The 288,358-nt window shown below is 38.8% G+C and overlaps 5 protein-coding genes and 1 pseudogene across 12 annotated transcripts in view; 4 read left to right on the top strand and 2 right to left on the bottom strand.

The window, feature by feature from the left end:
- The first annotated feature begins 1,968 nt into the window (after positions 1-1,968).
- traf1 (TNF receptor-associated factor 1) lies at positions 1,969-39,708 on the top strand. Its single transcript, XM_053504930.1, has 10 exons — positions 1,969-2,221; positions 6,940-7,021; positions 10,166-10,264; positions 18,675-18,836; positions 23,786-23,839; positions 23,956-24,024; positions 24,555-24,983; positions 30,298-30,475; positions 32,752-32,900; positions 39,084-39,708. Exons 1-10 carry the CDS (start codon positions 2,022-2,024, stop codon positions 39,297-39,299), a joined length of 1,638 nt encoding a protein of 545 aa, XP_053360905.1. The 5' UTR covers positions 1,969-2,021; the 3' UTR covers positions 39,300-39,708.
- A 3,834-nt stretch (positions 39,709-43,542) lies between these two features.
- On the top strand, positions 43,543-88,626 carry phf19 (PHD finger protein 19). 3 transcript variants are annotated; one of them, XR_008361079.1, is made up of 16 exons: positions 43,543-43,702; positions 53,605-53,808; positions 55,469-55,550; positions 55,892-55,987; positions 57,862-57,956; positions 64,810-64,958; positions 65,307-65,402; positions 67,935-68,003; positions 70,324-70,444; positions 70,685-70,752; positions 72,220-72,369; positions 77,209-77,275; positions 78,029-78,114; positions 80,630-80,725; positions 87,815-88,220; positions 88,257-88,626. XR_008361079.1 is itself a non-coding variant. In XM_053503297.1 (15 exons), exons 2-15 carry the CDS (start codon positions 53,629-53,631, stop codon positions 88,146-88,148), a joined length of 1,689 nt encoding a protein of 562 aa, XP_053359272.1. In that variant the 5' UTR covers positions 43,543-43,702; positions 53,605-53,628; the 3' UTR covers positions 88,149-88,626. The 3 variants fall into 3 exon arrangements, 2 of the variants coding, with proteins under 2 accessions (XP_053359272.1, XP_053359273.1); XM_053503297.1 differs by having other exon boundaries at positions 87,815-88,626; XM_053503298.1 differs by lacking the exons at positions 77,209-77,275; positions 78,029-78,114 and having other exon boundaries at positions 87,815-88,626.
- Positions 88,627-100,628: 12,002 nt separating this feature from the next.
- Positions 100,629-225,421, top strand: dab2ipa (DAB2 interacting protein a). 6 transcript variants are annotated; one of them, XM_053504132.1, is made up of 16 exons: positions 100,629-100,895; positions 147,267-147,376; positions 157,026-157,144; positions 189,641-189,794; positions 192,874-192,972; positions 193,109-193,663; positions 200,847-200,991; positions 203,657-203,801; positions 208,659-208,895; positions 209,929-210,130; positions 210,462-210,640; positions 213,513-214,413; positions 215,764-215,916; positions 219,669-219,871; positions 220,217-220,304; positions 222,839-225,421. In XM_053504132.1, exons 1-16 carry the CDS (start codon positions 100,856-100,858, stop codon positions 223,004-223,006), a joined length of 3,498 nt encoding a protein of 1,165 aa, XP_053360107.1. In that variant the 5' UTR covers positions 100,629-100,855; the 3' UTR covers positions 223,007-225,421. The 6 variants fall into 6 exon arrangements, with proteins under 6 accessions (XP_053360107.1, XP_053360108.1, XP_053360106.1 ...); XM_053504133.1 differs by lacking the exon at positions 100,629-100,895 and adding an exon at positions 112,310-112,381; XM_053504131.1 differs by lacking the exon at positions 100,629-100,895 and adding an exon at positions 133,800-134,109.
- On the top strand, positions 210,949-211,008 carry LOC128530852 (uncharacterized; annotated as a pseudogene).
- A 3,166-nt stretch (positions 225,422-228,587) lies between the features above and the next one.
- endog (endonuclease G) lies at positions 228,588-232,779 on the bottom strand. Its single transcript, XM_053504336.1, has 3 exons — positions 232,007-232,779; positions 230,134-230,243; positions 228,588-229,594 (listed from the first exon to the last, which is right to left on the bottom strand). Exons 1-3 carry the CDS (start codon positions 232,532-232,534, stop codon positions 229,315-229,317), a joined length of 918 nt encoding a protein of 305 aa, XP_053360311.1. The 5' UTR covers positions 232,535-232,779; the 3' UTR covers positions 228,588-229,314.
- A 4,908-nt stretch (positions 232,780-237,687) lies between these two features.
- Positions 237,688-288,358, bottom strand: part of ntng2a (netrin g2a) — a 78,374-nt gene continuing 27,703 nt past the window's right edge. Inside the window, exons 4-8 of the mRNA XM_053503252.1 lie at positions 269,416-269,588; positions 266,946-266,969; positions 244,044-244,211; positions 240,362-240,496; positions 237,688-239,455 (exon numbers count right to left, since the gene is read on the bottom strand). Coding sequence (XP_053359227.1) covers positions 239,238-239,455; positions 240,362-240,496; positions 244,044-244,211; positions 266,946-266,969; positions 269,416-269,588 — 718 coding nt within the window. The 3' untranslated portion in view covers positions 237,688-239,237. The remainder of the gene's footprint in view (positions 239,456-240,361; positions 240,497-244,043; positions 244,212-266,945; positions 266,970-269,415; positions 269,589-288,358) is intronic.

Consider the following 288,358-nt stretch of genomic DNA (forward strand, 5'->3'; position numbering starts at 1 on the left):
TTTGTAATGTGTTCTATTACTAAACTTACGTCACCCCAAATAACCTTTTCTTCACAAAAATCTTCAATGTACAGACACGCCAACTTAACGGTTTTATCATATGCCTAGATGTGTAGATGTGTATAATGTTTATTATATGTTAATAAATGCAGAATGATATTATATATAATTTAGACAGGGACAGAGAGACAGAAAGAGTGATAGAGAAACAGTGAGGGAGACAGAGAGAGAGACACACAGACGGAGAGACAGAGAGGGACAGACAGAAAGATGGAGAGAGGGAGAGACAGAGAGATAAAGAGAGACAAACAGAGAGAGAGAAAGACAGATGGAGAGACAGAAAGAGACAGACAGAAAGATGGAGAGTGGGAGAGACAGAGAGATAAAGAGAGACAGACAGAGAGACAGACAGAAAGATTGAGAGAGACAGAGAGATAAAGAGAGACAGACAGAGAGGCACAGATGGAGAGACAGAGAGAGACAGACAGAAGGATGGAGAGAGAGAGACAGAGAGATAAAGAGAGACAGACAGGGACAAAGACAGACACAGACAGAGAGACAAGGAGAGACAGACAGAAGGATGGAGAGAGAGAGACAGAGAGATAAAGAGAGACAGACAGATACAGATGGAGAGACAGAGAGAGACAGACAGAAAAATGGAGAGAGAGAGAGACAGAGAGATAAAGAGAGACAGACAGAGATAGAGACAGACAGAGAGACAGAAAGATGGAGAGAGGGAGAGAGAGATAAAGAGAGACAGGCAGAGACAAAGACAGACACAGACGGAGAGACAGAGAGAGACAGATAGAAAGATGGAGAGACAGAGAGAGACAGACAGAAAAATGGAGAGAGAGAGGGACAGAGAGATAAAAAGAGACAGACAGAGAGAGAGACACAGATGGAGAGACAGAAAGAGACAGACAGAAAGATGGAGAGAGAGATAAAGAGAGACAGACAGAGACAAAGACAGACACAGACGGAGAGACATAGAGAGACAGACAGAAAGATGGAGAGACAGAGAGAGACAGACAGAAAGATGGAGAGACAGAGAGAGACAGACAGAAAGATGGAGAGAGAGATAAAGAGAGACAGACAGAGACAAAGACAGACACAGACGGAGAGACAGAGAGAGACAGACAGAAAGATGGAGAGACAGAGAGAGACAGACAGAAAGATGGAGAGACAGAGAGAGACAGACAGAAAGATGGAGAGAGGGAGAGAGAGATAAAGAGAGACAAACAGAGACAAAGACAGACACAGATGGAGAGACAGAGAGAGACAGAGAGAGACAGACAGAACGATGAAGAGAGAGAAAGAGACAAAGAGAGAATGAGAGAAAGACAGTCAGAGAGATAGTTAGTTGTTGATATTGTTATTAATATTGGCGTTATTTTTTTTCTGGGGTTTGTTTTTCTTGTGCGTAACTAATATAATATTATTTCATATCCAATATGTTTATGATGTTTATATAGGTTTATACATTCAGATTGATGTTATTTATAATGTAATTAATGTTTTTATAATTGCTTTGGCAATAATGTAATATTTTAGTAAACATTCATGCCAATAAAGCTCTTCTGAACTGAACTGATAGAGAGACAGAGTTTTATATACTGTGTGTGTGTGTGTGTGTGTGTGTGTGATTAGAGAGGACATGAAGTTAGTCGGTGTGAGAGGAGAGGATGCAGAGGACAGGGTTAGATGGAGGCAGATGATTCGCTCATGACCCCAGAAAGGGAGCAGCCGAAAGGCAGTGAGGAAGATTTCTTAATAATAATTCGAATCGAAAGTTAAAATAGTGCTGAGTGTGCTCACTCACTCCACTTCTCCGCTGTACCGAGCGCCTACAAGTAAAGAGAGCTTGTTATTTCCGGTGGGGAAACCCGCACTGAAATTTACCCGGAAACCCCCTCCCGCCCCCCCTCACACCATACATGACGTCATTGGTTCCCCGCAGTGTTTGTATTAGTCGCAGCCGACAGCGCGGTGAGTTTTAGTGAAGGAAAACTGACAGCTCGGAGATGAACGGAATCGCTCTGGCTCCTCTCGTGTCGAGCTCTCCGGGTGAGAACGAGTACCCGTCCGGCTTCCCGCAGAGCATCTGTGATGAGGTCCCGGCGCCCAAGTACCTGTGCAGCCACTGCGACTGCGTGCTGAACGGAGCGCACCAGAGCGCGTGCGGCCACCGTTACTGCCTCGCGTGCGTTCACTGGCTCATCAGGTAAGCGCGAGCTCGCTCGCTCACGCAGCAGCAGCAGCAGGGCCTGAGTGCAGGACTTCCTGTGCACAAACTTATGACAAACAATGTTATAAGGAGGAAGAAAGAAAAAAAAATATGCATTTATTTACTTATTGCTTTAGGACATGTTTTTCATTCTTAACCTTTAAAAAAAAAAATGGCTCAGGTTTTTCATATTCTGTTTTTGAATTGTTCATTTTGAATTGCACTTTGGAAGAAACTGCAGTGTAGATGGAATTAAAATGTTTTTGATTTTTAAGACAACGCAGGACATCAGATACTCTAGTTTCCTCCGACAGTCCAAAGATATTCCAAAGTTTGCCTATAGTCTGTGAATGAGCGTGCCTGTCTAGGGTGTACCCCGCCTGGGATGGGACCCTGTATACAGGATAAAGTGGATGTGATGAGATGATGAGACCCTGGTACTCACTGCATAACATCCTGCATCCATCCGTCCGTCCATCTAAAATCCTCTGTCGTCCAACTACGGAGGACAATGGTGATTACCACTGTACTGTATTTATTCCCAACACTTAAACACGCTTTCACACACTACAGGCAATTTGGGAACGGCAGTTAGCCTAATGTTCATTTGTTTGTACTGTGAAAGGAAACTGGAATACCTGGAGGAAACCCACAGAACATGTAAACTCTACTCCCACACTCAGAGACAGGAATTTAACCCGAACCCTGGCGGTGCAAGGTGACAGTGACAATCACTTAAGTGACCGTGCCGCCTCATAACGTCTTCAGGACGTCTTCGTAAAACTCCTAATACTAAAATCATCTTTAGTGCGTCTTTACAGAGTAATGACATTTTTGTATCTTTACATTTTTGCAAAGATCTTCTGTAAGGTTTTAGAATACGATGTGAACTCGTGCCGCTATATGCATGAAACAACCCCCTTATTGTGCTTCCTGATTACTTAATCTGGTAACACTTCCTATGGCCCGTGTCCAGACAAATATACACAGCTTGTGTCTGCTGGAACCCTTTTGTTTAACCTGAAAATGCAAATGTATGTCTTATCGTTTGTCTGTCTCCAGGTCTCCATATGACTTTATTTATATATATATATATATATATATTAAATATATGGGATGTACATTACCTGGGCAAACATTTAAATATGATCTCTTACCTTTAGACATCATGCATTCGTGCATCTCTGTTCCGGCACTGCATCCAGTGACTGGGGTTTGGGCATTGGCTAGGAATCAAACTTGGGCTCCTGGGACATTAATGCCTGTAAATGTGTAGGGATGTACTTTAGATCAGATTAGTTCATTTCCAAATGTAAATTTATTTAATATCTTGTTTTCCCTATGAGACCACTGATGGCCATAACATATTGACGTCTCAACGATTTCCAGAAATGTGTGGGTGGAGGTGGCAGTAAAAACAACACCAACCTCGCAGCACACACACGCACAAAAGATATGATCATCATAATGGTTGATGATCAGTCATCATATTATCTATCGTGCACCCACTATGCATCATCAGAATAAAACATCCTGTTTCCCTGGCAACTTTGTGTACTGCACTAAATTTTCTACCTTCATCATACCTACAGGATATATGAATAAATCTTATGCACAGTAGACTTTTTATACTTATTTTGTCTTAGATATTTATTTTATGAAATCTGCATCATTGGATTGATGAAAAAAATCGTTTAAAAATAATAAGAAAAAAAAACAGGCTGTCAGGGATTACCTGGAAAAATCAGAAGCTAGAAAAAATTTTCTCAAAGATGCTCAGAAAAAAAAATCCTTTCTGGCAAAACAATTCACAATGTATATGTTGCATGTTTATAAATAAAGGGGTTATCACAAATAATATTGACTTTGTAGTTTCTTTTATGTAGAAGACCTATATTGTCATCATTTTTACAGAAGCCATTGCTTTATTGCATTTCTCTACCTCTGCCTAAGACCTGTGCATGATGCTGTGTACAAAAACAGTGGTTTTTGTACACAGCATTATGGTGTGAAAAAGTATTTGCCCCCTTCCTGATTTCTTATTCTTTTGCATGTTTGTCACACTTAAATGTTTCTGCTCATCAAAAACCGTTAACTATTAGTCAAAGATAACATAATTAAACACAAAATGCAGTTTTTAAATGATGGTTTTTATTATTTAGGGAGAAAAAAATTCCAAACCTACATGGCCCTGTGTGAAAAAGTAATTTCCCCCCTTTTTAAAACATGAGTTCATTTTCTGTAGTCACCCCCAGGCCTGATTACTGCCACACCTGTTTCAATCAAGAAATCACTTAAATAGGAGCTACCTGACACAGAGAAGTAGAGCAAAAGCACCTCAAAAGCTAGACATCATGCCAAGATCCAAAGAAATTCAGGAACAAATGAGAACAAAAGTAATTGAGATCTATCAGTCAGGTAAAGGTTATAAAGCCATTTCTAAAGCTTTGGGACTCCAGCGAACCACAGTGAGAGCCATTATCCACAAATGGCAAAAACATGGAACAGTGGTGAACCTTCCCAGGAGTGGCTGGCCGACCAAAATTACCCCAAGAGCGCAGAGACAACTCATCCGAGAGGCCACAAAAGACCCCAGGACAACATCTAAAGAACTGCAGGCCTCACTTGCCTCAATTAAGGTCAGTGTTCACGACTCCACCATAAGAAAGAGACTGGGCAAAAACGGCCTGCATGGCAGATTTCCAGGGCGCAAACCACTTTTAAGCAAAAAGAACATTAAGGCTCGTCTCAATTTTGCTAAAAAACATCTCAATGATTGCCAAGACTTTTGGGAAAATACCTTGTGGACCGATGAGACAAAAGTTGGAAGGTGCGTGTCCCGTTACATCTGGCGTAAAAGTAACACAGCATTTCAGAAAAAGAACATCATACCAACAGTAAAATATGGTGGTGGTGGTAGTGTGATGGTCTGGGGTTGTTTTGCTGCTTCAGGACCTGGAAGGCTTGCTGTGATAGATGGAACCATGAATTCTACTGTCTACCAAAAAATCCTGAAGGAGAATGTCCGGCCATCTGTTCGTCAACTCAAGCTGAAGCGATCTTGGGTGCTGCAGCAGAACAATGACCTAAAACACACCAGCAAATCCACCTCTGAATGGCTGAAGAAAAACAAAATGAAGACTTTGGAGTGGCCTAGTCAAAGTCCTGACCTGACTCCTATTGAGATGTTGTGGCATGACCTTAAAAAGGCGGTTCATGCTAGAAAACCCTCAAATAAAGCTGAATTACAACAATTCTGCAAAGATGAGTGGGCCAAAATTCCTCCAGAGCGCTGTAAAAGACTCGTTGCAAGTTATCGCAAACGCTTGATTGCAGTTATTGCTGCTAAGGGTGGCCCAACCAGTTATTAGGTTTAGGGGGCAATTACTTTTTCACACAGGGCCATGTAGGTTTGGATTTTTTTTCTCCCTAAATAATAAAAACCATCATTTAAAAACTGCATTTTGTGTATACTTGTGTTACCTTTGACTAATAGTTAAATGTGTTTGATAATCAGAAACATTTTGTGTGACAAACATGCAAAAGAATAAGAAATCAGGAAGGGGGCAAATAGTTTTTCACACCACTGTATATAGACACACACACTCTTTATTAATGATGCGCACAAAATCCGGGAGATAAACTAAATACTGCCAAGTGCAATGCAACATGATCTACAGTACATCAATGTTTTAGTAGCAGCTTTTTTTCAGCATCCTTACAGACTATACAGATCTTTAGTATAGTTTGTTTGGACATGCTGTGAAATTGCACGTGCGTAAAATTTGACACAAAACACAGAAAGAGTTTACCTGCATCTGAAAAACTGGAACTGTGGTACAGATCATGTAAAAAGTGTGAAACCCACATGTGTAAATGGCTCGAGTGAATCATCAACAGTAGAGGTTAGATATTGTGCTAAGGGCCTCAGAGCCGGGTTAAAATAAAAGTGAAAATGGACTGAGTGGTAAATAAGTGCAAAGAAAAACCCAAGGGTAGTCCTCAAACACATGCTGACCTATTTCCATTGCAACTGTTCCTGTTTATTGTGTATCTCGTCACGTACTGTATTATAGTCTACTTGAAAGGTAGAATCGCGTGAAATGTCCATAAAGGATCTTCTGATACTTCCACATTCAGTGATCTGTCACTCTATGGGCGGTTTCGCTATGAAACAGTTTTATACTCATGATTTTTTTATTTTAATTAATTATTGCTAGGTAATGAAAAGTTGTATTAGGTTCAAATGTAATTAACTTGAATGAAGTGACCTTCAGAACAATTTACTGTATGACTTAGAAGAAATATGAAAATGCAATGCTCCACATGACTAACCTAAAAAAAAAAAAAAGTATCATTCACGGGATGTACTGTACAGTATGTGGGGACTGCGCCGAAAAAGTACCAAAGCTAGAAAGTTGGGGAACTTTTGAAGGTTATTTAGAAAATGACTGGGAAAAAAGTTTTTAAGTAGTACTGTACTGTATGCCATCACGAAGTCAAACCATTAAACAATCAAACAACATGAAAATGAACTCCAGAGTGTATTTACTGTGACAGTCATAATTTGTTTAAATGTTTAGTTTATGCCCAATTAATTGCGTAATTAACTGATTTGTTCATTTTGCTTCATTGTTCTTTGTTTGTTTTGAAATGATTTCATACTTATCTTCTCATGTTCATTGTTTGCTGTTCTTGTTCTTACTTTGTAACAGAAACAACAAAAATCTTGTGTGTACAAAGTGTAAAGACGACCCAAACCTGCAAACCAACCACAGCCTGTTGACTCTCGACCAGGTATGTACAGAATCAGTACAGTATGTACAGAATCATTTCCATTCATTGATTCATTGATTCATCTTTAGTAGCTTCATTCATCTTGATTATTTTATCTCTTAATTATGGGCACTAATATTCGCCAGAAAATGTTTTTCTAGTCAGTGGATTAGTTAATTACTATTTTCTGTGACAGCAAAACTATCAAATTATACCCTGCATATTTGGATGTGTTTATAGGAGAAGAAATTTGGGCCAAAATCTGTCGAAAGTCGAATAGAAGTAAAAGATGAAATGATCAGCTGTCTGTATATCATATCTTTAAACTCTATGCTTATGTAAAACAATCATGTTCAGTAATTTTGTGGTGTTTTATTACTGACTACACCACATCAGACACCATGTGATATACTGTACTGTAAGACCACCACAGGACAACCACTGGTATATTATTTGGATCACTCGAAGCAAAGCAGTGGCTCTACCATGATAGGGCCATCTTGCGTGTTCCTGATACGAGTGCTCTGCTGGGATTTTGAAAACAACTTAGTGTCACCCTGAGGAGTTGAGAAACGTTACACAGTTAAGACAGTCAAAAGTTTGGACTAATTAAATGGTCTTTCCATTCCTATCTCCTATCTATCATTGCACAACAATGCTAAAGGCATCCTGTTCCTTTGGACAGTTGATATTGAGATGTATCTACCCTTATGCTCTGTAAAGCCTTCATAAGGCTCTAATCTGAGGTGCTGTTTGTTAATTGGTGGTTTCTGATTCTGGTAACTCTAAATAATCTTCTTCTTTGCAGCAGAGGTAAGTTTCGGTCTTCAAGAGAAGGTCTTCATGAGAGCCAGTTTCATCATGGTGCTTGATGGGTTTTGCAAACGCACTCGACACAACACTGCTCTTGCAAGAACTATTCCAGAACAGCCGACCTTCTTGACTTAAAATAACAATTAGCTGTTGTAGTGGTTACTTTTTTTATATATATATATATATTTTTGTTTTTTTTTCCAATTTTCTCCCCAATATTAGTCGTAGCCAATTCCTCCCCGTCACTAGGGGGCTCCCACATTAAGGCTACCACCACCACTCAGCCGGGAGGTCGAAGACTATCCCGCTAGCCGCTCCTTCCGTGTGCGCGAACTCACAGATGCCCCTGATTGGCTGTAGAGCCGTGATTAATGTGGAAGCGCAAGTACCTCTAGCCCCTCCCCCCTGAGAGAGCTCGGCCAATCAGCTGTCTCTGTGCCTCCGGCTGTGAGAGGAAAACAGCATCACCCGGGGTTCGAACCAGCGCTCCCCGGATGATAGGGCGAGCACTTTACCACTGCGCCACTCGGAGGCCTCGTTGTAATGGTTACTTAATTATAAAATTCCGTATGTGTTATTTCATCGTTTTTTTATAATATAGTATAATATAATATATTTATAATATTTTTTATAGTATTGTTATAATATCACCCAAAAAAAATCAAAAACATTGAAGTCTAAGGAGCGGCACAGTGGCATAGTCGTTAGCACTGTCGCTCAAGGGTCTGGGTTTGATTCCCACCTAGGGTCTGTATGCATGGAGTTTGCATGTTCTCCCCGTGCTTGGTGGGTGTTCTCCCACAGTCCAAAGACATGTAGATTAGGCTAATCAGGGTTCCCAAATTGCCTGGAGTGTGTGAGTGAATAAGTGTGTGTATGTGCCTCGTAATAGATTGGCACCCTGTCCAGGGTGTACCCCGCCTCGTGTCCTGGAATAGGCTCCAGGCCCCTCATGACCCTAGTGATTTAGAAGGTGTGTCCAAACGTCTGACTGGTACTGTACAGAGTTATAGCCTCCGTGTAGAGAAGGTATACATAGAGTAGCAACTGCACACCTATCAGCAGCATACACACAACCAAGTCAGTGTCAGTGTTAATCTAATATTCAAATAACATCCAGGTTATTTCCATTGCCACGTGGAGTACAGGAGTGCTGACAGATGTACATGGTGATAGTCAGGAATGAATGGATAGTAATGAATTGGTCGCTGAATGGATGTATTAAAGTACTTTAATGTTCGAGACTACTTTCAATAGTCAGTATTTTCCCAACATTCAAAATCTTTACTGTGGCTACAAGTGGAGGCGAGAATGTATTAGATGACTATGACGGCACACCACAGCCATCTGAAAATTTGCATAAACATACACTTGTAAACACCAACGTGAATGGAGAAGCAATTTGCGCGTGAGTTGGAAGAAGGTTAATTCGAAGAAATTCTCATTTACATTTACCGCATTACACAGACGCTCTTATTCAGAGCGAGGGCAAAAGTGCACTGCAGCTTTCATCGATAGAGGTTCTGGTGCTAGTAAAACTCATCATGTTCTGAGACGAATAAAACCTAGTTATGTATGAGAACTCGCCATGCCATACAGTACTTACCATAATTTTTTCTTATCTTTTTTTTACCACTGTTCTTTTAGATCTCGATCTAATCTGCACCTTATTAAAAACCTTAACCGTTTGGACCACTCAGCACAAATTAACCTAATATTGGACGATCGTAACGTGTTTTCTTGATGTCTGGTTTTTCTTTGAGTCACCGCCGAGGTTGGGAGGAAACTAGTGGAGGTAGATGGCCGGAGATAAGTTTAGCATTTTTAAAAAACAGCATCTGCATCTAGCAGCCTTCATTTAAATGTGACTTGTTCAATTGTGACTCACGCTAACTAATAGTAGCACACCAAGTACGTTATTTTAAGCATAGTTTCCAATTTTATCTTGTTGAAAATAAATAAACAAATAAAACGTTTCTTGCATGGTCTGATTTATAAAGCATGGGGTCATGACCCCTAGTTTAGGAAACCCCTAACCTACTTCATTATAACCGGCTCTTTTAATGAATTCCCTCCTTTCTTTTTGGATAGTTGCAGTAAAATTAAATGTAAAATTCTGTATTCCTGAGCAATTTTATTGAGATAATTTGAGTAACTGTAACTTCAATCCTGTAAGATTTGGTTGGACCTCAAGTCTAATTAAAAACATTCCAGTTTAATAAAGCAGGATGTGCGGTATCAGAGTCAGAGCTTGTTTTACAGAAAGAATTGTTCTGAGTCACAGGAAAGTGTTTCAGGAAAATTGTCATAATTTCCCCATGTTTTTTTTTTTTTTTTTGTGTGTGACTGCAGTTCTTCAACGACGCAGCAATCAATAAAGAGATTCTAGCGCTGAGAGTGCACTGCGCTAACAACGGCTGTACTTGGAAGAGCACGCTGAAGGACTTTGAGGTACTTTCCTGCACGTGCATTAATTATTTTTTTTTTAAACCACAGTATGACACATGACCAGAGTGAATAATTTTGAAAGGCGGGCCATGAATAAAGAGATCATCAGAGCCAGTATTTTTTTTTTAGCACATTAATGCTTGGAATTTTTCTTTCGAAATTTTGAAGCAGTATTGATTAATATTGTTTAAAGCTGTTTCATTTTATATAACGGGAAGGCTATGGTGTAATGTGGCTAAAAATAACAGGTACAGTACTGTGCAAAAGTCTTAAGCCACCCCTCATTACTTCATAGTAAATTAAATTAAATGACGTAGATGCAAAGTTGTTTATGTAAGAACCTCAGCGGCGACCTCATTTCCCCTCTCGTCCGTTCCAACCACTCAGCATTCAGCATCACCAGTCTACTAATCACCGGCCTGATCATCTGTCGTTATCAGCACCTGTTTCTCACTGTTTTATGCCTCAAGTTGGTGCTTTTTATGCTTGAATGATTCATAGGTGACTACGTACTGTAGGTAGCTCAAAGCTGACCATAGGTGGCTTAAACAAACAAACAAACAATCCTTTGAAACTGGTCAGGAACAGGGACTAGACTAAAAAATGGAAGGTAAAACTTGCCAAAAATGAGAGCCAGAAGGAAGTCCTTGAGGAAGCCTGGAGACATATTCCTTAAGGTTGCATTAAAAATACAAGGAAGTCTGGCTCTTCGGAAGCAAATTATAAAGAAATAAGGAGTGGCTCACGACTTTTGCACTGTACTGTACAGTCCTGTATATACAGGGTGATTCACTCGAAAGAGGCTCGAATATTCTGTAATAACTCTCGCTATGATGAAGCAATCTGAACCAAAAAATTTAAGCTACATACTATGACTTATGTATAATCGATTGCATTATACGCGATGCTGGAAGTGATCTCTGTACAGCAGTACAACAGGTTCTAAGTTCTATCAGAAGAAGGTCTGGTTGCATGTTTTATGGTTGATTGACTCTAAAATGATTTTGATCATTTTGAATGATTTGTTCTTTGCTGTTTTGCTGGTATGAGAAGAATATAATAGTTAGGGAGGGGCTGTTATATGGGGCAGTCTTTTATTCCCGATGTAAGTCACAGGTCTGCTGTTTACCTTGATCTCGTAAGACCACACTGTCCTCATATAAGGATGCCACCTTTCCTTCCAAGTGTGTAGATATCGTTGTTAGATCCCCATTTAAGGATTGTTGGTATTTGGAAAACTTCTTGTTGTTTCGAGTTCTATAGTTATCAGGTGTAAATAAATAAAAACAATGAAAAGAACTTGCACACAACAATAGATTTTGTATATCAGGACGCTACAAGTTTTGGTAATCCATCCATCCATCCATCCATCCATCCATCCATCATCTATACCACCGATTCTAAAAAGGATTGGAGAAGACCTGATGCCAAGCCTTAAGAGCCTGGGGGACTTGGTGGGGTACCCACCATTGCTGGGCGCATGTAGACTTGGCAATGCCAATCAGCCTCCAGCGTATGTCTTTGGACTGTGAGTGGAAACTAGAGTACCTGGAGGAAACCCAGAAACAACGGGGTGAACATGCAAACCCCCAACCCTGGAGGTACCGGGCGACAGTGCATATCCCTGAGACACAGTAATATTTTACATTTTACACTGCATGTTATACTTTTATCTACTCACGGCTAGTTAGAGTGTATTTTGTGTGCTCAGTGCCACTATGTTACCAGATAAATCCCCCTAATGAAGACGGAGGTGGCTGTAATGTCAGCAGTTAGTCGATTTAATCTAATCTCAGCGCCGGCAGTAAAGCATATTGGCAGATGACAGGTGTCAAAAACTCATTACAGGCTTGCCAGATCTTCCTGGTTGCCAGATCAACTAATACGGACTAATAAACAAAATGTATAGCCGTGTTCAAATGAAGTGACAAACACACGAGCAGGAGAGACGACACATAATTGACACCTATTTAAATGTGTCGGAGTCTCCGCACATTATAACACTCTTCTGAGCTGAACTGACAAAATGCAAATTCTTGCAAAAGCTGCTTGACATTTAGCGAGCTTAAATGTTGCTCATCCCCATGCTAGAAAAAAAAAAACCCCATGCTGTTTATCTATATAGAAAATGCTGCGAAATTCCCTTTAGAAAAACTCTATGAGTCTTGTTTATGTCTTCCCTTAAACCGACTGACATTTTGTTGTGGCTATGAATAAAATGCTGTTTTGACTATATTGTCTACAAACACTAGATTTTTAAAATGTTTGGTCTGGCACTCATAGTTCAAAGGGATTTTTAAAAATGGGTTATGAGTCTTTTTTCTGGCGTTAGCTACGAATAAACAGACAATATTTCTTCAATCTGTTTGAAATCATTTTTCGGTTAGAGATTCCAGCTTAATGTTTATATGAGTATAACTTTTGAAACACGCCAAAGAGGTTCTGCCCGCTGTGACGCGTTTAATCGGGTGGAAATATAACAGACGCAGAGGAAGAAGAAGAAGTATTTTTCTCCAACTTTGAGGTTAAGTTAGGCTTTCCAGCTTATTGGGAAGATCCCACCTTTTGCGTTGTGATTGGTTTCAAGAATTCAGTCTCACGTATGATTAGTGAGGTGTTTTTCTACATGGTTACTGGCGAGTTGAGTAGTGCTCAGACCCGGTGGATGAAAGTCTGAAGTAAAGACAAGTGGGAGAGACTTTCATACCCTTATCATATAATTATATAATTCCCATTATACATGAAATATAACAGTCTATTTAAGTGCACCTATAGTTTCGTGACAAATTCATGCTTTAACCTCAAACCTGATTATTTACAATAATAATTACTTACATATAAAAGGTGAGATTTTTTTTAAAGGCGAGATGAAAACTTTGGAATCCTCTAGAATTAAATTATTTGGTTAAAAGTTTTGGCTTATGCTCAGTAACACTTTTGTGCCACTGATGCTCAAAATGTATCATACTGTTGTAAAGGCTTTTGTCATTCATTTAACTGAACGTATTTAACTCTATCCTTGTCATTTTTATTTACTGATATTTCTATCCACAAAGAATAAATTAGCTAGTTAATTATTTAAACACGTTCCATCCATCCAACTAGGAGCCTCTGTAGTCCCGCTAGTGACCATGAAGGACAATGGTGATTATCATTGTGTTTGTTCTCATTTTACGACCGGCAATTTGGGAAGGTCAATTAGTCTAACCTGCTTAGTCCGCATTGGATTGTGGGAGGAAACCAGGCTACCCGAAAAACCAGCACAGGGAGAACATGCAATCTCAATGCATACCAACCCTGAGATGGGAATCGAACCTGGACCGTGCAGGTGCATGGCGACAGCGCTAACCCATAAGCCACTGTGTCGCGTCATAACGCTTCAGGACCGTAAAAACCTAATACTAAGCCATAATGTAAACATGTTAAGTACTTAATTTAACTTCTATCATGTTTTACTTGCAATGTTAAATCAAAGGGATGTCATGGTTTTAGTTCATTTACTATTTTACTTATTAAAATATATGTTATTGAGACTGTCATTTTTTGTTTTTAGTTTCACAAACCCCCTGCAATTCCATTATCTACCTCTAGGGCCGCCACCCAAACTCTCAACCTGGATAAAAGGACTTTGAACAACAGTTTTTTTTTACAGTTTTTACTTGTGTTTTTTTTTTTTTTTTTACGTTTCTCGCTCAAGGTGAGTGGGAATTATTGCAGTGAAGGTGTTGTTGCAGTTTATTCAGGTTGGTAGTAATGTCTGATTCTGTGTTGGCACATTCTGAAAAATAGTCGCTGCTCTTACGAGGCAATGACGCCTTCAGAGAGCGCACTCTCATAATGAAAGAGCTGTTCGGACACGTATTCATTCAGTTGCCATGACAGGAGAAACCATTTTGCAACCATTTTATTTGCCAAGTCATATTGTTTTGAAATAATGACTCAAATTAGAAGATGTCTTACAGTCCCTGCATTGCCAAAGCTGCTGGCCACCTTTCATTGTGGCCTCAGGGGTTGTCCTCTGTACTGTAGCCTCACTAGTCAGCTTTCACGTTCTGTGTCTGTAGGGTCTGTGGTTTTCACTTTTGCATTAAGGTCAGAACCAAAAGAAGATTCGAAATGATTAGGATCTTTTCAGGAAAAAAAAAAAACATTTACTGTATTTGCTCATTAACTCTTTATTTTACAGTTCCATGTGTTCCTATTAGTTTCCTAGCTTTAACTGAAAGTCATAGTAGTTACTAGGAGTGCAACTGTCAGACCTAAAACTACACCAAGAACTACAACTCCCAGCTCCTAAAACCCGGATTACTGGACACACTTAACACACCTGAGACTAATCCTATTTAAGTACAGTACAAAAAAGTTGGTGACAAGTTATCTGTCGATTTTCAGGAATAAGGCGTTCGACTCCGTTAGTGTTTACAGGTGCAACAACAGTGGACTTGGCTCGGATCTTCATTCGCAGACATACTGACTTCGCCGTTAAAATGTGATAATGCTGCATTTATCACCGTACTGTGCTTAAGGTCTTCTTACACCTTCATTCACAAGAGATTTTATCACAAGTCCCAGGTTGACTTGAACGCTTATCGTATAATTTGGATTTCCGTTTATGATTTAGAGACAGGGGTTTTCAGCACTGCCTAGGGGGGATGTTGTCAGTGTGATCTGGCAACCTCAACTAACGCAAGTGCGAGTTTGTACATTTACAAGAAAAGTGCTCTCACTCAGGAAAGACGCCGAAATATAACACCTTGAAGAAAAAATTGTACAGTACATTTGCAACAATTGACAAAGGCTTGATCAATGTAAAGTGTATGCAGCAGCAAATAGATTACAGAGATGAGTATTAGCTCTAATTTTTGCTGTCAAATCAGTTTAGAAATGTTAGAGATTTAGATTTTGGATCTCCTTGGAGCTGCCTGATGGTAAAAGGTCACTTTATGAATGTATGCTTATAAAAGGTCATAGCGAGTAAAAGTCAAACGCATTAGGATAAATAAAATCTCTAGTTAAGTACAAATGCTTGATATAATTAAAACATAATTAAGCAATATCGCAGGAGGAAGATGCACTGTGTGTGAGATGTCTTGTAGTGATTATCAGACTGGCTGGGATTTATTTATCAGTGCACCTTTGTATTTATGTAAAAATAAATATATATTTATATTTATATAACAAGTGAAATGCACCAGTTTTCTTTATACTGAGCATGCACACCCTTTGAACACCACTTGTCCGATAAAATTAGTGTCCTGTGAAAAAACTGTTGTATAATGTATTACCGTACTTAGTACTTTATTTGCACAAAATTTATCATTTGGTTTATCCCACACGCACATCCTATTTATACCCAGAACCTTTTGAACCATAAAGGGACCCATTATGCAGAATTCATATTTTATTAATTTTTACATATTCAGATGTGTCTCCAGAATGTGTGTGTTTCCAAGTAAAAAAAAAAATCAATGTTTTTTGTCCTCTTTTCACTATGGTATAACCAGGGTTTAAACAAGCCAATTAGTTTTTCCCTCTTATATGACCTCATATAGGGAGATCCCCCTCACCCGACTTGTTGCTCAGCTCAGTTGGCATGGCTGGGCATTAGCTCATTTACTGTACATAGACACTAAAACTATATCCATATTTGATGGATGGCATTAACAGACTGACTTCAATAGACCTCTGGGACTTTATAGGTACTTCCCAAAAAATTAGCAGGAAATAGTTTTAAACAACCCTATAACATTGCCTTTAAATGCTTTCAGCACAGGGACGAAAATACATTGAAATAATAATAAACAGCATATTAATCACTACCTAATGACAAGTGCCATTAAGGCTTTGGTTAAGAGTTAGATTTGCCTCTTACTGTAGTTGAAGCTATCTGCACTCTGGCTGGAGAGATTTTTTAAATAAAGTTTTAGGAAAGACATGCATAATTTTTCAACATAATCTCTTTGCTTCGCAATACACTTTGTCCATCTGTCAACAAGCTTTCGTATTCCCTCATTAAAAAATGTTTTAGGCTGAGTGAGCCATGAATCTACTGCTGTCTTCGCTTCTTCATCAGAAGTGAATCTTCAATCTCGTAGGGTTGCTTTAAGGGAACCAAGCCAGTCAAAGTCAGATGAGGGAAGATAATGACTATAGGGAGGATGATTTATGACATCGACAGTGTGGACAGAAGCATATAGACATGCATGATTGCAACATTCTTGGATAGCAGTTTTCGGCGTTTAATCCAAAGTTTTGGCCTCAGCTCTTAAATAAGCATCTCTATGTAACGAGCACTGTTGATTGTTGAATCTTTTTTCCTGATAATGTTCCAATAAAGAATCCCAGAAAACTGTAAGCACCATTTTACCAGCTGATGGTTGACTTTAGAATGTTTTCTCGGCCGGAGATTGAGGATGTTTCTGTTCCAGGCTCGCAGAGATGAATACATGTCTCATTATAATATCATCTTAATATATAATATCATCATAATGCATCTCTTTAAGTTTCCCTAGAGTATCGGCCCAAATTTCGTTTGCAGATATCCAAACGCTTCTGCTTCTGCTTTTCCGTGCATTGTTTCGGCATCAGGTACACCCTCAGACCACAAAAACGAATCACTGCACCCTGCTCTACTTTCATGCAAATCACAAGTGGGGCGTCCACATTTACACCGCAGTTACAGATAAATTGATGTATACATTTCTTTCTTCTTCTTTTTTTTTTGTTACTGACTAAATCAAAATTCATATTTACAGACAGTACTGGATATCACTGAAGCATATTTAAATAATACTGTATCACTGTATCACATGAGAGGAAGCGTAGTTAATAGTGCAGTTAATGTGCTTATATTCAGCACAACAGCATGGCCTTGAATGTAATATTGCTTTTATACAACAGTTCTGCAACAAGTTCAGCATTTATAAGTGTTTTGCATTTTTCAGAGTTAAACCCCGAATAGCGCATAATGGAAAGCTAGTTTGTGTAGTTCCACACACAAGTATTACCCTTATTAGTCAGCTTTATAATTTATGTTACAAAGCAAAACTGCGGGACTCTTTAAAGGCATTTCGAAATGTCTTAGATGCAGTTACTAAGGAGACAATGTGTTGTTTAAGATGACATAAAGTTATCAGATGTGTCTTCTTGCTGAAAGTGCTTCTGTGACTTGTTTCAAATGTGGGTTGACCTACTTTCACTCGTACCAGCAACCAACAGTTAGTATAACTAATGATTGTTCTTACAGTATATATTTATATATGTGTTGATACATACAGTATATATTTAAATGTCCGAGTGCTGTTATTCTCTATATCAGGAATGCCTTTCATCCAGTCAGATTACTCGGTCAGAACTAAATGTTGTATATTAGTGTTTATTGTATAAAAGCAATTTATATTTACTTATTAAAAAAAAAAAAATTACAAACAAGGGACAATATGAATTTCATACGATTTGTGAAAACCCTTGAAACACACATATAAAAACACATGAAAAACACACAAGAAATGGTTTCATATTTAGCCAGCCTTGGGTAAATTAGGAAGGTATGTCCATTTGCATTTCCATGGATGTTCTTAATAGATGGAACTGGCAACCCCAGCAGCATAAAAGGTCGTAAAAAAACGGCCGTAATTAGTTCTTCCCATAAAAAAGTACCTTTAGGCTAAAATGAGGAATGAGATCTGCGCTTTTACATTAACGAACCAACCTGAAAATGAGATCTGCAAAGTTTCTGATCTGATGTAATTGGCCATTCAGGGCCGTAGAGACACACTAACCTTTTAGCTAAGCCTTTTTTATGGTCTGCTGGCCTACATTACTACTACAGGACACCACTGGAATGGGGTTTGGATATAAGAGCTGGATTTTGTGGTCAGATCGTTGCAAAATCCAACCGCTAGCACTTCTCGAAAGCGGCAAAACAGCTTTTTAGCTTTTTAAATGTTAATAAATCTGCCAGGCGGAAAGCTGAGACGGATTGCGTTCTTGTTTTTCTTGCGGGCTTCTCGTGTTGCTTATGAAAACTTTCTTGGTGGAAACGGACAAGCTTTTCATGCTTCAGTAATTTCTTACTATCTTTCAGATCTTTTATCTGATTGTTTTTTTAAAAAAAGAGTTTATTAAAATATTGATTCAATCTTTTTAAATCGTAACATTAAAAATATCTTATTGACCTTTTTGTTGGAGCATGTCCTGTTTTTTCGGAGACATGATAATTAGTTTTACATCATTGACTGTAATAAAAACTGTGGTTGCAAAAAAAAAACAAAAAAAAAAAACTAAGCTTTTTTTTGCAAAATGGAAACTTTATGTTACAAAGCAAAACTATGGGGCTCTTTAAAGGCATTTCGAAATATATTTAAAAAAATCTTAAAAAATAATTTAATCGTATCTTGTGAATATCTTTTAGGAGCATCAGAGTCAGTGTGAGTATGCCTTAATCCCCTGCAATGTTGGCTGTGGCTTGATGGTTTTGAGGAGGACTTTGGCTACTCACCTAGAGAAAGGCTGTCCCAATAATAAGAGCACATGTCCTGCATGTTCCTGCCCTCTGACCCCTTCGGAGCTCCAGGTAAGAATGTTCCATCTGTGTAAAGTAACTTGCTTAAATATTCCTAGTTTAACTTTTTCCATAGTTAATTGTGTCACAATGTCCTGTATAATTAACTGGGGGAAAATTAATATAGCTTGCTAAATTATTTACAAAGAATAATAAGATTGCATAAACATCCACCCTATTTCTGTGAAACCCCTAAATTAGTTCTGGTGCAACCATTTGCTATAAGAATGTACATTGCATATTATGAATGGCTAAATAAATTTAAGAGTAGACAAATTCAGCTAATTTTTTTCATGCTTTTTTAATGAAGTTTGTCTATACTGGACTTTAAAAAAAATCCATCTTATTCTCTCCCTACAAAGACCTCTGGCTTCTGCAGTTATTTTTGTTTGTGTCTACCTGCAATATTTCCGCTTGACCTCGTATTTTCAAGTTCAGTAATTTAATGAAAATGAACTAATTAATGCAGTAATTGAGCTGCACACAAGCAACCTGCTGCCTTCGACATGTTCCCAGGTTAATCTCAGTGGTGTTTGTTTGTCTAGCAAGCTTCATACAGTATCTATCTGACTGCCCAATCCCAACTCATAAATCTAAAACCATATCTGGAGGTTGCATCCTGTCAGCTGGGCTTCTTCTTGTTGGTTTGACACATTTCACTACTTCAAGTAGCTTCATCACTCTGAGAAATGTTGGTTAGGGGCCCCAAATATATTAATTATATGTATAATAGAGAAGATTGTCCATTAATGAGCCTTTCAAGTGAGAAATGGTAAATGGACGATATATTTGTGTTCAATAATCAGCCTTTCTCAGACTGAAGAAGCTACTTGGATGAGTAGTAAAACCAACAAGAAGTCTAGGTGACATTCTTTAACTTCCAGCCGACTTCTCCTGGATAACTACGAAGCTCCATAGACACCCACTTTCGTGATCTTTTTATTGGGTCTTGTTGCATGCTAGTCTTTATCTATACCTCTACATTAATAATACTTTTATAGTATTTTTGATAAAATGGGCCTAGATGAGGAGGCACGGTGGTGTAGTGGTTAGCACTGTCGCCTTGCACCTCCAAGGTGCAGGCTCGATTCCCGTGTCTGTGTGCATGGAGTTTGCATGCTTTCCCCATGCTTTGTGGGTTTCCTCCTGGTACTCCGTTTTCCTTTTAAAGATATCTAGGTTCGGCTAATTGGCATTCCCAAGTTGCCCATAGTGTACCCTGCCTTGTGCCCTAAGCCTCCTGGGATAGGCTCCAGGTCCCGTGACCCTGTATACAGGATAAAGCAGTATAGACGATGATTGAGTGAACGAGTGGGCCTACAGTAGATGTGTAAAATCCAAATTTAACTTTGTTTGCATCACTGGTTCAAGTTCAATTTATTTCATTTTGGTTAATATTTATGTTTATATAGTGCTTTACTCATAATGTTTTTATTGCTGTTTTGTTTGTATTCAATAACTTTTTTAAATGATTAAGGCTGATTTTGTCAAAAGTAGGAGCTATTGATCAGAAGGTCTCCGCCAAGCTGCTATTGTGTTACTATGGTTCATGAGCAAGGTCATTGACCTGTTCTGCTCTTTGAGCACCGTACCATGACCCCGCGCTCTGACCATAGAAGCTAATGAACCAATGGGGGGATACATATAGATGTGGATTGTGTTGTTTTATATAACAACACAGGAAATTTTTTTTCAACATTCCAAACTTTAATTTGCAGATTGAATGCATAAATCACAATCGAACTAAATAAAAAAAAAAAATCTAAATTACTAGCTGAGCATTCTACAGGAGCTGTAGTTTGTCTTAAGATGTTTACATAATTTATACTGTATGTAGTGCTGTATAGAATACCAGTATTGTCTTGCATGCCATACTGTATATTGCTGGAAAACGAGAGGATGCAGCATGTATTGTCGTTTTCAATGAATCCAGGTCATGAAGCAGGGCTCAAAGCATTGTGGAGAGCACAGTTAAAATCGAACAAAGCAGGACGGAAATAAAAGCAACGTTCTAAAACAGAGAATGTAATGAGCAGATGGGTCAAACAGAGGAAAAAAATTACACAGAAACAAAGGATGATTTGGAATAAGACAGCAAGAAACGGTGCTGTTTGGCCTAAAAAAAATGAAACTGCTATACCCTTATTACATATTTATAGCTGATATATGCAATATAGAACCAAGTTTTCTGTTGTCAGTTTGCTCAAGGTTACTGGATGTTAATATGCCATCTCTCTCTCTCTCTCTCTCTCTCTCTCTCTCTTTCTCTCTTTCTCCCTCTCTCTCTCTCTGACACTGATTTGAGAGGAAAACAGAATGACATCCTGGACTGGTAATTGGTGTTTTCTAAATTGTGTGAAATGAATATAAATAAGCAAGTCAGGTTCTTATCATTGATTTCAACATGGAGGCATCACCTCAGCTAGTGTTGCAATTTTTAGTAATGTCATTGTGTCGGAGAAAGTCGAGGAGATGCCAAGGATGTACCTCTTGAATTTTATTACATTAGACGAGGCATTAGAAAAGAGCTGACGTCTCACATCTCACTTTCAAGACTGATCCTAAACCAGTCCAGTGGATCTGGGTTTTATTGTTGTTGTTGTTGTTGTTTGCCAGTTTTTATTTAGTTGGTTTTTAATGTGGACCTAAAGCTGTGGTAAGTTGATTAAAGAAAACAAGATCAAAGTATTAGGAAATGTTCTTTAAATATCATTTGTAATTAGCAGTCCTGTTCATACATGCATATTTAGCTAGTCTGTTTTTGTCACATGGCTTGTTGCAGAGCTAGCTGGCTAGTTCTCTGTAGGGATAAGTTAGCGTAATTAGCTAAAGTCAAAAAGGAGCTCAAAACTCACACAAGGCTTGAAAATACAGGTTAGGATTGTGAATAAATGTGGAAAAGTATTCTATACTCTATGTGATTTCATCTATGGAATAAATATCAATAATTTACATTAATGTTTTATTCGCCTTAAACACTTTAAATCACTTAATTGAAAGTTTGTTAATTAGCTGTATTGCTAGTAATGGCATTAATGCTATAAGCTAGGCTAGTTATGGCACTTTTCTCCTTAAGGAATTTTTACCATTGCCTTGTTGATTTTTTTTGGCCACTATGTAAAAGTAAAAACTATGAAACTGGAAACTATTGAAGTCTGAATTTTTCAGGAAAATTAATAAAAAAGTAAATAATAATTATTATTTAAAAAATAACTGTGGCTAACTGTGATAAACATGTGTCCAGTGTGTAGCATATTGTATACACTGTAGGTTTTTATTTTTATTTTTTTACAAGCTCTCACTGTCAACTATACAGAATTGTGAATTAAACAGAAAATGAAATAAGCTGTGCTAATCTTTACTTTTTGCACTAATGCTAGCTATGAGCTACACTAGTTATAGCAGTTATGTTAGTTTGTCTCCTTATAGTTTTTCTCTATTGCCTTATTACATCGTTGTGGTTTTATTATTTGCTTTGTTTTTCAGTTTTAATCACTAACATTTTGTAAAAGTAGCGTGGAAAATATTACAGCCAGAATTTCCCAGAATGCAGCCAGGCTCGTCACTTGTGGTGTTACTAAATCAATAAAAATTACTTCATTTAACTTTGGTAAAATATGGGTAAGAATGCAAGAGTGTAAAGTATATAGTGTAAAGAGAGTAAAATAAATTGTTGAATTTTCCTGTTTCTAAAACCCTCTGTGGTTATTAACTTATTGCGACTTTTACAGCCATGCTAGGCTTTGCAGGCGGCACGGTGGTGTAGTGGGTAGCACTGTCACCTGCACCTCCAGGGTCTGGGTTCGATTCACGGCCAGGGTCGATTCCCGTCTCTGTGGGCATGGAGTTTGCATGTTCTCCCTGTGCTTGGTGGGTTTCCTCTCGGTACTCCAGTTTACTCCCACAGTGCAAAGACCTGCAGATTAGGCTCATTGGTGTTACCAAATTGCCCGTTATGTGTGAATGAGAGTGTGTGTATGTGTGTGTGCCCTGTGATGGATTGGCACCCTGTCCAGGGTGTACCCCACCTTGTGCCCTAAGTCTCCTGGGATAGGCTTCAGGCCCCCCTGTGACCCTGTATACAGGATAGAGCGTATAGACGATGAGTGACTGAGTGAGATGCTAGGCTTTGCACTATTGCTAGCTATTTGCTATGCTAGTTATGTCAGTTTGGCAAGTTTTTATAATAAGTTTTGCTATTTCATTGCTCTCAGGTTCTAACTGAAGATTTATTAGATTGTTAAAGCCTTATTGCATCTTCTGATGCACACTAAAAGCTATATGTAATATATACTTTATACATTATTATATACTTCTATAGGGAATAGTGTGAATATAATGGATTGCAGTGTAAGAGTATGAACAATATGCCGTTTATAAAACACTCCATGATGAATCCTGGAGGCATCTCATCCCACTTTATTCATCTGTATATTCAGAATCACACAAAACACAAATGTGACCTCAAATGAGTTATCTTTGGTATGTATTAAAGCTTTTTGAGTTCGGATATTGCCTGACCTTATGCAGCTTTCATCTTTGCCATAACCAGACAAAGTTTGAGGACAGTTCACCCTTGGTGAAACCCCTGTGGGTTCCTCTAAGCCATAGAATCTCCAGAGCCATATTTCTTCTGCTGCCATGCAAACTGATCCCAGAGCTCAGGGACACGGATTAGAAGCAAAAGGGAGAAAGATATAATAAAAGGTTTAAATCTCAGAACCCTGACACTGATTTAATCCAAACTTAAAGAGGACTTTAATATACAGTACACACACACACACACACACACACATAGACACACTAAACTTTGTGACAGAGTATTTGTATGAAAATGACCAAGATTAGAAAGGGACATTAATCCTCTTTGGGTCAAGACTGATGCACTGTTAATGGAACTCTTGGGAACATTTTGTAATGTATGACGCATTAGGGCCATTCAAGCCTATTTTCTCTTACAGAAGCATGTGTGTTCCAGTGACAAGAAGGCTCCAAAAGTTGAGAAACGTCAAAAGGTAAAATAACAACAACAACAACAAAAATAAATGATCTTGTTTTTTGAGAAATACCATTTATATATGTTATAAAACGTTTTTATGTCGCTAAATGTGTATTATATATTTTCTTCAAGGATAATAAGCAAGCAAATTCGAAGAAAAAAGAAACCTGTCAATTCACTGAAATAGGATGCACATTTAAGGTAAATATTTCACCAATATCCAACCATTTTTACTGTTTATTTGAGAAACTGTTAACTTTTCTCACTTTACTTATATTTTTATCATTAAAAGAAAATTAAGTACTGATATTTAAGGATAAATGGGTTGACATATTTGTAATAATTATATGATTAGGATGATACAGATGAAAATTTTCATTTATCATGCAGGTAATCTAGCTAGTGTGTTTTGTTTCTCTTTTCACATTTTTCCCTGGTCCAGAAAATAGCTTCACTCACAGCCAAAGCAAAGTTTCTTTTACCTAAAAATCATATACAGTGCATAATTTCAACCAAGTGGTTTGTTTTGGGTGGTTGCGGGAAACTTGGCAGTGTGCTATTACAGTTTTAATTCTGCTTTTGCTTAGCAGTCGAACTTTAAATTTTACAGATTGAGAAAAGAATAGAATGAGAATAAAAATAAGGTGTCCAGTGTTACATATTAAGACGATACCGATTAAGACAACAACAGTAAGGACTAATCACACCATCTTCCTTTCATCTCTGTTTAGGGAACCGTGGAGAAAGTGCGAGAGCATGAAAACTGCAGTTCTGCACCCCACCTCCAGCTCCTCCTGGAGGCCCTCAGGGGCATTCGGGTCTCTGTTCCTTCCCTACCTGGGAGGAGTGTGCACTTCCCAGGTCTGGACCTGCTCCTCCATGGCCAGAGCTCAGCTTCAGTCTGTCCTGAGTCAGCTGGTGAGCTAGAGACCGACGGAGGGGATGGAGGAGTGATGAACGACATGGCGCTCAGCCTTCACGATGACCAGGCTGAGCTGGAAGTGGGTCAGCAGCTTCACGCTCTTCAGCAGAGGCTTCAGATCATGGAGAATATCATCACAGCACTCAACCGTGAGGTGGAGAAAACCCAGCTTACAGTGGCAGCCTTGGACAGAGACTCCCAGAACAGCATGCAGCTGGTGGAGCACTTGGAGAGTGTGGTATGTTACTGGGGATAATCACTGATATGCTTTGATTTAAAATGGTGCACAATAACTGCTACGGGTGTAACTGGGAGAAATGCATAATATAATCATCTTCTCATGGTAAAAAATGCAGTGCAAAGTGCTATGGGGAATTGTAATGGACTTTGCATTTAATATCAAAAGAATCTGAGTTATAGTTTTCCTCAATTATACTGTATATATTTCCTATGCTATGGTATGAACTGAATATCTACCTTTCAAGTCAAACTGGGACTTTTGACTGTTCATAACAACAGCACACAGTTACAAATGAAAAAACTACCTCTTTTTCTCTATATAATCCCTGCTAGACTAATACAATAATCTGAGCCACCTTGGCCAGGTTAGTCCTTCACAGATGTCTAGGCTTCTATACAACGTTTGCATCATTCATGTGGCTAAAAGTCTCATCACAGTACCTTAAGTTTTCTGTAAATGCCAATTGGTTTTACACCTTGATTTAAAAGTCCGGGTTTGACTTGAACACCCCACTTTATTATCATATGTCTGGCATTTCTGCAAGCTTTTTGAAGTTAATAATTTACTTTTTTAAATAACAACCTAATGTGATTAAACCCTAAGTGGGGAATGCATTTGACAGGTTTGTGTCTGCTTATCTCTAGCTGAAAGTACATTAAGGATGTCACAAATGTTACCAAAGTGCTTCTTATTAAATACCTTATCTGTGCTCCTCAAGCACAATTAACTGATTCCACTAAAATCAATACAGATGCAAATGCTGTACTGAAGCTTCGTCTTCCTGTTGCTGTCATGTCAACCCATTCTTGAACACATATGTGATGATGTTTTTAAAGCACTAAAATGGATCATTAAAAACTATTGAGATTTACTAAATTAAACAAGATCAGGAGACTTTTAGTGTCTGTGATAGAGAAGGATCATGAGTGTTGAACCGCTGTTTGGACTAATTGGAATCATGACAGTTTTCATTTCACTGCATGAATACTAGGCAGAGATGATGATGATGATGATTATTATTATTATTATTATTATTGTTATTAGCTTCGAGTCAGCTATGTGGGTAATGACTAAAAAACTTGGGGACAAGCTGATTATTTGGATTGCCATGGTGGAAACCTTAAAGTTCTGGCTTTACCTCTGACTGTTACAAAATGCTGGCATTGGTGATACCTTTTCTAAATGTTAAGCAAAGAAACATATCATAATAAAAATTTTAACTTTTGTGCTTGGTACAAATCAGGATGACCTTTACTACTCACATCCAGACAATGACTCTACTGTACACATTAGAATGGGCTTAATTTAGCATCCAGTTGAGTTGATTTGCAGCGACCTCCTCATGTTTCACAATAGTTAGTTAGCACTGTAGCTAACATCCGAGTGTCTAGACTTGAGAATGATCACCCCTGACCCTACCTAGTAAAATGTATTAGTAATTAAAGACCGAAATAGAAGGTCCTTATTTGCCTCCCTAAAAGGCACAAATTCATTAAATGTAATTAATTATAATGCATGTAGAGGTAGTTTTGCAGATTTTCTAGCTATAGTGAACTATATGAGTCTGGTATAGACTCATGACAAATTCAATCTAATAGTAAATATCTCCCCATAATTATAGAAAAAAAACATTAGTTAAAAAAGGCTCCATCTTTTGGTGAAGTAGCTTCATGTCACATTGAAAGAATGAGAGAGAAAAAATCAAATCTTTAATAGAAACAAATTTATTCAAAGAAAGACTGATTCTTTTTCAAGAAATAACAACCAACAAAAACACATGTACAACAGTTATTGACACCTCTGTCTGCTAATTAAACCACACTGAGTCTTTTCCTATAACATTTATAAGGTTTGAGAATATACTGTAGTGCAGTTTATCTGAGACCATTCATCTTTACAGAAGCTCTCCAGATCATCCAGGGTCCCAGGTCCTGTGATGTGCACTCTTGTCTTCGATTTACCCCAGAGGTTTTCAGCGGGGTTCAGGTCAGGGGATTGTAATGGCCATGAGAGAAGCTTGATTCTGTGGTCAGCTAAACAGTTTGTATTGATTTGGGAATACGCTTCGATTCAGTGTCTTGCCGAAAGATCTAGTGACGACCCAGGTTTAGTTTCACAACGTTACACAGAAAATAAAGCGTATTTTACAACTGGAATAATGTTATTTTCATTATAGCCATCCTTCTTTTATCTTAAATGTTTAGTGCTAGAAAGCTTAATTTTTGTTCAAATCCGACCATAGATCATGGTTCCAGGCAAAATTGTAGAAGCATTTTGTAAACTCCAGGCACTTAGATTGCTATATCTTACAAATAGACCGTTGGCACAAAGGTGTTATCTGATGGTGGTTTTGGAGATCCTAATTTGGTCTCCACAGTTGGTAACCCTAATGTTTTACTTGTTCTTGTAATTAAGTATCAATGATTTTGCCACTCTTATCATGTCCTAAGACAAATTAGTAAGAGTTTTAATTGGTGTCCATTTTTTCTTACTGCCCTAATGTACATTATCAAAAAAACACTTTTTTAATTCCTTTCACATTTTAATAGATGACTAAGGAACATTGGAGAAAGAGTGACCTCATATTTGTTCCCTGGTTAATCAGGAGCTCATGGTTTACAGCTTTAAGGTTCCAACAGACTCGTTTCAACTCGTGTTTACCATAATTTCCAATTGTGGCACATGTTTCTTTGTTGACATAATTATTTCTTGATGAGGGATTTTTTTTTTTTGTGAAGAGATTTATTTTTCCCTTTTTTAACATTTTGAAGCCACGTCACCAGAAGGTGGTTGTTTTAATCTAACCAAGGGTGCCAATAATTGTGGACGGCAATGTACTTCTGATTTATTTATTACCACACTCAAATATACTCAAATATAGGAAAACCAAACATGCTGAATGATGTTTTCAGGCAAAACAACATAGTTGATTAATAAGATAATTAGATATATATTAAAGTTTTTTTTTATTAAAATGTGTCAGTTCTAAATATTTACTTTTTAACTACTTAAGTACATTACAATTTGCCATGTTTTTCTTAGAGCTAAAATTTCCACTTTGAACGGAATAAGATTTTTGGGCATTTTTTTCTGTACTTTGAATTTGATATTTTTTCTAAATACTTATTGCACACTTGTTTGCAATGCTAACTTCCCTTTAGAAGCATGTTTAAAAATCATGCAGAATGCACCAAATTCATTTATATATTTAATGATTATTATTAGAAAGTTTTGAAATCTACTTGGTAAAATAGATAACCATGTCGAGGCAAATCATCATATTCATGCTTGTTCTAAAAACAAAAACAACAAGGGTTTCTTCGTGCTCACCATTTATTCATTAGGCCAGATTTGGCTGTATTTTATCAGACAGCATGCACTTAGTAGAAAATCTCTATTAAATCTAAATTCGCAAAACTCAGCAGCGCAAATGGTTAGTACGAAAAACTCAAGTAAAGACGGCTCCTGGTTCCAGGAAGTCACTTTCAGTTTATTTATGAATCGCATGCACAAATTGAACAACTCCAGTGGTAATGCTAATGAGGTTAACAAAAGCTGCTCCAGCACCTGTGTTTAATCATCCGTGCGCGCTGTTTCATCTCAATCAATAATTTAAATAGTCATTTCAACTGTCTAAATCCATTTTTTAGACAAACCAGTTCATTAGTTCCATCATCCTGTTTTTGTTTCGTCTTTATTTGGCAAATAGGATGCACTTGTGTCTGTGTGTGAATGACTGAGATTGCGAAATGGAAAAGTATTAACTGTAAAACATGCTAGTACAAATTTATACATGATATTCTGGTGTTCGAATTACATTTCCTGAAGATTAGGGTTGGGCGGTAAAACCATATCCCGGGGTATTTGAGAATAGCAGTGGTATCCCTTTACTTACCGTCATAAAAAAGTATCTGCTGTGTAATATGTGTTACTTATAACAGGGTTTGCATAGTCATGAAAATCTTGGAAAAATCCTGAATTTCAAACATTTTCATTGGAAATTTAAAAATCATGTTTTTCACTTTTTTTTGGAAATAAATAATTATGCATATACTGTACGCATATTAGAGATAAGTGTGTGTCAATTCATATTGACTCCAAAATAGATTTTTAAATGATTTATTATCTTTATACTAGAGATGCACTTGTCGATCAGCCAGTGACTGGAATCGGCTGTTTTTCTGCATGATCAGTCATGGCCGATCCGCCTTAGACATAACTGATTCTGTGCCGAGTGCACGAGCTTCTGAGCAGCGCAACAGAAACACATTTTTATGGCGCTACATTTGCAAAAATTATGTTAAAAAGCCTCTGATCGAGTCCAAAGTGAATTAGACTCAGAGGCATTCGAGGCGGTAAAACATCATTTCTTTATATGCATACAGGTGGTACACTCTAAACTAACTAATAATAATTATGGTAGATAACAGGGATATGTATTGTTCAGTAAAAAATTCAGCTTTGTTTTTAATTTAATATCATTTTAAACTCTTGTAATTGAAGTTAGTTTGTATTGTTTAAATGCTGAGTTTGGGTTTTAAGTGAGAAATCTGTTGAACGTTATAAGGAATAGCGGTTACATTTAATTACTCATGTTTCGAGTTATGTCTTAATTTCTATTGTTTTTGTAAAAGTTCAAGGTCTTAAAATTGTAATAATTCTTTTTTAAAATGTAATATTGATTTTAAATATTTATAAAATCGTGAACGCAGTGTTAATCGAATTGGCACCTAGGTATCCATCGTATCCGGTGGTGACCGGTGATTCTTGTGCCTTATATTTTTATACGTGTTTATGAGTGAGGCTGAGTAAAAGCATTAGCATGGGTGAAATAAATAAAATTAATCAAACTAAATGCTAAAAGACAAGGCATTCCCCCCCTCTCTTTTGGGACTCCTGTGAGTGTCTATAATAGCCTCAGTGGGTGAGTTTGTAAATCTCGTCCATGCGCTCAGAGCACCTAGGTGATAAAGATATTATTATTATCGCTGCATGTGCCAGCTTGTTATGAGTGTAGCTTTTGCAGGATTACATCGTCTAACTCATGATTCTCATTTAATGAGCTAATAGCGATAAGATCATGACACAGTGGAATAGTTTGTGCTTTGTGGTAAATGTGGTAAATGCTTTATTGCAGAAGATTAGAGAAAGCTCATCTCATTATAATGCGCATCCTGTGTAAAGGAAAAATCTCTGTGGGGCGTTACGTTACAATGTGGTTTCGACAGCAACATCAGGACACAGAAATGTCCCTCTTGACAGGAAGAGCCTGTCTGATGTGGCGTGTGTTTTTTATGTTTTTTTTTTTAAGGTTGCCGACCAGCAGCAGAGAATGATGAGGAAAGATGCGCACATCGCATCCCTGCAGCAAAGCATCAACGCGCAGCATGACGTGTCCTATGATGGCACGTTTCTCTGGAAGATCTCTAACGTCAGTCAGAAGCTAAGAGAGGCAGCCACAGGGCTAAAGAGCAGCCAGTACTCACCAGGTATACACAAGTGCGCACACACACACACACACACACACACACTTCAACCGTGTTGGAGCTGCATGCAACATAAAAGGGGCAAAAATTTTATTCTGCCACATGTGGTAAGGGAAGAACTCTAAAATACAGTATGGGGTCCAAATATTCTGAGACTATATTGAAAATCTGGGATTTTTTTTTTTTTTAAAGAAAATACTGTAGAGGTTTTCAGAATATTGAAATATGAAAAACAAGAAATACTCTACAATAATAACATCTTAGAAAATGCAAATATCTTGGAACTAGTCACAAATATCTATAGTTCAGTAATAATAATAATAATAATAGTAACATTACAACTAATCAAATATAAGATGATTAACCCTTAATCGGTTAAAGAACCACATTTGGTAACTTCCAATGGCATCAAAACATTCTGTCCATGCACAATCTGTGTGCATGGAGTTTGCATGTTCTCCCCGTGCTTGGTGTTTTTTCTTTTTTCTGGGAACTCCAGTTTCCTGTTGATTAGCCTAATTGGCGTTCTCAAATTGCACGTAGTGAGTGAGTGTGTATTTGTGTGTATGCCCTGCAGTGGATTGGCACCCCATTCAGGACTTGTGCCCTAAGTATCCTGGGATCCCCGCGCTTCCCTGAATCTTAAATAAAGCAGTATAGACGATGAGTGAGTGAATAATGCATTTTCCAGTTATAATAACTTCTACTCTTGTTTGAAGGCTTTTCACTTTATTTCAGAGCATGGCTGTGGGAATTTGTGCACATTCAGCCACAAGAGTGCTTGAGTCAGGTCAGGTACGGATGTTGAGCGAGGAGACCCGGGGTGCAGTCTATAACAAAGGGTGCTCTGTGTTGTTGAGGTCAGAGTGCTGTACAAGCCATTGAGTTCTTCACTCCAACCTTGTAAAAGTCATGGGTCTCACTTTGTGCACAGCGCCATTGTCATGCAGGAACAAATTTGTGCCCTTTTAGTTCTGGTGAAGGATAGTTCTAATGCAACAACACACAAAGACTGCATGAATTTAATGAATTGATTGATTTATTTTGTATTTATTTATACCACATTTCTAAGTAATTGACATAACATGCAACGAAATACTAGGAAATTCATGTGAATATTTGTATGATTTGACTTTTCACTCAGTTCGATCCAGCATGGCCCTGACAAGGATAAAGCATTTGAATAGTTTGCAGTTATGTACTTCTACACAATAAGGCAACAGCATTCCTGTCTTTATCAGTCCAAAGTGCGTCACCTAAATACCTGAGATAAGATTCAGATTTTTCTGACTTTAAAGAAGAATTAGTAGAAACTCTTTAATTTTTCCATTTGTACATGAATTAATACTATTTGGAATAAAATCAACACATTCCATGCTTGATTGATTTGGCAGCTACTGTATTCAGGGATATTTTTGTCCAGTGTGTGTTGTGTGCTCACTAACTTTCAAGGACAAATAAGTTCTCACTCGATGTTGTCAGCTAGCACTGGATATAAAACACATAGGATCTGGCAGATCCAAATAACTAATCATTACATTGCATTTCAATCGGTTTAGCTTAAAACATTCTGTATGACATAAATTTAAGACAGAGCTATCTAACTTCGAACACAAGGCTGTATCCCAATCCCTCTCTAGGGCACAACTTCTGTGGAACCAGGGCATTGCAAAAAAAAAAAAAAAAAAGTTGATGATGAACTGTGTTTGTGGGTCTGTTGTATAAAGGTTATACTGTACTGTATCACACTTGAAGTTGCATTGTTGTACTGAATATCAGCATGGCTGTGTTCTCTTCGGGCATTTAGACTGTGCCCTCATGCTTATACTCCTATCTCACCTACGCAGTGTGACTCGTGGTGAGATGCGGTGTTACCCCACCGTGAGTGACCACCCAATGTTCTGCGAAGTTCTTATCGCATTATTAAACCGTGTATTATCGCTTCATTAAACCGCGTAGGTGAGATAGGGGTATGGTATTATGAGCGCATTACATCCATGCCAATATTCAGTACAACAGGTTTGTGGACGCTGCATAACATTTATGAAATAATGTCATTTTTAAATGCTAAGCAACTGATGGTGTTACAAAATCACTGTCATATAGAATGAGGAATAAAACACTTATAGACATGTAGTTATCAGAAAAGAGGAAAACCTATTGGTTTGTGCAATCAGAACATAAACTTAGGATACGTATCTTATGTCTTGTTGATATTTTCAAAACCTACCGTTTTTTAATACAAGTCTGTGATTTATTGCTCTGTTTCCTTTTTCCAGCCTTTTTTACGTCCAGGTATGGATTTAAAGTCTGCATGCGGCTGTACATGCATGGCGACGGAGTCGGGAAAGGAACACACATCTCTCTTTTCTTTGTGATTATGAAAGGAGAGTATGACCCACTTCTCTCATGGCCTTTCAAACACAAGGTAAGAACGAACAAGTCTCACAATAACCTGCTCCTTACTACAGGGCCGGACCGAAACACAAGTTCAGGCCGGGAAATCACACACCAACACAGGCCACCCTATGCACCCAATGAAATGTAGAAACCACAGACAGCTTTATTTGTTCCCCAATAAATTAAATGTATTAAACAGTATGGAAATCACATTAAAACATTAACAAGCAACTTTGAAGTAAAGCATCCCTTTGATCAGATTACAAGGGTCTGCACAGAGCGTTATGCCAGAAGTCCAAAGCTGCTATTTACTCTCTATTTCTCACTCATAAATGACCTCCAACTGCAGAAGAGAGGTTCAACAAAGTTCAACAAAATGTTCACCTTAGAAGGTCAGCAAATTGCACAAGACTTTGCTGCTCTCAGCAACTCTATCAATAATGTTGTCAGTGTCAATTCCAACAAGAATCTCCCTCTCTATTGACATTAACATTAAAGCCTTAAGGTTCTCCTGATTAATGGAGGTCCTAAGTCTGTTCTTCACAAGCATCAATGTGGAGAAGCTTCTTTCACAGGCTACTTGTGTCACAGACAATGTCAACAAGAATTTGTAGCCCAGTCCAATGACGTGATAGCCATCAGTAAGAAGGTTGTATTTAAGAAGCAGGATATGGCAACATACTGAACAGTTTTTGAAAGTTGAACAAACTCTGCTCTCCAACTCCAAGTCCTCAGCTTCACCTGAAAGATTGGTATCTTCTCTTTAGAGCTTCTGCACTGTCTTTACACCATAGCTGTTCAATGTTGACATCTTTAGCCTTTCCCAGTGTGTTGCTAAGTTCCACTGGAGCTGATTTTGAGAGCCCCTTTTTGTAGTTCATTAAACTTTTTAGAATCCAAGCAGGAAAAATCTGAACACAGAGCTGCATTTGCTGTGAATCGGTGTTAGATACTATCCTGGACCATGTCCATGATGGCATTGTGGATGTTGACCCTGCATTCTTTCTAAGAATCTGAAAGTGGCTCATCCTCTGCCATCTCACCTGGCATGACTTTTTTTTCCTTTGCCTTTTTTTCTGGAAGGGCAGTTTGCATGTCAAAGTCATAATTATCCTTCTCCTGCAGAATGCTGTTTGACCACAGTACAAATGTATCAGCTGCTTTTTTTATCCCCTTCAAAATCCCTGCTAAACCTTTTTAAGTTGTCTTCAGGTCCCATAACCATCAGCAAGTCCATGCCACTTCTCTGAAGATAAGTGGTGTAGTTTGAGCAAATATTCAGAAGGAAAATCTGTGCTGTGATATGACCTCTGGCTTTTACTCTTACACTTGGCTGCATCGTAATGTCTTTTTTAATCTTTGCCATGGTGGTAACAAGGTCAGGATTCCCAAAATATCCAAACTTTGCATAGTGCTTGGTCTTTGGCCCACCACCTTGTTTCTCCTATTGGAGCAATATGTCTGTGTCTCCTGTACTTACTGACTTCCTCCCACACTTTCATGCATTTGTAGCACTCTCGTATGAATGCGGCAATGTCATTTAACAGGGAGAAAAGTGATGAACTTGACACTAAAATTTCAGTTGTGTATGCCAACACAAGATTAGGTATATGTGCATAACACCAAGCATGGACTTGTGCTGCTGCTACTTCTTTGAGAAGTGTAGAAAATCTCTTGTACTGCCCAGCATGTTTGCAGCCCCATCTGTTAAGTTGCCAATGCATTTCTTGATTTCAATTCCAACTTTTTCCAAAACATTCTTCAGCAAAACAACAAGATTTTCTCCAGAAGTGGACTTACAGTCAATGACTGCAATGAGTTTCACATATCTTAGTACAATTGCACATTGATTCTTAGTGGTCAAATCTTGTGTTGTATCCATTTGTACTGACAACATTCCAGCGTCCTTAACTTCTTCAGCAATGCTTCGTTGGATTAACAGTCTGATAACAAAAGGGAACGTCTTCCTTTATGTCAACTTTCATGCATCTTTTTACTTCTTTCAATGCATTCACTGACATGTCCTTGCAGACAGGCATCATACTTACTCAGCAGCAGTATTAATTAAAAAAAAATTCCATGATCTAAAGTCAAGTCTTCTAGCGAATAAGCACTCTTATGTTTATCACCACAATTACTAAGGCCACGCTTACTAATGACCTTGATGACATTAATCACACTTTTCGTAACCTGACGCTTTTTCCTTACTTGATCTCGATGTACTGATATCTGTTTTTCTGCCAGTAGACTACCTATATCTGCCTTGTTTTCCCTGAAAAAATACAGTAGGCCTCTGTGGGTTTTACTCCCTTTATGCTCAGCAATTCTTTGATGAACATGTTTTCATGCGCTCATTCCACCTTTGACTACTATCACTGTCTGAGGGTTTGGCAAGTGCCAGACAAATGGAACAATATAAATAGTGTGACTCTTCGCAGTATGTCAACCATTTCTTATTCATTTTGTCTTTGCTGTAGAAGATGTTAGGAAGGGCTTGTTTCAGGCTTTGCTGTGGATGGTAGTGAAAAAAGAGGCTTAGGCTGGGGCCGTGCAAAATAACCAAAGGCTTTCTCTTGAACGGCGCCCTCACTTTCCCGTTTCCTTCTCCTCAAATTCCGGGCCTTCTCTTTCCCTCTCCCTTCCACCAGGATCATTAGCCTCATACACTGAGTAAAGAAAAGTACCAGTGTTGCACACCAGTCCAAGTGTTGACACTTAAACCAGTCATCTCAATGGCAAAATTGAGATTATATATATAAACTGTATTTAAAGTTTACCCATAACTTCTTCTGCTCTCGTGTTACAAACAGAACTTAACCTTGGAGCAAAACAACCACATTATTGTAATTAGATTGATCAGAATCCAAATTAATATTGATTGATTGATTGATTGATTGATTGATTTATTGATTTTAAAATGATGAAGTAATATTTCTCCAGAAATTTTTCCAGCAAAACAATAAATTTCATCCAATATGTAAAAAAAACAAACTTATTTTCTTTCTACCTGTTGCAGTCTCTGGCTGAATCTGATGTTTGGTCACTCCACCAGATCAAGTGCTAGGCTGACTGTCTTCACCTTAATTTGAAAAAAGAAGGAAAAAGGTTTTAAACCACACAAATAGGCAGACAATTTTCTAATATGTAAAAATTAGAACAATAATGACTACGTTACTATGTTATTATGTTATGATACATTATTATAACAAAATATTTTTGTTCATGTCTCTCCCTGCTCCCTTCCTAATTATATAAAAGTATGTAATATTTTTTGTCTGCTAAAATACCATGTAACTTTACAATAAATTATATTAATGTCTTTAAGCATAGAGTATTTTAAATGATGATAGTAGGGGCAAAACATAATTTGCTAGCAGTTTAAATCTTGCAATAAAAAAACTATAGTAATTTACAGATGAAACAGACCTACACTTAAAGTCCTGAACAGATCAGAAATTTTGCAAAATTTTGCTGCTTGTTCTTGAAGGGCTTTCTTTTTTGTGGCCTTTCTCTTTCTTCTCCACCTCGCCGTTTTTTCTTCATCCTAGCATGTCTGTTTACATGCTTTGGGGAGATGTGGAGCACACATAATGTAACGACGCAAGTCGTTCTGTAAAGATTCTGTAACAGAATCTGATTAATGAACAGTTACTATTGTTAATTATCTAATTGACTAATTCAATTCCAAATTCGGAAATTATCACTTTGATACATTGGGTGGGCAATAATATTAAATATATGTATTATTACAAAAAATATAATAATAATAATAAAAAATACAAATCAGTCACCAGGTCATCAGTCCAGGCCTACCTTACAAAATTGTAGAACATGATAAAAAAATAAATCAGAAACGGAAAATAGAGCTCCAGATAGGATTAAACTGATTTTCTTGGATGGACTGTCTTCTCTGGATTTGAATAAATCCCTTGTTGCTATGGCTGCAGTTGACATGGCAAAACAGGTCAACATGTTCTGGCACAAGTGCGGCGGCGATGTGACGGCTCTCCAAAAATCCAGACCCCAAAGGGAATTGAATTAAAATGGAAAAACCTCTTGTCAAGAATATCACAGTGACTAGGAATTTCAAGGCCTTGGATTTATAAAGCTCTAACTTAGAGTTGTGTGATTTTAATATTTCCAGGCTAAAAGTTTTGGCACTCAGTAAAGTCAATGCAGGTACAGCTTTAGCTTTTTTTGTACTCCTAATCACTATGTGTGTGGGAAAGATTTTGAACTTTTCTGGGGTATTTCAACCACAAGTAGTGTTTTAGCATGTTTTAGTCTGCATTCACTAAATGCTGCATAGTGTGGACATACTGCAATTTTGAGGACTGAATTATTTTTTACTGAGGACTTATTATTATTATTATTATGTTTTTTTTCTACTTTGAGCCTATAATAAAAATGACTGCTGATTTTAAAGCATGCCTAGGGGATTTCATTTGCTTGCTCTGAACCACCTGATGATCTGAGCTATTTTGGCTGCATGGTAGCTTAGTGGTTATCACTGTTGCCCTGCACCTCCAGGGTTAGGGTTCGATTCCTGCCTTGGGTCTGTGTGCATGGAGTCTGCATGTTCTCCCCATGGTTGGTGGGTTTCCTCCGGGTACCTCGGTTTTCTTCCACTATCCAAAGACATGCAGATTTTGGGAATGCCAATACGTGTCCCCTGCAATGGATTGGCACAATGTCCAGGGTTTACCTTGCATCAAGCCCTAAGTCTCCCTGGATAACCCTCCGTGACCCTGTATACAGGATAAAGAGGTATAGATAATGACTGAGTTAGTGATATAGCTGTCCAGGAACTTAATCAAAGCCTGATATTTACTTTTTAAATAAAGTAAATCACAATAAGCTATAGAAGAATTTTAGATTTTACAAATTTGAAAAAGTTCTACCAAAACATATTCACTGGCCACTTTATTAGGTACATCTCAGTACTGGGTTGGATCCATTTTACCTTCAGAATGGCCTTAATTCTCAGTAGCAAGATTAAAAAAGGGAACATTGGAAACATTACTTACAGATTTTGGTCTATATAGACATGACAGCATCACAAAGTTGCTGCAGATTTGTCGGCTGCACATCCGTGAGCTGAATCATCACATGCCAGTGGTGCTCTATTGGATTGAGATCTAGTGACTGTAGAGGTCATTTGAGTACAGTGAACTAATTGTCATATTTAAGAAATGACCAGTTTGAGATGACTTAAAGGGATGGATATGGTCAGTAACAATACTCAGGAATACTGTAGCATTAAAACAAGGCTCAGTTGGTACTAAGGGGACCAAAGTGTGCCAAGAAAATCTCCCCCACACCATTACACCACCACCAGCCTTGACCATTGATCAAAGGCAGGATGGATGCAGGCTTTCATGTTGTTTATGCCAAATTCTGACCTTGCCATCCAAATGTCGCAACAGGAATCGAGACTCTTTAGACAAGGCAATTTTTTTTCGTATCTTTTATTGTACAGTTTTGGTAAGCCAATGTGACTTGTCTCCTCAGTTTCCTTTTTATAGCTGACAGGAGTGGCACCATGTTAGTTAAGTTACTGTTGACTTTCTGTGACATTTTCATTTAGAGAACTGATGCTCACTAGATCTTGTCTCTTTTTCAGAACATTCTCTGTAAACCCTAGAGATGGTTGTGAAAATCTGAACAGATCAGCAGTTTTGAAAATACTCAGACCAGCCCGTCTGGAACCAACAACCGTTCCATGTTCAAAGTCACTTACTGTAAACCACCTAGTTCCCCATTCAGATGCTTACTGTAACACGCCTAAATGCATTGAGTTGTTGTCACATAACTGGCTGATAAGATGGGCACAGGCGAATTCTTGAATCCGATTTGTCGTAAGATGTGCATCATTTTTGTAAAGCAGCAAAGCTTGGACAGTAGTTTTGGCATTCACATGAATTTAATTTAAATGTGTGTATTAATAGGTTAGTTTTTCTACAATAGTGGCCCATACACAGTGTCTCTGGTGCTCAACATAATCAAAAGCAAAAAGTTTTCCACAGACTACAATGAAGTATTTTTATCTTTAATTGAGGTTTGTCAAAAACGTCTGATAGAATCTTGAAGTCCTGATTGATGGAGCACTTTGTACTTAGACTGGTGCTATTTCTGGTGAAACGGCACAACTGGAAAAGCACACTATTGACCTACGCTCTGATGTAACGACGGCCTTCTTCATCTTTTCCAGGTCACTTTCTTGCTCATTGACCAGAACCAAAGAGAGCACGTAATCGACACGTTCCGCCCCGATCTCTCGTCCATGTCATTCCAGCGGCCCGTCTCTGAGATGAACGTGGCCAGCGGCTGCCCTCTCTTCTGCCCTCTGGCCAGGCTGCGCTCCCCGAAGCATGCATACTGTAAAGACGACACGCTATTTATCAAGTGTGTGGTGGACTCATCCTGAATGCTGAATGATGACATAACTGAGGAAGAAGGGACTGAGGTCAGGTTGAGTGGACTGCTACTGCAGGATATCTCGCTCTGGGTGACAAAATGTGCTCTGAATCATTCTTTTGCTGCTGTGCCTAGAACATACTCAACATTTTGCAGATTAATAACTGCATTAGGCTGCAATTACGGATCAAATATTATTATCATTATTATTATTATTTATTGAGTTTTTATTATATGTATATTAAGTTTGATACGAACAGTTTAAGCCAAAAAGATTTATACAGAAATATATTAATCTTGAATAAAATATCTTAAAAAAATATTAAATTAATAATGAATTATTGTATAATGTATAAATGGAGTCACGTGTTTAAACATTTTTTAAGGAGTTTTTTTTTTTTATTAACACAACATCCATTTTAATTTTGAATAATTTCACCTATTTTATGGAATGTAAAAATACATAGTGCATTGTAATGAAGAATTGAATTCGACTATGACTATGAATGTGACCATTTTTGTATTTGTTTAGAAAATCTTAAGAAGATCTAGATTTTGATATTAAATGTGTAAATCTGATATTTTTGTATACAGAGCTCTTTCTGTTTAGCTATTTTTATATGCTGTATGAAATATTTATGTGTAATAAATGGCATTTATTTTCCTCAAATTGGAATGTGAATGTCTTTTTTCCCCTTTTTTTGAATATTAATTCCTTTTTATTCCTTTTTTTGTTCAAAAAAAACAAAAAAGATGATGATGCAAAACCCTTGAGACGGCCGACTGTTTTTAGACAAATAATTGATATAAGTTTCGATTTTATTCACATTGAGGAAATATCTGGTATATGTTATGCACAAAATATGTGTTCTGATTTCCCAGTGGTTTGTCTTTCCGCTTGGATTAACAGTTTGGATCTTTTGGAGGTTAGTTACTGTACCATTACCGTATATTGGTACCTTGGTGGCAGTATTACACTCAATAAACAGTTTATTGAAAACACCTACTCATTCATGCTGTTATCTAATCAGCCAATTGTGTGGCAGTAATGCAATGCATAAAAGCCATGCATAGTACAGTATATTAGCCAGCACTTAATATTCCTCCTAACTGCAGATCTCCTGGGATATTTTAAGCATATATTTAAAGGACTCCAATATTTATGACTTCTTGATGAGAGAGGTCAACTGTGAATGGCTAGACTGATTCAAGCTGACAGTAAGGCTATGATAACTCAAATAACCACTCTGTACTGTTGTGTTGAGTGGAAAAGCATCTCACACACATTGCGCAACATGTTGGACTATATCTATAAGGGAAAAGAAAAATGAGACTGCAGTGGGCACAGGCTCAGCAAAACCGGACAGTTGAAGACTTGAAAATGTAGTGTGTCCTGAGGCACACAGATGGTGAGGTTTAAATTGGCGCCACCAGAATGAATCCATGAGCCTTGTGTTATAAGCCAAGGTTAATGGAGGTGGTTTTATGTTTTCTTGTAATATATTGAATGCCACATCCTTTTAGAGTATTATTGCTGATCATGTGCATTCCTTCAAGGCCACAATATAGCCCTCTTCTTAAAGCTACTTCCAGGATGATAATGCACCATATTACAAGGTAAAGGTCATCTCAAACTGGTTTCATGAGCATGGCAATTAGTTCAACATTCTTCAGTGGCCTGTTGGTTCTGACTCTGTAGTAATTGCATTATGCACTCATTTCACCATGAACCAGATGGTCAAAAAAACGTTTCCAGCATCCATAAAATGAATATTTAAGGCTGTTTTGAGATCGGCATGGAGGTCCTTCAAAATATTAATAGAGTGTTCCTAATAAAGAGTTTTTTTTTTCTTATGTGAAGCTTTTATTTAGATTCTCTTCAAACCTTGCCTTGGATTCATCCTGCCAAGATTACATCTTATAATGGAGTCAATAAGGGTGGTTCATGGACAGATGAGCTTATAAACTGTAGAGCTAGGCATCTTTCATTGTGGATATCTATAAATCTTTCAGTGGAACTAAAATAAAATCTTTCAATGTTTTTTTTCTCTATTTTTGGAGAAATCTTTTAAAGGTAATCAGTGGTTTAGATTTGAGCAAAATGTAAATACGACCTAAATTTCAGTTCAGGAAAACTGAACTCAACGAAACGTCAAGGAAAATGAAGGAAACCCATTGAGTGTGTGGAGAACACGCAAACTCCACACACACAGACCCAAAGGCGTCAACCTGCATTCAGGAGGTGTGAAGCCACTGTGGTAACCACTACACCACCCAGTGCAGTCTTTGTAGAACTTCTAATTTGTCCGTTTTCTCGAACTGCCAACTGGCATGTTTGTCCATAAAAGGACTTAAATAATAAATAACTTAATAAACCCAGCCTAAATAGCTGATAATTACTGTAGTCTCACCGTTCACTTTATTAGAAAAACCTGCACATGTTCTTATCCAATAAGGAGTCTTATCCAGAATACATAGAAAGATGCAAATAGAGGTCAAGAGTGTCAGGTGATGTTTGCATTAAACATCAGAATGTGGAGTAAGTGTACTAGTAATCACAGTTAAAGCGTTGGTAATAAAAATAACAGTCATGAAATTATGAGTCAGCAAAAAGAAACTGTTTAAGTACATGAAAAGATCGTATAATGATGTAAGATTGCTGATATTATAACTTTGGGGCCAAGGTGTGAGATAATAGAGAGGAGGGTAAAAGGTTACGTTTGGGGTAGGCTCGGTTTGCAAAAATAAGGGACTGTGTTTGCTGCCATGACAAATTCTTTGTCAATGATTAAGGGGCATTTACAGTGTCCTATTCATTATTACTGTTGATTTGTTGATAATAATAATAATAATAATAATAATAATAATAACATATTACAATAATAATAAACGAAGCCTAAATAGCTGATAATTACTGTAATTCTACGTCAATGATTAAGGGGCATTTACAGTGTCCTATTAATTATTACTGTTGATTTGTTGATAATAATAATAATAATAATAATAATAATAATAATAACATATTACAATAATAATAATAATAATAATAATAACATATTACAATAATAATAATAATAATAATAATAATTATTATTATTATTATTATTATTATTATTAGTAGTAGTAGTAGTAGTAGTATCATCAATATTGTGATGATTATAACACTTTTTGTTAAATACATAATTGACAAAAACACCAATACTACTATTACAATAATGATAATGATAATTAAAAAATAATAATAATATTTATTATTATTATTATCATTATTATTGTCACCTGTTGCTATATTATATTATATTATATTATATTATATTATATTATTACTCACTCACTCACTCCGCTTCATCATGTATTCAGGGCATAAGGCGGGGTACACCCTAGACAGGGTGCCAATCCATCGCAGGGCACACACACATACACACACTCACACACTCATTTACACACTATGGCCAATTTGGGAATGCCAATTAGCCTAACCTGCATATCTTGGGACTGTGCGAGGAAAAAATCCCCGGAGGAAACCCACCAAGCACGGGGAAAACATGCATACTCCATGCCGCAGAGACGGGAATCGAGCCTGGCCGGGAATCGAACCCAGACCCTGGAGGTGCAAGGCGACAGTGCCATATATTATATTATATTATATTATATTATATTATATTATACTATATTATATTATCATTTGCATCTTCATCATCATCAATATTGTGATGATAATATAAGTATTTAATTGCTATTTAATACATAATGATTAACAACTATTATTATTATCATTATTATTATTATTATTATTACTTTTGTTATTACTATCACTCATTATTTAATTGGAGCAGATGAGTAATAACACAGTTAACTAAAATCAATCTTATCTATAAATTCATAGAACATATTGATATTACATTGAATTTGTAATATGAAAACACACTTTAATAATAATAAATGATTAATGTACATGTTTTATTCAGTACATTAGTCTATTTATACTGTATCTCTGATACGCAGTCGATATAACTGAAGGCTGCGTCCTAATCCGTGATCACAGGCACTCAGCAGTAGGCCACCTGTAGCGCTAGGGCAACCTCGGGACCGTTAGCGGCGGCGGCCTGCTTATCTATACTACATAGTGCTCTAGTATGCAATTTGGGACGCAGGCGGAGCTGGGTAGCGAAGAGCGGTACTTCCGGTGTGCTGATGACGGAGGGGGGCGATGTTAATTACATAAGCAAAACGTAAACGCTTCGCGGGAAAAGGTGAAAAAATGGCGACTCGCACTGAGTCTGTTTGCGCGTTCAGCTGAAGCTGGAGAAACTTTTCGCTCGGCGGATGGAAATATCGCCCCGCGACTGGAGCACTGAGCTTTATTGCCAGGGAGTGTTTTATCCCGCCTGGGAGAGGAGAGGCATCAAGACGGTAAAGAGAGAGAAAATAAAGCGGATTTGTTTTTTTATTTAGTATTATTTTATTTGGCATGCCATCAGCTAGGCGAAGCTAACTGTAACAGAGTAAGTCAGATCAAAGTCAGCGCTCCTGCAAGCCTGGATGCGTTACATTGTTTCAACAATGTTGCAATTTTTTTTTTCTTTTTCTTTTAAAATTACTAACAAAACTTCACTTGCCTTAACATAATTGCTTTTAATGTCTTTTCCTCTCCATTACTTTTGGAGTTTGCTGTCGAGTTGCATTAAAAAGAAGTGAAAAAAAAAAAGTTTGTCATGTGTTAGTTAGTTAGTTGTGTGCTGCTTTTCAAGCTTGAATCAGAGAGGGAAATATTATTAGCTTCAGAGCTAACTCCTGCCTCCATTTTTATCCCCATCATTAGCATAAAGGCTAACTGCAAACCTGCTCCTAAAATATCAACCTGTCTTTATTTAAATTTTCATTCTCTGACACGCATTGTCACTGCACTGACAGATCAACGTGCACTCCACTCATACACTTCCATCATTGATTGTTTTTTTTTCATATAATTTATAGAATTGTTAAAGTGGATTCTGTTAAGCATAAAGTAATTATCATGCCTTATAATGGCTTTGTCTCTGTAGACACTCTGTCCCTCCCAAGTGTGCCCTTTTCCATAACAACATTAACCCCTTAGAGTTTAGCAGTTCATTCTAAAGCTCATGTCTTTGCTACTTTATGAGTGCGAGACACACACACACACACACACACACACAGTGATCTCAGACATGTCTCTGGATGTTCAGTGGGCGTCACCATGCCACCTATCATCTCTATGTTAAATCCTGATCTCAGGGTACGGTCTGTTTGTGCCCTCCTCAGGTTTCTTTCAGTTCTTCTTAGGCCTGTGTAAGTTTCTTTTGGATTTCTTTCTTGTGTCCTTTTGCGGTTATTTATTTATTTTTCCTCTATATCCGTGCATTTAGACATACATTAAGGGTTTCATTAGTTATTCATTGTTCTATTTAGGGTTCCATTCATGTTTCCATTCAGGGATTCATTGTTCCAGTCACAGTTCCATGTCTTTGATCCAGGGTCTCTTTCTGTGTCTGTGTGGATTTCTTCTGGGGTTTTTCCGGTTCTTCTTATGCTAGTTTCTTCTGGATTTCTTCTGGGGTTTTTTGTGTGTTCGCATGGGTCCTATTCAGAGTTCCATTCTTCCACTCAGGTTCTCCTTCCGGGTTCTTCTCAGGCTTTCTTCGCATTTTTCCCTGTGCACATGTTGATTTCTTCCTGGTTTATTCTAGTTTCAGGTTCTCCCATGTTCATCTGTTTTTTTTCTGGGTTCTCCTCGTGTCAGTGTGGATTATTTTGGGGGTTCTTCTAGGGTTTTCCATATGGGTTTTCAGCAGGTTCTTTCCAGTGCCTGCAGGGATTTGTTCCGTGTTCTACAGTTTCCTCCCACCTCCAAAAAAACATGCCAGTAGATGAATTGCATTTTCTAAGCATGTTCATCCAGCATGTTATCCCACATCATACCCAATGAGATAAAGTGCTTACTCAAGTTTAACGACTCTAATCAAAAGAGCGTAAGCTCAGACCCAAACTCATCTTAACACTGGGGTTTTATTACTTTTTTTTTAAAAAGCTAAAAAAAATCCAGAGAGTGTTACAGAATTTCAATAGTCTCTGTAAGACGACTTCTCATGCTACATAATTTGCATATTTTACGTTAAGCATCTCTGCTGCACGATTATTTTAGGTTCAGTCCGTTGACACACTTCATCAGGGCCGCTCTTGACGACCCTTGGCCTTTCAAGTTTCTGTAACAAAAGCCGGGCCACGATTAAGCAGGTCTGTAGCTGACTTCCTTACTGAAACCATGCTGCTCTCTGTCTCACTCATTACTGGTTGAATTTGACTCACCAAACTGTCCCTGAAACACAGAATGGTACTTTCTGGCCATACGTTATGTGCGAAGTATATGAAACCTCTTAAAAGAACCGTTTGTGGCATGCATGCATGCATGTTTTTTTTTTTTTTTTTTTTTTTTTTTTGTGCCGCTGTTGCAGAGTTTTTGTAGCCTTTTTTGTTTGTGGTAGATGTGCGATGTGCTGGTTAAACAGGAGCTTATTAAACTATTAGTCACAATTTATAATTCTCAGGCTTGCTCCTGAATCTGATTCTGGTAGAAAGTACGAGCTGGAAAAAATGTTTCATGATGTGTGAAGGAATTTTCAGCAGAATAATACTCACTTTTAAACAATCAGCTGGAATTAAGAACATGACAGTCAGAAATCCAGGTGGAAGCAGATCTAAAGCCGAAATCACAGACGTTTGAGAGTTTCTGGGTTTTATACTAAGGTGTGGATGAGGCAGGACGGAGTTCCTGCCTCTTCCTATCCCGTGCTGCTGGTTATTGTACAAAGAGAAGTCCTGGAGTGGAATCTCAAGTCACACCCACCACCCTGACTAAAACTGCACTGTGAGGATGATTATTGCATGTTCATAAAATCTCCAGCTCATGATCCTGTTATTTAATGCATTCACAGAACCAACTTATCATGCATTTACAATGCAGGACAATAATCAGGCAGGCTGAAGTTTATATAAACAAATGTGGTGTTCTAACCCTTTGTTCTTGATATGGGTTATGTATCTCATAGGGAAGGTCATGATCTCTCTGGAAAAGTTCCTACACCAGAAATAAACTTGGTTCATTTATAAAAGTCCTTAGGATGTGCTGTCATTGGAAAATAATAAAATTGGTGGTGGTGGTGACAGTTACTTCTGCTTCACATCAGGCTTGTTTTCCTATTAGACCATGGCTCGAAGTGTTTTTATTTAGAGGAGGGTGATATAAAGAAAGTCGTGAACCTGGAAGATATTTCTAAAAGACCTAAAGTTATAGGTTTGCCCCCCCCCCAAAAAAAAGATGGCATGAAAAAAAGTTTTGAATTTAATGTTATGAAACAATAATTAATTCAATATAATATATCTTTATATTTATACTTGGCATTGACGGGAGCAGCCGAAAGACTAATATTATAATATTTTAATAATGTATTAATAAGCATTAATGTTCTACATGATTTATTTTCATATTAAAATATACAAATTACACAATATTAAGACCTGTACGGATAGAGCTGAGCAGTTAACCTAACGAAAGAAATGTGTCCGGGGAAAAAAAAAGGCATAAATAAATGAATATGATCGGAAATAATAATATACTATACTTTTAACATTTGGTGAAGTTGCATGTCAAAAAACGGCAGTAGAAATGTTACTGATCAGAACATCGGTGGGGTCAAACCTTAGCAGCAGCAAAGTGGTTTTGAAGCTCAACTGTTTAAGCTCTGATCGTCATCTTGGCAAGAGCTGACTCCGCTAAAATCCTGTTTAATCCATAAATGGGTGGAAGGACGGAGCCTGGCTGTTGTTTGGGACCTGCTTACCTAACTCAGTTACCACCTATTTAGTTATCTCTAAAGCAAGAATGAGAGAGAATGCTCTGCAAGGTCTACACAGCGTTCATAGTCAGATGGTTAGCTAAAGTGATGCATAGCAGAAAGCTAGCGTTTTGACACCTGCGGTGCATCTGTCACTCAAACCAGCCCTGCCTTAAATTAAGCATAACTTTACGACTTCTTGTAATTCTAACTGATCAGTTACATAAAAACTCATCCCTGTACATTTGTTCTAAATGATTGAGGGGGACTGTTTGCATTGACTCGCTTTTGGAGCCAGTTCCCAGTGGACATTTGAGGAACTGCACATTTTGGCACTCACGGGTTGGCCTCATTTTTTAGAACCGGAGGTTGCCCCTTGGCTCTGACCCCAGCCTCCTAACTGAGATATGGGAAAAATCATTTCACTGTGCTGTAAGGAAAATGTGACAAATAATTGAATCTTAATCTTAAACAGCTGTCGGGCCATAAGAAAACCACTTGTTAGTCAGGATCATTGGAAACAAAGGCTTCATTTTTCTAGGGAGCATAAAGATTGGACTTTGGATGGAATGGAAAAAGGTCATGTGGTTTGATTGACCTTATTTCAGTGGGAGTGGGTGTATCAGGGTAGGAAGGGAAGCGTACGAAGTCATGCACACATCATGCATAGTGCCCGCTGTACAAGCTTCTGGAGGCAGTGTTATGATCTGGGGTTGCTTCAGTTACTCAGGTCCAGCCTCAACTACGTTATGTCGCAATAAAATAAAGTAAGCTGATGACCTGCATGTACTGAATGACCGGGGTATCACGTTCTGTTACTGTGTGTGTGCAAACAACATTTCAGATAAATATACTGTAAAAGAATTTGTCAATATTTTATTATGATGTCACCTAGGTTTAGTTGTATTCTATGCTTAATATAGATAAATGTCTGAAAATAAGCCAGGCGTTATGCATATTTAACAAAGAAACAAGCAGAACATAATGTTTACTGGATGGCTGAGTGTTATAAACGTACTCCTAATAGTAATCATCATGCTCTTGAGAAAAGTGTAAACACAAAGTAATTTCTCACTGACTTATTGCCATTCAAAGAAGGTCATTTTCTGCAAATAAGATCATGTTGACAGAGAGGATGGATTACCGTGAGACTACATTAAGCCTATATACACCGAGCCGAACTTTACACTTTAATTTATAGGTGCATTAAGTGAGATTAGTCAGCGTTTTTCCTTTATAAAATTAGGACTTTAAGGGTAGACATTTAACAGACTGGTGCCGATGTTTAAGAAGCTGGGAAGCTCCGCCCTCAGAAAGCTTGTCTATAAAATGACTGACATGTTAAAATCCTATCACAGACTGTTTTTTGCTTTTCTCTTAGCAACTCTATACATGTCTATGACTTAATGATTTTTTTAACACAATCACCCAATCTTCGAGGTTATGTCTAAGATAAGAAGTAAATAATCTGCTGTTGAAGCTTTAACGACGCTTTATAATAAGGATGGGTAAAATGATCAAAATGTCCAATGGCATTTTTTTATTTTTTATTTTAAAGGGAGTACTGTATTTCCTTAAGGCTTAATGTCTGAGTTTTTTTTTTTTTGTTTTTGTTTTTTTGCTAGGCAAGTTCACGGTATAGTCCGAATCCTAGTGTTTTCGCGCACACATGGATTGGCTGTGTGTTTTCTGGGTGAATAAATCTCGCTCAGTCAACAGGAGAGAAAGTGTATTTTATTTTATTTTTTTCTCATATACGTGAAACATGAACACAATATCCTAACACGAAACACTGACATGATGATGTTGTTATTGTTCAGGGCTGTAATGCCAAATGGACCCCAGTACACAAGCGATTAAGTTTAGGTTCAGCCCATTTTCCAGCTTTTCACTCCTGTCAGACCGACTGCTGGGATGAATTTGTTTATTCTCTTTTTGTATAATCATTTGCAGGAGTCTTTTCCACACATGGAGAGAAATTCTTTAAAGCAACAAAGCGTTTAAAATTAAATAAAGTTTTCAACATAAAGAGTTAACAATAACCGCTTAAATTTAGCATAGTAGATACTAGAGGTCATGACTTTTTTTTGCTTACAAAAGCATTTTGTAAGCATTATTGTATGAGAAGGTCTGGAGTGGCAGAGAAGTATGTTAGAGTGGTGCAGGACATGTATGAGAGCTGTAAGACAGTGGTAAGATGTGCTGTAGGTGTGACAGAAGAGTTCAAGGTGGAGGTGGGTTTGCATCAAGGATCGGCTCTAAGCCCCTTTTTGTTTGCTCTGGTGATGGACAGGATGACAGATGAGGTAAGACAGGAGTCCCCATGGACTATGATGTTTGCAGATGACATTGTGCTTTGTAGCGAGAGCAGGGAACAGGTGGAGGAAAATTTGGAGAGGTGGAGGTATGCTCTGGAAAGCAGAGGAATGAAGGTTAGCCACAGCAAGACAGAATACATGTGTGTAAATGAGAGGGACCCAAGAGGATCGGTGAGGCTACAGGGAGCAGAGGTAAAGAAGGTGCAGGATTTTAAGTACTTAGGGTCAACGGTCCAGAGCAACGGAGAGTGTGAAAAGGAGGTGAAGAGGCGGGTACAGGCAGGTTAAAATGGGTGGAGAAAAGTGTCAGGTGTGTTGTGCGATAAAAGAGTATCAGCGAGAATGAAAGGAAAGGTGTACAGGACAGTGGTGAGACCAGCGATGCTCTACGGCTTAGAGACAGTGACACTGAAGAAAAGACAGGAGGCAGAGTTGGAGGTAGCAGAGCTGAAGATGTTGAGGTTCTCTTTGGGAGTGACAAGGATGGATAGGATTAAGAATGAGTTTATCAGAGGGACAACCCACGTTAGATGTTTTGGAGATAAAGTCAGAGAGGCCAGATTGAGGTGGTTTGGACATGTTCAGAGGAGAGATTGTGAATATATCGGTAGAAGGATGCTGAGGTTGGAACTGCCAGGCAGGAGGTCTAGAGGAAGACCTAAGAGGAGATTTACGGATGCAGTGAGAGAGGACATGAAGTTAGTTGGTGTGAGAGAAGAGGATGCAGAGGATAGGGTTAGATGGAGGCAAATGATTCGCTGTGGCGACCCCTAAAAGCGAGCAGCCGTAAGACAAAGAAGACGACAAAATGAAAAATAACTTAAAATATTAAATTAAATATTTTTTTTTTATTGAGGCATTCTTTTGATTTAGATTTTTTTAGTTTAAGAAAAATCATGCATTTACACATTTAAGTTTATTTATTAAATTAAAAAAATATTATTATTATATAAAAAAAATAAAAAAAAATCCGTAAGGCAGCAGAAGTCAAAATACAAACACCTAACTGTTTCTAACAAAATTTGCATAAAAAATATGTAGGGGTCTCGGATCAACAGCACAGAAAGTGATTTTTTTTTTTTTTTTTTTTTTTATTCCCAACAACAAACAAACAAACATCCGTCCATGTTGAACTCAACAAACACATCTCGTTAAAACTGATCTTTCTGCTCTCAGCTCTCTCGCTCTCACACACACCTTTTCACATTTTATTATTTAAGGATTAGAGCTGTGTGATTTTTTTAAATTATACAGTTTAATCCTTCGTTTGTTGGTCAGTTCAATAATTGAATTGATAGGTCAGTTTTTGATTCAGAATATATTAATATATTTGACATTATTTAGATAAACTTACATGATCTTAAATGAACTAATTCCTCAACCTCTTGGGACACAAATGTCCTCATATGAGGACAGGACATTTTCTCCCAACTTTTACATCTATATATACAGTATCCCTGTTCATGTACCACTCAGATGAGGAATGTTTGGTATGATTCTCGGGTTTTCCGAGAGTACAGCTGTTATAAGCTGTTGGGGCAACACCATCACCAGCTGGTCTGGAGAGTGGAGCAGAAGGCTCGGGGGGGAGGGGGGGTAAGGGGGGCATAATCGCTTAGTAAAAGACATGACTTTTAAACAATCAACAGCACAAGTTAGTAAATACTTTTAAATAGTTCCCGAAAACCTAAAAATCGGAAGTAAATATAGAGAAATCAGGCAATAATCGTCTGGACTATCGAATAGAAATTCAAAAGAAAATTTGAATGAAGAATTGCAGTGCCTGAAAATCTAATTGAATCAGTCCACCCATGGTTCATAGCTCTGTTGAGGATGAGATTAATGCTTATAATACGTAGATATGATGATGATGATTAATAATATGTAATCCATAAAATCTGTGGTGGAGTTCAGAAATAACTATTTTCATGCTGGTCCCATCACACACATATATATATATATATATATATATATATATATATATATATATATATATATATATATATAGATATATATATAAATAAATATATATATATATATATATATATATATATATATATTAGATGGTGATGAGATCAATTCACTTACATGTCATGATTCTGTCTTGTAGCAATACACTAACTCCAAAATCTTTTTTTTTTTTTATAAATTTATAATTTAAAAATATTTGTGAAAAAATGTCGCTGTAAATCTAATCTAATCTAATGGCCAGCTCTAAACTATTCACACGGCACGGCATCCTCTTTGGTAGGAGCAAACAATTTGCCAAGCTTGTTTGTAAAAAAAAAAATCTGAATCAGAATTTTTTTTAAAATCCTGAAAAAAACAATTCCTAAAAAAAGGAATCCGGATATTTATAAGATTACAAAATGTAATGTTTGGATTAAAATATATATATTCACAGAGTAATTTACAGAGTTTGATGTCCCATGAGTGAAACAGTCCTGTTTTTAATGTCGTAGTTAATTACCTGTATATTGGATGTTACTGTTATATCTTTATGTTCTCTATGTATGTCTCTGATTGTTTTTTATCTGAAGACCTTCACATTAAATTAGGGCTGCAAGATTTAATGAAAATAATCACATTGACACTTGATTGACACAGCGATATAAACTAACATGTAATGAATAAATGTACCATTTTGTTTTTAAACATATTTATCTAATCTAAGTAAATGATAATGGCACAAGTAAACCTGTTAAGAGGATATTTGCCAATATGTATTTATAGCATTAAGCTTGTATTAAACAAAAATGCGTAAATTATGGACAGATTCTACATAAATTCCTGACTATGTGTATATTATCTGTAATAAATTTCAACCTTTTGCGATTAAATAATTGCACAGGTCCATATCGGCTTCCTTGTTGTTATCGGGATCGTTTTCCAGACCAATTGACCCCAAAGTCAATGAGAACAGAATTATTCCATGCTCGGGAAGTCCACTTGAAGAGGTGACTCGATTTGAATTGGATATGGAAGCCAATCATACCTGAGAACGGAAGCAGATCGCTGTTTAGACGCGACACCATCAGTGCCATCTGTCTCCTTTAAAATATCTGTGTGCCAGTCTCATCCTTTGACCAAGTAGGAAGGCATACGAAGCTGTCGCTCTTAATTTTTTTTCCCGAAATATCAATAATATTAGGCATAGTGTGAAAGTTAACATTTAACACACTGTGGTTTAATGCAGCGTTATTGAATCAAGTTTTTTTTGCTAACTGTAATAAGGTGTGAATTACACCATCTTGTCCAGATGTTTACAAGACGCACGTTTGTTTTTCTGCCAACACGCATCTCTTAGGTCATGCGTCTCTGCTATGACGATAACTCTAATGCTGCTGCTGCATAACAATGTTTGTATACTGCACAACTTTATTTATTAATATATACATTCATCCATTTCACCTTATCCTTCTTTCCTGTTTTTTTCTTTTTTTTTTTTTTTTTTTTTTTACAATGATTTATAGATACTTTCTACATTTGGTAACTTTTACAGATTTTTATTCAAGCCTTTGATTTTGCAATAACCATTTATCATCATTCCAACAGTTGTATTTTATTTCGGTAATTTTTTTGGTATTTGAACTGTTGCCTTTATTACTCTGTGTGCCTCTCTTATATTGGCTCATGGCGATAAATAAAGTACCTTCTCTATTTTTATGCAGTCAGTTATCATCATATACGATCATATACTATTCACCAAAGGAAGAGATTTTTGAAGAGATATTTCCCATGACTCTTCCTGGAGTTAAACTGTCAGAGCCGCTGCAACAAGCTTCTCCAAAAGTTTCTGACTGTCTTTAAAAAAAAAAAAAAAAAAAAGACGCGAGGCTCGAATGCTATAGTGAGGGCCGAGCGCCCTGTAATCCCAAGCGAGCTGAGACGACGCTGCTTCCTGATTGTCCACCACTATAATTTAATAAATTTTATTATTAAAGGGCTCCACTGAGAAAGTGTATCGACTGATGCCTGAATTTGTAAATACACCCAAGTATTTTTCCTCCGAGGAAGATAAGTTCATGTTTTCATATATAATTACTCAAAAACGTGACTCAAAGCTAATGCTGTAATATTAGTCCTGGAGATCTGGAGTCTTATACAAAAATACAAAATTCAATTCTTTCCTGTTTATCCACAGAAAATCTAGGCGAGTGTGTTAAGGATGTTGGAGGGAGCGTGCCGGGATGGCTACCTGGCTGTAGGTGAGGAGGAGCTGGAGGTCAAGCGGCTGCTGCCCAAGCACGACACGAACGGCAGTGACCTGGAGAGCAAGCTGACCGTGGGCCAGTACGTACTCTGCCGCTGGTCCGATGGCCTGTATTATTTGGGCAAGATTCAGAGGGTGAGTCAGTGCGTGAATGGAAGCGCTGAAGCATAGCCATGTGTGCAGCAGTGTGTGTTTCACTTTTACAGCTCTCGCAAAAATGACTCATTCGTGCGGGTTTCATCAAATTTAAGCTTGAAGGAAAGCTCCGAGTCTTTGATTAAAACACAAGGAGAACTCGCTGCTAGCGGAAAAGATAATTACGCGACAGACCTTCCTGCGTGGAAAGTAATTAATATTTTAATCATGAGAACACATTTATTAATTAATTAAGCATAATCACTTGTGATATTGTAGAGCTTATCCGGAGTTAACTGATTGCCTGTGATTTATTTATTTTTTATTATTATTATTATTATTTTTTTTTGCAAGCTTTCCGTCCATCTGCTGGTCTACACTTGTTACTTTTTACAATTATACTTACTGTTACAGCTATTCATGAATAATGATTCCTAGTCTTTTCTGAACAACATGCTTTAAGAAGAAGAAGAAACGTTTAATAATAAGCTGTCTGACCGTTTCGAAGATTTTTCCACTCCCCGCTTCCCGCGTAAAGACTATTTTAATGTGCAACACCGAGCAAATTGAAAATGTTGTTTTATTTATATCTAGTTAATAAAAAATGACAATGCATACAGTCACAGGAAAAATAACAACCAACCCAGCGGTGTGTCCCAGCGGCATGAAGCAGGATCTCTGTTACAGGACCAATTAGGGGAGGGCAATAAAGAGCAAAAATTTTATCTCCGGGTTTTTAGGCTGAATGGCGGAACGTCATATATAGCTCGGGATTTTGTACATGGCGGGCTAAGTGTTCAGTTTGTTGGTCAGTTGTAGGTCAAGAGCCAGAGTTTGAGTCTCTGTTTGAAAGTAAAAGACGACAAAACCAAAAAAATAACTACTTCATCAGAGCAAGTAGGCAAATTAAGTTTAATACTGCGATAGACTCCAGAAGCCACATAGTTCTCATTTAAAGTAATAAATACATACCGAGGCCACGCTGCACTGCACTGCACTTCTTATGAAGTCTTGAAGAGTTCTCCAGGCTTCCTGAAGGACCTTTTTTGTCTCTCATTTTTAGTCCAGTTTCTGTACATGACCAGGTTCAAAGCAATGTTTCTTGCCTACACAGTGACTTATGAATCATGCAAGCCTGATCATCTGACTTAAGGACCAGTGAGAAACAGTATCCTGGTGAAACAGTATCCTGGACGAGCTTACAGAGGCCCGTGATTGGCTCGTTTGCGTGATTGATGCGACAGTGCAGCGTGCCACCCCTCCCATTGAGATAGCGTGGCCAGAATCTTCCAGTAATCAAACTCAATCTCCAGATGATTGCAGCAAACTAAGGCACCACTGCGGCACTCAGGAGCAAGAAGCCTGTGCTTTAAGTGTGAAATGATGGAAAGTGATCTGTTTTCCAAATAGGTTAGCGTTGCACGTGTTTATTCTTTTAGTGAATGTAGCGCAGCACATCTTGCGCGACTCTAAGCGTTTCAAAACATTCAGTAATATTCCCATGAAGGCCGTGATGGGTAGATCTTACCTGCCTTCTCCTTTCCTTAGGATCATGTGACCTTACCCATGAGCTGTATAATGTTCTCAATAAAGACTGAGACTTTCTCATTGTGTGTGTGTGTGTGTGTGTGTGTGTGTGTGTGTGTGTGTGTGCATGTAGGTTAGCTCTTCAAAGCAAAGCTGTTTCGTCACGTTCGAAGACAACTCCAAGTTCTGGGTGCTTTGGAAGGACATACAACACGGTACGCAGCGTCCATGATTTCATCTTCTCTTTCATCTGCTCTCTGCTGCAGTTCTGTAGTCATGTCTGCTGTTACCATGGAGCTCTGAGGAAGCACATAGATTTCTGTCGCTTTATTGTAATTCAGTGCACTTGCACTAATAAGCGTTTTGTGAATTTTAGCGTTAAATATAACCTGAAAGATCTCACAGGTGAATCGTTGTCTTACTTTGACTGGTGTGTGTGTGTGTGTGTGTGTGCGTGTGCACTGACTATGATATGTACATGATGTGAATGTGTAATTATGCTGCACTGTATCACTGTATTTTATTTATTTATTTATTTTTGTATTCATCAACTCAGCTGGCGTTCCTGGAGAAGAGCCTAAATGCTCCGTGTGCTCCGAGATGACTATGATGTCTGAGAATAAAATCCTTATCTGTGGAAAATGTGGAATTGGTGAGTCACTTCTCGGCACAGAAAAACGGAGTGTTTTTTGTTTTGTTTTTTCCCTTTTTGTCTTTCTTTCTTTTTTTTATCCTTTTTTTTTTTTTTTTTTAATTTCCCAGCCCACATTTACATGAGGTTAGTCTGTGGAACAGAATTTCATCTATGCAAATCGCAGCTAAGCAGATGCACCATGCGGGTGAACGGATGTGTGACATTTCGGCACAGCGTACTAAAGAAATCTGAAGATGAAGTTAAAAACAAGTCGACATCAGAAAATATTTTTAAACAAAGCTAGCTGGTTGGCAACCGTTAAAAGGATTTAAAAATATATTTTTGGTTCTCTTTATCAGTTAAGAACAAGACAATGAATACCAATGCTACCAATGAATTGATCAGCTTGCAAAAAAGTAATCCAGCCATGCTATTTATTTTTAGTTCGATAAAATTTTAATATAACTGAACTGCTAAACTAATGCATGGCGCCCAAAGGACGCAAAGAGCCTAACGACAGCGCCGTAGAACTGCAGAAATGTTCTGCACATAGAGAAATAAAGAAAATAACCACTTTCATGTAACATTTTAAAACTAGTTTTTGGACATACTGTATGTAGCGTAACTTCATTGTTTTTCATACAAAAATTACTTCTCTGATCTCCTGGCACTCGGGTTAATGTTTTTTTTTTGTTTTTTTTTTCCTTTCCGTTCTGCTTTGTTTAATTACACGGAATGTGAAACTAAATCAAACCAAACTGCAAACGAACCCAAAGTATCAATTTCGCTTTGATTCAGACTCCAAAGTCAGACGAATAGATGTGAAAGCAGCATTAGAGAAAAATCCCCAAATAAATGTGAAGCAGAAAGGTTAAAGGTAAAGAGTAAAGGGAAATAAAACTAGCTGGAGTACAAATATTACTGCATATAAATTCATAAATTACTACATTAAACGGTATAAATATTACTGTAAACACTAAAACAAATATTGAAGAAGAAAAATTGTATTGCTAAGGTTTCATCTTTATAACTGTCTTAGTGTCTGTGAACGAGAGATTAGGGCAGTCCGTCAGTTACTCTTTTATGCAAATACAGTAAGTCCCCAACATATGAACAAGCTCCGTTCTGAGAGCTTGTTGGTAAGTCCAATTTGTTTGTAAGTCTCCAACAAACATTGTCCAGGTACTAGGATACTAACTCAATTGGCTATACACAGTATAAAACTAACATTTTGCATGAACTTGTCCTTTTTCTTTAGAATTGTGCTCCATTTTTTTCTATTTTTTAAAACTTTTTGCTTGGCGCTTCATAGCAGTACTAGCTTTATCGCCGCTGCTTTTTCCTCTTGCTTCCAGACATCATGGGATAAAACTGAATGTGCGTGAATATGCTTGTATCTAAGAAAGTTTGTTACTCGAATGTTTGTATGTAGGGGACTTACTGTAAGTAGGATTAGTTTTTTTCTTCAATAATTTATAATCATTTATAACACAGTGATGTACAGGGTAGTCTCTTTTTTTTTTTTTTTTTTTTTTTTAAACGCAGTGTTCACTGTTAACCTCTGCAGTTTCAAGATGCAGAAAAAAAAAACCAAGCAGTAAACTGGGACAGAGCCGTGGCATCATCAATCTGGGTAAAAATCCATGCAGTCTTCAAAGCAAACAGAGGAGTATTTTGAGCCTGGGTGATGAGGCCGAGGGGAAAGACTGTGCCGCGTGTAATTGCTCACAAGGGACTTGGCTCTTCCTGCACTCTCTCTGCATAGGGATTAATTCAGACTCTTCATATTTACAGCTCCGAAGTGCCTCTGAGACCAGCAGCCTGTCAAATGCCCTAAAATGTCTTCTGTTTTTTTTTTTTTTTCTTTCTCCCCCTCTTCTCTCTCCTGACAGGCTACCACCAGCTGTGCCACATGCCGCAAGTGGAGAGCTCAGCCGACCTCTCGCCTTGGTTCTGCAGAAAGTGCATTTTTGCCTTAGCAGTGAGAGTGAGTGTGTGCCTCGTCTCTTTCAGTCTCATTTAGTCCCCTTTTCCCTTTTTTACAATCGATCCAGACCTTATAACAATCTCACAACCTTATAGTAACAGCATTAAACGAACGCTCCCTATCGACTGCAACAGTAGCGTATGAGTGATTATCGCAGACAGGAAAAACGCGTCAAGCAAACATAAGGGCATTTATCGAATTCTCAGAGGTGCCAACGCCGACTGTTTAGCCGTAGCAGTTACGGTTTTTGACCCTTTGCTATAGCAATGAAGCAGCCGACTATGCTTTCGTGCTTTTCAGTTAAAACCGTAGCCAGACCGGACATGAGTAAAACTCACCAGGTGGGAAAGCTACTAAATCTACAGGGATGGGAGGAGATATGCAGGATGTGCATATGCATTGGGCTGGTTGATTATGGCAAGATGTTTTTAATCACGTAAATATTTTTTACTATAAAATCGATACTGATAATTACATTTAGGCATTCGTCAGACCCCCTTATTTAGAGCGACTTATATTTTATTCTCATTAAACATCTGAGTAGTTGAAGGTTGAGGGCCTTGCTCAAGGGGGACAATTTGGTGGTCTTGGGGTTTGAACCTGGGACCTTCCGAACCGTACTCCAATGCCTTAATCACTGAGCTACCCCTGACCCTAATTATTGACGTCTTTAAATTATGCCAAGGCTATGCTTTTAAATAAGCTTATTTTTTTACTTATTTATTTTTTTTTTTAGTAAAATATATAGTTTTTATCAAGGCACTCATTTTCTCCCTCGTGTTCCACACTGCTTATGTTGTAACATTTTCTCATATGAGGGGCCGACGTATCTGCGGTCTCTGCTGAACCGAAATGAGATGGTCTGTTCTACAGAGCTGAACTGCTGTTGTTTAACTTCATGTAACTCTTAACCACATTTTACAAAACCCTCTCTCTCTCTCAGGAAGGTGGCACGATGCTGTAGTGGTTAGCACTGTTGGCTTGTACCTCCTGGGTATAGGTTCGATTACCGCCACCAGTGTGCATGTTCTCCCTGTGCTTGGTGGGTTTCCTCACATAGTCCAAAGACATGCAGATTATTCTAAGTGGTATTCCCAAAAATTGCCCGTAGTGTGTGAATGAGTGTGCCCTGCGCTGTATTGGCACGCTGTCCTGTGTGTGCCCTGCGCTGGATTGGCACGCTGTCCAGTGTGTGCCCTGCGCTGGATTGGCACGCTGTCCAGTGTGTGCCCTGCGATGGATTGGCACCCTGTCCTGTGTGTGCCCTGCGATGGATTGGCACCCTGTCTAGTGTGTGCCCTGCGATGGATTGGCACCCTGTCTAGTGTGTGCCCTGCGATGGATTGGCACCCTGTCTAGTGTGTGCCCTGCGCTGGATTGGCACCCTGTCCTGTGTGTGCCCTGCGATGGATTGGCACCCTGTCTTGTGTGTGCCCTGCGATGGATTGGCACCCTGTCTTGTGTGTGCCCTGCGATGGATTGGCACCCTGTCCTGTGTGTGCCCTGCGATGGATTGGCACCCTGTCCTGTGTGTGCCCTGCGATGGATTGGCACCCTGTCCTCTGTGTGTGCCCTGCGATGGATTGGCACCCTGTCCTCTGTGTGTGCCCTGCGATGGATTGGCACCCTGTCCTCTGTGTGTGCCCTGCGATGGATTGGCACCCTGTCCTCTGTGTGTGCCCTGCGATGGATTGGCACCCTGTCCTCTGTGTGTGCCCTGCGATGGATTGGCACCCTGTCCTCTGTGTGTGCCCTGCGATGGATTGGCACCCTGTCCTCTGTGTGTGCCCTGCGATGGATTGGCACCCTGTCCTCTGTGTGTGCCCTGCGATGGATTGGCACCCTGTCCTCTGTGTGTGCCCTGCGATGGATTGGCACCCTGTCCTCTGTGTGTGCCCTGCGATGGATTGGCACCCTGTCCTCTGTGTGTGCCCTGCGATGGATTGGCACCCTGTCCTCTGTGTGTGCCCTGCGATGGATTGGCACCCTGTCCTCTGTGTGTGCCCTGCGATGGATTGGCACCCTGTCCTCTGTGTGTGCCCTGCGATGGATTGGCACCCTGTCCTCTGTGTGTGCCCTGCGATGGATTGGCACCCTGTCCTCTGTGTGTGCCCTGCGATGGATTGGCACCCTGTCCTCTGTGTGTGCCCTGCGATGGATTGGCACCCTGTCCTCTGTGTGTGCCCTGCGATGGATTGGCACCCTGTCCAGGCATTGGGCCCTGCGATGGATTGGCACCCTGTCCAGGCATTGGGCCCTGCCTTGTTCCCTAGGGCTCCTGGGGCCCTCTGCGATCCTGTATACAGGATAAAGTGGTGTAGATGATGAGTAAATAATTGTCTCTCTCACAGAGCTGATTTCATGTAAATCCCCTTGTTTTTTAATTCCCCTCGTTTTATTTTTATTTGAATGTTATATATTTTACTCTTATAATATATCTATTTTTAATATCCTTGCATGCTGCTTTCACCATCATCTCTTTCGCAAAGAATCTTGGGACAGGTTGGGCCGCGAAGCATACTTTATACCCTTTATTTTCAATTGTTTTCAATTGAAGGAGCCTTTAAAAAATGTGACGGCCTTAGTCTTGATGCTGCAACACCAGCGGTCTCCTAATACATTGCTAATCGACACTTTTTCTTCTTATTTTTTTCTTTTTAAACCATTTATTGAGAAAATATCTATTGCAGTATATACAGTCATGTGAAAAAATTAGGACACCCTTTGAAAGCATGTGGTTTTTTGTAACATTTTTAATAAATGGTTATTTCATCTCTGTTTCAACAATACAGATAGATTAAAGTAATCCAACTAAACAAAGAAAACTGAAGAAAAGTCTTTTCAAGATCTTCTGTAAATGTCATTCTACAAAAATGCCTATTCTAACTGAGGAAAAAGATAGGACACCCTTGCCCCTAATAGCGAGTGTTACCTCCTTTGGCTGAAATAACTGCAGTGAGACGGTTCTTGTAGCCATCTACCAGTCTTCGACATCGGTCTGAGGAAATTTTACCCCACTCCTCAATGCAGAACTTTTTCAGCTGTGAGATGTTTGAGGGGTTTCTTGCGCGTACAGCCCTTTTCAAGTCACCCCACAGCATCTCAATGGGATTCAAATCTGGACTTTGACTTGGCCATTCCAGGACTCTCCATTTCTTCTTTTTCAGCCAATCTTTGGTTGATTTACTAGTATGTTTTGGGTCATTGTCATGTTGCATGGTCCAGTTCCGCTTCAGCTTTAATTTTCTAACTGATGGTCTCACATGTTCTTCAAGCACCTTCTGATACACAGTAGAATTCATCGTGGATTCTATGATGGTGAGCTGACCAGGTCCTGCTGCAGCAAAGCAGCCCCAAACCATGACACTTCCACCTCCATGCTTCACAGTTGGTATGAGGTTCTTTTCTTGGAATGCTGTGTTTGGTTTACGCCAAACATGTCCTCTGCTGTTGTGTCCAAATAATTCAATTTTGGACTCATCTGTCCAAAGAACATTATTCCAGAAGTCCTGGTCTTTGTCAACTTTATCTCTGGCAAATGTCAGTCTGGCCTCGATGTTTCTCTTGGAAAGCAAAGGTTTCCTCCTTGCACACCTCCCATGCAAGTTAAACTTGTACAGTCTCTTTCTGATTGTAGAGGCATGTACTTCTACATCAACAGTAGTGAGAGCCTGCTGTAGTTCTCGAGATGACACTTTAGGGTTTTTGGAGACCTCTTTTAGCATCTTGCGGTCTGCTCTTGGGGTGAACTTGCTGGGGCGACCAGTCCTGGGCATGTTGGCAGTTGTTTTGAAAGCCCTCCACTTGTAGACTATCTTCCGGACAGTGGAATGGCTGATTTCAAAATCTTTTGAGATCTTTTTAAATCCCTTCCCAGACTCATAGGCTGCTACAATCTTTTTTCTGAAGTCCTCTGACAGCTCTTTTGTTCTCACCATGGTGCTCACTCTCACTTCAACAGTCAGGAGCACACCAAACTAAATGTCTGAGGTTTAAATAGGGCAAGCCTCATTCAACATGCAGAGTAACGATCTACTAATTATGTGCACCTGGTGTGATATACCTGTGTGAGATCTGAGCCAATTTAAGAGGGAATACATGTGAGGGTGTCCTATCTTTTTCCTCAGTTAGAATAGGCATTTTTGTAGAATGACATTTACAGAAGATCTTGAAAAGACTTTTCTTCAGTTTTCTTTGTTTAGTTGGATTACTTTAATCTCTCTGTATTGTTGAAACGGAGATGAAATAACCATTTATTAAAAATGTTACAAAAAACCACATGCTTTCAAAGGGTGTCCTAATTTTTTCACATGACTGTATTAGTGTTCTATTGCTCAGGCCTACAGTACATTCCTAGAGATTCCTAAAGAGATACAAGATATAAAGAAGATTTTCACAAGAGAAGAGTGTTCCAGGCAGTTTGATTTGGTCCAGCTCAAAAGCTCAAGGAATAATATCTTGAACGAAGTTCTAGAATAAACATCAGCTCTCGGTGCATCTCGGATACCATGAAGTCAAGTATAATGCTCGAGTTAAACTTTGAAATGTGGAAGAAATTGTCCAAATACGGTATCATCATTGTACCAAAATGCTGATTCGGTTTCTGCTATTATTTCTCGAATAATCGTTAATTAAGTCAGTGTTATTTTGCACATATTGAAGTCGACGTCCTCTATAGACTCTGTTAGTAAATCACCTCGTGTCACGTGTGTGCTTGGAACTCCCGAGGTCGCGTACTATAAACTCCCAGGATTCTTAACCCACGACTCGATCAGACACTTTCCACTCCAGTGTGTCCCACCTCACATTCAGCTGCAATTGTAGAATTAGTGTATGGACCATTACCTGCTTGCTGTAATGATCTAATCTGTGCCTGTTTGCCAGCTGCCTCATATATTTACCCCGCCTCGAGTTTCCGAGTAGTACCCTAGCTGCCTGTCAATGGCTGCCTTATTGATTTGAATAGAACAAGAAACGCTGCTCTTGCATCCGCCTGAACGTTTCATAAAAACTTGCACATTTTTGTGGGTGTTAAGTTACATATTTTATGGGTGTGTGTTTTTTTTTTTTTTTTTTTTTTTTTTTTTACCATGCAAACCTTTTTAGTAGAGTGAAAAACTAGTACAGCGCCTTGCAGAAGTATTTATACCCCTTGAACATTCTTACATTTCGTCAAATTACAACTATAAATGTAAATGGATTTTATTGGGATTTTCTGTAATAAAACTAACACATAGTGGCACATGATTATGAAGTGAATGGGTTTTTATGTTTTTTTACAAGTACAAACCTGAAACATGTAGTGTGCATTTGGATTCAGTCCCCCCTGAGTCCATACTTTGTAGAACCAACTTTCACTAATATTACAGCTGCAAGTCTTGCAGCAATTTTCAAGTCTTGCCACGGATTCTCAATTGGATTTAGGTCTGGACTTGGCCGTTCTAACACATGGATAGACTTTGATCCAAACCATTCCGTTGTGTCTCTGGCCTTTATTTTAAGGGTCGTTGTTCTGCTGGAACGTGAACCTTCACTTTTACCTTGTGTCAGTCTATAACATACAATTCCAAATACATGTGTACAAGTGCATTTTGCGTTTGTGCTTGTGACGTGATACAATGCGGAAAAGTTCAAATGGTATGTATTCTTTTGCAAGGCCATGTATGTATGTTACAGCACTTGGATACCCAACTGTGTTTCTGTAGGAGTGTAAGTTCTAGCAAAGAAAGTGACTACAATGATGAAAAATAAAATGAAAAAATTTAGAGCATAAGTTGCAAATCTGTAGAGATTGAGGTTGGGGGGGGGGGGGGGGGGGGGCGTTGATTCAGTTATAAATAGCGATTCTTTTATGTGACGATTCACGTATCACCAGACTTCGGTGTGGCTCAACAGAAACTTATCTTATGATGTTACATTATCAAAAATCACATGTGATTTTCTAGCCTTTTTTGTCCCAACTCTGTGGGTGAGTAAGTCTGAAACCCACTCATTACACACACTTGAACAAAACACTGCGTGTGCAAATTAGTTAAAGTTAGAAGCCCTGTGTGCCTACATTAGAACCACTCAACCTGCATGCTCATTGTGAACTTTTGACTTTTAAAAGACTTTGGAGGCATTTTAAGAGGTAAACGTCACCTTTTCTTTATAATCCTACAGGTGGCGCTCGAAACTCACTCACTCACCTTTTATACCATTTTATCCTGTATATAAGGTCGCGGGCAGCCTGGCGCCTATCCCAGGAGCACATGGTGGGGTACACCCTGGACAGGGTGCCAATCTATCACAGGACACACACACTCTCATTCCTACACTATGGGCGATTTGGGAATGCCAGTTAACCTAACATGCATGTGTTTGGACTGTGGGACGGAAACCAGAGTAGACGAAGTGCTGACGGCACTAGCATCTTGAGTTTGAGCAGAAAACTGGTTAGAGTCACAAAGGATCCAGAGCCTTGTGTAAAGCAGAAATATTTGTTTGGGAGCATGAGCTCATTTTCAAGCATGTATTAATTGTTAATATTGACAATTTAACCACAATATGTTATTGGGAGAAAGGAGGACACCGGAGAACCCTAAGGAAACCCACAGGGAGAATGTACAAATCAAAGTTCAGAATCGAAATAAGGGATCTACTGTATGAGGCTAAAACTTTATCTAATTTGATTTGATATCCACAAACTCGTCAAGTTGTTTTCACTAAACTGGTTCTTGGTGAATGTAGTTGGTCATAGATGTGGTTGTGATTATACTGATAGAGTAGTCTAGGTAGTTCAGGACCTGGCACTCATGTTCTAGCTTGTTTGTCTGTGTGTGTGTGTGTGTGTGTGTGTGCTTCTATCTGGCAGAAAGGGGGCGCTCTAAAGAAAGGCCCTATAGCCAAAGCACTGCAGGCCATGAAGCAAGTGCTTACCTACAACGCAGAGGAACTGGAGTGGGACTCTCTGCACCGCACCAACCACCAGCAGTGCTACTGCTACTGCGGAGGACCTGGAGAGTGAGGACGCTCTTTTAATCTCCTGTCCTTTTAATTCTCTCTTCTTATCTCTGTAGTTTTGTCTTTTTTTTTTTTTCTTTTTTCTTTTACTTCCTTTGTTACTCTTACCAGAGATCTGTCACCTTAAACAGTGTAGCGTCTGACTGTACGCTGTCCTTCGTTCTTACTTCTGATTTCCCTGCACTACATTGAGTGTCCTAACTCATGCTTCCCATTCCACACTGTCTGTGTGGCTCAGCGTAAAGTCGGGCAGCTCGTAATTGATTTATTAGATATCCTCCACGTCGTCTGCCTGATAAGAACACTAAGCATTCATTTCCATTATCTTTTCCTTCCATCTCCTCTTAGATGGTACCTGAAAATGCTGCAGTGCTTCCGCTGTGAGCAGTGGTTTCACGAGGCGTGCACGCAGTGCCTGCAGGAGTCCATGATGTTCGGAGATAGGTGCGTATCTATGTCACACGATCACACCTTCTGCTTTTTAAAAAGATGACTTGTAGCACAGCAGAAGCACCGATAAGCCTGAAAAGATATTAGCCTAGCCATCAGTGAAACAAAGGTTTGAGGGATACGTTTTCCTAATCTACAGAATGTCTGATAAATAACAGTGCGGAACGTGAGCTGATGATTATTTTGTGAAGGAAATGCTGTGTAAACCACAGGTAGGGTGTGTTCGTATGAACACGCACACAAACCATGTATATATGTCACCATGTATAGTGTCTCTATACAGTGGTACCTCTGTATACGAATTTAATCTTATTTGTACAATATATGGCGAAAATTAGTTTTACGAAACGCATTTTCCCATAGGAAATAATGTAAATGCAGCTAACCAATATTACCATACCGATATGCTTACAATCTCTCCTCTGAACATGTCCGAACCACCTCAATCTGGCCTCTCTGACTTAATCTCCAAAATATCTATCATGAGTTGTCCCTCTAATGAACTCATTCTTGATCCTTGTCACTCTTAAAGAGAACCTCAACACCTTCATCTCTACTACCTCTAGCTCTGCCTCCTGTCTTTTCTTCCCTACCACGGTCTCTAAGCCATAGAGCATCCCTGATCTCAGCACTGTCTTGTACACTTTTCCTTTCATTCCCCCCGATACACTTTTATCAAAAACACTTTTCAAAGCGTACCTCCACCTCTCTAGATTTTCCTTCACCTGTTCCCTGCTCTTGATACAAAGCACAATGTCATCTGCAAACATCATAGTCCATGGAGACTCCTGTCTAACCTTATCCGTCATCCTGTCCATTACCAGAGCAAAAAATAATGGGGCTCAGAGCCGATCCTTGATGCATACCCACCTCCCACCTTGAACTCTTTTGTCACCATACAGCACATCTCACCACTGTCTTACAGCTCTCATACATGTCCTGCACCACTAACATACTTCTCTGCCACTCCACACTTTCTCATACAACACCACAGCTCTTCTCTCTGCACCCTGTCATACACTTTCTTTAAATCTACACAAAAAAGACACAATGCACCTCCCTATTACCTTCTCTGTACGTCTCCATTAGCATCCTCAAAGCAAATACTGGGTCTGTTGTATTCTTTATAGACATGTAAATGAAGTAAAATATGAAATAGACATTTAGACCTCACGTTACCTTAATTTATTATTCCTCTCGGCACTGGCTTCTTTAAAAACCAAACTGAAAGTGGCTCTCTTTTCTTCTTGCTACCATACTATAACATTCTTGGGACCCATGGTGCTAAATCGTCATTAAATCTTGCACAAAATGCAAGCTAAATACAAAAAAAAAAAAAACTTAAAAACTTGCCTGGCTTGGCTTTCCAGTAACACAAACAAGTTTTTAACTGCTCCCGGACAGATGCGCAACTAACTCGTCGTTTGGTTCGGCTAGGTTCCGTTAATCATATGCTGAAAATGCTTCGCATCTCAAGGCAAATTTCTTTTAAAACTTCAATTCTTAAGGTGGGAGAAGTTGTTCGTATGCCGAGGCACCACTGTATTTTATAGTAAAATCCTGACTGACATATCAGTTCAAATAAGATCCAGTACAGCTCAAAAGTTTGGGATCACTTGCAAATTTCTTGGTTTTTGTTTAGTGATTTATTTTCTACATTCTACAACAATACTGGGGATTTCAAAAATTATAAAATGACACATATGGAATTAGGTAATTATGTAACAAGAACCACAACAACTATCAGTTGTTATTTTAGGACATGGATGTCAGTCTTTCTGAAATAGTTTTTTCAAGAACTGTCTTGTCAAGTTCATTTGCAAAACCCATCAAGCATCACGATGAAACTGGCTCTCATGAAGACCTTACCAGGAAAGCAATAGCAAAACTTACCTCTGCTGCAGGGGAAAAGTTCATTTAGAGCCTCAGAAGGAAGGCTTTACAGATCATGAGTAGCAGTTCGATGTCAACTGTTTAAGCAATCAGGAATGATCATGGAGTTAGAAAGTGATCTCAAACTTTTGAGCGATAGTGTGTATATTGTACATCTTACCTGGGGATATTTCTTTAACTATTTTATAACAGGTAAGCTACTGTACAGTGTAATTTTTCCTAATCCCTATAATTAGACAGAACTAAAATCCCAGCTATGGTCTGATAATTATTGTATTTCTCCACCCCCACATGTAAAATGACCCTAATCCACTTGGGTCGTAAAATAGGCATTTTAAAATGTACCCTGTGTATAGAGGGGGGAAAAAAAAGGCTAGATGGGTTCTTTCAAGAAAAAGAGCTGAGATAATGAAATGTTTCATGGACAGCATCCTGCGATAAGTGATTTATAACAGTATGTTCGGTAGTGCACACAAAGGAAATGGCACTAGGCATTAGGGGAGAGTTGGAGATCATTGCATTAAAATTGCTGTGTTTTGCATAGCCCACTATTCATCTCGTTTTAGAGGCTGGGCATTTTTAAAGTACTCCCTGTCCATTTCACTGTTTTTTTCTCTCTCCCTTTTTCTACAGGTTTTACTTGTTCATTTGTGCGGTGTGCAATAAGGGTGTGGAGTACATCAAGCGCCTGGCTCTGCGCTGGTAAGTGTCTTTTTTTTTTTTTTTTTTTTTTTTTTTCTTTTCTTTTTTTTTTCTCTTTATAATTTATAGCTCAAAGATTCAGATGGTTCTGCCTGTTAGATGTTCTAGACCTACAGTGATGGTAGACGATACTGGGAAAAATGAATAAAGCATATAAAGCAGTGGTTCTCAATCTTGTTCCTGGAGGACAACATACTGTAGTGTGTTCGTCAGCTGTTGCGAGTGCGTTCCAACAGTACGGATATATTTCATCATAAGACGAAAGCGATCACTCAGAAGAGCTTAGTATTGATTGGCCATGATGCTTCCCTGTAAAGTGTCAAGTAGAGCATTACATTACAGGCTTCCTGATGCATGTCACATATTGTAGTTTTCCTCTTGAATTATTCAGTTAATGTCCTTTCAGGAACGATTAAGCGAAATGATCGGCCGTGTTGGTCCGAGCAGGAGATAAATTTAGAAGTCCTTATCAAATAATTTGCTTGGCTCGAACGCCGTTATTCTGGCCTTTAAATTCCCTAATGTGCGTAATATCCATTTCATTCTGACAAGAAAATCTAAAGTTTAAATGGCTGTAATCTCTTGGTCAAAAAGGTTATGGATTCCAGCCAGCATGTAAATGATTATGCAGATTTATTGTGAGCTGTCCAAAAAAAATGTAGATTTTTGCATGCTTTAAGGAAAAATCTGTTGTATTTATAACTCCTGTGATCTTCGGTTGTGTTTGAGGTTTGATTTATTATAAAAAAAAAAAAAAAATATCAGAAAGCTGGTAGATGATTTGTTTTGAGGTGGCTTACAGTAGTGGTTAGCACTGTCGCCTCGCACCACCAGGATCAAGGGTTCGATTCCCGTCTCGGGGTCTGTGTGCGTGGAGTATTCATGTGTTTGATGGGTTTTCTCTATCTGGCTTCCTCCCAAGACATGCAGATTAGGCTAGTTAAGGTTCTCAAATTGCCTGTAGTGTGTGAATGTGTGTGTATGTGCCGTGTGATGGATCGGCCCCCTGGCACCCAGTGTCTCTTGGGATAGGCTCCATACCCCTGTGACCCTATACAGGATAAGCAGTATGGACGATGGATTAATGAATGATTTTCAATTTAATTTATTTGTTGTCTACTTAGTCTTGAGCAGCTATATTTCTTACACATTTAAAGCATTAAAACGCGCTAGAATATTTAAGCATTGAAAACATGTCTCATAGTCAAGCGATAATCTTTTTTTCCTCTGCCAAGCTTCCGCTCCACACTCCCGTCCAGTAGGTGGTGATATTGCACCAATCTAAAAAACAAAATAGCAATATTTTGACAAAATGCGAGTATTTGTGAAAGATTCAGACGGTTTGCAAATCGATTTTAGACCATTTAAAATTTTATTCATTTTAAACGTATAACTCGATTCTTATTGAAAACTAACCTAATAATTAATGGAATTGAAAAAACAGTTAATTGAATTGATTAACAAAAGATGGATTGAATTACATCATTGATTAAATTCCCTAGCTCTTAACCTCTTTCATTTTACTGACAAACGAGTCTGTTCATAGTGATCCTGTGTGATTAGCCCACACTTAATTTCCAATTAAAGACAGCAATTGAGCATCATTTTACATCCAGCTCTCTCACCAGCTCATCTGTCTCATCTGGGTTTAGCTTCCAAAGTTTCAGATTGCATGTTAATACCACCATCACCATCATGCTTGCAAAATTGTAGACATGACATCGCATGGCACTACAGTCGTATAATTGCCTTCATTCTGGAACTTTGCTTCCAACATCTTGACATCTTCTGTGTTTCGATTTCCCATTTAAATGCCAGTCTGAGAAATGGTGAGTGAGAAAGAAAGTGTGCTTGTAGTTTTTTAGGTTTTCGACACGAACTATAAAACCTTATAATCGCTACGTTTGACATTTAAAATTTTTCCTCCGGTTTAAACGTTTTGTAACTGTGAGCAATAACAGGGTCCCCTTGTGATGTCAACAAACAGCTTACAGGAATATCACAGATACAACACCAACCAGCAAATTAGCACCAGGATCTCTAAACACCTTGCACAAAAGTCTGTATAAGCGTATTTCTGTTGCTAAGTGGCCCCATGTAATCTAAAGAGAATCTAAAGATTTAAAAGACACTAGCTGGGATTTGACTCGAACCCTGGTGTGATGATATTTTGTTACTGGGCAAGAACATGGCAGTCTCTCTGAAATGCAAACTGAAACATATTATAAGCATATTTATGTGGTTAAGTGGTTCAGGGTGGAGATACATTAAAGTCCCAGATATGTAAGTTTAAAATTTCCCTATCGTTTTCCTCCTGCAGGGTGGATGTGGTGCATCTGGCCCTGTACAACCTCGGAGTCCAGAGTAAGAAAAAGTACTTTGAACTGGAGGAAATCCTCAGCTTCATCAGCAACAACTGGGATCATTTCCAGCTGGGCAAGGTCACACAGCCAGAGAACGCATTCATAAAACACATGCAAAGCTCCTCCTGACCGACTGCATTGTCGTACTGTATTTAACGTGTGTAATGGCAATCTGCTTTGTTGCAATGTACAACTTGACACGTGCCACACGCGTTTTCAAGTATTTAGAAACGACGACTCAAGGTGTGAAATGTTTCATGTTGTACCACGTCCCACATGGTATGTTTCTTACTTGTACATTTCTTCCTGCTCCACCAGCTTGCGAACACTCCTCCTTCAGAGAGAGGCCAGCTCATCCTCGATGCTCTCAACAACTACAAAAGCAAGTAAGACATCTTCTGTCTTTGTCTACGGTGGTTTTCTGGACAGGTGGTGATCATATCAGCTTGAATGAGCGTGATGAGAGATTACTTAAAGGTGTAGTGAAATCAAATCGTAGAAAAAACAGGGTTAGGAACAGAGGAAGAAGCACCTATCATGATCTGGAGTTGCTGCTGTTGGTCAGGTCTGGACTCAGCAACATTATGTGGCAATAAAATAAAGTGAACTGATGATCTAAATATACTGAATAACCAGGTTTCCCCCCCCATCAATGGATTTTTTTCTTTCCTGATGGCACGGTTATATCCCAAGATGTAAATGCCTAGGTTCATCGAGCTCAAAAAAAAATAAATAATAAAGTGGTTCCGGGAGCAGGAGATATCATTTTCACATGTGGATTGTGGATTGACCACTACAGAGTCTAGACTTTAACCTTATTGAGAATCTTTGGGATGTCCAAGAGTTTACGTAGAGGTCCAACTCTCCCATCATCAATACAAGATCAAAGCAAAAGGCAGTGCAACGAGTTATTAGTGTGGGTGACTTTTTTTTTTTTTGTCTAGGCAGTGTATTAATAAGTGTATTTTAAAATGTTTTTGTCTAAAGTAAAAACTAATTCTAAAAGACATGAGTGTTTAGCTGTTACAACATGAGTGGTAAAAAACTTTTTTTTTCTTACTTTGGGGCTTTTTTTTTCAAAGTTAAACTCTTCGTTAAATGGGAATATTTGCACATTTGAAATCCAATAACTGCTCAGGTTTGAGAAGGAATGTTTCTTCCCAAGAATTTATAGTATGTGAATATTAATAGTAATATAACAAAACAAACATAAAAGTAGTAATATTACAGTACTTGTTGGCATATGCTATGGAAAGACAACTTGAGGTAAAAAAAAAAAATCACAGCATGATCAGGAATTTTAATGCTTTTGATTATAAGGCATCATCAAGAAAACTGATAACCATTCACTTGTTTAATTTGTTCCGGAGGCGAGATTTGTATCGCAAAACACATTTTCCCATAGGAAATAATGTAAATGCAGATAATTCGTTCCAGCCACCCAAAAATATTACCAATATTACTGATTTCCAACACGATAATATTTTTTGCACATAAAAACAATCAAAGCATTTAGAAAAGATGTGTAAATAAAGTAAAAAATTTAATAAATAGATATAAGCCTCACCTTAATCGATGATTCCTCTCGGTACCGGCTGCCTTAAAAATTAAACTGAACCACCATCCTAGCGAACATTCTTGGTACGCATGGTACTATGTCCTAAATAAATCTTGCACAAAATGTAAAAATGTAAAAATAAATAAATCATTTGTTAACTCCCAGACATACGTGCAACTTGGCCGCCGATAGTTTTGTCCGCTCGTATGCCGTAAATTTCATGCAAAATTTGCAGAGGTACCACTATAATGGAATAAAAATGCATTTGGGCTGTAATGTAGAAACGTTTGTCTAGGTTTCTCTGCGGAAAGGAGATCAAGAAGAGGAAATGTATCTTCCGGCTGAGGACGAGAGTTCCCCCCAACCCCCCCTCCAAGCTTTTTCCTGAAAAGGCCCCAAAAAGCGAAGGGCGCAGAGGCTGCAAGAAAGGAGTGACCCGCAACAGGTAAGTGGAAGAGGCAAGCGAGTTGACACAAACATGACTGTTGGGGAAATTACAAGAGTAGACCGTATTCTCACAATACAGCTTCACAATAAAGCTGCGGTCAGAAGTTTGCATGCACACACTCATCATGGACACAAATGTCACAGAAATATATGGTTTAGAACTGGTCTTTTTCTGGGACAGAGTGATAATACAACATACATTTTTCCAAATAATACTGCATACAGATTATTGAATAGTTGGTTAAATATCCCTTAGCATGTTTTAGATTTAGAAGCATTTGGCAAAATTCTGGTTGGACGTCTGACCACTCTTCTTGCTAACGTTCAATTTAAATTTGTTATTTTTCCTGGCACAGACCTGACTTTTAAGCATTGCCTAGACTTGGACTCCAAAAGCTATACAGTATGTTAATTCTTTTCCACAACCAGCTTTGATGTGTGTGTGTGTGTGTGTCATTTTTCGATTGGAACTCAAGTTTGTCCAATTTTCAATCGTCTAGCTGATGATTTAAGGTTATGCTGGAGAATTCCTTCTTTATTATTTCATCCATTTTATGCAATACATCAGGTCCACTGGCAGCAAAACAACCACAAAGCATCAGGCTACTCCATCCCCATATGCTTAACATTTGCTGCAGTGTTCTTGGGGTTGATCGCCTCATCTTTACTCCTCTAAGCACATCTGTGGTCAAAAGCTTTCTCCAGAAACCTTTGCCTTTGTGGTCAGCTACTTTAGTTAAGTTTGAAAGTATGGATTTCAGACCAGGGGTTTCTTTCTGACACAGCATGTGTTCACGAACCCTGAGGAACACACCAGACAGGTCAGGGATAAAGGTGTGGAGAAATTTAATTCAACGTTAGGTTATAAAAAAGGATCCCAAGCTTTAAACATCTTACAGAGCACTGTTCGATCCATTATCCGACAAATGGAAGAAGTATGGCCAGGTGCAAACCTACCAGGACATGGGCGTCCACCTAAACTGACAGGAGAGCATTAATCAAAGAAGCGTACAGGAGGCCAACGGTAACTCTGGAGAATCTGCAGAGATCCACGGCTTAGGTGGGTAATCTGTCCACAGGACAACTATTAGTCGTGCGCTCCACAAATCTGGCCTTTTATGGAAGAGTAGCAAGAAAAAAGCCATTATTGAAAGAAAGCCATAAGAAGTCCTGTTTCCAGTTCCAGCCTGCAAACTTGACTTCTGATAGCTTTTTTATGGCTTTCTGTAGTCATTTATCACTAACTGAAAGTTGAAAGGCTTTTTGGGACATTCTGGGACTTTCAGCACCACTGAATTAATAATGTATGTAAGTGGGTGTATGTATAAGTTTGACCCTAAGTTGATTTTAGAAAACCCAGAATGAAATTCTTGTGGTTTTCTTCTATTAAATATGCATGTTGTACAATCATTCTGCCTAAGGGGGAAAAACAGTTCAAAGAAATCATTGTAAGCCCAATATTGCCATGACATTCACATTCATGGTGAGCGTACGTACAGTATATGGAGTGCTTCTGACTGCAGCAAAACATTAGTTCTACATGGAAAAATGTGAAACACTCTACAAAAAACTTCCAATCACTTTGTATAAAGGGAAAAAAGGATGTTCATTATATCAATAATTTACATGAATAATAAGAATTTGATATTATTATTATGATTGTTCATTATTACCATAATCTTTTCATATATATCAACATGTAGCATATAGCAATAAATTTAGTATTTAAGTATTTTTACAAGTTTTTCTTTTCCTGAGGTGTGTATACATTTTTTAGGCTGATTCTGTATACATACACTACGAGTCAAAAGTTTGGACACACTTTCCAGTTCAATGGGATTTTCTGACTTTTGCTTTTCTACATTGTATAACAATGCTAAAGGCATGTAAAATATACAATAATTTCTTTTTTGAACAGTTGATATTGAGATGTATCTGCTACTTATGTTCTGTAAAGCCTCCATAACGACTCTAATCTGAGGTGCTGTTTGTTAACTGGTGATTTCTGAGGCTGGTAACTCTAAATTAACTTCTTCTCAGAGAAGCAGAGGTAAGTTTTGGTTTGCCCACCTGGGAAGGTTTTCATAAGGATGAGTTTCATCATGGTGCTTGATGATGGGTTTTGCAAATGCATTTGACACAATACTCTTCTTACAAGAACTGCTCCAGAACAGCCAATCTTAAAATACCAATGGGCTGTTGTATGTGTTACTTAGTTACTGTATCTAATGCCATATATATAATCTTCTATCTATATGGTGTGAATCCTTTCCTACTAACCTGACTCTTGCGTCGTTCACAAAGCGGCCACGCCCCCTCCAACAAAAAGTATTTTTTCACTCTGGTGTCTTGCTCGAGTTAAATGAAGTGAAATGTTCTCACAAATTTTTGCTTGTGAAGGTGTTTGCCATCACGCTTTTACTCACTTCACTCCAGTAAGCCCAACACCTCTGTGATGTCACTTGTAGTGATCACAGCTCACAGTTAGCGCGAGAAATCAAGCGCGATGACATCATGAACAAATAAATGCTTTGAATTTATCGCCAGCTAATTAGATTATTGATTTTAGTCGATAATGTTGACTGATTGTTGCACCCCTAATATATACAGCGGCAAAAAATGTACACACTTCAGGAAAGAAAAAAGTATGATGTATATTATATTATAATAATATTATTATATTATCAAAATATTGTCCTATAATGACCTGTATTAATATGTACCATGTGTAGCAATTAATTTTGTATTCAAATAATTATACCAGTTTTTGTTTTCCTGACTGTGTGTGTGTGTGTGTATATATAATTTTACAAAATCTAAGGTAGTATATTCTGATAATATTCGTCATGATGTGTTCTGTATGTGTATAAACAGACTGCATTACACTTCATTTATCCTAGCATCCTTCACTAGAAACATTTCTTAATGGAGTGCACTTGATTCAGTCCTCGAGTGGTGCCTTCAATGTCCATAAAGTGTTTCTCTCATAAACATGCACCATACTTGTTTTGTTTATTTTTGGTTAGCACACACTCACACAGACAAGCCATACTTGACTCTACATTTGAATTAGACAGTGTTACAGTCTGTTTGCACTACATGTAAAAAAAAAAAAAGCTTGTTCCCATGAAACGACAAGGAACATCTGTACGTACCTTACTTTGCATTTTAACCACAGCTACGCTCGACTAGACATACCGAAATATATCATTTGCAGAGGTCTCGGGTATTAACCTGAGCCCTCGTAAACATGCACCCGTGCGCAGTTTTGCAGACTGCATCGCTTTATAATTGAAACGATGCTGTGTGTTTATACAAACACCTAGATGAAGCCGAGAGCTCATCATTCTCATCTCGATAGAGAAAAAAAAAAAAACATGCGAAAATTGTTTTACTTATTAGCATGGCTTTGAAGTGTTGATTGGGATTAAAGTGCCACGCAGGGAGGCAATTATGGCAGGTATCCCCTACTGGTTGATGTTTTTCTTCTAGCAGACAAACTCTTCACTGGAGAAACATTTAAATTCTCATGTTTTTCTGTCTCTGTTAGACAGACAGGATTTGATAGAAAGTAGGAAATATCTTATTTGACTAGATGTCTTCATTATTATAATTTTTTCTTTTTTTACATGTTTTTTTGAGACAATAATAATAATTTCGTATGAGCGTTTCCATCCACTGCACAGAATTTAACACCGGCTGTAACGTTGACCTTTTTTTTGCGATATTACATTTCTGTAAAAAAAAATAAATAAAAAATAAGCATTTTTGACTCTTGGGAACAAGGAAGCACAAGGGTTATGAGAACGTGCACATAACGTAATCCATCAGTGAGGACGCGTGTGGCTGCCTGCAGGTTATGAAAGCTTTTGCTCTTTGCTCACAGAAATGGATTATTTTCTAATAACAGCACATCTCGAAGTGTTTACAGCAAAACAATTTGCCAGTCATCATTTTTTTTATTTCTTTATATATAAAAGGGACCACAAAGGTTTTTTTGTTGTTGTTGTGAAAACCTCCCTATGTCAGAAGCGTTAGGGTTGACCTGGAGACTCCTTCAAAAAAAAAAATGAAAAAAAAAAAACATCTCCTCAGAGAAAACTGGAGCATTTGTGGACCTGCCATACATGTTCGTTTATATTATATTAGCTGTATTATGTAGTATGTATTATGTGATTTTATCAATTTATTTGTGTTTTGGTTAAAAAAAACAAACAAAAACAAAAAATTATATATATATATATAAAATTTACATAATTTCCAGAGCAATTTACATTTTATGCCATTTGGGATTTAAACCTGGGACCTTCTGATCCAGTAGTCCAACACCTTGACGGCTGAGCTACTCCAGCCCTACAGACATAACTTACTACTATTATTATTATTATTATTATTGTTGATTTATGGATGTAATGAGAGAGGACATGAGGTTAGTTAGTGGGAGAGAAGAGGATGCAGAGGATAGGGTTAGATAGAGGCAGATGATTCGCTGTGGCGACCCCTGAAAGGGAAGACCCGAAAGACAAAGAAGAAGAAGAAGATTATTATTATTATTATCATTATTATAATTTTTGTTATTTATTTATTATGTTTAATGTCCGACATGGACCCGGCTGTAGAGCATGAATAAATGGTTTGTTTCAGACATTCCTGCGGGTTCAACTCCCCCGTCAGCAGGCGTCCAGGTCGACTCCGTTTTTTTTCTGTTTTTGGGTTTTGAGATAAAATTCTGCTTTTGCTTTCAGCCTGCAAGAACGTAGTTGTTAGCAAATGTTGGCACCTCTGACCACTGGTGATTAAAGTCAAGTTGTTTTTCCTTTTTGCGTCTCCTCGCTAGTTGCGCTCCAGCAGAGAAGCGGAGGAAGAAGAGGTCTAAGTGGCTGCTGGAGGATGCTATTCCCAACGTAAGCTCTGCTTCTAACCACCTTACGACAGTGTGTCACTGCTCAAGTTAAAGAGTTCTCAGCCTCGCTCCTCTCCTGCAACTGGATTTCTGCCTCTGTCGAACTGTGGCGTGGGACTGAACACGAAAACGATTAGTCTGCTGCAACCCCGGCTTGCTCTTTCACCACTCTGTTTTGCTCTGTACATTATTTCATTCAGGTCTATTGTGCATGACAGCATTGACTTTGTAAACCTCGCCGACTCGAGTTCAATTTTATATATTGCTGCCTCCTCTTTGCACTCGTGCTCGCATTCTGACAGCCCTTTGTGCCTTTGTGATCTTATTTTCTGCTCCACTCATCACACTCATGCCACACAGTCTTTACGTTTCATGTCCATCTCTCTCTCTCCCTTACATGCACACACACACACACACATGCAATCTCTCCTTTTTTTTTCCTCTCTTAACTGTCTGTCTACTCCTAAAGCGATTACGCTTCGCTTTTAATGACAAATCCCTCTGCGTTCCGGTCCCTAGGCCTGTTTTTCTTTAACAACAACCTCCTGACACTCCACGCTAAAACCATCGAAGGGCTAATGGCATCTAAAATCCCCCCGCCGAAACGCTGAGCTTCAAAGAGCGCATCAGGGTTGCAGTAATAGCACAGCTGCTCATTGTAGTAAGAGTAATGCTACCTGAGCGTCAGCAATTCAGAGCAGGATAATGGACACCGTGCTGGTAGTGGTGGTGTTTAACGATCCTCTCCCCGCAGAACGAGATGACGTCCACCTGGAGCTCCAATCACCACATGGCTAACATCTTCGACTTCACGCTCGACGAGCTGCAGAGCTTAAAAAGGTGAGACCGAGGAATTGGCCCAGCATGATTCTAGACAGCTTAAAGTTACCCTCGTGATCGGAATGTTAAAGCTCTCGAAATGGAATACGGCAGATTTCTAAAGTGTTGATTTATTTATTTATTTATTTATTTATTTATTTATTTTATTTTAATAACAGCAGCTCTAATGCATTATTGTAACAGTTTACACGGGGACGTGTATGGCGAACGCTCCACATAATAATGATAAACAGTGTAATTGTTAAGGAGATGTGTATTATTTTTGTAAGTCGTCTCCAGTGTCAACAATTTGCACAGCAGATAATAAAGGTTGTTAAACAAACAACTATTCGTAGTTATTATTACAGAAACTAACTTATTTCATGATTGTTCCACGACATTAAACGTAACTTAATTGTTAATAATGATTCGTTGTTTTTTAATAAATAGGAAATTGATGCCTCAGAGGTAACCTCCTGCGGTATAAGAGGAATAAAACATTTTAGAACTAATGTATACAGTATGGTGTTGTATGAATAGTTTATATACAGTATAAAAAGTATTAATGTCAATCTGCTGTTTTAGGAGTTCTCTATTTTCTCCTACAGCTCAATGCAAAGGTTTACACCCACACGGATTGTGCATGGAACTGAAACTCTTAGGCTACATTCACATTACAATTCAGATTATTATTTTTTTTTTTTGTCTGATCGGATATGCAGGTATGGTGACCGTTTGAGGACAAAGTTAGGTGAACCAGATTAAGGTGGTTTGAACAGAAGCAGAGCAGAGATGAGTGTTACATCGGGAGGAGAATGTTAGAATGTGAGATGGAGCTGCAGGAGAGTTTATGTATGCGATGAAAGGAGGACATGCAGGAGACGAATGGAGTGACGACGGAAGACATGGTAGACAGAGTTAGATGGAGACATACTGTAGTTTGCTGTGGCGACCCCAAACGCGAGCAGCCGAAAGAAGACGATCAGATTTGCATGTCATGATCGTTCACCTTGACTTTTATCTGATTATAACATGGACACGTCTGTCCTGTGATACGACGCCATGCATGCACTCATCGAGACGTCCTTACTCGCACAAGACCTGTGATGAATTTGTGTGAGAGCTCGTTCATTTCAAACATCAGATGCGATTTTAGCTAACATTCCCTTGGGATTTTGCTCTGCAGGACAGCAACCAGTTAGTCGGCTGTATTTTTGAGGTCAAGAAGAAGGAAGAAGGCCAGGTTTCGCTTTAGTTGCTTTAACAGATATTGCACGGTGTCGAGCACCCTACACAAGCACAAAGTCTTGAGCAAAAAGGTGCCAAATTCCGGTCTGCCCGTTTTCATTCAAGTCACATGACCTTGTATCCAATCTTGAACTACATACCAAAGTGAATCTGAATAAAAACATTAGATTTGTGCGTTCAGACAGACTGAAAAAATTGCAATAAGACCGAAATAAGACAGCAGTCCTAAACATGAGGCACAGTGTGCACTATAACTGAAAGGATGGAAATAATGTTCAGAAGATCCCCAACTTTGCAGAGAGTCCATGAGCGTCCAAGGTATTAAAGAATTATATTCGACAGAATAATACATTATATAAGAATGCATCCATTACATTACATTAGTATGTATGTACAGTATGTGCTTCCTTTATTGTAAGGGTTTGCCAACTTTTGCACTTGATCGTATGTTACAGCACTTTGTGTGCTGTAGCTGTAGCATTCGGGGTTCATCTTTTTATCCTCCCACCGGCGACGGTCTTATCAGTGGCTAAGAAGTGGAACACCGCCTCTCATTGTCCACATGCGTTATAACAATGGAATCTTTTAATAATAATCAAGCGCCAGCTCTGCTCCTTTGACTTTTCCTTCTTTCTTTCTCTCTATCTCTCTCTCTCTCTTTCCGTGGGCGTGTATGTCTGAGCATGTTGCGCGCTTAACCTTTCTCTTTTCTTCCAATTGAATTAAACAGCCAGTTATTGACTTCTGAACAATCACTTTAATTTGCATGCGGTCCCCTTTAGAGTAGTCTAAAAGGTTTTGTCGGGGGTTTTTATCCCCCCCCCCAACCAAAATCATTTTTAGCAAGAAGGAGAATGAAGCGATTTAATTACACTTCTCACTAAAGGTTATCATCTCCCTAGCAGGCTTGAATAATAAGAGTGTGGTAAACAGTGCAGGGACAGTCAGAGCACAGACGCATTTTTAAGCACAAGTAAGGGAGTTTGAGAGCTTGTCGACGTAGAGGGAAAAAAAAGCCAGAAATACAGTTCGGTCGTTGAGAAAAGGCCATGTTTGGTTCGGCTTCCTGACCCACGTAGGTTCATTTGAATCCTGATTTCTATTACAGGCGAGCGCTCATGAGATTGAGAGCTCGTGAGATTGAGTAAATGCAGCGTACTGTACAGTACCGAGTGATCTTGTTTGCTTTGGGCCTTCGAGTGGTCTCTGAGACGGGAAGGAGGAGGAAAGAACTAATTAATGTTTGCGCGGAACTTAATTTTTTTATTTCATCTCTCTTTTTGTATAGTACGAGTTCAGGACGAACGTTCAGTCTGGATCAGGACTCAACAGATGCAGCAAGCACTTCAGGCTCGGCCACGACCAGTGTGTCCTACGATTTCAGGTACGGCAAGTGTCGCTCACAATCATAAACAAAAAAAAACTTCGGAAAAGAATCGGAAGATTCTTAAATCATTAAAGAGCTCGTAATATTGAGCCGGTCCCCAAAACAATGTGTTTAAAAACACACAGTGCTGTGTGGTCAGACACCTTTCTCTAAGTACCAGCATTAACCTGTTCAGCAATTTGAGCAGATCTCACTGATGCACAATCAGAGCAAAGTTTGGTCCGTGTAGTGTTTAATGCTGGTTATTGTAGAAAGGTGGCAGAACACACAGGTCATAACTATTTTGGTGGCATTAAGTGGGGACCTACTCAGTATTAGGCGGGTGGTCTTAATGTTGTTCCTGATTGCTGTATATACACTTAATTATGCATTTAAGTACTTACCATAATAGATGTAGTAATTCTATGAATTATTTACTAATTGATTATTTGGATTAGTTTGAAAATGTACCAACAAATATTTATTTTGATATTCAAATACAAGGCACAGTGCACTTGTCAAAATGTTTTTTTTTTTATTTATTTTTTTATATAATTTGTTCTAAATAAATTATGGTACAAAAATGAAATGCAAAGTGGCACTTGGTGTTTACAGGCGCGCTTGCATGAGATTTACATAAATATCAGGACAAGTGCAGAAGTACACCTGGGATAGGAGGAGGTACCATGGCTAAGCAGGAACACACACACACTCATTTCCTCTACAGAAGCTTTTCATTGCAGAACAAAAATGTTAATGTGCAAATCATTTTCTGTTTGTGGAAGCGAGCGTTGGGTTTATTTTTTTTTTTTTTAATCACTCAATACCTGGACTTAAAGAATCGACTCTTTAGGGGATTGACTCGGAGCACCTCTAATATAGGATAGTGACTCAGTGACGCGAATCATTTATTGTGTCGTTGAAAAAATATCATGGACTGGACTTCATACTGCTATTGCAAACTATATTATTTTCATATCCTATTTGGTTCATGGTTTCAGCTCTAATACACAGTATCTTATGTCATAATAGTCGTTTGGTTTCCTTCCAAAAATGACTATTTTGTAGACTTAACTTTTTCACTATTTTCTCTGAACCCTAAATCTTTGTATCAAGAGTTGAGAATGTTTGCTTGAAGGTGAAACTTCTCAAAGCAGTGCACAACTTCTCAAGCTAATGTGCCGAACCAGTCTTCTGCTGCATTTTGGGTTCAACATGACCGATTATTTCTTTTTTCTGATCTGACCAGAGTATGGGACGGGATTTCATTCCTCAGCCATCGACATCATCCCAGTTATGGTACCACTTGGTTCTCAGGAACCATTTCTGCGAAAATACTGACCGCAATGTCAAATTTATCACCTGGCATCATACGCATGTTAGCACTGTCGTCTTGTACCTTCAGGTTCCCAGTTCGATTCCCACCTTGGGTCTGTGTGCATGGATTTTGCATGTTTTTCACATGCTTGGTGGACATCCCAAATTGCATGTAGTGTGTGAAAGATAATCAGGCATCAAGCTGGCAACGCAGCCCCTTAAGTCCCTGCCACAAAAACAACGGATATATCTCCAGAATCATAAAACTCATAAAATGCAAACAGATGATTTAGCATAGCTGATTGTTTACCAACGTGTGTTTGAGATGTCGGAGAAACTGGAAAGAACCCAGATTTAGCCCGAATGAACACAGGGAGCTCAGTGATTGATGCTGATTTTATGACCAATCTTTTTTCTCTAAAAATTTCAGGTTGCTAACATCAACCGTTTTGGAGAGATGAATTTAAAAGTGCCCTAAAAATGGCTTTTTTTCAGCGTTATACTGTCTCGCTTCAAACAATAATAATTTAAAATGCAAATTGTTCATATTTCTTTGACTCTTAATACTAAATAACCTGGAAAAAATTGCTGTTTAAATTGATGCATTCCGTTTTTGTAAAAGCTTAAAAACTACAAGTCTGTAGTGTCCGTAACCATGTCACATTCATGTTGTTTTAGAATAATAAACTTTTTCAGGTACATGTCTTTTTATGTGAAATCTAAATTGGTCAAGTTTTATCTTTGATGGAGGATTTTAATTTATAAAAAAGTTACGGACACTACATGAAAGGACATGAAATTGTATTTAGCAAATTAGTTTTTTTTTTTTTAGCTGATAGAAATGTAAATGTGTAGGTACAGTATGTTTACCAAAGCAAAGCATGGATCGGGAGATGATGAGAAGCATTAAGTATTGTGAAACATGTGGTTATATGAATATCATGTTTTGGCTGTTTATTAGTTAATACTATATAAAATTTGAAATATTGTAGCTGCTGTCTCTTATGGTGCTCAACTCAGCAATTGTATGTGCAGTTGTTTAATCAGTCTACAGTTTTATAGAAAATCTGTAATGATGACAACGAAATGAGCCAAAAGGTACAGCCAAATAAGGAAATGAAAAATTACAGGACCATGGAGAACCGGGTGAGGATTTTTTTTCAGATCAACGTGTCCATTGCAGCATTTGCAGATCGTGCCACAAATGTGGTTTCTTGACTATAAGGTGATAATTGTGACACAGGAAATCACCCTGATGCACCCCAACAGAAAACAATAGACTGTGCAAAAACATAACAGCCAAACTCTCTCGTTCACTTTGTGTGAAAGGAGTGAAAGTGCTCATAAATCGAGGTGTTAATATATGAGTAATTTGCATAAGTGTGTGTGTGAGTAGGAAAGCATGTCCTACTATGGGACGATAGAACGGGTTGTAGGCCAGGACAATGAGAAATATAGGAGGATAGCAAGTAATTGAGTTTGTACAAATACAACATGATTTTTTTTTTTTTTTTTTTTTTTACATTTTAAGTCCTGCGTGAGTCAACCCTCCTGCTGCCTGACTGTGTGTGAAGAAATGACTGTGGTATTGCTCAGCTTTGACTCATAGTGCTAAAGCCTTCTAAACTTGATAAAACACAACCTTTCAGTGGAATTGAGTGTGCAAACCGGCGAAAGCACAAAAAACTAGTCACACTTTGTTCTTGTATGCGAGAGAATTGCGAACCTGAGATCCTTTGCTGTATGTTTAATCCTAACAATGAGTTGTACATTTTATGGCATGTTAAATGATAAAATCTCATCATTCCTCAATATGCAAAAAAAGAACATGCATCACAGAGGGTTTCATATTTGACTATTTCAAGAATCCTGAATGTTAAAGTGTTTTACTGTTTTAAAATCTACCGTTTTATTCGTCCTGGTTTCAAAGCAGCCAGATAACCAAGGCCAGGCAGAACCCTACTTTTATCACGCTCTCTGGCCATGATTTCCAGCCTCATGCCTGCAGGGTGTTTGAGAAAAGGTAGACCAGAAAGATCCTAACTCCCTCCACCTTCACTGCCGTGGGGGCTCCCCACGCGCTCAGCGCTGCTCTCGAGCCAGAGACAAGGAAGAACTGTCCATCAGCTTACTGAGCACCGGATTAACCACCCCTGGCAGCTTGTGGAGAAATATGATGACACATTATGGATTATTTAGCGTGACAGGGCTTTATAGATCAACATGTCTCTGGACTGGAGATCAGGCAGTCTGCGAAGAGAATTCAGCTTCTTCCAATGGAAAAATGTGCTCTAGGGATTAGTGAGCAGTGACTATAAGTGTTTTCCAGTTCAAGGCTGTAAGAGCATTTTGCTTGATCACGTAAGGATTAAAAAAAGACAAGGGCGTACTGTTCTAGAGAAATCAAATTTAAAAAGTACCGCCTCGAATTTGATACTTTTCTAAAAAAAAAATTACCCGTCATAAAATGTTTAATTTTTCTCGTCCCAAGAGCTTGTTCGTAAATCCATTTGTTTGTAAGTCCAACAAACATTTCCTAGGTACTAGGATACTTACACAATTGGCTATACCCATTATAAAACCTATCAACCCTCATGTCCCATAATCTCGTCCTTGTTTTATGGAATCGTGCCGAAGGTTGAACGATTCATGTAAAAAAAAAAATAAAAAAAAAAGAGAAATGTCTGCCCTCGTTCCATTCTCTCAATTTTTTCATTTTGTCTCTTCTTAACAGTACCAGCTTCATCTGCGCTGCTTTTATGCTTGTATCCTGACATCCTGGGATGCACGCTGCATGCACATGTCAATGTACAGTCCGCAATTAAACATGAGCGAATGCATGTTCGGATCTTCAAAAGTTCATAACTCGAATGTTCGTATGTAGGGGACTTACCGGACCCTAAACGATTTCAACACCTTCATAACTCAAAGCATGTTATTGCAGGTGTAAGCGTCGTTTATTTTATTTATTTATTTATTTATTTCCAGTCTTGTTTCTAGGGGGAGCACTGAAGATGTCCACATACAAAGCTTCAAGTTTTTTATTTATTTTTTTTAATCAGTTTATGTGAAGCGTCCGCTCTATAAGTGGCTGCGTATGTTGTTACTATAGAACTGAGAGCTATTTGAATGAGAGCAGATGGGACTACTGTCAGAGCTGCTGCTATAGATTAGATTATAATTAATCAACACCATCTGACCGATGGAATTTAACGACACCATCGTAGAAAGAAGGGGGACAAAAAGTCTTTTGTTATTTATTCCCTGTTCTTTCCATTGTTGGTTCTTATGCTGTTGTGGAGGTATAGATTTTCTCTGATGGAACTGATGTTTTTGTGTGTTTTTCTCCTTCAGTTCCGCAGTTTATTCTGGGCGTCTCGAGATTGTCTATAACTCCCAGCTATAATGCTCAGTGTCCCTTGGGTCAGTTCTCCGTGTAGTCAGTAAATGGTTTTATTACCTTAGGTGTCTGTCAGCGCTACTACATTCAATTTGTCATTAAGACAACCTGATTTTTTTATTTTTTTTTCAAGAGAAATAAGGAGAAAGAATAGATTGTCGTCCCAGCATCCTTTCAAGATGGATGAACAATCCCCTGATGCCATGTTATTTATTTTTGGACGTATTCTCCTCATTAGCAGTCACTCGACGCTCAGCGTGTTTAGGGAGGATGTGTATGCCTGAAAACACGCGGCTCTGGAATCCCGAGAATGCCCCCTGCTGTGGGTGCTCACTGTGGGATAGATCAAACACACCACTTACGAGTAACTGCTTCCCAAGCGCCTGCTTTCATCTACTTAGACTACAGCCTCTAGTTCCTGTTTTAGCAGCTTTAATCATCATCAAATGGAGTGCCACTGTGTGAGGGGTTTAAAGCCTCGCTCTGCGTAACCCTCTACTCCGTTATCTCAGCCTACAACCGTACTATGCCGAACAGTAAACTCCCAGAAAGATTAAGTGGAGCAGAGAAAGAAATAAATAAATAAAAAATAGAACAGCGGGACATCCGTCTGTAACATGACCTTTAAATGGCAAAACGCACCCTTAGAGCCAGGCACTCACTCCAAGAACAGGAAGGAAAAAGCTTTTCACTGAACAAGACAAACATCTGCTGGCAGATGATGATAGTACAACTAGTTTAGGGGCTTTGTGGGGAGCTGAAATCTGCCTTGTATGAGCAATCGGTATTGATCCAGAGCATGTTGATGGAATGTTGTAAAGTTTTCCACCTTCCACTTTTCGAATTGGTCCGTCCCCCCGTCAACCGGCTCTCCCCTGTTATATAACAGCGACCGACTAGGGAGGGTGAAGGCTGACATTTGCTTCCTCTGAGACACGTAAGACTAGCCAAGCGCATACTTTTCAAAGCCGCTATTCATGCTGCATTGCATCACTGGACAGTGTAACACACTGAGAAAAGTGCTGTCTGCCGTCATGTAGAAGAGCTTACAGGTGCATGCATATTTGGCTAGTGTCTCTATGAATGACAGGAGAGTGACTGCGTTGTCTGGGAGGGAGGGATGGTATAGACAGTTTTGCCCCCTTGGAATTGTATCATGTACTGTAGCGATCGTCCCACTATAGGGTTGTACTACTTCTGTTTTGACACTCTGGAGTTGCGTTTTTAATTTTTGTTTTAATTTTATCATAAAAATCGACATCTCAGTATGGACTTGTGCAATTCTTAAATCACAAAAGGCTGCGATTTATTACAGGTAATATACTGTACGCATAGTTTGGAATTTATGTAGAGTTTGTCAATGATTTAAGTATTTTTTACTCATCACTCATTGTCTATACCGCTTAATACTGAATACAGGAACGCAGGGGGCCTGGAGTCTATCCCAGGAGGCTTAGGGCACAAGGCGGGGTAGATCCTGGACTGGGTGCCAATCCATCGCAGGGCACATACACATGCTTACTCATTTGCATACCATGGGCAATTTGGGAATGCCAATTAGCCTAATTTGCCCGTCTTTGGACTGTGAAAAGAAACACCTAGTGGAAACCCACCAAGCACGGGGAGAACACAAAGGCGGGAATCAAACCTGGAAACTGGAGGTGCAAGGCAACAGTACTAACCACTAAGCCACTGTCCCTCCCAGTGTGTGTGTATGTGTGTGTGTATATATATATATATATATATATATATATATATATATATATATATATATATATATATATATATATTTTTTTTTTTATTATTTATTTACATACTTTTCAGTTGATGAGCAAAATTAGAAAACATTATCTTAATGAGAGAACTTCTGCCATTATTTAATTTTGGTTTAAATAAATGTTTAAATACAAAATGGTGGATTTAATAGTTAAATTTCGCAGTTTAAATTGCAATCACAAAATGTGTCAAAATGATCGTAATGTGATGTATATAACTTTTTTTTTTAAATCAAATAGTGCAGGAGTATTTGGATCATCATAAATATCCTGCACCTCCTTCAAAATAGTTATAAAGTTGGCGCAGGCCATTAAAAGGGAAGCAGATGCACCACCTACAATACTTTTATTGAGAATACAATTAATTAGGAGTGTGGAAGGAGGGGTTTTATGATGATGATGATAATTAATCATTTTGTCTTACATTATAATAGTAAAGCTGACTTTCTCTGTTCTGGAACTTTGACTAGCCAGATTAAAGACAGGTAGTCTGGTGATCTGACATATGCTACAAAAAAAATAATAAAACAGACACCAGATAAAAAAAAATGTTATGTAAATGCTTTGTGTGTCTTTATCTTTTGACTAATTGGGTTTACACCTCCACATCTACAGAAAGAACGTGGGCAGCCGGAAGAGGAAGCTTCCTTCGTCCAACTACAGCGCCCTGGCCAGTAAGCGGGAGGCGATGGAGAGCGAGCTGAGCCCAGTGGGTACGCCAGTGGCCGAGTCCAGAGACGTAATGGCCGATGCCATTGACAGCCACACCTTTGAAAGCCTGAGCGAAGACGACACATCCCTCTCACACCTCAAGTCTTCTATAACGAGTTACTTCGGCGCAGCAGGGCGGCTCACGTGTGGCGAAAAGTACCAGGTCCTGGCACGCAGGGTCACGCCTGAGGGCAAGGTGCAGTACCTGGTGGAATGGGAGGGCACCACGCCTTACTAAATGTCACTTACCTTAGGGAATGAGAACGGAGATGAGGTTCAAGACGGTGTTCAAGACGAGGTTCAAGATGAGGTTCAAAACGGGGTTCAAGACGAGGTTCAAGACGAGGTTCAAAACGGGGTTCAAGACGAGGTTCAAGACGGGGTTCAAGATGAGGTTCTTCTCGCCCAGGCCTGGGGAGTCACACTGGTGCAGATCAGGATCACAAAAAAAATAATAAAATGAACAGATTAATTAGGCATAGAACTAATGCCTAACTGGTCAAATTGTCCACCATTGTTCTGTCTTTAAGACTCTTTTTAAAGCACTGTGACCTTCCAGGGTTGGGATCGAAGAACACTTGAGCAAACAGTTATAGAATGTCACATTGCTTATAGTAGTTTATTTTTTCTTTCGTTATTTCTTCTTTTTTGCGTTACACAAATATCTCAACAGTTGAGTTCCAGAAATCTAGTATTCTAGTGCAATTGTAGTTTCATAAAGGAACGCATATAGATCGAGCACTTACCCCATGTTTGGTAATGAAGTGTGTGTTCTTTTTTTTTTTTTCTTCTTTTTTTTTTTTTTTTTTGTCAGTGTCCTGTTGACAGGGCACTATAAACAGCACAAAACTCACTTGTCTGATGTAAGTCCGGTAACCTTGTAGTTCTTAATGTCTTTTAGACGTTTTTTTTTTTTTTTCATTTTTTTCGCTTTGTTTGTTTTCTAGTTTCAGTTGTCGCACTTATAGGCTGTTTAAATTTCCATTTAAGGTCAGTGAAATATAATGACGTACTATTATAAATCCATGACATAAAATATTTATCAAATGTTTACCCTAGAGGATGTAAAAAACCATCAGTACAAAAAGTGGACAGGTTTTAGGGCAGTGTGCCTTCTCAAGGGTGTCAGCATTGAGATCTTCAATCCCTTCAAAAACAAAACAGAAATTTTTATTAACTAAGTTAATGCTTGTGTTTTTTTTTTTTTTTTTTTTTTTGTTTTTGCTAAATAAGGCATGATGCATGCTCCTTCTGTAAATGTAACTAATTTAAGGATGTGGTCTCTTCTACACCCACTGACTACACCCTAGTCATTCTGATGGCTTTACGGGGAAAACATCTCGGTCTAGGGGTCAAAAGTGCCACAGGTTGGGGTTTTTGAGAACAACAGTTTTGAAGTTCACTTCAGTTCGGCAAGAACAGACAAACGGTTCCTGTGAATAGACGCGCCATGCGTAGGGCCCACCTCTTCTCTTCATACAAGAACATGGCCTCGGTTTCCATGCTCACACCTTACATGAAAGCCATGGTATGTGTACTATGGGTTTGCATCAAGTGGTCTCACACATTTTTATATCATCTCTCAGGGGATTTTACCTGCTGTGCAAATATGAGTCCACTCTTAGTTTCAGTCTAAGAGTTAGCTTTTCAGTAATGATGGGAAAATGGGCAGCATTCTGCACCCAGTTTCAGTGAAGCTAAATTACTTATGCATGTCAATATCAAGGTTTAGTATCACAAATATAATATTGAGATATTAGGGCTGCACAAATAGATTTTTAAAAAAATCTTTTTTTAAAAAAAAAAATTTTTTTTGACATTTAGCGAGATTCAGACATTCAGTCCAGTACAAACACCTTAAGCCACCCCGCGTTTATTTATATTAAATTAAATTAATTTCTTATGTAGATTAAATTTAAAAAACATAAATATTTTACTGCAACAAGCTGCAAAGTGCCTAATGTGGTTGTTTATATACCAACCTCTGCAGCAGCCTCATTTACCCTCTTGTCCGTTCCAAACACTCGGCATTCAACATTACCAGTATCATCTGCACCTGTTTCTCACTGGTTCTTACCTTAAGTTAGAAGATTTTTTTTTATGCTTGAAGGATTCAAGGTCACTGTGTCCCATAGCAAACAAAAAAACATTTCTCTGAAACAGCTCAGGTACAGGGATTGAGAGACGAAAAACATTTCACGTTTCAGAATGCCTCGAGAACTATTCATGAAGACTTCTTAAAGAAAAAAAAAAAAAAACTCTGGCTCTTTGGAAGCAAAATATGAAGAATTAAGCGGTGGATCGAGCCTTTTTCACAGTGCATGAAGAGGATGTTTTTCAATATTTATTTATCACCCCAAATTTATGTAAAAATAATTGACAAACTCTGCATAAAATCCAGATTATGCATTTATTACCTGTAATAAATCTCAGCTTTTTTTTTTATCAATTGAATAACTGCACAGGTCCAAAATCGGGATTTCTTTTAAACACATTTTCCCATCATTATTGTTCATTATTAAACAATAACAATAACACTTTGATCACAAATGTAATCCAAGCATATCTGATTTTTTTTTTTTAAAGAAATCTTCAGCTACAAGGATTTACTAAAAATCAGGTTTAGAAGATCAGAGAAGACAATAAATTGCTAGTGCTCTAACCTTGAGACGCTCCACCTGCCCGTTAAATCCCTTTATGTCTAGTCCGTGTGCAGTAGAAAACCTTGGCACATTTTACGGTTATATACTGATGTACACAGTTTGAACTTGTATCCCCCACCCCACCCCAAAATGTCCCATCACTTCCAAAGACTTTCTTCCTTCTGGATTGTTTCATTATAAATGTGTGTACCCTTGAATAATCTTCCCAAGTTTCACTTGACTGGAAATGTTAAGCTAGTTAAAAAAAAAAAAGAAAAAAAAACTCAAGTGTATCATATTAGTATGGTGAGTTTATTTGACATTATTAGTTTTTTTTTTTCCAGTGTTAAAAAAAAAAAAAAAGAAATATACTTTATTATTTACCTGTATATAATTGGACAAATGTTTAGCCCCCTTTATTGTATTGCACTATAAACACGTTTTTCTCAGCTATGCAACTATTATTGCTTAACTGATTTGTCATATATTTTATAATTGAAAAAGAATCAGAAGAGAAAAAAAAAAATTTTATACAAAGCACTTATTTTGTGCATCTTTAATGATGATATAAAGAAAAAAAAAGTTTTATGGAAATATTTCCCCAAGTACGAACATTTATGCAAATTTACACAAATTCAGTGATGTAGTTCAAGCATAATAATTAAAGTCATAAAGCAAAACTTTAAAGTCGTCGCTCATCACATTGAACTAATGCTTGGTAGTTCAGCTGCTGATCTTGAAGGGTTTCTTTTTTTTTTTTCCTTTTTTTTTTTATTATAATTTTTTTTTTTATTAAACTTTATCTTGTGTTAAAGTTTCAGTAAAGAACTGTCGTGGCTGTTTAGCTGCCAAACACCTCCATGGTAAAACTACATTTAAAGCTGTATTTCATGCTGCCTGTTTTTTGTTCGTGATGGTCGGCGTAGTCATCGAACCCATTCACTGTCCTTTCAGAGTGAACTGTGAATAGCTTCCCAAATCTGATCTACTTCCACAGCATCCTGATGTGGCTGTACGTAAAGCTAGTGAGAGAACAGTTCAGTGTTTCTTATAAATAACAGTGTTGTGATGTAACATGCTTCAAGCTGTGCGTAAAGGAACCTTTCTGCTTATATTCAGCATATGTTAGATATTTAACATAGGTTTTGCCATGTGTAATTACCGGTGTGTCACACATGAACCATTCACTCCAGTTTTTAAACAATAAAAAACATTTTGCCAGAATGTATGATGTATTGTTTTTTTTTTCCTGTTCCTTGCAATATTTCTTTATTCTTCTGCATTTTTTTCCCCTTTCTTACTGCCATTCTCTCTTATTTCCCTTTCTTCTTTTCTCTTCTTCTGTTCCTTTCCTTTCATTTTCTGTAACTTTTTCTGTCTGGGGACAGACTGATGTATTGACGCTTACAGACACTAGATGGCGACAGGAGTACGTGGCAGTCCTATAGATAAAACTCTGTAGCTGCACACAGTCAAAATACAATATATAATTATCTGCCTCCTTTTCCCCTCGGACATCTAAACACATTATCATCAATAAGTACTATTCAATAGCCACCAACTTTGTCTCAATACCTTTAATTCAATGGTTCTCCATCCTGGTCCTGGAGGATGCCCTTTCCTGCACATTTTCCCCACTCGATCTCGCCCACTTCACTCCAGATATGGCTAGTCTTTAAATTCAGTGATCCAGGAGCTGAGTAAACACTTAATCGTGCACGGTGGTTTGATGGGTCTACCATTACCAGGAATGAGAAGCACTGCTCTAATCCAAAATGGTTAACCTTCATGGCTTGCATCACAAATGCTTTTACATAATCCAAGTCTATGGCAGCTTCCTAGCTTGCTCCACACTGCTAATGAGAGTGGAATTTAATGTTGTAGGCTATATCTCAAATTGCTCCATACTACAGTACTAACCCCAGGTCTTTTTAGTGTTGGAGGCTGTGTCTCAAATTCCTCCATACTACTAATCCCAGTTTTTTTCAGTGTTGTAGGCTGTGTCTCAAATTGCATCTTACTTTTAAGTCTTTTTTAGTGTTGGAGGCTACAGTATGTCTCAAATTGCTCCATACTACTAACCCCAGGTCTTTTTATTGTTGTCGGCTGTGTCTCAAATTACATCATTCTTCTAATCCAAGTCTTTTTAGTGTTGTAGGCTGTGTCTCAAATTACATCATTCTTTTAATCCAAGTTGCCTTGTCTTCATCCATTTAGTTTTCCAACCTGCTGGCATGTTTTCGGTCCATGCATCCTTTGTTGGATTTATCTTTTCCTTGGCTACCTAGAGCTGTATACACACGTCCATTAAAAGACGATTTCTAGTCTCGGCTGTATGTTCCCAATCTAATTTTGAACCTCTGAATCAATTCCTAGAACCGTTGATTTCCTAAGGGCAGATGTGCGGCCCAATAAAATCGGTGGTTCTTTAAAGTATTGAGTAGGCGGGTAACTGAAATAGATAAATAAATAAATAAATCTGAAGCTACTCTCCTGTAAGCCATTAATCTAATTAGGGTGCTGAATGGTGTTAGGACACTGTGACTGCGGTGCACTTTGTAATCCGAGCTAGTCATGTAGGCAAGACTCGTTTTTTTTTTATCTTGACAGCCAGGAAAGTCTCAGTATTTTACAAGTTTTTATGGCTCTAGGCTAGGTGTCAGTTTGATTAGGCATGGAGAGAGAATACTCCTGCTGTTCTGTTCGGCTGCTGACTCGGTAAGCTCTGACCTGCTAAGATAGTAAAATAACCAAAGTTCTTTGTAGAAAAGTGTCAGCAAGATGAAGAAGTAGAAGACGACGCCCCACAATGGATAGGGTGATGATCCGGTGTCACTGCCAGGGCTGGATGAAAGTGATTGGTATGTTCGCATTGATCTTTATTATTTCTGTATCCTGGCAGCTCAGCAGGTGGAAGTCTGTTTTATTTAAAGTCTTAATCATGTTGATTGAAGTCAGAATCAACTTTGGCTTAGTTCGCTGTAGAACGTCTTCTTGGGCTTTGCCTGTAAGCATTTTTGACTATAGACGAGGGTGAATCAAAAGTTATCTGCACTCTGGTGATATAAATTTTTAGAAAAGACAAACACCCCATTTTTTTTTTTTAACATAATCTTCTGGCTTTTCTATAGATTTAGTCCATCTGTCAAGTTTTCGATTCCCTCATTAGAAAAAAAATGTTTTAGGATGAGCTGCGAGCCCTGAATGCACCGCTGTCTTCATTTCTTCATCAGAAGTTTAGTCTTTAGCTCTTCAATAAGCATCTCACTATTGATTATTAAACCTTTTTACTGATAAGGATCCAAAACTGGTCATTGAGAATCCCAGAAAACTGTAAACATCAATTTTCTAGCTGATGGCTAAGGTTTTAATGTTTTCTCAGTGCTACATAAATGAACATAAATTAGCATGAAGCTATCTAGCTAGCTAGGACACCTAATTAGTTGACTCTCTAAGACAATTCAAATTTACACCATAAATTATCAAAAACTCTTTTAAAGTACTTTGACACCAGGTGCACCTCAGACCACATAAAAACAAATCACTGCACGCTGCTCTTCTTTCCTCCGAATCGGAAGTGCAGTATTCATTTTTGCTCGCACCGCAGTTATTAATAAACTAATATAACACTTCAAACCTGCGCAGCAGTGACGGGGAGACAGTAGCCTAGGACAAAAAGCTCTGAAAAGATTGTATGGCTGACACAAGTTTTAATACAATACGCCCTTATTAAATTAACTTTTCTAATTATTTTTATGCTGCATGCAGTACTTTTATATGTAAAATTTTTAATATGTGCAGAATAGCTGAATGCAGATGTTTAAACATTAATAACTAACAGTGTTGGGGGAAATAGCTAGCTATAGGTAGCTACAGTAACAGGCTGTAGTAATAACTACTAGCATAACTTTTTAGTTTTAGTTCTACTTTTTAGTTCTAGTTTTTTATAACTATTCTACTTTTGTACTTTCATACACCTTCACATTTCATACAAACTTAAATAGTTCTTTTGATTGTTAAAATCACTATACAAATAAAATTTAATTGAATTAGCAACAAACTGTTGTAGCATGGCAAGTTCGACATGCTTTCTCACAGATACAACAGGATGGTATTCAATACTTGTAATAAGTAGGGGTGGAAATTACCAGGGACTTCCAGATACAATGATATCACGATACCCAAGTGCTGATTCGATTTGTTTTTGCAATTCCAATTTTTTTTTTCTTTTTCAGATTTCGTTTAAATTCGAAACAAATTTAGCAAATGATTTGGTTCTCCCATACAGCATGCTGTTCCACCTGCCAATGTGTGAATAATTTAGAGGGCACCACCTGCAGGATTACATTTTTAAAAATAAAACTAAAGGATTGCAACACCTCATTAAGTTAAATTTTGTCCCCAGATCTCTGGTAATTATAGTGAAGAATAACTGGATCACACTTTAGCAGCAAATGATGCGTTCTTCTAAAGATGAAAATGTTGACCATTGACTTGATTTATGACTTGGGCCTTTACATGACTATTATTATAATTGTTCAATGTAGAATAGTACAATGTAATGTATGTATTTGCTTTGCAGATATGACCGTCTCATCAGTGCATTGGTTATCCTGTGGGAAGCCACTAATAGAGCCAGAGAGCTGGAAGATGAAGCTTTGCCTGTTGACCAAGTGTGAGCTGGTGCTGTTTGACAAAGCAGAGGTGGGTGCTTCCGGGACTATAGGAGACCCACATTGTCACCTGTGATGAACTCTAATGACAAAGGACTAGAAGTGAGGTGACTGAGAAGATGCATGATGATAAGTGCTTATGCAGCACGGTGGTCTTATATTCAGCACTTTCGCCTTGCACCTCGAGGGTCCGGGTTCAATTTCCCAGCTCGGGTCTGTGTGCATGGAGTTTGCATGTACTTTGGTGGGTCTCCAGGTACTCCGGGTTCCGGCCAAAGTCCAAAAACATGCAGAGTAGGTAATTGGCGGTTCCAAATTGCTCGTAGTGTGCAAATTCAGTGTGTAAGTGTATGTACAGGTGAAACTCGAAAAACTTGAAAATCTATATGAGAGACTCATTACATGCAAAGCCAGATAGTTCAAGCCGTGATTTGTCATAATTTAGATGATTATGGCTTACATCTTATGAAAAACCCAATCTCAGAAAATTTGAATACTGTGAAAAGGTTCAATATTCTAGGCTCAAAGTGTCCCACTCTAATCAGGTAATTAAGCCATAACACCTGCAAAGGGTTCTTGAGGCTTTAAATGGTCTCTCGGTCTGGTTCAGTAGGAAGCACAATCATGGGAAAGACTGCTGACCTGACAGTTGTGCAAAAAAACATGATTGACATCCTCCATAAGGAGGGAAAGCCTTAAAAGATAATTGCTAAATAAGTTGGATGTTCCCAGGGTGCTGTATCAAAGCACATTCACCGTACAGTATATTTCAATTTGCACAGTATATTTCTATTTTGTACATCATATTTCTATTTTTATTTTTAGTTCTATTTTTTTTTTTCCTAGCACATTTCTATTTTTATTTTTAGTTCTATTTTTCCTAGTTTAATTTAATTTTTTAATTTAATTTCTATCGTATTTCTTTTATTCATATTTATTTCTTATTTGTAAAATTTAACTCTCTTTTAGGGTCAATGGCAGGCGTATAATGCATTTCACTACATTTCGTACTGTGTATGTTTGTGTATGTGACAAATAAAATTTGAATTTGATTTGAATTTGATTTGAATTTGAATTTGATTCATAGAAACTTATGTGGAAGGGAAAAGTGTGGAAGAAAAAGGTGCACAAGCAGCAGGAATGACAGCAGCCTAGGGAGGATTGTCAGGAAAAGGCCATTCAAAAGTGTTGGGGACTTTCATGAGGAGTGGACTGAGGCTGGAGTCAGTGCATCAAGAGCCACCACACACAGATGGATCTTGGACATAGGCTTCAAATGTCGTACTCCTCTTGTCAGGCGCTCCTGAACAACAAACAACGTCAGAAGCGTCTAACCTGGGCTAACGACAAAAAAAAGTACTGATCTGTTGCTTAAATTCCTCTTTTCTGATGAGAGCAACTTTTGCATCTCATTTGGAAACAAAGGATCCAGACTCCTGGAAGAATGGAGAGGCACATGCTGCAAGTCCAGTGTAAAGTTTCCACAGTCTGTGTTGATTTGGGGAGCCATGCCATCTGATGGTGTTGGTCCACTGTGCTTTATTAAGTCCAGGGTTAACGCAGCCGTTTACCAAGAGATTTTTGGGGATACTGACTTAATTTTTCAGCAGGACTTGGCAGCTGCCCACCAAAACCTGGTTCAATGACCGTGGGATTACTGTGCTTGATTGGCCAGCAAACTCGCCTGACCTGAACCCCATAGAGAATCTATAGGGCATTGCCAAAAGAAAGATGAGAGACATGAGACCGAACAATGCAGAAGAGCTGAAGACGGCTATTAAAGCATCCTGGTCTTCCATAACACCTCAGCAGTGCCACAGGCTGATAGCTTCCATGCCATGCCGCATTGAGGCAGTAATTGCTGCAAAAGGGGCCCAAACCAAGTACTGTGTACATATGCATTCTTATACTTTTCAGAGTTCCGATATGTTCTATGTACAATCCTTGTTTTATTGATTGCATGTAATATTCTAATTTTCCGAGATTGTGGACTTGGGGTTTTTATGAGCTGTAAGCCATAATCATCTCAATTATGACAAATCATGAACTATCTTGCTTTGCATGTAATGAGTATATCTCATATATTAGTTTTACCTTTTAAGTTGCATTATTGAAAAAATTGAACTTTTGCACGATATTCTAATTTTTCGAGTTTTACCTGTATATATGTGTGTGGATGGATTGGCACCCCATCCAGGGTGTACCCTGCCTCATGCCCCAAGTCTCCTGGGATAGGCTCCAGCCCCCGTGACCCTGAATACAGGATAAAGCGGTATAGACGATGAGTAAGCGCCTTATTCTGGTCAGGGCTGCTTTACATCTGGAGAACACTAAGGGGTTTGATCTGACTATAACCTGGTTGGTACACCAGTCCCTCAGTGACATGCCCATGATGTGTGTTTGATAAGCAGACACTATGTTCAACCTGGTTATAGATCTACAAACCCATAGAAAATTAGACCCTAGATTAGGTTGAAACTTACCCAAACTATCTCAAGACACTGCTGGAACCATACCCCAAATGATTGGTGTTCCTAGTAAATAATCTAGAAGAAATTGTACATGCAAAAATATATTTTTTCTGTGTGATTAAAAGAACATGAATGCTTTTCTACTCTAGAGGGCAGCATATCTCAAGATAGCACATCAGCACACCAAGAGCTTAGCTTTTCCATGGGAAATGAAATAACCTGTTAAGAAGTGCGGTTTCTCTGTCATACCTAATCTGACTGCTTGAACTGTCCACAGATCAGTTGGTTACCGTTGGGAGAGCGAAAAGCAGAGTCGTGCACTATGTGGCTCCTGAGGCACAACATCAGTGCTCCAGAGAAACACCAGGTCTATAAGGATAAGAGGACTCTGACGCAACACAGCAGTGAGTGCATGGGTCAGACTCTGGATATGTATAGTAACGAGATCTAGACGTACGTCAAACAACTCAACCTTGTGCGACTAGGGGTTACAAATTACAAATCTACTGGGTATCCCTGCTTGTTAGTGGAAACTCTGGTCACATGTTTTGGTTCCAAGAACTGATGTAGACTGACCATGATGTAATGAAGCATGGCAAAGGTGGTAAGCTGGTGAAGTGTAAAACAAAAATCACCAATTCACTGGCCAAAGTTTAACTTTTATGTTATTTATTCTGCACTTTATTATAGCACCATGAGCCTCATTTTTACATGACGAAGATTTTTTTTGTTCTTGGGTGCTCAGGTTATTGATGTCCAAACCTGCATTACTTTAGAGATCAATTTGATACAATGTTTTTAGCATCATGATTGTTTTCCCTGGCAATTTCTAATAAAATGACTGGTTTAAAAACTTTTAGCTAGTTAACCTGAAAACATTACTGGAATAGATTTTTGAGTGGTACTTTATAAACTTTGCTTAGTTACTTTCTTTGCAGAAAAGATTTATGGAAATGTAGGCCAAAGTCGCATAAAAAAAAATGTTTTTTACAAAAAGGCGAGACATTGCATTTTATGTTTCATACATTTTCAACTATAATGCAACTTTGTAGCTGTTGCAATATATTATATTAACCGTGTGTTTTGTGTTTCTGTCCAAAAGTCTTGAGCCACCCCATTATTTGCTTGACTATTGTGTATTTTCAGTCCAGTCCCCTTCTGACCAGTTTCAGAGGATTGTTGTTGTTGTTAAACCACACAGTGACTAACCTACGAATCATTCAAGCATAAAAAAAAACCCTTAAGGCATGAACCAGTGAAAAACAAGTGCAGATGATTGACAGGTGATTAGTATACTGGTGATGCTGAGTGGTTGGAACAGACGAGAGGGGAAATGAGGTCGCTGCTAAGGTTGTTACATAAACATATCACTGGGCAGTATAGTATAACTCACAAAGGCGCATGATTGGTTAGTGGACAGACAGTATGGCGTCTCTCCCACATAGATATCACAGCTAATGCTGGCAAAGTCCGGGTTCCAGGTTGCCATCTCCAGCTGAAAGAAAGACAAATCTGAAACATATGTGCTTTTATACATAAATAATATTTACAACCATTTTGTATAATATTTATTTCCATCAACACAAGGGACACAAAGCTTAAACCAGGCTGACACACAATAGCGTGTGTGTGTGGAGCCTCCTGACAGAATGAATGCTCTGGTGCTTTCCCGCTGTCCAGTTTAACCTCCAGCAGGCCATGGAGCACTAATCTGCAGCGGGAGGAATAATCACACTGCTGTCACAGGATGCCTTTGTTTAAAAATCGCCCCTCTCTGACTCTCTAGAAACACTTCGTTTTAAAACCCGAGTCCTCTCTGAACAAATTATGCTGCTACTGAGTGGGAACAGACTTCAGATTGAATATCAAAATGTCAGTCCATGGTTAGTTTACTGTGATGAGGAGAGATTGTGAATGAAAGGGATTGATGATCCAAATTGTAATTAAAATCAATGTTATTAACATTAACCAGACTTACAGCTGGTAAAAAGAAAAAAAAAAAAAAAAATTTCAGTTTTTTTTTTGTTACTTGTTTAAGGATATGAGAATGCAAACTTCATATACCGAACACGGGTTATGTTTAGCGTAGATGCATAATGGAGTACATTTTATTATTTGTCTTATGAAATAAGCAACTCTGTAATTATCAGTTTATTTCATTTTAAAGCAGCGGTATTCAGTTTTACCACTGTAGGTAAAAAAACACCACCAGGTGAGCCACCCTCAACTAATCCCTCGTCCAGTCCTTTTCTTGATTGGACCTCCTTTTGGAAACTGGTCTAATTCTGTGCATGGGAATATTATATAGGATATACACATGGGTGTCATTAGATCTGCTTGAAATTAGAGATCACATTTTACTTTTAGGAATCACAAATTAAGGCAGATTGAATGCATTTTAACGATGCACAACACACTACCTTGTTAAAATATCCAAAAAGTCACATAAACTGTTGCGATGGCACTCCTCGCCTGCTTTAAACCGGGTTCGAGGATCGAGTCATTGTTGTTTTATTTCTGTCTAAGGATTAATGTATAAGGTTCCGTTTAATAGGCTGGAATAATGCACACAAAATGGGAAACTAATCTGCCTTTTTTATAACAATCTCTTCGAACCAGGCTGTAATGCTTTCAGACATTACAGCTCTTAAAGATTTTATTTTATGACAGCCATTTACTGGCTCTTAGGAATGATTTGATGTCGGAGGAAGATTCTGAACGGATGTTAAGGCAACAGTCCTTTCGAGAGATGGCACGAAAGTAAGTGAGGATGACGGTGAGTAGTAGAGAGAGAGAGAGGGAGAGAGGGAGAGAGGGAGGGAGGGAGGGAGGGAGGGAGGGATGGAAAGTGTGTGTTGGGAAACAGGAGGCAGGCACACGGAGAGAGGAGGGAAGTAGACAGAAATGAAGAGAAAGCCAAGCTCTGTGTCTTTAAGAGTGCTGGAGCGAAGGGGTTAGAAAAGTGAGGCCCCTGAGAAGCGGCGAAGGCCGGCCTCGTCCCAATTCCTCTCCACCCCACTCCACTGTAACTGTCAGACGCAGCAGCTCAGCCAACGCAGCACAGAGGCAGCACGCGACCTGTGTGGATAAACAGACTTCTCGGATCACTGACCTCCCCCAGCACTATGTCTGATTCTGATTTCACACAGCTTTGAAGTTATGGAGCTGGACGACGCAGCAGTGCTGGACATCCACCATGGTAAGAAGAGAAATGTGGAATCACTTTTAACAAGACTGCTGAACTCTTCAGAAGCAGTGGAGTGGACGTGTACAGTATGTGTGTGTGTGTGTGTGTGTGGCTTTCAGGTCTGTTAGAGAGATCACTGGCTCAGATCAGCTCAGGCTTGTTCTTCTCATACGAGTTTCTTTTGTCTCAAACAGTGTAACTCTAGTTGGCTGCATGAAAAGTGTGTAATTACATCCTGGAGCTTGTTGAGCTTCACTCATACAGTGTGTGGAAGATCCAGGACATGATGGAAAGGTTGGATAAAAAAAACCCACAGGGAACATTTTTCTCATTCCTATTACTGTAAGACGTTCTGGGTTGCGTTCTAAGCGTGCGCCACATGTTTCCCCACCAAAACAACAACAACAACGAAAAAGAAAAAAAACATTTCCTTAAATGCCAGAGCTGAGTGTTTCTATGAGGAGAGCCATAAGCATGGTTAGGCATATGGGAAAAAAAATAAGTATCATATATCAGGGTATTAAAGACGTTTTCATGATACGTGAGACATTTAAAACCCAAACATAAATATAATAATAATAATAATAATAATATTATATTCTATACTGTACATGCGAATATGTTTTAATGATATTTATGATGTAATTTTTTCATTATAATGCTTCGTTTCAACATCAACACATTTTCCGTAAGTCGGATTTGTGTTAGAATTAAACCACGTGTTCTATCGTAGTGATGATTGAGTTTTTTGAGCAACTTTGTAAACAAAGACAAATAAGTTTAGCTTGTCTTTCACTATTTAGTAATTATTATGTTAAGACATGTTTGGTAATTTATAGATGGTTTACAGATTATTATTTTTTTTTTTTTTTGTAAATAAGGTACAAGACAAAACTTACATTGAATACACTGCCTGGTACTCTATAGATGTAATAATCTGGCCATTCAGTACATTCAGGTCGTCAGCTGACTTCATTTTATTGCCATATACCGTTGCTGAGCCTAGACCTGACCAAGTGAAGCAACCCCAGATCATATCATGCCTCCAGAGGTTTGTACAGTGGGTGCTATGCATTACATGTATGCATCGCTTCCTGCCCTTCCCTTCTTACCCTGACACAACCGTCGCTCTGGAACAGACTCAATCTTGACTCATCAGATCATATGACCTGTTTTTCCATCGCTCCAAAGTCCATCCTTTATGCTCTCTAACAAACTGAAGCCTTTTTCCCAATGATTCTCACTGACAAATTGTGTGTAGGAAAATACACACTTTCACTTTCACTATTAAACACGGCTCTGGTTTTTACTTTTATTGTTTTTATCATGCAACTTTACCACGTGTTTAAGTGATCTCCATTCATGATTTTTTTTCCGACCACATAGTTGATGTTTCAGCACTATCCTTCTAGGTTTGTCCTTTCACCTCTGGGGTACGGGTTCGATTCCCAGCCAGGTTCGATTCCCATCTCTGTGTGCATGGAGTTTGCATGTTCTCCCCGTGCTTAGTGGGTTTCCTCCGGGTACTTGGGTTTCCTCCCATAGTCCAAAAACATGCAGATTCGCATAATTGGTAGTCCCAAATTGCCCATAGTGTGTGTGTGTGTGTGTGTGTGCCCTGCAATGGATTGGCACCCTATCCAGGGTTTAGGGCGGTGTAGACGATGAGTGTGTGAGTGAAATGCACAGGCAGTGTACTGTATACTGATATTGTTTCCTTCTATTGGTCATGATTAAGCCTGAGATTCGAATGATGAGATGACAGACACCTCTCTGTGCTTGATCACGCACTAGAAGCATGATGTCCTTTCTTTTAAACCGACAGAGTGAATCACTGAGCGCTTTTGTGTTGCACGGTGACGAAGAAAAGGTCAGTCTGGTGACAGTCATGAGGACAGACCAACACTGACCAACTCTAAAACCATCCAAACACTTACTGAAGCTCTTCAGCCTATATTTCAACAATTCCCCTTTATATGTTCTGTCAGCCCGCTCGGAGCTTGTCATCATGTTCTCTCAGCTTTTCTCTCTCATTATCTGAGCGTTCTTGTAACATAGAGGCTTTTTCTTCTTTATCAGTACTTTTCAGCTATTTTGTGTCTAATAGCTCATTGTTAAGCGAGTATGACTGATTTTCCCCGAACAAGATTTTCTTCAATTGCTTTACATTTGAAACTCCGGCCTCCCAGGAACTCCTTTAGTGGCCCAAACCTATGGAAATGGCTTGGAGTGAGATCAGGACTCTGTAATCTCCAACTGTAAGGTGCAAGTGGTGATTGTGAATTTAATTAATAGTGTTATACTGTATAAGGGATAAAGGACAACAGGTTATGCAGTTGTAGAGCTCTTAAAGATGTGATGTCAGACCTTATGTAATACCGCCATCAGTTGTTGCATATATTAAACTGACAGGTATATTAATAATCACGTAGAAGATGACTATAACTATCTGTAACAAACTAAAGCCACAGTAAATTATTAATGCTAAATTTGTCGGCTGGCTCTTAGGTAATATTTTTTTTAAATCGCATTTTCATTTCGGTTCATAGCTCAGAGCATTTCGATTATTGAGATAAAGGTGAGAACATGTTCTTGGGTCATTTCCATTTTATTAAAACAGATTAAAGCAAATGATCTAGATTCTTTGTAATGGTTTAAATTATAGCAACCGGTGTAGTTGAAACAGGACCAGAGGATCTGCATGCCTTTTAAATCAATCCGAAAATGTTTCATTTGATTAAATACTGGAATTAAGTTAATGCACTCCAGAGATTTGTAAGGCATTTAGTTCTGCCTTGGCTTAGCCTTGAACTTAAGAAGCCCAGAATACGCAGCACTACATGAGACATTTCTTGGTTTTCTCTGTCTGATAGTGAGTGATTAGGTGAACATTTGGCAATGAGGTGATGAAAGCTGTTTGTTTTTTTGCGAGATGTGAGAGATTATAATCCCAGACGGAGGATTCAGGAACATGTGTATTCCCGAGGACGAGTGAGCGTAACCGTTGTGTGATATCATCTCACACTCTTCAAATCTCTTCTGTCGTCTCCTCATGAGGCACTTGATGGCATTTGGTTTGATCAGGGGAAAAAACTCCAGCTCCTCTTTTATTCGGAAATCCAGCGGAGGCGTTTTTACACTGTATCGCATTGTGCCGTTCTGCGTGGATGTGTCAACAAATTGTTGAAAGACTTTTATGTGAAAATGTTGCAGTGCCTGTTATGAAAGAGAGGTCACGAGGCACTTGGTAAAACGGTCCTGGTAAATTGCTCAGCTTGAGATTGAGCCGTCAAATGTTTTTGCTTTGAACGCTCCGTCACTCATCCGCAGCAGTGGATGGAAGGGCGGCGGTTCTGTGAGCTATTTTCTTTTTGTACATCTCTTTCAGTCTGGGCACTTAAACTTAATTAGGTTTATTGTCACACTTTTATAACACTGAGTTGCCCAAGTACTGTAGGAAGAGATATGGTTTTAATTGTACTGTAGAGTATTTTACAGATTCGGCTTAAAGGTCCCATATTTTACCACTTCTTTAACAACTTAACATTGGTCTCTGTTGTTCACCAATTTGCTCTGTTAATGCTCCGGGTAAAATAGCCCTCGCATTTCACTTCACCTCGTCCCCAAAAGAGAACAGCAACTGCTGAGCAACAAGGCAGGGGAGGGGCTCTTCTTATATGAAGTCACACTAGGGGAAAATTAAATTGGCTTGTTTAAACCCACCTCGCACCTTCTGGGTCCTGCTTGTGTGCATGGAGCTTAAATGTTCTTCCCGGGTGGAAAGAACGTGGGTTCTCTCCGGGTACTCTGGTTTCTTCCCACAGTCCAAAGACATGCAGACATACTAGAGGCCAACCTTAATGCCCAAAATATCTAAAGAGTGAAATTTATAAAGTCCCTTTTAAGATAAAATTGTAGATACATGTATCGCCACACTGTCTCCAAAAAAAAAAAAAAGTGTATATATTTGCATTTTAAGTGGTCAAATGTTGCCATTCCTCTATAGACCTATAGGTGCACTTTAAACTGTTCACACACTGGCACACCATGTGTGGTAGGAGGAAATTATTTGCTAAGTATGTTTAAAATTGTGACGGAATCTATCACAATCTAAACACATCCATCCATCCGTGTAGTCCAACTATGGAATTTAGTGGCCAATGGTGAGCATTGCACTTAAGACCTCCAGTCAACACTTAATACGCTCCTTCATACACTATGGGCAATTTGGGAACGCCAATTAGTGTAATCTGCAAGTCTTTGAACTGTGGGAGGAAACCAGATAATCTGGCGAAAACCCACCAAGCATGGGAAGAACATGCAAACTCCATGCACACAGACCCGACATGGAAATCGAACCCGGACCCTTGAGGTGCAGGGCAACAGTGCTAAGCCACCATGCAGTATGTTAAATTGGGATATGGATAAAATAATGATACAGAAAATTAACAATAAAATGTAACAATGTAACAATTTAATTCAAATTTGAAACTAATATAATACACAATAGTAGAAAGTTTACCTTTTTGCTTTGATAAATAATGTTATGTAAAACCAAAAACATTCGCTTACTTTGGTACTCCTGATAACTTAAAATGTTAAATGTAGAAAATAAATTAAGATGGACTGAGTGGGAAATAAAAGGAGAAAGCGGATGGTTTCAATAACTCTTGGACTTCCTCGCTTGGTATTGTTTTACACGGGACTCGCACAGTACATTCAGCCTGTCAAGTAAAACAGATATACAGCTTCCTTCTGAGAGATTTGGACATGTTCCGAAAGACGCATTATGTTTTTATAGTCTGGTAAAAACCTTTTAAATCATTTATGGAGAATTTTACCGTTACAGATGGATGTAGATGTGAATTGCTACTTCATGTTAGCCATTTTGGACAAAAGTTCTTCACCAGCTGTGCAAGCAAAGTGCTTATGTAGCTGTAAACTGTGCAACTGGTTGATTTAAGGAATACAATAGGACTGTTATAAGTTGATTGCTTTCCCATAAAAGCCTTGTCTTCTTCTTACTTTTATACCACATGCATTTTTAATCATGCCTGATTTTTTGCATTTATGTAAGAACATAATTCATATTATACTTTTTTTTATTTGTTTAATGGTAGTTCATTTTATCACAGAGGTTCCAACAGCTATGAAGATCTGTTTTTTCCTTTCTTTTGAGGTTAATAATGCGGAAATTTGACTTGGGGTGCATTGCAGACACACAGACATAGGACGAGGTCTTATGGTTTAAAGGGTAGTTTAATTGGAAAAATAGGTAAGAAAGTAAAGTAGGGAAGGGAAGAAATGAGGAAATGTACATGCAGGTCCAGCTGTTTCAGATTATTAAACAATACAGTCTGAACGATCACAATTGAGGAGTTAGAAGTAATAGTGGTTGCATTGTGCATGGAGTTAAAGTTAAAATATATATAGTAAATGCTTGGTGTTAATATATATAATATATATATATATTACAAAAGCTTCCACATCCCACCCTGATTTTATGTGCATGTGCAAGCCTCATCCTCTCTGCACTTTATCTTTGATGTCATAATTGTCCACTTTTGTCTCCTACTCTCTCTTTCGAAAAGTAACATTATCGATTCCTAGAACACGACAGCCTATTCTTTACCCAGCAGATAAACCATCATCACTCAAAGGATTAAGTGATGATCACATGACCACATTTCCTGTGTGCATTAGCACTGTAGTGCTCCTACATCTTTAAAGCCACTGTCATATCTTCTCTCATGTTCCAGCTTTATGTCCTGTCAGCATTGGGGATCTTACAGCTTCTAAAGCTGATTTTATTTTTTCGTAAAATTCATGTCATTCAAGTTTGCATAGCCTTACTGTACTTCGAAATGTAATGATTTATAACGTTATAGCTGTGCAATAATGTGTTTTAGGTTGAGAGAAAAATTAACAAATTAAAAGAATCAGTTTTTGCTCCTCAGCTATTTGGGGTAGGAGGAATGAAATGCTCATCATAAATCAGGTAGATTACAACATTGTTGTCAAATGGTACAAGAGACAAAAAATAAAATTGACCTGTATAGAAACAAACCTGACGATCTGTTGAAATCTCTTATAAACTTTTACAGAAGATATAGTTTTGTGATAACATCTGCACGTTACAGGAGCTCGACTGGGAGATATTGCCACATGTTTGGGGAATTAAAGGAGTTCCTGGGAGGCCGGCATTTTAAATGTGAAGCAGGCGCTCCGATCATGGCTCTGGCATATTGAGAAAACTTTCTATCTTGATGATATGGAAGTACGTACTGGTGAAACTCAAGTAAGAGGGGATTATATTGAGAAATTGAGGTAAATTTTTATTTCTTTCAATCAGAAAACAAATGGAAGGGTGTGCATACTTTTGCACACCACTTCATATTTCAGATAATTTTTTTCCTTAAGTCATTTTGACTAGAAACAAAGGAGAAACAAAAGGTTAATAATCAATACAAGACTACATGTAATGTATTTAAAAAGCTTTATATTGATTAAAATTTCAAAATACTGTCTGGGTCAATAGGACATGGAGTCATGAACAGAACATAGAGGTCAGAGGTCAGAGATGTGTCATCCCTCTCAGGCAGTGACATTTAAAACTGGAATGCCTTTTTTCGCCGGCGGTTTTGCTCCAGCTGTGTGTCACGGTGCTGCCGTTCTGCTGACCTCATACGCTCCACACGAGTATCTTTGTGTGAATCGCAGCAGCTGTCCAAATCCCAGAGCTCCATCCTCACTTTCTCTCTCTCTCTCTCTCTCTCTGTTCTGGAGGACTCGGAGCAGGATGTTTAGGCTAGTGTGAACTGCAGCTGGTTGCATTTTATAGTCGGCAGAGTGGGTGATCACTTCATCTACGTCTCCACGACCTCGAAAGACAAAAGAGTGGTGCGGCGAGAGAAAAATAAAAGCGCTGACTGTTACGCTGCTCTCTTCATGCTCTTGGGTAACCTTTAGAGAAGCAGTGTATCGTAACACACATTACACAGTAACACTAAAATCTGTGGTGCTCCATCATGTGGGCGATTTGGAAATGATTATTATTTTCGCGAAACTTATTATTAATTTGCCTATTTGTAACATTTAAATGATTGAGGTCATCAAACAAAATGTCATTAATTAAGGGAAAAAATCTGTCCAAACCTGACTGGTCTAATGTGGAAAAATTGTTGCCCCTAAATTTCAATCAGAATTTTGTCCCACTCTTCTTTGCGGAATAGTTTTAATTTATCCATATTGGAGAGTTTCAGGCATGGATACCCTCTCATATACCGCTTTATCTTGTATAGAGGGTTACAGGGGGCATGGAGCTCATCCCAAGAGACTAAGGTGACTACTGTAGGTAGGGTGCACCCTGGATAAAGTGCCAATCCATCGCAGGGCACAAAGGCATACGCACATTCTTACACTCCAGGGTAATTTGGGAACGCCAGTTTGCCTAATCTGCATGTCTTTGGACTGTGGGAGGAAACTGGAGCACCCGGAGGAAACCCACCAAACATGGGGAGAACATGTGAACTTCATGCCACAGGTGGGAATTGAACCCCTATCTTGGAAGGTGCAAGGCTGATGATGCTTACCACGAAGAATAAGGGGAAAAAACTACTTTTCACAGCTGTAATTAGTGTCAGCATGTCATGTTGTCTAGAATCTAGAAATTCATCGTTCATGCAGCAGACGACTTGCTGACTGTTGCAAAAAAACTGGAAAGAACGTCAAGTAAACATGTTAGAGAAACATTTATATTGATAATTTATTCGCAGTTTTAGTGTAGGTTATGCCATACAAATCCCTGTGTGAGTTACATACAGAAATGATTAGAAGTGATGAATGATGAACATAATCAAACAATTGCATTAATAGTGTTAATAATATTGTATAACCCTGGGATTTTTCCTGAAGCTGGGACTGGTGTCAGCTTTCTGAGCTAAGATTTTGTCTGTGATCTGCTGTTCTGCTTGGCTTCTGAGTCCTAACCGCGAGTCACTGAAGCCTCCTAAGTGTTGCTAGGATGTTTGGTGCTCGGGGCTTTTAGCACCGTGGAAACTTTGTTTTGGCTGCCTTGCGTTTATGCGCCGTGTTAGACTGATTGTGTGGTTTTGATTCGTGCTGATGTGAAACAGATGTCACCTGTTTATGCTTTCAGGAGACATGCTAGAAATGACTTGCGGTTTTAAAGTGTAGATAAAACTGAGCTATTATGACAGAAAGTTGTCGAAGTTGTCAAATTATCATGAATTTTACCATCAGGTGACTACTGAACTTCTTAGACCCTTGCTAAAAATGTACACAGCTTGTAATCATGATTTAGTAGCCCATGTCCATTAAAAAACACCTCTGTCGGTTATGGTACTGCTGTAGCTATAATAGCGCATTAAGGGAAATGTGTACACTAGGATTAAAAGCACAGTTGCATACCCAAAATGCATTACAGGAATGTGTGCTTTAAACAGATTAATTATTTCCAGTCCTAATTTTTAATCCTAACCTTCTCTTCATTTTAATGTTTGTCTTAATAAATGTATATTTTTTGGTGGGTGATAGAGAAAATACAGGATACACAAGATTTAAAGGGAGTTATTTGATACAGTTGGTACAGAATTGATATTGGAAAGGTGCACCATGATATTTTTATATTACAATATTAAAATATATTCTCCTATTACTCAGCTCTATTTCGCTCGTGTATATATGGAATGATTCTTAGGAAATTATAGAAAGAATTCAGGGGGTGTAGTTTCACTCGACAAGTAAAACATGGCAAAAGAAGTGACATGACGACCATTGTTTACGCCGAAACCTGGGAAGGCATCACTTTCACACATGACGTGTACCCAAAGTCACTTGGAGAGGATCCCAGGCCGACTGGACCAGAGATCAGTTTCTTGAATCAAACCCAGATGGAAAACAGCTTCTACATTCAACTAAACATGCCACACCCTCGGCAAAAACTGCTTAAGGACAGATGTGAAAATGATCATAAATAGTGTGTTTATAAAAGCAGATAGTGCAAAGCCTATTTAGTTAGTAATAGGCTTCACTAAATAGATGATCATTCTTAAACCTCCCATCCCCTAAAAGCTGTTCTGCTTAAAATATCCACATGGTTCTACATGAAAACAGACATGTCATGTAACAGACAGAATGACTCCTTAATAACTGACACAGTGCGTTCTTATGAAATGAGACTTCTTAGCAACTGACATGGTGGCTTCTTAGTAACTCATAGTGGCTTCTTAGTAAGTGACATAGGAACTCCTTAATGAGTGACATAGTAACTTATAGCTAGGGGTGTCTCAGTGGTTAAGTGGTTAAGGCATTGGACTACGGTTCGGAAGATCCAAGGTTTAAACCCCACAACCACCAAGTTGCCACTGTTGGGCCCTTGAGCAAGGCCCTTAACCCTCAACTGCTCAGATGTGTAATGAGATAAAAATGTAAGTCGCTCTGGATAAGAGCGTCTGCCAAATGCCTAAATGTAAATGTAACTTATAGTAGCTCCTTATTAACTCATAGAAGCTCCTTAGTAACTCATAGTAGCTCCTTAGTAACTCATAGAAGCTCCTTAGTAACTCATAGTAGCTCCTTAGTAACTCATAGAAGCTCCTTAGTAACTCATAGTAGCTCCTTAGTAACTCATAGTACCACCTAAGTAACTTATAGTCGCTTCTTAGTGAGTAACATACTGTAGTAACTCCTCAGTACCTCATAATAGCTCCTTAGTACCTCTCCTAAATAACTTATAGTAGCTCCTTAGTAACTCATAGTAGCTCCTTAGTAACTTATAGTAGCTCCTAAATAACTTATAGTGGCTTCTTAGTGAGTAACATACTGTAGTAACTCCTCAGTACCTCATAATAGCTCCTTAGTACCTCTAAGTAGCTCCTAGTAACTCAGTAGCTCCTTAGTAGGTCATAGTGGCTTCTTAGTGAGTAACATAGTAGCTCCTTAGTAACGCATAGTAGCTCCTTAGTAACGCATAGTAGCTCCTTAGTAACGCATAGTGGCTCCTTAGTAACGCATAGTGGCTCCTTAGTAACTCAGTAGCTTCTTAGTACCTCATAGTGGCTCCTTAGTAACGCATAGTAGCTCCTTAGTAACGCATAGTAGCTCCTTAGTAACGCATAGTAGCTCCTTAGTAACGCATAGTAGCTCCTTAGTAACGCATAGTAGCTCCTTAGTAACGCATAGTGGCTCCTTAGTAACTCATAGTGGCTCCTTAGTATCTCATAGTGGCTCCTTAGTACCTCCAAGTAGTTCCTAAATAACTTATATTAGCTCCTTAGTAACGCATAGAAGCTCCTTAGTAACTCCTAAAATGCGTAATTCATACTCAAAGGTAAACTCATAGTACTTCTATGCGATGTCTTTTTCTTAGTAAGTGACATGCGTTTCTTAAATATCCGAAATAGCGGCTCCTTAATAAATGATGTGAATCATCAGTAATTAACATTAACCTTTTAGTAACCTTTTAATAATGACTCCTTTCTAACTAACATGGCATGCTCTTGGAAGAAAAAAAAATCCCACTCTAGGGAGGATGATTTTTATATAACAGTGCATTGTCTCATCTTTTATTTCTTAATTAACATCTGTCTTCTTATGAAACATGTTTTGAACAGCATAACCAGCTAAAAGAACATGGTTTATTCTGTTAAAATAAACTTCATGGTTCGAATTACCATCGCTTTTCCCAAAACAGTATGAATAATGCTTAATTAATTAATTAATTAATTAATGAAAGTCATTTAGAGTTAATATTACAATAATATAATCTAATTCATTAATAAAAAATAAAAGAAAGTCATTCTGTGGATGCAATGCTGAGAGAGCAGATTGTTTTTGGAGTCTCCGAGCAGATAGTTGTTTAAAGCGTACGCCGTGGTGTTTAAGCCGTGTGGCTGTAGTGGTGTGTGTGGTTATGGAGGTTCTTCCACATTGTTGGCTGATTAAAGAGTGGGAGAGCAGGCTGGGCCTCTGCTCACCACACTCCCAAGAGCCAGCACTATGATTGGCTAACATTCCTGAGGAATTCAGGCCGCCAAAGTGGCTCGTCCCCAAAACAAAAGAGAGAGAGTGAGAGAGAGAGAGAGAGAGAGCTGTAACCAGGTCTCCTGGTTAGTCATGAAAGAGTAAAAAAAATTGCCACTGTCCCCCTCTCGCCTTTTTTTTTTTTTTCAGTTCTTTTTGTGTCGAGAGGGAGGGACGGTTTGTAGCCCTGAGCACAGGGCACACTTTGGGTCTTTTTTTTTTTTTTTTTTTTCCTTATGCACTCTGACTGTGAGACAGGACACAGCCGGCAGTGTGTTGAAGTAGCAGGCTGGTTATGTGTTGGCATTTCTGAGCCTGGCAGTGTTTCTTAGCTCTTTTTTTAAGGGGACCTACCTGCTCGTAATTCCTCCCTCCTGCAGATCAGACAGGGTTTTAAATTGGTTTCTACCATCTTGCAGGGCATCTAAGGTGAGAACCTACTTCTAGGAGCTCAGGTGAGCTGCTGCATTATTTATATACAAGTATGTCGATGGTCTGTTTATATATTTATCCTAGAATTAGACTTTTTTGTGAAAGAAAAGAGAAGGTGGTCGTGCATGCATGCAAGCAGTGCCACGGGATCGTCCTTTTTTCCCATTAAAAGTTTCCGTCTGTGTGGGGATGGATGGAGCGCCAACGTGCGGTGAAGTTCTAATCCGTTTTAAGGGCTCGCATTCCAGTCTTTGAAAACAAGCCGCAGAAATGTGCTGGAGTCGCCGTAAATATTTGGTGGAACATAGGAGCTTCAGAGCTGTGGGTCTTAGCTGTATCAGCAATTAGCACTTTATTTGATTTTGTTTGGGGTTTTATTCGCACTGGATGGTGATTAAACTGGTCCTGTTTGGCAGCTGGTTTTCCCCTCTTTTGGCTTTTGTTCTTTCCCACGCTCTTTTTCTCTTCCTAATCCATCATTTCTGGTTGCAGGTATTCCCAGGCACAACAAGCTAAAGGCAGTTTTTTTCCCCCTCCTTATTTGTGTGTAAATCCTCCAGGCTGAAATCTGTAGACAGTGTTGGACTAGTGACACATCACATCACATCACATCACATCGCATTGCATCACACACATTCTGTTGAATCTCTAAATAAACAAAGTGCAGGAATATTCCTAGAAATTGATGTAAGAAATAAATTTCGATAAAGTTCCTATAATGTCATGTCATGTACCTGCTCTTTTTTTTTCGCCACAGTTTTCGTTTTATTGCGATGTCTTTTTCGGGGTTCGGCTTTTAAACACCGAGCGGTGAGACAGCTACCCATAGTGCTTTATTGATCCTCTCTCCAGGCAACATCACATGACATCTAAATAAAGAGAGAGAAAATAGAACTCAGTACTGCGCACAGTGAAAAGTTAAGTACAGACTTGTTCTGGCCCGGAGTTGTGTGTTCTGGCTGCAGCGGCCTTTTTCATGGCACACTCCAGCTAGCGGCTTTTCAATCCTCAGGCCATTTTTTTGGGGCGTCATCACTAGTAGAGCTGTGAATCATCCTGTAGGTAGACTGTCGATGGGATTTTCGATTGGATTCTGTAGTATTAATTTGTTTTGTCTGATTTATTTTGAGCAGCTAGAATTATAGGTTTTAAAGAATTAAAAGAAACTAAGTATATCTAATAGGGATTGAAATAAAGGTGTAACTTGCATTTGTTTATTATTATATATTTTTATTTTTTCCCCCTTTAATTTTGTCCCTAATTAAGTCTAATTCTCACTACCACATCAAGGCTACCTCCGAGCCATGTGAGGCCACAAACCGAGCTGCGAACTTATGCACCACTGGAACGGCATAACGCACTTGGATCACTAGTAGATATAATGATCCTTTAGATAAACCCTATTTTCACCAGATGCCCCTTCTGTGTAATGATATCCAGTACTGTAATAATAACAAGCATTTTAGTCCGAGGAAGTGCCCTTGATGTTGACTTGAACACGGGGATGTTGTTTTGCATGGCTTGCCAAGACTCTGTGCATGGTTCACTGCGGGCCAGGTTAATACAGCCCCTGGCATGCCTCAGGAAGCTGCTGGAGGGAGCAGGTGTTGTTTGGCACATTTCGTTCGTGACACTTTGACGGCAGCTCGGAGGCTCATTGTGCGGGCAGTACTGTAAATAAGCATCGCGCAGAAACGGAGGAATGTTGTTCTGCCTAGCTGAGAAAGCACGGCAGCTGAGCTTTTGTGTGTTTCTGTGTTTATCTCTGTGCTTGTGTGTGCCTGCTCCTGCCCTGTCGAAATGCCACGCCACGCGAAACTCCGTCTCCAAGCATTTTAGACAATTCCATACTCGGTCTTAATACTGAGGTCTAAACCGAGGTCAGGATCGATTCTAGGCCCAGCGACTTCATGCAAGATTTATTTTTCAACAAATATATTTCTACTCCCAACACAATTTCTACCATATAAGATAATATGAACCTCGTTTGCTAAATCAGCTGTATCATGGAATGCAACCAACCGGCAAGGCCACAATTTCTATAAGATTGCATTACATTGCAGATACCATCAGTGGGAATATACTTTCTTTGGCTAGAGTATTTATCTCAATTTTATCTCGATTTATGCTCGCTGTTGTCTTTCTCTGTTTTTCTTACACCGCATGAATTCCAGAGTAGCTGGTTCTTCCTCATGTTTACAGAATCCAGCAGTGTGTAATAGATCCCTCGTCTTCATTTCCAACCTGAAAAGCACTGACAGCAGCTTTTAACTTTGTTGGAAAGTATATCAGCATTGCTCTGGTGAATCAGCCTGTAAAAACCACATGCAATCATTTTAAAAGAAGCCCTTCAGGCCCTGTCCACATTTATCAGAAGTGATAAAGCATTTTTTTTTTCCAGGCTTCTGTTTAACCAACATAACTTTTCTCTTATGGTTATATCATTTGGTTATATCACTGCCTGCTGATTCGACATGCTTTGACAGCGTGTTTTTGGTTTTCATGTGGATTATGATTTTTTTTTTTTTGTGAACGAAGGAGGAATTTATTTTTTTTCTATAAATATTGGCATACATGTGGACTGGATTCCTCTAGGTTTCCTGCTGTGCACCAAGTCTTTCAAACTAATTTGTTTAGATATTTACCAACATTAAATATATATTAAAAAATCCGAAATCATAACATGACATTCATTCGTAAATAGAAATTGTTGTCATACATGGGGAATAAACCAGTATAAAACGTTCCCTTATTGAGAATTTATCTGATCATTTGATTTATAAAGTCTGTTACATGGTATTACAAACAGATAAAAAATTATATTAAATAATTTACATTTAATCCCTACTATTACTGTATATAGGCTAGTAATCTGTAAAAAAAAATGCACAGTAATTATAATTTTTCTGTACATCTTGGAAATGAATGAAATAATTTATTTACAAGTTATACACATTTTATTAGTATGGGATTGGTGGCTCCGTGGTAGGTTTTTCGCCTACCATACAACCACTAAATGCAGTGCCGGTCCCATGCCTGGATAAAATAGGAGGGTTGCATCTAAAGGGTACCTGTGCCAGAGTTATGCACTGTGGTGACCAAGAACATATATTATATCTATAGTAAAATCATTTATAATGCTATCGGTTTATCCTTCAATAAATATTCAATGTTTAATTTCCGTAGTGTGACATTTCCACAGTAGCATCAAAAGGTACCCGAGGTGCTTATGTTACCAGGGTGATGCACGGTAGGAAGTGACGTTGTAGTAGTGATGGGTCGTTCATGAACGATTTATTCTTTTTGATCGAGTCTTTAACGTGACTCAGAAGACCGAGTAGTCTCAGAGAGTGATTCATTTATGTTCTTCTGGGCGCGCATGCGTAAAGCATCGCAAAAAAACCTCCGTAGGTTATGTACAGGAAAAAGAAATGAGCGGTTCATCTCATGAGTCTTCTAGTCCAAGTCGTTTGCTCTTTTGTCACATGACTCCCATAGATGCTGTGCAGTGCAATAGATTCAAAAGAATGAACGACTCGGACTAGAAGAACTCAAAAAACTCTTTAGAAGAACTGCTCAATTCTGTTCCCTGTGTAATGCACTGCAAAGCATCTACAAGAGTCACGTGAAAAAAGAATGAATGATTTGGACCAGAAGATATGAGAGATGAATGTCCAGAACTATAGCCAGAGGTCTGTTTATTAAAAAAAAAAAACATTTTATTTTATTTCTGATCAAAAGAACAAATATAATTCAAAAAACGATTTGTTAATTTTGATGAACGAAATTCAAACTTCCCATCACTCTGGAAGTAGAGAGCCCTCTTTAATGTTCAGTATAGCATGAACCACAGCCCATGTGGTCTAGATCTAATTCAAATCCTTTTTCCATCCATGACCTGCCATTAGTTAGTCGTCTGATTGCGTTCACCTGTTCTGGGTTTAGTTCAGATTAACCAGTCTGTTTTTATGCCATGTTGCATCATATCACGCATTTTTGTTGGTAAATCCAAGCCTTGTTTTCTTTGTTGTCCGAGTTTCTGTATAGTGTCTTCTTGAAATGTGTTACCACTGTTGATGATGATCTGCACGTGTTTTGAATTTCGCTTATCCCTAAATAAAGCCTGTAGCGTATTGCACTGTCAACTTAAAAAAAAAAAAAATTTTTTTTAATGATTACATTATTAAAAAGGGGATCCTTGCAAACATAAGCTGTACTGTACAGTATGTACAGCGAAAAGGTCTAGTACTGGAACAGCTGCTTATGTTTAGCTGAGATTAAGAGCAGCACCCATTAATTTAAACCCTGTGAGCATGGGCAATGAGCTTCAGGGAAATTAATGACTGCTGATTAGATATAATTACCTAACTGTGGAGTGTGCTTATTATTTATATTAAAATGGAGATAAGACTACACAGACTACACTTGACAGGTACAATTTCACTTAATAGCAATGTAAATATACTGCTTCATGATTGAAAACTCTGACCCACCAGGAACTCCCAGACATTTGGAAACCCATTGGAGCAGGGGCTGTACGAGGGATGTGTACGACTGTACTCTGGACTATATGGGGATGTAATGATCACTTCCAACTGAGTACTTGTACTGTCCAAGTAGTGCTCGTGAATAATTGTGTGTGCAGTTCCCCCAGACAGACGCGTCTCTTCCACCAGTTGGCAACAAGCTATCTGTGGATTTTTCAAGGATCAGGCATTCCTCTTGTTGAACGTTCACAGAAACCACTGCAGTGGGCTCAGAAGGACGATCGGAATTTTTTTTTTAATGTTTGAACCATTTAAATCTTTTCCTGTGGCTAAGAGTCTCATCATCGTACTGTGCTTGAAGTCTTCTGTTAACGTCAATCGATTTTACACCTACATGAGAAATTTCATCATATAAGTGAATGAGGTTAAACAAAAATAATAATTCCTCAATATATATAATAGTTGTTTATTATGTTTAAATGAACATAAGGTGTGTTCCGATCGACCTGAAGTAACCTGGGAAGTACACTACGCAAGTGTGATTCCAAACCGCAGGGAGCAGAAATGTTCATTTCAAAGGGAACTGCGAACGGTGTAGGGAACGAGTGAACAACAGGTCTTCACTTCACCGGAAAAGAGAATGAAAATTTCCCATCAGTCATTGCGCCTTGCTGCAGCGTGAAAAAAATCAAGCTCGAAAAAGGTTTTACTGTATATATTTATTTTCATTATTATCGAGGAGGACGTCATAATAATAGGACACAATAATTTAAAATAAAACTTAATCTCGACATCCTTAGCATTACATAGGCAAAAAAAAAAAAAAACCTCCGCACATCTTTAATTGATTATTTTTATTAATCAACAATTTATTTACAAGTTATACACATTTAATAGTACTGTACATGTTTTATCCATTGTATCAATTTAGCTCCTTTCATATTTAATGTCCGTAGTATAACATTTCCACAGCAGCAGCGACAGGTGCTTGTTACCATGGTAACACACAGAGAAAGTGACGCCTGCGCTGGTGACTTCGCAGGGTGTTCCGAATGGATGGATTTTTTCTTTTAGAGGGTTCCCTTCACCGACATCCCCTGCAAACGGAGCAGGGAGAAGGGAGCACCCTGTGAAGTGCACTTCGGAATGGAACACAGCCATAGATCAAAAGGATCCTCAGTTAGCCCCGAGTGTGTCATTCCTGCTGAATGTATATTAGACTAAAAACAGTGAGCATGCTTCTGCTTATTGTTACAGCACTGAGAAAAATGCTTAGCCATGATTGCAGGAAATTGATCTGACAATATAAAATCGTTTTACTGTTATTGCAGCTTGGGGCATGTTTGCTGGAACAGTGCTATTATACGCAATCCCGTTATATTAAAACTTCTGTTGGCCGCATTGTCTTATCAGCATTGTCCGTTCAAGGCTACTGTCTACCCAGTAACTTCTGTGTAGGTGTGAACATGTTAAATTGATAATAAGTGTTTGGATATCTGTAAATAGTTTTTGAACTGATACTCTATGGAAGGGGAAGGTTTCTTAGATTATTTAGTAAAATTATGTATTTCTTTTTTTTTTTTTTTGACTCGCCCTCATACATGACACTGGACTTCGCAACTTGTTGAAATCTTATGAAAACAAACGATTAAGTAGATTACTTAGATTTTTACTGTGTATTGAGTTGAGTCAGCTACCAGAGTAGAGTCCTACTGTAAGCAAGCACAAAATTTAATTTTAATATAGTTCAATACAGCGATAAAGCAAAAATAAACAATGCATGAATGTGCTTTAGGGTTTCTTGTTTGATTGCGAAACATTCAAGCTTAAGTCAAAAAATGGAGGCGTTACAATGACAACAGTGTTTGCTGCCACTTTATGGATTATACTTAATAAATCATATCAAGTAAATATGGTTAAGCTTTTAAAAGTCTGACTATGAAGAATAGAGCCTGTCAAAGTAACATAGCTCTTAATATCTATAGATGTGTTTTTGAAATCGGCATCCTTAACTACCAAATAAAGTGGTAGTCTACCTGCATTTGTAATACTGGTGTATTAAGCTGGTGGTGATCATAAGGTTGGAGGTTCGAGCCCTGGCTCCACCAATGTGCCAGTTTTGGGCCCTTGAGCAAGGCTTTTAACCCTGTCTCTGACCAAGGCCTTCTTACTGTTGTAGTGTTGTAATCCCTTTTTTCTTAATAGTTTTAATAAAAATGTGGTTTCTTACGCCATAAAAGGAAAACCTCCTTTGTGATTCCTCATGCATGTTGTTTTAGTCAAGACCTTTATAATTATTCTACCGTCATCACTCAGCGAAGTTTGGCCCATAATCTGTTAACGACTTATACCCCTATCTTACCTACGCGGTTTTGCGTGGTGGCTGTAAGTACGGTTCTTCATGATTTACTGCGAGTTTTTGCGCTGTGATTAGGTTTCCATCTTTCCGTGCGTTGGGCATCGCGTAGTCAAACCGCATAGGTGAGATGGGGGTATGACAGCAGGAATAACAGAGGGGGCGGGTTATTAGGGGTGGGGCTTGTAGGACGACTTACACACACTAACGGATTAGGAATGTCTGCTGTCGGCTCACGGATTACATAAATTGCTCTTAAAAACAGATTACATTTTTGAAAACATAACTAAATAACTGAGTATTTGGGTAATCCAAGTACTCTAATGCATTACCCAACACTGCTTATGGCCACACAGCTGTTTAGTCCCAATCCTGTAATTTCTCATCACACTGTGTGGAAATGCTCTTACTTCACCTTTAAACATGAATGAAAAATGGGTGAATATTCTCCACATCCTTATACCACCACCAGCATCAGCAGTAACTGTTCATACATAGCAGGATGGATCCTTGCTTTCGTGTTGTTTAATCCAAATTCTAACCCTACCATCCCAATGTCGCAGCGGAAAAGGAGACCCATCAGGAAAACCGATGGCTGTCCAATCTTCCCTTGTTCAACCGTGGTGAGTCCATGCAAATTGTAGACTTCGGTACTTTTTTGCTCTAAGCTGACAGGAGGTGCACCTAGTGCGTTCTTCTGCTGCTGTAGTCCATGCATTCCATGCGCTATGCATTTAGAGATGCTCTTTGCCCTACCTCGCCTGTAACGAGATGCGATTTGAGTTGTCTTTCTGTCAGCTCGAGCCATTCTCCCCTGACCTCTGGCATCAACAATGCATTTTCGCCAAGAGAACTGATGCTCACTGTATATTTTCTCCTTCTCAGACCATTCTCTCAGACCATTCATGGCTCTAGAGATGGTTGTGTGTGAAAATCCCAGTAGATGAACAGTTTCAGAAATACTCAGACCAACCTGTCTGGAAACAAACAACTGTGCCACGTTCAAGGTCACATAAATCACATTCCTTTCACATTATAATGCTCAGTTTGAACTTAAGCAGATCATCTTGACCATGCCTATAAACCTTAAAGCATTGAGTTGCTACAATATAATTGGCTGATTAGATACTTGTGTTAACGAGCAGGTGAAAAGGTGTACCTAATAAGTGTATGTGTAGATTTCTAGAACTCATTAAAGATTATTCTGTTACTTTAGTTCCTGTGCTCTGTAACAAGGTAAATTTAAACGTAATCATGTGATTTTTTTTTTTGAAAAAAGATATAAATAAGGTACATTAAAGGAAAAAAAAATTGTGTTTTCATTATTAACTTTTCCAGACATAACATCCGACATGAGGCGTAGACGGAATGGTTTTACGCGTCGTTATGCTCTCAGACTAACACATTCACTTTCTTTCATGTCTCTTCGATGCTACAGTGGCTCACTCTTTACCCCATACCGCTCCTGTTTTTGTTCCTGATCCATTTTTGCTAAAAAAGTCATTAAAGTGTGTCATTCTGATGCAGTAATAAGAGGTAAAACGCTGTCGCTGACACATCCACTGCTGAGCTGTGTTTCACAAAGTGATTTCAGCTGCCTGTTTGTGTTGGTGTGATGAAATAATAACAGGGTTTGGCTCCGGCGGCGCTGCTCGTCTGGGTGGAGGTAGGCGGTCTCGGGAATGGCAGCGTGGCCAGAAAACTGCTGGGATTCATTTTGCAAGAGGGACGTTAGTGAGAAGTTCTTCCTTGGCTACAGGTAGTTACTGGATCAGACTACGCAGGTTCAGTGTAGTAGATGTAGTGATGTGAAGAGATTTGGGTTTGGACAGCACTTTCTTTTGCAGCAAAAAATAATAATTTCCAATAATTTGGAAATCCAGCTTCAAATTCTTACAAGAAAGTTTCACTTAAAAAAATGACCTCTGCTTCACAGAGCTCAGTGTGTTACACTGATCAGAAGGTTGGAGGTTCGAGCCCTGGCTCCGCCAAGGTGCCGATTTTGGGCCCTTGAGCAAGGCTCTCGACCCTGTCTCTGACCAAGACCTACTAACATTTTTGAAAATATAACTAAATAACTGAGTACTTTAATGGCAGACCTAAGGTGTTAGATTACTCGTTACATCAAAAAAGTAATCCAAGTACTCTAACACGTTACCCAACACTGCTTATGGCCACACAGCTGTTTAGTCCCAATCCTGTGAGTTCTCATCACATTGTGTGCGTATGGAAATGCTCTTAATTCAACATTAAACATACAGTGGCTGTGATTTTTTAATTATTATTATTATTATTTTTTGCCATGCAGCTTCACTAAACGTTTAAACGATTCATGATTCTTTTTTTCATCCGTATTTTAGTTCCAGTCATTTCAGCAACCTCATTGTTTTCTTTGCTTGATGCAGTCAATAATGTAAAAAAAGAAGAAAAAATTGGTTTCTTTTGGTAAGAACCTGCACTTACTTTTTCTTATAGCTACTATAACTAATTGTAGAATGTGATTTTTTTTTATTTATTATAAATTTTCAAGAAAATATAGTTGAGGGTTTTTTTTATTATTCCCATATTCAGTGCAAATAATACAATAGCAACAAAGTCAGATTCTCTAATAATTTATCCCCAAGTTCTCAAAATAATTCAACACATCTTTTTATTTATTTATTTATTTATTTATTTATTAGCTAAAAGTGAGGTATATAAATATTTTGAGAACACGGATATTATTTTTAAGATAATTCTATTTGTGTGTGGTCTGAAATATACGGTACACACACGCCAAATGCTTTTTAATGACTTCAACAGTTGTTCGTACCCCTGTTTATAAATGCACATTAGTTTCATCAGCTGCACAATATTTTTTCTCTGCTCGTTCTCTATATTGTTTACCTACTCATTACATGAATCCCAAATCAATCAAGTTGTATTCTCTGTGCTCAGCTATTTTCATGTACAGGATTAGACAGACTATGGTTCTCTGTTTCATAAACACAAAAATAATAATTCAATGTAGCATCTGGTATTTGCTTGGATTTTATTAAGAAGGATTGCAAAATAGGAGCAGATCATTTATTAAGAAAAGTAGTTTCAGACTGAGCGTGATGTATAGTTCTCCTCTTGTGTGCTGATAATATTTTATTATTAATGGATCCCAATTTATAGCCATATTTTCCTTACTTATAGTGGGTTCCTAATATGAGCACGTTGATATTCTACTGCAATATGATCTACTTTGAACTAATACAGTAGATATGAGCTGTCAATCAGAAATATTTAACAGCTTCCTTTACTCTAATCGTTTCACTCTCATTCCAACAGGACAGGTTTTATATCACTGGCAAATGTTCCTTCAGACCAGAAAGATAAATCACAGGGAAAAGACACACAAATGAATGTAGCAGTGTTGCAATGTTAAAAAAAAAAAAAAGAAAAAAAAAAAAGCATTGTATTATACGAACATTTATCAAGCTAACTAGCTCTGGTGTTTTTTTTTTTTTTTTTGTTATTTTTATTATTTATTATTTTTTTTTAGCAAAAATGAACAATAATCAGAATTAAATCATGTAGTATGAGAACACCTGGCCATCTAACCTATATTGTCGGACACGCCTGATCACAACACTTGCTTTGAAACACAGGTTTTGTGGTAAAGCAGGTTCAAGCAGGTCCAACAAAGCTTAAATTATGTAAAGGTGCTTTATTGTGTTGGAACTGGTTTCCACTGAAATGAATTTTTAACATAACAGCATACAAAACATCCTGCTTCAACCCCCCTGGGGGCAGTTTAGGGAAGTGTTATGTTCAGGTGTCTGACAATATGGGAGAGATCCCCAGGTGTTCACACACTACATGCTTTACATCTGACTATTGCACTTTTTTGCTTAAAAGAAAAAAAAAAAAAAAACCACCAATGTCAACACTGATGTTGACCTACTGTTAATTTGCATGGTTGTACTGTACTGGCAACATCGGCACAGGTTTTGGCACAGGTACACTTTTTACAGTATAACAACCTCCCAACATTAGGGCCAGTAAAACTGTGGTGTTAAATGCCTGATTGCTCTGGTGACCCAACACTGATCCAACATTAAAAAAAGTGCACTTGGCTAACACTGGCACCTAATGTTGGCTCAAAAGAATGCCTGGCACTACCCCAAACCTCCGTATGCTACCTGGGCAGCAAGTGTTATAATAAATATTATGGAGCAGGGATAGCTCAGCGGTTAAGGCATTGGGTTACTAATGAGACGTTTAGATTTGAACCTCAGCACCAGTGTTGGGCCATTGAGCACGGCCCTTAACCCTCAACTGCTTATATGTGTAATAGGATAAAATGTTATAAAAAGGTGCTCTGGATAAATTCCATGACCATAAATAGATTTTAAACAAATACTTTTTTTACAAATCAACTATTAAGTTTGCATTTTGTATGAACCATGTGATCTCACTTAAGCTTGGAATATGGAATATTATGGAATATTATTGATATATTGATATGGAAATTATAGCGTGCTAACCAGAAACCTTGAGCCACAGAACACATGCTAAGCTAGTAATGCTAAGTAATATTAAAATCTGCATCTATATATTTTGGTATCGTTAAACCACAAATTGAGACTTTGATACAGAATACAGATACTCATCTATAGATAACAGATATAATCTAGTTCAGGATCAGCTTGCTAGCAGAATAGCTATTTTTGATCCAGGTATTTTGATGTAGGTAGCTTAGTGGTTAGCAATGTGGCCTCGCACCTCCAGGGACGAGGGTCCGATTCCTGCCTCGGGCCCGTGTGCGTTACGAGTTAGCATATTCTCCCCGTGCTTGGTGTGCACCGGTTTCATAGCGTCCAGGTTGTACCCTGCCATATTTCAAAGTTGACGAAAGTCAATTTTGTTTAGGCATCATCGAGATATTATCCCTGTACAGTTACATACTGTAACTGTTGGCTCAGGCTATGCTTAGCTACTCATAATAAACAGTGAGTTACAATCTGTGAACCTTTGGATGGTTTTGCATTACAGAACAGGAAGTGAAACCATAGAGTTGGCAAAATTGATACTTCCTCTTACTTTTTTTCAGACACATCAGCATCTTCTGTAGACAGTCTGGCTTTGCTCGTTTTGTATCTCTCTGTTTTCTATGTATATGGATGTAAAGTATAGGTAAAAGTCCTTTAAACGTCGGTTAAGTGTCCTTTATGGGTCACCCATTATAAGACATGAAAAATTCATTTTCATTCATTCATCCCTGTAACCTGGACGCATTCACCCTGATGAAAGCATAAATTTTTTAAAATCCTGAAAAGCTCTATAATGAACAGGAAGTTGCTTCGTACAAATTTCTCAAAGATTAAGGTGCAAAGAGGACAAAGCTTTCTACATTCATTTTGATATTGATTAATGGGGTCACTTTGAAAGTGTGTCTCAAATAATACAAGAGGTGTTCAAGTCAAACCAGGACTGCAGTATAATGTAACAGAACGCATCTATAAGAGTAAATTCGGAGCTATGATCAGCCTGCCTCCTTCACTTCTGAAACACTGGCCTTCCAGGAACTCCTGCTTGGGCCAAACATGTTGCAATGGCTTGGAGTGAGGTCAGGACTGTACGCGGTATAGTTGGCAATAACTCCCAGTCAAGTTCCTGTAATGTGCAAGTCATGTTGCAAGTTAGCCTCAAACTATCCATCAATGTTCAATTATCAGGTGTTCAAATTGCTTAATGCAGCTGAGAGTCTCATCAATTTAGTGCACATCTGTCAATGTCAATGTACATCTTCATTCATAACAAATTCCATCACCAGTCCCGCTTTTAATTTAAACACCATTTGTAGATACAAAGTAAACGCACTCCCTTTCTCTCTACGCTTCTTGTCCTGACAGGCTCACCTCAGGTGACTTGCACACTCCTCCTCATGTAATGTAAACCTTTTCTAATTATACATTAATTTTAAAGTCAAATGTGAACAAGGTCTTCCTTTTAGCACAAAATAAAGTAGACTAAATCAACAAAGCATTAAGAATTTAAAGCATTCTGGATTCCACCGATGATCTTTTTTAATCATCAAAGTATTAAAACCAGACAAAAGGTGTGTATTAAAATATAAACAATATGAGTTCATAAGTTTGCTTCTTGTTCCCGCCGTCCTCTAGAGGACTCATTTGTTAAACTTTTTAGATTAATTATTACTCAGAGGTATAATTTACTCTTTTTCTAACCGAGGAAGCGTAATGATGCAAACTCTGTTTATTGTATTTTTCCTTTATTGCATCATTGAGTGTAACGCTAGCTGCATTATGGACTTTAATATGACGTACAGTTCCTCTGCCTGCCAGAAGGGGTCACTGATTGTAAACCTTTAAGACCTTTAACACTCCGAGCCCTCGGTACAGTGACTAACATTTTTAGGTTAAAGTGACATTATCGTGTGTGTATCGTGAGTTTGACTAAAATTAGCTTTCATAAAGGTTAGTATTGAATTGTTTTTCTGTTGCAGTGCTGCTAGTCGAATCAAGAAAGCACTAAGATGAAGAAATAAAAAGCTGCATAGAAAGATGAAGATGTTTTTGCTGTCCTGTTCCTAACCCTGTCCATACAACACTCATATTTACCATCGTGGTCTCAGGCAAAATAAGAACTCTGCAGCTCCCGAGCCGATGATTATATATATATATATATATATATATATATATATATATATATTTGTGATTTTGAGCTATTTATGAGCTTTATAAATCCTGAATCAGACTCTGCTACGGACAGAGGTCGCCTGTGGCCTGTGCTGCAGAATATTCCTGCAGGTATCGCACACGTTCTCGGCTCATTGATAAATTCTGCAACGTTGCTCATTTTAAATCCAAGACGGCTTCCTACGCCTAGCGCTCGCGCAGGTGTTAAACTGTTCATGCGCCACAGGAGCTGGCAAAACTATCCATTCACTAAATCATTTGGCTCTACTTAAAGAAAGAGTGTCATTTTTATGTTGTTCTCGCTTCTCGGCACAGCCTTTAGCCAAGAAATATCACGGCCACAGCAGAGTTTTCTTTTCCTCTGCAATAGATACCCATCTACGCTCCTGGCCGTAAATCTGTTATGGAAATCTTCTCAGATATAATTTCTCTCTATTCATTAAATTCCCTTTAAAAGGTTGTTCTATCAATTTGTGTGAATTTCCAGTTGTATATGCAGAGTTGTGTAACAGTTTCCAAACATGCAGCACATTAACTGTGCAGTGATGGGATGGATGTCTCTGGGGAAAAGGTGTGGCTCCTTATTGCTTTACTTCCCTCTTGAATGTGATTGTTTTGCTGCTTCTTATGAGCATCCAGACAGATTAACCCAATCTGTTTAGGCCTGTTAGGATTGAGGTTAATTAGGTTTGCAGTGTTCGTATATGCAGTGGTTGTAGACTGATCCTGGTCTATGGAGGCTGGAAATAAATTTTGGTTTCATGGTACAGTAACATCGAATCATGGAACTGAGCAGTGCTGTGGAAAAACTATGGAGAAACCATAGGTAATGTTCCTAGTAATTAGGACCTTAAGGCAAGACATTACAGGAAAAAACTTTATTTGTATTTTTATTTTTTTAACGGATCCACTTCTAGCATGGCTCGTCATAAACTGTAGTGATAAAAATCTTTCAAAGCACAAAAGTGCTTGACCGAAGTTTCTGATATGAGACCTAGCGTCAACCTACAGTTGTGCTAAAATGTGCAGTTCCTCAAATGACCACTAGGTGAGTCAATCCCTATTGAGCCCCATGTTAAAATGTCCAGCTTTACAACAGAAATTAACATATTTTCTGCCTGGTACAAAAATCTTCTCAGCTGGATTTATCATTCATGCCATTATACAGGGGGACATTTTTTTTTTATTTAACTCCGTAATTAAAATTGCATTAAGCCATAACATTATTTATAATTAGGGGTGTGGCTGATTTGAGTGACAGCTGCATTGCAGGAATCATTGTAGTTCAACCTACCACACGAAATGTAAGAGTTGACACAGGATGATGTGTTGGATATGAATGACTCAATTCAATCAAATGCAAAGTAACGTTAGCATAAAAAAAATGTTAGCCAACTTAGCATTTTCGTTAATGCTGAAGCTATAAGCTAGATAGTTATTGGTAAATAAAAATATGTTTTAACCAACATCCAGGTTCTGTTTGTTCTGAACATCTTATTTATGCATAAACCAGGGTTTAGGCGGAGTCAGCTCCTTCATAAAACCCGTGTGTGATGTCATGGCGGGTTCGTCCATTTCTTATTATACGGGTCTACGGGTATGTCCATAACATACAGTAGCAACTTTGTTTTAGCCCTAAACTCTGCCCGTTAAACATAATTTGCATTCTGATGATGAGTAGCATACAACACTATGTAAATGATGTAATATCACATACAGCTGTATTGACAGTATTTAATGCCAGACCCCTTTTTCCCCCAGTATAGTGTGTATAATGTGTATAATGTTGTATACCCTATAGTTTTTGGTGTTGTTGCGTGATAACTTTGTTATTAATCATTCAGATTCAGTGCAACCTGTACAGTATCCATTTCTCTACTACATTATTAATGATAAAGTAAACGCACAGGTGTGTCCGGACTCCGATTGCATAAAAGCCATCCGAGACATTTAAACACTTTATCTCTACACGTCGTGCAATTAAATCTTCATATCATTTAGCTTTTCTGTTGTTTTAATGTGGGATTCAATCCTATTAACATTTGCTAGTATAAAACTAAATCAGCATCTACAGTACTGTATGCTGAACATCATAACGCAAACATTTGTCTCAATGTCCACATGCGAAGCAGGTCTCTAATTGAGTGGATGCTTTCATCACCGTAAAGGCAGCAGGCTTTTTAATTCTCCACTGATGATGTTCTTTTGCTGCGTTCATGAGCCGAGGTGAATTCTGGAGCTGGAGAATGTGCACACGGGCAGAAAGAACATGCAGTGTTTGCTTTTTCTTCCTTTCTCTTTTTCCTGTCTCATATTTCAGGCGAATCGAAGCAGAAACATTCATTATCTAACTTTGCATCAACTGTGCGCCTAAACTAAAAATGTAATAAAATGTGTGCTTAAAAAGGCACTGCGTTTTATTTTCACCGAAATAAAAACTGTTCAAGATGTCGATGGACACTGTAAAAAAAATCCTTATACTTAAAAATTTTATATTTTAATTTTTACAAAAAAAAAACAAGTTTATCCTATTTAAAGATGGCAATGTCCATAATACTAATGCAAGTTAGTATGTAAGTGATAATTTGAGTTACTACTATTACTACTACAGTGAAAATCTATATATATATATATATATATATATAGCTGCAATAAAAAAGTCTTTAGTCAACTTCAATCATTTATTTTAACAAATAGCATTTAAAAACCATTAAAATACTACAGTCATCATTCCCTTCCTCTTATCCCACCTATACAATGTAAGAGTAACTGTCAGATCTCACCTGAAGAATTTTGTATATATGAATTGTATATCAACTTGCATTAGTATTATGGACATTGCCATTTCTTGAAATACTATACCTAGAATTTCTGCCTTGTAACTGATGTACCTAGTATGTCAAATGTTACCTGCAAAATTACTCTCTGGGATACTTTGGATGTTCTCCAAAACTTTTCTTCATTTCCCTAAAGTTCTATGTCCAAAAAAAAAAAATAAATAAATAAATAAATATATATATATATATATAAAACATAAATAACAAATGCAATATAAAATTGGCAAAGTTTACTGTATTCAAGAATCATTTTTAACAGTGTAGAAATTATACAATCACCTGATTTAAAACTATAAGAACAAATGAATGTAACAATTCACTCCAGTTTATGACACACCTATAAAATTATACCGAGACAGTTTAAGTGCTGTAGTTAAATGTCACATCCAACATGAGAACTCGGGTGGGGAGAGAGTGTGAGTTTTTTTTACTCTAACCCTGGCATACTGTAGTTGTTGGTGCCAGATTGGCTGGTTTGCGTATTTAAAAAATGGATGGTCTCTAAGATTTTTACACACAACACTCTTAAGAGTTTATTTAAAATGGTGAGAAAACAAAAAAGCAACAAAAAAATAAATGGAAGCAAACGAAGGTTTTGTAGGTGAAATGACAGTGTTGATGAGAACGGTCTGAGGGAGACGACCAAGGTGCCGAGAGGAATGCAGGAACTCTATTACTCTATACAACCGTGGTGAGCAGGAAAGCATCTCGACATGCACGATACATTGAAGATTGGGGTGGGTGAGATGCACGCTCATTTCATACATCTTGGCTCTGGATTCTATTCAGTTCCAATTTATATTTGGCTAGCCTGAAAGCTTGTGCAGTAATATGCAAATCAGCTCATTACTTTTGAAAAACACTTTCCAGTCTTGTTCCTTGTTTCTAATGTTTGATGAAAAACGGTTGGCAAATTTTAAAAGATTTTAGTCTGGGTTTCTCTTTTTGTTTGCGCATATGCCTCTTTCTTCCTTCTTTCTGTCTTTTTTGTTTCTTTCTCTCTTTTTCATCTCTGTCTCTCCCTTTCTGTCTGTTTTTTTGTCTTAGTATCCATTTCTCTTCTACTATTTTTTTCTCACTTCTTCTTTTTGCTTTAACATCTCTCTCTCCCTTTCTGTGTGAGGTCATGCAGGGGTCAGAGGAATCTGAAGGCATGAATGACAGGAGCTTTTACCACTTGATTTGGAGAATTTCTCAGTCAGACTCACAAAGGCATAACACGCCACACTGTGACTCTCTTTTTCCTCCCAGAAAATCCACTGCCACCTGAGATCTAGTTCTCTACCCCACACAACCCCGCAGCCTCCATCCATCAGTTCCCATGCCACCCACACACACACACACTGCAATTAGGCTGTTTAATTATTCCCTGTAATCCCTGCACTCAGTCTAGCTTCAAATACACCGTTTCGGGTGAGTTAGGAATGCAGAGTACTTTTTATAAGAACAATTCTTCTAAACGTTGGCTAAACTCATCTACGTTCCATTATAATAGTGTAGCATCTGGAAAATCTAATGAGTTTTCATTAGCGTGTGATGGTTTCCATTATGATCTAATATTTTTAATGATTTCCACGAGGTCATCATGTAATCATAAAGCAGTCGAATTCCTTTCCGGTTTATAAAATCATGACCTCACATTAGGAACTAATGGAAATCATTCGTTAAACCATAAGAAAGAACGAATTCCCTGTGATTATTAATGCTTTATGGAGAACATAGAAAACATTTAGCAGCCCAGTGGAAAGCAATGCAATCCTGGAATTGCTACCATTATACTCTTCGGTTGTCCTGGTTCTTGTTCTTGTATCAGAGCAGTGGGGTTTGTTGATCATGTCTGTTCTTGCAAAGGTAGAAGATTGCCAATGCCAACTCAATCGTGCTCTTGGGCAGCGTGATGCTTGTCATGCCGTGTGTTACATTTTTGCGAGACTGAACTTGCAGCCGTGCACAGCTTGTTTTGTCTCGGTGTAATCTTTTTCTTCGGATTCGTGACATGAAGGTATGTGTTGGTCAGTATGACTCCGAATTTAGACTTGAACGCTTTGATTTGCTTCTCTGAGGGAGGAAACCGGGCTGCGGCGGGTTTCCTTTTCAAAATGCTGTTGACGTAGGACCAGCTTAACCTTTTACTGTCGGAGCAAACCATTGAGGAACTTTGCTATTTTAAATAATAAATGTAAGTAGTTTTAAATTGCCAGTAATTATAATTGTCGGCATTGCCAGTCTGTTAATATTTTTAAAAGCATTGCCAATCATCTTTAGCAAGATTGTTGGCCTGCAGTAATGGTGACTTTAAGTTAAAACGCTTATAGTTAAATTTATTCATGCTTACAGTGGATTCAAGTAGGACTGGGCATTTCATCAAAAATATGAATCGAAAGCAACATTCAGAAACTCTAATCGACATAATTTTGTCAATAAGTATTTTTTTTTATTCTAAAAAACTTTTTATAAATTCTGTAAACATTTGCCCCACTTTGTCTTTATATACTGTCCCCTTAAAAAACATACAACCGTGTATGTGTAGTCACATGACTCCACCACATTCAATCCCAGCTTCAATGGTTGAGCATATTTACAGGACAAATCTTGCCAGTGAATGATGACAGCTGTGTATAGATATGTAGATTATATCTACATCTATAATTGTTTATTAATCATAATCACACTAAAATGTTCAATTAGTTATGATAATAAATTAAGGTCATATTACCCAGCGCCAGATTTAAGCCAATTCCTGTTTAAAATGGTGAATGCTCAATACGATGCAGGGATACACTCGGAATGAGATGTCAGTTCATCATAGGCCACCACGCACACAGGGGCAATTTAGAGTAGCTAGAATGTTCTTAAGAGACCCTGCAGGAAACCCATGTTGACATGTGGAAAACTTACAAGACATCAGACAAACAGAAACACAGGGTCAGGGTTGAGTCAGGGACCCGGGAACCCTGAGACTTCAATGCTACCCAAGTTGCCATCCCATCATGCCAAGGCTCTTTGATTGGAGAAACAGTATTACTACATGCCTACCACATTCCAGCGCCTTGTGTTTGTTAGTTAAAGGTACATGCTCCAGCAGGCGTTTTTTCTTAATAAATTGCTCAAGTCCCCTTGCATCCCTAGGGAGATTCCAGATACACCAAATTAAAAAGAACATTTGAAACATTCTCGCAAACATTCTAATGTTAAAAGAGCACGCACTGGCTTAATAATTTGCCCATCACTAATTGCCTTACCTTCACACTTAAATTCGCTGTATCCTTTAAGCATTGCAGATGTTATCTCAAATTCCTTTATAATCATCGTCTATTGTTGAACAATTAGTTTTGCTTTACCCTAGATTGTAAACAAGCTGTTCCTGACTTGTCACTTGTCCATCAGTTTGTTCAGTAGTCATTCCCAGGTTGCTCTGTGTGTGTGGCAGTTAGGTGAAACATTCCGATATCATTAGTACATGCATGTGTACAGTACTTACATGATGTGCACAGTAGAGATGCCTTTAGGGCTTGAGCTCAGATGTCATTTCACAGCACTGTACAAAATACAATCAACTCAAACACATTGAGTATTCGGGCTATGTGTTCATACGTACTTGTACGTACAGTACATACCACAGCTATACAGTGTAGAGTGCATTTCTGTTCACTCTGTCTGCTCATGGTGGGTTTGATGAGGGCAGGGCGGTGATTTAAACAAGGAGCATGCTCATTAATGTTAATTAAACAGCTGGCAGATGCTAAATCTGTGCTGTTATGAGAGGGGATATAATATCCTTTTTGTTTACAGTCATGGCGATCATTAACCTTTGGTTACACTATATAACAGTGAATAACTTGCGGTGGCCTATAACAAAGACTAATTTTAAGTAGAAATGTGTGTGCATATATATATATATATATATATATATATACACATACATATATATATATATATATATATATATATATATATATAGACATACATACATATATATATATATATATATATATATATATATATATATGTATGTATGTGTATATATATATATATAAGGGGTTAAGGGGTTTGTGTGTGTGGAGTTTGCATGTTTTATCCCGTGCTTGGTGGATTTTCTCCCACAGACCAAAGACATGCAGATTGAGCTAACTGGCATTCCCAAGTTGTCCATAGTGTGTGAATATTGACAATGGTCATTATTGGCCATCACGGTCCCTAGTTGGACTACAGAGGTTCCAACATGGATGGAGGGATGAATGATAATTGCTGAGTATTTAATATACTGTATTATGAACCATTTTAATTTTCAGGGAACGCGAACTGCTATTGTTTGCCATTTGTAAATTCTAAATATGAATTGCTTTACGTGTATATTTCTTTTTACAACCATATGCAACTATTGTGGATCTTTTCAATCTTGTATAGTGCTCTGGTCATAAAGATGCAAAGAACTTTATTGATCCCAGAGGGAAATTGCTTATAAAGCTCACACTGTGATAAGTTGTACAGCTAAAATACATTATAAATACAGTCAATAAATATCAACTGTTGGCCACCTTTTTTTTTGCTTCTCCCAGAATTACATTTAATTACTTCGAGGGGGCCTAAAAGTTGTGATCAGGACTGAAGCTTAAAGAATTGTTGACTGACTCCTCCCCCAGATGCACTTTTCTTTAACAAAGTTCACAGAGGAGGAAGCGAGCGCCTGCATGAGTCCTGTATATTCTATCTGCCAGCCCTATTGTATTGTCAGTACACACACTGAGTGTTTTCACTGACCTTGCACGACGTCCTTGGAAAGAAGACGAAGAGATAAACGAATGCTACTGTATGGAATAGTCGTGTTGGGAGCCTTGACTTGGGAATGACTTGAGCCTGTTACTGATCACGTTCGTCCGAGTGTGTAGTAGTGTGCGGCTCTGCGTTATACACAGGTTCACGGAGTGATTTACGACCTTCCTGGAGTTGTCAGTAGCGCACCAAATACCTCTCCCTCGGGCCTCTGCTTGCAGTGGGAGGAGTAAGCGTTCCTCTCATCTTCTTTTCTATATCTTCTTGGTTCTCTTTCTGAGCCAGGAGCAGTTCTGACTTGCAGGAGACCTTAGGTGTCAGGTTTTCCTGAAGTGCCAGGATAAGCTCAAAAAGTGGAAGGAGTTTTTTCTTTCTTTTTTCTGTCTAATCTTTGATCTGTAAAAGACTGGAGAAGAGCAAACTGGAGAGTAGTTCACTCCAGTTGAAAGAGCGTAGAAGTGTGTGTATGAGTGTGTGAGATTGAGAAGGCCATGTCTGCGGTGGTGAGGAGAGTACTAGGGAGGAGGTGTCACTACCACGGGCTGCTGGCTCGCACCAGGCGTTGGAGGCAGGGCCGCTCACGCAGCCGGAGCCGGGCAGCCAACAAGGGTAAATAACACTTCAGTCGTCCTTCATGCTCCTAGTGTGTGCTACTGTTCACTCATTCACAGGAATAACAATACAGCACGGCAACACAAAGTGTAACTGTGTCTATTTATTTTATTATTTTGGAAGCTATAGACTAGGTGCACGACCAAAATAGACAATTCGTGTTTAAGGAATGTTATGTACGTTTAGTGCATCATGGACTATGTTGTACAGTATTTTTGCTAACAAAGACCCCTAGACTTTATACTTTTCTGAAGATAGAGCGTGTATTTGGTTCCTCATGGGGTCCAAACTTTCTCCAAGTTCTCCAAGTGGTCAGTGTTTGGTTGCTGGGTTAAGTGCATCTTGGATCTTGTTTGTTAAGTCTTTTGAAACCAATATGTTTTAAGAGTGCGGAATTGCCTGGAATAATCAAAACTATTACAAATGCAAACACAAGATGAATTATCTGATGATGTAATCTGCTCAAGACGACAGGTGTGTTTTGGGATGCATGTCCCTCAGGCAACAAAAAGTCATGCAAACTCAATAGAGTAGTCAGCTATGGGTCTTAAATATCATAACCATGTTTTTTTCCGAAAGCAAGAACCTTCTACTAGTTTAAATCAGGCTTATAGTATCTTTTGGGCTATTTTGGAAAAAAGAAGCATTTAAATATAGACCAAATTTATAATACAAAGCAACATGAATGATGTAGCTGAAGTTGAGGAACTGTTGATGCTAGAACTTACAAACCATTAACACATCACAGTGCTGGCGTTTCTATCTCTAAGGCTTATTTTTTTAAGGGCATATTAATAGTAATTGTTTGGAATAACCCCAGCAATCCATGCCTCGAGAAACTTTGCAAAGTGATTAAAATTTGCATGTCGTTATTTCATCTTTAGAGAATGTAGCATCTTCAACGGTGTTGTGACTTGAATTTCCGAAGCCATACATTCTAGTCTGGTCATGTTGACTTATATAAGACACATTGTTTAATCACCTTCACAGCTTTTTCCCCCCAAATCCAGACATTCTACTCATACCATTCTAATGAAAAAGATATAAGATTTGTTGATCCTTGTGTAGTTTTCCAGTAAAGCAAATCTGTCTTGCAACACTTTGGCTCTTTGTTTTGCATTGTACTGTAAATTAAGCTACAAAGCCGTAATAGTTTGCAGGAATTTCTCTTGGCTCTACTTTATTTTGAAACCGGCCCCGTAGTTAAGCAAGCATTCTAATCAGCGAGAAAGGCTTTGCAGTAGGATGCTGTGCTGTGAAATATGTGAGATTTTTTTCGTACAGGAGTGGGTGCAAGTACTGTAGATATATTTTATAGACTAGGGTTTCAGTAATGTTAGAACACTGTGAGAATTGCCTATGACCTCATTTGTTTGGCAGTTTGCCCTCGGCTCTGTATAAGGGTAAATAGAGATCATAAGTGATGTCGGTCTGTAAGGAATGTGTCACTGCTAAGGTAACATGGGTGTGTTTGTTAATGATAATGTCCACAAATAAATACTGTATATTTAACCAACAAGTTAAGCTTATCATGGCCATGAATTGATATATCAAATAAATCATTGAAATTTTTCAAAAGAAATTTAATAGCCATAAAAACACTTGTATTGGGTGTTGTATTAAAATAATGACTGAGAAAGAGACACGAACATCTTCGAATGATGCACTGGAACCAGGTTGGTGTGGAAACATAGAAATAACTTAAGCCTTCGTCATCCTTTTAGCAAATTCTCAAGGCAAAACCGCTAATCTTTTGGGAGTTTATACACAATGGTGCAAAAATGTATGATCGAATGAATGAATAACACATCTTGAACCTAGCATCATGTCACCTCAGAGACCTTTTTTTTTTCTTCTTCTTTTTTTTTTTTTTTTTTTTGCTCATATGGTTGTTTCTTATTTTGGCTAGCATTTTCCTGCTTATTGAATCTTTGAGTATCTGCCTCATCTCTTGGTACCCCATGGTCTCTGGTCTTTTGAGACTTGAATGCAGCTCTCAAGTCTGTTGCTTCACCCATCTGATCACCTTTGGGGATACGTTTTTACACTGATTAGAGCTTTCCTTAACCATTGCATCCAAGAGTGTTTGTGCTTTACTGTATTATAGAATACGAGGGAAATTTAACACATACTGTATAGTACAGTACATTAGTAAATAATAAAGTTGGGTCAAACATTGATTCATTTACATATCACAATTAATTTGGTGTGGCAATTCATGGGTCGAGCCTCTGACTCCAAAATCAATTTTAAACAATAAAAAAAATAATAATAATTTATGTTTGCATTTAAGGTGGTAAAACATAGCATTCTCTAGAATCCTACAGGTGGTATGCTTTACAAATTGAGAGTGAACTTTGTGGTAGGAGCATATTTTTTTGTTTAAAAGTTTATATATTTTTTAAATCCAACAATCTACATCGATTTGTATTTTGTTTCTGTTAATATCCCAATAAAAAATATCCTGATATTAACAAAATCACTTTAAGCACTTTGGTATTGTAATATCAAATACCTGTCATTAAAAAAAAAAAAGTAAAAGAATTGCTGTTTAGCTTTTTGGAAAACTTGAATACTAAAGTGGTTTTTTAATATTTCTACACAAAAATACAACAACAACAACAAAAAAAACTCTGCATGTCTGATATCCCAAATAGCCTCAAACTGTATGATTAGCATTAGGCTAGGTTAGCCAGCTCAGTTGGCTCTTATCTGTTATAGTTTTTTGTTTTGTTTTGTTAAGAGTCTTGATATGTGTCATCAAAGCATGTAGAATTATTCTATAACCATTAAAATGTTTAATTCATCGATTAGATTAAGTGACTTCTTATATGAATTGCATTAATCTGTAACATTGACTGTTAGCTAGTTAGCCTGCTAAATTACCTCAGGGATTCTTGTATTAGCTAGAGGTTTCTGATTTCTGGATTGTTCTCAGAATCTAAAGACATTAAAGGTTAAATTGTGAGCCATCATTTTTTTTCTTTTCTTTTTTTTTTTTTTAATGATTTGACTAAATGCTAAACAAACCTGCCATGAACATCAGTTCATTTGAATTGACGCAGACTCTGAATGTTTACTTTTTGCTTCCTCCTCCATTATGTTCATGTCATTGAATTGTAACCCATGTGAAGGAAGCCTGCTATGCAAAATTCACTTTGTAGTCATTTTTGGCAGTGGTGGGAGGTAACTAAGCACATTTACTTTGTTACTATACTTGAGTACATATTTCATATAGCTGTACATTTATTGACGTAGTTTTATTAGTGGATTTGTTTAACTTTTACTCCGCTATATCCTACAGGAAATATTTGTACTTTCTACTTCACTGGATTTCTGCATGATGCTGCATTACATAACCACAGTAGGGTGTAGCATCCGAAGTGGTAATATCACCACCTGCTGACTATTATGCTTAATTGCATGATTTCCCTTCCCTCGTACAACGTTTATGAACTATGACCACCAAGTTGTCCCTGTTGGGCCCTTAAGCAAGGCCCTTGAACCCTTAACTGCTCTAATGTATAATGAACTGAAAATGTAAGTTGCTTTGGATAAGAGCGCCTGCCAAATGCCTAAATGTAAATCCCCATAGCATGTTTGGAAAAGAAGTGAAGCACAAAGAAAATCAAGCATGCGAGACTGCACGATCTGAGTTGTATTTTAACTGGAATGTTAACGGACACAATTTGGAGAGTTCTATGACATATGCAAAATTATTTTTAAAAGAGTATTCTGTGACATTTACCGAAAATTCCTGCCAAAGGCAAAATAAGTTCTTTTAAAAAAACCGTGTTCATTCCAAAATGTGGATAAATAACATGATGCAAGCCACTTTAGTGCAATTTCTCTTCTTTTCGATCCACCCCACTCTCTTAGTCCAATAGCACACACTTGTCCGCACATCTCAAAGATTTAATTCGTTCCTTTCATTTTCACATGTAAAAACACATTTCTGAATGCCAAAAAGCCATCCTATTTAGCACTTCCTTCAGTACCACCTTCACACTGGAGTCTGAGAGTTATGGACATTTATATAGAAACTTACTGTGCTTTTCTACCTGATGAAGGGATTCAGAGGTGAAAAGCATGGGTATGAGGCAGGATAATGAGGCTTTATGACTGATAAGAGAAATATATTAACTAGATGCAGTGCTGCATGCGATCAACTGAGAAAAGAGGGCAGATCCAGCCGGAGTAATTGACTTTTAAATGCTGCGTTCTCCATCTGCTCGCTCTGCTGTACTCCTCGTTCCAGCTGCAGGGAGCTTACTCTCACTACGCGTGTTTGTTTGTAAAATTGCATGTCTAATGATACTGTATCATATAAAGTTCTTGTATGTGAAGCCAAACACTGCTAAAAAGCTTTTTAAATGTCTGAATGGAGCAATTATTGTTCACAGGCATACCTGTAATCACCATGTGTTATACCACAGTGGACTTGTGTTCTCAATTCTGATTGGTTAGAAGGTGTCGGTTCATTTTTTTTTTTAATAACAACAGCTCTGACAGCAGTGCACATGTTTAATTTGCTTTAAACCCCATGCAGTTATCACATGTACAGTACAGTACTGTGCCAGCCCTCATTTCTTCATATTTTGCTTCCAAAGAGCCAGACACTCTTGTATTTTTAATGTCGTCTCGAGGACTAGTTCTCCGGGCTTTTTGCAGGACTTTTTTAGCTCTCAAATTCAGTCCAGTCCCTATACAAGAGCAGTTTCAAAGAAATAGTTTTTTGTTTCTTAAGCCACACAGTGAGCTATGAATCATTCAAGCATAAAAAACATTCACCTTAAGGCATGATCCAGTGAGAAACTGGTGCAGATGATGATGGATAATGAGGCGGGTGATGAGAGTACTGGTAATGCTGAATGCTGTGTGGTTGGAACAGACGAGAGGGGAAATGAGGTTGCTGCTGGGGTTGTTTCATAAACGATCAATTTAAAAACTTTAGGTACCTTTCAGTCTGTCATGGTAAAACATAGTTACAATTTAATCGTTTATTGAATCTCCATCATTAAATAATAAAATGTAATTAAATTGGAAGAAAAGAGGGAAGTCTCAAGGCTTAGTACTGTACTGTAATATGAAGGACTTCTGCTGGTTCGTGAATCCAGACATCATGTAGCTTACATTAAAAGCATATTAAAAATAATAGAGATTTACAGTAGGTTGTGAAATAATTTTATTTCTCTAGAATACAGGACTGCTATGCTTTTTCTTCTCAGCACCTTTTTTTTTCTCTATATTTGCAGCAACATCTCATTCAAGACAAGTATATTTACCGTCTTTATCTGCTATACCCGGCAACATCTGTGCCTGTCCACAACACGTCGTTTCCTCCTACTTAAGCACCATCCCTCAAAACGATGTGCTACTTTCACTGAGCTGTACTCACATCACTACAGCGTCCATCTGTTCTTCTCTCTTTTCTTCCTCTTACTCATTCTCTTTACTTTTCTCACGTTTGGGCTCCACAATTGCTGTGTTTTTCGAAAGAAAGTCTTGTTCACTGATGAGCTTTAGCATGGTGTTGGCAGTTTGATAGACAGTCTGGAGAACGTGGCTAGCAGAACCGTCACGCCTGCTCTAAATAGATAAACATGGCTATGCCTGTTTATCAGTCCTGAACAAGTAACATGTAACTTCGGCTCTTTGGACACCACTGACCTTTTCATATCCAGCTGAGCGGACACTGAAATCTCCTTCCATACATGTTATATATTCATTTCATTGCAGAAAACTTCACTTCACCATCATGCATTTTTCTGATGTTGTGATTCCATGGAGTGCCTGCTATACAAATTCCTTTGTCCACCGTTACTATGGAAACCTCAATCCAAAAAGTAAATCCATAAAAGTGTACATAAACTGGAGAATGCAAAAGAAAGCGAGACATGCTTTTGGACCTAAAGGAGGACATGTGCATTTAGGTTAAGAGAAAATGAGCCAAGTGTGAGTTATAGCTTTGTTGGTCAGCCACATACATAAGAGCAGGTGACGTTCTTCCACTGCAATTTCTCTGACTGACGTGACCCTCGCTCAGATCCAGAACATCCTGCCGCACATTTCTTCTATACGTCTCTCTCACTCCTGCTTCTTCTGGGTCATGTGTCTTGATCAGAAGAGATTAATGGGGTTCTAGCAGCAGGCGTTTTGTGCCGCTGTTCTCTGATGGATGGTTCGTGAGGCTGCCTGAGCCTGGTGTGATTAACGCGTGTGTGGTTTTGTTCGGTCATCTGTTCTCACACGCTGTGATTGCGATTCGTGCCGAGAAACGTTCTAAAAAGGCGACATGGTTCGTCTCTACCTGGAAATGAAAAGATGAACAACTGAAGACAAAGACAGTTTCTCGCTAACAAGAAGTAACTTCATGTTCCAGTTCTGCTGCTCGGAAAACTTTTCCCTTGGAAGGAAGTTTTTATTTATAAAGTGATGAATTGATTTAAACTGAATTGTACTTTAAGCATAGCAGATGGATTGCTTGCTCAGGTTATACTTCTGTAGGTACATTTTCTTTACAGGAGAGTACAATTTAAGTAAATATTTTGTGTTATTATTATTGTGTCTTTTAGATGCTTTACAAGTTCATGACATTGATTTTGGTATCATGTGGCCTGGTTATAGAAATTAATGAATTGAATGAGTTCAAGGTTCAACACTTGCTTTAAATAAATAAAAATTCTAGAGAACTCAATCATAGCTGGACCACTTTTAATGCCTTTTTGCAATAAACAATGCAGAATAATACTTAAAAATATTAAAGTTCAAAGGTAACAGAATGTCTTGCATCAATTGTATCAAATGTTTTAAGATCCACCCTAACCCCAACCCTGCTCTCACAGAGAGTCAGAGACTCTGGAAATTGAATCTTTAACAAGAAACCTCTCTAATGACACTTGCTTTTGCTTTGTGTAAAAAGTTTGTCTTGTAAAATGCTCGCAAACCAAGTTACTCGCAATCCAAGGTTCCACTGTACCCTAGTTTCCCTGACAGTCCAAAGACATGCAGTGTAATACACAACAGCATTAGTGAGTTAGAACTACTGTGCAAAAGACTTGAGACTAAAAATATAATTTATTAGTTGTTTTTTTATGTAACAACCTCAGCAGCAACCTTATTTCCCCTCTTATCTGTTCCAACCAAATTCAAATTTTATTTGTCACATACACAGTCATACACAGTACGATATGCAGTGAAATGCTTAGATGACCACCCGTGACCCTAAAATAAAGGACTATTATTAGGAAATAAATATGAAAAAGAAAATAAAAGTACATTTATTTAAGAAATAATAAAATATTTGTACAATACAAAAAACAAAATATACAATATATGAAAAATGACAAAAATATAAGAAAAATAAGAAAAACCTAGCTGTATAATATAGAAAATATAAAATTATGGACTTTTGGAATAAAGTTGTATATACAGTAAATAGAAGTTGTATATGAATAGAAATCTGAAAGAATTTAAAGTGACTAAAAGAATTTAAAGTGACTTTGTGCATCAGGGATGTCCATGAATGTGCAGATGTGCAGTAACCACTATTGTCAAAGAATGTCCAGAATGTCCAGAGTGAGTGCAAGAAAAGAAACATGTGTGGATGTGCAAATGGATCAGTACTGTGTGATGTACTGATTAAGAGACCATATCGCCTGCGGGAAAAAGCTCCGCCTCAGTCTCTCTGTGTTGGTCTTCAGGGAGAAGAATCGCTTTCCTGACCTTAACAAAGAGAACAGTCCATTGTTGGGATGGCTGAGGTCTTTCCTGATCTTTCTGGACTTGGTCCAGCACCACTTGCTGTAGATCGGGTGCAGGTCAGGGCGCTTGTTGCGGATGACGTTCTCAGCTGATCGCACCACCCTCTGTAGGGCTCGTCTGTCCTGCAGACTGCTGTTTCCGAACCAGGTCGTGATGTTTCCCGTCAGGATGCTCTCTGTGGTGCAGGAGTAGAAATTCCTGAGCACCCTGGAGGGCAGTCTCAACATTCAGCATCACCAGTATACTAATCACGGGCCTGATCATCTGCACCTTTTTCTCACTGGTTTATGCCTTAAGGTAATGTTTTGTTTTAATGCTTGAATGATTCATAGCTCACTGCGTGGCTTAACTAACTACTGCATTCCACTGAAACTGCTCAGGCACAGGGACTGGACTGAAATTAGACAAAAGCTTGCCAAAAACGAAAGCCAAAAAAGTCCTTGAGGAAGCCTGGAGAACTATTCCTGAAGGCTACATTATAAATACAAGAAAGTCTGACTCTTTGAAGGCAAAATATAAAGAAATGAGGGCTGGCTCAATACTTTTGCACAGAACTGTAAATATTTCAGGTATGTTATTAAAACCTAAAAATGTCTAGAGGTTTAATTTTGTGCATGAAATAGTTTATACTTTTATATTATTTGACCTGATAAACATGTATGTGTGAGCCCGTACACACCTGTGATCAGTTTATTTATCCAGTATAAATAACTTTAAATCAAGCATATCTATTTCACATTTGACTTACTACTGCTGTGTATTACTTGCTAAACCATAAAAACGAGTATGGTCTAAAGCAGAAAAAAAAAAAAAATCACCTTCGTTCTAACACAGATGCAACTTTTCTGGTGTTGTCAGCATGATGATGTGGGTAAACCTGATCTGGGTGGTCAAGAGGTCAGGCTGCATTGACAAGTCAGTGTGATGAGAAGCTGAGAAGAATGGCTTTACCTGAAAAAGCATTAAGGCACTGTTGTCTCTGCTCATTACGCGAGGAAGCTCGCGAGTACTCGATGGCCTTATCCGGCTTCTAATTGCCCTTTAACGATTTGCATTTGCACAGAACTTTATCTGTCGCGGCTGAGAGGCTTAATGACAAAAGAATAGTGGAACCAATTACAGCCGTGCATGCTAATACCGGCGTCACCCGAATCGCACAGTGGCTTGTAGTGAACATCCGCAAGGATGCAAGATTCCTGTGATGTCTTGGACATGGTGTTTACACGGACTAGGGTTTAATGGTGTTTCACTGACTTTCCAGGAAATGCAAAAGTGCAGAAATTTAATTTAAGCACTCGGCAGTTTGTTTGTTTCTGGCGTCGCTACACATTATCAGCGGAATGTTCGCAAGTGTTCTTCGCTTGTTATGTAATGTCATATTTGTGTTAATGAGCGTTTCGTTATCATTTGATTGCGTTCGGGCCCATGGGGCACCAGACTGGTCATGACACCACACTGAGCATATGGATTAAGATGTTAAGATACCAGCCAGGCTAATTAAGATGATAAACAAGAATTGTTGCTTGGCATCTCCCTCCCATGCATTTCAATCTGTTCATGTGCTGAGAAGGAGAACTGCAGGAATGCTGACAGAAACACACATTCAAACTGGGTAGCATGAGAGTGGCTGTTTAGTTTAATGCTTTTAGACTCTATTATGTTGCACTCGTGAAATACAGCTTCACTACACTAGCTACCTCAGTGTTAACGAACATTAATCAAAGTGAATATAGAAAGCAACTGAGAATCAGACTGCATCCAAAGCTGCATACATGGCCGTCTAAGCTCAAAGCTGGTCTATAATGTATCCAGTCTAATGGCTAATGCATTAATTACTTTCGAATCTTCTTTAAAATTCTTCTTTGTCGCAGTTGATGGTCTCCTACACTGCTACAGAATGTTGACGGTGATGACACTATTGACAAGAAATGTAAGAGGAAAACCAGTATTAAACACAAACCATACAGTTGGAAACCAACAACTACTGTATGACAAAGAAGATGCGAGAGTTGGGTTCAATTATGATGTAAAAGCATATGTTGGGATATGCAGTAGACTATGCTGAGCGGTAACTTTGAAGAGAGGAAGAGTTACTCTATGGCCCATAGTGTGAGGATTACTAAAAAAAAGGTTACGTCCACTTTTCAATACTTTCAGTATAATAACCGTTATTTATTACAAAAAAAAGAAATATTGTTATTTATATCCATTACATTTCTGTCTTCAGTTGTAGCGTGTCCATGAAACATGATACAGCTTGATTTTAAACTAGTAAGAAAGCCCTGACACTGGAGATACTTTTAACCATTATCTCAAAGAATTAATTTCATCATTAATTCACTTTCTCATAGTGCGTCCAGGAGACTTAGGGCATGAGGCGGGGTGTACCCTAGCCAATCCATTTCAGGCACACATATAAACTTTACAATTTAGGAACGCCAATTAGCCTAATCTGCATGTTTTTGGACTGTTGGAGGAAACCCACCAAGCACAGGTAGAACATGCAAACTCCATACACAAAGACTCGGACACTGGAGATGCGAGGTGACAGTGCTAATCACTAAGTCACCGCGCCGCCCATGTCGAGCTTCCATTGATAAAAGCCATTGTGGTAACTGGTACTACAGAAAAATAACTTGCTAAACAAATAACAAATACAAGAATTAATTGGCACATTCTGAACTGAGAATTCAACAGCACCGTGATATATACTGCCTAGCAAAAAAAAACAAAAAAAAAAAACACACACTCTAAGATTTCATTTAGTCACCTTTAGCTTTGATCACACCACACAATGTGGTGGTCAGTTAATGTGGAGGAAACTCTCAGAAGCTCTCTTTCACAATTTGAGTTGGGGAATATACAGTACCTGTGCCATCAAAAAGAAAAAAAAATCATTCAAAGGAAATAAGGATGTGATAATCTGGTCATTCATTACATTCAGGTCATCAGCTGACTTTGTTTTATTGTCACATAATATTGCTGAAACTAGACCTGCCTGACTGAAGCCACCCCAAATCATAACACTGCCTCCAAAGATTTGTACATTGGCCACTATGCATGCTGGGGGCAACTCTTCTGCCACTTGCCTTTTTTCCAATCTTTATGCTTATTAGCAATTTGAAGCCTTTTTGGATTAGCCTCACTAACAACTGTTTTTTTTTATGGCCACACAGCTGTTTAATCCCAATCCTGTGAGTTCTCATCATATTGTGGGTTTATGGAAATGCTTCTTTCACTATTAAGCATAGCAAGGGCTTTTACTTTTTTAACCATGCAACTTTAACAATTGTTTCGATTTTCTCCATTTATGATTTTGTGCTGACCACATTTCTTCCACAAAGTTGATGGTATAGTTGTATCCTTCCAGGTTTTGACAATGTATTAAAGAGTTCTTTACCCAGTTACAGTAATTTCAAGTGTCTTCAATTATTACAATTTTCTGTGCTTTATTCGGCTCAATAATTTGCATGTTTAAGTTGCATGTTTACTGTTACACAGTTTGTCGGGTTTTGTTAAATGTTCTTGCATGAGTCGTTTTGCACATTGCCTTTTCTTAGTGATTCACCTCTTCTGTTCCAGAGCCTTGCTATTCACATAATCCTCCCAGCAAGAGAAGTAGAGAGCAAATGCAAGCAAACTGAAGTTCCTGATCTTGTTAGCATCTTATCTTTCATAGCGAGAAAGGCACTGGTGCAGAGCGAACCAAGGCACCTTTGAACATTTGCAGAAAGATATGAAAGGATGAATTTCATAGAGCCTGTCTCTCAGGATGGCTGCACACATTTTCTTTTTTTTTTTCCCAAGCAATTGTTCCCTCTATCTTACTGCCTATTTCCTCTATCGCTATCTATAATGTCAAAGACACGAGGGACATAATTTGCATTACTGGTGTGTACACTGTTGTGTAACTATGAGGAGGTTTTGAGTTTCATTCTGCTGGGACCAAGAGGGTATGAGGAGCAAAGCACTCACATTAACACTTCTAACAATTTTCAAAATTTTACAGTTCAAGTGGTTAATGTGATGAGAATATTGTTGCTAGGCAACTTACAGAGTTGAGCATAAGAAAAAATTAGGGGAAAACAGGCACTTATTATCTCTTAAATACAGTCGCAAAAATTTTGTGGCAATATTGGGCTTACAGATTTATTTATTGTTATTATGTTTTTTAATGCTGGGAGGATGGTTGTATACCATAATGCTCATGATGAGTGTGTGTATGTAAACTTTTGCAACTGTACGTACACTGAAATTGATTTAGTTGCGTACCCTAGCTTGTTAGTACACCGGGGTCACAGCACATGGTCAGGCATGATGGGGTGTTCAGAGCACAGATGGTCCTGGGACTTGTTCAAAGACCCAGTGTTGGCAGCTTGGAGGTAGTGCAACCTGAACTCATGACCTTTTGATTACGACCACTGAGAAATCAATGTTCAAATGAATCAACTTGACATCTTAACATTCTCCAAAATTTTATTTATTTATTTATTTATTTATTTATTTATTTATGTAGTATGTAAGTAAGAAATAAAGATAAAATATCTACCTTTTGTATTAAAAGAGGGATTAGAGGGACAGATCTAAAATGTTTCATAAAAAGTAAAAAAAAAAAAAATTGCTTCTAAGCTTTTATTGTATTTGTTGGTATTTTGTCTTTGCTAAAAAACGGTAAGCTAATTTGGTCAAAAAAAAGTTTTTTTTTTTGGTGTTTTGGAGATTTGCAAGCTGGGTCTAACTGGTTAGTGTAGCATATCATAATCTATTTATAATCTAAAATTTATTTATTTATTTATTTAGTTTAGGCAGGGTTTTTAATTACAGAGTTTCATCACATTATAGTGATTTGGTTATATAGGAAATAGATGCTGGACCTACTCCTTACTGTCACATTCCTATCAGGACTAATGACACTGCACTTATTTGATATATTTATTTTTATATATTTATTAGGAATATGATATATTTATTATGTTAGTTGTGGGAGTGGTGGCTCAGGCGGCTAAGGTTCTAGGTTGTTGAATTGGTGATCTGAGGATCTGGGTTTGAGCCCTGCCGTCAGTGGGTTGCCACACCCTATACTACTCAGCCAGGGGATTCAGTGCCAGTCCCAAGCCCAGGTTAAATAGGATGTCAACATACTGTAGGTTCACTGTGGCGATTCCACGATGGGAGCAGCTAAAATAAAGTTTATTTATTCTTTTATTACTGTTTAGAGTGTAAAAGTGCTTTAAATTAGAATTAAGCTCTTAAATCCATATGGTAACATGTTTAATGCTAGCATCATTAATATCACAGAGCAGCATTTCCTGTCATTATAACCGTATATTTTATACCATGATAAATATAATTAAAATATATACATTTTAAATACTCCTTGTTTATTTCAGAGTCAACCTCTGAGCGTGCGGGCCGTCGACGCAGCATGCCTGGAACCACCACCATGGACAAAGCTTCATCTACGATTGAGGAGGCCTCTTCTGCGGCCCTGAGAGTCACGGTGAGCCGAGAACTGCTGCTTAAAAACAAGCATTTTCATAGGGTTTAGACATTTCTCTTATTCCATTCCCCATTTTGCATCCTTTCAACATGCTCTCATATAAACGGTTTTACAAAACAAGAAAATCACACACCATGTCCTGCAGCACCCTGGACAAAATAATGGCACCATTTATTTATTTATTTTTGTGCCATTGATTTTGCCCTTGTTCATGATGATTGGTGACCCCGGGGGCAGTGGAACTCAGCGGCTAATACCTCACCTGGGTTCACACGAATGAACTGCAAGGTTAATCTCTGCAGATGTGGTGCGTCAGGATAATGCAGGTGTCATAAAACGCACAAAGCCGGAAAACAGACGGTCTTTTACTACCTTCATTTTACACTCCTCCCCCCTGCTGTGGGGAGCCTGCAGCAACGCTCGCTGAGTCTCCTCTGCTCTGACCCTGGGACTGACGCTTTTCAGGCTCATCTGGCCTCAACAACCCTGTGGGCAGCCTGAGGGCCAGAAATCATTTGGATCGCTGACAGGCTTAAAGGGATAGTGTGATTGAAATGAAATTTGTGTGATAAAATGGCAAACGGGAGGCAAAAGTATCCCTCGGTTCGCATGATGTAAATCACTGCAAGCGGGGTTTCATTGGATTACATTGTGGTATTCTATCATTTCATAATAGTATGCTTATTACATTGTTGCTTGATATCATGGTAATTGAGGTCGTATTTCTTGTGAGCCATTTTGGCTTCAGTGTTTGTCTATTTCTTGCTTTAAAAGCGCAACAAATGGTATTTTAGAGGGTGAAAATATATTGAATGTTGATAACTATACAGTAAATTTATGTTCATTATGAAAGAAAATATTATGTCTGTTTGTAATAATGTACTTATTTCAGGCTTGACGTGATCTTGAATTGAACTGATCTTGTTCCATTCTGGTTTTTTTTTCCATTTATTTGTAGAAAGAAGCAAAATTGTTTTCTAATATAACAAGCCATTTCATGCATAATATAAAATCAAATATGTGTACGTACAATATATAGTTTTACAGTCCAGATAGAGGTGTTCAGTTTACCAATAGGTTGTATTTCAATAGTCTTAATTCTTTAGCAGCGGTGAAAAAATTACTGCCCCAGTGTGTCTGATTTATTAGTCTTAATGCAAAGTTTCTTACAACTTGTTCAAACAAATTGCCCTTAGTGTGTATGTGTGTGCCCTGCGATGAATTGGCACCCTGTCCAGGGTATACCCCGCCTAGTGCCCTAAGTCTCCTGGGATAGGCTCCAGGTCCCTACGACCCTGAATACAGGATAAAGCGGTTTAGAAGATGAGTGAGTTATTTATTCACTGGAGTGAGGAACTTCTGTGATATACGTATGAGTGAGAAAATATTATCTGTAGTTGATGGTCAGATTATTATAAACATGCCTTGCCACTATATACTGTCAGATCATTTGTTTTAGCTCAACAAACCAAGCTAGGGTACATGAAGGCACTTCCTATAGATTTAGTTTAAATCGAGCAATTATTAAAGTAATGCATCAATGGAGAGTGAAAAACCCTAGAGAGGCTCTTTAAATTAACAGCTTTATTGGGAACACCTCTTACTGTTACAGAGTCACTGAAGCTGACATCTACATCAATGTATAATAAAATTCTCCACAGAGAAAACTTAGCTATAATAAATTATTATAAATTAAAACAAAAGCTCATTACTAGGCCTGAATCATGTGAATCTCCCTGAATCGCTGTGACAATAAAAAAAAAAACAAGCGCATTAATATATATATATATATATATATATATATATATATATATATATATATATATATATATATATATATATGCTATGGCACATTTGCACTTTTTGCACACCACGGAACTGAGCACGGAATCATTCTGTACATACTGAAGTCTTGCTTTTGACTAGGTCATGGTTTCTACATTTTTAGGTTTGTATTTTATTATTTTTACATAATGTTAATTTTTAAATGCTTTTTAGAGCTATAGTTTTGTTTTCCTTTTTCTGATTTATAAGTTCTTTTTTCTTATTTCATACTTTATATTCTTATTGAAAACTCAAACTCAAACTTTTTTTCATATTTTTTATTTTTAGGTCATCAGCGGCATGTTAGCATTTCACTTCATATCATAAATGACAAATAAATATTTGAATTTGAATGTTTTTTTTTTATTTAATCAGTTTTTTTTTTCAATTAATCAGCCAGATTTGAGAAATTGTGGTAGAAACTGAATTTTCGTTCTTTTTTTTTTTTTTTTACTTTTATTTTATTACTTTTTTTTTTAACAGTGAAGTAAAAGAGTGTAGTATACAGAATTTCATTCAATATGACCATGATTAATTATTTGTATGATTACATTACTGATGCTGGAATTGTGCAACATGTTGCATATGACTATATTATGTTAAACTATAACATAAACAATTTAAACGGCTTAAAATGAAAATACACAAAATAAGTTATAAAACAGTTTTTGTTGAAGTAGTAAAACTAGATTAGATTTGATCATTTCACAGCAGCACGACTGCTATTTAATTAAACAAGGGGTGTTCAGGTCAAACCGGGACTTTTTGAGATTGTGCAGAATAACAGAAAACAGTTATGAGAGTAAAAACTACTTCTATTTATTCATCCGTCTTTAAAACGTTTGTACCATTTAAATGTTCTAAGAGCGTCATCGCTGCACTGGGCTCGAAGTCTTCTGTAAATGTCAGTCGGTTTAATGCCTCCGTTCAGAAGAAATTTCATCACAGATCGCAACCTTGTATATTTGTATTTATTTAATATGTTTATATTATCCGTTATAATAAGAAGGAAAAGTTTGAGGTATAACATACTGTACTGTATGTAATAGTACTTTGCTTAATAGCTGAGCAAATTATTAAGATAGCAACAAAAATCTTTCTGAGACATGAGCGTGTAGTGTAGCACTTCTACTGTTTACTCTGTCTGGGGCAGATAACACGATCAGCTTATTCCTATTCAGAGACACTTGAATAATTAATATTTCAGATAATTATCATTTGAATGCAACTTTTTTTAAAGAATTTTATGAGCCGTGTGTGTGAGAGTGTATGTCAGTGAGAATCACGGCCACAGCTGGTTGCCTGCCTCTGCTGTCTGCTTTGTCTTGCTGTCGACAGCACATCCTGCCTTTATGGCCTTCTTTCAGTCGCACCCATCGCTTAATTGCGTGTTACGTAAGTCTGCTTTCGGAGAGACATCGTCCTGCATCATGGTCCATGATGACAGCGAGACCGATTTGTTTCATTTCATTTTGTCACATATTGGTGCCGACTATACAATAGCGAGCAGGATTGTCGATAATATTGGCAAAATTCTCCGATTTTTTTTAGTTATTAAGCAGAATAAAGCATGCTGCTCTTTGATTCCCCTGGACGTCTTTCTTTTTTTAAACATTCCGAAAAAGCTGAATGCATTTCTCTGGAGTCCTTCAGAGGATTAAAGCACCCTAGGCATTTTCACACTCATTGTGTTTGCTCTCTTGTTGTATTCACAGTCTGCCCTGCCACGTCTGTGCTATTTACCCTGCAGAGGCTCAGGTAAACAAGCAGCCTATTCAACCCCATGCTGCTCCTAATTACACAGCCAAACTAATGGCAGGATCTATTAGCAGACGCCGAGCCGATCGGCCGGTGTGTACTCTGCGTAAGTCTTGCCGGCAAGAATACGTCAAGCGCATGCTGATGAGGGATGTGTGGATATGTGTACTGGGTTCCTGTGGGGCTCTTGGGAAGTCCCGCTGATTGTGTCTGCACACAGTGTTGAGGGCCATATTAATGCAGAAGGACCCGGAACGTGTCGGAGCACCCGTGGTGCGCGGAGCACAGCAATGCTTACCCAGGAAACAACTTAATTCCCCTAAACATGCTGAGATGTTTTGTATAAGTATTGTTAGAAGATGGAATCTTGGGCTCCCCTTTCACCCCTAAAGTTTCTGAACAGCTTTCATGCTCCTTCTCAATCACACAAATAGATAAGTCGCAAACTGAGCCAAACCAGACAGTCTGGCTTCTGGCTGTGGATAATGCTGTTAGATGGATTGTTTCCTCGGTTGCGCAGTCTGATATAGGCTTTTAGCAAAAGCGTGCTGTAGATTACAATCTGCTCTAAGTGATATTCGATACGGAATTCTTTTTTTTTTTTTCAGCAGCAGGTAACTGCTCTAATTGCTTTAGTGCAATTCTTAGCACTTCTTCCCGGAGCCGTCAGCCTTTTTTTTTTTTAAAAAAAAGAGAGAATAAAACCTAGGGATAAAGTTTAAGGAGATATGTGCTCATGTAGGACGTATAATAAGCAGACCATAAACCTATGGCTCATATTCGCCTTGACTTGACACATAATGCGAATCTTGGCTTTGAAGAGCTGGTTATACAAAACAAAATATATTGTAATACAATACAGATAATTTATAGCATTGTGCAAAAATCTTAAACAAAAGTTTTACTGCAAGATACAACTTGAAAATGGGTTGTTCCTGCAACAACCTCATTTCCCCTCTCGTCCATTCCCACCACTCAGCCTTCAGCAGCACCGGTATACTAATCAGCAACCTGATTATCTGTCATCATCCGCACCTGTTTCTCAATGGTTCATGCTTTATTTTAGATCCTTTTTATGCTTGAATAATTCACAGGTCACTGTGTGGTTCAACAAGCAAAAAACTTTACTCTGAAACTGCTCAGCTACAGAAACTGGACTGCAAATGAGTCATTCGGGGGGGAAAAGTCATTCAGGAAGCCTGGAGAGCTATTCATCAAGAATACATAAAAAAAAACAAGAATGTATAAAGAAATGAGTTGTGACTCAATACTTTTGCATAGTATTTTTTTTTCTCTCTTTTTGCTTATGCACTGGACGTGCTGATGTCTAGCGAACAAGTAACTCTCAATTATGTCTCTCCATCCAGATATTATTTATTGTGTTTTTTTTTTGCTTAGCCTTCCTAACTTTAAAGTGATGAAAATTGCACTTGATTTATAAAAGATGGGAAACACAATGGGTAAGCCGATTTGACAAATGGACAGAAAGGAAAAAAAAAGGTCCTCAGGTCCCTGGCTCTTGTGGCACCTCCAGAGTTGATTGAGGTTCTCTGTGAACTTTGGGAACTTTGACACAACGCTACAAACCACCAGCTGATTTGATGTCCTCTACTGTACATTGTGTAGTCTGACATGCCTAGAGACAGTGCACTGTTCATCAGACCAAAGTGCCTGCTGCTTGTCTAAAGGATTGGACCAGCCTTAAAAGCCTCATAGATCAAAGTACATAACCAGAAGTAAAAGGCAGAACACTGTGTGTCCTTAGTTCTGTTATTATATTAAATTGAAGTGCATGAGTGAGTATTGGACGGCACGTACCTCTGGCTTTGATCCGAGTGCGGCTATGCGCTTTGGTGGTGGCATTGTATCGTACGGTGAGAGGGATCTTGGGTGCGAGAGTGTTAACGTGCGCATTTTGGACACATTCCAGGACTGCTATTGTTTTCAGCATAATGCATTGCAGGAGAGAACAACTTAGCGGGTATTTATTCCGACACTTGGACAGGAGCACTGCGGGAAACTATAAAACCTAAAACATTATTCATGAATGAATTGGTCATTTCATTAATCCATAAAACGACTAAAGACACCTAAATCTGTCTTCAGTTCAGGATGACATTTGTTATATATATATAATAAAAAAAAAAATCTCCTCTGTGACAAAACTCCTACATGCGGACTGCTAAGAATTAACACAGAATAAGTGGCATAGGCAGCCATCCCAATTGAATCCAAATTCTTAGCACTTCCTCCTGCTTGACAGACATCCCAGATGACTGCGGAAATGGTAATGAGAAACTTGGAGGAGTTTCAGCAGTTTCCATGATTTGTGCTGATGGAAAATTTATTTTAAGTACCGAATCCAAATCCTAAAACTCCCATTCACCTTGTCATATATTAATTTTGCTTAATAATTGGTTTTATAAACGGTTCCTTTAAAGCTAAATGACACAATTATCTACTTATGCAAATGTGAAATAGTCCAATGTGGTCTCAGACTTTTGGACCCCACTCAACATTATCTACAGTACTGATCAGCCATAACATTAAAACTGCTGACTGATGTCCAGTTGAGAACATTGACTATCTGTCAAGAAATTGGATACATTTCTCGGTTAGTAAACAGTCAAGTAGATGTGTTAGAAACAGGAAGAACGGGCAAGCATAAGAATCTGTGTGACTTTGAAGAGCCAAATAGTAGATGATGTGGTCAGAGCAATTCCTTAACACCAGGTCTTGTTTGATGTTCCTGATACCTGTATATAAAATTGTCCAAAGGAAGGACAACTGGTGCCCCAGGGAGACAGGATCTCGGGCACCCAAGACTCATGGAGAGGCAATGGGGGTCTTAGCCTGACCTGATCCCACTCACTCACCTACTCACTCATTGTCAATACCGCTCTATCCTGTGTACAGGGAGCGGTGCCAAATCCCATCTCAGAGCACACACTCATTCACACACTAGAGGGCAATTTGGGAACACCAATTAGCCTAATCTGCATGCCTTTGGACATTTTGGAAACCTACCCAGCACAGAGAGAACATGCAAACTTCATGCACACGGAGAGGCGGGGCACAGAATATCGTGCCTACGGTGGATGTGGATGTTTGGACAGCTGAGTGCATGTCCATCATCACATACCGAGGGGAGAGGTGGCACCAGTACCCACAAAAGCCCCATTCACAGCTAGTAATAATGCCTTGCCACCAGATACTACAGCACACCTTGGAAGGTCTTGTGGAGGGCATGTCTTGAGGGCTCAGAGCTGTTTTGGCAGCACAAAAGAACCTATAAAAATATTAAACTTTTTGTTGTAATGTTTGTTTGTTTCATTTGCTTGAAGTGCTACTTGTGAGACTACATACTTCCGAGTGCTGTTAAAGGGGGAAAATGTGTGCTCTCTTTTGAACCGTCCCGGTTTTGGACAAGTTTACGACTGGTGTGAGGATTACAGAGAGAGGAGAAAGAAAGGAGATTGTTTGGAAATGACAGGCTCAAAGGTAAGCATGAGAAGAATTCGGCACGGAGACACAACTGGGCTGAAAGTATGTAGTGAGCTGGAGGCTGAGCGCTTGACAGGCAAGCCTTGGTGGCATAACTGAAATATCTTTTTTCCCCCACACATTCCAAACATTTTGCTAAATTTACTCGATATTTAGTAAACTGCTTCAGGATTCTTTTACAGCAAGGTGGTTGAATTTTTCTTGCACTTTCTGATCATATCTCAACTCACAAGGTATTGATTTAGTAGTAAGTTAAGAAAGAGCTGTAAGACGTTACATTGATCCGGCGCTGTCCTGTAACTTCATCTAGCTCACCACCGCGGGATATTCATTACAGAAATGACTCATCATCAAACATCCGACTGTCTGCGTGATTAATATTTCCACCTGGAGGTTACGCAGCAAATGTCAGGGTATTCAAACACCTCTGAGGAGAGGTTACACCACAGCGAAGTGCCACATGCAGCTCCGAGCTTCGGCTCTGTGCCTCTTCTTATCATTGTTCCTGACAAGGTAATAGCATGCAATCTAAAAGTGGCACAGTTTAGAAATAAGGTAGAGGTTTTTTTTTTTTTTTTTTTTTCATTTAGGGCTCATATTCGTGAACCCCCAAAGCTCAAAATATGCAAAAGCTTCCATCAGACTTTTTAAGATGTCAAAGTGTTGTACTATATGATATCTGGAAAAAAAAAATAATCTGACTTCATTTAAATAGGATTTGAGTTGAAGGTGCAGGCAAAACGCAGTAAATAATTAAAACGTGACAAATTAGAACATCACTTTTCTCAAAATGCTTTATTTTATACCTTTTTAAGAATCTATACAGCGATTTTGAACACTTAATTTTATTCCATTATTACAATAGTGTTCAAGTCAAACTGTTTTTTTTCCCCAGCAACATCCAGTTCTCGATCCTTGAACTTGCTAAACTATCTGTCTGTGCGAAATCATTTATGAACCTTCCATTTAAACAGTTCTAGAGTTAATAACACATCCCCCTGATACAGTCTTGACCTCATTCCAAGCCATTCCCATATGTTTGGGCCATTGAAGGGGTTCCTGGGAGGCCAACGTTTTAGACATCAAACAGGCAGTCCGGTCATGGCTCTGGCTTACTAAAAACATGTTCTACCTTGATGGTATCCAAGCACTAATGAAATGCTGGCAAAAGTGCATTAGTGTAGCAGGGGATTATATCGAGAAACGAAGGTAGTTTTTACTCGTATAACTTGTATTCGTTATTCTGCACAGTAAAATCTCTTGGTTTGACTTGAACGCCCCATGTTGTTTTTAAACAGGCATTTTTAAAGTTGGTAATTCTTCACATCAAAGTCTGGGACTATGGCTAGCTTGACCTGGAAATTAAAATAAAGCTAAATTAAAGTGTCTATTGCATTTAATCTCTTGTTAAACGATAAGATTAAAAAGACAAACGTCAACTAATTTGATTGGAATAGTGGTGCTCCAAGAGTGCTAATACTGTAAAACTGTATCAAGAGTTACGACTGAAGAATAAATGAATGAATGAATGAATATCCTTTGATCTTTAAATACGAAAGCAGCTTTAATAGAAATGTACAAATTAATATATGTGAGTGGGTTGGTGGGTTTCCTCCTGGTACCTCCGGGTTCATCCCACAGTCGCTCCAGGCCAGGCCTCCCATGACCCTGTATACAGGATAAAGCAGTATACTGTATAGACGATGATGGTGATGCTGCAGGTAGCCAGATTATAAGTAAGTGTGGTACTTTCACCAATTGAGCAAAGATAAACAAATTATTTGGGTGAATTGTTTCTAAAATGTCACTTAATTAGAATTAATTCCTTATTGATACAATTGTTGGGTAAAAATATCAGTATTGTTGGTGCCTCCAGCCAAATCGCAGCCGTTTTTTTTTTCCTTTTTAACGTCTTGCTTTTACTGTTTGCTCACAAAGCAGCGATTCTACAACAACACTCATTTAGAGGGTTTGTTAAAGCCAATCATCTATTCATCCCCTTTGATTCTATACACACACACAGCCACACACACCCAGTAATTATTCCAGTCAGTAATTGCATCTCTGGTCCTGTTTTCTTAATGAAATGTACCATCTTGTCATTCATTTCTGTCCGGTTCTCCTCCTCTAAACTCATGTCTAAATACTTTCCTGTAATAAATAATCTAATATTCATAAATCCAGTTCTGCATTTTGTAAATCTGTGTGCTTCGGTTCCCTTTTTGCCAACCAGTGCACCGGTATTTTTTTTTCCCCCTGCACATCTCCGTCCTCCCATGCCAACCCACAGTTTCCATGGCAACACCGACTTTGAGGGGCGTCTCACATCAGCAGCATGAGCAGATGTGAGTGTTGTGTGTGTGTGTGTGTGTGTGTGTAGCTCAGTCTGCACGGCAACCCACCTCTCTGCCAGACACCACGGATGAGAGGAAAGAAAAAGAAAAAAAAACATTTATTTACAGATGTGCTGGATTGAGTGCCAGTGTATTGTTGGATTTTTTTTCCTTTTTATTAAAAGACACATGAACTGAGTGTTTTCGTGTCTCTGCTGCTTCCCGTCCAGGGCTTCCTGAGCCGAAGGTTGAAAGGCTCCATCAAACGCACCAAGAGCCAACCCAAGCTCGACCGCAACAGCAGCTTCAGGAACATCCTTCCGGCCTTCAAGAGCGCCGACCATGACGGGTAAATCCAACACACACAGATAAACACACACTCGATTGCTGGTGTACTGTGTATGCATTCGTTCATTCATTTATTCATCTATTCATTTATCCATTTATTCATTCAGAGCTTCGTGGTATTTGATAGCTATATAAGGAAATCAGCATTTTGTTAGGATGAAGAACATCAGACGTTCATGCATTAATTTGCCTTTTGTAACTTAATATATTTTTTTTAATTATCCGACAATCCCACCATGTTGAATTGCATAGCAGGGATCAGAACATTAAAAATGTAACTCATTGAGCTGCCTGTGAGCGACTTCTATTCCTGTTATTCAAAATCCTAATAAAAAGCAGACGTTTCACGTTTACCAAAAAGTTTCTTCCGCTTGTTGTCTTTCCCATTCCACAACGATTTTATCCCCAACATTAGGCCCAAAAACATTGAGCGTCTTTATTACTGCTGTTAGCAATCTTCAGAACGACTTATTACAGTAATAAAGCCTTTGAGTCATTTCTCGCGGATGAATCGAGCTCTGAGTGTGAGAAGGGAATTGGATCACTCTCAGGATGAATGGTCCAGCTGGAGTCTAATTTGTGTGATATAGCCTGTGAAATACGTCTATCCCTTCCTCAACAGCACCCGAGAGCTTTGGAAGAGAGTTGTCCCACACAGGATCCTTTTATCGTGCGGGGTGTAGCGTGAGATGCTGATTTATACCTTTTTATTTTTATATATCATGTCCTGGTTTACAGCAAGCTTAAATTAATTCAATGGGAGACCATAACTATAGTTCAGAGTTCTATTAAAAATGATGATAATGCAAATAATAAAGAATACAAAGGTGTTCAAGTCAAACCGGGACTTTTTGATTGTGCAGAACACAATTAAGCTGTACCTTTATTTTTCTGCACTAATGCACTTATTCCAGCATTTTCACCCGAATACCATCAAGGTAGAACAAAGCTCTCTTAATACGCCCGAGGCACAATCGGACCTCTACCTCTGAAACGCTGGCCTCTCAGGAACTCCTTTAATGGCCCAAAAATATAAAAATGGATTGAGATGATGTCAGGGTTTTTTGAAAAGGGTTTTAAATGATCGCATGTACAGTTCCCACAGACAGATGTGTATCTGAGGATTTTTTAAGGATTAGACTTCTACCTGTGCACTTGTATATGTAAATGTTCAACAACTGTACAGCCTACTTTAAAGGCTTCAAATGTTTTACTGCATCCAAGAGTCTCATCATCGTTCTGTGCCCTGGAAAGGTCAATCAGTTTTACTCCTTCGTTTTTGAGGAATTTCCTCAAAAGTCCCGGTTTGACTTGAACGGCTGTTTTATGATGATGTTTAGTCAAAGGTTTGAAGACTACTATCATTTTCTGTTGTTTGGTGCAAGCTACCAAAAGTCCCGGTTTGACTCGAACGCCCTATCTACAGTACATCTCATATACAAAAGAACCGTATGCAAAAACTCGGCAGGAGCTTCTCACGTTCTCTGAAACGCCTTACTGTAACATCATACAGTACATCCATTCATTTTTAGTAACTCCTTTATCCAGGTCACTATCCATGATCCTGGTGGACCTGGAATCCGTTCTTGGAATACTGAGTTGGAATACACCATGGATGATATGCCAATCTATCACCACACACATTAACACACTCATTCACACCTAGGGGCAATTTAGCAAAGCCAATCCTTCATTCTGCCATGTGGAATAAATATTCTGACAAGCAGTAGTTTGTATGTCCATAATGTCCAGAAAACGTTCTGCTAAGCTAATATGGGGAAAAAAGTTATGATAAAAATACTTTCTTATGACAGCGCAGTTAATCATCGTGATAAATGTTGGCTTGAAATTAATGCTACAAATTGAAATAGACTAGTACATTTCTGGTATGTCACTTCCATCCATGGGACCTATTAAAGTGATTGACTGTTTGAATCCAGTTTCAAAAGCATAGACGAGTCCAGTGCAGTGAAGCATTGGGAAATCACCAGTCTACTGTCTACTGGGTTTGGAAGCAGACCAACACACGGCTGTTCTGAAAGTTGGAAGCTGGTCACGTTCATTCAGTGTTACAGTCCATGCATCACTTCACACTTTTCGAGCTCATACACACGCAGTGTTGGCTTTATACACTGTCTAGGTGTTCTGAAAGTGTGACGCAGATGTTTTTACACATACTATAATTTTAAAAAAAGGTGGAACAGTGGCTTAGTGGTTAGCACTGTTGCCTTGCACCTCCAGGGTCAGGGTTTGATTCCCACCTCGGGGTCAGTGTGCATGAGGTTTACATGTTCTTCCTGTGCTTGGTGGGTTTCCTCCGGGTACTCCGGTTTCCTCCCACAATCCAAAGACATGCAGATTAGACTAACTTGCATTTCCAAATTGCAAGTGTTGTTTGTATCCATGGACCTACAGGTTTACAGACATACAGAGGAAAAACCATGATATCTTCGTTATCTTTTGCATCCTTAGAGCTTTTTAATGGAACCCATGAGATTCTAGCTTGTTGCTGGGATCCGGTATGCTTCATGTTCATGCTGTCTGATTATGATCTTGGATCATGTACAGTAGGGAAATTAGGTTTTGCGTAAATGTAAATTGACACATTATACCGACTGTACTGTAGCTGATCAGTGTAAGAGTTAAAATAATCTGTAAGTCTTCTTCATTTGCCAACTCCACTAATAAGTTTGCTGGTCTAAATGAGAAAAAAAAAAACATTTTTTAGAGACCGTCCTCCAGTCCCTGACTGGTGCAAAAAAAAGACCGTCTTCCTCGTCTTAATGCATCTGGACGAGATGTCTGCCTGAGAATTCTAAAATGAACAGTTTGTCTAAAAAAGCGTAGGTAGGAGGTCATTATGGCTTGAGGTAGGAATGAAGAGCAACACCGATTTTTTGCTGGAAATAAAACCGCAGGTCCAGCTGTTAGAAAAAAAGAAGGGTTTAAGCATACAACCACAGGATGAAAAAAAAAAGGCTTGACTTCACTTGTCAAATCATGAGCCTTAAACAAGTGTGCACAGAAGAATTCCGAACAGGTCGACAATTTCTTCTTCGTTAACCACAGCTCCTGGAGTATAATGATATTTTTTCCTAGTGATTGCTGTCATGTTTTTTATTCTGATGCTGTGTGTGTTTGTGTGAGTGTGTATGTGTGAGAGTGAGAGAGCCGGGGAGAGAGAGAGAGAGAGAGAGAGAGAAAGAGAGAGAGAGAGAGAGAGAGACTTCTGCCTTTTCATTTCACACACTGAATACTTCTTGGAGACGCAGGGGGAGATGCCGAGAGGTACGTCTCTTATAGAGATTTGTTAGCTGGCGTCAGGAGGCTTGTCACAGAACAGAAGGAGAACAGAGGTCTCGGTTTGGCTGCACGCGCGAGAGAATGTCGGATGTGTCCGGAGATCTCAGCCCTCGTTACACCTTGACTGGAAGTAAGACAGTCAGAAACCTGGGTGGGGGGGAGTAACAGGGTAATGTGTATGATATGTCATGCCTTTATGTGTGTGTGTGTGTGTGTGTGTGTGTGTGAGCTGATGGTCTCATGAGTGACATCATGACCCTTTTGTGTGAAGGATCAGGACACTATCTATATCTCTGACACCATTAACTAACAGAAAACTGACTAGTTAACCAGTTTAAGCCTTTCACACATCACTTAAGAAGATGTGCCATAGGATGTAAATCACTCAACTGTATTAATTTATTTAATTATTTAGGGTAGCACAGTGGCTTAGTGGTTAGCACTGTCGCTTCGCACCAACAGGGTTGAGGGTTGTGACCTCCGGGCAATCCAGTTTTCTCCCACAGTCTCAGATGTGTGTGTGTGTGTGTGTGTGTGTGTGTGTGTTCTGCAATGGACTTGCACCCCGTCCAAAGCGATAGGCTCCAGGCCCCCCATGAGCCTGTACAGGATAAGTACTGTATAATAAGTAAAGAAAATTAATGCACTAATGAATTATTTATTTATTCATTCATTCGTAATTTTTTTCATTTATTCATTTACTTCTGTTCAACACAGCCTCGCCAATATGATCAGATAACACTGTTTTTTTATTATAAATCTATTTATTACCGATATTCAATACTCCATTACTATACTTCATCACTGCTGGTACACTGTGAACTTTTAGTCTTTTTAAACAATTAAATCTTCTCACACCCAATCCTCGGCTACCATCATACGCAATGTGTCATTCCATTTCACTTCCAGTTCACTCCGATGTGTAACACAGCTATAAACTGTGATCCTCACTTTTATCGTTTTTTTTTTTTTCCCTGTAATTGATTCTTCTCTACCTTCCTTTTTAAAAAGTAAGCAACTTGAAAAAGGCAAAGCAATTTCCCTCTGAGGTTAATTAGGCTCTTTGAATGTTGCATCCAAAGATCACCTTTGAGCCAAAAACAGAAACAAAACGGGAAATCTTTTTAAAAAGAATTAACATCATTTAAAGGAGATCAATTTTGCAAAATTCCCTTTTTAGTCATATTTCGACTTTTCCGAATGGTCTGTGCATGAATACACAAAAAGAATTGTATTTTTTTAAATCCTGCTTTTTTCCCCCATGTTTTTATTGCCTGAGTTTAAACACGCCCGATTAGAATTGCCCCACTGTTGTGACCTCATATGAGATACCTCTCTCCTGCCTTACTCTCTGGAGGGGTGTGGCTCAGGAGTAGCTCATTTACATAGACACTGAAATGGTGCGTTCTAAGAAGAAGTGAAATAAGGTGAGCAAGAGGTATGACAAAATGCCTTACATGAGGGGGATTTCAGACACTGGGGCATTAACGGAGACTCACTGAGTGAGTGACTTCATATGGAACCTTTAAAAGGTTTTGCTTATATGATGAGATATTCCAATAACAAAAATAATGAATATTTTCCGGTATGATTTATTATCACCAAATAAAAACCAACAGCATTCAACAGGATTTGTGTAAGAATTATATAATGTGTGTAAAAAAGAAATCTGAAATCAGCTTGCATCATGTAACCACCGTAAAATCAGAAAAATTTTGAAAGAATATCACCACCTTTTAATTGTGTAAGATGTCAATCAAATGTGTTAATGAACCCAATGCTTTTTTGATACAGTATAAAATCCATATACGAGTCCATTTACTTCGGAAAAATTACAATTTAGAAAAAGCCACAATTTAAACAATGTGAAATTTCATGTCATAAAAGCAATCCAGATAATCTGGATATGTTCATCATAATTTAAGCATGAAAGGGTTTGTTCTGTTGACATTTCATAAAAGTGCATACTTGTGCCATACTTACTCTCCATACAAAGGCTTTACACTGAATGCAGCATGAACTTGTTATACTCGGATTTGCACAACTTTTTTTATAAAGTGTTCTAGCTATTTGACTTTACTGTTAAAAAAAGATTGTCTAGAGAGGAGTTCCAGCGAGCAGGTCGACCCAGGGTGCAGCTCAGGATGAACAGACGCAAACCTTTTAGCGTTGGAAAAGCTGTTTGCCGCTCGACTGATTTTTGCTGGAGCAAATGAAAACTGCTGACTGACGTCGCCTTTAGACAAAAAAGCATTATAACCAGGGTCTTAAAAGCGAAAATATACACTTAGCCTCAGGAGGTATGAATGCATGTCAGATGGAATGGAATATTAAGCTTGAGTTATCGATTTTCCCTCCATATCCTAACAGCGGTGATCCAGCTGTCCTTCTCAGACCTGTGCGTTTAAAGCGAGCGACCTGCGGCGGGTTTGGATTCGAGATGGGCCGAGCTATTTCTGGAAATCTCCTTCCACAGTAGGGTGGCACGTATCATTTCAGAGTTTTTCTTTTCTATAAGACAAAGTGTGCTCCATCTCTGAATGTCTCATCATTAGGAGAGACAGAATCCAGCGCTGTGGGGTTTGGCTTATGTGTGTGCCAAATATACATATATACTGTATATAAAGATAATTCTTATTTACACCCAAATATACTTATTTATACCGCAGAGCTAAATAGCACAGTAAGCCTAAAATTCTGGTTACAACCGTCATCTATATTGTGAACGTTCCCCATAAACCAACCATAACATAGTGAAGATTTCTGTATGGAGACTTTATTGTCTGTTATGTTTAGAAGGAGTCTCCAGTGTCAGTACTTGGGGAAAATCAGCTATTACGCTTTTAAAATGGTAGGAACTTTTTGTGTGAGGTCACAGTAAGGTTTTTTAACATCAAATAAGATGGTAACAAAAACAAGAAACTAATGATTGTTTATAGCTTAAAAAATGCTGGACACTTTTACTACAGTCTCATGAGTCAGGGATCAAAGTATCCCATAAAAGGTGATTTTTGGTGCAACTTTTGGTGTTAGAAGCTACATATCAGCCATAGTATTAACATCACCATTGAGTGAACTGAATCTCACTCATCTTTTATACCGCTTTATTCCTTATTCAGGGTCACAGGGACCTCGAGCCTATCCCAGGAGGCTTAGGGCACGCGGCAGGGTACACCCTGGACAGGGTGACAATCCATCGCATGGCACACACATACACACACACACACTTTCATTCACACATGGGAACACCAATTAGCCTAACCTGCATAATTTTGGACTGTGGGAGGAAATCGGAGTACCTGGAGGAAACCCACCAAGCACGGGAAAAACATGCAAACTCCATATACATAGAGACGGAATCGATCCTGGCGGGTGAACTGAATAACATTTATTATTAATTATAAACCAATAAACTGGTGTCAAGATCGAGGGTACCCATGGCTCATCTATGGTTGTGGGGACCAGAGTTTAGCCCGTCTGGTATAGGGCTTAGCAAGCAAAGTATCTGATTGAGCATCCATGGGATGTGCAAGACAAAAAAGACTGATCCATGCTGGCCCCATCATGCAATTTACAGCATTTAAAGGATTTCATGCTAATATCCCAGTGCCAGATACTAGAGCCCCTCTCCAGAGGTCTTGTGGAGCCATGCATCGAGGGGTCCGAGCTGTTTTGGGGGCACAAGGGGAACCTAAAACTAAAATGATTTTAATATTAAGGCTGATCGAGGTGTGTACTGTATATCTTAGCGAATGAGAATAGTTTAAATAAAGGAAAAATTATCTCATTTTTGTCATTAGTAAATACTTATGTAACATATATACCCTTGCACCTTTAGGGTCCGGGTTTGATTGGCACCCCATTTAGGTTGTACCCTGCCTTATGCCAGTCTTTTGGGATAGGCTCCAGGTTCCCCCGCAACCCTATATACAGGGTAAACCGCTATAGAGGATAAGTGTGTAAGTGAGAGTTATTGTAATACTATTGACAAATGATTTTTCATCTTTTTAGAATTAACCAGTTGAAATGAGCACACTTGCCCATGAATATACTACACAATCATCTGAAAATGGTTTAGTAATCATTTAATCTTATATCTAATATAAATATTCTATTCCAGATAGCTTTAATGCCCAACATATCAATTGGTCCTAAGACGTTACAGTTGATGCTACATGTGCAACTAGAGTTTGCTTGAAAAATTCCTAATTTCAGTCGTTTTCAGAGATCCGTGACACATCTGTGCACTATTCAGTGCCAACAAGCTGCTCCAGATTTGGGAGTAAATCACACAATGCAATGAATGCAGCGTAAGTGTTCTCAAAGGGTTAGCCACATTTGCAGTATAACTTCCTGTCATCACATTAGGGGGTATGTGTGGTGGCATGGGAAAACCCTTCACACAGTGACACTTTGACATTTCCTACTGTTTCTACAATTACAGGATTTCCTGAACTTTCGCTCTTTCGCATGTGTCTTAACCACCTGATCTGATTACCTTCAAAAGTGCAATGCGAGAAAATTGTATTTAAGGATTTTATTCTGAGCACAGCACAAGAGAATCGCTGACATTTTCAAAGCGGGTATCTGATTTCAATCTAAATTGAATGAGGCTTATATCTGTTTCACGAGAGAGCATGCAGGAATTGTCAACGGATCAGCCGTAACATTAACATCTGACAAAGCAGGCTGAGTGCCCATGCTGATCCTTAACCCATCTTAACTGGACGACTGAGTGCATGACGTTCCTGAGAAAAACATGGTACCAGGATGCACTATGAAAATAAGGCAAGCTGGTCTGGGCAATGTCCTGCTCGGAAACTCTGGGTTCTATCATCCATGTGCATGTTTTTTTTTGACATTCGTACCACCTGCAGCAGACCAAGTACCACTGTGATCGCTAATGGGTAGAACCCTAATAGTTTGAGGAACATTTAAAGTGTTGATGATGACTGATCTTCCATATTCTCGATTGAGTAGCTGTAGTATGTGAAGAACAAACAAGTCCGATTCCAATACCAACTTCCAAAACCCTTGGTGCCAGATACCACAGATGACCTTTAGAGTTCATGCTGTGATGGGTCAGAGCAGTTCTGACAGCACCTACACAATATTAACAAGGTGGTATTAATGTTCTGGTTGATTGGTGTATGGATCAGCATGATGTTTAGGGTGTGGGAAAATTACACTTAGATACCGAGCAGGGTTCAACATCCTAGGACAAACTGACTGTTTTTACCATTGCATTTCTTAACTTGGCTTCTTACCTAATAGGTAGATTCAGTAAGCAAGGTTATTAAATAAAAATAAGCACTTTGAAAATCTTACTGCATACTAAAGTATGGCATAGTCTCGCCATGTATGACTCCAGGACTTCGGGCTTCTTCTCATCTTCTACAGTAATCTGTTACATCACATCCACATTTAAAAACGTACAAAAATATTTATATTTTTAATAGTTCTGTCAATCGATAATTACTCTAGTTTATCACGGTCATAGACTGTAATTAATTATGGTTAATTTCAATTTTAAAACACTTAGTTTTACTTGTATTATAAACATGCAATGATTAAATGGAGAAATGCATGACAAACTGGTCTCAAATAATTAATTGATTGGTAAACTCCTTGCAGCAGCAATCATATGGTGAGCCCTGTTAGCTCCTAAAGTGGTGACCATCTCTGTTATCTCCCTTTCAACTTGGCTAGTGCAACTGGCTATCGCATGATTCGGCGAAATGCCTTTCTTCTGTTTTTAACACGCCCAAGGTGAATGAGTGCAACTGCCATTTGTCATCGATTAGATATGATGTTACACCAAGGTAGTTATGGTTACCTACTGATGTCCAGCGCTCTCCAGTAAGTGCAATAAAAGTAGCTTCTGCCAACTGCCTAAATTTCAAGGCCTTTGATTTTATCCAAACTTTCATCTAGAAGCTTTTTACAGTATAATGAAACTTGCCATTCAGCACACCTGGTGATGTTTCCACAGTCTTCTTATTACCCGCGTTAAACGTGCAATTATTACTCACAGCAGGGTAACCGCGCGGCGATTATAGAAAGCCATTAGGGTCAGATTAATTTGCGTTCCAAAAAAAAAAAAGGAACGCTTTAAATTTTTTAAAATCAATCATATGCGTTAACATGCGTTTTAATATGAACAGACCTAATTTAGAATTTTTTTTATTGTTTTACCTCCAACATCGAGAAACATAAGGTCCAGCTGGACAAAGCGAGGTTTCCTGGTCGCCGTTCCCCCATACTGTCCCCATAATGTTACGGCCCAATTAATTACAGACCCGAGAGTCATGGAGGCCATTGAAACACATGGCTTCTCTAATACCAAGAGACACGCTAGCTCAGGGCCACACACTGTCACCCCCAATCACCCTCCCCATAATCCCCACCCCCCATAATCCCCACAATAGCCCAGAGGCTTGTTTCAGATTTCTGTCTGTATTGCTGTTTTTTTTCTGGTGGTGTGGCTTATTTTGTCTCAGCGTGAAATGTGTAGGTGTGTATGTATGTATGTATGTATGTGTGAAACTGTAAAGCAAATGAGAGACTGTCGGTTCATTGTTTATTGCCATATAAGTCTGTGTCGGTTCATAATAAACAGTGTGAGCTGGCATTTATTGCTACACCTCACATCTATTCCTTAAACTCGGCAAACACTTGATTACAGAGGATACGTCTGTGTCTCAGTGAGCTACAGATTTATCACAGTTACCTTTTAGATGCCGTTCTCCTTCAAACCTAATCCCTTCCGGAAATCTGTCTGGAGCTTTTATGGACGGGGAGGGTATATGTGTGTTTGCTTGTGTGTGTGTGTGTTGGACTAGGAGTCTGTGAATGAGTGATGTTCACTGGGTGATGGTGAAAACTGTGGCTTTCTGCCCACGGTGGCTCGGCCTCATTAAATCCATTCTTTCTACAGAAACCCTACAGTGAGCATATGAGAGTGTGTGTGTGTGTGTGTGTGTGTCCTCACTCCATTCTATCTTTCTTTCTTACACTGGCGAATATCTGTCTATTGTGCTTCTCCTTTCTGTCCATTATACAGTAAATTTCACATTAACCAAAAATATCTCCTGTTTTTTTTTTCTCTCATTCTTTCTACATTTTAATAGGTGTTAAAGCAAACCTGGCCGAGCGGTACGCTGGAACCGAGTGACCCATTTCTCAGTGTTTTAGCTAAACAGGATGATTAATTCGTTGTGCATTGGAGCAAAATGATGGGCGTTGAAAATGTCATTGCTCCAACCGCACACCCCCACACCCCAGCTGCTCCTCCTCCATCTTGACAATGAGGAAGCTTACGCACTTAGCATTTCCAGGAAATGAGATATCCGGCACTGGGTGACTGGAGTGTGCGCTCGCGTTAGGAAGGATTGCAATGTCAGGCTATAAACTGCTAGCATTAGAACAACAGTTACTGGAGCGAGAAAGACGATAAGTCATTGGTTCTCAACGCTGGTCCTGAAGCAGAGGAGGAGGACCACATGCACCGTACATTTTAGTGTGCTCTACCACACCTACTTCTGTTCAGAAAAGCTGATTAGTTAAATCAGATGTGCTGGGAGCCGTTATCATCTTGCTATGATATTAACTTCACTATTAACTAAGTAACATTTTGACTTTGGTCTTGACTTCTAGGATTGGTTCGCATTTCATGGCTTGTGAAGATCTAATTGGTCATACTGTAGATTCATTCTTGTACCCAATCACAATTGAGGAAAAAAGACGTCTCCCCGCATCTGTCTCCCCGCATCTGTGGATGCAAGAAAGAGCTCAGTGCTGCAAATTGTACTTTGAGACGCTCGGAGATGTTTAATGTGTACCGCTGATCAGCCTCGTCTCATCTGATTCTTGTTACAGATGCATGATTCTGTATGATGTCAGCATCTGGCAGAAGCATTTTTTATAGGATGTCTATCAACCAGACCTTCTATGTTTGTGATCTCTGAACAAACTAAACAAAAATATACACCACGTAGTATATATCCTTTGTTAAAGACAAATAATGTACAATAATGTCGTTCAAATCAAACTGGGACTCTTATTAATAAAGGGATGAAAGCAATTGACACTTACAGAAGACTTCAAGCACAGTACAGTGATGAGTTTCTTAGCCGCATTAAAAAATCTGAACGGTGAAAGCGTTTTAAAGAAGGCCGTACGTCCATGAATGACGATCCTGGTGGGGGCTTGGAGCCCACTGTAATCATTTCCATAAACATTCAGTCTGATCCTTAAAGACAAATTACGGATAACTTGTTGCCAACTTGTGGAAGAGACGCATCTGTCCACACAATCATTCACCAACACCACTTGCACATTACAGGAACTTAATTGGGGGTTAGTGCCACATTCCCCTGTACAGTCCTGACCTCATTTTAGACCAGTTCCACATATTAAAGGAGTTCCTGGGAGGCCAGCATCTTTTTGACGTGAAGCAGGTAGTCCAATTATGGTTACGGCGTACTGAGAAAACTTTCCGCCTTGATGGTATCCAAGCACAAGTCAAACGCTACATTAGTGTAGCCGGGGATTATATAGAGAAATAAAGGGAATTTTTACTCTCTTAACTGTATTCTGTTATTCTGTACAATCAAAAGTCCTGATTTGACTTGAACACCCATCATGTGGTGAAATAGCTGAAATATCACATGATGTCAGAGTTGATCTCTGCTGCACCTTGGCTTTTATTAAATTGGTGCGACTGCTGTCGTGTCCTTTTGGAAAACCTGTTGCTTAAGGCATACTAATTTTCTCCTCAGTTCCGAGATATTTTTCATAGAAGTGGATTTGTCTGAAATTAAATTCGTTTGGCTGTGAGTGACTTCACCTGCATTTACCACATCATTTGATGAGAGCATCGTCATTCAGTGATCAGTATTCCTCTGAACAGTGTTTATTGTTTATTGTTTTGTTTCACCTGTCTAGACAATACCAGAGTGTTCATCCGAAAATGATGCGAGGAGCCATAAAAGTGTGAATATTTACACGATCTCTGGCTCATCCTTGAAGAACAGTGCTAGTATAAATTTTTTAACATGAATCGGAAATGACCGATAAGAATATAGTTGCAGCATTTTCTGGTGAAACGGCATTTTCTTCAAGCCGGGGAAAGATCAATAGGATTGATCACTTCAAGCGCAAATGTTAATGAATAAACATATCGGCGACACCCACACTAGTGTATCTCATTACAAAACCATTCCTAACAAGATCACATTGTTGACCTTTCGGGGGTTGCGCTTATCGTTTCAATTAATACTGAACCTCTCAGGCTGTTGCGCTAATATTTGCCAGGGCCCATTGTTTCCACGGGCGCGTTGCCACATTCTGACCCCGCCACCTCTTATTTATTGACAAGCATGCATCTTGTCTTCATTTGTCAGCTGGCCATGGTGGATTATAATACATCCCCGGGATGATGAAGAGTAATTAAATTTGCGGAGACGTGCTGGTGTTTGTGCCAGCCATATCACAGGCTATAAGAAGATGATTTGTGAGTTGTGATTTGTGGACCCGTCTCCTTCTGAGGCTCGCTTGATGTAAGGACATCCTCACCTTCCTGTTAAGACACATTCCCGGGTGAGCACCGTCCTGAATTCCAATTCCGTCGGCCCTGACTTCGACACACCGTGGCTGCTCCTGGATATTTCAGAAAAGGTGCTTCGCTATTGAGTCAGATGCGAGGTGGTGATAATTGAAATTCCTCACACCGCCATGAAATGATGGAGTTAGAGAGACTGAGAGAGTTTCATTGTATCCTGTTTTTTTTCTTTTGCAAATGTGCATTGTTGTGTGTAAAGTCGGCGCATTGTTTGACCTGCCTATGGTCTTAATCCGTCGTGAAAGAGGTACCGTGACAGCACTAGCGCATGGAGGATGGAGATGAGATGTGTTAAAGCCGGACCCCAAAAGCATTGCATTTTGTATCGCGTCCTTTTTATCTGAAATAACTCTGTTCAGTATACTATACTTTTCCCGTCCATTGCTCTGACAGGACGGCTCATTCACAGATCTTTCCCATCAGCCCATGGTGGCGAGCTTTCGATTGAACCGCAATAGGTGCATTCGTGATTTGCATTTAAAAAGCGCCATCAGCTTTGTACAGTCGCGATAAGAGGAGAAGGCCGTTTAAGCTCCATAATGGCTCTTTCTGCGATGACCTTGTGCAAACCCGATTCAGTCCACAGAGCGAAAGTGTGTGGAGAATTGGAGTGCGAGTCCCAAGAACGCTGCCGTCGTCTCTGTGACCAAAAGGCCATCAGACTGCATTGTAATGTCAGCTCTTAGTGTTCCAGCAGGCTTCAGGTTGTCTTTTGAAGGACTTGTAAAAGTACTTCTCCTACTGTAACCTTTCACATGTCTCTGACATCTGCTGGAACTCTCCTTCCCTTCCTATCCTGACGCCTAACTTTTTTCGCAACTTGTGTCTATGTGTGAGTTTATTTATGGCAGCATGAGTCAGACAAATCGCCCCTGAATTAAGATAATCCAGCAGGTTGCTTAACATTCCGCCAGGTTCCTCGCTGCTATTTTGGATGGACGGGCTGACGACGCCCCGAAGGAATGCTAATGTCGCAGAGTTTTGATTTGAAGCACGTCTCTTTGTCTCGCACTGAACCCATTTCATTTTAAGTGTAAATCAAGTTGGCAAATGCATTCCAGCATCGAATATTACGCGAACTCCGGCATACACGAGTTGGGCTTGAGCACCTAGTTTTGTAATCAAGTAGACATTTTAACAACGCCATTTATCTGCTTTCTATAGAGAATCGTACACGACTGTAATTAGTCCCGCTCTTGACATTGTTTACCCAGGTAACATTTTCATAACTATTGAGAAGCTAAATCAATATTATTGTCTAAACTGCGCATTTAAAAGCAACTGTATGAAGTTGTACTTCTCTGTGGTGTTTTTTAAAATTGGAAATTGACATTTATTATTGAATATCATTAAATAAGCATAGATTATACAAAAGTTTGTAGACACCTGACTTTCAGTACAGCAAATATGTTAGCTTTTGTCATTTGGAAGCACACAATTGTGCCGTTGTATAATTTAATAATACAATTAAATTCATTGGAATAAAGAGGACCCAGCCCTGTTCCAGCAAGACATACTTCGCCAAGGTTGGAGTTGAACAACTTAGAGTGCTTCAATCTCACTGAAGACCACTGGAATGAACTGGAAAGCTGAATGCACCTCACGTCTCCTCAGTTGCTCAATGAGCATTGGACACCACTGCCACCGTGCCAAATCGGAGCAGCAACGGAGAGTTAATCTGGAAAACGATTTCCAAGGAGGACATAAAGAATGTGTATTTAAAATTTGTCTGTACCGTAGATTTACAAAAGTCTTGAACCAGCCCTCATTTTTTTACTTCAAATTAAATAATGCAGATGAAATAATACAAAGAGAACCAATGTTTTATTGTGACACATTTCAAACTGCCTAAAGGTTAACAGTTTACAAATTGGTTGTTTATGTAACAACATCAGCAGCAACCTCGTTTCCCCTCTCGTCTGTTCCAACCACTCAGCATTCAGCATCACCAGCCTGATAGTCTTTCATCCTCTGCAGCTGTTTTTTACTGGTTCATGCCTTTAATGTTTTTTTAATGCTTGGCCGATTCATGGGTCACTATGTGACTTAACAAACAAACAAAAAAAAAAACATTTCTCTGAAACTGCTCAGGTACAGAGACTGGAGTAAAAATGAGAGGCGAAAGCTTGCCAAAAGTATGTGCAAAAAAAAAAAAGCCCTTCAGGATGCCTGGAGAACTAGTACTCAAGACTTCATTAAAAATACAAGAAAGTCTGGCTCTTTGGAGGCAAAATATAAAGAAAAAGGGGGCTCAAGACTTTTGCAAAGTACTGTATATGGAAACTTCTTCCAATAGTATTTTCCCACCACTATCACTACAATATAATCATTAAATACTTTCGAAAACATTCTTTTTTGTGTGTGGAGGTGGCACAGTTATTATTGCCGCCTTTTACCTCCAGGGTCCGGGTTCAATTAGAGTTTGCATGTTTCCTCCGGGTTCTCTGGTTTCCTCCCACAGTCAGACAGACATGCAGATTAGGCTAACTGGCATGCACGTATTACCCATAGTGTGTGAATGAGCGTGTTTGTGTGCGTGTTTGCGCGTGCGTGTGCCCTGCGATTGGCACCTCGTACCCTAAGTCTCCGGTATACGGGATAAAGCAGCATAGATGATGAGAAAGTGGGTGTTTTGCATGAATGTATATATATATATATATATATATATATATATATATATATATATATATATATATATTAGTGCTGTCAATCGATTAAAAAAAATTAACTAATTAATCGCAGCATTTTTTTGCAATTAATCGCGATTAATCACAATTAAAAGACTGAAACTTTTTGGATATGTAAATGTAAATAATTAATGTAAACTCAAGACAATTAAACTATTTAAATTCAAATATGATTGTTTATTGGAATTTTTGTTTAACTTGTTTTATCTGTGTAACACAGATTTTCTCATGTAAACAACATACCTGCAATAAACCATCAATATTCTCCAAATTAACTGTTGGCTTGAAAGCCATATTTATTACAGAAATAAAAACACAGGTATGTGCCATTTGTGTGATTTGAATTTCAAAACAATCAATGCAATTTACATTGGCGAGGCCCTGTAGAGATTGTTTCGGTGGGGTGTTTTGCTTTAAAGTGATATGTCAAAGACGAATCTTCTCTGGTATTTAAATACTTTTGTTTTATCCACAGAACCATCCGGCAGAGTTTTATACTGAAACTTTCCGTCAAAGACAGCACTAATATATATATATATATATATATATATATATATATATATATATATATATATATATATGTATTTAATATAGAATTGTTCATCATTCATTATATGATACATAACATGTAACATAAATTTTAGTGTCCCACAATTATCAATCAACCTTGTTACTTGTTCAACAGAAAGTTACAAAATCCAGCCTTCTTTCAAATCAAGGAGGAATAAATATAACAATGTATATTTCTTTATTATTTCTGTAATAGTCTCTTTACTATTCTGTAATAGTATAACTTATATCTGTAACAAAACATAAACTGAAAGTAAATTATTCATTTTATTTAAATTGCTATGATGTCCATAATGCTATTTTGTGCATAATATATCGAATAATTTTAGGATGAAACCCCAACTCTGCTGCTTGTATAAAAACAACGCGCAGTCATCTTCTGTAAAGAAGCTTTGAGAATTTTATACACTTTTGCTTTTGACAGTTTAAATGTACTTTAAGACTTTAAGATTCAATAGTGAAACATTCTAAAACATTATTAAGCCAGACAAGGGCTAAGGGCTGAGATCACACTCTTGACCTTTTGTTTTTGTACTTATCATTTCAATTAATTCTCATCCTCTCATTCTAATGCGTTAATGTTATTCGCAAGGCATTTTTTCCATGGTCATGTTAACGAATTCTGACCCTGATGCCTTTGATTTATTAACAGTTGGCATTAAAGCCTTATGCATTTTTATTTTCCATACTCAGATATCATGTAAATACTTTCTAACTTGTTTGCTGAACACGTAATTCTGGCCACGATGTCATTTTTTGCTTCCTCTAGCAAGCCACAAATCAATATACTCAGTACCTTTGGGTGATTTATGAAAGATCCATACTCATGCCATGTTGTACGTTGATTCATTCTGAAGCTACCTCCATGAGGAACAAGGTGTTTGTTGTTGTTGTTGTTGTTGTTGTTGGTTGTCAAAGCTGATAATGATGATGATGATGATGATGATGATATGGACACAAATGCAGGTAAAAGGTATGGGTCAGGCAATGTTCAAACAGCATGAACGAGGTGAAGCAAAAACAAGATTTCAAACCAGAAAGACTTTCAACAGAACGTACACTACGAATGTGGGGACAAACAAACAAAGCTCAAAAACGGGAAAATAATAGTGACATACTGTAATAGATAGACAACCCATAGGAGGAGGAAAGGCATGGACCGTTCACTGTAATCTGAAGCAACAAAGCATTACACTGTATCAAATTTAACTATTAAACGCGTGTATTAATGGTGATAAAATCGACGGCAGTGCTCCCCCAAAGGAAATAAAACATGCTTAGCACTATTTTTAATCAATTTGAGCACACAGTGCCATTTAATGGCGAAGTAATCTGTGTAAACCACTTGCATCCTACGGAGGTGAAATTGCTGACTGAATGGCTCAGCCTCCGAGAGCCGTCATTTGCCAGGCACAGCGGAGACCTACTTTACCTGCCTCGAGTTGCCATAGTAACAAAGCAACGTAACAAATTTAATCCTGCTCATTTCTCTTTCGGGCAGCACGGAAGCGCAGCAGGTAGTGTTTGTCCCTGACATCTCCAGGGTTCTATCCTGGGACCACTTAATGTCTACATTGAGTTTTACGTGGGTATATGTAGATTTCCACCGAGGGCTTTTTTTCCTCTCTATCTTTTATAAAACAAGGTATGTTGGTTTACATGATGCATTTCATTATATCTAGCGTGCACTATTTTGTTATTAATTTAGTTAGTACCCATGTGTGATGATGTCTAACAAGTGCAGATGGTCTTATTTCCTGAAATAAAAAAATAAAAAAACACACACACATTAAGATTTCATTTAATCTCCTTTAGCTTTGGTTACAGCACACAAATTGGTGACAACTTTATGTTTGAATATGATTCCACATTCTCCCAGGAATGCACATGCATCCATCCATCTATCCATCCAGGAACTTCTGTAGTTTAACTATAGGGACCATGGAGACTAATGGTGACCATTGCATTTATTTCCATTTTACGACTGTGGTAGGACCTCCGGTCAACATTTACATGAGCATTCATACACTACGGGCAATTTGGGAATAACAATTAACCTAATCTGCATGTCTTTGGAACTGTGGGAGGAAACCAGGAGTACCTAGAGGAAACCCACCAAGCACAGGGAGAACTTGCATACTCCATGAACACAGCCACTGTACCGCCGCTCCCAGGAGCAATCTCTCACAGTTTGAGTCTAGGAATATGCCTGTGCCATCAGGAAAGATAAATTCCATTGATGGTGATAACCTGGCCATTCCATACATCAGCTGATTTAATTTTACTGACATATGATGTTCTTGCAAGCAACCCCAAATCATAACACTGCCTTGAGATGCTTGTACAGTAGGCATTATTCATGACTGCCCCATTCAAAAGCAAAAGGTCCATCAGGGTAGGAATGGAAACACATGAAACGATGCAATAGCACTCTGGAATAGGGTGAATCTGGACTCATCAGGCTACAAGGCCGTTCTCCATTGCTCCAAAGTCCAATCAAATCACAAACAAATTAAAGCCTTATTTATCTAACAAGTGGTTTTCTTATGGATGCACGGCTGCTGAGTTCTTGTCATGTCTCGTTGTGTGTGTATGGAAATGCTCTTACTTTCACTATTAACTTCACCAAGTGTTTACGTGATCTCTATTCATGATTTCTTTTTCCCGACCACATTTCCTTCACAAAGTTGACGCTTCTGCACTATCCTTCCAAGTTCTGATAATGGGTTGATGGATTCTTAACCCAATTCCTGTAATTCCAAATCTCCTTATTTGTTTTCTTTTCTTCACAGCCCAATAATTTGAACCTTCTGAAATGGCGAATTTATTTTGGCCCATCAGTGTATACACAAACTAGTAGCTGAACCACCCCGGGTCTGACCAGGCAGTTACTACTCATGCTGTACAGTAAATGCATCTTTCTGAGAGCTTGCTCATATCCACAAAAATGTAAAAACCATCTCATTTGTGCAATATTTTTTGTAGCTTTGCCTCAAGTTCTAGTCCTGGTGCACTCTAGTCTCAACCAGATTTGCATTGAAAATTTTGAACAAGTTTCCTATGAATAAATATCATGCTCTGCTTACAGTATATTCCCATATTTCTTTAAAACAGAAGAGTGAATAAAATACACTTGTTCTGTCCAGTTCTTTATTTTATTCAGTGTTTCATTTTTCTCAGCTAAGTGGAATGAAGTAATCGGCGCTCACATTTACTCCTCCTCGGATTCGCCCCTCCACTTTACTGCCACTCTGCCGATGAAACCCATGGCGGTGTCATGTTTAACTTTCTATGTAATTTTTTTTGTTCTTTCTTTAGTAATGGAATGACCTTAGATGTCTGGAGAAATGGGTCAGTGCAGTGAGTCTTATTAATGCAGCCTGCAAGGCAGATGGCGTCAGGGGGATGGCGCCACTCAGGGTGCTATGTTCGCAAGTGTGTAATTGTCTCTAATGGAAGAGAAGGAACAGGAACAGTGGCTTACCTGTAGGAGGTACAAGGTCATCCTTACAGCTAAGGGCCGAAGCTCTTAGAGCACAAAGACTGCGGGGGGGTTAAAAAAAAAAAAAAAAAAGAAATATAAAAAAAAATGATGATTGGACCTGGATGAAAGTAACATGGGTTTTTTTGGGTTTTGTAGTTACCTTAGTTTACCGATCCATTGGGAGCGTTTTGTGTTCAAGTGTAAAATGTTGAACTATTGTCCTGTTTTGAGGTGCCTGGGCCCATTGAAGCCTTAGAATAAATTTTGATTCTCCAGGTCCAATGCTGGTCCAAAGCTCTCCTCTTTAAGGATCATGTTCTGAGATGCTTTTCTCATCAGCGCTGTCGCAAAGTGTGGTTGTTTGACCTACCGTATCCAGAGCCTTCCTGAGAACCTGACCAGAGGCTGGCCATTGTCCTGCAACCTTACTTGGTTCATCTGCTCTTTGTTGTTTTTGCACCATTCCAATAAGAACATTTCCTAAAGCTCTTGGAATTGCTTTGATGTTTGGCTGATTGATGTATAGGTATGTTCTTGTTTCATAAGTAAATACTGAATGCTGAGTGTATTCCTGAGCTTATTGATCCATCTTTTTCAGCTTCGCTTCAGCTTCTCAGTTTAAACCAGCTTTATCAGTTTATAAAGCCTGAATAGATGTGAGCCATTAGATTATCCATCCGAACGACAGTTAATTGATGTTACGCACGCACGCATACACACGGCGTAGACACAGCCGGGGTTTGAGTACGGGGCTGGAAAATGGATCACAGGCTGGCTTCAGGGGAGACTGTCAGTATGAATCTTCTCCCAGCTCCCTGCTCGGGTTGCCACATGATGGAAAAGAGCACAGCTGATTCGTTAGTTGAAAGCGGATCATGCATTCACCTATTTTCTGTACATTATATTAAGGAATGAACTTCGCGAAGAGTCAAAATAGGCTAATATGGAAATTCCTCTCCGACGCAGCACATCCATCCGTGGGATTATTAGGCATACCTCTGCATTATTCAGCTCCTTAATGAATTCAGCTCTGGAAAGCCTTCAAAAACGAATGGCATCTGAAAAATTCCACACAGAACGGACGTGAATTGGTTGTGCAATGAGCTCGAATCATAACATTCGGCTCTAGCCTGTCTCTAGTCTCTCTCTCCGTAAGCTGAACATGACCCACCACATCAGCCCTCTATTGGTAGCGTATAAAAAAATTCGACCTTGATGTCCAAGCCCTAAAGGATAAGAAAGAAACAATCCTTTTCTCTTTTATTTTTAATTGAACCTGCATGAACAGCTTTATAGCAGTGAAATGAGAATACATTTGAGGCTTGGGGTATAAGAACAGATTTCTCCCTTTGAGCATGGAGTACCGAGTGTAATTGAAAGTGTAGAGATGTTCGAGACTGTGACATTTTGCACCAGAGGCTCTTTTACTATCGTGTGTCAGGATTTTGTTTGTGCACCAGTGCAAAGCTCTTTGAAATGTCTGGCTCATTAAAAGACGTTCATGGATCTTAGGGGTCTAGTATAATACAGATATGATGCTATGTTGTTAGGCGATAACGCGCTGTATTATTCGTCCCCCTGCCTATTCATGCAGGTATCCAGTAAAGCCAATCATGTGACAGCAGCTCAGTGCATAAAATCATGGTCTTTTCCAACCTTCAGCTGGCCACTATAGCGTTAGATTCATGATCTTGGCTGAGAGGGAGAGGTGGTCTGCTGTTGTAGCCCATCAACCTCAAGTCCAGTGTGGTGTACATTCTGACATGCTTTTCTTCTCAAAACAATTGTAAACGAAGGTTTTTTAAAGAACAAATAACCACCAACTATGCTGCAGTCAAAGTCACTGAGATAACTCTTTTTTTGTTGTCGTTGCTCTCATAATTACGTTTAAAACAGTCATCGAAGTTGACGATACGAATATCTCTAAAGAAGCTCATATTGATAAATTGTTAAAGGCTGCATAGGTTGTTTCATTTATTTGCCATTTTCACACATTCTAATATTTTCATCCTTTTTGTATTCTGCGAAGACAGAAATCTGAGTTAAGTGTGTATTAAGAAATGAATGTTTATTTATATGTGACCTTGCACTACTGCTCTCCTGTTGCATTGCTATTACACTCTTATCATATTTCTTTCATATTTTAAGTTCTTTGTTTTTTCCATTGGAACGGATGAGCTTAAAGTTTAAAGATTTCTAGATTTCTCAAGAATAGCAGTTTGTTGAAATATAAACCTCAGGGCTATACAGTCCCTTTTGAAAGTATTAAAATGGCAAGGTGCTGTACATTGAAACCTGTACACTATTATACACTGTAGACTATATACTGTACACTACACTATACATTTCATACTGCACACTATACACTGCACTCTATACACTGCACAAGAGACATTGCACACTATGCGTTGCATAATGTACACTATGCACTGAAAAATACACTATGCACTAAAAAATATACACTGCACAAGATACACTTTACAATATACACTATACATTGCATAATGCAGTATACAAGGTACACTATATATCTACACTATACACTGCATAATGTACACTGAACACACTATACATTTTACAATATACACTGCACAATATACACTGCACGCTATACAATAAACGCTATACAATAAATGCAATGATGATATTTTTTGCGCTAGTCATTGGGTGGGTTCCAACTATAGATGTCACATTACAAGTTGTTTACCATGTCTATATCTAAAAATACCTGGAATTGAGAGCTGAAATTCATATAGGGCCAGGAGTAGCTCAGTGGTTAAGGCATTAGATTACGGTTCGGAAGATCCCAGGTTCAAACCCCACAACCACCAAGTTGCCACTGTTGGGCCCTTGAGCAAGGCCCTTAACCCTCATCTGCTCAGATGTGTAATGAGATAAAAATGTAAGTCGCTCTGGATAAGAGCGTCTGCCAAATGCCCAAATGTAAATGTTATACTGTATATCGCCTCATATTCATGTGGTACTTTTGATGTCCTCAGTTTGTAGCGAAAAGCAAATAATTGGCGTTGCCATTCCAAAACCTTTGGGGGGGCTGTATATATTTTTTATTTATTTAGTTATTTATATATTTTGAGAGACAATACTAATAACTTTTTAATGATGTTTGAACAAAGATAAAGAGCTTCTTTTATTTCCAGAGGACATTGAATTATTGCGTGTAAAGTTCGCGCAATCGTTTTCGCTTATTTTTATGAAGGACGCCAATAACATATAAAGGAATGGTTAATATGGCAGTTTCAGAATTGCCTGTGTTGTTCCCTAAGCTCATTAGGTAATCTTATAATTGATTGGCCTTATCAAAAACTGTGCCAGATATGAGTGATCGTCTTTAATTGGAAATGTTATGCAACTTCATTTCTCCCAGGTGGAGCGAGGATTGTATCTCACCCATCAGCACTCCTGGACTTAATGCACCATTCGAACTTTTGAGCTTATTTCTTAAGGGACTTTCCTTCTGGGTGTTTTATAACTCCTGCTGCAGGAAGAAAGGGGCAGGTCCCGGCGCAGGGCAGAGACCATTGTATGACAATGGAGCACAGGACAAAGACCACACACACATATACAGCAGGCTAGGGGGCAGGGCCAGCTCACACTGTGCTCAGCGTTCCTCAGTATACAGGAACAAACAGCGACAGCGAAGAGAGAAATGAGACAGATAGGTGGTGATAGGATAATGGAGTGACAGAAAGAGAGGGTGGTGTTGAGAGATCTCTTGTTGGCGCAGCATACAGCGTGATACAGGAAGCAAGGAAGTTGTGTCCCACTTAAGGGAGAGGGGCGGATCAGACCAGGGTACGCTCTCTCTCTCTCTCTCTCTCTCTCTTGCTCTGTGTTTAAGAGAGTGGGGGGAAAATAGGGAGGCTGGACCAGTCAAAGAGAAGGAGGGGTGTGTGTGTAAGCGAGGGAGAGAGAGAGAGAAAGCCGCCTGCACGTGTTCTCTTCTCCTCACCACCACTACCTCATCCTCATCCTCATCCTCGGCTCCACACGAGGATCTGTACAGAATGCCAGGTGAGTGTTGAGATCAGGATGGATCGTGCTGGACGTAGAACCGAGAAGCAGAAAGAAAGGAGGACGAGGGCTTTTTGTGTCAATGTTAGGCAGAGAATGAGGAACAATAGGAGGCTGCTGGTTGACTGAAGGCCAGGCATGGGGAATGAATCGGGAGGCTCATGACGGCGTGGAGCATTCTCTCTTTTGTGTGTGAGCAGAGGTGGAAGCGCATGCTGCGAGAGCGATGCAGATGAGAGGAGGACGTGCCATCTGTAATGTCTCTGCACCGTGCTGAGGGTTAATTGGGAGGGGTGGTGTTGAAGCCTAGCTTTACTTTTACGACACCCCTCTGGAACTGGGTGGTGCCAGCGGTGCATGCTGTACGAGATGTAGAATACGCTTATAGTCTTCTGGGTTTCCAGAGGTAAATTGTTACTGTTGTTGTTGTTGTTGTTGTTGTTATTGCTGCTGCTGCTGTTGCTGTTTCCAGTGCTGTGTGTGAGTGTGTGTATAAATGCATGGGCTTTGATGTGAGATTGTCTGAAAGAAGAAGCTTAATGTAAATTTTAGCAGGAGAGCTCTGTAGAGCTCCAGGCAGAAGCACTGCGTGAAGATAAAGACTCTTCGCTTTGATATGATGCAGAAACATTTTGATTGAATTAATGGATGGAGGAATTAGTGAATCTTTTTCGTGCAGATCCAAATGAAATCGAAGATTAGCAACTTGTCCTTTTTGGGGTATGATTTTTTTTATTCTTGCATTCTTTAAATAAAAAGGCAGAATAATAAGATTTTTTTTAAATAAAATTGTTGTCATCTATAGAAAATGCTTTGATGTGTAACAATTCATTCAAATATTTTTTTTAAAAGGAAATGCAACGGAATCTAATTATGTTTCTTTTAATTAATTAAACCCTTTTAATTGATGGTTCAGTCTTGCTGATGTCACAATGAACTGAACATCGATCAGAAACATGATATCACATTGCAGGTTCTCAGTTTGTTGAGGCACTAGGTAGCTAGCTAGAGGAAATTTATAAATTGCTGGATAGGTCGACGGATTGATTTTGCTGCTTTTTCTGATAGAATTACGTACTTTTAGACATTTTGAGTTAATTTTAATTATTATTATTATTATTATTATTATTATTATTATTATGTAATTGTCAATTCGAAAAATACTCAAGCTATAGTTTTAATGCTTTGGGTACCATTTGAAAAATGTATTAAATCTTCACTAATCGCATTAGGTGGGAGGAAAAAACGAAAAAAAATGTAATTGCAATATGCCTATTGGGTTGATTCCTTATTTCAGCCTTCTATTAAAAATGTTCTGGCCTGGAAATAAGCTCCGCCCCCTGAGTCAAAGCAGATTGCCATTGATTTTTTTTTTGTTAGAGGGTAAATCAGGAGAGATTTGTTTTCATCCTCAAGTGGTGGGGTCATTTTGGGGGAAGGAAAATGCCTTGTCTTAAGATTTAAATAATAAAAAAAAAAATTATTGGTTTCTCATTTCTGTGATTTGATTTTGAGTTATTTGTCCCTAGTGTTTATTAAAAAGAAACATCACAGTCAGATGTTTGCTGTAATTTCCATCTACATTGACTGGCTGTAAAAATAGAGTATGTAGAATAATAGAGTAGCACTGCGTGCATGCGTGTGTGTGTGTGTGTGTGCGTTTGTTAAGCTAATCGGGTTCAGATGATCCGTCTGGTTTGGCTTGTTTCTGGCAGGTTTGTGATGAGGACAGGCTTTACACTGACATGCAGGACAGTAAGCCTGTCTGGCCTTTATTGCTTTCACGGTTGTGCCAAGAGGAATAAATTAGGTGGAAAACAGTCATGGTGAGTGAGAGTCAAAAAACAGCAGAGCACTTTTTTTTTTTTAGATCTTTTGTTTGTTTGTTTGTTTGTTTGTTTGTTTGTTTGTTCTATACTGTTCGTTCTAAATGCTGAATTTGCCGCCTCTCAGATCTGATGTGGTTTCTTTTACATCACATTCTATCCAGTTTGGTTCGATAAACAAATGGTTTGGAAGCATGCGAACTCCAAAACCCTGAGTGAGGTCTTGCTTCATCAAACACTTGGCCGAGGTTAGTAGAGATATGGCAGCGCATTTTAATGGGCTCCCTGTTGACAGAGCTGTGCTCTTTGGTGTTCATGCTTCCGAATGAGTTTGAGTGCTTCTCAAACAGAGGATTAGAAATAGAAATAAAATGAGATTTTTAAGTTCTGCCGATTTTGATCATGATCGTAGTTGATTTTGGGACGTTCTGACTGACTGGCGCATAAATAATGCAAATGTTTTGCACTGAAGTGCACCATTCGTCCTTTTTAAATATTGAATTGCTCTGCTTGTGGTCGTTTTAAAGCCCAGCATTCTGCCACGGAATGAGCGGCTTTGAGAAAGAGGTTTGTCAGTATAAGGGCTGACCCTGTCAATAGCTCGCAGGATTACATAAGCTGTCTGGGATAGTAATAAACTCAGCTGTGTGCCCTCACTGGCTTTAGAATAATTGCGTCTTTATTATGGTGCTGCTTGGTTCACGAGTCAAAGAAGAAGAAAAAAAACATTCAAAACGTGGTGCTTCCATTGATTTGATTTGATTAAGTATTCATGCACAAACCTAATTATTGATGCATTCCGGTTCTATTCCTCCTGATATCTTTATGCATTGAATTAGACCCAAATTTTTCTTTTTCAATGCCAAGCTGTCTCTCCTTCTTTTTTGCCTGCGCTGCTGATTTCCTGACATACAGGCTTAGCATGGCAGGCATTTCCGATTTTAAGCAGAGGTCTCGAGGGAGGTGTTCACTTCCTGTCAGCGACTGTGGGAACCATTTTTATGTGGAGTGCACCATGTTCTGTTAGACAGAGAACCTAGGACACACGCTCAGTCATGTGAGTTTAATTAGACGCCACAGAGGTCCACGCCTCACCCCTCTTTTTGAACGATGGACCCTTGCTATCACTGTACTGTAGTTTAAAACATTTGCAGATCCTGCCGGTGTTTGGCTTGTTTTTCTATTGGGTCATGAATATTTTCTATCATTTGATGTTGTGGTGTAGTGAACTAAACCCTGATGTTTGGCCCATTTTAATTTAAACCCATACGCCCAATTTTATACAAATCCTCTTTCTTTCTCCTCACACACACAAAGCAGAAATTCTGAACCAGAAATGACCGGTACATTAAACAGTTTTGACTCCCAACCAAAATGCTATGCTTTGAAAATAGAAATGCTTGGGGAGGAAAAAAAAAAAAGAAAAAAGAATGCTCGAAGGGTGTGTTCATGGCAAACAGGATCGTTCCCTTGGGTGCTCAGAAGCAGCGCTGCACTGCAACCTGACTGCTCCAGCCAATGTTTAAGATCTGCTATCGAACCTCATCATCGTCATCAACACTGCAGCAGGAAATCAAGGATCATTCCGCTAATGTATTGAACCGATCCTTCAGTAGCAGTCTTGTGTTTGGGTGAGATCATGGCCTATCGCTACGTTAAGCAGTAAGTACTGGAAAAGTGGCGTTTCTTCATGCACTGTTTATCTCTGTATATGTCTGCAGTTCCTGCAAAACATGTGGCTCTAGTTAGCAGAGTAGCACAAATTCGATTGTTATGGCTGGTATGTCATTTTTCCTGTTGATGCAAATCATGGCTATTTAATAAGAATGTAAGGAAACGTGTAGGTTGAAACATAAACTATAGTCCATTAACACATCATTAAAAGACTTATCAGATTTATAATAACAGCCGGTGTCTACTCTCTTTTTATGCATATGATTAGTATTTGTATTCTGCAGTACTAAACATCCTCCTTGCTTCTGTGCAGCTGGAGTGATGTCATCTTTAAGGGGGTAGACCTTTAACGAGGCCATTATGTGGGATAGTAAAATAATTAATCACTCACATCGAGCTCACTTTTATAGGAGATTATATAATTTTAAGAAAATGCAACAGCAAAGCCAAAAACACAACCACAAATTCAGAAAGACAGCAAAATGCAGAAAGATTAACTTATAATGCAAAGAGTTTAAATAAATAGCATGTGCTTGAAGCTGATTGGACGAGACATTTTTTTCAGTCTGTTTAAAGTTAATGTTTTCATAATAAGCAATATTTTTTCTTTCTAAATAATTTATATTTGTTTAGTCACATTTTCAGAGCTTGCTTGCTTTCATTATATTGACATGTAGCTTTTTTAAAAGTAAAAGTATGTAATTGCAACTTAATAAGAAATAAGCATTAATAAAAGCATGGGCAAAATCATCAAGACCCAGATTTCCTCTTGTTCTAACTGGAAATTAAAAGGATGATGGTAAAAAAATCCAAAATGCAACAGCAAATTTGGAAATTCAAAAGTAAAACCAAAACAAATCTCAATTTGAAAAAATGTGACAATAAAATAAAAAATAAAAAAATCACTTCAAATCAGATCACACAATCGGAAAACACAATAACTGAACCTTCATCTATAAGATGTTCAATAATCACCTACATTTTATAAACATCTGGATTAATGCTGTAGTGTTTTAATTTTTGTTGTGGCGTTTTCAGTTTTGCCATTGTGTTTAAGTTTTAATTTTTTTTGTCATGTTTTTGATTTTGCTGTCATGTGTTTTGGAATTTGCTGTTGTGCTTTTGATTTTCAAATTTTTTTTGTTTGTTTGTTTGTTTTCTGTTTGTTTGTTGTTTTTGATGTCCGTTGTTGTTGCTTATGTTTCGCTGGTGTGTTTGTTGTGAATTGGATGTTGTTTTTTTCTCATGTTCTTGTGACTTTGTTTTTTTTGTTTTTTTGTTTTATGTTTTTTCTCTTGTGTTAGTGAATTAGCTGTTGTGTTTTTGATTTTGATGTCTTGATTTTGGTTTTGCTGTTTTTTTGTTGTTGTTGTCTTGCTGTATTTTTTATTTGCTGATGCATCTTTTTTCTGTCATGTTTTTGTTTTTACTCGTTTTTTTACTTTGTCATATTTTTACATTTATCATCATGTTTTTGGTGCTGCTCTTGGGTTAAAGAATTAGCTGTGGTGTTTTGATTCAGGCATCTCATCTTAGGTTTTGCTGTTTGTTCTTTTATTTTGTTTTGGTTTGGGGTGTCCTTTTTTTTTCTTTTCATTGGTTTTTTGTTATTGTGTTTGTGAATTGTATTTTAGTTTTGCCATCATGATTTGTTCTTTGAGCTTTAACCTTTTCTGGTTCTTTTGATTTAGCTGATTCTTTGTCTGTTTTGTTGCTTTTTTTCATTTGCTCTTGCTCTCTTGGTGTGTGTGTGTGTGTGTATGTGTGGTTTTTTTTGTATGTGTTGTGAACGTAATCTGTACAGTAAATCACAGCTGAACCTCCAGCTAAACGGCTGTGAGTCATAACCAATAAGTCGAAGCTTTCTTCCTGGATGAGTGTATCGCAGCAGGAAGGGAGGGTTTTGGGAGGATTACGTTATCTCGGTCGGGCCTGGCCTGGCCTCGATGTGCCGTGATCTCAGCGTGCTGAAGTGCGTGTCGTATTCACAATGCTCCTGCAGGTCAGATTGTCTCTGTTTAATGTTGGGTGATGGAATGAATTTCCCCTGGCTGTCTGAACAGCCCAGTCTGCTGACTCACCTCATCGCTAAACAAACAAAATGAGCACTAAATTTGCACAACTTATTTTTAAACATTTTAAATTGTGCTCCACTGTACTCTATTACGTTAACTCTTAAATAACATGGTTTTAGTCTTATAGCATTCGTAGACACGCAGTTCATTCGGATTGGCCCATGAGCCTCCGTCGGTGCACTACAGTAAATTGCTCTGGATAAAAGCCTCAGCTAAATGCTGTAAATGTTTGATGCTGGAGCCACAGTGATTCTGAGCGCTCACATACGACTGATTGATGGAGACCTTTGCTTTTTCTGATCAGTACCCACTGTACTGATAATCGCTATAAGGCCGTTTTACATTAGTGTATTGTGTATTTCTTCTGAGTCAGCAGGTATTCCTGGTTTAGAGGACAAATGAGTGTCTGAAATTGTGTGTGATTTCCCAGGGGGGGTTGACGAGATCTCTGGAGAAAGTCGTTATTTTTTAATATCAACTGTATGTCACGAGTTGTTTGTCACTCTCTCAATTGCAGCGAAGCGAAGGGAAATGGGGTTATATCGAGTCAGCGTTATGTATTGCTATGAAACGATGATGAGTTGTGCTCAGGCCATCAGCGGTATAATGTTGCAGTCTGTCTGGAGGCTTTGATAGAAAGTGCTTTTATTGCCTTCGATCAGGACTGAGGTTGAAGTTGGCATGGGTTCCAGAGCCTCCTATAGCGATCTGCAGCATTTCGAGGACGCAGCGAGAACATGAACTTGGTGGATTTATTTCAGTATACTGTAAGGCACAGTTGATTTAGTTTCACATTTTTTAGATGCTGCTTCTTGGAGAGTTTTAATCTGCGGATGATATTTGATGGCCCATAATCTGATCCCAGATTAATTTCAGTTCACTTACCTTTTTACTTCAAGACTTGTTTATTAAGTTTTTATTGCCATCTACAGGCTTATAATATGATTGAATCTTTTTAACCGTCATTCCTGGCTGCGTTGCGTAAAAACCAGGAAAATGAGCTCACAGTTGTTTCTGGGACTTACTGTAGTTTTTTTTTTTCTTCTTTGGCTTTAGGTGGTACGGCGGGTTAGTGGTAAGCATTGTCGCCTCGCACCTTCATGTTTGGGGTTCAGGGTTCGATTCCAGTCTCAGTTCTGTGTGCATGGAGTATGCATGTTCTTTTCATTCTTGGTGGGTTTCCTCCAGATTCTCTGGTTTTCTCCCATAGTCCAAAGACATGCACATTAGGGTCACTGATGTTCACAATTTGCCTGTAGTGTAATGAAGGACTGAGCATGTGTGTATGTATGTGTATGGTTGCTGCAATGGATTGGCACCTTGTCCAGGGTGTCCCCCACTTCTTGGGGTAGGCTTCAGCCCCCATGACCCTGTATACAGGATAAAGCGGTATAGATGATTACGAGATATCTTTAATTCATAGTAAGGATGAAGTAAGCGTGCACAAAGCCAGCTCTAAGCAAGTGCTTAATTGCCAAGGTTTACTCCTCACATTGATTGGGACATGAGCTACTGAACAGCCTTTCTTTACTGAGTACGATGACCGGCCAGGAGATTGGTGAACAGGTCATTGATTAATAAAGGAAATCTAAGTAAGTCTAACAATCATGTCTTTTGGTTGGTTGTATTGCATCAGCAAAGAAGTACAGATACATGAAATTAAGTATGCACTTCTCATATGCTTCTCTTGCATAAAATCAGATTTTCTCTGTGAAAGTAATTATCTTCAAGTTTCCTGTATATCCCAGGGGTGTTTTTTTTACTCCATACACTGAAAGACCAAGCATTTGTTTACCTCCACATTGTGGTTAAATCAGAAGTGTTTTGTAAAAGTTTCTGAAAATGTCTGGTTTAAAAAAAGAGAAACTCAGCAGTGGCGCACAAAATGTCTCAGTTTTCAGGGACAAAAGGATAAACTGTTAGGTATAATGAAGAACACTTTGTTTTTTTTTTTTACTACTCCAAAGATATAAATGCACTACATACTGTAGGTATTCTTTTATTTATTAATTAAAAAAAAAAGCTGTTTATCAGCTCCCAAGTCCTCCATTTATCAATAGAAAAGGACCACAAGTAATTTGCTAACCACATTTTATTTAGGTCGCTACCATGTCAGGGTCACTAGATGATCCACTGTCCCTATAATAATAATCTGGCCTGTCATGATCTATCCAGTGGTGGTCCATTTCCACTGGTGAGTAGAAGAGAGGATAGAACCACTGGACAAACAGCACTTACGATGCGCGCGTGTTCATGCAGGGTTTCATTATCTAATCAACCAGTCATGTGACAGCAGTACAATGCAAAAAGAAATATCATGCAAATCTGGGTCAAGAGTTTCTGGTAATTTTACTTTAAACAACAGAATGAGGGGGGCGAAGGGTTCTTTGACTTTAACTGTAGGATGGGTGTTGGTACTAGATGCTCTGTTGAGTCACTAGAACTGTTGAGTCTCCATCTGTCCAGGTTGTGTGAGTCTGTACTTAATGTATGATGGCCTCCGATCCATGTTTTAGGTTACCAGGTGGAACCTAATGTGGTCTTCTGCTGTTGTAGCCAATTCAAGTCAGCGCTTGATGTGTTGTGTGTTCTGAGATGCTTTCCTGCTCACCAGGGTTGTAAAAACACGTTTCTCTAGCTTTCCTGTGAGCTTAGATCAGTCTGATCATTCTCAACTCAACCAGGTACAGTATTGCAACCTGCAGATCCAAACAGGATTTTATTCCTTTACTTTACTTTTATCATACCTATTATTATTTTGTACTATTCTGTATGTGTTTAAAAATCCCAAAAGATCAGTTACACAAGCTATCCTATTTGGTACCAAAAACCTTGCAACCGTAAAAGTCCCAGAGGTCACAGTTTGATCCCAATTTTATGTTTGATGTAAAAATTGTCTGAAGATCTCGTCCTGGATTTGCATGAACTGTATTTTATATTGCATTGTGCTGCTGCAACACAAATGGCTGATCGTATAAATACATAAACCTACATGAGTTTCTAATAAAGTGCAGTAGTGTATAACATGGGTTATCCGCTGTGATCAAACCAGTCGTGTCTATAGTCCCTTTTCCTACTGTAGGTCTTGCGTTTGGGAGGGGCCCATTTACGATGCGATACCAGCACCATGCTACAGTATACTCATGTGCTTTTCATAGGCATCTGTGTTTCTCAAGACCAAATACTAAAGAACGAGAATTCTGAAGACTTAATCTTTATTTCAGATCCCATCTGATGCCGAGGCTGAAAGAGTCAAGGTCTCACGAGTCGTTGCTCAGCCCCAGCAGTGCAGTGGAAGCTCTGGATCTCAGTATGGAGGAGGAAGTGCTCATCAAACCTGTGCACAGCAGCATCCTGGGACAGGACTTCTGCTTCGAGGTCAGTCTACCGAGCTTTGATCTTTCATCTCAGCCTAATTAAGCATTTAAACTAATGTCTATTAGTGATTTGTGGGCACACTCGGTCGCTCAGGCCAGCACCATCAACATGGCAGTTTATGGTCATACACCAAGTATTATGTACTGAATGTTCCAGTGTCTTGTGGGGAAAGTGGGATTGTCGGGGAAATCGTTTGCATGTGCTCTGGTTTACAATAGCACAAGGAAATATGTGAATGATAAAAAGAGGAACAGCATGTATCGGCGCATGACATTTGCATGCATGCCAGTTTTGAGTCTGTTCTTTGTGCTGTACACAAATATTTTTAAACAGTCAGGAGTATTGTGTCTCAAAGATCAACCTTTCCTTTTAGCTTCTAGTAAAAGTCTTAACAGAATATATATTTTTTAAATCGAGTCAGTCTCAATAATATAGAGGAGCAGTGTGGTGGTTGAGGATCATCATCATCATCATCATCATCATCATTAAAGCAATTCTCTATTTCTTTTCCCCCCAAATAATCTAGCACATCCATAATGTACGTGCAGTTACCACAGATAGCAATTTAACACGCTTTCCTGTACTAAAAATAGAACAAGAAACAATTGACTCAAGACTCACTTAAAATGATCACCTAAGGGCAGATGTTTGAATCTGTCAGGAAGCGTTTCATGCTCATTTAAAACTACAACATTTCCACCCCAAGCGAAGAACTCTCACCAAACTTGTTTTCAGTAGTTTAATCAGTGGTGCAATGTACAGTACTTAAGAGTTCCTTCTGGTATCTGTGATATCCATCAGCCATCAGATAATCATGGTTCAAAATCATTACTCTGACTTAAAGTCGTATCTTTAAAAAGACAAGTTATGGCAACTAGTCAAGGCATTGGTGGCTCAGTGGTAGGTTTCTCACCTGCCATGCAGCAGGCTCGGGTTCAATTTTCGCCCAATGGTTCCGAACCCCAGCCACTGGATGCAGGGCCGGTCCCAAACCCAGGTAAAATGGGAGGGTTGTGTCAGAAAGGGCATCAGGCATAAAACCTGTGCCAAGTCACGCGTGGATCGGACACTCCGGGAGCACCCAAAAGACCAACAACTCCTTTTAGATCCAGTATCTGTTACAACCAAGTTTTTAGTATCCAGGTTCAAAACTATTTTGAAATTCTTGTTTTATAGCGATCAAACACATGCTACAGATACTATAGTTAAAAGGTAATTTCAGCAATATCAAGTGTTTCTTTAGAAATCCTGCTTAGCCATAGAGAACAAAGAGAATATCTAGCAGCATCGCTGTGAATCTCTATGCCCCTCGGCTCAGTGCGCAACTCCATCCATTTGTCCAAATCTCCCCTGTTTTTGTCCTGATCACTACTCACTGGAGCTAAGCATGGTCCAGCAGACTGCCATGGTCTCAGTTACACTGTAGCCAGCTGGCAGCTGGATGCCTCATACCCTGGAGTAGGGAAAGGAGATGTGTGTATATATATATTTTAATTCAAACCGTTGAGTAAAATGTAAAAGAATCACAAGAGATATATATACCACATTTCTTCATCCATATATCATTAATCATGTCTGTGGAAGAAATGATTACAGGGTAATGGGAAGGAAAGGAATAGTCTAATCAGGCTATATGGATATTGCACTTATTATCTCCTTCTACTGTAGCAAAGCCCAATGACTGATCACAGACCTATTAGGTGCTCTGTGATTGCATGGTTTAATCCACACCCATAGAATGGATATTATTATAATAGTGTACTAGGGGCATTCAAGTCAAACCGGGAATTTCTTGGGGATAGAATTTCTTGTGGAAGCATTAAACCGATTGACATTTTACAGAAGACTCTAAGCCGCCTTAAACAACTGAATGGTGCTACAGGTTTAAAGAGCAGCGTAATGTCCGTGAATGATGATGCTGGCCGAGGTGGCTCGGAGTCCACTGCAGTCTTGCCATGAACATTCAGCGAGTGGAACACCTGATCCTTAAACATCGAGGGATAACTTTGTGGCCAGCTGGTGTATCTGTCTTTGGGAAATTCTCACAGACACTACAGTCACTCCAAGCCATTTCTACATATTTGGCCAAGGTGTTCCTGGGAGGCCAGCTACCTTGATGGTATCCAAGCACTAGTGAAACACTGGAATGAGTGCATTAGTGTAGTAGGGGATTATATAGAGAAATAAAGGTAGTTTTTACTGTAACTCTCATACCTCTTCTGTTATTGTGCACACTCAGAAGTCCTGGTTTGATTTGAACGACCCTTTTTTTAAAGTCTGCCCGAAAATACTGCCGATATGACAAGAATACCTTATATAGTAATAGTATATGTAATATAGTCTTCAAATATTCGTGGTTAGCGAAGTTTAGAAGATTGTCATTGATTTAAATCCAAAAGGCACATCAATATTTATGCTGCAAAAGTTATGTGTATTCAGAGACAGATTAGGCATCTGCTTAAGATGATGTTCTGGGCGTCCCATTCACATTATGCAAATGACTTGTTTGTACGTTTTATGTGACTGGACCTTCAAAAACAGTTCAATCAGTTAAATAGCTGGTAATAAGCCAGTTTGCGCCTTGATCAGTCGCTTCTTTTACTATCCAAGTGGAGGAAATAACATACTGTGGAAATGTTTGCGCTATCCTATATGTAATTCTAATAAGAGATTTTACTTTATAAGCATTAGCATATGAAGAAGGCCTGCAATATTGTTACCGTAATGAAAATCCATTATTGTTTAAAGTAGAAAAATAATCTGCAGCGTAACCATTTTCCCCAATCGATGGCAGTGGCCATGGTGATGATTTCATGATTTTAGTGAGTTACTCCCCACCCTTACTCTGTGGTTGCATTAGAAGAAGAAGTGCATTTAATAGCCAATGCTTTCTGTGTTTGGGATATTTGATCTGTCTATTCTTTGGCCGACTGTTATTACTCCCCACTTGAGTGGAACCTTTTCGGTGGATAAGAGCTGAGCGCACAATGAAAATTGGTGGATTACCTGAGCTTAATGTCCATTTACCCATTTTCTCTGATCTTTCCACGTTAGCATTGTATCCACTGTGTAATTACAGGTAACTACATCTACAGGAAGTAAATGCTTCTCTTGTCGGTCAGCAGCAGAGAGAGAGAAATGGATGGAGAACCTCAGGCGAGCTGTGCATCCCAACAAGGTAAGCTTAAGACTTCAAAGGGATTGTGGCATTTCATGAGTTAAGAGTTATTATGTATTACGTTATTTTAATGTATTCTCTTTCTTATTTTGGCCAACTTTTGCCTCATGCATTGTGATGTGTTTCTTATGTTCAGGACAACAGTCGTCGGGTGGAGAACATGTTAAAATGTTGGATTATTGAAGCCAAGGACTTACCAGCTAAGAAAAAGTACTTCTGTGAACTGTGTCTTGATGACACGCTTTACGCTCGGACTACCTGCAAGCTCAAAACGGACAATGTTTTCTGGGGTGAACACTTTGACTTCAACAACCTGCCCTCAGTCAAGAGTATCACCGTGCACCTTTACAAAGAGACGGACAAGAAGAAAAAGAAGGACAAAAACAACTACGTGGGCCTGGTGAACATTCCCGTGGCCACGGTGACAGGTCGGCAGTTTGTGGAGAAGTGGTACACGGTGAGCACTCCCAACCCCAGCAAGGGCAAAGCGCCGGGGCCCATGGTGCGCATGAAATGCCGCTACCAGAGCATGAGCATCCTCCCTATGGAGCTGTACAAAGAGTTCGCTGAGTACATCACCAACAACTACATGCTCCTCTGTTCAGTACTTGAGCCTGCAATCAGCGTCAAGAGCAAGGAGGAGATGGCCTGTGCACTCGTGCATATTCTCCAGAGCACCGGCAAGGCTAAGGTAAGACATCCGGTTCTACTACTGGTTAAATCCCGTTATACTTCTGAAATGTGCATTCTATCTAGCACTCTCAAGAGTCTTTACCTACTGTACTTCATCTAGTCTGGATGAGGCCCAGTGTGGACTCTTACAACGTTAAGTAGAAAAAAGGAAGTTGTCCAAAGATGTGGTTCCCCATTGGGAACCTAAGAACCTGCAACTATCCCCCAAAAAATTCTTGGCAAGATTAATTTTTTTCAGATATCCATTCTAGAACCCAGTGGTCCATAATGAACCATACATCATGTCTGTCCATACCATCCAAGGTATATACCCACCTTGTCCTCAGCAGTCTCAGAACTGACTCCAGATCCATAATCATCCTAATTAGGATAAAGTTGGTAATAAAGATTTATTAGCGAACAAAGTATTTCTCCGAAAACAGAGTCTAAAGTAGAACTTCTTTGTGAAGTGAAATCCCCTCACCAATACAAAGAACCCTCAAGGAACCCCAGTTGATGAGAGTTTAGCTTTATTTTAATGATTATGCTTGTTTCCTCACTAAAGTATTTGACAGCGTGGCAAGTCTCTTTTGTAGTGCATCTCAGTTTTCCAAAGTTTCCAATCTGATATTGCATCAAGCCTTCTAATATGAAAGGATGCTGAAAGAAGTCCATGGCTTAATACTGCTGCGATGTAGACATCAACTGATGGGTTTAACAGCTTGTACGATCAGACACCTCAGCAAAATCTGCCTTTTTTGTGATCTTTATTTCAAGTCCACCCTCTGACAATAGAGTACAGACGAGAACAATGGAGACGGGCCCTGGCGCTCCTCGCCGAATCGTTGGAGGCGTGAACGCTCTTATTGTCTTCATTAACTCAAGTGCACAGTGTGTTTAGGCTCCGATTGTCTTCATAAATCAGTTCTGAATGAGGTGACAACATGTACAGAAGCTCTCAGCCTCACTCTGTATCACTCATCTCACTTCATCGATTGTTCCTGGTGAAAACAGAGCGGCTTTTTTTTTTGCCACTCTCCGAAATTTTGAACATTACCCATACTGTAAATTCGAAAAAACGTGCATGAGGTCTGGTTATGAAAGCTGCGTGATAGGATGGTATCTACATACTAAGCATTTAGGACAATTTCCCATATGGCAAATGAAACAGTATTATACCCTATAATGTGATTTAAAATATCAGAATCTGAACAGGACCTCTTTGTGTTCCTTAGTCCTCTGAGATAAATATAGCATTACATTGAACTTGTACTTGAATATAAAATCCGTAAAATTACAATATGATTTCATTCACCATCATCATAAATTTTAGCAGTGATCCCAGTGAAGTAAATACAGGTACTTGACATCCTTATATATTGACATAAAAGTTTATTATATACATCATATTTTGCCGGATACTGAAAGTCTATAGCAGTGGTTTGAAAGTGCACCATGAGGCAAAAATGAAGTTCCATGTTTTAAATACATTAGAAAAAAATTGTAAAATGTTGACAATCGAGGTAAAGAGAACAATTTGTTCATTTATACAAAGATGCAACAATCATGTGAAGTCCTCTATTCTTTAAAACCTGCTGGATCTGGCTGGGCAGAGTGTCAAAAAGACGTGTGCACTACTCTAGTGTCACTCGCTCAATCCATGCCTGCTTGATTGCTTTCCAAAGATCATGTACAGAAGATGGTTTATTGAATGTTACTGCTTTACCATTGTCATATATCCAGTTTTTTTTAAGTTAATTAGCACAACTCTTCAGTCAGATAGGCTAGAATTAATTAGTGGCATCACATTTTCTGCACAGGGAGAACTATAATACATGGCATATCTTGTCTTAAAATGTTCGATCTTAGGAATAAGCTTGAATATTAACACCCCAAACCTCCTTTCATTCAGTTCTTATGACTAAATAGGCAAATTCCCCCAAAAAAGGTTGAAGCTTATAGCCAGGTGTCCACAATCTTTTGCCATTTTGTTGAAGTCCACCCCACAACCCTACTAGTTCACATAAGAACGCTGGCCAAACATTACTGAAGGGAAGTGAGAGAGGGTAGCTTAGTGGTAAAGGCATCGGGCTACGGTCCAAAAGGTCCCAGGTTCAAACTTCACCACCACTAATTTGCTCCTGTTGGGCGTTCCCCCCTTAACTTAACGCTTAAAAACTGTCATCAGTGATGTGATCTGGTCACTATGAACATCTACAGTAAATTGGAAGGTTTGATTTAATTAGTTACAGGTTGTGAAAGATGATAATACCTTCCCAGCCCCTACCATTGGAATGGAATGGAATGGAATGGAATCTGCAGCGCCGTTTAGCTTAAATTTAATGCTTGTCCTCACCGTACAAAATAAAGGACCTTTATTGGCCACAGGAGCTATAATGTAGGATTTCTGAGCCGGTCAAAGTGGTCAGTGGCGGTCTTAGCCTGTCATTATCGCTGGGCTAAATAAGCTATGGTATGCTCTGTCATTACACAGGACATTAGTCAGGGAGTATATCGGGAGTGTATTGTCTTTCATTAGCGCAGGCTGGGGGTTGGTCGGCTTCAGTATTGTCTTTCATTAAACCGTGGCATGGTTACCGTAAACAAGGTCAATCAGGGTTGCCTCGCATGCCAGTGGCTTCCTGGCGTTGTGTTCCGGAGGTCAGCGCGCAGTCATGAATGAGAGGAAGTATGAAGCCGATGTCCACCGTGGTCATTGCGGATTTCGAGCCTGCAATTTGAAGCAGCTACTGTTTTGGAAACGTCGACATTATGCTTCAGGCTTCAGACGTTTTTCCACGTTATAAAACTTCACCCTGGCATAATGGCTACATTTGCACAGGCGCAAGAAATCATATCTGAGTACATCGATACCATGAATCTAAAAGCAATTACAACAGAGGCAACTCTGACCCAGGATTGAAGAACTATTGTGTTTGTGGAGTGAGTATCGATCATAGCGGAGCAGGTCTGGTCATTGAATCAGTTCCCTGTGGAGGTCTGATGGAGTGTGTGCACAGTGTAACTGAGATGGGGATCCAGAGCCTCTCCCCGCTGCTAATGAGCTCTTATTCATGCAGCCGCTGCCCAAGGGGTCTCACTGGGATTCACACAAGAGTGATGTTGTGTGTGTGTGTGTGTGGGTACAGAAAGTAATTTTTCTGCTGGCCCGTTTTGGGAGGCTGGGGTCATTAGTCCAGAGCCTGGGGCTCTTTTTATAAGCAGAGCCCCCCAGCCCCACCCCCGACAAACACATGCAGAAACACCATGCCAGCCACTTAAACCACCCTAAGACAGAGGAGTGTAGCTCTGGAGTTTTACCGATGTGCCACCTTAAACCACAACAGATAAATTCCTGACAAACTTTTCACTTAAAATGTTTTATTAGTATAATTGCAATCCAAAGTGATAATTATAGAGGAGGTGGCATGTTGGTGTAGTGGCTAGCACTGTGCCCTTGCACCTCCAGGGTCGAGGGTTCGCTTCCTGCCTCGGGTCTGTCTGTCTGTTTAGTGAATTTCCTCCCACAGTTCAAACACATGCAGATTAGGCTAACTGGCATTTCCAAATTGCCCCATAGCGTGTGTGTGTGCTTGGGTGCCTCGTGATGGACTGGCTTCCTGTCCAGGGTGTATCCCTAGGATAGGCTCCAGCCTTCCCTCCACTCTGAACAGTATAAGTGGTATACAGGATGAATAAATGAATAAATAAATTATAGAGGATGAGTAGGACTCATCAGATTGGTAGACTTCTGTTTCTCTGTTTGTTATTTTTGGTTCTGTTATTTATCCCCTGGCGCATTATTACAGCGCCAGATGTTTTACAGCTGGGTGTTGGCCCCCCCAGAGGTGCAATCTGAATTTTTTTTTATAATTGCTATGAGATCTTTAATAATCATATCTTGCCATGCAATAAGCACCATTATATTATTTGCTTTAGTTTTCTATTGACAGTTTTGTGGCCCAAATTTTAGCCCCGCCCACAGACAAAGCAGAGCTATAGATTTTTACTTCTTTTCTCTAAATGGTATGAGGATATGATGAATATATAATGTATGCTCTAAGGCTAAATGTAAATGGTTTAAATTTGTTATTAATAAAATATTCTGGGATGTGCTATTGTATTGTATTATATTATATTATATTATATTATATTATATTATATTATATTATATTATATTATATTATATTATATTATATTATATTATAGGAAAATAATCAACTTTGGTGGTGTAAATGTGTGTACCTTTGCTTCACGTGCATATTAATAGTACACTACCTTCGTGAAAGGGTGGCAAGAAAAAAGCCATTGTTGAAAGGAAGCCATAAGAAGGTGTCCCGTTTGTAGTTTGAGACAAGTCACATGGGGTACACATCAAACATGTAGAAAAAGATGCTCTGGTCAGATGAGACCAAAATGGATTTTTTTTTTTGGTATACATGTAACTACTGTACAACTGCACATGACTCTGAACACACCATCCCACAAACATGGTGGTGGCAGCATCATGTTGTGGGAATGCTTTTCTTCAGCAGAGACAGGGATGCTGGTTAGACAACTTGAGACTGTGGTGGAGATTGACTTTTCAGCAGGACAACTTTGTATGGAATGGTTCAGATCAAAGAACATTCATGTGTTGGCCAAGTCAAGAATGGCCAAGTCAAAGTCCGGACCTAAATCCAATTAAGAATCTGTGGCAAGACTTGAAAATTGCTGTTCACATCAACACGCTCTTCATCCAATCTGACTGAGAATGGGCAAACATTTCACTCTCTAAATGCACAAAGCTGGTAGAGACATACCCCAAAAGACTTGCAACCTGAATAACGATTACATGTATAAAGATTGCATTACCAGAAAACATGAGTTCATCTGGATCTTAGTGCTGGGATGCAATTAATTGTGCACACACCACTCTGCTTTCCTGAGTCATCTGAGCTGTTCTGTTCCACTCAGCTCTTTCATCCAATCAAACCCACCCTCCTGTGTTCGCGCTGTGCATCGATGCGCCTTCCTTGATGTGGCCTTTGCTCAGCGTGCTCAAGTGCTCTGAATGCTGATGATGCCGAATGAGGACAGGATGCAGCTGGAGCCTCGAGGGCCTACCAGATTAGCAGCAGGGCTTCGGGTCAGAACCTTGAGTATGCCAGAGCCGAGCTGAGCTCACCAGACTAAGCCTCGGTGGCCATGTTGCATGAATGCCTGGTTGCAGAGCTCCAAGGAAACTTGTTCGTAACATAGTGATGAGAATCATGACTTGAGAAACGATACAGTAGCTTTCAGTTACTGCTTTATTTGCAGTCTGAGATTTCCATGGGATAGTAATACTCTTTTTGTCTTTTTGTAAAGTAGTCTACAATCAGTAGTTTACCACAACGTGGATATCTTTAATGATTTCATTTATATTTTAACACCACCATCCACTTCTGTGCACATGCAGCTGACTTTTTTTATTAATGTTCTGACCCCATGCACTTAATATATTATATACTATATATATATGAATTTGTCCATTTTCTACCTTTTCTGGATTCTGAGAACATTCACTAGTTAAACAAAAAGAAAGAATAATACATAAATAATGAGAGATCAGGGTAAGAGAACCATCTGACCAGACTAGATATTAAAATTTCAATACATCTCCTTCTAGCAAAGATTGCCTGGTACCCCAGAATAAAAAGGTGCTGACTGGTCACAGAATAGATGATGTGCTCTGTGCTTCTTAATTCCCACTGTTATAGCATCATGGTGCATTAACGGAGATGTTGCTTTAGCTAATCATTAGCTTGTTCAAATTAAAACATTTTTTACTATGCAATTAGAAAAGTTTATGTTCTGTTTGTGTAAACAAGTTAAAGAACAAAAAAGGAACATATGTTTTCTTTTGTTTATTTTTTATTTTTTGTTGTTGGAATAGTATTATTCCATTTAGTTTTACAGAATATACATTTTTATCTACAGTTTATCTAGAAGTTCAGTTCAAACATACAGGCTAAAAGATAGTAAATAAGAAGTCAACGTTTTTTGTCTTGACTCCCTGAAAGTGAGTTAGCAGATGTTGAGCAAAAATGTCATAACCCATAAAAAGTCCTTAAACCTTTTTAAACTGATATTTTTCAAGGGCATGCTGGGAAAGCAAGTGCTACGGCTCCCAGTGGACACTATGGGTCAAGTCTTAGATCACAGATTACAGGGATAGATTTGTTTACTTCCTCTTTTATAACTAACATCGCCTCTTTTGAGTTTCCCTTTGATGTCGAACACTATTTACGTCTTTAAGTTTTCGAGACTTGCATGCCCTCTTTCTGTTCAGTTTTTGCAGTGCTGGGCAAAAATTAAGTTATTTGAGTAAAAGTAGAGACACCACAGGTAAAAAAAAAATCGTTTAAAAAAAATCCTTAATTTATTGTACATTTCTACTTGAGAAAAAGTACAAAATAACTTACCCTTAAATTAGCTTAAGTATAGAACGTTCTACAATTTTTTTTTCCTTTAGCTCACTGTAACATATACTGTACAGTAAGTCATAGTAATGGATTAGTAGGGAAACCAAACATCAAATGACACACAACACTGTGGTTATGTAAGACAATGGCATGCACAAATGTAGTGAAGTAGAAAGTACAGATATTTGTCGTTGGATATAGTGTAGTAAAAATAAAAAGTATTAACTGATAAAACTATTCAAGTACAAAACATATATGTGAAAACTCTACTTAAGTATGGAAGTCAATGTTCCTAATTATCTTTCGCCAATGTTTTTTGCTGCAGTAATTGCTAAGCCTTTTCTGTTTCTTTTTTCATTTATTATTATTATTATTATTATTATTATTGTTTCTAAATAGTCACGTCCACCCTCGCATCCCTGCCCTTATTATCCACTGACATGATAAAGGACCACATTCAGCATGCAAAAGGAGAAAATGTGACGGTTCCCACGATTAGGGGGAATGTTAATACAGTGCAACTGGTCATTTATTTATCCAGTAGATGTCAAAGAAGTTGCTGTATTGAATAATTAATACGGAATGTATAATTCTTAATTTACTAAGCGCTAATAATCTGCTTCACTGGGGGCCAAACAACCCAAATGTGTGGTCCATTCATGTTGGAATATTACAATTCCATTTGAAAAAAAAAAATTAAACCATGACTTTTTAATAATGTCCTTTTCTTTTTGTTTATCTTTGTGTGTGATGCAGGATTTCCTGACCGATCTGATGATGTCAGAGGTAGATCGGTGTGGCGACAATGAGCACCTGATATTTCGGGAGAACACCCTGGCCACCAAAGCCATTGAGGAATATCTTAAACTGGTGGGCCAAAAGTACCTACAGGATGCTTTAGGTATGAGATTTAAGTTTTTTTTTTTGTTTTGTTTTTTAAAGTTGGTTTCTTTCTTTAAAGGTTTACTGATGAAACAATTTTGTTTGAAAAAAAGCGCTGTGTTCAATCGCACCCTCAATCCAGCATAAAGTCTTTTTAGCTATAAGCTCTCGCGGTACACTTTTACAATCTAGAGTACATAAAAATCAATAATTCATTAGATTTTGTTGGTTATTTCTTTTGTAGGTCCCAGTGTTATTTAATTATTTAAAGCCTCAGTAATTCCCTATGGGTTTACTGTTCAATAGCAGGATTGGTCAACAAGAGAAGAGTTCTGAGCTTTGAACCATGGTCTCGCAGGGGCTTGGTGGTGTTTTTTTTTTTTTATTTTTTTAGGCAGACTTTTTTTTCATAGTGTCTACAAATTAGGAAACTTTTCAGGTATCTTTTTATGAAAGGAAGAAAAGACAAAAGGTGTAAATGTTAACACATATTGTAGTCATGAAAACACCATTGATTTCATAGACTTCAGATACAGAACTGTGCGAAACTCTTGAGTCATTCAGATTAAATTTAATGATGAACATTAAATTAAACAAATGGGAACAATTTTTTACCGCAAAATGTTAAGAACTGAGGAATCAACTTTTGTCTAGGTCTATATATTACTATATCACTTCTGTACTTGTTTTAAATGAACCTTCTAAAATTTCACATTTCACAAAAATCTATACTACCGTAGAATTATGTCATTATTTACAAATTAACGTTTAATTATTTATATTCAGTCTACTAAGTGCTATGGATAAGCTAGTTAAAAACAAAGTAGTAAAATACAATAGACGGGCAATTATCCTGAAATGACAGACTGTTTTGTAAGGTGATGGAATCTGTGTATCTGTTTCACAAGCATATCCATTTAGAATGAAAGAACAATTATTAAAGGAAAAAAAAACTTGCTTTATGAATTCGGCATTTTCTTGGCTTTAAAGTTCCAAAACATTGCCGTCTTTTTTTTTTTTTTTTTAGCTTTATTAGCAGTCTTGACTCTAAGGGTGACATTTTAGAATATTGGCCTGTATACTGACCCTGAAGGAAGGACAGCAGTGATCAGGTTGATACAGTAAATGAGGAAAAATTGTTGATCCCACAATGCCATTTTCTTTAATAGACGTACACAGTGGTTGAACTAGTGCAGTCAATCGATTAATTTTTTAAATCTAGCTAATTACAGTCATAGTCTGTGATTAATCACGATTAAAATACACAGATTTAATTGTATTATAAACATGGAGGGCTGGAGTGAAGAAATGCATGACAAACTGCTTAGAGAAACAGATTATGCAGTTTTATCCCAATAACATTTAACAAATGTTAAATAAAAGATTTATTAAATGGGACAGGCATTGGGCTATGGATCGAGCCCAGCCAACCTAGAGTCAACAACCTAGAGCCTTAGCCACCTGAGCCACCATTCCCACAGCTTTCATTTACCAAATGCTGTAAAATATAATTCCCTTAAAGGTAGTTTAAGCGTATAACTTTGTTTTTATCCAAACCTCTATCTAAAAGCTTTTACTTTGTAGTCATGTACCCTATGCTGTAGCCTAGGGCGGAGCCTGCCATGCACCTTCCCAGAAATGTAATGATTGTGATCAGCCCCCCCGCCAATGCTTAAATGCCAAAGATTCTTAAGAAATATAGTTTGTTTTACTTAAAAAATATATAGACTAAGCAAATGATACACAATATGTCAATTTAAAAGGAAAGAATCATATTTCAGCTATTCATTATATATTTATATCATAGCATCTGCAAAGAAAATTTTTAACTAATAGAATTTTAAACTAACATGCTGGTTTAGTGGTTAGAACTGTCGTCTTATACCCTATGGTCTGGGTTCAATTCCTGCCTTGGGGTCTATGTGCATGAAGGTTGCATGTTCTTCCTGTGCTTGGTGGGTTTCCACCGGGTACTCGGGTTTCCTTTACAAGTCCATAGACATGAAGATTAGGCGTTGCCCATAGTGTGTGAGTGTGTGTGCCCTGCGATGGATTGGTAACCTGTCCGAAGTGTACCCCACCTTTTGCTCCCGGGATAGGGTCCAGCCCCCCAATGTCCCTGTATACTGTACAGGATAAAGCAGTGGAGGCAATAAGTAAGTGAGTGGTGAGGCTGAAGCTGAATCCTGTAAGCAATCTAAAATCTTGCTTCGAAATTTAAAATGCTGTAAAAACGCAACAAGTTTTGATCTTAAAAGCGATTCTAAACAACTCCTATTTTTAGATTCGCTTTCAAATTAACATCCAGAGTGATTGGACACACAAGCCCTCTCTTCTTTCACACACCTACACACAAATTGCAGCACAAGAGGGTTTACTTTGTTATCTTCTACAGGATATTAAAAGAAAGGAGTAAAGTTTTTCATATAGTAAATCTGCTGGGACGATCCTGCGCCTACGGTCTCGCTCACATTTGCTTCGAGCCTTGCTGCTGCTGCCTACAGTGCTGCAATTTACTGTACTCCACAGGGAAATTACCATCGTGGGTCAAAGCGATTTTTTAGTTGACGATTTTAGAAATTAATCAGAATTTGTGACTGGTGAAAAAAATATTTGAATGTATAGATCCTTTTTTTTTGGAAAAAACATAATTCAAAAGTTTTTTGTGTGTCTGTGTGCATCAGGCGAGTTTATCAAAGCGCTGTACGAATCAGATGAAAACTGCGAAGTGGACCCATCCAAGTGCTCCTCCAGCGACCTGGCCGAGCACCAAGGCAACCTGAAGATGTGCTGCGAGCTTGCGTTCTGCAAGATCATCAACTCCTACTGGTAAATCCTGTCTGTACCAACATTATACCCTGCACACAGAAACAGCACAGACTGGTGTAGTGAAATCTATCCCTCTATTCCACTAGTCTGGTCATAACTTTGGTAAACAGGCAGCTAAATCAGTAATTTGTGTCACGCACTGATCTAATCTGTGTAAGGGAATTAAAAATTGTTGAAGCAGCAAAATTAAAAATGTAAATGTCACTTTTAGAGGTCATCAAACTTTATTAATAAAAAAAAAAAAAAAGCTAAGGTAAGTGTGACCTTTCCAGAGATGAGGCAGTAATTTTCTGAATTGAACTTATAACCATTAAGCATTTGTTTTATGGGGACGATTTTTTTTGTTTGTGTTCACCTCGCTGGCGAATACAGAATAATTTAATGGTCCAAAAAGTTAGAAGAAGCTGAATATTAAAATGCGTAGGCTGTTTTTTTTTTTTTTTTTTTGCTAACTTTTATAAGAGTAAAAGGGTATAAACTGTAGAAGACAGAAATTACTCCTCAGATAAGAATTCGCATAAAAAAAATATAAAAAAAACCCTGAGGTTGGAAAAGCTTAAATTAAAAACCTTGTCTTCAGACTCCAACTAAAAACGTTTTCACAAATTAAAATTGAGTCAAGGTTGGTTAAAGTTTGTAAAAATTTTTATTTAACATTAAGTCCAGGGATTCTTTTTACTCTAATCAGCCATAACATTATGACCACCTGCATAATATTGAGTAGGTCCTCCCTTCTGTCACCTTAACAGTGATGCACCGTGTGTCTGACACCTTTCTATCACAACCAGCATTAACCTTTTCCTCAATTTGATCCACACCAATGCTTCTATTGGATCATCCCATGTGCCTCAGTGAGCTTTAGCCACCTATGACCCTATTGCCAGTTTTTCTTCCTTGGATGACTTTTGGTACGTCCTGACCACTGCAGACTGGGAACATGCCGTAAGAGTTACAGTTCTGGAGTTGCTCTGACCATGGGTGACCAAGGATCCATGATGCACATGGGAAGTAAGTAAACATCTGATGCAATAAAAGCGCTAGTGTAGCCTTCGAGTGGCGCAGTGGTAAAGCGCTCGCCCTATCATCCGGAGAACGCTGGTTCGATCCCTGGGTGATGCTGTTATCTCTCACAGCCGGAGGCCTAGAAAGAGCTGATTGGCTGAGCTCTCTCGGGGGGGAGGGATGAGAGGTACTTGGTACTTCCACATAAATCACGGCTCTACAGCCAATCAGGGACGTCTGTGAGCTCGCGCGCGCGGAAGTCCTTTCCTCCAAGTGTGTTACTCCGCCCCTAACAGTGCGTGAGCAAGCAGTTCGAAAAGATGCGGTCGGCTGGCGTCACGCGGTTCGGAGGAAACACGCGATAGCTTCAGTGCAGCAGACTTTAGTACTTTGGCCCTCCCTGCTGAATTTACATTTAGGCATTTGGCAGACGCTTTTATCCAGAGCGACTTACATTTTTATCTTATTACACATCTGAGCAGTTGAGGGTTAAGGGCCTTGCTCAAGGGCCCAACAGTGGCAACTTGGTGGTTGTGGGGTTTGAACCTGGGATCTTCCGAACCGTAATCCAATGCCTTAACCACTAAGCTACCCCTGGCTGAATGGTAGTAGTAGGCTTATTGTGGGAGCACCCTAGTTTCTACTGGAAGGAATTGGCCAGAACTAAATTAGGGAGAAAATCTGAAAAAAAAAAAAAAAAAAGGCTAATGTAGCTCAAATTTAGGAAAAGGTTAATGGTGTTTGTGGTAGCAATAGGTGGGGGGGGGCATAGGGGGATGGTGGCTGATCTGTGTATATGCAGTGTTTTGTCTGTTTAAATCAAACCCTGGTGGATTTTCACCTTTGGTGTAGTTCGTGATGTAGGTGAGAACATAGCAATAACACCACAACAGACAATCTGAGCGACTCTGAATTAATCTAACTGCAGGATGTGAGCCACCTATGCTACAAGCTGATAAGCTGAGCCATGAAGCACAAACTGAACCACCGAACAAACTGTGTTCGGGATATTTTGAATGATGATAATAAAAATGTAAAAAATTGTAGTTCTAGTACGATGACATGATCGATAACGCATGGGCGATATCACCTCCTGTTGTTCTGTCTACCTGTAAGAATATACAGTAATACTGAGGGTCTACTGTTGTCTACTGTGGGTTAAGGGAATGGTGGCTCAAAAGCCTTAGCACTACAGTACCAAGCTGCCACTTCTACAGTGTGTCTGGCAAAGCCCGTAACCCTCTTGGTTCCAGGGGTGCTGTATCATGTTTGGCTCTTCACTTCACTTCACAGATAGCACAAGACTCTGATCGTGATCCACAGCAGATGTGATGCGGATCTGCTGGAGGCAAAGTGGATCCGGGACAGATCCGGATAGGATTCGTCTGCTATCTGATCCTAACATGCTGGGAAAAAAAGACACAGTTTACAATGTCCAATCCAGGACAAATAAAGCTGTCAAACCTTCTTGAACTTAAATATCTTCATCCACACAGCATTCACGAAAAGGCAACATTCATTAAACAGCAGGATTGTACCTAACTTATAATGAAGTAGACGCTTTGAAGCTTAAAAGATAATGAATGTTTTGCTGCACATTGGTTACAGCAGCCAGGGCCGTGCAGTAAAGTGCTTCACAAAATATTGTCCTATTGGGTTTTTGATCAGTGAGTGGCTGAGTGTGTCTGATTTACCATGCTTGCTTAGCATTCCTGGCAACATCCACGCTGTACAAAGACGTCTGCAAGAGCCAGGAATGAAGCGAAACCTCTTCCCCCCCAGACTGCGTGGGAAACAAATGTAATCCCCGTTATAGCAGAAATCATGCTGAGTAAAGAAATTGGTCCTGCGTTCGACAGCTCGTACGAGTTCAATTTCCTCTGCCTTTGAGGGGAATCTTAATTCGAGTCGCAGTTCTGCCTCAGATAAGTGATCAATTCCAAACTGGGACACTCTTCACTCCAGACTTTCATTATTTATTTTATGTGAAACTGCGCTAGAAAGTAGATTAGGCCGAAATAGATGCCTCAGTGCATGGACAGGGTGTTTTAATGCTGATATGAAAATTAAGGCAGGACCATACGAGGGCAAGCAAAGTATTTAAAAAGATACTATACAGGGTGGTGTAGTGGTTAGCACTGTTGCCTTGCACCTCCAGGGTCCGGGTTCGATTCCCTTCTCTGTGTTCATGGAGTTTGCATGTTCTACCCGTGCTTGCTGGGTTTCCTCCGGGTACTCCGGTTTCCTCCCACAGTCCAAAAATGTGCTGGTTAGGCTAATTGGCATTCCCTAATTGGCCGTAGTGTGTGAATGGGTGTGTAAGTATGTGTGTGTGCCCTGCGATGAATTGGCACCCTGTCCAGGGTGTACCCTGCCTTGTGCCCTAAGCCTCCTGGGATAGGCTCCAGGCCCCGCGACCCTGAATACAGGATAACGTGGTATAGAAGATGAGTGTGTGAGTGAGAGTGCCTATAGTAATAGAGTGTTGTGAGAACTACATTAAATACATACTTCTTCTTGTTGGCTTTAGATTATTATTTGGTACATTGGCCTGATTAGTAAAGTTAGTGTTTAGTTTGTGCAGAACCTTATATAGTATAATTAGCAGAGGTACCCATTGACGGGTAAAGAGTTTGTAGAAATTGCTTAAAGGTTAAAGCTAAAATTAAGCTAATCAGCTTTAATGTAATCAGTGATACTATTATTTCAGGTTGAAGCCCACGTGTATGTCTTTTTGTCTTTTTATATACCAGAACTCTCTGCCTTATGTATTAATACAAAGAAGTAAAATTTTGTAAGGTTGAGTAGCATGTTTGCACTAAGTTGTACTTCTTTCGTCAGCCAGATACACTCCCTGTTCGGTAATCAGAGTGAATCACAACTCCAGCGTGTTTGAATTCAAATAGCGCTGTTATTTCAAAATATTAACTAATATATTCAGTTTAGCTTTTCTAATTAATATCTATTGGTGCAGGTGTTTGTTTACATTGAACAAGTAGCTTATTTTAAAGTAGATTATTTAATTCGCCTCATAACTGTTCATAACATCGCTTTTATTCAACATTTCGATTTTACTTATGGTGCAGGTTGAACTTAGGGCAGATATCCAAGTACTGCAAAAGTTTCAATAAATTCTGATCTGTGGTCGATTTAACAACGCGCCCACTGTTTGGCGCATACGCAATACCTGAGTCAAAACCTGCAGTTTATAATCTGACAAAACTACTCCTAACATTTTGATTTCATTTATGCCGCAGGTTTAACTTCCAATACCGAAGGACTGGCACACAGTTTCATTAAATTCTGTCCAGCCAGTTTTGTGTGATGCTGTGACAAAATCAGGCTGGACAGACATACGTACACACAGACAGACATTTTTCTGAGACTGGTTTCGGGTCCTCCAATGTATGAAACGTAAAGATATCATTGAAAGATTGAGATCTGACCAATGTAAAGACAAAACCTTTCTTTTATTCATATAGATGCCAAAGTCTGAAAATATCGATTTATTGTGGTTTGTCTCAAAATTTTGTGGCAACCTGGCAAATCCCTGCAAGTGATGATTTCTTTAGGATTTTCTCCCCAATTTGGTCAGCTGCCAACGCCCAGCCAGTAGTTGGCTCTCCCCTATCACACAACAGCTACCAGCTGGGAAAAGTAAAGTCTAACACATGCTTCCTCCTAGTCACGTGAAACCTGAGCTGCTGCTCACACTGACTTTCTGAATTCATATGCATGAATGATGTCTTTCATTTTTTAAACTTCAGATTAATTCCAATCTAACGTTAATGGAGCCCTTGATGCAGCAGGTATAGTACACGTTCTAATCCCCTGTGCCTCTTCTTATTACTGCAGTGTGTTCCCACGCGAGCTGAAGGAGGTGTTTGCGTCTTGGCGGCAGGAGTGCAGTAACCGCGGCCGACCAGACATCAGTGAGCGACTGATCAGTGCCTCGCTCTTCCTGCGCTTTCTGTGTCCCGCCATCATGTCCCCATCACTCTTTGATCTAATGCAGGAATATCCGGATGACCGCACGGCACGCACACTCACCCTCATCGCAAAGGTCACGCAGAACCTCGCCAACTTCGCAAAGTGAGTGCCAGAGCATGGGCGGTGGACGGGTTGAAATCTAACCTGCTTGAACATGCATCATTCAGCTCACTAAGGACTTCATTAGTTTGAGCCCACTGATTCATGGAAACAAATGGAAATGAAAGATGAGCACCATCCATCTTTTTTTGTTTAATTAGACAAACATATCTCTCATAGAGGTTTCATCATTATTTCAAAATCTTTGTTTATCGGAACATAATCTCAAACCATACAGTAATCAGAGTCATAACAATATAATATGTTTTGTAGAATATGTGTACAGTATATTATAAATTTTTACGCATTGCACAGATTAGGGTTTTAGAGTAATTCCAAAAATTATTATTATTATTATTATTATTATTATTATTATTATAGTAGTAGTAGCAACTTTAGTGCTAAGTAAGTAAGTAAGCATTATGTCCAGTACTGTTATAGAAAAATATGTTGTTATATGTTGCAGAAGAACATTTGGTACCGTTTCTTTCATTTAATTTACATTATTTAATTTAATATAAAGCAGTAGAAATTAGGGGGTGTCAAGACTTTTGCAAGGTACTGTAGTTCCTGGTAACACTATATTATTCTGATAACATGGACATGGTTGAGATGTACTTTTAGACATACATAACAAAAAAAAACTCACAGTCAAGTCTTTAGCCCAAGACGCTATCCAACATTTTTACAGATTTAATTAGTGAAGATTTGCAGCCACTTAGTGCAGTGGACGGTGTGTTCTTTAAAACAAGCTGACTAAATATAAGCCATAATTCACCTTTTATTCATGATTGATGCCTCGCAAATTTGTCTCCCCCACTTCTAATGCTACAGATAATTACGTGATGATTGCAGCATATGCTAGCCAGCCAGTTCTCCAGCAATGTGCTCCTAAAATTGATCATCATTTGGGCATTTTTCCTAGATATTGATTACTAGTTAGTGAGCCGAATCAGGTCTGTCAGAACACGGAAGCGTGGTGCTGTGCAGTAAGGAGGGATTCTCAGCATGTGTTGTTTTGTTTGTCTTGTGTTAGGTTTGGCAGTAAGGAGGAGTACATGTCCTTCATGAACCAGTTCCTGGAACACGAGTGGACCAACATGCAGCGCTTTCTGCTGGAGATCTCCAACCCAGAGACCATTTCGAACACTGCAGGCTTCGAGGGTTACATCGACCTCGGCCGAGAGCTCTCAACACTCCACTCGCTGCTGTCTGAGGCTATTGCTCAGCTCGACCAGGTGTGTGTGTCAATTTAGTAATCTGTTACCATTCTAGTCATGACAATCATTAGTCTGGAATAGTGACCTGGCACTTAAGTGTTTTAGTGTTTAGTGTTTTTTTTTTTTTAGTTTTTTTTTTTTTTAATGTACATAGAGTAAGCTATTTATCTTAACATCCAGATAATTACAGGAACAAAGAAACACACCTTCTCTAGCCGGTAGAATGCATATCACACCACATAAACACATTTACTGGAACACTTAATCTTAATTAATCCTGTTGCGCTCAAGCCTGTTGTTTTATCAGTAACATGCTGTGTTCATCCGCACCCTGTGTTTGTGTTTCCAGGGCACTGCGACTAAACTGGGGCCTTTGGTACGGATCCTGAGGGATGTAAACGTGGCCCTGACTAACCCCACCGGAGCGCCGCTGTCCTCCCCTACAGAGCGCGTGGGTTCTCCCAGCATGCCCGGCTGCAGCGTCTCAACCGGTCTGCACAAGCTAGTCATGGACTCGGAGCTTAGCGGGTAAAAAGAGACCTCTACGTTTTGTTCATGTTTTATTTACTTAGCCATTGAATGTACAGTACTGTTTATTTCTACATATCTAAGACACACTACCTGTTGTGAGCAACTTTTATTCCTTGACTCTCGGAGAGCTTGTGTGGATACGTGAGAGTGTCAGTGTGAGATGGTTTTGTATTTACAGAAAAATCTACACCAAATCAAAACATGCAAAAGTTTGCACACCCTTAATACACATTGGGAATGCAACAAAACCTCATGTGTGTGGGCTTTTACAGATCATCAGAACAAGTTTTCAAATACTCTAACAGGAACATTTGCTCTTTTTTTGTATTTGTCTAGTAGGGTCCTTTAAGTAATCAGGACCCCATTTTTTTTACCCTTAAATAGATAATCAAACAATGTAAAGTGTAGGGTAAGAGTATCTCAGTGATTAAGGTGTTGGACTACAGATTAGAAGGTCCCAGGTTCAAACCCCAACACCCCCAATTTGTCACTGTTGGACCCCTGAGCAAGGCCCTCAACTGCTCATTAGTGATCATTGTAGTGGTCATTCATGAACGATTCGTTCTTTTTGAACGAGTCTTTAACGTGACTCAGAAGAACAAGTAGTCTCGGAAACTGATTCGTTCTTTTTCTACTGGGCCCACATGCGCAAAGCATCGCGAAACCTCCATAGGTCATGTACAGGAAACAGAAATGAGTAGTTACCATTGAGTCTTTTGTTCCGAATTGTATGTTCTTTTGACATGTGACTCCCATAGACACTATGCGGTGCAGTACACAGAAAACAGAATTGAGCGATTCTTCTCAATGAGTCTTCTAGCCCGAGTCGTTCGTTCTTTTGTCACGTGACTCCCATAGACGCTATGCAGTGCAATAGATTCAAAAGAACGAACGACTCAGACCAGAAGATATGAGAGCTGAGCTACTCATTCTGTGTATTATAATATGTCCGTAGCTGCATTGTAATATTTCCATTACTGAAACTATAGCCAAAATTTGTGTATGTAGACATGTTGGGTGTCTGTTTATTGAAAACGTAACATTTTATTTTATTTCTGAACAAAAGAACGAAATAAACTAAATAATTAAAAAAAAAGATTAGTTCATTTTGATGAACGAGATTCAAAGAACTGAGTCACTAAATTGATTCAAACTTCCCATCACTATTGCTCAGATACGGTATGTACAGTAGGGAGATAAAACGTAAGTCACTCTGTACAAGGTCATCCACCAAATGCTGTAAGTGTAACATGTTTTACAGTAGGATGATTTTAGTGGGTCAATCAAAACCAATTTAAAGTAGCAGAACTGGTCTCTATTCATTTGGAATCATACATTTTCTTTTAAAATATTGTTATAAATACTTTTTATTCCTTAGAATCCTCTTAAATTTCTCTTAGAATTTTCAGCCCACACATTATTCCTACTGTCAAACATCTGAAGACCTTTTCTTAAGGCAGAATTATGATGTTTACTACAGTACTATAGCCAAACACATACATTATTACAGTTTAATATTGGGGGGAAAGAAATAGAATGGACTGGATAGATCATCACCAATGTAGACCTGCAGCTAGTATAAAACTTCATGAGTGTGTCAATATTAAAGCTGTAACTTTGGAACAATTCTCCTAAAATTTCTCCATTTATCTAAAGCTTTAGGCCCTGGATGATAATTATAAACCATCCATTGCACATGTGTTATTGCTGGTATTACGAGTTCTCATAAAACTCTGTAAAGTGAAGGGGCTTTCTCTCTTTTTTTTTTTTTAGATGTGACCGTCACATATAAACCCAGTACAAGATAGATGGGACTAGAAACAACACAACTCATTATACCTAATTTGATTCTATTTGCAGTAATGGGACAAAAATACAGATTTAATCAGGATGTTATAGGATGTGAATGAAGTGTGTACTATGGAGTGTATAGGAAAGGAAATTAAAATTTTTTTAAAGTCTCTTTATGGAAATTAATCCCCACTCAGAGCGAAGTGCTACTACAGAATTAAAGCTTTAATTATTTTGTTGTAACTTTATTTGACGCTATAAAAAATCTTTATTATCTCAGCATGCCCTAAGCAGAGCTCTTTTCAAAACATTATAGGGCATCATTAAAGCTGCTGATGGTGCATTGTTTTGTAAACTGCTTAGTGGGCACATTCTGTAGTTTTCGCATTTCCTCACCTCTGTTGGTGGTCAAGAGGAATCAGCTGACGTGAGAGATACATAAAGCACCTTGATAGCTGACCATCTGAAAATAATTCCTGTACAGCTAGGAATAATCGCAAAGGTCCATGTAAATATTACCAGAAGGAGCGTCTTTCTTGTGCATCTGTCTTTTATGCTTCTCACAAACCTTTTACCCAACAGACTATTATATTTTGACGACATAAGATATTTACATTTACGGCCCCCCTCCCCTTATCCTGAGCGACTTACAGTACATCTTATCTGAGCAGTCAAGTATTAAGGGCCTTGCTCAAGGGCCCAACAGTGGCAGCTTGGTGGTGCTGGGGTTTAAACCTGGTGCTGGGGTCTAACACCTTACCCACTGATCAGAAGGTCCCAGTGCTGCAGTCTGTGTATTATGATGCATCTATCTAAATGTGCATGTGAACAATCTCTTACTCGATTCTGGTTCTGAAGTACCCCTGCCTTGCTTTTTTTCCAAATACAACTAATAAATGTCCCTTCTTGATTGAATGTGATGAGAAAACTAAAATATTTAAGGAAGGTGTGCTCCAGAACCAAGATTAGTAACACTGCTCCGCACTATTAAGTTATTCTCATCAGCATAAATATCACCCACGCTAATAAATGTGGTCAGACAGGCCATAAGCTGAGCTGTGACTTTATTCATTTGCAGGTTGGTGGATTTCACCCGGCTGCCCTCTCCAACCCCTGAGAACAAGGACCTGTTCTTCGTGACTAGGGCCTCAGGAGTCCAGGCATCACCAGCTCGCAGCTCAAGCTACTCAGAGGCCAATGAGCCAGACATGCAGATCTCCAATGGCAGCAAGAGCCTGTCCATGGTGGACCTACAGGACAGTAGAAGTGTTGAGAGCAGTGCCAATACAGTGTCTAGTGACCCTACCAATGATACCCAGGGTACTGGGGCATGGGTTGCTCGTACTTTAAAAAGTGGCACAGCTGGAGGGCCTACTTTGAGGAAGAATGGCCAAACTCCCACTACACCAGGCATAGAGAGTGCACCAGGCCGGCCACAGCTCCTAGCTCCTCTCTGCTTCCAGAACCCTGTGTACCAGATGGCAGCTGCTATGCCAGTGTCTCCACGTGGCACTGCTGATTCAGGTTCAGAATGCCAAAGCTCCACTGGCTCCCAGGGCAATCCTGAGGATGTGGCCACACTAGGGATCAAGCCAACATTTATCACACAAGCCAACATGGGCACCGGGTCTATAAGTGTAGGAGCAGGAGCAAGTAACAGTGATGACTTTGCAAGACGCTCTGGTGAGTTTACACGAAGACAGATGTCCCTCACTGAGACCCAAAACCAATCCAATGTCCCAAGACAGAACAGCTCTGGGCCGCAGAGGCGGATCGATCAGCCTCCTCCACCGACAGTCACTCGAGGGCGCACCCCTCCCAGCATGCTCAACACTGCGCCCTATCCACGGCCCTCTAGTGGCAGCATGATGTCATCGTCTTCTCCTGACTGGCCCAGCAATGGGGCCAGGATGAGGCAGCAGTCCTCGTCTTCTAAAGGAGACAGTCCTGAGACCAAACAACGCACACTGCACAAACAGGTGAACCAGCATTATTCTTGTAGTAGATTAGGACTTCCTCTCGGAAAATCTTACACAAATAATGATACACAAATATTTACAAATGTAACATGTTGCTACAATCAAAGCAACTTAACTAGCTAATATTTGCAAAAAAGATTGACTAGCTAATAGAGCTATGTGATTCAATCGATTATGCAATTTAATCGATCATTTGTTGGTCAGTCTTTAATTCAGAATCAATTCATGTTTTTTAAATGATTTAGCCAAACATAAAAACTTTAAATTGGTCTAAGATTGATGAAGTACTTAAAACATACTACAGTTTTTGCAGGTAATACAAACCGTTAATAGTATCTTCTGCAAAGTACTAGCAAAATACATTTTGCAAGAGTATCACTTCTTTTTTGTCGTCTGCTTCTTTTGAATTTATGGGCAGTTGGTGCATTACTGCCACCTAGTGGTCTGGAGGGTGGAGCAGAAGATCGGCAGGTGGAAAAAATACAATTGTTTTGTACGAGACATTATATATAAGTAATCAGCAACACAAGTTACATGTCATTTCAGTGTTTATTACCAAGTTTATTTTTCATAATTTAAAACTAGTATAAAATAAAACATTTAAATTGATTCATGTAAAACGTGATTCCACAATTGTTTTTCGTAAGAAGATATCTCACATCGCGGGACCTGTATTGTACTAAGTTTATAGTAGCTTTTGCATGGGTCATGATGAAATTTGTTTTTTTTTGCTCATGGATGATATCATACAAGTTAAAAACTCTAGTCAAGTTAGAAGTGTGGCATTTAACACACAGCTGGATGAGCGGGTGGGAATGAAGCAGACAGGATGAATTAATAGCCTGAGCAGGGACATGGAGCACATTTGATTAAATGACTGTGCAGATTGGCCGAACTGTTCGTCTCCAGTCTGACAGAATGAATCTTCATTAAAAATTGATCAGGCATCCCCAGCCGACCCGAGTGCGCTTGTCACCTTGAAAACTTTTAAGATGACATCTAATGCCTTTTTAAAAGTGAACACGGGTGCGTTTGGCAACGGCGGCCAATTGTTAAAATGAGCAAACAAACGAGATGTTAATCAAACAAGCGGCACAGAGACAACGCAATCAGGATGATAAGTTTTAGTTTACGTTGTAGAGTTAGTTTATCTTTCTGTGTCCTGTAAGAGCACTACCAAGAAGCACAAAGAATATTAATACTGGAGAGTAGAACCCCCGGTAGTGCACTAGCAGTCCCCACTGGAAAAAACATTTATTGATTAGAAATGTTTGGGTCTTTGAAATAATTGTACCTGCCCCCCCTGTTTAACTGTGTGTACTGAGTGTATTTTATCTGGAATTTAAACAGGCCCCGTCTCCAGTGAATCCCACTGCTCTGGACCGCACGGCTGCGTGGTTGCTAAATATGAATGCACAGTATCTGGAGCAGGAGGGAATTGACCCAGATTCCAAGCACAGGGAAGACCTTCTAAACAAGGATGAGCTCAGCCAGGCTGAAAAGGTAACGCCCACTTCACTTATACATGTAATTCATACAGACTGAAGCTGACAGTTTGTGCTTTAAGGCTTAACCCTATTTTCACACCTGGAAGTGACAGGTTGTTAATGTAGCTTGTGGCCAGGATGCTGCATAGCAGCTCTGGAAGTTCTACACAAATCAAACTCTTCATGGTGCACCCACTGCCGTGCACCTCCAAGGTCCGGATTTGATTCCCAGTTTGACTTGATTCCCGTCTCTGTGTGCGTCTCTAGTTTCCTCCCACAGTCCAAAGATGTAGAGTAGGCTAATTGGCGTTTCCAAATTGCCGACGATGGTGCACCCAAATAAGGCAATGTAGTAGTTGATATAAAACTTTTGTTTTGTTTGATTTACCTGTTATGTGCTAGGCTTTTCTCCTTGCAGAGTCACTGAAACCAGAGTTATGTGTTACATACAAAGCAAATGAATACCAATCTCTCTTCCTATTTGTTTCCTGCTACTGTGAACATACTGTAAGGTAATAGCTTAGGAACAAAGAAGGTACTGTACTGTATGTACCTGCAGGTGCTAATGACTTACTGTACAGTGGTTAAGGGTTATTTTAGTGTGTGTGAACACTTATCTCTTGCTTGTGGGGTCCAGTTGTCTCCTGACACTCATATTATTAGCTCTGTTCTGTGAGGGAGTGAGCTAATTTCGGGGTCTTAAGGACAGTGGCTAATACAAATTTAATTGGAACTCTTAGAATAACTACTTTTTTCCATCACCATCCCTACATACACTGATCAGCTATAACATTATGATCACTGACCTGTACAGGATCATAGTAGCCCCAGGCTTAGGCATGCCCGCGGGAACCAGCCTTGCCCATACAGTCCGATCCCACGGAAAAGGCACCAGAACACCCACTGCATCACAGACGACACTGCACAGGACCCAGCGGGTAAAGAGAGTTCAGGGCTGCCAATCTGGCCTCCAAACCCAATCTAACTGAGCACCAATCGGATGCGCTCGACAAACAATTATAATTGATGGAGGCCCCATATTGCAACCCACACAACCTGAAGGATTCACTGCCTGGTGCCCGACAACACAGTACACGCCCAGAGTACAAATTCTAGGTGGTTCCAGTGGTTAATGGATTTGTTGTTATGGCCAATCAGTGTATGACCTATATTCTTCTCATCATAAGGTTTCATAAGGTCTTATAAGGTCTCATAAGGTTTACTACACAGGTTTATAAACTCTACAGTGTACATTTCACCATTGGCAGTGTGGTTTTCTAAAGGTATACAATTCATTTTTTAACAAGTAGCTGGAGATGTGAATGACCTTGAGGCGACAATAGAGTAAGAGAAGGCTGATGGGATATTTTCTTCATGGCTGGTTGTTTTTCTTTTGGCCCTTTCTTACAACATGGCCTTGTTCAGAAGGATGATGGATAAAGGCTTTAGGTTATATTCCTTTTTATACTTACTGCTCACTCACTCTTTATCTCTGAGCTAGTGTAATGTGAACTGAATATACAGTACTGGTCAAAAGTTTGAACGCACTTTCTAATATGGTAGTTCGGAGGTTGTCTTTTTATATACATTTTAGAACGCCATTGATGACATAAAATTATGAAATAAAGCATGAAATTATGTAATTAGTTCAAAAACAGACAACACACTATAGACCCCATTCTGTCCATATGGAAAATAGCAAGAACTTTGAATGTACTGTATTTTCAAACTCAGTCACTAAAATCTATCGAATGCTACGATGAAACTTTCTCTCATGAGCTCCAGGTGAAGGACATTCAGAGTTTCCAGCTTCACAAATCACCAATTAAGAGTACCTTAAAATATAGCCTTCATGAACATTTATTTATCCGAGCTAAATAAATATGTTAACTGGTCAAACTGTCAAAATAAGTGCTATGACCATTACAGAATTCTATTACTGTAAGTTTTAGGAGGCCAGATCTTGCATATTTCACCAAATTCCACTAAATTAATGTCTAACTTTTTTGTCTGTAGCTACTTTTAAATAGACAATACAGAACTCATTCTGATTAGAGGCTCTGACTTACCTCTTTCCATGGATGCTGATCCAATAAGACACACGTGTACATGCTCAAAGCATTTAATTAGGTTGTAATGTAACTTTTTTGTATTTGCAAAAGAAGAAAAAAAACAATTTTAAAATTAGGTTAGGCTTCTAATCTTTTCCTACTGTACAAATCCCACCTTCCGCATTGTGATTGGTTACAAGAATTCAGTTTCAGCTATAATGTATAACGGTGAAATGCTTTGTCATGGTTGAAATTTGTGCCCTTTTTCTCAGCTAGTGTCCCAGTGCAGGAAAGTCCAAAGTAAAGACTGGTAGGGTAGAGTGTTGATCAGGATCGGAGGCAATATTTCCTTATTCAAAACTCATCACATTACCTAATGTTACCCCCATGTGGAGCATATGATACTGTGCAAAAGTCCTGAGTCAACATTCATATCGTCATGTTTTGCTTCCAGATATGCCAGACATTCTTGTATTTTTAATGTAGTTTTGAGACATAGTTCTTCAGGCTTCCTGAAGAACTTTTCAGTCCAGTCCCCGTACCTGACCAGAGGATTTTTTTTTTTTGTCTATTTGGTAAGCCAGACAGTGCCCTATGAATCATTTAAGCATAAAAAAAAAATAATCTAACTTAAGGCATGATTCAGTGAGAAACACTCATTCACTTGTGCACTGTCGCTCTGGATGCGGCGAGGTCTGACCTTATCGAATGCGGCGACGGTGTAGATACTCTGCAGTCTGATCTGGGGTTATGAGCTCAACCTAATGGACCCGTTTTTGCCATGAGGTTTACCCTGAAACACCCACCCACCCGTTGTATGGTCAACTCGCTGCTGCTCCTCATGTTACTCCAATGTAACACCTATGACACGCTCACAGTATGACATAAAAGTTGATCATGACGCTGCCTACTGTTACAGAACCCCTGTGACATGCTTGTGACGGATCTACCTGTAGATAATCAATCAAGTAGTCTATAATGTTCAATTTTAAGTAGTAATAATAATATGTCAAAATAGAAATTAAATCCCTCGAACAAGTTTAAAATATGACTCAACTTCTAATACAGTATATCGTGACAGGATGTGCTGTTACAGTATGTCAAGGACAGCATGCCCAGTAACTTTCAATACCCTGGAATTGATTTTTGTTCCCTTTCTATAACAGTCTCTAAGTGTTATAATTACAGGACATTTTGGAAACACCCCATTCTTTTAACATGCCTTCCTCCCTTTAAGATGAAAAAGCAGCTTGTCATGTTCCACAGAAACCAGAAGCCTTACGGGGGAAACTGCAGAAAAACTGACACCGATCCTGGAGACTCCTTTCATAAATATTAAATAAAGGTGTTTATTTGGTAGAATGCTTCACATGATGTTTGTCCCTTAATCCTCGTTTCTGTGCTCTGCATCAACCTCTTTGATCGAATTTCATAGCCTCCCTGAGCAATTGCTGTCAGGTCTGTTCGCTAAAATATATGTACTTTTATGTTTAGGTACAATTGATATTAGAGAAAACTATTCCTCCAAGTGCACCTGTCTGCACCTTTTTTTTTAAATGCCAATGTTCATTTTCGTTATGCATGCCACACTAATTGTATTTTAACATTTCCAGCACTGTTAATTAATACTTCTAGCATCTGTATGACTTCTGGAAACAAAAACAAAAATAAATCCATAAAAGTGAAATTCCCTTTCTCTTCCTGCCTTTTCATCCAGTATCAGCAGGAGATCAGCATGCTGCAGGAGCGTCTCCGTCTGGCCTTGAAGAAGCTCGAGGAGTACGAGTCACGCCTTCAGGCCCAGGATGATCAAACGCAGAAAATGCTGCTGGAGTACCAGGCTCGGCTGGAGGATGCCGAGGAGCGACTGCGCAGGCAGCAGGAGGACAAAGAACTTCAGATGAAAAGCATCATCACCAGGTGAACACGGAGCTGTGTGACTCACGCATGACTCACAGTCGATATAATTACCTTATTTTGGGTTTTGAGGTCTGTGTCCACCTTTTTGTCTCCTTTTTAATAAATTAACCTCAAGATAGAAATTTCTCAGATGATCTCATTATTGTAGTTACATCCTTTAGTTTGCTCGGGACCTTGGATCTGTTTAATACCTGGACTTTTTATTCATGTCGCCTTTTATCGGTATAAATGTAACCAGCATGTCTTAGGCTCAGCCTATTAAAGTTTGATAGGTAACTGAATATTGGATGCCTTGTGAAGCCTTTTTTTTTAAATACCTTCTTCTCTACGGCTTTGCGGATCCAGGTTAATGTCAGTCGAAGAGGAGCTGAAGAAAGACCATGCAGATATGCAGACTATTGTTGACTCCAAACAGAAGATTATTGAAGCCCAGGTGAGAACCAAACACTAAACCGCCACACACTGGATTTCACGTGCAAATTGGATAGAAGGTGCGTTTAGTGGATTTGACGGGTGATTTTTTAATTCTAAATGTCTACAGCATGGTACAAAAGGTGTATGGTAAGGGTTTGAAGAAAGATCTGAATCGGAAAAATCAGTAGAATACTGGATGTCTAGGATACGGATGCACTGGTTTACAAGCCAAGATTTGGTTTACATATGAATTTTTTTTTATAACATTGTTATCAAAATGTGTGAGTGCGAGTTAGAGGGAAAGTGCGAAAGTTCCTTCACAAATGTTCTCCTTGCCTAAATTGAATCATATTGGACCAGGTCCGGATTGAATCATATGTATAGCCACACTGAATATAGATGCGTGAGTGCCGGGATTGCAGTAGGACACAGTTAAATTTAACTACGCTGAATCATACCGGAGGCAACGCACTTGCCTAATCGTTAGCCCGGCCGCCTTACACTTCCACGGTTGAGGGTTTGAATCTTGTGGTTTTCCGAATTGCCCTTAGAGTCTGATTGTGCATTGTGCTTGAGCTCTACAATTAAATTAAACCATTTTGCATATGTTTTGAATTTGTCGTCTAATTATGCTAGGAATATTGTACACAGAAAACCTTATTTCTGGCTATTATTGTTCTCCCTAAGTAATCCATATTCTGTTAAAATCTGAGACATTATAATACCAGAAACTTTAAAAACATGTTATGAAGTACAAAAAGAACAAAATGAGTACTGCTTAGACTTCACACCGCATTCCGTTTTTTTTTTTTCTGACTGGAAATCCCCGATTCGACTGTGCAGCTCTGAGACGGAAAGTTTTCTTTCTTCCTGAACTCTCAAGTTGAGTGCAAGACGAGACCAAGAACTTTATAGCTGATGGGAAGCGACTCGTGTGCAACAGCAGCACCCTCTGGTGCTCTCTAGGAGAATCAGCTCCTTTTATCCTGTACCTTAGGAAGAGATTAAGAAGCAAGACATAGGAGATGTAGAAGTATGCAGGTTTTATTATATTTCATAGATTTCAAATATTTATTTAATTGCATGTAAGCTTATATGTCATTATTAAGTTAGACATTTTGTGTATTGTAAATACAGTAGTTAATATTAGCTATAAATTGTCTTTCACAGCACCTGAATCTATCAGTTTCAACCCATAACTACATTTCAGAACATACGCGTAACAATGTGCTTGGAAATGTCTGCAATCTTGCATTTCAACCCAAAAATGTATTGTTACCTGGTTTTTGGAATATCGCATTTTCCTAAAAAGGCTGAGAGCCTCAAACATGATGTTTTATTTATAGAGTTTATAATGTACAGTATAATTGTACGAGAAAAAAACAGTGTGTTATAATGTTATATTAAAATACAAAGGGTATACAGGGTATATAGATATAAGATATATCTTTTTTTTTCTGTTAAATAATGTTTGTTTTTTTTGTCTATTTGTTAGGACTAAATGAGCGTCTGGAAATGTATTAGAATGAGTGCATTCTGGATTACAGACAGCTCTACAAATAAGAGTTGAGAATTTGACCATGCTGTGGTAAAATATATTAATCAGACGTAATATTAAAACCATTAACATCAAATTCAAAATTCAAATTTTATTTGTCACATACACAGTTATACACAGTACGATATGCAGTGAAATGCTTAGACAACTGCTCGTGACCTAAGAATAAAAGAATAGGAATAGGAATAGGAAATAAATATGGAAATTAAAATAAAGGGTAAGTTTAACTAGGGAAGAATAAAATAAAAATATACAAATAAAAGTTAAAAAATAAAATAACTGTACACAAAAATACACAATATAGAAAATATATGGAGAATATATGAAAAAATGTAAAACAATAAGAGCAGCCGAATAAATGGTAATAAAAGAATAGTTATGTCCATGGTTGTGCAATCCACATATTAAAAGTGACTTATGCAGTGCAAATATGCTTAAAGTGATTTGTGCTGGAGTGATTTGATGTGATTTGATTTGATGACCACGAAGTGTAGTTGTGCAGTGGCTAATAGTGTAAACAAATGTCCAGAATGTCCAGTGTGTGTGTAAAAACCTTAAAAGTACCTAGGTGTAGGTGACCACTTGTCTTACCGGGGCAGATCCTTTGGGTGCTGTGGGATGCAGGTTGGGGCGTTCATGGATCAGACATGTTTCTCTGGTGCATCCGATTTGTGCCTAATCGGATTGGGATCTGGTGAGTTTGGAGGCTGGGTCTCTTGTGTGCCTGGATGTGGTGCACTGGGTGTTATGGTGCCTTTCTATCATGGCCAGCATTGACTTTTTTTTGTATAAGTTGTGCTGCGTTGGTTTTTCTATGGGAAGGGACCAAATGGATTGGCCTTGGGTGCCCATGATCCTGCGACCAGTTTACTTTTGTATAGCTGGGGATTAATGCTGTTGAGTTCACCTGGTTAATGTTATGGCTGATCAGTGTATATTCCATTGTTCTCCACCTGTTTGCCTCTTTAATCCTTCTTTTCCGTTTCCGTCCCTAGGAGAAGCGGATAGCGTCTCTGGATGCGGCTAACGCTCGCTTGATGAGCGCTCTGTCGCAGCTGAAGGAACGCTACAGCATGCAGACGCGCAACGGCATCTCGCCCACCAACCCAAGCAAACTGCAGATCACAGAGAACGGCGAGTTCCGCAACAGCAGCAACTGCTAGCAACGACACGAAACCCCTGTCGGGTTTACAAGGGCTACGGGTAAAACATAGAAATACATGAATACATAATGAAATGCCACACAATGGAAAACAATCTGGACTCTTTGGACCGTCTGAAAAAAATCTGATATCAGAACCTGTTTCGACCAGTTTTGGCTTTCGATCAGTTCAGGATGACTGACGGACGAGTTTAATGGGTCTTTGTTAGTAGTACAAAAAAAAAAACAGGTTTGTGAAACCTAGCAATCAGATCAGCTTTCTTAGTAGACATTACGTCTGTTGTATGCCTCGTTGACTCGTGCGTGTTTTTATATGAACAAGAACAAGCCAAGCAAAGACGAAAAACTGGATGAGTGTGGGAAAGAGTGCTTTTAATTCGAAAATTATTATTATTATCATTTTTTATTAGTCAAAGCACTTTATTTAAGTGTTTTTTTTATTATTATTTCTATGATTTCTGGTAGGCCAAATAGTTCCATTTTTGATACGTTTCTACATGATCACATTTTTTCTTTTTTTCTTACCTACAACCTTCTCGCATGTCTCAAACCAACCAGAGCTAGCAGTAGCACAAACAATAATTATTAGTATTATAATTTGAATTTTTTTTTTATGTTTGTACTGATAAAAAGGAATCTTAAATTCCTTTTTTTTTTTCTTTTTTTGGCCTATTTTTGTACATAGTTTAATTTGCGTTCCTTCATACTATTAATGTACATAAAATGTACACTATGAGTTTGTTTGTTGGTTTGTTTGTTTGTTTTTGTTTGTTAGTTTTGAGCAGAGCAGAGAGATATTTTGTACAGTGTATATTCCCGTGTTAACTTCCTCGGTTCTGCGTAAAACGTGTCAGGCTTCGGCTGTAAATTCAGGTGCCGCTTTTAGAAACCAGCTCCGAGAACCTGTGCACACGTTCCTTATTCATGACGCTAATCTCGAGCTGTGGCTGTGCTGTGGCGTGGGTAGAGACAAACAGAAAAAGAACAAAAAAACAAAAAAACAGATGCTTAGCAATGTCGTTCTTGTGTAAGGGAGAAAACCGAGATCATTTCCCCCTGGATTTAAGGCATCAGTGTTTAACCATTATGCACTTTCTAGCAGTAGGGAAACGCACTTTAACCAAAATAAATACAAAAAATAAATAATTAATAAGACATCTTGTAATAGAGACTACCCATGGACACAGGGATGAACATGTAGCATTGATGGCGAGTAAGAAAATAGAGAAGGCCGCACGTGTTATTCGGCCCCCCCTCAGGTCCGGTTTGTGTTCTTCCAGTCTTAATAGCACCTGTTCTTACAGTTCCATGAATGCAGGCGGATAGTCTTACACAGATGTACAGTACCAATTTTACTTATAGTTCTACTTTTACACAGATTTTGGCCAAGGTGATGGTTTTGTCGTGGTATTGACTTTTTAAGGGGGAAAGAATGAACAAAATCAAGGGGGGAAAAAACACAAGAAGAAGTTCCTTTCCATAATATCCCCACAGTTACTTAGAAATCATGAGTTGTAATTATGAATTTGTGCTTTTTAATTTATGATTTTAATTTATCTCCAGGGTCATTTATTCTATTCTATTCTATTTATTACTGTGTGCGATTTGTCCGACTGGCCCAAACGTTTTAGAGCGTCCGTGAGCGTGTTAGTGACGTGTGAATGATATGATAGATGTCAGGTAGCTGAGATCCTCAGACACTGGGTTCTCAGTATTGCAAGACTTTCACTCTACTGATAAGTGGTCTTAATGTGCCCCCTTCTGTTCCTGTAAACATTAAATCATTTCTTAAGTAATAAGCTTGATACGCAAATATTTTGTTTACAGAGTTATGAAATTGTTATAAAATATGATATAATATAATGCTCAAAAAAATTTAAGAAACATTTAGTCCTGGTTTGACTCGAACATATATGTATAGGGGCGTTCAAGTGAAATCGGGACTAATTGTTGGTAATTTGCTTTTGAGCCATATATGATGTATAAAAAGCATTGCACATAAGCTTCCTCTGTCCTGTTTCCCAGTTAAAGGCAATAGTACTGCACACACACACACACACACACACACACACACTGTAACGTATTCCAGTGATCCTCTTCTGCCACCTTGTGCATGGTGTTTTCTTTTACAAGGTGTAAAGCAGGCCATAACAACTTTCATCATCATCTATTGTCCCCTTTCTGGCATGCAAAAAAAAAAAAAAAAAAAAAAAGCTTCTTTTTTTTTTTATTCTTCCATGTCACAAAGTCTTTTATATGTATGTTTAAGAGTAAAATTTGCTCCTTGTAAATATGTCAAGAGAAACAAAAATAAACATACTAGTATATGGAGAGTCATTTGTGTTAAAGAGAATGTTCAGTGCAATTAATGTACAATTGCCACTAGAAATATTAAAGTTTATTTAGCTATTTCAAAGTTCTGCCAGTGTCATTTGTTTTATTGCGGTACACACCTAAAAAGCTGCTACTGTATGTAAATAAAGAATAAAACACTTAACATGTGCTGTTATTCATTAAAGAAGTCAAAAGTACGCTACCAGTCGGAAGTATGGAGACGATTTCTGATTGCATGGTTTTTTCTGATTTTTTTTTTTCTTTCTACACTGTAACGCAATGCTGAAGGCATGCAAAATATGCAATAATCTCCTTTAAACAATTGATATTGAGATATACAGTATCTGCCACTTATGCTCTGTAAAGCCTTTAAAACACTCACTAATGTGAGGTTCTGTTAATTTATGATTTCTAAGGCTGGTAACTCTAAATGAACTACTGAGGTTTTGGTCTTGCTTTTTCAGGGATGGTCTTCATTAGAGCCAGTTTTTTCATGGTGCATCATGGTTTTGCAAAATACTGTTCTTGATACAGAACTATTGTTGACTGTTGTTGCTACTCAAATAACTAATTCCATATGCGTTATTTCAAAGTTTTGAAATCTCCAGGATTGTTTTAGAATGTAGAAACCAAATAACTAAACAAAAACACTTTAAAACCTTAAGACAAAAAGATACTTATCTATGCATGATAAAAAAAAAAAAATATGCATGCAAATATTTAAGCAAAACACAGCATATTTGGAAGCATATTTAAAACGGGGAGACAAACTTGAAAAATACATAAACATAACTAAAAGACAAGTCTGCATACTAAAATCCAGTGTTTTTGTTGCTTTGGGTTAAATGCATTGCAAAGCATTTACTCTTGGGTGTTCATAAGGCACTTTATAAATGTATTAATTTCTAGGATGCTTTGCTTTTTAATATTGTCTTGTATAGTTTCTAGTTTTTTGTTGATTAATTTGTATGTTATATACACCTAAAAACAAAATAAATATGTATGCTCAAACAAAGAGTTATGCACATTATCCATAATGTAAAAAAAATATGCATATAAAAAAAAAGTATGTACACACAAAAAAATATGTAGGCACACTATACATAATCAGAATATAGGCATTCTATGCATTACTAAAAATAAATGTGTATGCTAAAAAATAGATATGTACACTATGCATTGTCAAAAAATATGCATGCACAAAAAATAACTATGCATACAATGGATAGACAAAATATATACACATTGAAAAAAATAATATGCTCATTATTCATATGCAAAACTACATGCATATATTTTAAAAGGTATTCAAACCATGCATACAATAAATTAAATATGAATACTGAAAAATAGATGTGCCTAAAAAAATAGGTATGGTTGCTATGCTAATAATTACATAAAATAGATATATGTATAGTCAAAAAAAAATGTGTGTGCACGAAAAGAAACAAGTATGCACAAAGTATCCAAAAATCCAGTATGGCTCTTTCTCCTAATGCTTGGGATTAAAGTAAGAATAAACTGGACTGATGCCTGAAGCACCATCCTGCAACCCACAGCATCCAAATGGTATCGCTGATCGATGTTGTTCTTGTATACTTGTACTTTGTAACTGTACTTAAGTATTACAGTGCCATGCAAAAGTATTCATACCCCTTGAACCTTTTAATTTTTTTTGTCATGTTACAACCACACACATAAATGTATTTTATTGGGATTTTACGTGACAGACCAACACAAAGTGGCACATAATCATGAAGTGGAAGGAAAATGATAAATGGTTAAAAAACATTTATTTTACAAATAAATATCTAAAAAGTGCGGCGTGCATTTGTATTCAGCCCCCTTTACACTTCACAATCATGTGCATCTTTGTGTTGGTCTATCACATAAAATCCCAATAAAATACATTCACCTTTGTGGTTGTAACGTGATTTTGCAAGGCACTGCACTGTACAATCTGTATTTTAACTGAGTATAAGTAATCTTAGTGACTATTACCCTCTACTGACCTACAACTGTAAAGAAATGCCATAGCCTACTTTTACTTCAATATATGTTTATTGGAAGCAATTGTTACCCGTTACATGTGCTGGTCAATATAATGTGACTAAATTTGGCATATTAATAAAAAAAATAGAAAAAAGTAATTTTTCTTTTGAAATGCAATATCGCCACCTGCAGACTATTGGTGGAACAGTGGAAGATCATTTGATATGGTGGAAGATCATTTGCCTTCCCACCCTGACACGCCCAATCACATAGCAGGAATATACTGTGTTTATACATATACATTTTTTTTTTGGGGGGGGGGGGGGGGGGGGTTCCTGGTTTATCCTTCAATTCTCAAGAGACAGACCATGGGTAGGCATCTCTTTCGCACAAATTTCTTGTCTTGTTTTCCCAATTTGTTGTACTTACGTATTTTATTTTAATCTTTTAGCTGACTGTATTTGCCCAAGTGCTCATTGCATCCCTCTGGACGACTCAGACAGCACAGACGGTACAGATTATAACCCCACTGAACCTGCTGCATACACACGTATATTTTACTAAAATATGCTAACAACTGCTCAAAAGAATAAAGGGAACACTTAGTCCCAGTTTGACTTGAACGCTTCTCATATGTGTATGCATGGTTCAACTCAAACCGGGACTAAGTGTTTCCATTATTTTATAGCAGTATATATATATATATATATATTTGGGATCACTTACAAACTTCTCTGTTTTTGCACATATAGAATTAGGTAATTATGTAACAACAACAACAACCGTCATGCATTATTTTAAGACATTTTAGATGGTTCGTCTGGAAGGGTGTAAAACCTGTGCCAGAGTAGTATGTGCAGACCGGATGGTCCGCTGTGGCGACCCCTTGCCAGTCGAAAGACCAACAACAGAGAACAGTCAGCTAATATCGACTCACTTTACTTAATACTTAAGTATGTTTAAAGGTAAGTACTTTAACACAAGTTACTTTTACTTGAGTAATATTTTACCTTAGGTAGCCCTGCTCCCTGTTAAGTACAGGATGTGTGTACAGGTCCTCTTTTATTTTTATTATTATTATTATTACGTCTGCTCTTCAGCTTTACTCTCTTAAAATGTGCGAGACTTAAATACGATTAAGTCACGCTACACAGATTAGTGCTAACAAAACAATTAATATAACACAAGAAGTTTATTAGATCATTCAATACAATTGAACATAACAATATTGTATATTACAATCAAAAATATTGAATATAGTAATATATTTATTTATGTGCATGCTTAAAAATGTCATACAGCATAGTACAGTAGCTGAAATATTACCCTGATCGCTGCTTAAGAGCTTTCAGTAGCCTGTCGGTAGCAGCTGGACCTTAACCAGTGAATGTTCATAAATTGTTCCTAAACAATACAGTGCTATAAAATTAAGCAATATCACACAAGAGGGAGTGCTGTTGTGATGGATATCAGCACAAGGGTGATTTTATACAACATATTTCATATGAACAGATTATGATTTGTTTGTTTATCCAGTGTAATTAACAGGATAATGTAGGTTTAAACCCTTATGCCATCATATGGGTTGTGAACTACATAGCCATCGAGGTCATCCTGTAAAGTTTCTCTTTATATTTCCATTTATTTCGCTATATATTGGGTGTACAATCACTTGTTCCACACACCAAATAGTGCCCTTGATTTGGGGTTGCGGAGGGATTTGGGTTTTAACCTTGGTGTAAATTAAACAACAGATATGTTTAACAATTATTAGTACATCTGTACTAATACATATATGAGTGATATATACACATACAGTATGGATAAGCATCCCCATGCTCTTACTGTCTATCATCACTACCCATGGAATGCCTCTGTTCCCATCAGATTACTCAGCTGGAACTAACTGCTGTGTAATGCACCTTATATTTATTTTAGACCATAAATTCTTTATGGTGTGTACATGTGTGTGTGAAGAGATGATCACATCCTGGCGGTAATTGCCTGCAGGCTGTTGTTCCTCTTTAGGATATTCGGGACGAAAAGCAGCCCCGATGCTCTCTCGATGCTCTCGATGGGCACCAGGAAGCGCTCGAGCGGGATCTTTTCGTCCACAGGCGTGTTAGGCATGACGTAGGGTCGCAGCTCCACCTCGCCACGCCTCTTCTCTAGAATCACAACCTTGAAGAAGTGTGTGGGAACTGCCACATGGTTCTTCCCGATCACCTGATACTTCACGTACATCTTTCCATCAGGTTCCTGCCTGGAAAAAGGCACAAATGCTGGATTAACGCCACAACATGGCTCAACGTGCCACAACATGGTTAAACGTGCACTGATGTTTTTTGATGTTTACTGAGTAACGTATGAACATGCAGAAGAGAAGTATTTATTTAAAGGAGCAGACTCTCATTTCTTAAAGCTACCGTCTAAAAAGTAACTTAATTTTTTTTTTTTTTCCCGGTGTCAGAATTCGGAAAATCTAAAAAAAGGTACAAGTATTTGTATGTCTGTTGAGCATGTTAATGGGATAGCTCGCTTAAAATACTTAAATAAAATGCAAGCTTGTAAAATTAATCCTAGAAAACAGTTTAAACAATAACATATACCTATTACTATACTGTAAGTATGCGAAACAATATACAGTATACATAAAAAGCTATGCTGCAAAATAATTTTAACTAAAGAAAGTAAGAAAATCCATTATGCCTACTTCATAAGCTGACACATCTGCAATTAAAAAATATATTATATAAAAGCAGTGATTACGGGTAGAGGTTAGAGGCGTTAACCGTATCGTACCTGGGCAGATAAAGCGGCCCCGAGCACACATACACGTTCTCGTAGTGTTTAGTCAAAGAGCGGCAGTACTTCTCCAAATTGTTCCATGCGTTTTGGTTTAAGTGAGGATTCTGTGGAGAGAAAAGTCAGACGGATATTAAAAACTGTAATTTATAACATCTGGATGAGGGAGGATGAGACAGTTTGAGGCAGAATGAGACAAGATGAGAGAGGGTGAGACAGGGCGAGAAAGGACGAGGCAGGATTAGAAAGCATGAGGCAGAAGAAGACAGGATGAGAGAGGATAAGGCAGGGTGAGAGAGAGAATGAGACAGGATGATGAAAGAGGATAGGACAGGATGAAAGAGGATAAGACAGGATGAAAGAGTCTGAAGCAGGGTGAGACAGGATAAAAGAGGATGAGGCAGGTTAAGACAGGATAAAAGAGGATGAGGCAGGGTAAGACAGGATGAAAGAGAATTAGGCAGGGTGAGATAGGATGAAAGAGGATGAGGCAGGGTGAGACAGGATGAAACAGGATGAGGCAGGATGAAAGAGTCTGGGGCAGGGTAAGGCAGGACGGAAAAGGATGAGGCAGGTTAAGACAGGATGAAAGAGGATAAGGCAGGGTGAGACAGGATGAAAGAGGATAAGGCAGGGTGAGACAGGATGAAAGAAGATGAGGCAGGGTGAGACAGGAAGAAAAAGGATGAGGCAGGGTGAGACAGGATGAAAGAGGATGAGGCAGGTTAGGACAGGATAAACGAGAATGAGGCAGGTTAGGATAGGATAAACGAGAATGAGGCAGGGTGACACAGGATGAAAGAGGATGAGGCAGGGTGAGACAGGATGGAAGAGGATGAGGCAGGGTGAGCCAGGATGAAAGAGTCTGAGGCAGGGTAAGGCAGGATGGAAGAGGATGGGGCAGGTTAAGACAGGATGAAAGAGGATAAGGCAGGGTGAGACAGGATGAAAGAGGATGAGGCAGGGTGAGACAGGATGAAAGAGGATAAGGCAGGGTGAGACAGGATGAAAGAGGATGAGGCAGGGTGAGACAGGATGAAAGAGGATAAGGCAGGATGAAAGAGTCTGAGGCAGGGTAAGGCATGATGGAAAAGGATAAGGCAGGCTGAGACAGGATAAAAGAGGATGAGGCAGGGTGAGACAGGAAGAAAGAGGATGAGGCAGGTTAAGACAGGATAAAAGAGGATGAGGCAGGTTAGGACAGGATAAACGAGAATGAGGCAGGGTGACACAGGATGAAAGAGGATGAGGCAGCGTGAGACAGGATGGAAGAGGATGAGGCAGGTTAAGACAGGATGGAAGAGGATGAGGCAAGTTAAGACAGGATGGAAGAGGATGAGGCAAGTTAAGACAGGATGGAAGAGGATGAGTCAGGTTAAGACAGGATGGAAGAGGATGAGACAGGATGAAAGAGGATGAGGCAGGGTGAGACAGGATGAAAGAGGATGAGGCAGGGTGAGACAGGATGAAAGAGAATGAGGCAGGTTAAGACAGGATGAAAAGGATGAGGCAGGGTGAGACAGGATGAAAGAGGATGAGGCAGAGGACAAGGCAGGATGAAAGAGGATAAGGCAGGATGAAAAAGTCTGAGGCAGGGTAAGGCAGGATGGAAGAGGATGAGGCAGGGTGAGACAGGATGGAAGAGGATGAGGCAGGGTGAGACAGGATGGAAGAGGACAAGGCAGGATGAAAGAGGATGAGGCAGGGTGAGACAGGATGGAAGAGGACAAGGCAGGATGGAAGAGGATGAGGCAGGGTGAGACAGGATGGAAGAGGATGAGGCAGGGTGAGACAGGACGGAAGAGGACAAGACAGGATAAAAGAGGCTGAGGCAGAGGACAAGGCAGAATAAAAGAGGCTGAGGCAGGACCTGCGGTGCCACGTTGCTGAGGTAGAAAGTGTCCTCCATGGCTTTCTGGCTCCATTTATGGTTGGCAGCGGCGGCCAGATGCCCCCTGTCGAAGCCGCTGCCCCTGTAGTCGCTGTTCGTGGCTCGGTGGTGCACGTGCACTGAATCATCCTCTTTAAAGTCGCACAGCTTCCGGTCGGAGGTCCCGTTAAGAGTGTCCGCGCTGAGCTGCTCGATCACCCAGGCTGGAATCCGGTTCCGCGTATCGTAACAGGCGATATAAGACTCCCGCGAGCGGATGTGAGACACGGACGGGAGGCCGTACTTCACCGCCGCCGTGGATTTGCTCGGGGTTACCTGCCCGTGCTGATACGGGATGATTTCAGACGCCGCGTTCACGCTCGGTATCGGGATGACGGGGATTCTCTGGAGGACGCCATCTTCAGGATGAAGGCGGGATGAAGCGCCGCTCAGAGCCACAGCGACACCAGCGCCTGCTGCCAAGGACACTCCGGAAATAAACCACCGCGAACAAAACAGCCGCTGCATCGCTCAGCTTTACTACCTGTAGACTATTTACTAATGAAAGACAAATATCTTAGAAAATAATATTATTACTGTTGTTTTATCTATAAACTATTTTTATCCACTCCGCTATAATTTAACGTGGGTACAACAGCAGGTACAGAAAAGCCGGTTAACCTCTTCGAGTTTGGTCGCAGACTTATGACGTCATAACATTTCTTAAAGCGGTACAACTGTACTTTATGGTTTTCTGTAATGTCAGTATTGAATCCACAGTTCATTTGTTTTTCGAATGTCCCCTTGTTAAAACTTTTCGATTTGATTTATCTAAATTCTTTATTTCGAAATCTAATGCACATATTGATTTTACCTTATGTGATATATTTTGTTACTTCTCTCATTGTAAATATAACATTGAATATATGGAAATGTATTTATTTTATTGGGAAAATATCACATTCATAAGTGTAAATTTTCATCAACGTCCCCAAAATTAGATAATTTTCTCTGTGATGTCAAATACATAATGACTACACTTAAAAATGTTAATAACAAAAAAAGTGCCAAACTTGTGAAATTGTTCAATGACTTGATGAATATTACATAAAATTTTCCTTTACATTTGTAGTCTTTTAGTTTATACATTCAGCTTGTATTATTATTATTATTATTATTTTAAATTTACTTTTTATAATAGTTCATTTATTTATAGTTTACTGTTTATTTCTTTACTGTTTTTGAAATTATAATGTCATCCATTATTATATTGTAATGTCTAAGTTATATATACCTGCAAATAAAAAAAACAAAAAAAACTGTACTTTATGGTTTGTGCTGCTGACTTTTTCATCTTGTTTATTTTTGTTCAGTTTACTGCAACTTTATCCTCCCTGGATATGCTGTTTTGAAGTTCGTGTTGTGGTGATAAATATAAATTAAATAATATAAATAAACAAAAATAATAAATAAATACAATTTTATGGTTTCCATGAAAAATCTAAAATGAATATAATAATAATAATAATAAACATTGTCTCCTTGATCTGTAAATTTATTTTAATTAATTAATTAAAATTAATTGTGATTAAAAATTTATATTTAATTTGAAATATAATATCTATTTAATACATTTAATTAACAAATATTTAAATAATATTTAAATAATATTTTTATTTTATTCATGAATTTATTTTAATATATGTAATGACATGGCTAAGGGCAAATCATGTAAAATTTACAATTATTATTGAAATGCAAATTGTGTTGATATCTACAGTAAGTCTATCTATGTGTTCTTTTGCTCTCTCTCTCTCTCTCTCTCTCTCTCTCTCTCTACACACACACTGGAAATGGAATAAAGACATCAGTGGACTATAGAGGTTGATGGATCTATATATGTAGTTTACTGTATGTAGTGTATCTTAAAAAATTTTGAATATCAGAATAAAGTTAATTTCTCTTATAATTTAATGTAAAAAGTGAAACTCAATACACGTAAGTGAAATATTTCAATCAGTTTTTGTTTTTGTTATAATTTCGATGATTATGGCTAACAGTTCAAGAAAAAAAATCCATTACCTTAAAATATTAGAATATATTAATTTGAGTTTGGGTACATTTCTAGTCATATAATGTAAATACCATGTATCTCTCAGTCTAGTTAAGTAAACTCATAGAGAAGATTGCCGACTTGACAGTTGTCCAGATGATCGTCGACACCCTTCACAAGGGGAGTCTTACAGGGTGCTGAATTGAAGCATATTCATGGACAGTTTACTGGAAGGGAAATGCGTGGTAGGAAAAAGTGCTCAAGCAGCATGGATGACTGCAGACTTAAGAAAATTGTGAAGCAAGGGTGATTCGAGAACTTGAGAGAGCTTTACAAGGGGTAGAGTGAGGCTGGTGTCGGTGCATCAATAGCCATGATGCACAAAAGTCTTTATCTACTGTATGCCTGTGGGGAGCAAAGTCCAGCGTGCCTGGCTTGATCCTACAGAAAATCTAATAAAGCACAACTTGCTGAAAAAGTCAACACTAGCCACAATATAAAGGTATCAAACCAGCCAGTGCATCACAACCTGACATGTATAGGGCTTACTAAATAAAGAGTTTGAAGGTGTTGATGAGAGTTCCATGGATTGCACCAGGCAAACAATTCCGATCTGCGGAGGCCTCACATTGAAACCTATAGCACCCAAGGACCACCACTAATGTCCCAGTTCCAGGCACGACAACACATCCACAATTGTCTGGAGGTATGGGTACTGGTTTATACTCCATGCCAAGCTGATTCTGATATCTTTTTTTTTATAGTGAATAGACACACTGTAAGCTTTAAAGTGATGTGGCAAGTTGAACAAGTTCTAAAATGTTCACCTCTTATGACATGAGAATGTAAAGGCAGTCCCATAAGCACTGAGCATGAGGTAGGGATACACCCTGGACTGGCAGCAAAGCAATCTCGGGACTTGATGCATATATTCATTCACACCCAGGGGCAATTTAGTGCAGCGAGTCCACATATTGGCATGTTTTTGGAAGACACGAGAAACCAGAGTACCTGAGGAAACCCTTGTGCACAAAGAAGAAGAACAAGAGAATCTGTGTACAGACAGTGAACTATTAAGCCCTGGATAAAATCCAACACCCTGGAGGCAGCAGTGGTACCTGACACACTTTCAGAAAATATGCCAGATGATATGATCTAATTTGATATCCTGCTTTTGTATCAGTAGACATACACTGTTAAGTTTTTAATCAATCTTATAATATACAATAATATAACCCTAAAAAATGCTTTAATGTCTATATATTTAAATATTTTAATAAGGAAACTTCTTATTAAAGAAGTAATTTTACTTGAATCTTCTCAAAGCAATTCCGGTATATTTATGTAATTTGAATTACTATACATACTTTTAGGAACTCCCCTTTTTGGCTGGTTAAAGGTTCAATGTTGAAATATTATTTTTTTCATTTTTATGTTTAGTTTTTTTTTAAGAAGAAAAGAAAACATGAAAGCACGATAATTTTTAAGGATCTTTAAGTTCTTCCATAACACTTGTGTTTGTGCTAGACCAAACCCAATTCCAGTTATGCACTTGTAATCTCTTATGTTCTCTTTCATGTGATATGATTTATGTATATCCTATTTCTACTGTAGCATACAGTTCGGTTCTGGGTTGCATATTAAGATGCTGCTTTCTTTTTTTAGGACCAGCAGAACCCTTCACCTGGGGGTAGCAGTGCTGACTAAAAAATGTTCTCTCTCTCGCTCTCTCTCTCTCTCTCTTAGTATGTCTCTGTCACTTTCTCTTTGCGCAGGTGGCCTTATGCATTTTATCATGCTCAGCACGTCTGAGTCTGTGGTCATCATAGCCTAGTAATAGTCCATTGCAAAGCAAAACCAGGAATCTAACATTAATCAACACTTCTAATGCAGCTTTCAGCATTTAATAATATGTTTGTGTAGCACCTTTCTGAAGCTCAAGGTCCCTTCAAAGAAAACCAACAAGAAACTATAACACATCACATAAATAAAACACTTCTGGAAACTTTATCAGTTACTTCTGGAGTTTTTGGGGGTTATGGGAGACAAGCAACCTGAAGTAAAGCATTGCAATCCTTTATGGTTAGTCTAAAACGTCAGGATATTTATTGCAAAATTTGTCTGTGTTAAAAAAACTAATAAATAACAGCATTTCTTTTTCCAGGGTGGTATTCCATTTGAGAAAATGATCATTCTTGCAGTTCTTTAAATCAGTGATACCATGCTGCCACAGTGTACAGTATATTAACAAATCATTGGTAGGTTTTATTGCTGGCATAAATATGCCTGGCATCAGTGTAGTAAAACCAGAGATCATGGTAAGGAAGAAATTAACTAGATTTAGAGCGTAGATACTGTACATGCATGACAAGTAGAGGACCAAGTGCTGATCCCTGAGGCACTCCTTGAATAACAGGAAATGACAATGAATGGTTCCCACAATTTTGTAATTGCTGTATATCAGTTGTATTGTTCCCTTGAAATGATAAGGATCTTCCTGCATTCTGTGCACTTTTTTATTAGGTAAGCTTTAGTTTTGAGCTTTTTGCACTCCAGATAGCAAAACTGTGCTGTGCCTTTTTATTTTCCAATTAAACAGTCCAAAAAGAAGAAAAAAACTGACATTATGTGATTACGTTGTCACGAAAAAGAAAATGTTAACAATTCAGAAGTCAAATAGAATCTTAGAACTCCAATGGGACGATATGTGATGTAACCCAAACCAGGGGTATATCCACGTTGCTGAAAGAGGAAAGACGGGACTGGAGTATACTTATATTAAAAAACAAAAAAATAAATTAAGTTTAAAAAAAAGTTGTTGTTTTTTAATTCACTTAATATGAATAGTCTTTGTATTGGAGGGGGACATCCAACAAGCTTATATACTGTAGTATAAATGTGAGAGTCTGGTGTTTACATATTTTTGGCCACATAGTGTCACATTTTCAAACCTGATTGATCATAAGCTGTTGATTTATTTATTTATTTATTTTTTATCTTTGTAAGGCAAATCCCAAGTTCATAGTGAAAATGCCTTATAGTGCACTCTTTTCCATAACTTACAATTTTTACAGGCAGCACACTGGATCAGTGGTTAGCACTGTCTCCTTGCATCTCCAGCATCAAGGGTTCGACTCCCATCTCAGGTCTGTGTGTTTGGAGTTTGCATGTTCTCCTGGTGCATGGTGGGTTTCCTCTGGGATGCTCCGGTTTCCACCAACAATCCAAACACATGCAGAGTAGGCAAAATGGAAATTGTACAGGATGCCGTACAGGATAAGCGGTCTAGAGAATGAGTGTGTGAGTGAGTAATTTCCATGGTACCATGGACAGTAATTGTGAGGGACTAAACTGACTTAAAGAGACATTTTTAACTTAAAGAAATGAAAAGCCCCATAAACATACGTCAGTTTAAAGACATAAAAAGCATCATGGTGTAAGAGAAGGAAAATTCTTCATGCTGTTGTAGGAAAACTATCATCATGGGACATTCCGACATATTACGTACACCATTACTGAACGCATTCTACTGTATATGAACGGTGCGTTTGTAATGTGTCGAGGTTTCAAAGAAAGAGCATTCACCACTTGATGTGTGCTTTCTGATTGTCAAGATTTTATTCTTTGGAATGCTGACGGTACACTTTCAGTCAGCTAGTTGTTCCATCATGATCAGGAAAGCCCAAAAGCAAAGCCTGTAAAGGTGTGAAAAATACAACAAATTCTCTTCACCTTCATATACAGCAGCCCGACTCGATGCATTTGTCACTAACACATTGAAATAAACGAATCCACTTTTCTTACCACAGTGATCTAGACTGACATGGTGGAAGCTGTATCACACTTCCTGAATGAGGGACGAGGGCCTGGAATTAACTGACCCACCAACAGTCTCATCGCTTTACTCATGGCACATCATTTATGTTATTGTGTTGTTGTGCTGTTAGTGATTCATCAGATAATTTCATGTTGTTCGTTATGGGTTGTTTGTTTGTTTGTTCCTTTTGGCTTTTGAGCTTTGGTTACAGCAGTGATGTCACCAATCAACGAATGATGGCTGCACTGAATAAGGCCCTTGAAAGTTTATCAGGAGGACCAGGCGTACACGATCTATGCATGCTGGCATCCATGTGTGAGGCTTAAACTGAGCTAAAGCTGGGTACCTTGTTGATCCATTTAGCTTTTAATTGCCTTTAAATGCTTTTAACGGTATAAGTGGAGGAACATTCCAAAGCATCAGAAGTATCGTGATATGAAAGAAAAGGTACTGATGTGAATATGTCAGTTAGAACCGCAATAAAAGGCTTTGTTAGAATCTTTATAACGTTTACTTGAAACAAAAATAATTTCTACAAAAAAAATAAATAAATAACCAAACGATCATTTTACAATAATTTCTATGATCTCTTTCAGATAGATAGATAAAGATTTGAAAATTTGGGCATATAATATCTATATATATATTTATATTTATATTTATATTTATACTTACCTCCTTCTGATCCCATACATAAACATAACTCGAACACAAACTACACCGATATTCTTTCCTTGAGCAGCACGGACACTAAACACCTTTTTTTTCCCCCCTCATGTCTAATCAGGTCAACTGTGTGAAACCAGACACCAAAAGATGTGTAAAGTATTTTAGAAAGAAATTTTCAATAGACGTGTACAGTAAATAACCTTGGCCTGAGTAGGCTTGTGTAATAAAGTCGGCTGTTCAGAAACCCCAGATAAGTGCAGTGCCTGAATCTCAGTGAGCGTATTGACAAGTCACAACTACAAGAGTGACAAACGAAGAAGAGAAATAAAAATAAAAAAACAATAATCATATATGCATCTCCTATTATATATACACCTTCCTATAAAGTTTCTTATTTCATTTCCGTTCATAGTTTATACTTTTCTCTCTGCTCAGGTGTTCAGGGATGCGAGGAGACGAGCAAGCAGCTTCTCATCTGTGTGAAGGCGGCTATAACCTGGGACTGCGCGCTGCCCTAAAAAACACACACACACACACTCCGGCCCAGAAGATCTCAGCACCGTGAGGCCTGCTCAGGGCTGCAAGGGCTGCAGCGACCCCTCCTCTGTCCGCGTGGTTCAGTCAGAGGCAGGCTGACAGAGCTGGACCGAGGCTTAGGGCCGAGGTGGAGGACCGAGGCGAGCACTTGAGCACTAGGCATAGGCTTTGAGCACGCTGTCGGTGAGGACGCAGAGCAGCACAGTCAGGAGGCTGAGGTAGCAGGCGGGACTGCCGTTGCAGCCTTTCTCACCATCGCAGCGCGCCTGTTGACACAGGACGCCCTTGAATTCAGGTGGACAAATGCACTTCTGGTTCTGAAAGCAAGTCCCACCATTCAGACAGAGCAGAAGCTCATCATCGCAGACGTTCTCTGTAGAAGGACAGTGCATTGGTTATTCACAGGGAAACGGTTTCAATTTCAGTTTACTAAAATAAGAAACAGCCAAAACATGGTATTGGGGCTAAAAAGTGTCTCAAATAGGATCATGTAACACCATTTTTTATAAGACTTAATGCTTTTAATCTCCCGATCTATGCTTCGTTTTTTGTAAATATGCATACACATTTATATTTTTATCGAACCATTTGCTAAATACAGTTGCACTTTTATGTAGTGTCCGTAACCTTTTTAAATTCAAATCTTTCAATGATCTTTATTGTCATTCAGATGAAATTTGGCCAATTTAGATTTCACATGAAAAGACATACACCTTAAAAAGAAGTTTATTATTTTAAAATGCAACATGATATAGCAACATGAATTTGACATGGTTACATACACTACAGATTTTTAGTTTTTTAAGCTTTTACCAAAAACCTACTGATAAAATTTTAGCATCAATACTTATAAAGAAATATTAATAATTTGCCTTTTAAATTATTACTGTTTGAAGCAACTTAACATTTTTATGGAAGCAAGATTGGTTACTTCCATTTTGCATGAACCACAGAAGTACAGTAGCTTCTTTGGGACACACATTTTCTGAATAATATGTATAACATAAAAATAAAAATAATAAAATCAGCACCAATACTGTTACTCTATCTATCTATCTATCTATCTATCTATCTATCTATCTATCTAAATCTTGGCTCATTGCATGCACTGAATTGGATTCTTACCCTATTGTCAGATAAGCTCTTAGAAAAAAAATGTGCTTTTAGGACACGTTTTAAGGACTCATCATAACTACAATCATCTTCAGCATCATTCCTCGTTAAATTCTCACTAAGCTGGTACTTATTATACATCGTAATGCAAATGACTCTGACTCACGGACACAGCCTTGTTTCCAGTTGTATCCCGGCAGACAGTCTTCGCACTTCTGGCCGGTGGTCCCTTCTCGGCACTGACAGAATCCTGTCTCATTGCAGCGAGCGTGTAAGGAGCCTAGCTGGTTACAGTTACACTCTGTGGGGAAGTAAGATAAGGTTACCTCATTTTGGTTTAAATGCATTTGCCCTGGATATCCCGCTGCACAATTAATCATATTTTAACTCTTTATACCTCCAGATTCTCAATTACTGTACATGTTCGAATTTAAGTTATTAGAGTGTGGAATGTAAATCTGGACCCAACAGTGCATTCTGGGAGATTGAGGGAGAAAAGCTAAGTACCTGGAGAAAATCCACCAATGACATCATGCAAACTCCACTTACACAAACTGCAAACCTCCAAGCCTGGAGGTGCAAGGTAATTGCGTGACACCATAATGGGTAAGGTTTAATCCCAGTTTTAGTGATCTCATGTATTTTACTCTTTGAATTAAACACGACCATTTGCATTATAATAAACTGTGACATTAAGACTATATATATATATATATAGAGAGAGAGAGAGAGAGAGAGAGAGAGAGAGTTAGACTAATTGGCATTCCTAAATTGCCCGTAGTGTGTGAATGGGTGTGTGAGTGTGTGTATGTGTGTGTGCCATGTGATGGATTGGTGTACCCTACCTCGTGCCCTAAGCCTCCTGGGATAGGCTTCAGGCCCCCTGCGACCCTGAATACAAATTAAAGCGGTGTAGAAGATGAGTGAGTGAGTGATTGTCCTCAACGGTCCCTAGTTGGACTTTAGCGGATCCCAGGAGGATAATAATAATTATGTATGTGTTAAGATCTGTCAGCTGTAGCTATTACATAAATCTGTTCAAAGTTTGCACTTACTGCTTACATGCTAGTTTTTGTGGTGTCGTATTGTTCCTTAGCCTACATGCAGGCCCTGGAACACCTGACTTTATTCCCTCTTGATCAGCAGCTGAATTTAAGCAGGTGCACTCGAAGCCCTACTTACTTTTAACTAATGTGCAGGATGAGAAGGCTGGATTTAGAACAACAGCCTAAAGCACTCTGCTGATGGAGGTACAAAAGTCTTCCAGATTCACACCGCATTATCTCCAAGCCTGCTATTTTGTCCAACTATGTTATCTGTCAAGGAAGTACCTTTTTTTTTTTTTAAGAAGATTTATCTTTGTTTAGCCTTTGTGCTGTGATTCTAAGGGGAGGCTTGTTAGTCTGGCAGTGCCAGAGTGCCAACGAACGAACCGTCTTGATCTGTAAAGTGTACACAGGCCTGTCAATTTCAGTAGATTGTTAGTATGTGGCTTTATTCTCTCCAGCAGAGGTCAGTCTGTCATTGTGCCATTCGATATCTCTGACAGTTTCACAATAAGCTACAGCAGCACTTCTGTATCCAGGACCGACGTCGGCACCGACACGGCCGGCATTAAGAATATCAGTTGTTTATAAAAAAAAAAAAAATAGTCATTTTCACAGTTTCGCACAACTGCTCATATGACTTGGAAATGAGAATTACACTTCATAATGGACTGGTTTCATTTTTACTGGATGTCTAGCACGGTACTGTTCTGGAACCAGAGTGGTTAGAAAGTATCGATTCATTTTTTGTTACAGCATCTCCGAGAGAAGCTTCATAAGTCTATACAGTAGTAACGTCTTTATTATAATCTGCTGTAGGTAGTATAGTAAATACACATTCCCAGGCAGACACCATCCATAACCTGAGAATAAACGGACTGACATTTAACGGCACTGGTGAAGCTTTCAGTAAGAAGACATTTATGAAAGAACTGTCACTGCTTTCATTTATAGCTAAAGTAAACGTTTTCCATCGCAGGTAAAATGTTCTGGATATACAGTAAGACAATTTCTTAGTCTGACAAGCTGCATTTGTTCCTTCTTATTATTTTTAGCTTTATAGGAAAGAAAAAGGGAGAGAAAAACCTAGTGCGGAAAGACCTGTATTTGCAGGTGCTACAGTATAACCTACTGTAAGTGATAGCAGGAAGTGATTTATTTCTTTGATCTTTCATAAACATAACTATAAGCAACTAATTGTGTGACATGTCATTATGAGCATTTACATGGAGGCGCAATTTTATACATAATAAAGCATCCAACCAATCACACCTGCAATCATAATGCAGAAGTTAATTATTAAACGATTTAATTAAATTTAACGAGTACATAAACACTTTGCTTAACCACTTTGTTATTGATTGATTAACTGCTTTGAGCATGTACACGCATATCTTACTGGATCAGCATAATTTTTAAGTTATGTTAAACAGTTAAGTTAGAATATCTAATCGGGATGATTTCATTTGAATGAACAACATATTGTCTATATAAACTTAGCTATTCTCACTAACACTCACTCATCGTCTATACTGCTTCATCCTGTATTCAGGGTCACGGCGGATTGGAGCCTATCCCAGGGGACTTAGGGCACGAGGCGGGTACACCCTGGACAGAGCATGTGTACACTCTCACATGCTCATTTACACAATATGGGAATTTGGGAATGCCAATTAGCCTAACCTGCAAGTCTTTGGACTGGTGGAGGGAACCGGAGGAAACCCAGCAAGCACGGGGATAACATGCAAACTTAATGTACAAAGAGATGGGAATCAAACCTGAACCCTGGAGATGCAAAACAACAGTGCTAACCACTACACCGCCCATAGCTATTCTTTACTAATACAACTGAAAAAATTTGAATCATTAAAAGCACATTGCTGTGCTATAAAAGTATTAAAGAAAAACTTGAATGTGCATTTATTGGAAAAGAATTATTTAAGGGTTATTTGAATACCGTAACTTCATTTCTGTACTAAGTACATATTTCACATACCTGTACTTTACTTGAGTAGTTTTATTAAGTAAGGGAAGGTTTTTACTTTTACTCAACTACATAGTACAGTTTTTGCTGTACTCATACTTAACTGCATTTCTGTATGATGTTGCATAACCACATTGATGTGTAGCATTTAAAGCACCTGCTGATTGTCATGCGTAATTGCGTGACTTGTCTTTTCTTTCGAGACACACCTATAATAATGCAACAGGTGCTTGACGTAAATTTGAAGATGAGCTTTGCTGTACTTTTGCTCATGCACACTTGTAAATGAAAGACTTCTACTTTTACTTAAGTACGATTCAAGCAAGATTATTAGGGAATCTCTAATTTTCCTTTAGTACATGAATTCCTTTTTTTTCCCACCTCTGATTATTTTCCAATAAGATGTGGTGTTCTGTTTTATTCCTTACTTAGTCATAGTACAGTACAGTAATGTGGACAGCCAAAAGTATGACTATGGAAGATGGAAAATGGCAGAATAGTAGTAATTTAGAAAGTCACTGATATAGAACCATTTCCTCCCTTGATTCTTCTGATTTAAATGAAAGAGGGAAAGGAGGTCCTCTCCAGACATTTCCCGAACAGCTGGTTAATTTAATACTTCAGCTCTCGATTGGACACCAGTCTTTAGAGATTAACATCTCAAACTCCCCAAAACCCATCAGTGAGTCCAGATTTACATTCCTCGGTTTCACTCTAGTTATTCAAATGAAAAAAAAAAGGTTCCAGGTTATGTTAACTAAAAGTAAACTTTCAGTGATCAAGCATTCTGAGTAAAGGGGGAGAAAAAAAAGACTGACCTATGCAAACATTTTCATCATCCAGCTCGGCTGAAGCGTTCCTGAAGTATCCGAGGCGACAGTGCTGGCAGTTCTGCCCTCTAGTGTTGTGTTTGCAGCTTACACAAGTTACAATGTTGATGAAGTCTATGTAGCTGCAGCGGTTCGAGTGACCGTAGCACTCACAGTCTAGCAGAGGAGACGGGAGAGAGAGAGAAGTGTTAGTACAAGGAAACGAGGGCAAAACAGAGGAAAAGTGCAGTGTAGGAATCGGTGATGTTCTGCGATCAATTCCATGTATTAGAGTGAGAAAGGAAAAAGCATTTTGGTATCGCATAATCAGTAGTGTAACAATGGTATTATTAAAGTGGACAAAAGTGTTTTTAGCAATTTCAATCTGTATTTCTTTCAAAATGCCACAGCAAGCAAGCACATGGATTTTTAAATCATAATAAACTGGTGGATTCAGTAAGCTGTGATTTCTTGACCACTTCTTTAGTGTTTTGGTGCTTAGGGAGTATAAATAATTGATAAGTTGTTTTAAAGACGGTGGCCACACGAGGACCCGCTGTGGCACTGTCCAAAGCCCAGCTGTGGGGTGACGACAACAGCGAGTAATGAAATATACATGCTCAATTACTCAGCAGATCAGCAACAGGAACGGACAAGGTTTCACAAACTGTGGCCAATATTTAGCAAGACAAGGCAACCTAAAACACCTTTCCATGCTTTTCCACGTTTACACCTGCAAGGAAATCCTCACGCTATCTTGCACAAGACACCAATACATCTAAGTCGGCTCACCTTATGAGACGAGCCAGAGCATGCGGGACAGAAATGAAAGGTGGGGGGGAAAAATAACGTTGAAGATGAAAGATGTAATAAAGAAAGGCATTTTTTCTCCCACAGTTTCTAATATCACTGTGTCCCATTAACTTGAAGGCATGGGACATTATCACCAAATGTCTCTAAGATGTTGTCAAACAAAAGCAAGAATTCGATTCTCTTTATCTCGAGGTATCGTCTTACCTTCAGATCTGACATACGCTATCCTCGTCAACTGAGTTCTTGGCCCGCCAGGTATCAAAAGCCTTTGAATGACTTTGGAATGAAATCAAGTACCATTAAATTGACTCCCTTCGGGGAATCGACTAAAACTATAAAAAGGAATGTTATTGACACAAATGCACTAAGAGGTTGCAATCAGAAACAATATTGGTGCTCCAAACACGAGCTACACAGAAAATCACAGTGTAGGATTCAAAAGACAGATCTGATCATGTCTAATCTCACCATTGCTAAATCTACTTCTGAAGATCGCAGATATTCCAGCTCATGTGTGTGTGTGTGTGTGGTTTATTTGGAGTTTCTACAATTTCATGAAGACAATACAGGTTTATACAGACGTTTTATCTAAAGTGATATAAATATATGAAATAAATACCCGGAAAAAGGCTTTATTTTTCTTTTATACGAGAAATAATTTGCTAAAAACCCAAGCATTCCATCGGTTCATACTTTTTATAACTGAAGGTTACTACTGTATGTTGCAGTGCTTCATGGTTAGTTCTTTCATGGATTCCAAATAAGCCCTGGACTGAGCTTTAATGATTTCTAAGAACCAAGCACAGTAGATACCCAGTAGATACATTGTAGCAATGTTGTGATGGCGTCCACCATTGGGACAACCAAATTACAATGGCTGTAGCAACGTTGTGATGACGTCCGCTATTTGATCTATGCATCGACACCATTGTTTCATGTTGAATGAATGACCCAAACATGTGATAAAATGTGCTAAATACAACCTTTTACTTTTTATTTGGAGCATTTATGCCAATTAACATCCATTCACACAACATTTGACCATGACCAGGCCCCTTAAAACATTTCACGCACACAGTGCAATGGGAGCCTCGCTCAGACCGTATTCCCTTCATTTTGAAGTTGTTTTGGCAGCATCGCATAAGGGGCATTCATTCAAGGTTATTCCGTTGCCATGCAGTCAATGTTTTCTGACTTCATTTCATTAAAGTAATTCTTTACAAAACTTCCCAAAAAAAAAACAAAAAACAACCTAATAACATTTGTGTTAAGAAATTAACATCATCCATAACTGCTGGGTAGCCACTCGCTAAGATTACACCATTGCACCTACCTACCAATATGAATTTCAATCATACAGCAATATAATATATATTATAGCAAGGCTTCAAAAACTTTTTAAATAAAACAAAATTATTTATTATAATTTCATGTGGTTCTTGAGGTCTGTAGAAAGAAGATCATCAAACATATAAAGAGTTAGGGAACATTATAGGCGATATAGAAGAGGGGAACCTAGGACCCCAGGAAGATTGGTCCCTAGAACTGGGGAACATACTGTAGGGCTTTGGGGACATAGGACCCTTCGTCATGCTATATAAATCTGGGACCCTGGAAACATTATGATCTGGGAACACAGGGGGTGACCCCACAACACTTGTTGACTACCTAGCATACGGTCACGTACAGACAAGTGCTATATAGTGAGCTTAAATTGATTTGAAAGGAAGTGGAATATCTGTGTTGAGAGTAGGACATTTCTAATTACAGATCTACAGGTACAGACATGTAACAAACACATTGCTATACATGCTACGCTGTCTATTTTCGGATACCTTTTTTCCCGTGTTCTTTCTTCTCGTAATCTTTCTCAGTCTCTTTCTTTTCCTGTTTGGAATGCTTGCTCTTTCCCATTTTGTGAGTGTCCTCCTTAGCATTTGTAGATACTGTGTGCACCAAGAAAAATTGCAACATTCAATACTAAACGGGTATGAACCCAGCTAGGATGACAATAACACAGTAAGCATGAAGATACTGTGCCAGATGTTCTCCCAAAATGCTTTACATTTATCTTGAGCTTTAGCCACTAACATTTTCAGTGTATCTAGGATGAGCGTAGTCAGAATAAATGAATCTACCTGGCTTCTTTTCTTCTTTGCCTTGGTTTCTTGTTTTAGCAAGTTCTGACTCCTCCTTCTCTTCGCTTTTTCCTTGTTTAGCCTTAGGAACAGAAGGAAGATCATCAAGAAGAAGTGCACCAAGAATTCAAATAGCTTTAGATGTGAGGGAAGCTTTGGGACGTACAGCACCAGGTGCGGACGCCTCCAGCGAAGGTGGAGAAGGTGCTTTAGAAGGAGGCGCAGGATCACGAGAATTAGATGTAGATGCAAGAATTTGAAAAGGTCCTTCAGGTCCAGCAGGAGGTGGAAATTTAGGTGTAGAAGCTTCAGGAAGAGGACCCTCTCGTAGATTCACATCAGGAGGAGAGGCTGCAGGTACAGGAACTTCAGGAGCATTAGGTTCAGGTGGAAGGGCTTCCGAAGTGACACCATAAGATGAAGGTGTCCTTGCAGAAGAAGCATCAGGAGGAACAGTCTCAGCAGATTCTGGTGTAGGAATTACAGGCAAACCTATTGTAGGTGAAGGCGTAATTTTGGCAGGGATGGGTAATTTAATTGTTGAGGCAACACCAGGTCCCTGGATGACATCTTCAAAAGCCAGTGTTACTGAACCTGTTGATAAAGGTACAATTTCTGTTTCAGGGGCAATCCCACCAGTTGCTGAAAGAACTGCACCATTCATCTCCTTCATGGTTTGTGCAAGTTCATCAGTTGCCAGAGAGGCAGAAATAGTTGGTGGAGCAGCAGCAGCATCCATTGCTGAGGCAATCGCTTCATCTGCTGGAGTGAGCACATCATTTGCTTGAGCTACAGCCTCTGTCGTCAAGGACGCTACCCAAGTTGAAGGAGAAACTGTATTTAGAACTAATGTTAATGTATCAGCTGCTGGAACAGATCCATCAGTTACCACCAGAGGTGTACCAGAAGGAGAAACAACTTCCACATTGAGTGTTTGGACATCAGTGACTGTAGCTGCAACAAATGATGGTTGGTCCACTGTATTTGGTGTTGATGCAGCTGCATCTATTGGTGTGACTGTGGTTGTTATTTGAGAAACTCCACAGGATACTCCAGGGGCAAGAGTACTGAGCAACCCAGAGCTTGTGTCACTCGCTTGATTTCGCCAGGCAGACGTTTCTCGGCTCAACACTGCAGTCGCTACTGTGACATCATCTGTCGCATTGACAACCGTGTCAGATATTGCAGGGACCACATCCAATGCTGAGGTAGCTGTAACATTGTACAAACCACAGATAGTCAAAGAGCTAATATTTCTGCCTAGCCACTGTCACTATAGACGCCTAGGATCAGACAGCGCTGCCTTTAGGGTGTACATATTCGACATTATGGATAAAATTGCACTGGTCCAACCTGTGCCATTTCTACTTCAGCAGAAATGGGATACACGTGCCCTGATAGCATCACAAAACCAAACCACCACCCCCCACACACACACACCTACCTCTTCCTCCCATGCACACACAACCCATCCTACTCAAGGACAGGTCTTACCGCTCCTTCCTGTTATGGTTTCATGTATCTATCGCCCTTCATGCGTTCGATAAATTGGCCCTTTTTGTTTTTGGTGTCCCTCACCATGACCCGGCCTGCGTTCTCTTATGAAATATTTAGCAGCAGTTCATTCAATCGCTATTCAAAAATAGATCTGAAACAATTTCACTTTGGCCTTTCAGCTGAGCCCTACCTGCGACACAGCGAGTCATTGTGTCACAATAACAGAGCATTAAATGATTTATCGCCCACGGTGACTGATTGTGTTCTGGCACAGTACGATGGCTGTGAAACACAGAGGTGGATGCTGATGAACACCTGGGTGTAAGAGGACTGAAACAACGGCAAAGTATGATGGTACGCTGGTTTTTAGACAAAGCAAATAAATATGGCGTTTTGTCGCAGACAATAATTATTTTTTTTTAATTTAATTTCCTTTTCTACACCTGCTGGGTCAAACTTGTACTGTCTAAGCAAGAGAGGAGCTGGCTTTAATGTAATTAACTGACAGTTTTTATAGTGGTTAGCTTGTTTATTGTCGCCTTAAATGAATATCAACTGTGTCAGGATTCATACACTGATGACTTCCCTTAGGTAATTAAATGCACGGGAAAAACAACAACACCAGATGTTTGGATGCGTCAAAAATATTAAAGTTTCATGTAATTGTGCTTAGCTAATGTACAGAGAGGATCTGAGAGTTGATTGCAACTGCAGTGTAAATAAAGCCCTATTTGAATAGGATTCGTTTATATTGGAAGAGAAGATAATGTAATTATCATTGTACAGTAGCATCTCTGAGATTTTAGCCCCATCCTGATCTGTTCTGTCAGTGCCAATTTTTTACAGACTGTCTATTGATGCATCTGGAAAGAATACGACGCATTTTACCTCCCATAAAAGGCGCAGTATATACTGTATGATGGCAAGTAATACTGCATACTGTACAGTATTGTGCAAAATCCAAAAAAAAAAAAAAAACACTACTCGTTTCTTCATATTTTGTTTTCCAAAAAGCCAGACGTTCTTGTATTTTTAATGTGCAGTAGTTGAGGAATAGCTCTCCAGGCTTTCTGAGGGACGTTTTTTTGGTTCTAATTTTCAGTTTAGTTCCTACAGTATACCCGAGGAATCGTTTGGTTGGTTAAGCCATGCAGTGATCTTAAGGCACTTCTTACCCTGTCACAGTAAACCATTTGTTCCTGTTTCTTTAATTCTATCTACATAATTTAATTTAATATGAAGAAATAAGGGGTGGCTCATGACATTTCTTCTGTACTGTACTGTATATACCCCATTCAAATTGGCATTCCATTATATCCTCTATCAATATAATGACACTTCAGGATGTGTTTTTTTTTTTTTTCAATCAACATCTGACAATATCAAGTGTCAGCTCTATCAGTATCAACATTTTAAAGAACCTAACAAAATGATTTTATACTTTTAAGGTGATTTTAAGGGTTCCTAGCATTGGCATTGCCTACTGTAAATACATGTTATGGTCATGTCACCTACTCACTATCCAGTTCACAACCATGCACCTTACAATTACCTATTATAATAAAGATTGGGTCAACCAGGTCAACCACCATGTTTGTACATACAGTAGTGTGTGAGAAGGTTTTGCATGCATACATCATGAAGCCTCTGGGCACTGGTGGCTGAGTGAAGCTCAGAAGCTTCTCATCTAATGCTTAATGCTCAAACCTAGGCACTGACATCCTTAGTGCTGGACCCAAGCCCAGATGGAATGGGACAGTTGTGTCAGGAAGGGCATCCAATGTAAAACTTAAGTTGTATGTGGATTGGAACATCATCATATCATTTGATTGTTTATCCTATGTGTTGCGGTCATAATCCGTGTTTCTCTGGTGTTTTCCAGGCAGTGGGACAAGCTGGACCCATGAGACAAAGGACATCCTTGCGAGAAGAAATTAACTTAAAAAGCTCAGCACTATGGAGCTCGGCATCCTGGCCTATATACGTTAATGACCTGTTTAGCACAGCGGTAATCAGGTTTAATCCCAACGCCTCACGCCACCTCAGGAGAAAATATGGCACACTATTACTACCATCAATCATCTGTGGAATTAGAGTTTCTTTCTTCTAAAGCCTGCAGAAGCAAAGAAAATATAACACAATATTCTAGTCCTTTTGTGCTCCAAATGGTCTCGGCCCTGAAGATTTGACTCGTATTATCCATGAGTTCTGGTAAGTATAATAGAGGGATTTTACAGTCCCTTGACTTTTCCCTGTCATTAATACCAAAGAGTTAATATATATATATATATATATATATATATATATATATATATATATATATATATATATATAAATTTTTTTTTTTTTTTTTTTTTTTTTTTTTTATCACCATACTCTATCATAAAGTACAATATTTCCAGTCACGTTCTATGAGCAGACTGCATGCAGATGTGAAGGTGAAGCTTCTGAAGGAATAGTTCTAATATATGCACGCTCACATGCTCCGAAGACAAGGTGTCAGCGTGAAGGTACGACAATAAACATCACCTCTGTTGAATATTACACTCTTCAATTATTAACACAAGCTCATGAAGAATCCCAAACTCAAATAATTGGTCTTGCTAATTCTTGCTAGATGTTCAGCAAGGTCAAAAAAAAGAATGGTCTAAGGTTATGGTCCTAAAGTTGTGATTACTTAGTTGTTGGAGCGTTCTCACATTTACGTACACTATACGCATATTGTCTGATATCCTGTTCTGGCAACAGGAAAGTGCAGAATTTTTGATGGCACCTCTAAAGTGTCAGGTCAGGATCAGAGGGCATTGGTGTCAGCACTTTGAGAGGAAGGTGGCTTAGTAGGCTGGGTAATTGCTGCGGGATATTTTTAAGGAGGGCCGTGACCAGTTCCTTTAATATGGATGGAGAATCTCAAATAGACTGCAATTGAAATTTCTTCTCTTTACTGCTATACAGTCTTCTTTTAGAGAAAATTACAGTTGTTTAGCTAAAGCTAACTTGGAAATTTTGTTTAAGCAGAGATAACGTTCATGGCAACTTTAAATTGTTGTCAGTTGTACAGTAATTTAGTTGTTGAATCTAAGTAGGTATACTATATGGACGAAAGCATTTGGCCAAACCTGTTAATTATTGACTTTTGGTTACATAAAGAACCCATTTTTTTTTATTGTTTAGGACATTTGCAGCGTTTTACGGTGATGTGTTTCGTTTCAAGTTAATCTTAGTCACTTACATTTAATTTGAAGTAATGAAAAATATCTCAAGACTTTTTTACAGTAAGGTATATCAAGGATACATTTCTGCTTCCTAAGCAAAAGTTTTAATTATAGTGCATGATACTTATACATATAAGTCAACAGTATACAGTAAATAAAAATCTAAAAGAAAGCACATCTCATTTTGTAAATACATTTGCCCTTGAATTGTTGTGTCCTCACGTCCTTTCCTTGCTTTTAAAGATGGAAGTGTAAATGTAATGAAAGGGAAATTAAGAAAGATAGAGCAGATAAAACTTAAGAAATGAGAAAGTCATCACGTTTCAGTTTTAGGTCCAAAGTATGAACAAGGCGTATGGTGTTTACTTGTATTTCTTAGAATGTTGTTTTTTCATTAACTGTTAACATTAATATAAAACCTTGGCATAAAAGCGGTCCTGTACAACAAAACCACATAAGTACAGTATATACTTTTTCCATCTATCCATTTAGGAACCTCTGTAGTCCAACTAGGGCACGTGGAGGCCAATAGTGATCACTGTATTTATTCCCAATTTTACAACTGTGGTAGGACCTCTGATCAACATTTACATGTGCGTTCACACTATATGGGAATATGGGAACGCCAGTTAGCTTTAGACTGTCTTAGTCTTTAGACTGTGGGCGGAAACCCAGAGTACCCGGAGGAAACCTACAATGCACAAGGAGAACATGCAAACACACAGTCCCTGAGGGGGGAATCGACCCTAGACGTGCAAGGCGACAGTGCTACCATTAAGCCACCTTGCCATAGTACTGTATATACCTATATGGAATTGATATCTGCAGAAATATATACATTTCTGCAAAAGCCAAAAAAAAAAATGCTCATTTACAGTAAAAAAACAAACAAACTGTTAGACGCAGTAATGGTGAATTGATCTGCACTACGTACAGTATTTATACAGTACACATTTTCAGTAATTTGTCAATCCTTAGGTAATCAATCAAATAAAGCTTTGGTTTATTGTAGTTCAGTGATACTGTCCATATTTATTCTTCTATTGTTTTTTTCACTTAAATAATAATACACAGTATTTACATAAACAGGAATTCATCGTAGCTCTTTTGCCGTTTAGCGAGAATACATAAAGATAGTGTCCATTGGCAGATTTTAGTTTACGCAAGAAAACCATGTAAAGGAAGAAAGAAAGAAACAACAAACTTCAGAATTCAATTAGGAGTATCCTGCAGGACAGGAGCAATAAACATCTGTCATCACAGAAACTACTGTAAGCTAATGCAGACTACTAACTCAAAACTGCCTAAAGCACTACTTCCATAAGCAGAGCTGGTATATTAAAAACAGCATAGGAAAATGACTATTATTGAAAATGTCACCCTAAAGAAAGCTCCTTTAATTGAAAGCACCAGCCTAAAGCTATTTTTAATTCAATAGGCCACATTAAATCAACACTAATCCATCTAGTGGAGTTACTCAGGATGCTAATGCGGTCTCTGCAGCTCCCACCTGGGTTGCTGGATAGCAGGTCCGGGACTGAAGAGCTGACTGCAGGGACAGGGACAGCAGTCAGCATGTCTCCGGAGGGTTCGATGTCTAGTCAGCAGAGAAGGTTGTGAGATTTTAAACACGTAGATCAAATAGCAAGACCATCTTTCCCATCAGGGGCATTTTAGCCTGACCTCAGCTATTTATGATAGACAAAAGGGCACTAAGGACAAAGACAATATTTTGGGTCTACATGGGCGAGGACGAGATCGTGGCAGATGCGAACCCGAGCTGGTCTAGAACTCTAATGAGCCCTGGTGTCTCCCTAGCATTTTAAGGGAGTGCCGATGTTAAGCAGTACATTGGGATTCGAAAAGCACAACCCGCAGCGTGCCCATCGCCTCCCGCCACTTCCTGCGCCCAGGCATACTGATGTTTTATTAAAGCCGTGCCCCACCCCAGGGCTTCATAATTAAACCATGGCTCAAGCCACAGACTGCCAATTCTGCTTTACAAACCCACCCACTCATCTAACTCCCACAAATTACCGCATTTGTTCTTTTCGCTAATAGCAAAGCCCTCTCATTACGCTGTTGCTTTGTTTACCGAATGCTGCGCTGTGTAAGAAAAGATTTGCTCATTTAGTGATCTACTCGATTTATCACACAGAAGCAATGCTCTATTGCGCATCTGTTCAAATTGCAACCAGTTGTGTAAAGTGTTTAAAATGAAATTAGCTAATGTTTATTAGCAAATAAATTGTACAACACGTCCAAAGCCATTATTCGAGGTATTTATGAGTATTTCATGAAATGGAAGCGCAAATGAGGAGCTTGTGATCAGTCAGCTGTTATGGAATTGAAGAGGAGGCTTGTAGGATGTGCATCCGCCTTTTAAACACCACTAAACAAATTAACCTTCAACTCAAGTCATTATGCTATTAGAGTGTGTTTATGCTTCTACACACATGCCCTTAAGGTAAGATTTTGGGTTGGGATTCGGGTCTGGATCACTCTCACCCCTGTACATATGGACCTGTACCCCCTCATTTAAAACATTATTTATTGCAAACAGGCCACTTATGCCTTCTGGTTAGATGCTAACAGCATTTCATTCATCTCTGTACATGTACTTTGCACAATGACAATAATTAAATCAAATCTAATCTAATCTAATCTAATCTAATCTAATCTAATGAAATGACTTCACAAGAGGACGGGAATATACATGCTATAAAAATATGATGTTCCAAAATAATATTAATAGCAAACCAAAACCAAAAAAAAAAAAAAAATATATATATATATATATATATATATATATATATATATATATATATATATATATATATTTAAAAAAAAAAAAATTAAATAAAAGCCTGCGTCGGATTCAAACCCCAGTCACCTTATAGTAAATGCTGAGTGCTTCCCGCTAGGCTACTAGGCAACACACTGTTAGTTATGGTAAGTGTGAGTACTGCAAGTACCACAACAACAGACAACATGATTTTACTGTACCAAAATATACAGCTTGAAAAATGTAGTCACTTAGTCCTGGTTTGACTTGAACACTCCTCATATGTGTATGGTATTAGTTTAGTCAAACTGAGATAAATTGTTACATTAAAGATTTATACCTTCACAGGTAAGAAGAATATTCATTAAAATACAGAGTGATACCGTTATTGTCTTTGCCTTGCACATCTATCTATAAAAAAATCAGTAGATGTGCCTGCAACTTCGTTCTCATTAAATTCAACTGCACACTCATTAGTGTGTATTAAAAAATGTACAGCGCCATCTGTTGAAATTCTAAACTAAAACTTTTTACGTGTTACTGTCAAGTGGAATGAAGGTGTGAGATTGTGTTTATTAAGCACACTCATAAGTGGTTATTATAAAATGTACAGCGCCATCTGTTGAATTTTGATCTAAAATAATGATTTTCTTAACGTCGAAAAAAAATGTATGATATAAGGGCGTTTTCCAAATTAGCATATTTTCTCTTCCCGTGGGACGATTGTGATAAACCAAAGCCTATATGTTACCTCAAGCTCGGCCGAATACTCCTGTGAAAACCCCATTCAAATTTGTTCGGTAGTTTTTACGTGATGCATGCACGAACAAACAGATGAACAGACAGAAAAGAATTCTTACGTCCACTAAAATAATTTTCAATGTACGGACACGGCAACTTTACAGTTTTATTACATGTATAGATTATTGAAAATTATTTTCTGTTTTTAAGTATGCTAATTAGGCGCAAACTCTTTTCCATGGGACTGAGATCATGTGACTTGAGACCTCATTATATATTTTTTTTAAAAACACTTTCTTCAGACACAGAGCCAGAGAACTAGCACGCCTTTGAAAGAGCAAGTAACGGATGAGCAAGTTGCTACACTTTTGTCGCATGACCAATACATTTGCATACTCATTAATATTCATTAGCACCTGCCAAAAATGGGCGTGTGCACAGGATCAGCCTTGTTTGTGTCAAAATAATACATTGCAATTACTATAGTATTGTATGGTATTTCTCTTCATTTTAACATACATTCTTACACGGGTCTTCTAAATTTTAGGAACCGTGTGTTACTATTTAAGTTTTTTTGAGCAGTATATTAAATTGGAAAGCAGTCAAAAAGGGGGAAAATCTGATATCTGTTCTTTAAAACGGTTTAGATGCTGTGCAAACACCATGTTACAGTACAGTAACTTTTGAGCTAAGATGCATCTCATGGTAATATTTCTGAAAGATCACTACACAGAGAGGTAACATGACATTACTAAGAGGTGCATAACATGAGATACACTCACGTGCCCTAACCCCTAACCCTAACCCCTAACCCTAGGTAGGATTAGAATGCTGACCCTTGTTAGAAACAGTGTTTTATGGTTATATTTTGTTGTTTTGAGGTTGTATTCCCAACCAGGTCATTTAACATTATTGAATAAATGACCTGAATGAATTACACTAACTAGGAGCAGTTGTTATAATTTAAGCCTATAACAATAGCGTCTGTCCAGGCTATAACTAGGAATAAATGAATAAATGAATGAATACTGTAAATGTATTCACATTGACATTGTCAACTTGATCCATATCGGACATGAAACCTCAAGCTCACTTGACTTTTTTTTTTGCTGTGTCCTGTGGGAATCCCATTTCTTGTTTATATCTCTACTTTCAGCCATATGCCATATGAGCTTTCTAAAAATAATGAGGGCAAAATGTGCCTCATATTCATATCTATAGTTGTATCAGTTTACAAGACACTACTGCATGATGAAGGTGATCGTTTCAGTCAGTCGTGCTGTCCAGTGCTGAAATGCTGGTATGGGATGTATAAATATATATATATATATATATACGAAAGGGAGCGAAATAGAAAAAGGTAAAATACATTACCGGCCAGTTCCTGGCCTTGGTGTTCTCTAGAGCGGACATTTGCCTGCAGAGCATCAGGAGGGCAAGCATATGGCCGGCAGGAGTGTGTAACATGAGTACTGGCACACTTCAGATCCCCTCTCGTCCCAACAACCTTCACCATCTGCCACTATGTTAGAATTGTGACAAAAAAAACCTAGGTTTTGCCATCCACAGCTCTTCTGTCTTCTCCGTGTTTCCCACCACAACAAAGCTCTCTGAACAAATCATTCACACACACTCATTGTGTGAATGAGATAATGTGTGTGTATGTGTGTGTGTGTGTTTGTGTGTCTCTGCAGGTATGTCTGTTTTTTATAAAGTCAACCATTAAGTTGCATAGTGTGAAGTCTAGGCAGAAAACAAACAGCTTGTGCAATTTAAAAATAGCTGATAAATGAAAGGTGCGAATATCAGCCATGACCGAAAGGATCATCACAAAAACAAACAAAAAAAAAAAAACTGTCAAAGACTCACCCTTGGATATCTCAAATAAATTGTTAACCACTATGGAGCCGGAACTTAACTCTTCCTTAGAACTACTGTATAGATAACAAATCTATCAGACATTTCCCCCAATGAACTGAAAAAAAGATACAGGCTGGCTCAGGAAAAAAAAAAAACCTGGCTTAAAATCGTTCAAATCATCGGCGCGCATCAGGGAAAATTACACTTTCATGTAATTTCAATTTCTATACTACCAGTCAAAAGTTTGGACACACCTTCTAATCGTCCTTTTCCATATTTTCTATTTCTTTCTATGATCGAAGCATCTAAGAATTGCAATAATCTCCTTTAAACAGTAGATATTGAGATGTATCTGCTACTTCTGCTCTGTAAAGCCTCCATAACGGCTCTAATCCGAGGTGCTGTTTGTTAACTGGTGATTTCTGAGGCTGGTGACTCTAAAAGAACTTCTCCTCTGCAGCAGTTTTTGTCTTAGAGCAGTGTGCATGAACCACTGGTGGCGGAGTTTTTCCATGCATCAGCAATTTTAAAACAAAACTCAAATGCATTTCTGTACATTGAAGCCGTTCCTCAGTTTCTAACCCAAATGTGATGTTGATCCCATATCACTGAGTGTTGCTTTGACAGAAATGTAAGCAGTGTTTCAGCGCTGGGGGATCTCGCTGTTCTAATTCCCAAAGACAAGATCTCGATGAAGTTATTCCCTAAATAGCAGAAGACACCATGGTACCACCCGTACCCTTGCTAGATCTGTGAGTTATTTGGGTCTGTTATGAGGCCCACAAGATTAATAAACATTCATCATCCCAACATCAAATCTTCCTCGTTCTCTCACTCGCTCTCTTTCTCTCTCTTGTCTTTCCTGTAGGAGGAAGGATTGAGTATGTTTGTGTCACAGCTCACCTTGGAGAGCGTCGTTCCGCAATCCAGAGCTATGAATGATGGATGAGATTATACTGTATAGTGTGGTGCTTAAACTTCCATAAAAACTAAAAAAATGATGGATGCCTCTCTGGAAATCTCTGATTTAAAACGTGTGTTCTTTAATCCGTTTGTCTGTGGACTGGCAATCGGCAGTCTATCTTGAGTTCTGCAGTGCTAGCCGGATTCGAGAGAGTGTTTCAATGGAGCTGAGAGTCAGACTGTCTGTCAAACATGTCTGAATAAATCAGCGAAATACCGCCATGGTTGAGGTCTTAGCACAATGAATTGGGAGGGTTGGTTTTCAAGGCTGGGATGAAACTTAGAGGTTGAAAAATCCCCACACAATGCAGTTTGAAGGAAGGTTGGTGCATTGGGTAGTTCCACCACCTCCCATCTGCAAAGTCCTTAGACTGACCTTGAGCTCAGGTTACTGTGGAAAGTTCCTCACATTCTAACGTTCTCTACATGGGTTTCCATCAAGTTCTAAGGTTTCCTTTTCATCTCCCAGGTGTAAATGAGTGTGTGCACGCTGTGCGATGCTACAATGGACTGCTGTCCCATCCAGGGTGTACTCGTGTCTCGTGCCTTGTGTTACTGGTGTGGGCTCTGGATCTACTGTAGCTCTGAGCAGGATGGAGCATTTACTAAAGATAACAAATGATTGAATGTGAGTTCGATTCATAGCTCAACATCGACATTATTGTATAGAAAGGTGAGTCAAAAATTATCCACACCCTGGATTATTTTGATGTTTTAAGCTGAGCTGCGAGCCACAGATGTATTAGACGTGCTTTCAGGGGACCAAACAGGTGAAAGTCCAATGGAGCAAGATCTAAAGGACCATGCTTTAACACCTCAAATCATAGTTTTTGCAGAATGTCGACGGTGTGGGCCGAAGTGTGTGGAGGTGCCATCGCAAGGTCACAACGCCCTTGGATAGCATTCCTTAGCGTTTAAATTCAAAGTTTAGGCTCCAGCTCTTCAGTAAGCACCTCATTATAACGAGCACTCCTTATTGTTGATCCTTTCTCTGATAGTGATCCAATACTGGCCAATACAATCCCAGAAAACTGCAAGCATCAATTTTCCAGCTGATTTCTTTTAAACTTTTTCTTGTGGATGTCTTTGTCATTTACACTCTGGCTTGTAATTCTGGCTTTTGTTCGCACCGTAGTTACTAATGAACTGATTTAACACGTTACTTGCACCTGCACAGCAGTGACTGGGGAGTCCGTAGCCTTGAGTGGAAAGTGCTGATAAGACAGCAACAGAAGTTTGAATATAATCGGAGTGCAGATATTTTTTACCCTCGTACATCATATAAAGCAACAGTGTTCCAAAATGTGCAACGCTATATAAAAAGAAAGTATTTGCATTTGGTTTTTGCCTTTCCAAATGATGTCACTCATGGGTCCTCTTTCAGACAAGGAACATCAAAAAACTGCTCCTTCAACAGTTTGGATTTTGTGTAGTCACTGTGTGTGTGTCTGTGTGTGTGCAAATGTCTTAGGCACATGCAAATAAATGTTATAGAGCAAGTAAGTCTTTAATTAACAAAAAAAGAGTAATAAAAAACACATATAAAGCCCAAAAAACAGTACCAAACACTAAGGCCCCCTTAGTCTCAGGTACAATTTGTGCAGTTTTATAGGGAAATTATTTACTTAGCACTTTGACCGTTGCACCTGCGTCTTTTTTGCATGCAAAATCCAGCATTTTTGGTCACTAATATAATGTACTGGCATTCATTTATGGCATTACTATTCCAACCCGAAATCTAACCTTAACCTGATCCAAGATATTAATCCAAAATCCTTCTGACAAAACTCAGCTGCATCGTCCCGAGCTTGATACTTCACTGATCCGGTCAGTCCTTTAGTTTAGAATCAACATCGGACTGTTTAATCATTTATAATGACAAATGAGATGAGTGACACTTCATTGTTCAATAGTTCACGCGCGACAAAATGAAAAAGAATCAGTCTCACCTTGGGGCTTAAAAATATTTGGAGCTGTCATGAAACTTTAAGCATGCCGCGGCCTTCTTGCATGCATCCGGCCAAGATGCCTCATTTGGGAAATCATTGTGGCATTGAAAAACGGAAAGTGAAAACAAGCGTGCTGCACACACACACACACACACACACACACAGAAAATGCCGCAAATACTGCTTTCATGGTGCTGCATTTGCTGCAAGTACATTTCTTAAAGCTATGATTTTGATTGCAGTAGTGCAAGCACAAGAATAATTCATGAGGACGTGGCACTGGTTTATGTGTGTTTGTGTCAGATATGCAATATTCTCATGAAAACAGACATAGAAATGCTTGCAAATGCAAATCATCACCCTTTGGAAAAGAAGTTTGTGCAAACCAAAAACTCTATACAGCAGGAGTCAGACCATGGAGTTATCTCCTCGATAGTTACGCTTTTGAAGTGAAGTAGGCGGAGCTAGGTGAAGTAGGCGGAGCTAGGTGAAGTAGGTGGAGCTCTTCAATGAAGTCAGTTTTCTTGCAAGATATAAACGTAAGTGGTATTGTGCTCTCTATATATAATATCAACAATTTAGTATATTTTATTCTGTTGTTATACTAATGACTTGTTTGCAATATGATTTATTAGACAATGAAGTTATTTTTATGATTTATCGATGAACACGTTATACACAGTGACAGAGTTATTAATTTAGCCAGGATTTGGGATGACACACACCAATGTGAAAACATCTTGAGCCACCTCTCATTTCTTCATATTTTGTTTCCAAAGAGCCAGACTTTCTTTTTTCTATTTTTGGCGCTCATTTTTAGTCCAGTCCCTGTACCTCAGCGGTTTCAGGGGAATATGTTGGGTTTTTTTTAAGCCACACAGTGATCTATAAATCATTCAAGCTTAAAAAACATCTGAGTTAAAGCATGAACCAGTGAGAAACAGGTGCAGATGATGACGGATAATCAGACCGGTGATTAGTAGATGCTGAATGCTGAGTGGTTGGAACAGATGAGAGGGGAAACGAGGTTGCTGCTGAGATTGATAATTAAGGATACGATTTATATCGTATCTTTAGATACTTTGCAGGGTGTCGCCGTAAAACATGTTCCGATTTCTTTAATTTAATCTCACTGTCTCCGCTTGATCATGTATACGGGTCACAGGGGGTCTGAAGCCTATCCTAGAAGACTTAGGGCACGTGGCACAGTACATCCTGGACAGGGTAGCAATCCATCTCAGGACACATATACACTCTATCATACAGTATGGGCAATTTGGGAACGCCCGTTAACCTAATCTGCATGTCTTTGGACTGGACAGGTTGGAGGAACCCGGTTTTACCTGGAGGAAACCCACCAAACACATGAAATCCAGCCACACATGAAGAAAGGGTGGCTCAAGACTTTGCACAGTATTATATAGCGTACATTTATACTGGTTGTTAAAACGGCCCTATTTTATGGCTTCAGGAGACTATATATATATAAAAAAAAAAATGAACAGTAAGATTAATGCAAGATTGGACCAAAGTGAACTAAAAATCATTGCATATTTATTTCTGAGCATGATGAGAGATAGCTGGAAAAATGAACCCCTAATCTGATGATCAAGATAAACCACTAAACTACTCTTCAAACCTCCTTTCTGATGAATTTTTTGCTGACTTTCAGCGTTCCATTTTTTTTTTTTACTTTGTTATTGTTGTTTTATCAGCTTGAGTAAAGTACAGCATGTGTGTCTTGCTAATGCAATGCTGCAGAAACCGTAAGTGATTGAAGCTCGGTGGCTCGAGGGATTGTGGGAGGCCGCAGCAGTACACACAGCTGTAATAAAGTGCTTCCACTGCTGAGCTTCTCCCATCTGTCAGAGGTCAGGGATCAGCAAGAGAAACTGCTCACAGTAACATTTTTGATGCACTTGTGTTGTATATACTGATCTGAGCCACCGAAACAGACGAATAAAAGGTCCCTCGTCCCTCTTTCTCTCTCTCTCTCTCTCGAGCTCCGGATCTCTCGGTCTCTGTCTCACCCGGTCGCTTTCTTTCTCTCCCACACTCACGCTCACACCTACAACATACATGCCTACACAGAACAGACCGCAGCCTCTACACCTCTACATCTCTGCTTTATAACACCATCCACAGAAAATTACACGTGATGTCAGCAAGCACATGTCTACCAACGGTCCGAGCAGCATGCCCCTCTGACCTGTGACTGCGGGTTCAGAAGTGGCTCGGCAGTCTTGAATAGGAGCTGTGATGCCCAGGCCTGAGATATTTATAAGCTGAACGCGGCTTATCATGAACTGCTGTGGGTTTTAGTTGCCTGTGTGATGGTGGTGATAGTAACAGCAGGGTTGGCTCATACTGTACCCTTCTGAAGCTCTTGACTGAAAACCATTGTGCTGCCCCTTCTGCGAAGTTTTATAATCCATAAACATTAATAAAATATTGCTGTGATAGTGTGCTCAGAGTTTCCATGATTAATATTAGTGCAGTCAATCGATTTAAAATTTTAATCAGGAATAGTCTGTGATTAATTATGATTAATCGGTTTTTAATTACTCAGATTTACTTGTATTATAAACATGCAGTGTTGGAATAAAGAAATGCATGACAAACTGGTTAGAGGAAACCAGCTTTATAATATCTCAAACATTAACATTTAACAAATGTTAAATTAAAAGCTCTTGAATAGGACCGCACTGCATTCAGGGCCTGGATAGTATGGGGTGTGGCAACCCACCGACGGAGGAGCTCGAACCTGGACCCGGACCCTCAGATCCGAAAAGCAATAACGAAGGGCCTTAGCCGCGTGAGCCACCACTCCCACAGCTTACATCTAATGTATTCTTGTAAAGAAAGTTCCCCTTGAGGGTATCTTGAGCACACAACTTTGGTTTTATCCAAACGTTCATCCGGAATATTTTTTTTTTATAGCTAGAATTGGGCTAAACAATCTGCGCTAAACATACCATTATCACACATGGCCGGGTAACCATAATGCCATTAAACTGTATGAAGCCAAACTTGGTCATATAATAAATTTGCATTAAAAAATATGACATCCCTACTTGTCAATATTGACAGCCCTAATTAATATACATACACTAACAAGCATTAACAGGAACACCTTACTGTACATCAATGTATACCATGATTGTATACCAATCACGATACCACAGTGAATAAAATCACTGTCAGCAGCACCGTACTTTCTTTCGGCTGCTCACATTAAGGGGTCGCCAAGGCAGATCATCCGATCAACACACAACTTGGCGCAGGTTTTACACCAGATCCCCTTCCTGACACAACCCTTCCATTTTATCCGGGCTTGGGACCGGCACTGTGGCTGGGTAGTATGGGGTGTGGCACCCCACCGGTGACAGCCCAAAGCAAAGGAACTCCAAGATGAGATCTTATGTTAATCTCTCCTTTTTCTCCTAGATGGAAATGAGCTGTTTTTGAGATTTAGGCGTTTTCTGCATCTTCTTAAAGGTGTCTCAAATGTGGCTCATTACCTTTAAATCTCAGAGATAGTTTACATTTGTCTTGTGTGCAACTCATATATGCAGAAATGAGCCATCTTTGAGACTTGAATGAGATTTTAGCTGTTTTCTCAATCTTCTCAAATATGGCTCATTACTTTTGAATCTCAGAGATAGTTCATGTTTATCTCGTGTGCGACACACTTTTTTACTGGTTTCCCCAAAGCAGTGTTTCCCACACATGAAGTATACAGTAATTGTAAATGGTGTATTTCATATGCTCTGATATGATCCTTTTAAATATTTTTGCTTAGTCAAGTGTGTATAATTGGTTAAAATGAAATAAAATTCAGTTGTTTATATCAAAGAATATATTTTGCTAAAAAAAATGTCACTCTATATTGCACAATCCTGACTCTATAATAAATATACAGTATATTTATTAAAACATAATGCAAAGAATGGCTAAAAATGCTTTAGGGTTTAAGGGTTAGGGATCTCTGACAGTGCCATCTACACTAAAGAGTGTTTAGGAGCGTATCTTTTTTTATATACTTCATCTTACTCTTCATCCTGAGTGGGGTTTAGGAGAAATAGAAAAGGCAAAATCGAGCTTGTAATAAGACAAGAAAAAGCTCATTCGGACCCACAAAATTTTGCTATGGGAGTGCCTTAGTCACCCGAGCCACCTCTGCCCAATCATATGTCAGCCGTCTAAAGCATAAAGTCCATGCAGATAAATGTCAAATGAATAGCCCAACCTCAAGTGTTCAGATTTAATCTACTCCTATAGAAATCCATCTAAAGGTTAAATACGTCTGTGATGCTTTTCTGCTCTTCACTGTTGTAAAAAGTGGTTTTAGATCTACAGTGCTAACCGTGTTTTTACATAAACACTGATGTTCCATAAATATCCACAATAATAGTTCCATCAGAATAAAACTGCATCATGTGCAGTAAACATCTTAAAACTCAGACTCAATGCTGTTTATTTGATATTAATATTCAATCAGAATAAGAGGGGTGGTGCAAACCTTTGATAATCTGTTAAATCGGTAATTATTAGTCTGTAATCATTTGGTCAGATTTAGTGTCTGACATTTAGTATGCCAAAATAAATAGATATACAGTATATATTTGTGCAACATGCGGGGGTTATGCTAGGTGATGTAACTTATTTCCAGGAGGGAAGTTTAGCTTCCATTTCTGAACTAACTTCTAAACTCCTTCAGAGCATCTCTCTCACCAGCATCTTACCATGGTAAAGCATCTGAGTTCTTGTAACCAATCATAATGTAGCAGATGGGATTTATTGAAAAAGATGGAGGCCTAACCAAACCATATAATTGGAGAAATATACTTATTATTCTTTTTATTATTATATTCTTTTATTATTTCAATGCAAACGGTTAACCTGGAATATTGGAATATCTTATTGGAATGATTTCTGTTAGATTGAAGAAATATTGTCGATGTAAGTCCTGTACAGTAGTTACTGTATACAGCCTTCTTGTCAGGAAGAAAGGTCTGGCCATTTACTCTCTCTCTCTCTCTCTCTCTCTCTCTGGCTCTCTCTCTCTCTCTCTCTCTCTCTTTTGTCCCTTGTATCAACAAGGTGTTTTTCACCAACAAAAAGTGAAAGGCCAAGATTCTTATTATATAATAATTCATATTCTAAATAATAGAAGCAGGTTTACATTTTTTTTGATAAAATAAAGAATGTTAGCAAAGACAGTATCAAGATAATTGAGCCACTTTCAGTTTCGCTAAAAAAGCATTTTAACTTTCTAAAATTTTAATGTCTATTAATTTAATATTTTACTTTATTTACATGTCTTTTTTAAATGTTTTGCTTGTTTTTATATGCGAAAAAATATGATTATAGTGTTGTAAATTGGTATTATTGGTAACATTTTTGGGTGGGTGTATTTATTGTAATTATCTGCATTTACATTATTTCCTATGTGAAAATGCGTTTCGCAATAGTAATTTTCACTTTGAGAATTCACCTCCAGGACGGATTCAATTTGTATTTACTGTACAGTACTTTAAAAACATCACATCTGTCAGCAGCAACCACTTCATGGTCAAAGTTAGAGAGTAACTGAATCTAAAACTTACCCTGATCTCTAAAGCACGAGGCGGGGTACACCCTGGATGGGGTGTCAACTCATCACACACACAGTGTACCACTCTCCTACATTTCTTCTCTACTCGAACTCATGTGAAATAGAGTTGCAGAAGTAAATCAATGTGAACTGGGTTGATTATTTACTCCGTTATTTATCACCAAAGTAGATATTGCATAAAAGACTTTTTCCGTTGTTACCATGTACACTCTCTGTGTGTGTCTGTGTGTGTGTGTCTCAATCACTCTTCTGTTAAAGAGACCTTATGATATAATCAGCCTAATAGTTTCAGTGTCAAATTAAATATTGATGAATATTAGATTTTATCCTGCTTCTAATATCATAACCAGCTGTTACTGGTAAGGACAATTTCCTCAACGAAACCATAATGAGATAAAAATGTCAAAACCGCTGAAACGTCCATGCTTCTTTTAAGCATACACACAGAAGTTAATGTTCTTACTAGATTAATGGCATTAAATGAATCAGTTCCTTACTTAGAAGCTGCTGCTCATTTAAGAAGGAATTTAAACTTACTGTACAAAAGGATTAAATTAATGTTTTAAATGTTTTAAAGTAAAAAAAAAATACAAAAACATTTAGTAAATAAATGAAACTTTTTAAATAGTTCGTTTTATTGGGAAGTGGTGGCTCAGGCGGCGAAGGCTCTACGTTGTTGATCTAAGAATCCAGTTTTAAGGTCTGCTGTCGGTGATAGGAAAACAAAGGGATTGTGTCAGGAAGGGCATCATCTGGTGTAAAAATCCATGCCAAGTTGTGTGTGCAAAACTATTAATAAAAATAGTTCATTTTAAAGCCTTGACTTTAAATCCTCACTCACTGTCTATACCACTTTATCCTGTTTGCAGGGTAGCAGTGGGCCTGGATCCTATCCCAGGAGATCTTAGGGCACGAGGTGGGGTACACCCTGGACCGGGTGGCAATTCTGCACAGGACACACACACACACACACACACTACGGGCAATTTGGAAATGTCAATTAGTTTAATGTGCATGTCTTTGGACTGTGGGAGAAAACCCGCCGAGCAATGGGAGGACCTACAAACTCCATGCACACAGACCTGGGGTGTGAATCGAACCCGGGACTAGAAGGCACTTCAAATACAAAAATAAAAATTATATATATAATCAGTAATCACAGACCACTACTATGTAAGACTAAGAAACTGTGGGGAAAAAGCACAACAGGTGATGTCCATTTAATGGTAAAGATTAAAAAAAAAATGGAAAACAGGGAATAATCATGCAGAGACACTAGAGGAAAGCAAACACAAGCAGGACGGGTCAAAAGCCAGATCAGCGTTTTACTTACTGCCGAGAGTACCTGCCGCTTCACCTGCAAGACAAGAGCAAAGGCTTCATGAGTATTAAGTCAAATTCCCTTATTGCGAACACAATTTCGTCAGATATAACAACAGAGGATGCCCCGTTCATGATTCGCTGATGCTATTAGCAAAGATTTGTTTACCATTATTAAGAGTGAAAAGTGCTGGACTGTAACCCGAGGTCCTCTCAAAGCCCACAGGGTCTCCCGCTGAACTCGGAAATGTGCTCCTGCAGCAATACCTGCACTCACAGCCATCCTTTACGAACAGACAACACCGGTCTGACCTGCTTTTCGCATCCTGGTATAACAACCAAACACTTGTGTATTCAGTTAAAATAAAACCGACTGTGTTTTTCTTTCTTTTTATGCTGTGACCCTAATTTACTAAGATTCCAAATATGCACATGCATACGATCTTATACTATTCTTCTCTGCATATACAGCAGTGGTGATGATTTTTTTTTATTTATTTTTTTTTTATAAAAATAGGATTTTGCATCCGTCACTTTGTGTGTTTTTGATGATTCTTATCAGAAGACACTAAAAACAGCTTTAACATGGTAATAACAGTACGGTGGTTCCATCTGTAATTCAACTCACAATGTTTTTGTTTCTGGAGTAGCTGCTCTTTCGAAGGGTGTTAAAGTCAAACCAGAGCAAATCATCTCATGAGCAGAAAAGAGAAGACATAAAACCGATTGACATTTACAGAAAACTTATAAGCACATTATAGGAATGAGACTCTCAGCTGCAGTAAAACGTGAACGGTGCAAACGTTTTAAGGAGCGAATGATGATCCCGGGGGGGCGAAGGTGGGTCCAGTATTGAGTGCTGTACATGTAAATAGGTTTTTCTTACATTTGTTCTGGTGGACACAGTTCATGGTAAAGTGAGACCCCTATTACATGTTTTAATGTTATTGTCTATCTGCTGTCAGTCTATCTTACACTGGACATAGTTTACACTGTTCAAACATACATATGTTACCTACAGTAGGTATTTGTTTCAAAAGCTTTCTGTTGTAAAAAAAAAAAAAAAGTGAGATTAGGACAAGTGTGTCTTCTTGTTCCTTAATTTGCTATTTTGTAAAGATATTTCTTTTTATTCATTTATTTTATTATTTGGAAATGTCAGAATTTGGACATTATTTTATCATACATAACTATTTATGCTTACATAATCTCGAAAAAAAGATTTTTATCGGACATTACGATGAAATGGTTACTCAGTATCTTTTCATTAAATAACTTTTTAACTCTTAAAATTGTGTAATATTTTGGATGACTACTTTTTACTTCTACTTGAGTAATATTACAGTATTTTGAAGTACAATTTTTGTCTACTCTACCCACCTCTGGTCTTCATTAATATTCTAATTTTCTGAGATACTGAATTTCTGGTTTGCATCAAGAAATAAACACTTGAAATGTATCTGTCTGTGTGTAATTAATCTATATAATATACTGTATGAGTTTCACGTTTTGAAGTGAATTACCAAAATAAATAAATTAATGCTACGTTAATGCTTAAATTTGAGTTTTGGTGAAACGTCGCAGTTCCTCTATAATCCTACAGGTGGCGTGCTCTAAACTATTCTTGCATTGGCAGGCAACACATTTTGTTTAAAATTTTAACAAAAACCGAAAACGAATATTAATATTGCATTGGAAGATTTTTAAAATCGTGATATTTACTGAATCGCGATACACATTATAACGTACTGTATCGTTCTTATATCGTATCAGGTGATTCCCGTCCCTAGGGTGTGGAATATCTAACTTAAAGCCAACACTATCAAACCAAGTTATCATTTCCTTTAAAACTTATTCAAATTCACAAAAGGGACAAGACTTAATATTCTGTTCAGATGCAAGACAAGCAAGCTAACCTTCACTAAATCAGAGCCTATGAGAAAATGATTGTAGCTGTAGACACCTAATTATACTGATCAAAGGGGGGAAAAATAAACCTCTTCCAAGACAACAAGGGTGCGAGAGAATATCAGAGAGGGTTATAAAGAAAGGAAATGGGCAAGAGGGAGCGAGTGAACAGCACTTGAAGAGAAACAGGAAGACGGAGTAACCAGGGAGCGAGAACAAATAAGAGATTTCCTTTTTTTTTTTTTTTTTTTTTTTGGAAAACAGTCGCATCTTTATCTCTACATCTGCCGCTAAGATGTGCCAGCAGTATCCTCAGAGTGAAAACGACAAGCCAGGGTTGAATCGCTGTGAAGTGGGATTGAGAGTGTGCACATGCATGTGTGAGTGTGTGTGTGTGTGTGTGTGTGTGTGTGTACACTTCTGTTTTCTGCCTGCCTAATTTTACAGTGGCATGACCAGCTCCTACGTTAAAGCTCATCCAGCTTGTGCTTCCATGCAGGTGCGATAATTAATTCCACTGTCATCTCGTTCCCGTGTGTGTGTGTGTGTGTGTTTGGCATGCACATGCTGCTTACAGGTGTTTGGTGATCCATTGGGCGTTGGCAGGTATGAGCCAGGCTTCCACGACCTGGCCTTGAAGCCCCGTTCGCAGCGAGCGCAGTCCTGCCCCGTGGTGTTGTGCTCGCAGTCACACTGGAGGCTGCCGTCGCGAAACGTACACTGTCCTGCGTGAAGGTTACACTTACACCTGCGTGCGCACGCACACACATACACATACACATACACACAAACACACACACAGGGGAAAAAAAGAGAGAGAGAGAGAGAGAGGCAAGCCAATTAACACTCTGGTCACAGCATTCCTGCTGTACAGCCAAGGGCAAGGACTACCCTACTGAGGAAACCCTGCCCTGGGTATTCACTCCTGCCCCCTGAGATATCTCATTAGCTCACCAGTGTGGAAGAAGCTACGTGCTAATTAGCTGAATCAGATACGGTGGTGAAAGTTTCTGCAGGGAGCTCCAGGAGGTGTAGCGGTTCTGCATGAAAATGCATAATCCACAGGGGTGAAACCATCCTGAATCCCTAGTTTGTCATGAGACACCCTGAAGCCAAAGCAGTGAAGAGAGTCAGAAACAGTAGTAACTGAGAAATAGCATGTTGTTTAAAAGCATGCGATGCTAAATGCTCTGCCTTCTACAGGGTTCTGTCAATGACACCACCATCATATTTCAATTTGATAAAATATGGTTCACATTGGCAGAGAACAGGCTGGCGTTTTGACATGGCGGATTACCTCATCACTATGATTAGCACCATGAATGCTATTTGCTTGGGCAGCATGATGGCTAAGTGGTTAGAACTGTTGCCTTGCAGCTCCAGGGTCTGATTTCGCTTTCTGCCTTTGTGTGCATGCAGTTGCACGTTCTCCCCGTGCTTGGTGGGTTTGCTCCAGTTTTCTCCCATAGTCCAAAGACATGCATAGTGACATTCCTTAATCGCAGATAGCGTGTGAAAAAGTGTGTGTCCTGTATGTGCCCTGCTACGGATTGGCAACCCGTCCAGGGTGTACCCTGCCTCGTGCTCCAGGTCTCCTTGGATTGGCTTTACGCCCCCATGATAAAGCGTTAAACAACACACATTGTATGACCAATAAAATAGGGACATGTTGCCTTAATGTACGCCACTAGATGCGGCCCCCCTAGATGCAATGCCAACCCATGGCTGAGTAAAAGTGTGCACCCAGTCACCCAGTTATATACTGTAGTACTGAAAATTTGGAAACACCAGTAGGCCTACAGTACAACACATGTCTTTGGACTGCGGGTGAAGACAGAAACCCATCAAACCTGGGGAGAACATGCAAATTTCAAGTACACACCCGGAGGTGAGATTCGAAACCCCTAAGGTCCAAGGGGAGGTATTTATCACTTCCAGTTAAGGGAATCACGGACGTCTGGGATCCTATGGCCCCTTCTTTCCGCATCCGTGGTTAAAGGTTTATGTAACAAACTAAGCACACTAATAGATTCATAAACAATTAATTTACAGCAAATTTACAGCGCCAAAGTCCTGGACATACTCCTTAATATGACGCTTAACTGGTTTCCATTAACGATATGCCGTAACTGCTAATGCACGTTGATCAGGACGTGATTCTTATTTGAACAAAGTCTTGTGCCGCGGCAAGACCTAAAAAAACCAAAGACAAATACTGAAATAAATGACATGCAACTGCTACGCTTGAGGGGGAAATACACAGGAAAATAAGAGCGGCAGAGAGACAGTGCAAGAGAGAGAGAGCGATGATTTCACACCAAATTAAAATAAATGGGAGATACCGAGGTGGCATCTGCTGTCAAGTAGCGTTTTTTTTTTTCCCTTCTTTCTTTCCTTATTGTACTTGCTCAGTGTTAAGAAAAAAAAATGCAAAGTGGCAGAAAGCTAAGCATCTGGCCTCCCGGCTTATGACCAATCCTCACGCATACGTCGTCTTATAGTTGAGATTAAATAGGTGCAGAGAGTAAAGTGGGTTTGTATGGAAATGATGATTTTCAGAATTACGCTCTACGTAATCAAATAAATGAGTGAATCCTGATGCTTCTCTTCCCACTGGAGGGAGCAACTCCACTGTCGATTTGCATAAAGGATGGCACGGGCACATAAGCATTTGCATGAAGTATTTATAAAGCTGACCTATATATGCATTTTCCATGACAACACCTGGTAAGTAAACCTTACATAGACGGTAAACTGCTGTATAATAAGATTATAGCTCGCATTTGTCATCTGTAAAGCGAAATGAAAAAGTTGACGCCGCTAGAAAGTACAATTGGATAACTTATGCCTCCTTTGCTTGTTACGTTAAATCTTTACTTGGTGTTGTCCTGTACAAGTGAATTTTAGGTATATGTTTTTGCATTGCTGCTCCAAATATTTATATCTGTATTCGGATGTAAACCTAAATTCCAACCATCCATTATCTAAACCACTTATCTTATACATGGTTGTGAGCGTTGTTGTTTTTTTTGAAGCCTGTACTGGGAAACCTAATGCAGCGTAAACCCTGGATAGGGTGCCAAGCCATCGCAGGGCACAAGTACTCACGATCATACACTTTGGGCAATCTTTAATGGTGTGAAATGAAACCAGAGAAAGAGAACATAGTCTAGTCAGACAAGCCCAGGTTTGAACCCCCAACCCAAGAGGTACGAGGTGACAGTGGAAACCACTTGCTGCCTGCAGCACGCCTGTAAACCTGAAAAGTGTTTGGCTAATTTCAGTTTTTGTTTTTTACATCCTGACATCCGGACTCTACAGTAGTAATAATTTCTTCTTACCGTTTCAGCTTTTCTTTTTTTTAAGCACCTGATAACCATAAACTCAATTAATGTCTTTAAACAGGAAGAAGTTTAGCAAAAGAATAATACCCAATGCTCACAAGGATTGAAAAAAAAAGCTTTACACTCATATGAGGACAATTGTCTCGAGAGGTTTTGTTTTTTGTTTTCTTAAACACCCATGATCCTGACCAGGCAATTACTAAAGATGAGGGAATGAAGGCTGTCAGTGCATCAATGTACCACACTGCATTATTCACCTTCACGTCATATCTGACCACTTGTCCACATGCGTCCTACAAAATCATCATGATCTGATGCACACTTGTAATGTCCATCAGATGCCATACGAGGTGCTTTTAAAAAGTTTCGAGACTAGTTTTGTACCACGCCAACAGATGGCACGCCCAGTCACAGGAAGCACCGACCTTCATAAGTCAGTGTGCCAAAAGACATCATCCTGTGTACAAGCTGTGCAAATGGTGAAATTCTGATCATGTGCATTACCACATCTGCTATTTCATAATGGACAGCAAGTTAGAACAAAATTCAAAATTCTGCATGAAACTGGGAAAATCTGCTACAAAGACGTTTAACATAATTTAAAAGTTTATATCAGTGAGTCTTTTAAGATGTTTTTAGTGGCACACGCTTCAAGAGCAATCCAAAACAATACATAACACTGCTACCATTGTCGGTGTGTCATAGGGAACAGTGCGGGCAATTCTCACGTTTGATTTGAACATGCGCCGTGTTGCTGCCGTGGATGATCTGTCCTTCATGTCGAGGATCATTACTGGTGATGAAACTTAGGTGTACCTGTATGGGTACGACCCTGAGACGAAGCAACAGCCTTTACAATGGAAGAGCCCATCATCTCCACAACTGAAAAAAAGCGAAGCAGGTCTACACCTCAACCAAGTGCATGCTCATCTTCTTTTTGAAATTTGCTGCATTGTGCATCAGAGATTCATCCCCAGGGGCCAGACCATCAATAGCAAAATCTACTGCCAGGTTTTAGGGCGTATTAGGGAGGACATACTGTACGGAGAAAGCAACTGGATACGTGACGCGAATCTCGAAACTTTTTGATACCCCCTTGTATGCCCTTTCCAGTACACTTAAAAAAAAATCATGCACCACTTGTACATGTATGCATCTTGCTTGTGTCAATCTGTTTCTTCCAAATAAGATACTTTTATTCATTCTTGCTTTATGATTTTAGCCAAACAGCATGTCTATCCAAGAACACAATACACCGTATTCGTCAATTCTTTGGCAAAGAAGGCGTATTTCAATCTGTAACTTGCTTTTAATATACATGAACTTTTACTCAGATTTCAATGATGACTTAACAGCTACAGAATCCTCTCATGGGCTCTGGTGTCCACGTTCCATCTGTATCCCACTCTTACTGCATCGTTTCATGTCCAGACACTCACAACATGGCAGATAACGCTGGATAATTGACAGAGTGGGATTTTATTCCACTTCATTTACTTTAATTAAGTCTGTCTAATTTTTTTTTTTTCTCAAAGGCCTCTAGAGCTAAACCAACACCGCCCTCCAGGGCCCTGAAGCCATAATTAAAACTTGATGTCAATCACAATGTCTTTCATTCAGGGATTTTTCCAAGACCACATGCCCATCAAGTCTCTATCACAACATATTAATCAGTGGCGGCTCCCTCCATGTCTTCTGGGACAACGGAGTGCGATCGGACGATTCACGACTTCAGCAAGGCATTAATCAGTTACAGAAAGCTGCGGGCCCCTTACCAATTTCGGACCAAATCTACAGTGGGGAGGGGGCGCCACAATCCTATTAAGCAGGAAAGATATTAAAGTGTAGAGATCTCCGGGGTCTGATGATCTCGTTCACGAGTCCCACCCGCATATTATGTCTGTAAAGAAAATTATACATAATATACATACTTATACTACAACGCTGTTGAAATTGTGAATCTGATTGATTGGTCAGAAGGTGTTGATCAATTTTCATTTATAATGGTGTTAATTAATGCACTCATTCTTTTACATTATCATCTAGATTGTTGTTAAAAGTAACAACCCATTAACAGATTTTTTTAATGTAATACGTAAAAAAGTTTTATGATCACCATAAAGGTGATTATCGTAAAGAGGATGGTTGTTTTATTTATTCATAGAGGTAGTCTCCAGTGCAGTGTACTACTAGAATGTTTGCATAAAAATAATTTTATTATTATTATTATTATTATTTATTACATTTATGTATTTATTTTGCATTATCCATAATCTTGTTCTATTGGATGGAGAGCAATATGGACCAAAAGCATAGTTGTAAGTGGGGTGTAACGGTCCGCAGATTCGTACCATCCGTTTTAGAACCGGACGTACTGTTAAGTGGGTGTTGTGCTCCCAGTGAATACAGTCTAGCTTCAACTAGTACTGGGATATTTCCCTATTAAGTCAGTTAATGCAAATGAATGTTTAGTTTTTCACCAATCAGATATAACATTAAAACCATTAACATTAAAACCACCTAGGTTTTTGTCTCTCTTTTCCACTACAAGGCAGTTTCGGCCCCTCGGGGCATGACTCCACAAGGCTTCACCACAAGGTGTGCTGTGGTGTCTGGCACCAGGACATTAGCAGTGAATCCTTTCAGTGTTGTGGGTTGTGGTGTGGAGCATCCATGGATCGAACTTGTTTGTCTTGTGCATCACATGGCTGCTCGGTCAGACTGAGATTGTTGAATCAACAACCTTGAACTCTTTGCCTGCTAAGCCCCATATACAGCAGGCGCCTTTCTATTGTGAGCAGCATTGACTTTTTTCAGTACTTTGTGCTACATTAGCTTGTGGAATTGAATCGGATGGGCTAGCCTATGATCCCTGCAGGCACAGATGGGCCTTGGGTGCGTATGATCCCGTCACTGTAATTAATAATCAATGTTATTCAATTGACATGGTGGTGATGTTAGTGTTATGGCTGATTGGTGTATTTACGACAATTAATACTACACTTTACAAGATATTTGGGGTTTCATTTTAGGCCTATATTCACTATACTGTACATACTGTATAATACAATTTCTTATAAGGGACACACAAATAGGTGCATTAAATACTAAAACTTGTCCTTCCTCTTTTGTTTTAGAACTTACATAACATTTTGCTTATACAGTAATTACAAAAATCTTTAAATTCAAATTTTATTTGTCACATACACAGTCATACACAGTACGATATGCTTATACGACTGTCAGTGACCTCAAAAAATAAAAGCTAATACATAAGAAATAAATATGAATAAAAGAAAAACGTTAGAAATAACATATCATTTATAACCGTACATATTATACCCATATATAGAAATACAGTTGTGGTGATGAGCCAAGGAGCAATATATGTAAATGCCTGTTTTCAATTTCTTATTATAATATAATCTACTGTATACATTAGCCTAAAATGAAAACCCAAACTATTAACTGTCATTTTGTAAAGTTCATTAAAACGCATAATAATTAGCAGCTTTCCTCTCTGATACAAAGAAAGTCCTAAATATTGTTGTCCAGTGTATTGAATGGATCGTCTTTTGTTACAGAAAGATCCGCATCAAAATTTAGTGTAGATCTACATATCACACTATTGTATATTTTAGCCACCTAGCTACATTCGAACTGATTAGCTACATTAGCTACATGACTTGATTAGCTTGATTAGCTACATTAGCTACAGTACTTATTAATTTGAACACCCTTAGGCTTTCCTATCAAACAGTAGAATATCTTGACAAATGACTATTAAAAACATTATTTTATTATAATTATTTATTTCCATCAGTCCATTAATAGGTTAATGTCTAGCTAGTGTAGCTCTGTTTAATCATCCATGTTAGTATAGCAACATGTGATGCTTGTTACTTTTAGCTATTTAGCACACTTTTACCATAGCTCACTCACTCTCATCGTCTATACTGCTTTAACCTGTATACAAGGTCACGGGGGGCTGGAGCCTATCCCAGCAGACTTACGACTCTAGGCGGGGTACACCCTGGATGGGGGTGCCAATCACACATTCACACACTATGGGCAACCTGGAAACGCCACTTGGCCCAATCTAAATCAGAACATGCAACCTTCATGCCCACGAGAATCGAACCTGGACCCTAAGGGTGCGAGGCCACAGCGATAACCACTAAGTCACCTTTTACTGTACAGGATTGCCCATTCTTTTGGTGAAGGTTTGTAAAAGGTATGCAGTTATAAAGACAGACTGTTTTAGATGAAAGTCAGTTTAATGAATTTCCAAACAACAGGCTTTTGCGAAATCAAGAAATGATTCATATGTATATATATGATGAGTCATCGACATTGGAAAATGTGTGATTAAATCTGAGAAAGTGATTGCTAGAAGCATCAAATACAGACACATAACGTAGATAGGCCACAGTGTGGTCCGTTCCTAAAAAGCTGCAAATATTCTTGATGCGTCTCGTGTCACCTATCCCCACCTCCATCCCGGGAAGAGGCCACGCTGTAAATGATTCAATCACTGTTTAGACAGGAGGGAAAAAGCGCCGGGAAAAAAAAAGAAATCTGTCTGCTCTGACAGTTGAATAAATGCCTGCTGGCATTTTGTAAATTTGCTTGGCTAGTGGGTGCGAAAGCACATGCAGAATGCGTACCAGCGCCGAGATTGGTATGCACCGCCGGCGTCATGAATATTCGAAATTATTGACACCTCATAAAAAAAGTGCAAAGTGGACACTATAGGCGCTTGATTAAAAACCAAGGACAGAATACATCATTTGCTTCACTGTAAAGGGCAGTAATGCTTGTTGCTTGTAGAGCTTTACTCCGTCCTGCACTGTCCTGCTTTAAGCAGGTGTAGGAGAACATGAGTGCATAATTGCTATTTCTTTACCATACGCACACACACACATACACAGCAGGGAGCCTAAAAGGATGGTTGTTGCCACGGCTGCAGCTCTGGGGTGTGAACTGAGGTTTAACAAGTTCTGCATAAACATGGTCTGCTCAGGGAGATCAGATCCAGCTCAGCGATATCAAGGCCACGGTGTGGACACCCCACGGACTGACACAGGAAAAGAACTCACGAGCGAACACGGTGCCAGTGTTGACATCTCTAACCTCTCTCTCTAACCGATTTCTGTGAATGGATGATGATGAGAATAAGTTCCGCACATCTCGCTCAGACTCGAATCAAAAACGATGGGGGGTAGAGCAAACATCTCAGGAAGCATGCTATATCTCTCTTATTATTATTATTTTTTTTCAATCGAGTTCAGATCATACTGAACTCAATTAAACTGATCCACAGGATGCTGATCCAGCACCAGTTCCCTTTGATACATATGGACTATAGGGAAAATGAAGCATTGATCCAGCACTATGGGGCCTATTCCACTCATTTCTCAATCCACAGGCAGGCCACAGGGCGCTTTCACTAACTAACCTCGCCAAGCTCGTGTTCATTTGGCTCTTTAATCTGTAACCAGTGTAATTAATTCGCAGTCAGTCTATAATGCATGTCTCACCGCTTCAAATGTAGCAAGTAGCACTGGTAATTCAATTCAATTTATTTGAATTAACCAAGCATGCTTTAGTCATCAATCAAGGCAACACAAGCTACATTTATAGTACCCATGAGACAGTTTGATCATGTGTGTAAGCTGTTTTTAAAACCTAGGTGCAGGCCAGTCTTTCCACTCTGTCTGAAATTGGAGGTATATTGATGTTGGAGTTTGCATTACGTGTGGTATTTATGCAGATCACAGACATAGCTGGTACTTAAACGGCACATATTATTCTAGTTCTTTAACAATTTAATATAAATTACAATTAAATATACTTTATGTTTTGCTTCCAAAAAAAGAGCAAGGTTTTTTTGGCTCCCTTTTTTTTGGCAAGATTTTGATTCTCACATTCAGTCCCTGTACCTGGGCAGTTTCAGAGGAATGTTTTTTGTTTGTTACGCCTCACAGTGACCTATGCTTTGAAAAAATATATATACTTAAAGCATGAACCAGTGAGAAACATGTGCAGATGATGACGGATGATCAGGTCGGTGATTAGTATACTGGTGATGCTGAATGCTGAGTGGTTGGAACGGATGAGAGGGGAAATGAGGTCGCTGCTGAGGTTTTTACACAAGTACACCCATTTCTAATTTGTATCTTTAGGCACTTTGCAGCCTGTCAATAAAATGAATAAAATTTAAACTTTTGCATAGTAGGTCTCAGAGATTCCCCAAAGTGTGTGTAAAAATGATTCACTCCTTTCCCGAGCATGCCATTTCAGTGTCTGTGTATATAAGCTACTGTTAAGCCACACCCTCCTAAGGAACAGCAGAGATAAATAAGAAGCTGGGGGAGGGGTTGTGGGGGGGGGGTTGACTTCTTATATGAGGTCACATTAGGGGAAGAAAAACTAACTGCTTTCTTTAAACAACAGCAAATAAAAAAACCAGCAAACTAAAAAAACACTACAGTCGCACATGAAGGAGTTCATATGAACGTCCAAAAATAAATGTGTTTATTTTGCATAACAGGTCCCTTTTAAGGCACTATTTCTCAAGTGAGGCGAGTGGTGGCTTAATCAGGAAATGCTGTAGATTACTGAACATAAGGTCAGGGGTTCAAACCCCGGCACCGCCGTGCTTCCACTGTTGAGCCCTTAAGCAAGTCCCTTAACCCTATCTGCTCCAGGGGTTATGGATCTTGGTTGACCCTGTGCTTTGACCCCAGCTTCCTAAATGGGATATGTTAAAAAAAATTATCTCACTGTGCTGTATATACAAATTATATATATTTGGGAATTGTGCTGAGTATACTTGTGTATGAGTATGTCATATACAAGTATGTTTCAGTTACAAATGATGGAAGAGGGGAATAGTATTGAGTCCGGGGCCACTGGCTAAAATTGACATTCAGGTGTTTCAGGTAGGAAATACATTTTAAAAGTCATAAGAATGCCTATTTGAGGTCAATTATAAGAACATAAACATGATATTTAAAAAAATAATAGTATTGTCTGTTTAAAGCGTGCACTTACAGTAGGATGCCATAAGGATAGTATAATAGAAGTGAGAGCAGCTTAATCAGACTACAATTATGAAAAAGAAAGTGTAATCATAGGATGTGTATACTTGGTCAGTTTAATATTCAATCCATGGGCATGAGAGCACATCAAAAACATCAAATTAACAAAATTTGAGCAAACAAAAAATAGTTTGCATTTTCTATCCTTGTACTTTTTTTTATATCAGGTTTAAAGGCAGATGCTGGTGTTAAAAAGAGGTGGTCAAGATGCTATAAGATGTCTTGTATCTTGGTCTCATTAGGCCATAACAGATTATGCTACATGGATTAAGGCGATTTAGGAAGGCTGGGCAGTTTTGTTTTCTTCCCTATAGCCACCCTACCCCATATCCCACATGTGTGTAGAATAGAAAACATTCAGCCTCATGCATGAAGCGATATATATGAATAAATTCCCTTTTTTTTATTGTATCCATGATTTATTCCTATTTTCTTCGTACCTATTCATTTCTGGGATTCACAAGTATTTTCTTTTTTTGCTCGCCTTTTAGGTAAAATCTGCTTGGGAGCCAAGATAGGAAAAAGCTCCTGTTTTTACACTCTGCACAAAAAACACTTTTAATACTTTTAATAATAATACTTTTAAAATTGAAAAACATAAAAAAAATGTATGATATAATCAAATTTAGATTGGTAACACATGTGTGCACGCCTATTTTTTTCCCGTTCTGTCATTATGTGTGTGCGCGCATAATTTGGCACCGTGCCCCTTCTCACACACACACACACACACACACCCGCCTTTACACCTAACGCCCCCACCCCCTCTCGGCTTCGAACACACACACACACACACACAAACTACACACACACTCTCTGCTTTCCACAGAAACACTGCTCTGTCGCGATTCTTTTCAAAGGTGAAGTGCAGGTTCACTTGTTTGTTTATTTTACTTTACAGCAGTAATTCCTTTAGTATGCGCTCATGCAAGTGTCATCAGTGGTTTTTCTTGCAAATCTTTCCGACAAAACAGTCTTTCCGTTAATGTGTGTGTGTGTGTGTGTTTGTGTGAAATTCAAATAAAAAAGGAGAAAGGTTTACTGTGTAAGATGAGAAGGGGAAGGCTGATCCCTCTTCTTACTTCACACACATACACACACACACAGCGTCTGCACGCATAAACGGAAACACTTATCTGTCGCGATTTGTGTGCTGTGGAACAAATAATTTGAGTTATTATTTCTTAGGGGGAAAATCACTTTGGTTTACGATTGTTTTGGAATACGAGCCTGCTTCCGGAACGAATTATGCTCGTAATCCAAGGTTCCACTGTAGGAGTGTGTGGGTGTGTATATATTAGCTGCAGTATTTAAATACGGCACAGCTGGGGTCTCTGCAAATAATGCAACATGAAGTGCGTTCCTTTAAGCTTTTATTGCTCCTGGACTCCTTTTAAGACGTAAAAGACAGGAACGGGTGCAGGTGAATCGAACACAGCATCCAGAGAAATAAACAATCCAAGCGAATAAATGAATGTGGAAAAGCAGATAAAAGGCCAGCGCATAAACACCGGGATCCTGCGAAGCACCTGGGGACAGCTGCTAATGGGACCCATATTTATTGGCCCCCTGTTCCTCTGCCTTCGCTGTCCCAATGTGCCATTTATTCTCATTTGAACAGGAATGCTGCCAGGCTGATCATAAGGCACTTACGCATAGCAAAACGTGCAGAGGTAGAAGGACAAGAACAAATGGTGCCCCAAGAGTCACCCCAAGAGTCACACCGAGATCCGTCATGATTACCGCCGCACGTCTTACTTATTACTTCCAAATGGCTGCGGCTTTAAAGGACCAAGGAGAGAAACAGGCTGAGATTCCACACCCATTAGTGCTCATAATGCCTGGGGATTTTAAATCAGTGCCAGTTGACTGTACGAGAGATGGATATCAGCGTGTCTTGTTAACGAGCAGGAAGTTCCTGGTGTCATAGTACTACTTTTGCATGTGAAATACGGTGCGACTAAGTGTGTCTTCAGACTACACGGAGCAAATTGAACATGACAGCTCCCTGACAATAGGATTTTATTGAGTTTACATGTGCTAAGGAAGAGAATATTGATTTGTTAGGAACAGCAGTGCCCGGGGTATTACTCAGACCAAGAAGTATAATTGGCTTCGAATTCTATTTTTCCCCTAGTCTTAATCCATGGCTTGAGCTGTGTGAGCTCTGTACAAGGCTAATGATGCCTGTTCTCCAGCGGTGCTTCTCCGAAAGACCTACTCTTACTAAAGAGACACTTTTTTTCATACTTGTCCATTATCCTGGCATTTTGAAGGGCAGCTGCAAAAAAAAAGAAGAAAAAAAACGTCCCCTGAATGTTCAAGCAGTCCGTGAAAAGGCACTCACACGGAGTTCGGTGCTAAATTTTTTTTTCCCCCTGCTGCACACATGAAGGTAAAAAAAAAAGAGCTTCTCACACAATGCTAACAGGGATGCACACAAGAGACTGTGCCTTAGTAGCCTTTCCCCTTTACCTTCTAGAGCAGTACCAGAAAAGTTGAAAGGGTTTTTTTTTTTTTTTTTTTAGACGTGTGATAGAGAGCGAGACAGTGTGAGAGGGGGAGAAAGTGGGCAGTCGCTATGAAACGAGAGGCCTTTCCTCGCACCGAGGCTGCACAACGTTTCCCTTGGAGTTGCCTGGAACCTTGAAAGCTTTGGCACCGGCGGCCGTGGTAAATTATTCAGACAGGATGCAGGAATGGGGCAGATTTCTACAGCAATCGCAGGGCAAAAAATAAAAAAGTGAATGTAAAGCATCACCTGCTGCGACTTCACATACGGAGCATTAGCGGCTCAGTGGTTGTCATAGAGAAAGAGTTAGCAGAAAGGGGAAGATGCAAAGAAAGAAAGAAAGGAAAGGAGTAAGAAGTTTTTTTTTTAAAGTAATAAATCTCAATGCCAATGCCTTCGGTGTGAGACGGTCGCGAGGCCAGACACACAGATGGACTGGTGGCGAACATAGCTTGCCAAGAACTGGGTCTTGAGTTGACATTTGACCTGCTGTGACTTTGACCCTGTTTGGATCCGTTTCAAAATCTGATCAGTTCATCTTCTCATTACGAGGATTTTTTTCCCTCCCATGCCGTAGACGAGGTCTATCCTTTCTACAGCACTGGTGGTTTTTATGGGGCTGGGTTGCTCCGCCATCCTTGTTTCTCATTAAGGCTTTGAATGATTTTGTCTAGAGATACAGTAGGGTTAGGATCCGAAAAGTGGCAACCCGGTGGTGGTTGGGCTCTAACCCTCGACTCTCTGATCAGCAACCCAGAGCCTCAACCGCCCGAGCCACAACTAAAGAGAATCAGGTGGAGATGGACAACCAGAAACACCAGAGACACAAGCGTGAATGGTTAGGAAAAAGTGTTAAAAAACGAAGTACAAGAAAGAAAGTAAGAAGTGGGCTCTTAATTTTCCCCTGCACATGAGCTGTATTTAGTGGAGCGTGAAAAGGCGATGGAATAAAGGCCCTCCATAATTCATTTCAGCCCCCTATTGAAGCATCACAGTGGGGTTCTGCCAATTATTGCCTGAACGTGTCTCTATCACCTGCTGCGCTACTGTCTTCAGCAGGGACCTGCAGGACACTATTCTCTACATATCCACCTCACGCACTCTCTACACACAAACATGTCTCGTTGTGAGACATAATTATTAATACAGCTAATTAAAAGAACTAGACCTAGACCTTATTCTTCCTAAACACACACACACACACACAGTATATATTTAATGTATTTGATTAAATTTGACCTTATCTTTTTATTTCAAGCCCAAGATAGCTTTAGAACAGAACAATAACAATGTAGCAGATCGATCCAAACAGAACCAAACTAATTCTAATCCGAAAGACTCGCCTTTGTTTTTCGTGTTATCTAAAGTCAGGAATCAGCCCAGAACAGCTGGTGCATTAAAGAATGAAATCACTGCATGTAACATCAGGACATCGCAGGACACACACATATACAGTAGTACGCACAATTTATGACCACCAATTAGCCTAATCTGTGTAATGTGTTCTGTGTAACATGATTTCCATTCCATTTTCATTCAGTGGAAGAATTACCAAGTAGAAAATTTCGATCCATTTTTAATTGACGTCCCGCTATTAAGTTAAACGTTTGACTCACCGTTTATATATTTAAACCAATTTTTGGAAAAGGTAAAAAGGAAACAATAATAAAAAAAAAAATCATATCTTTGTGGAGACACTTGTTTCCCACCAAGACAGAAAAACAAGCCTTTGCACACTCATACACACACACGTATACACGCATAGTACACACACCTACACAAGACACAGTATAACAGCAGGAGATAATTAATGATGCTTAATGATGGTATTTAATTTGTTCCCTTTAGCTGTTTATCCTTTAATTTGTCACTAGTCTGTATATTTGTCTTGATATTATCACTATCTTTAAAACTTCCTGTCATCTAAGAAGAGAAAACTGAGACTTCAATTTGCATGTGATCACCACGATGGAAATTTGCTTGATATCTGCTGCAACATTCGGTTGGTACTACACAACCAAACGACATGTAAGCATGAATCCATCCTGCCTTGTACTACCAGTCCAGACTGCTAGTGGTGTATTGGAATGGAGGAGATTTTCTTGGCACAATTTGGGCCCCTTAGTACCACCCGAGCACTCAGGATACTCGAGTACTGTGTCTGACCATGTCCATGTCCTTTATGACCAGAGGATAACGCAACATGTCACAAAGCTAAAATCATCTCATACTGGTTTCTTGAGCATGACAATGAGTTCACTGAACTCAAATGACCTTCACAGTCCCAGCTCCCAGATCTTAATCCAGTAGATTTCTTTTGGGATGTGGTGTAACGGATGATTCATATCATGGATGCACAGCCGATAAATCTACAGCAACTCTGCGATGTTGGCCAATATGGACCAAAAACTCCAAAAATATATAAATTATTCATTATGTATCCCTTCATACAGTATGTAGATGACCTCCTCATATTTATATAAAGTATAAGTACCTTTAATCTCTTTAGACCCTCATATGAGGACGTGAATGATTTTTTTCCCCACTGTCCTTGTTATGATCCTTACATAACAAACATCAGTTATTATTCTTCCTATTTGAAGACATTAATGTATCCTTATCAGGAACTAACATAAAGAAACCATGAGGAGAAGTTGTAACGTTCACAACAGCAGATTCCGGGTCTCAGGAGGTTAAGTAAATGTTAGCACCCTTTTTATTCTTTCGTCCTATTTAAAACGTCCCTGGCCCGTTTGTGTGATTCACACCTCCCGAGCACGGAGCAGGGTAACAGAGCCACGCAGAGCCCCCTCAGTCTGATGCATCCAGCCTGCGCGTCTCAGTCGTGGTGTTTAGCCTGGTATTGAGAGTGGGCAGAGCGCTGCGGCATTTAATGCACCATATGCTTTTGTGCAGGAGGATGGGCACGAATCGGCTAAGCAGGAATCTCCTACCGAGGTGGCGTTTGTGCAGGAAATAGTACACCATAAAGAATGGGCAGATGAAAGTTTGATGAGGGACGGCGTTCTGATGAAAAATTCTGTTTGCCTTCCCAGGACACCCACTTTTATTCCAGCCCCCGGGGCGTAGATCCGGGCAGCGGAGATATTTACCCCTGCGGTGCCGGCTTTCAGGGAAGCAAACGCCTCTTAATCAAATTTCAAAGATCCCCTTGCTCCGAGAAAGATGTGGGAGGACAGTTCTGAGTTATTCCTGCGTTTCCTCCTACTTGTCATTCCTGTCTGCTTGATAACCTTTTGAAAACGTTGGCGCAAATCACAGCAAAGCCCTTCAGGCTGTTTTCCCCTTTTTCGTCGTTGCACGTGCCTGAAAGGAGCCCTTCTTTTTTTCCCTCTCTTACTCACATGGATTAAACCTAATTAAAACCCATATCATTCTTACAAACTGTAACCAAAGTGCAGTATAGAAAGCAGGTTGAAATTACATGCGACGTGCTATTAATGTACACCGTGCTTTGTCCTTTCTGTGTTTTTTCTTTCTTTCTTTCTTTCTTTTCTTTTTTAATCACAGTACTGCGCCGGTCAGACGACGGTCTCATCTTCTTTTATAATGACCGTTACATCATTACTGACTGTTTTTCGAGAGGCAGCGGCGGCTCAAATTCACACAATGTCAAGCGGTGCAGAACAAGAGACGTCGCGCGATTAAGGAGGGTTTATGATATCGTCTACGCGATTGGATTGCACCCTTGGAAGCGTCCGAAAGCTTTGCGCCGCGTGCTATCTGAAGCTGTAAAATTCAGATCGGATTCCAGCTAGGTGCTGAATCATAACTTAATGGAGAATAGGCTTCTCTAATTTCATCACTCTTAAGATGTGGAGACTCCACGGTATCAATGTGCTCGCAATTATGACTCCCTCAAGTGCTAATTGCATTATCTGAGTTCAGAGGCTAGACAGGCAGCAGAGTTTTACAAGGACATCAGATTCTCATTAATGACTTGGGGTGATGGCAGGGTTTTGGGTTAATAGCACGGGTTAATCCTGTTAGACTAATGACGAGGACATCATTAGTCTATTACACTTTATTCTCAGGAAATAAAAAAAAATAGCTGAGGATATCTGAGAGTAAAAAAAAAAGGAGCTGGAAATAAAACCATCCTGAATCTCACAAGAGATCTGGTCCAACTTTCATCTGTGAGTGTAGTTCCCTGCACATTTTTAAAGACTAAGGAAGTATAACATGAAAGAAAACTGCAGTCCTAGATCCAAGAGATTGGTTTAGTTTAGATCGTTTTGGCTGGTGTTAAGCAAGCACACTTTCATTCTCTCATTTATGCTGGACACATTTCTAGTGTGGAAATGCATGATGCGAAAAATACTGTATCTGGCAACATTAGCATCCTAACTATTAATGATTTATTTATTTATTGTGTTCATAAGCCATGGTCCTGCACACTTCTAAAAGCATTGAATGAATTAACGCTATTGTTAACAAATGCCACCAAATCCAAGAGGAGTCACATATCTGAGTTAATCATCTTATGATGAATCAAACTTTTTAAAATTAACATCCTTTTTACCTTCTTCATTCATTTTCACACACTTGTTTCTCTTTTAAATAAGCGCATATGAAAATAATTAGCAGAACAGAAGCTATCAGGGACTTTCTCTGTGGAACAAAACATAATCAGGTAATCATAAGGAATTTTCTGGCTTCAAAATACACCTCGGACTTAATTATCAATGAAAATACAATACATAGTACAGTAGTCTAATGTCGGTTAATGGTGCTTCCGCCCTCCACTGTTGCAACTGATGTCATTGCGATCGCGTGTTTGCAAAAGGTTAATAATCGTATGAAAAACTTTCCTACCCTCAAGTATAAAAAATCTAAATCTAAGAAGGAAGAAAGGAAGGAACAAATAACAGTCAAATAATGCTGTAACTTTTCCAGCATAAGACAGTTTTCTTGACAGAGGGCTTTGCACTTTTTGGTTCCTTTGATCTTTTTTTTAGAACCCAAGCACTATGACATCATAGTGTTCTTCTAAGGATTTTTTTTTCTAGCATCCGGGGCTTTTATGACTTTGTAAGCATGTTAAGATGCTGGAAAAAAAAATCTTTAGAAGAACAAGAGGGTGCTTCATACATTATGATGTTATAGGGCTGATGCCATAGTGGTTAAGCCCTAATGAAAATCAGCACACAGCTGGAATCTGCTGCCATTAGGACCCAGAGCGGCTGGGCCGTGGGCGTGGCACAGCGCCTTCACATGAGAGTTTGCTGCATAGCTCATACACACTTGCACGTATACCTGTGAAATTTAGATCTCATTGAGCTGAACAACTTTCAGCTCAAAAGTCAGTTATTTTGGGTTGTTTGCAAAGCATACCCAATGGAATTTGATATACTCCTCCTAGGGTATTTATACGATCGGTATTTATCGGATGGCAATGCCACAGGTGCTTGGGCCCAATCATGTTTTTTGTCATATTAACGTCAAAAAAAAAAAAAAACAGGCTGGTGAGTAAGCTGCTACAAAGTAAGTCACTAACTCACTTATCTTCTCTACCACTTTATCCTGTATTCAGGGTCGCGGAGACCCGGAGGATCGAGCCCGGATCCTGGAGGTACAAGGCGACAGTGCTAACCTCTACACCGCCGTGCCGCCTACAAAGTAAGTCATGACAGCAAAATAACAAGTTTTATGGATGTAACACTCACTCAGTCACTCATTCACTCTCTACTGTATACTGCTTATCCTATATAGGGTCATGGGAGACCTAGAGCCTATCCCAGGGCACTAGTTGATGTACACCCTGGATGGGGTGCCAATCCATTGCAGCACAGAGGCACATAAACCTAGACAATCTTTACACAATATGGGCAATTTGCCAAGCATGGATAGAACATGCAAACTCTAAAGACAGACACTAATGTGAGATTCGATCGCTCAACGCTGGAGGTACAGTACAAGGCCACAGTGCTAGCCACTATGCCACCATGCCGCCGTTGGATGTAACACAATAATTATAAATGAATTAAAGCATAATGTCATCATCGAACACGTTAGCATTTTGGATGTGCTGTCCTTGGAAAGAAGATTACAACAGCATACCAACCCATCTTCCATTATTTTCTTATAACAGCACTGCTCCTTAGAAACAGTTATACACACGAATGGAATAAAATGAAAGCGATAGATAGCAACATGGTGAAATGCCTTTTATTTTTATTATTTTGTTAAGATTTTTAAGGAGAAAATACAATGACGGCACGGTTAGTCCTGCTGCTTTGCACGTCCAGAGTCGGGGGTTTGAATCTCACCTTTAGGGTCCGTGTGCATGAAGGATGCATGTTTTCTCCGCGCCCCATGGGTGTGCCACGGTCCAAAGCTGAATGGCATTTGAAAATTGCCTGATGTGTGTGTGCTTGTTCCCTGCAATGGGTTGGCGCCCAGTCCAGGGGGTGATAGGCCACAGACAACAAGTTGTACAAAAAAATAAAATCTTTTATGGTGGAGACAAAGCAAGATGGACGAAATAAAAAAGGAAACAGGAGATGAAAGAATCCCCAGCTGCTTTATTGCTTCTAGC

Source organism: Clarias gariepinus, chromosome 9 (genome assembly GCF_024256425.1).
Source record: "Clarias gariepinus isolate MV-2021 ecotype Netherlands chromosome 9, CGAR_prim_01v2, whole genome shotgun sequence".
Taxonomy (NCBI): domain Eukaryota; kingdom Metazoa; phylum Chordata; class Actinopteri; order Siluriformes; family Clariidae; genus Clarias; species Clarias gariepinus.

Excerpts from the sequence above, each read along its gene's own strand:
- dab2ipa (XM_053504131.1), top strand. The coding sequence starts at position 133,992 with ATGTCTGCGGTGGTGAGGAGAGTACTAGGGAGGAGGTGTCACTACCAC. Across the intron at positions 200,992-203,656 it reads GTACCTACAGGATGCTTTAG|GCGAGTTTATCAAAGCGCTG; the intron begins GTATGAGATTTA and ends TGTGTGCATCAG. Across the intron at positions 203,802-208,658 it reads AAGATCATCAACTCCTACTG|TGTGTTCCCACGCGAGCTGA; the intron begins GTAAATCCTGTC and ends TTATTACTGCAG.
- endog (XM_053504336.1), bottom strand. The coding sequence starts at position 232,534 with ATGCAGCGGCTGTTTTGTTCGCGGTGGTTTATTTCCGGAGTGTCCTTG. Across the intron at positions 230,244-232,006 it reads TCAGCAACGTGGCACCGCAG|AATCCTCACTTAAACCAAAA; the intron begins GTCCTGCCTCAG and ends TTCTCTCCACAG. Across the intron at positions 229,595-230,133 it reads GGGCCGCTTTATCTGCCCAG|GCAGGAACCTGATGGAAAGA; the intron begins GTACGATACGGT and ends GCCTTTTTCCAG.
- traf1 (XM_053504930.1), top strand. The coding sequence starts at position 2,022 with ATGAACGGAATCGCTCTGGCTCCTCTCGTGTCGAGCTCTCCGGGTGAG. Across the intron at positions 7,022-10,165 it reads GCCTGTTGACTCTCGACCAG|TTCTTCAACGACGCAGCAAT; the intron begins GTATGTACAGAA and ends GTGTGACTGCAG. Across the intron at positions 18,837-23,785 it reads TGACCCCTTCGGAGCTCCAG|AAGCATGTGTGTTCCAGTGA; the intron begins GTAAGAATGTTC and ends TTTCTCTTACAG.
- phf19 (XM_053503297.1), top strand. The coding sequence starts at position 53,629 with ATGTTGGAGGGAGCGTGCCGGGATGGCTACCTGGCTGTAGGTGAGGAG. Across the intron at positions 55,988-57,861 it reads CTGTGGAAAATGTGGAATTG|GCTACCACCAGCTGTGCCAC; the intron begins GTGAGTCACTTC and ends CTCTCCTGACAG. Across the intron at positions 78,115-80,629 it reads GAGCTGCAGAGCTTAAAAAG|TACGAGTTCAGGACGAACGT; the intron begins GTGAGACCGAGG and ends CTTTTTGTATAG.